The sequence below is a fragment of the Rhinolophus sinicus genome, linkage group LG11 (assembly GCF_036562045.2).
Source record: "Rhinolophus sinicus isolate RSC01 linkage group LG11, ASM3656204v1, whole genome shotgun sequence".
NCBI classification, from domain to species: domain Eukaryota; kingdom Metazoa; phylum Chordata; class Mammalia; order Chiroptera; family Rhinolophidae; genus Rhinolophus; species Rhinolophus sinicus.
In genome coordinates, this window is record NC_133760.1 from 25,667,447 (window position 1) to 25,955,804 (window position 288,358).

At 43.6% G+C, this 288,358-nt stretch overlaps 3 protein-coding genes, 2 long non-coding RNA genes, 1 other non-coding gene and 1 pseudogene across 8 annotated transcripts in view; 2 read left to right on the forward strand and 5 right to left on the reverse strand.

Annotated features, from left to right (window-relative positions):
• CLEC3A (C-type lectin domain family 3 member A) overlaps positions 1–6,180 on the reverse strand; it is an 8,970-nt gene extending 2,790 nt beyond the window's left edge. Inside the window, exons 1-2 of the mRNA XM_019753832.2 lie at positions 5,978–6,180; positions 621–704 (exon numbers count right to left, since the gene is read on the reverse strand). Of these exons, the coding sequence (XP_019609391.2) occupies positions 621–704; positions 5,978–6,092 (199 nt within the window). The 5' untranslated portion in view covers positions 6,093–6,180. The remainder of the gene's footprint in view (positions 1–620; positions 705–5,977) is intronic.
• Positions 6,181–32,965: 26,785 nt separating this feature from the next.
• VAT1L (vesicle amine transport 1 like) lies at positions 32,966–174,838 on the reverse strand. Its single transcript, XM_019710977.2, has 9 exons — positions 174,145–174,838; positions 151,125–151,254; positions 146,565–146,780; positions 113,152–113,294; positions 105,298–105,401; positions 103,057–103,112; positions 99,180–99,374; positions 37,244–37,327; positions 32,966–35,508 (listed from the first exon to the last, which is right to left on the reverse strand). The coding sequence occupies exons 1-9, from the start codon at positions 174,369–174,371 to the stop codon at positions 35,410–35,412; spliced, it is 1,254 nt and encodes a 417-aa protein (XP_019566536.1). The 5' UTR covers positions 174,372–174,838; the 3' UTR covers positions 32,966–35,409.
• On the reverse strand, positions 134,574–139,748 carry LOC141567483 (high mobility group protein B1 pseudogene; annotated as a pseudogene).
• Positions 147,405–147,551, forward strand: LOC141567775 (small nucleolar RNA SNORA15). The gene has a single exon (XR_012490604.1). It is a non-coding gene; the product is annotated as a small nucleolar RNA SNORA15 (small nucleolar RNA).
• Positions 174,839–187,624: 12,786 nt separating the features above from the next.
• LOC141567679 (uncharacterized) lies at positions 187,625–190,184 on the reverse strand. Its single transcript, XR_012490503.1, has 3 exons — positions 190,074–190,184; positions 187,948–188,154; positions 187,625–187,841 (listed from the first exon to the last, which is right to left on the reverse strand). It is a non-coding gene; the product is annotated as an uncharacterized LOC141567679 (long non-coding RNA).
• Positions 190,185–211,265: 21,081 nt separating this feature from the next.
• Positions 211,266–217,232, reverse strand: NUDT7 (nudix hydrolase 7). 3 transcript variants are annotated; one of them, XM_074314546.1, is made up of 5 exons: positions 217,105–217,219; positions 215,785–215,956; positions 214,074–214,227; positions 213,121–213,279; positions 211,266–211,939 (listed from the first exon to the last, which is right to left on the reverse strand). In XM_074314546.1, exons 2-5 carry the CDS (start codon positions 215,835–215,837, stop codon positions 211,571–211,573), a joined length of 735 nt encoding a protein of 244 aa, XP_074170647.1. In that variant the 5' UTR covers positions 215,838–215,956; positions 217,105–217,219; the 3' UTR covers positions 211,266–211,570. The 3 variants fall into 3 exon arrangements, with proteins under 3 accessions (XP_074170647.1, XP_019566514.1, XP_019566522.2); XM_019710955.2 differs by lacking the exon at positions 215,785–215,956 and having other exon boundaries at positions 217,105–217,229; XM_019710963.2 differs by lacking the exons at positions 214,074–214,227; positions 215,785–215,956 and having other exon boundaries at positions 217,105–217,232.
• LOC141567484 (uncharacterized) lies at positions 216,754–286,964 on the forward strand. The gene is made up of 3 exons (XR_012490124.1): positions 216,754–216,863; positions 220,761–220,860; positions 286,876–286,964. It is a non-coding gene; the product is annotated as an uncharacterized LOC141567484 (long non-coding RNA).
• Positions 286,965–288,358: the final 1,394 nt, after the last annotated feature.

Consider the following 288,358-nt stretch of genomic DNA (forward strand, 5'->3'; position numbering starts at 1 on the left):
GGAGTTGCCTACAGAATACTGATTCCTGGGCTCTTTCTGAGCCCATCCAGTGTGGCTCTCATTTCCTCATCCTTGAGAGCCAAGGAGAGTAGCTCCTGGACAATAGTGTGCACAGCTTCATAGGCTGCTGGGAGCTCTACTCAAGAAAAGAGGAATGCCTGATGCTTCCCTCTGTTGGCAAACTGTAGTTCTAACCAATGTCCTTCTATGTGTAATCGATGTGTGTGGCAGGAGTGAATCCTGTGACCCTATGTTTAGTAAACATCTAATGAATGCTAATTATCTAAGCTTGTTAATGCTTGCTTCAATTCTGTGCCATTGTCTGTAAGAGAAGACTTATGAGCAGACTTTTAAAAGGTATTATCGAAATGGCTATTTTTATTTCCATACCACCCATATATAGGAGAAGGGAGTAAAAATCAATCTGATTTCCTTAAACAATCGTCTCCTCAGCATTTGGATCCTTTCTCCTACACATATCTCTGGCTTATCAATGTCTCTCTTAATAAGACATCACCTAGAACTTGACATGTACTCTAGCTATGGTTTGCATTGCTGGCAAATCACCATTTCTTTTTGAATCTCTTTTGAGACAAGGCCTCGATGAGAGGGGGCCTTACCTGTCTGCAGGGCCTGCATTTCCTTTAGGGCATTGACTTCTCTCCAGAGCTTTTCAACTTGAGTCTTCAGGTCTCCATTCTTTTCTGGGAATATTTTAAGGTGAGGTGGGGTAGGAGGAATGAAAAGTAGATGATTAAAATAAGATGAAAATAAAACAACCTAAAATAAATTTTGGAATCTACAATCTAAGGTGAGGGCGGTTTTGCTGAAATTGAGCCCAGTGTACATGAAATGTAATGCATGAAAATAAGTTGGTCAGGAAGATTCATCAGGGTTTGAGGGGGTAAGAAGACTAGCATGTCCGTCTTTGAGGTGGAGCCCCCATCTGTGTCTCCAGCTCAGTCCTGCGGGCGTCTCCTCATCAGGCTTCAGACTCCTTGACTGTCAGATGCATCCTACAGCAAGCTGTCTCATCTCAGGACCCTTTCCTTTGGGTTCCTTCTGCCTGGAACGTTCCTGTCCATCAGCTTATTGAGTTTAAACATCTCCTCTTCGGAGAAAACTTGTCTGATTAGCCTCTCTACATCAGCATCCCTCTGGCTAATCTCTTTCTTTGAACCTTTATTTTTCTTCACAGTACTGTCTCCAGTCTGTGATCATCTTACTTACTGTTATCTGTCTACCTGTCTATCTATGGTATTCCTGATGCTTTAACACAATGTTTGGCACATAATAGGTGCTCATACTGTTGGTTGAATGAATAAACAACATTCCAGAACTGTCTTAGATATTGACAGCTTGTGAGCTCTTCAAAGGCAGGGATAGTATAATAATAGTAATGCATAATAAATAATAAAAATAAAAAGTATCAAAAGCCACCATACACTGTGTGCCAGGAGCCTAATTATTTCTATATTCCTATGAGATAGACACTATTATCATCCTCATTTCACAGAAGAAGAAGTAGAGGCCCAGAAGCAGCATTAACCTGCAGAAGGTACCCAGAGAGTAAGGTGAAGAGTCGGGATTTGAACCTCATTGTCTCCAATTCTGTTCTGTTCCCATCCCGCCCATCTGCTTCTGCACAGTAATTGCCCTTACTGTTCATTCCCTAACACGTGGCCTCAGACAGAGAAGATGCTTAAAGCTTATTATGAAATGTCCCCACCTGCCTCTTTGTGGGAATGCCATATAGAGAATCTATGCTTTGTCCTGCATTGTTCAGGACAGTCCCAAATCCAAACATGCTAATTCACCATCCCCTTACACATGTGCTTTGCAAGCCAGGTATTTCCACATTTGGGTTAGGAAAATACCTTCAGGGGTGCGCAGGGGTGGCTTCCACCTTTGTTTCCCTTGACACTGCATGTCAATTCTCAAAGCATCCAATAGCTCAGCTCAGAAATACAGTAATCCAAGGATTTCCTCAATGGGACCGTTCCATCCAGAATAAATATAAGGGTACATTCAGAATGCAAAACCACTGGTTGTTAGGGGCCAGATTTGCAAAGACCTGAAGACTTGCTTTCAAGTTACAAATTGTCAACTCTATAAATATCATCCCCCATCCCTCTCAGCTTCCTGCTCCATTCTATTTGTTTATTTTAAAGAGATTTTTATTAAAATATAGCTAACATACAATATTATATTAGTTTCAGTTATATGCTATAGTTATTCAACAACTATATACCTAAAGAAGTGATCACCATGATAAGTCCCGCAACCATCTGACACCGTACCATGCTATCATAATATTATTGACTATATTTCCTATGCTGTACATTATATCCCCATGACGTATTTGTTTTATACCTGGAAGTTTGAACCTCATATTCCCCTTCACCTTTTCCACCCCTTTTTAGTTTTTCAATTACAGTTGACATTCAATATTATTTTGTGTTAATTTCAGGTGTACAGCATAGTGGTTAGACATTTATATAATCTAAGAAGTGATCCCCCTGACTAGTCTAGTACCCACCTGGCACTATACACAGTTATTACCATATTCTTGACTTATAGTCCCCGTGTTTTACTTTACATCCCCATGACTATTTTGTAACTATCAATTTGTATTTCTTAATCTTCACCTTTTTCACCCTGCCCCCAACCTCCCTCCCATCTGTCACCCCCATAAATCTAGTACCCCTGCTCCATTTTATTTAAATAAGTGGCCTCCCCAAGGAAGCTGTAAACACTGTAATTAATATAAAGACACATGAATTAATATTAGGGTCCTGGGAGATCATTACGGAAGTCATTGGCTTCTGCTTTTATCTTTTATGACAAATGTGGATGTGTTTTGTCTATAGTTAATACAGGGAACAACTATTTCACTGTAAAAATTATTATTATTTATTTATTGTTGGTTTCAGGTATACAAAACAATAGACATTTATACCCCTCACAAAGTGATAACCTCCCTCCCCCCGAAATTATTTTTATTCATTATTGCAGCACATAATGTTTTGAAACCTATGGAGTAAGTACCAGGGGAATTTTGTGTTTGGCGCTAAATCATTCAAGTGTCATTTTGAGTTTTTTAAAAAGGCTCCCTTTTATTTTATTGTGTTCTCCAAAAATAGATACAAAATAGAAATATGAAAATAACTCCCAGAAGAAATGGCCAGTTAAACAAATCAAAAATACCTCTGCCTCATCAACAATCATAGAAATCCAAATTTTAAAAAAAAAATGTTTTTTGTTCTTTTGTTGGCAAGGCTTACACTGCTGGTTTGATTTTAGGTTATCAAAGTGTGTGGGAACGGGCACTCTCCTACACTGAAGATGAGAGCATGGATTGGTGCTATCATTTTGAGAGACAATTAGAAAGTGTGATTAACCTACAGTTTTGTGTCTAGAAATGTATCATAACACCCTAGCATAGGGATCAATAGATACTCTTTCAGTAGACATGGTACTTCGAATTTTGCATTTTGGTCTTTTCCTGGGTGAGTAGTATATGGTACGTACTCTCTTCTGATGCTGGGCAGCGGCAATGAGCTGCAGGTCCCAGTCAGGCACTGGATCACGAGGGTAAACAAATGATACTCTACAGGGTAGCCAGTGTTTTTTAAATATTGTGTTACGAGCACATTTAAGGTAGGTTAGACTAAGCTATGATGTTCGGTAGGTGAGGCGTATAAAATGCACACTTACAACTTGCAATATTTTCACTTTATGATGGGTTTATCAGGATGTAACCCCACTGTAAGTCAAGGGGCATCTGTATACACAGCAGTTCACAGAGGCATGAGATAAAAAAGACATGGATTAGAAACGAGGCAGAAGTTCACCAAGAGAGAACAGATTAAATAAGTCATGATCCAGCCACACAGTGGAATATTATGCAGCTGATAAAAGGACTGAGGTATACCTGGTGTTGATATCTTTCCAAGATTTAATAGATGAAATAAATTAATTTACCTGCCAGCTATTTGGTATAGCCAATTCTTATTTTGTTGAAAGCATCAATTTTAAAATGTGCATTTAAAAAAATGGGACTATTATCTCCCAACAGTTAATAGTGGGTGATTCTGCAGAGAGGATTGGGAATGAGAAAATGGCTTTCACGTTAGATTTCATAAAGTATTATTTGCAGGTACTTAAAACATTTTAGGTGTGTGAGAGGGTGGAGGAAAGAAATGTTCTGCAAATCTAGCCTTACTACTTCACTTGGGAGGGTGATATTTAAGATGTGTATCCAGTCATTAAAAAAAAAAAAGTGTGTGTGTGTGTGTGTGTGTGTGTGTGTGTGTGTGTGAAGGGGCAGGGGGAAGCGCTCTATGACCTGTACTGCAATTATTTCAGCAACAAGCACACATACACACTCACATATTCATACCCCTCCCCACATCCCTGTTGGGTGGTCACCACTTTGCCACTCCCTGAGCGTGGTGAGGAGATGCTGGCAACAAAAATACGCCACGTCACCCAGTACCTTCTCTCTCCTCCTTCCCCTGCCCTCATCTTCAGCAATATACTTTATTATATGAGACATATTTTAATCTTTCATTAAAAGAGGTAACAGGGCACTATAAGATTGTATAAGGGAAAAAGTTTCCACTTAAGAAACCTTGCATCAGATCTAAATTGTATAAACAAAATCCCTTAGAAAAACACACTTTATAATCATCAAAACACAACACAAGACAAGACCCCTTTTTCATCCCTCAGCCATTCGTGTTGTGTGAAATCAAGACTAACTTTGTTGGTATCTTTTGTGTGTGTGTGTTTTGTTACTAATCAGGGAAGGAAAATTGGTAAGGAAATAGTATCATAATATTTACCTGAAATGTCCTGACATGAAAGTGACTCAGAGAATGAGATAAAATATTAGCCTGTGTCTTTCTCTTTCTTCCTTTCTCGCTCTCGCTCTCGCTCTCGCTGTCCCTCTCTCCCTCTCTCTTTCTTTTCCTTCCTTTCCTTCCTTCCTTCCTTCGTGTGTTTTTCTAGGACCCATCAACTCCAAGTCAAGTAGTTGTTTCAATCTAGTTGTGGAGGGCGCAACTCACAGTGGCTCATGCGGGGATCGAACCGGCAACCTTGTTGTTAAGAGCACCGCGCATTCACCAACTGAGCTAACCGGCTGCCCAGCCTGTGTCTTTCTTGATGCTTTTTCCTTTTGCATTGGCTTGAGCATGTTGCAAATAAATTGCTTACATCTTTGTTCTTTGCAACATTTCTTTGCAACATTTTACCTCTTAGCCTAATTGAAGCCACCCAACCTTTGAGATTGCTTGGAGATTCAATTTTGCATTAAAATATCTTCAAACTCTGTTTGGCTTCACATATTGAAATATTTTAAAGTTAAAGAGAGGTTTACTTTTTCTATGGCATGAAAAGCTTTAATATATAGTATAGACTGTCCTTATAATGCAAGGGTTATGAAAATATACCTCCTTGATAACCAGTGACAAAACACACAGAAGTCACATTTACCAATAGCTCTATCCTCTACAACGCACTGAATGAGATTATAGTTATCTTAAAATTATCTTTGAATAGAGTTACACAATCTCTACGAATGAAACAGTGTACTCTACTTGTTAGTAGGTCCTGCTGGACCCCTCATTTGTAATACCAGATGTCCATATAGCCAGGTGACTACCTCTAAAGAACAATCTACGTATCTATCCCCACCTGGCAAAGGCTATTTAATATAGAAGGTGTTCAATTTTTTTTTTAACATTACAAGAGCTTTTTTTCCCTGTAAAAAAGAAAAAACCCTATCACACAATTCTTTTAAATATCAAACACTCCAGAGAATTAAAAGGTCACTCAGTCCCCTGAAATGCCATACCCACATGATAGTGTGGTAGTGTCACCAGGGACCGTCTCCTGGAGAAGGCTGGAAACCGGCATCCCCTCCCCACACTGAGCAAGCCTAGCATTTTGCTGGACTAAGAAGCCCCATTACCTTTCACTCGGCGTTTGCTGTGCTTCCTGGCTTTGAATTTGGACGTGTGGCTGGTGGTCTGGTCCAGGAGTAAGGTGATAACCAGGACGTAAATTACAAGTCCACTTTTTGCCATGGCTCTTGGGAAAGTCTGATGGCCGCAGTGCCAGCTCCTATGAAGTAGCTAAGGGACAAGTAGACTACACAGCCACATCGTGCCCTGGCATCCCAGGGCCAGCTTTATAGAAGTGAGCTGGGAGGTTGGCCGCAGTCCTGCTGACGAAATGTTTGAATGACTCTGCTGGCCACAGCATAAGGTGGCCCTTTGTTCTCATGCCCTCATGTCAGACTTTTCTTTTTTAATATTTCTGCTACATTTCCTAAGTTGACTTACTTGCCTTTTCAAGGTGTATCAGCGTTAACTAAGGGACGAAGGGTTTTGCCTGCTTTTATTTCTTTAGAACAATTTTTTTTAAGAAGTTCAGGATGCTTGGGGTCTCTATGAAGACACTCTTATTTAATTAAGTCTTTCATTCGGAGCTTTGGAGTTCACGTAATATTCTGGGAAACGTACTTAATTCAGGTTTCAGGGAAAAAAAGGATCAAGAAAACCTGACCCAGAAATAGGAAAGTTACTTTGTGTGTGTGTGTGTGTGTGTGTGTGTGAGAGAGAGAGAGAGAGAGAGAGAGAGAGAGAGAGAGAGATGCCACAGCACCACCTGTGTGTCTATACCACTCGTGTGTCTACACAGCCCAAGTGGAGCTTGGGAATGGTTTGCTCATAGACAGTAATGAGATGGCCGAAGTGGATATTCCACGATAAAGTATAAGGATTTGTTAAGGTTTTGTGGATCCATCAAGACTGACATTGTTAAAGTGAACAGAAAATTAAGACAGTTAATTATTTCCATAAGAATTAATGTAAAATATCAACTATAGTTATCTCATGGAGGATCCCCACTACCCAATACATTTTTTTCTTTGAAACTACCCCAAACACTTAAATAACACTTTCAAGTGAAATATAGAAATAGCAGAGAACTAGAATGGAAGACTTAGTGTAACTGTTCTTACCTTAACCATGAGCTTGAAGGACAAGTACTAGGGGCCAGATAGGCTTTTGTATCAAAAGCGAGGGACTTCCATACAGCTGGGACCAAGATGGAGTGAGTTGGACCTCAGGGAAAGAGCTCTATGGACTGACTCCATCCACATTGTTACCCGGATGACCAGGTGCCGATGGAGGTCAGGACTAGCAGATTTTTTAATTTTTTTATTTTTATTTTATTTTATTTTTTGAGACAATACAGGAAGAATCAAGGGGTGATTGATTCCTTCTGAATCTTAGTCAGAAAAACCACAGTCTACTCCACCTTCATTTCTTCCCTGCTAAAGCCAGTTTGTAACCTACCCACATATTTACACCACCGTAAGTCCACTAATGTAGGGAAGCCTGACATAATTTAGCAATGTAGGTGTGAAATTAAAAAAGAAAACTATTTTACTCATTATTCAAATGCCTTATACTGATATGGTGAACCTATGAGTAGGCATTTGAGAGTGTTGGGGAAACAAGCTGAGCTGGGTTCACATTCTACCTCCCCCCACATATCAGTTGTGTGACCTTGGGCAAGTCTCTTCTTATCTTAATAATGGGGCTAGGAACGCTTACCTTATAGGGCTGTTAGGAAGATTAAATAGGATAATGGTTATTAGCACTTAGCACAATGTCCAGTGCTTAGTAATAATGATGATGATGATGACAACAACAGTAGTATCTGTAATAACCTTACCATTATGAGTATGTACAATTTATGGAACACCAGCTCTTTTTAGTGTTCATAGCAAGCCTATGGATAAGTAGTCTCTCAATTTTATAAATGATTGAAACTGAGCCTCAGAAAAGTTAAGTGGATTTGTTCAACATTACTCAGATCCCAAGGGTAGGAGTAGAAATTAAAATCTAGTTTCGATTGACCTCAGAAGACCTCTTTTTTGACCTGGGCTGTGAAAAATGTGCTTTGATTTGAATAGGGCGAAGGATCAATGCTTTATGATTGATCTTACAATTGATCACAAATGCTTTCTGCCAGCTTCTCAGATCCTTTACCCTTGAGACGAGAGTCCAAGCTACAGAATACTGGTAGAAAGCCAATGATTTCTCTTGGATCTTCGATCTGTGCTATGTTTAAACTGGACTTACAAGAACTAGGTGTCTCTTTTTCTTCAAAATAAATCTATATTGTTTTCAAACTCTTTTTTTCTTTCCAGGAAAGCTTCTGACAGGTTTTGGATCTGTTTTCTTTCTTGTAGCCAGATCTCAAAGCCCATGCTTTTTTTTTTTTTTTTTCTTCTTCAAATTAATAAACTACTTTTTAGAGCAGTTTTAGATTTATAGAAAAATCGAGCAGAAAGTACAGAGGGCTCTCATACCCCTGATCCCTGTCCCACACCTCCCTCCAGTTTCTCCTATGCATATTATTAACATCTTGCATTTGTGTGGTATGTTTGTTATAATGATGAATGATTATTGATACATTAACTAAAGTCTATAGTTTACATTAGGGTTCACTCTTTGTGTTGCACAGTTCTGTGAGTTTTGTATGAATGAATGAATGAATGAATGAATGAATACATAAATAAATGTCATGTACCCAGCTTATAGTAGCTTACAGAATAGTTTCACTGAAGCCCACAATTTTTGTTCTAATAAAATATCTGAAAATTCATCTCTTCCTCACCTCTGTTGCCTGGCAGTCTTCAGATTCTCTCCTGGCTGCTCTAATCTCTACACTCTCTCACTAGGTGATTGGATTCCTTCTCATGGCTTCAAATTCTGTCTGGGACTTTCCCACACTTACCTCTCAATTTGGATCTCCTTTTTCAGACGCATTATTTCCCATTGCCCATGTGATAATTCCAGCTGGATGTCTCAGAGACATATCAAAATCATGATGGTTAAAATTAATTCTGGATTCCTCCCCCATTAATGTCCCATGAATTTGGAAAAGCCCCTTTCCTCCTGAGTCTTCCCTCTCCCAGTTAATGTCTCCACATCCACTCAGTGGGCCAAATCCAAAACCTGACAGTCATCTTTGAGCACCAATGCCTTTAATCGAATTGTCCCTCCTCATGACCTTGTCAACAGCTAGAACTGTGGTTCCTACCTCCACATGCATTGTTCCTCTCGGATGCCAGCCTCCCTTCCTAAGTCACCAAGAGCGCTTGTCCTCATCCAGCTCATCCCAGCTCCTGCCACACTCAAATGAATGTTTGAGTGACTAATGTGATTGTCACCGTCCTACTTAAAACTCACCAAATCTTTCCATTGTACTTAAAATGAAGCCCATACTTCTTATCATGGTCTCTGAGGCCCTCTTATCTGGTAAGACCTTACCGGGTTCTTCCTGGTGATTTTCTCCAGTTGCAGAGAACTTTTGCCAACTTTGAGTCACATTGAATTCTCTCCTTCCACCCCCACTGTGCCTTTCCACATGCTTTCTCTCTATCACTTTACCCTACCCCTTCCCAAACTTGAACTCTCGGTGTATGTCCAAATTCATGCCATTCTGTATGTGACTGATTCCCTCTCATCCTCCAGTCTGAACTCAATTATCACCTTCTCAGACATGCCTTTTCTATCTGAATAATCCAGAGAGGTCCTACTCTGTTTTCTTTATCAAAGTATCAAAGTACCCTGCTTCCTTTGTAGCACTTACCACAATTTGGTATTCGTTTAAAAATGTATTCACTCAATTGATTTCCTTGCTGGATGTCAGACTCTGGCTAGGCTGTAAGCTCCCGGAGGGCAGGGGCTATGTCAGGTTACCTCAACTCTACATGTAGCACAGCACTTGGCACACAGCATTAATTTGTATTAATGTGTGGCAGGACAGTTTTGCTTTTGTTTCCTTCCCTTCCTACCACCACTCTGAGGCTCCAGACAAAAACACTGATCAAAGAAACAACACCTGAACTCATGGGAGAATAAAGAGACCAAGACTCATTACGGGTGATAACACTTGGAGTCATGCTAAGAAACCATCATTCTCATCCCTAGGGAAGCTCTGATTGTCTTGTAGGTGCTTGGACCTGAGGCCAGACAGGGAGGGGAACTTTCCTTTAATTTCTCTTCCTCCTACAGAGATTCCAAGTCCAGTTCATCCTCCTTCAGAGGAAAATCAGTGGAAACTAAATGGCTGCAGCACTGGCTAGAGGAAAAGGAGGAGGGATGGGAGTCAGGGGTTAGAGAGGGATCTGAGCACACTCCCAAGATAAGGATTTTTGTCCCTGTCCCAAATGCCAATTGACATCAGACACGGCCTCCCCATCAGACACGGCCTCCCCATCAGACATGGCCTCCCCGCTTTGGGTGAAACCCCACTCCCAAAACCTCAACAGGAAAAGAATTGGAGTGATGGGGGGGGGGGATCACATCAAGAGTTAAGATACATCAAAGATAATGGGGATGGGGGGCCTTGTCCCCACTTTGTCCCCGGGGAAGGCAGACCTCACCTGGTTTTCTTGGAGGCTGAACAATCCCTCTTTTGTGCAGCAGGATGATGTCACCCGCTCATCTCCTGGGCTGGACCTGGGCTTCTGAAAAGGCTATTTAAGAAGAAGCACACATTTATAGCCAGGGAATAGAAACTATAAAAATATTGCCTTTAGTCAAAAAGCGTTTTGGTGAAGATTTAAAAACTGTCACCAGCGTTTTACTTTCTTTAATAAATTGCTGTTTACAACATATCCCCTGACCATCCTGTGTAACGGGTGTGTTTATTCTACTGCTTGCCATTTTAAAGTTGCTCTAAGCTGTTTTCCAATGTCGAATTCTAACAAACAAGTCCATCTGGCTTCATTGCTGTTTGTCTGTTCATACTCAAGGCTGAATCTGTTTGGAGGCTGTGGTCAGAGGTTCAAGGGCAGCATTTAGGGGGAGTGATTGCACTGAACTTGACTATAGTACAAGCGCGGTTGAAATGCTTGGAGGAAAGATTGGTTATGTTGTATGCGCAAGTTGTCTCATTTCTTTTTAGAGCTATTACTTCTACCTGTGACTCGTAAAAGCGTCAGGGCATTTGAAAAGAAGGCTGGGGATAGATTATAGGGAAGGGGGTTCAGAGACTCTGCTAAAATGTGGCAGCATTGAATATAGGTAAAGTACAAAGACTCTGATAGTTGGGGTTTAAAATTTCAGATCCGTTACTTACTAGTTGTGTGACCATGGTCAGACTTTGTCATATCTCTGAAACTTGGTGTCCTTATCTATCTTGCAGAATGGTTGAAAAAAATTAATCTGTATGTAAAATGTTCAAATCACATCTTGTCACAGTAGGTGATCAATCAGGGGGAGCTTGGGCTTCTCTCACTGCCATCATCTAGGTGTATGAAGCGTCATATCCATACAAGGTCTTCAGACTCACCCTTGCCCTGACCCCAACCCCACAGATTGGTCTCATTTGAATTCACACTGAACATACGTCTATCACAAAACTTATAAGCATCTTATACTTATTTTATACTTGGCTCCCCACACTTTTTACCTTGGACACGGATCTCGCCCTGTTCTCTTCTGATTTGCTCGATGACACCATCTGACAGTGGCCAGTGGCCGCCATATTGGGTAGGACAGTTTGAGTGCCTCACAGAGTGATGAATGCTTAGTGGACATTGAATAATTGTGTTACATGAAATGGTTCGACCCTGAGGATTTGGAGTACAGAGAGTGGAGTGGTGATTTAGATTCAGTTAACCTCATCCTAACTATTGTGTTAGAATTTTTCATCTAAATCCAGTAAAGGAAGGCATTGTTTTCCCTGTTTTATAGAACATGAGCCCTAGCCTTAGAGAGTGAAGTGACTTAGAATCCTCAGCTTCTAAGTGTTAGTCAAGCTTGGGTTTCCCACATCAGAACTCAACTGAGGTGTGAGGCCCCCCTGGTGGGCAAGGAGATTTGGGGCTTCCTGGGCTCACCTAGGAGGTCAGTGTGAATATTTCTGGTAAAATCAGGGTGGTAGGATTAGAGCAATGGAATTCCAAGTGTAGGAGAGACAAATCTCTGCTTTGAACACTTTCATGATGGAGAATTCACTACCCAGCAAGGCAGCCAGTTCTATTGCCAGAAAGTTCTGCTTTACCCAGAAGACATCCCTCTTTCTCTACTTTGTTTTCTCCCCTCTGATTGTGACCCGCTTTCTTTCTCGGCAACCAGGAAGGGAAAATCACAGCCCCCAGTTTAATTCATGAATGCCGCCTCACGTGACTGCCTGGCTTGCCTTGTTGACACCATTTCCATCCTCGCTTTAATTTCTTTGTGTTCTTCCTGATGTCAGTGACGCACCCTCTGCCTGATCCCTCTGCTTCTGCTCTAGGCTTGTGGTAGTTACTTCTCTGAGCTGGTTTCTAGTGTGTGATCTCATCTTGAACCGGCTCCCTTCCCTCTTCTAGGAGCAAGTGTTCTTCTGCCCCCACCCCCTGCCTTTTTGTAGGGCCTCTCAGACAGTGGCCAGAGCCACTGCATCCTTGGCTGCAAGCAGTCAGACACTTCACTTCAGTCTTATTTCCTGCAGCAACATGCAGTCGTGGAAACTGCACAAATGACATCATACAGACCTGGGGTGGGATCGTGGCTCTCTCCTTTGCCAGTTATGTGATTTGAGTAGATTTGTTAGCCTCTCTGAGCCTCACATTCCTGTAAATAGGGGATCAGAATGACTATTTGCCAACATTATTGGGAAGATTTAAAAGCTGCCCTAATAACAAGCAATAGAGTGGCTAATGCATTAGAGATATTTCATCTGTGGACTAATCATCATTATCACCATCATCATTGTAATAACGCCCCAGCTCTTAATGACTTCGCCGTGAGATTGTTCCTCCTCAGCCACCCAACCTGTCCCATCTGGATACCCCCTCTGCCCCCTCCTCCAAGCACTCACTACGGTGAACAGTGCATTTCTTAAGGAAGGCAAACGTTCCGTTGGTCTGTTTTTCCTAGGTGTACCCATGTTTCAAATTTATTGTGAGTTTTGCCTGGCTCTGCTGCCAAGATAGTCCAAGAATACAAGTAAGTCAGTATTCCCCTCCCTTCCACCGAGAGCAACGGCAGCCCACAGTGGAAAACCTTCCTAATTCCTCCCTGTGGGCCTCCCGAGGGTGGACTGGGTGGAAGGAGTTTTCGACCTTCAGGGGACAACAGTGAGGTCCTTGTTCGTCCTCAGAGTTCAGAGGCTTGCGGACTCTGCCTGTGCGTGGAGCGAGATCACTGCAGGCTGCAGAGTGAACCCCTGAGAAGGTCTGCCTTCCTGGGTTTTAACTGATTTTCCAGTTTTCAATCTATGACCATGTTACTGGTGAAAATTTAGTGACCGAACCAAAGTCATCCTGTGTTCCCCTTGCGCTGCCTCGAGTAGACAGCCAAGCTGTTGCTTTTGGTGTAGATGGCGTAAGAAGGCATTGCCTTTTGGTCACCGTTCCAGCAAGTGCTTCCTGCAGCTAACACCCTGAATGGGGAAACTGAGGAAATTGTCCTTAATGGGTAAACCAAGGAAATGATGTGCATGATATCTGTTTCTCATAAAGAATAGGAAACGAAACCAAATAGCTAGATAAATTGTAGGTACAAGGCATTACATACTTATATTTCTTTTGAATCTGAGACTAATAAAGAGAAAGAGGAAGAAAAGCAGCAGGTGGAGAGGATGGAGGGGATGAAATAGGTTTGATATCAGTATTGATCTTAAGGTGTTCACGAGACACCCAGCTGGGTTGGAAGAGACACTTATTCGAGGGTTGGAAGTGATAGTTGGGCACTTCAATGAGGTAGAAAAAGAAAAGAGTTGAGTGAGTGAATCAGTAATTTGTTAACAGAGAATCAATGGTATGTTAAGAGTGGGAAACTGATGACGGGCATGAAGCCAGGATACTCATATGGGCAGAAGAGGAGGATCGGGCACAAATCCAGACATTTAAGGGGTGGGTGGGGACAGGAAAGGGATTCAGAGGTCAGGAAAGCTAGAGAAAAACTGCATTTCCTTTTCACTGATTCAACAAACACTTTTTTCAACGTAAGATGAAGGTTCTTAAGGAGGAGGGAGAAAACAGAACTGGCAAATATGTCCAAGAAGTAAAATAGGAAAGGGACTAAAACATGGGTCTGGGGAGTTAGAAAACCACTTCAAGCAATTTCTGTGATGCATGAGACATGGAAGCCAGAATGCAGGGAGGGACACAGTAAGCAGAGATTCGAAAGTTAAATTTGAATAGCCGTTTTAAGAGTGGTTTTAGGTTCACAGCCAAAGGGAGTGGAAGTTACAGAGACTTCCCATATACCCGCTGCCCCTACACAAACATTGTGCTTGTGTGTTAGGGCAGATAGGTAGGGTGTGTGCATGCAAGGGTCTGGGGAAATCTGTCCCTTTTCAACCTCCTGCCTGAGTCTCTGCTTTTACCCCATTCCTGACAAAGACCCAGGTCCAGACCCACAATCTTGCATTCCTGCACAACCTCTCAGTGCAGGAATGTGCCGACCACGGGGCCACACACATCCGCGCCCACAGGCTGGTGGGCAGAGCTCTGTGCTGAAAGGGCTGTGTGGGGTGGTGGTGACAGCTGAAGACTCTGGAACCAAACTATGTACTTTGGTTTGAGTTCGGGCTTTATGACTTCTCAGCTGTGTGCCGTTGCTACGGCATCTCCTGTTTCAGAGGAAGAGAAGGTGTAACAATAGTTATTAGGTTGGTGCAAAAGTAATTGCGTTTTTTGGCAATTTAACATTTTAAACCAGTTATTTTTGCACCAACCCAGTACCTACCTCCTAAGTGGAGATTACATTAGTGAGTGCACAGTCATGCCTGTCCAATAGTAAATGCTAACAATGCTTATTAAATACGTGGAAATGTTGAGGTCCTAACCCTGGGCTGAAGTTTTTTGTGGTATTTTTTTTCTGTCGGGGGGGGGGGGACTAATTGTGCATTTAGTGAGCTGTCCTAGACCCTCTCCTAGAAGACTAGCAGGCTGATTCTTCCCTAATATTATAGGACAGTAGGGGGCTGAGGGCTCAGAGGAACCCTGCTCTTTGTATCAGGTAGAAGCCTTGGGTAGGTCTACAGTAGCCATAGGTTTATACCTGTTAGCCTGCCAACAATCCAAGTGACTACACATCATTTTAATGGGCACATAATATTTCATGTATTTCATTTTACAAGAGTTTCTCCAATGTTTTAACTGATTTCCAATTTTCCTTTATAAATAATGATGAGCTAGACCTCTTTGTGTGTTCATCTTTTTGTCCCCTGTACTTTAGATTATTTTCTTATGACATGCTGTTCTGTACGTGAATTTGCTGCAAGGTAGCATAGTCTAGTGCTTAACAATGCAGACTAGAGTCTGGATTGCTTGGAATCAAATGTTGTCTCTGCTACCAACTCTTGAATCATGGACAGTTTTCTCAAGCTCCTCACACCTTTCTTCATCTATAAAATAGGAGGCAATAGTAGTCCTTACAATATAAGATTACTGTGGGGCTTAAATAAATTAATACTTGTAAAGCACTTAAAACAATGTTTGGCCTATAGTAAGCATTAACAAATAATAATTAATATTATTGGGTCAAAGGGGATGACTATTTTAAGATTCTTGGTACATATTGTTACTTATACTTGTTGGGAAAGAGGAAGAGGTCTTAGCTTATCTCCTTCCCAGGAGGAGGGACCGGTAATTAGATTGGGTCAGTTTCAGGACACAGATTGGGCCACATGGACCAGCAGGCATGGTCACTGATTCTTACAAGGGTTCCACATGGACATGGCTGGCTCTTTCTCTTTGCTTCTTCACATGAGCATTGCTCCTCGTCTCTTTGCTCCTCTGTAACACTATGTGATATACCCTGAATGGATGGTGCTAAGGTCCTGAGATGTGGGTCTGGGCTAAGAAAGACACAGACGCTCCTAAATTGGGGGCAATTGTATGTGTTCCAGCCCAGTATAGTGAGAAGTGCTTTGCAGTAGAGTTTGAGACACCAGCTCTGCTAGTGTCCACTCATCATTGTTCCTCATGCATGGAAGAGGGGGTTTGGGGGGCCAAGGCTGGATCCAGGTATTTCTGTACTCCTGGACCACAATACCATCTAATCATGCCCCAAATGTTACCACCGCACATAACTCTATTTAAAAGGGATGTGCTTGTTTTCCCACCAGGAAAAATGTATGTAAGAAGCAAATTTCAATTTTATGTCTTTTCTTAGTGGTATGGAGAGGTCCCACAGGCTAGGGAGCAAGATGGCGGGCTTAATGCAGAATTGTGCTGGCGCCTAGAAAACACTGTTCTTTTTCTCAGAGGCAAAGGCTTTAGGGCTTTAGAATATGAAATTTACGAATATTTCTTTCCTTTCAAGAAACAATTAGTACGTCCATTTTGAATGTCTGATAAACAGTGAAGGAGTCAGTATTTTATGAATGTCTAGGTTTCACCTCAGGAGTCTTTTTCAGCTTCTGCTTTCTTCCGATGAGCAGAGAACCATCCAACTTGCACTGGATACTGTTTTTTTGATGAAAGCTTCCTTCCAATAGAAACCAGACAGGAAATGTTCCCAGAGCCTGGCCACTTGGGTGTGGAGACAGCAAGTCCAGGAGACAGCCTGATGTCTCTGAAAGACCCACATTCACCACGTCTGCTTCTTTCCATAATTTATTTCTGCACAGGGAGGCTAGGCCATCCTCCAAAATATATACCAGGTATCTGGGAGTGTTGAAAACCCAGTACTTACCTTAAGTATCTCTTATTGGAAATGAAGGAGCAAACGGTCCTGGCTTAGGTCTGTTGACAATAGTTTAGATGGTGTAAGCAAAATAATTATTTCTAACAACCAAAAATTCAAAGAGGATTACTCAAAGGGGATCAATCTATTATTCATTAATTAATTTTCTATGCCATCATTAAAATTCTATTACAAAATAATATTGGTTGACATGGAAAATACCCACAGTGAATTTCTAAAGGGGAAAAAACAGTTACAAAACCGAGTTGCAGATAGGGAGGTGCGCATATGTGAGTTTCCGTATAGATTAGGGATAGGTCAGAATAGCAATAATGGTTGTATTGGGTGAGGAAATTAGGTTTTTTTTTTCTCTTTGGTTTCCCAAGTCTTCTGCATAAAATACATATCACTGAATATAAAATATGTATACATATATACATTTATGTATAAAATATATATACATAAAATATATATACATTTCACTGAAGTATAACCCACAGAAACATGCCTTTCTCATTGTTCATAAAATGTCAATATGGCTCTGCTACTAGTACCTAGATAAAACAAGCAAGATATTCCCAGCACCAAGAAGCTTCTTTGTGCCCTGTCCTAGTCACTATTCCTTAAAAGGTAAGCCACTCCAGTGGCTTTGGAAAATGTCAGGTCAGCCTGGCTCAACTATGTTTCCCAGAATTCCCTTCCCTGTGTGTTTTAGATTATGGTGAGGCACCACCTTTCCTTGCAAAACACCCACATCCTCAAAGTAGAGGGCACGAGAGACTGCTAAGTGTTCTGGCTCATGCTCCTGGGTTCTAGTTTGTCCTCCTTCTCTTCCACTTTATTTCCATCTTCCCTTCCCCACAGCCAGCCCTTTAGACTTCAAGTTCCAGCCTCAGACATGGAGACTACAGCCTTGTGGAGATTCTTTCACCAGTTTCAATGATTGCATCAGGTCAAATCCCTGTAGTAAACTCTTTCATATGTGTACGTGTGTATCTCCTAATGGTTTTGCTTCTCTGACTGAACCCTGTCTCATAATAGATTTAGACGGGGGACGATAATAGCCAGTCTTCAAGATGGCTCCCAATGGCTGGTCCCCGCTTGTTGGTGTTCACACCCTTGTTGGTCCCCTCCTATGAGCAGGACTGACCTATATCACTGTTAGGATATGGTGGAAATGGTAGTATGTGACTTTCAGGATTAGATCATAAAATATGTTGCCCCTTTCACTTCTTTCTCTCGCGGTTTTCTTGTTCTGGAAGAAGCTAGCTGCATGCTATATCATGAAGCTATTCATTCAGTTCTAGGAAGAGGTCCACCCTGAGCCAGAACCACCCAGCTAAACTACTCTCAAATTCCTGACCCACAAAAACTATGTAAAATAAAAATGTATATTTATTTTGAGTTGCTAAATTTGGTGGTAATTTGTTACACAGTATTAGACCCAGAGAATTGTGAGTCGATGCAGTGGTTGTTATTTAAGGCCACTAAGTTTTGAGGTGGTTTGTTACCTAGCACTAGATGCAGAAATCCTTTCTAACATCCTGGCAGTCATGGTACAAATTTGAATCAGTTAGGTGTGTGTTCTGCTGTAAGTAGCGTCATCTTGAACAAGTTTGGTTGGGGAGGGAGTATATTTTTCTGACATAATAAAAAATCTAGAGGGAGATATTGCAGTGTGGGCTCAGCAGCTCCACATTCGGGTGTCAGTTCAGTCATCTTTGCAATTCTCTAGGCTTTCTCCTCAGTTACAAGATGGCTGCAGTAGCTCCAAGCATTGCATTTTCACAGCATCACTTTGAAAGCAGTGAGCAGAGGGCTTTGTGGGGCAGAAAGCTGGTCCTCACGTGTGTCCCTTTTATCAGGGTGAGAACCTTGCTTTCAGATGTTCCCTAGCAGATTTCCCCTAAATGTTTAGGTCACAAAGCCCCTTGACAGGGACCACGTCCACTTCCCCTGAGGTGGCAGGTCCATTACCAGATACTTGAACAAAGCAGGCATTCTGTTAGCAAGGAAAAGGGCGGGAGGATGGCTTTCAGGTAGATACCAATAGGGTCTGCCGCAAACTCTTTACCTGCCCAAATCCTATTTACCTTTCCGATTCCCACCCCTTCGGGAAGGACTTCTCTGACTGCGTCAGAACTTTTAAACTCATGGGGGCGTGAAATAGTGGGTACTTTCTTTTTGGAACGACGATCACTGTAATTTGGGTAGTTTGTTGTTTCACACCACCTGTATCTCTTGCTCGACTGCACGTCTCATGATTCATACCTAAGGATGCAAGATCTGGTACACTGACCCCAAGAACTTTATTCTCCTCTCCCACTCTCCCTCTCTTGTTCTTGTTTGCTATTTCTGATCAATGGGAATCATTGTGAGAAATAACATTTCCAGTTTTCCACTGACTTTTATTTGTATATCTGTCCCAGGGATGTTCAATTGATTTGTTGGGCATAGCTGTTTAATAGAGCACGATGTTGGATATTTAGCAAATGCAGCATTCCATTCTGAATGAGAAGCCCCATGACAGGGGGATTGGACAAGGTTTGATGAAATATTAAACAGACTCTCCCCGGAAACAGGGCCTGAGTTTAATGATACAATTCTGGCTCTTATTCATTACTTAGGATTCACCCTCCTGACTGCTTTCTCTGGAATAATAATGCCATTTTCCCTAAGGCTTGTCAAGTCAAGGAGAATAGATAGGGGCAAGAAGACGACATGTGTCAGGCCTGGTTTGCTGGACTATGAATGGAGAAAATCATTGATTGGTTTTGACTGGAATACGGCCTCTGTCTACATACATCCTTCTTTCTGATCTGTCCGTTTACTAAATATCCGTTGGGCCCCATTATGTGTCAGGAAGTGTTCTAGGTACAAGGATACAGTAGCAAACCGCACAGACAAAATCTCTGCCTGCAAAGAGCTTACATTCTAATGTTTTCTGATACCTACTATTTCAAGAACTATTACATGCAGTCTTAATTGATGCTCACAATTACCCATGAGATAATTTATTATCCCCTATGATGGAAATACACAGCAGTATTTTTTTCTGCCCAACATTTTTCTTTTTTTCTTCCTAGTTACAAAACATCTGCTGTAAGAAACACACTCTTTGCGGTTTGGGTGGAGATGAGCCATTCCCATGCCAGAGTTCCTGAAGTGGAGAAGTAAACTAGATATAACCAACCAGAAAATCTTTTATCCAGGTCAGGCCAGAGTCCCTGGGGCTTAACCACCAGAACTGTCACCAAGGCTTGATTTTCCCCTTGCTGAGATTACTAGATAGTCACTGGCAGCCAAAGAGTCACATGCTATCTACTGCCCCTCCCCACACACACGAGCATGAAATGGTCTTACTGACATCTTTTTAGGTTCTGCATTCCATTGTGCTAAAGTCAAATATCTTCCTGAGCTGACCTGCTTACTTACGGTTTCTGTCTCCCATTTTCCTGCCGTTCTACTTCCCTCTCTCATCTCCCCACTTTTCAGCAAAATTTTATTGAACATTATTTCAGTTTCCTATTGCTGTGTAACAAGTTACTGCAAACTTAGGGATGTGTTTATTATAAACATAAATTAATATTATCTCAGTGTCTGTGGGTCAGGAGTCCAGGTTGAGCAGGTCAGGGTCTCACAAGGCTGCAATCGAGGCATCAGCTGGGCTGTGTTCTCAACTGGAAGCCTGCCTGGGGAAGAATCTTCCTTGTACACTCATTCCTTCCACACTCATTCCTTGTAGCTGTATGGCTGAGAGGCCCATTTTAGTGCTGGTTGTCAGCCAGGGGCCACTGTTAGCTCTGAGAGGCTGCCCACAGTTCCTAGCCATGTGACCCACCCACAGGCTCTTTCTCAACCTGGTAACTTACTTCTTCTTCAAAGCCAGCAAGGGAGAATCTCTTGCTTCAGTTTGCTAAGATAGACTATTATACAAGATAGCCTAATCTAGGGGATGCCATTATCATGCTTGCCATATTCCTCTGGTTGGAGACAAGTCACAGGTTCTGCCCCACTCAAGGGGAAGGGATTACACAGGGTCACCAATGAGTGTGTCTGCTATAAGTACCTACTTTATGTACCAGGTATTATGTACCACACTGGGAAATGCCAAAGTGAAAAAGAGAAAAGAGATATAACTCCTGACTTCTTAGAGCTTTCATTCTTATAAGCTTGGCACTTGTAAATTATATAAGCCACTGACATGCTCCCTATTCCCCAGTCCCCCCGTCCCCAAGCTAGTTTGAATTCTTGACAACAGAAAGAATCCTGACTGACACAACTCTGTTGTGTGGAAGGCACAAGTGTGTAGGTTGTAGAAATGCAGGATCCCAACGTAGCGCTCTTTCCCTGGGCCCCTGCTCATTCAGTGATGACCCAGCCACCTCTAGTGCATCTCTCTCTCTCTCTCTCTCTCTCTCTCTCTCTCTCACACACACACACACACACACACACTCACACACACATAGATACATACATATACTCACAAGTTGCATTTTTGTTTGTTTTTTTCTGATTACATGCACAATAACGCCAGGGGCCCTCAAATCTGTACACCAACTATACAGATCGATTGTGCAGTGAGACAATAAAGTCTCACATATATATGTATATATGTGTGTGTATGTATGTCCACCTACATGTGGCCATTTCATGAATATTTCATCATGTGTTCCTTAGGATAAAGGTAAGTGTAGAAATTACTGGGCTAAAGATTTTCCTTCTTTTCATGACAGAGTCTTTCCCCGCTAGTAGCTGCACGTGACCTTCTGGGAGGGGTTCTAATACTCAGTTCCCACAGAAGCGTCTATCAGAGAATTTTGGGGGTGTTCTCTAGGGAACCCTGATCTAGGATCATCTAGTCCAATTGTTTATTTTCCATTACCATTTTCAATGTATTAGTATATTTTAAAATTGAGGTATAATTCACATGTCATAAAATTTACCATTTTAAAGATATAATTCACATATCATAAAATTCGCCATTTTTAAGTATATAATTCAGCAGTTTTTAGTATACCCACAAGGCCATGCAGCCATCATTACTGTCAAATTCCAGAATGTTTTCATTACCCCAAAAGAAAACCCCACATCCATTCAGCAGTCACTCCTCATTCCTTCCTCCCTCCAATACCCTGGTATACTTTTTGTGTTTATAGATTTGTCTGTTATACACCTTTTATATGAATGGAATTGTATATTATGTGGCCTTTTGTGTGTGCCTTCTTTCAATTAGCATAATGTGTTCAAGGTTCATTAGTCTCGTTGGTCTTATACTTTAGGATGCATTGGAATCCATTGGAGCTCTTATTAAAATGCAGTTTTCCTGACTCTTACCCTAAAATCTCTGGTTCAGTTGGTTTGTGATGGGAGCCAAGAATCTACCCATTTGAAAAGTTCTCTGGGTGATTCTGGTGCAGGCAGCCTGGGGATGGTACTTTGAGGACTCCCCACCTAGACCAGTGCTTTCACGCTGCCTATGAGAGGGTTGAGGATCAGGAAAGGAGAGCAGTGTCACACAGGCCACACAGTGTCACCCAGGTCATAAAGCGAGGTCCAGGGCCTATCTGGGATTTGAGACTCGAGGCTCAGGCTTCTCGGTGTCACTCACCAAACCCAGTACTGCAGGGTCACTGATGCATAAGCACACCTTAGTTCTTTACAATAACTATGTGTGGGGCTCTCTGACATTTTTCTAGAACTCATATATCACCACCCAAAAGTTCTGAAATGACCAGAAGAACATTGGACCTGTCGATGTTTGTGAAAGATTCCAGAAGATCTAGGTCCCGTTGGTGTAGCTGAGCCCATATCCTAATGGTTAAGCCACGTGTCTTCTGAGCCAGGAGCTGTGGGTTTGGGTGCTACCAAGTACAGGGTTTCCAGATTAGCAAGTTAAAATACAGGATGGATGCCCAGTTACATGTGAGTATCATAGAAACAAGAAATAATGTTTTTGTATAAGTATGTCTAGTGCAATATTTGGGGCATACTTATACTAAAAAGGTATTCATGGTTTGTCTGAAATTCAAGTTTAACTGGGCGTCCTGTATTTTCCCTGGCAACCCACCAGTGAGGTGCCTTGTTTGTTTTCCGTGGGGCTTGACAGCTTAGTGGGTGGTGGTGGTTGAGTGCACGGACTCTGGAAGCAGAAGCAGACGGCTTGGGTCTGAATCCTGGCACCACATAGCTGGCTGTGGAATCACAGCAAGTTACTTAACTTCTCCTAACCGTGGTTTCTTCATCTGTAAAATGGGAGCATATAGTGACAGGATTAAATGAAATAATCCATGCAGGGTGCTTAACGGGCCCCTGCCTTGTGGTAAGTAATAAATAAATATTACTGGGGTTGACTCTGGGACTCCCTAAGACTCCTGCCACCGCCACAGTTAAATGTTCAATGGACATGGTTATGGTTTCCTTTCCAGCGCTCTCTGGTACCACTAACATGTAGCCCTTTCAAACTACTGGGACCAATTTAGGGGGCCACTTGGGGGATTCAATCCCAATTTAGGGACTACAGGTGCTTGGCAGCTAGAAATGGGCTGCAGAAGTGGCTGACAGATGATTTGTCTTTCCATCTGAGGTTCCTGGTGTGGAGGAAACAAAACTTTCGATGATTCATGGTTGAAGTTGGCTTTAGCCAGCATTTAAATAGAAATGGCTGGCTGTAGAAAATATTGTCCCCACCCAGAAGCAAGATCGGTTTCCAAACCGTTGTGAGCAAATCTCTTACAGAGGAAACCTGGGTGTTAAATTATATGTGTTGGCATGTCTTCTCAGCCAAGCACTAACAAGAAACTCAGATGCCCTGGCCTCCCCCTGACACCATCTCCCGCCTCCAGCTTCCAGCTGGTCAACACATCAAAGCTTCTACAAGCCTTGCTTTCTGGAGAGCAGTTTTCCCAAAGTTTGATATTTATACCACAGGGGCCCATATGTTAAAGAACCTGGATCACACAGCGTGAAGGCTATTTCCTTTCCAATTCTCTTTAAATCCTCGTCATGGTGTCAAGGAGACAGTTTTCATTTGATGCTGCTATGTCTTTTAAAACCTTTCTAACACTTGCTAATCTCTTTTTTATTAAGAAGAAACTGGCCTCGAGGTTCTCTGAAATTTGCAAAATTACTGCTCTTGCATTGTGGGTATGTTGGCTCTATTTTTTTCATACTTCAAATATTTGATCGCTGTGTCCCAATTAAACACTTGGAATGTTTTTGTATTCTGGCGTGCACACGCACACGCTGTCTCTTACGCTGCCTCTTTTCCCTGATGTGCAGTAATAAACCTTTGCCAGGCTACATGTCCTGATCTTCCTTTGGGAAGTAAAGGTGCTGTGTATGTGGATACAACCAGTACCAACCCGACCAGCTTATTCAAGGCCCAGTTCAAAGGCCCTCTTCGGGTTAGGTGGGGTCCTTTAGTTGTGTGCCATAGAAATCAGGTCTGGCTAACTTAAGTTGTATGTATGGATTGCTCACAGAATCCAAGACCAGCCTGCAGACCTAGGCTAGGGAAAAAATTAGAAACATGGGCAGCTTTGGGGCTCTGGGTAGCAGGGAGTCATGGGGAGTCTTTTTAGGGCACCACCGTCAGCATGGATGGGCTCCATTCATTCCCTGTGCTTGCATCTCCCTCCTTAAGCTTCACATTAGTAGGAGAGCATCCATTTCTCCTTCCCTGAGTCATGAGTCCCGTTTGGCTAGAGGAGCGCAGAGCACTTTTATTCACAGGATCCCCAACACAACATACAATGGGTGGGTCACTCCCCAGAGGAAACCCGGATGCAGTGGACAGAACACCTCACAGGTAGAAGTGCTGGTTGTGTTAGGCATTTGGTGAAACATTTGACACCTGTTGATTCGTTTAATATAGAGCACAACCTGACAACATGGTAATGTTATCCCGCTTTACAGAGGAGGCAACAAAGGCGCAGAGATTCAATAACTTGCTCAAGGTCGTGCAGCTGGTAAGTATAGGAGTCAGAATTCAAACTCAGGTCATCTGTCTTCAGAGTCCTGCTTTTGACCACAAGTAGGTGCAATCAATTCACGACAGGCAAAACTCTGAGTGTCCACCCCACTTCCATTCAGTAGAGACTATGTCATCCTTTGTCCAAACAAGACCTCTCCCCATTTTGCCCTCGAGCCCCATGTACCTCTTCCTTTTAGGTAGGTAGCCTTTTTTCTTGTCATTGGTGTCACAGTATCACAGCTTTCTAGACAGTGGGCTCTTGGCCAGCAGTGACCAGGCAGCATTTTTCTCTGAATCTTTTACAACACGTAAAACTGGGCCATGCACATAGCCAAAGCTTAGCAAATATTGTAGAATTAAATTTAATCTCCTTAATAATATTTGCCTTAGCAGAGATAGATTGGTAGATATTCATAGATAGATGGACAGACAAATCACTTGATCCTGAGTGAGAATGGCAACTGTGATATACCTTTAATTCATCAAGTTAATAAACACTGGAAGTGCCAATTTGATGGTGCACTGACTTCCCGCCTTGCTGGTTGATTAGTCTCAAAGGATCATTGGGAATCCAGACTTCTGCCCCTACACAGAGACAGTAGTCAGACCAGCTCTTACAAGCAGCAGTCAACCTGAGCATTAGCCTTGACTCTGTAAATAGGTATTTAGGCTTGTTTTTGCAAAGGATGAAGAGATCAAAGGGATTGTGATTGTGTGTGTTGGTCTGATTCCCTATTTCACAGCACAGCCCTTTGACTCATCACGTCTGCTGGACCCTCTCCTGCTGGCCTGGGGTAGAATTCTCCAGAGTCAGGAAAACTAATAATCCCGTCTCACTCCCTGGGCAGGCTTTTGAAAAACTGAGAAGTGCTGGCCCCAGAAGTCCTTTTAATTGACAGGAGCTTAGCTTTTGAATAACTTTTTCCAACTTCTTAAGTGGTATTGTGTGTTTTCAGTGACGTGGGCATTAGAGAGAGCTTAGCTTGATTTCTCAGCCCAGTCCTGAAACCTCAGTTGCTATGTGTAGTTTTATTTAACTTTTATTTAACTTTTCTGAGTTCATTTTGTCATCAGTGAAATGGGGATACTTTAAGGGTTGTGATGAGTATTTGGCAAGTTAATACATGGAAAATGGTATTTTTTCATTTGGGTACCCCCAAAATATCCCCCAAGATAAGATAAGACTTGGGTTCAGGTAGTTTCTTTGGAAGGTGGTGTCAAGAAGCAGGAGTGGGGGGTGTGGGGCGTGGGGAGAATGAGCTAAGGAAGGAAGAAGGGCCAATAAGGACGTGCTAATGAGTAAGTTACCACTGTGAGTAACTTAGGCCTGACCCCAGCAGGAGACTCTTGACACACTGTGTGGAACGTGCCTCAGAATCATGACACCAAGAGAAAGGGAATCTGGACATTTATCCGCTGGCTCCCCATCCTCCATGGTTGAGGCTGCCTCTGGGGGTGTTATACCCCACTCCCCACCACAGTAATTCTGGGTTACCTTTGTGCACTTGTGCCTATGGTACTGGAATAAGCCTACAGGCATAGAAGAAGAAAGACAAAGGCAGGTGCTTGAGGCGGGAAGCTGTCAGCATGCCGGTAACTGTCTACAGCTGTGGGTGAATTCTGGCGTACCCAGACACTCAGTGGTGGGGCATCAATGGTGACTGCTCCAAGGCCGTAAAGCAGTGTCTGGTGCGTTATGAGTACTCCATATACTGCAGCTTAAGTGAACAGTTTTTTCTTTCTTTTTTTTTTAAAGATTTTATTGGGGAAGGGGAACAGGACTTTATTGGGGAACAGTGTGTACTTCCAGGACTTTTTTCCAAGTCAAGTTGTTGTCCTTTCAATCTTAGTTGTGGAGGGTGCCGTTCAGCTTCAAGTTGTTGTCCTTTCAGTCTTAGTTGTGGAGGGCGCAGCTCAGCTCCAGGTCCAGTTGCTGTTGCTAGTTGCAGGGGGCGCAGCCCACCATCCTTTGTGGGAGTCGAACTGGCAACTTTGTGGTTGAGAGGACGCTGTCCAACCAACTGACCCATCCAGGAGCTCAGTGGCAGCTCAGCTCAAGGTGCCGTGTTCAATCTTAGTTGCAGGGGGCGCTGCCCACCATCCCTTGCGGGACTCGAGGGATTGAACTGACAACCTTGTGGTTGAGAGCCCACTGGCCCATGTGGGAATCGAACCGAGCAGCCTTCGGAGTTAGGAGCACGGAGCTCTAACCGCCTGAGCCACCGGGCCGGCCCTGAACACAGTTTAAACTGTCCATGATCCCTTCCTGTGGAGGTCTATCCCTGTGTCACTTGGTGTGGTTTTCTAGGGTTGTCAATCAGGTTGCCAGCTCCTACCATAACCTGTCACAGGGGTAGTCACATGACTCAGGCTAACCAATCAGAATAGCCATCCTTCTTCATTGATTGGCTTAGGATGGCCCTGTGACCCAAACTGGGCTAATCAGAGCCTTCCTGAGAGCACCTTGATTCACACCAGAGCTGTTGGAAAGGAAGTTCTTTTTCTTGGGGGATGGAAGGGAAGGGGGGAGAGAGTGTGGGAAGGTAGGGGTAGTGACTAGCCTGCCAGGAGGATGTTAATTTGGAACTGTGGGCCCCCATCTTTCCCAGCTGCTGAGGAAAAAAATCTTTCTGCCAAAAGATTTGTGGAGTCCTGGGTTCTACACAGGGTTCTCTACTTTCTAGCTGAATAAACATGCGCAGGCTACCTAATCTCGCTGAAATGTAGTGTCCTTGTCTGTAAGTGGGGATGATGTCTACTTTTCGAGGTATTGTTTTTGTTCAGTGAGGTTATGTGTACAATTCCTGGCAAATAGCAAATCCTCAGTAAATGTTAGTTTTGTTGTGGTTTGCCTTGATTTCATTTCACTTTATGGAAATCTCTGAACTCTTAAGCTGGGACAGTTTCTTGACAATGATTCCAATCTTTACGAATGTGAGTGTTTGTGGACACATCACAGGGGCCATTGGCCTACTGTAACCACAGAACCAGTCCAAACTGGCCCCCTCCTGTTTCTAACAAGACCCAGAACCAAAGTTTAAACCTTGGATACACCACACACGAGTCCCACTTGTGAACCCTTAACTGCTTCCCCCCATGGAACCCAAGGAGCAGGACATGACCCGAATCTGAGCTCCAAACCTGGCACAGGTGAAGGGTCTGAGATCCAGGAAGGTCCAGTGCAGAAACCCCTTAAGTCTTGCCCGAACCCTGGATGGGGGAAACAGATGTGAGCCTTGCCTTCTGTCTCCTTACCAGTTGATCTCACAGTAAAAGCCTTTTTATTTTCTCAAAATCCAGTGCCATACTATTGGCTCCAGGCACATCAGGCAATGAGCCCTTGCGTGGTAACATTATGTTAGTTTGGACTCTCAGCTCTGATGGGTGGTGATTTATTTCCTTGGGGCCTCAATGGACAAGCATACCCACTCATCAGGAAAAGCGTTCATCACCACACCCTATATTCCCACTCCTGAGAGGGAGACATGTTCCTTTCCTCCACTCACGCTAGTTTCATGGCCGCCTTAACTCATGACCCAATAGACTACGATGGACATGGGGGAATAGCCAAAAAACTATTCTACTACGGCCCACCTATCTGTTCCAGCTCCCAAAAGTTGACCAACTAAAATGGTGAAGTTCATTTTGGGAAGATTTCTCATGGTCTTCTCTGACATTCTCCCTTGATTAATCCCTTTGCTTTAGTGCAAAATCCAGACTGCTTGAAGGGACAGTCAATGATTTCTACAATCCAGTCTTTTTAATCTTTTGTTTCTTTGCTCAATACATGCAGTAGCTAGTGGACCATTCCATGAACCTCCTTGCACTTCCCCACTGTGCCTCAACATAGTTACTTCTCCCAGACAATTCTCCTCAGCTACTCCCAAAGGCCAGTTTTCATCAATTATACCACCCTGTATCATTCCACCCACATAAGCTCATGGTTCCAAGGCAGGCTGTACCAACAAATTGCCATTTGCACAAGAAATAAAGCTTATTGTTATCACATCATTAAACTCTAGGCTCCTGGATGGCAGAGGCTATGTATCTTATTTTTCCTGCTAAGACACTAAAAATGCTGTGTCGGGAACATGCTAGGTATTTGATCACTGTTTGTTGAATGAATGTAAAAAAAAAACAAAAAACTTGTTTTGAAAGCATCTACCATCTGGTTTCCAGACTGGAAATTGTGGGTCATGGTTTCAATCTGGTTACACATACACTGTTACGTTTGAACTTCATAACAATTCTAGGAAATAGACAACATGATCATCCCCATTTTAGTAAGGGAAAGTTCAAATGCCGAGCAATTTGCCGGCATTTGATCCCTGATTTGCAAGATTCCGAGGCTTATGCTCTGAATCACTGCACGTGGGTGGGTGCATATACATGCGGCGTGTTGAGGTTTCAGCTGCTCCTGTCTGAGTCACTCCTTTGTTTGGGTGCTTGGAGGCCAATCTGAATAACTCATGGGATATACTTCCCAGCGTTTTTGCTTGGCTGGTACAGGAGCACTGATCATTCTGTTCATGGCAGAGAGGACGCAAAAGCACGTATGTTTTAGTCCAGGCTGCTCTAATGAAGTATCATAGACTGGGTGGCTTATCGACAACAGAAATTTATTTCTCATAGTCTGGAGGTTGGAAGTCCAAGATCAGAGTGCCAGCAAGGTCAGATTCTTGTGCAGGCCTTCTTCTGGGTTGCAGACTGGTGACTTATTGTATACTTACGGAAGGGAGAAAGAGACGAAGCCAGTTATGTCATGACTGTTACAGGGGCACTAGTCCCCTTAGACCTCATTCAATCCTGATGACCTCTCAAAGGCCCACTTCCTGATACAATTAAGATGCTGGTAGGCCATAGGATGGGTGGTAGGGTCCAACATATGAGTGGATGGGGGCACACACACACATTCAGTCTATAACAACTTATTTTTCCTCCTGCAAACAAATTTGCGTGCAAAACATTGAGACCTATGTATTCTCTTTTGTTAAAAAAAAAAAAAAAAAGGAGGAAAGCTACTACTGAGGATTCCCCAAGTATCTCATTCTTCCCAGCACTGGTAAATGGGACTAGGGAAAGGAAGCTAATGTTTATTGAGCACTTACTATGTACCAGGCACTGTGCTGTGCGCTTTAAGTACCTTACTCTCAGGAACAACACTGACTCATCTTGAAAGATGTCACTTAGCATCCCTTTCTTCCTGGGTGCTGTCTTTGCCATCCCTTTCCATCACAGAGTTGACCCCTTTCTACTTTGTGTCCCCCTCCGCTGTCTAATATCGCCTCATCTGAGTCACGTTCCATATCTTGGTGTCCATTTCTGCCTTTCCCCTCGACCTACCTGTCCAGAATGGAAGCCACTAGTGCCAAGTGCCACTGAGCGTTTGAAACGTGTCTAGTCTAAATGGAGATGTGCTGTAAGCATAAAATACACACCAGGTTTTGAAGTCTTAGTATGAAAAATAGAATGTAAAATATTAATAACTTTTACGTCAACTATGTGTTGAAATAATAACATTCTGTATATATTGGGTTAAATAAAATATTGTTAAATTTCCTCATTTCTCTTTACTTTTTAAATGTGATTACCAGAAAATTTAACTTTTTTACATGGCTCCCAGATATTTTTATCGAATAGCATAGTTCTGGACTATAAATTTCTTGAGGAAAAGTCTGTATCTTTTCTTTCTGTTTCTAGAACCCAGAACAGGATCCTGCACCCAGTAAGTGTTCATTAAAATTTTGTTGAATAAACATGTGGTTTCATGTAACATAGAGCCCCCAGATTTTCTGGCCCCAAATGAAGAAGAGACCTGAAATTTGGCAGGAAGATCCCAATGAAACAAGTCATCATGACGAGATGGAGAGGCATTTGGCTATGTCTTCTGAGCAGACCCTGTGCTCTCGGAGTCAAGAGACCAATGGACAAAACAAAAGCAAAAAAAGAAGGGGCGGTGTGAGTTGATAGGCTAGCTGGAGTCAGGGGAGTGGTTAGGAAGATGGGAGTACAGTTCGTGGAAAGCCTCCAAAGCTTCCCCCTTTCACTTCAGAATAAAGAGTAAATTCCCTGAAGTTTGTTCCATATCGCCTTGCTGCTCCCATATGCACCATAACCAAGATGTGGAAGCAACCTAAATGTCCTTCAATAGGCAACTGGATAAAGAAGAGGTGGTATATATACAATGGAATGTTACTCAGCATAAAAAAGAATGCAATCTTACCATTTGCGACAACATGGATGGACCTAGAGGGTATTGTGCCAAGTGAAATAAGTCAGGCAGAGAAAGACAAATACCTTATGATCTCACCTGTATGTGGAATCCAACGGCTGGTTGTCTGAGGGCATTATCTGGCTACAGCAATGTGCTTGGTTCACACAAGGGCAAGGTCTAGAGTGTCAGGGAACCAACACGTTTCCTCGGGGTACCCCTCAACCAGTGATGTATGGGAATTGATGGATAAACACAACTTCCTCACCTTGCAAGTGTGACAAGTATGGGACATGTTTGTGTTCTCCCACAGTGGTACCCTGCTCATCAACACACCCTGAATGGCCTTCCTCCCTTTCCTGTTTTACGTTCCCCTTTCCCCATCCATGTTTCTTGGGATCACCTCCCAACACTGCCGACATTCAAATCCCTGTTCCAATGTCTGATTCTGAAGGACCCAAATTAGGGCAGAGGGATCAGGGTACTTGATGTCTAACTATGGAGCACCTTTAGGCAACTCTCGTATCCTTCTTTCTACGACACCCTGCGTTTACTGTTAGGAATTGCCTCCACACCCCAACTTTTCATGGTACAGCATTACACATCCTTCTTCCTTTCCATGGAAATCTTAAATGATCAGATTGGCATTCAAAGCCCACCAAACCTGATACCACCGACTTCCCATCATGCATGTCTCCCACTCCACTCCCTCCCTGCACGTCTGTGTTTCATCTATACCGTTCTACTCTCCATTCTTTCAATATGGCCTTCAAAGGTTCATACCTCTTTGCTTTTACACAAATGTTTCGCTGTGCCCTAAATGGCTTTTGAAGGGTCTCCATGACTGCCCTAATGTCCACCACACTGCTGCAAAGAATTCTGTTTCCAACTGCTAGACCTCTTCTTCCCCATTTTCAGTTACAAGTCAAGTTGTGGAATTTAGTTGGGATTCCAGTTTTTGTTGCTGGCCCGTGTTTAAATGTGACAGTCCCCCAACACTGGCTATGTGAGGCCATGAGATTTCCATAGGCTACATGAGCATTAAACGGGAACACACCAGAAAATCCTTTGTGCAGTGACTTTGTAAGAATTTCATTGGCGGTGTGACTAACTTTTCTACTTTGCAAATTCAGGTTTACATATGTGGCGTTTTACTGACATGAAACCAGCTTTCTTTTTTTTTTTTTTTCTTCTTCTTCTTCCTGCTGATAAATAGGATAAATACAGTAAACCCTCCCTAATCACACATTCTTCTTTCATGAAATCTTAGCCCTTGGAGATTTACTTTTGTGTATCTCTTTGATAACCTTCAGGATATTTCAGATCAGAAAAATGACAGTGGTTGAGATGTGTGAGTTTTAAAATCAGTACTTCACTAAACACTTGGATGGAGGGCCAGAAAAAAAAAGTGCTTTTTGATATGCATATTATTTGCTACAAAGCAAAACAAACTTACAAACATATCCTTGAAATCAGAGGAAACAGAATCCCCGAAGAGTTTCTGGTAACCAAGGGATGGTAATTTAAAATGCATCATATTTTAATCTTATTTAAGCCAAGACAGCAAGATAGGGCTGTTAAGGGCATGAATTCTAGCTTGGTTCAAAAATCCTGGCTCCATCACTTACTAACTGTGTGATCTCAGGCAAGTGTAAAACCTTCCGATGCTTCCGTTTTGTCACCTATAAAAGGGGTGTAATGATAAAGTCCACCTCTCAGGGCTGTTGGGATGGTAAGAGAATTAATACATACATAGCTCTTTTAACAGCATATAGGAGGTGCCTTACAAATGCCATTATAATTATACTTCTTGTTATCATTACTATTATATGATGTCTTTAGTAGTTCTTTTATTTAGTGGTTTTATTTTCTTCCTTGAGGGAACTTGAATGTCTTTTTAAAGGCTTGGCTCATCTCAACCCCCGTTTTTCTATGTAGTCTTTAGTTTCTCATCTGGAGATTCTTCTATCACATGCTTTTTATTTTCCTTACATTTCAATGGGGTGGGGGGAGCGCTGCTTTTCCAACAACTATTTATATGGAGTAACTGATGCCAGGCGAGGCTATGCTATGCTGAATACTTTATTTATATTTTTATGTAAACATAATTTGCTTTGTAGGCACAATATAACAAAAGCTCTAAAGCCACAAATACATTAGACAATGTTTCAGTTCACTCCAATCAAGCTTAAATTACAGAGAAGCCTTCACAGTTCCTTTAAGGCAAACTGAGACATTCTTTACCCTTCCTTCAGAAAAACAATCACGTGATGGGAAAGAAGGTGCTTAAGATGACAGTGCACTAATCGGTTAATTTTGATATATACATATGTAGTTTTTATTCTTCATGACATAAATCAATCAAACTCTCTCGGTCAAGCTCTAGTTTTTTCTTCTCATTCTGTATTCTGAGGATACGATAAAGGGTTTTCTATAACCGACTGGCATTTTTTGTGATTATTATATTAACCTTGCTAGTTGTAAAAACAGATTTGGGGAGGAGTGACTTTTTATGTTTCTCCTCTGGATATAACAAAGGTCGTCTGGATTCTGAATCTAGAGTTCCCACTCACCTGGCAGCAGACAGCGCTGATATGGCCAGTGGCTCTTTGGTCCCCCAGCCCTGGAAAATGCCATTCCTGTCCAGCTCACCAGGGGTATCACTTGGGTAGCGGCTCTTCTTAAGACCCCCATTGTCAGCTTGCTTATGGGAGAAACACGACTAATAATACAACATTTGGCAAAGGTGTTTGGGGGAGAAAACATCAACATTATCTGTCCAAATGGCCCAGAACTGGAATATTAGTGAGTCCTGGGGGAGGAAGAGAAGAGGACCCTGTCCTCTCCGAGACACTCGCATCTCTCTGCACGTCAGGTGGCAGCACCCTTTCTCGTCTTCATTTTTTACGCGTACATTCACAATGAGGAGAAACTCCCTTCAGATAAATATTTGGCATAAATAAGTCATCATCACAAGCTTAGGGTAGGAACAACAGAACATGATTAATGAGGTGACATTTGTTATAAAAGGACTTTGGACATAAAACAGGTAATGGCTGAAATGCATTCATTCCCATCACTTTGGGGGAAGAGTTGGATCTACCCCAAGGCTCATTGCTGGCGAGATCGGGCAGTGTGGGAACACTCCAATGTCTTCCAGAAGGTAAAGGGAGTTGGGGGTGCTAATCACCCCCAGGAGGAGGGAACGAGGCACCCCTTGGTGGAGACATGGAGCCTCTTTCTCTTCCTGCAGGCGAACTGTTCACCTCAAGCCATGTAAAGTCAGGTGGGGTTGAGGGTGGGGTTTCTTAGAAGTTTAGGAGCTGGAAAATTGGACAAGCATGTACAGTCAAGTAGTTTGGTCCCCATTCCCCAAACGAGGGGTGCTGCAAAGAGTAGGCACCATAATTTTATATTTCAGAGGAGAGGAACTGCACGTTGGCATCTGATACTGAGCATCAACCTTTGTTTCACTAGAATTTGTTACATGGTGGAACATGCCTTGGCAAGTAACGAGATACTGGTTGATATTTTTCCAAATATGGTCTACAGAGCGGTCTTCCTTGGGCATCCACAGAACAGGTGGCTGCTCACTACTAGGAAAGGAATATAGTAAAATTAGTAAAGCCAATGGCAAGTGTGCAAACAGGTGAGTCTCAGTAATGACTTCTGAAATAGTCCCACACGTGGTGAATTTTCTTAGAATTAAAATAAGTATATATGGCGGAAATGGGGGTGGGGGGAGAAGATTTTGCTCATGAGATGCAGTTTCAGAGGCAAAATCTCCATGGCTGGTCCTCAGCCTCATGCTGTTGACCCATCCTTTATCCTGAAAATTTCATATCTATTCACTGTGTTTATGGCTAAGAACCAGTGAAGGGATCAAGCATCAGAGGGTAAGAGGCGAGCAGGTCAAACTTTGGACCATGAAACAACTGAATTGATGTAAGGAAGTTGTTGCCTCTTAAAGGGGGAGAGGGAAAGTATTATTTGGAGAGATCTTAAGTTTATGGGCTCATGGAAACATCTCCTGGCCTACTCTCTTTCTGCCAGCCAAATTGGCAACAGCTCTCATCAGAAGCATGGGTGGCTGGCAGTGAAAAGTGTCATTGGCCTGAAAAATTCTAGGATGTGGGTAGCGCTCTGTGACAATACCTTTCAATCCAAACTTGTCTTTGCCCACATCTGGTCTCAGGCATAGGGCCTGGGGGCTGGTATTAATTTGCAAGGCTGTTCTAGAACCATCCAGAAGGACCCAAAGATGAATGGTTTTGAAACAGGGGAGAAGGGAGAGTGTCGCACACAGATGGGGGAGGGACATAATACTATACGGAAGGGGTTGGCACTTAATTTCAAAACACAACAGTGATCAACAGCTTTATAGCTCAGCTGACTGCAGACAAACACAATACACTGGACGACAGCTTTGTTCACTGGGGCACAGAAGAGCTTTCTCAGCTGGCTTCTCTTCGTCCAAACCATCCTTCATGCTTCTGCCTGGGTCCTGGTTACTGGATGAAGGGCATCCGCTCCTTGTTCTCACCGTCCCCCTCGTGGTCTTCCTCCTCCTCTCCCGCCTCGCTGGTCTCTGTGCTGTCATTCGCCATCTGTAATTCAACAGAGGACTTGTGAGAGGGCTCTGCAACCTAACCGCCACCTTCTCTAAGCATCTGATGGAGCCACGTGGGAGGGCGTCTTTAAAGGCCAAGAGCTAGCGCTGCTTGCTTCCCCAGGAAGGCAGGGTGGTGTTAGCTGCTTTATGTGGGGCTCCCTCAAGAAGCAGGCTCTGAAATAAGCATTTGAGTGCCAGGATTTGGAATTTGGGAGACGATTCCTTTGAGCCCCGTCTTCTGTCCAGGTGGGCAGTGGGCTCCACCCACCATAGAGACGCTCCAAATACCACAGATCTCATAGACCCACTCTCCATCATCTTGTTGTTTCTTTAGTTCCCAGGGTAAAAGTCCCCCCGAGATTCAGGAACAAGGACAATGACATATGCCAAGGCAAGTTTGGAGTTGTCACCATGAAAGGTGGGCTTTTCAGCTCCTACTCTGATGAAAATCCTCCCCAACCCCCCCCCCCCCCAGCGTGGTCCAGCAGGCCTTCCTATGGGCCAGCGGGCCCAGCAGGCCCTCATGTATAATGGAAGCAGGTGGGAAGCCACTATCAGCTATTTGGCTTGAAAGCAATAAGCAATCCAGGAACTGTCTGCCTTGTATTGATGGGCCTGAAACAGACTTGGTCACGTGTTTAAAGAACATAATGTAGTTACATAGAAGACCCGGGATCCCAGATGCCTTCTCCTCTTTAACCTGATCCCCTCATCTGCCTTCACACATTTGCTGGACACAGTCCTGGAACTTAGTAAGCATTTCATAAACTATATCCATATTGCTATCCGTCACTTACACGTTGTAAAATGCCCTCTCATTAAACCGTCCGTTGAGAGAAATGGCCATGATACATAAACTACGTTATGGTTATAAAATCCAAATAAACACTTTAAAAAATACACACTTTGGACGATAATATGCAAGAAATTTTAATTCTCTTTCGTAATGACTGATGCAGCGCTAAGACTAAACATGTGAGAAAGCAAAACGAAACAAAAAACCTTCCTAAGTATTTTCTCTATAAAACCTTTCCTAGGACTTAGTGTGTATGAGAAAATGTTTTATGCATATCCTTCTAATTGACTTGTGAGAATTGATCAATCTCCAAAATACAGACGGGGTCACTGAAGCTGGAGTGGCAAAGTAATTGCCCAGGGGCCACACAGGGGCTCAGGTCTTAGCTTTGAATCATGCAGTCTGGTGGCAGTCTGTGTGTTGACCACCACACTACACAGCCCCCTCAAGTGGTCCTTGCAAGACCAGCTGGGATGTGAGTTTGATCGGCTTCCGACCTGGTCAGGTCCCTGAATAGAAAGGTTTCATCCTGGTAAAAGCTAACGAAAATCAATGGAATCATCAGGAGGCATCTCGGAAGCAGTTGGCATCAACCTGTCGAGCATGTGAATGTGAATTTATTGGATTTTACCAGGAATTCCTTCTACTTGTGGCAGCCAAGAGACGGCACTTAGAATAGACACAGGTCGATTGTTTATATCCTTTCCCGACTGCCCTCAGATTGCTCTTGAAATGCTCTCACTGAAGCATTTTCCTTTTTTTCTCAGTATCTATCTCAATTTGTAAGTAACCCCTCATTTGCAAGATCATTTGTTCACCCCTGGTCTCCTGCGCTGGCCCAGGAGCTGCCTGGATTTCCCTCTGCTCTACCTGTGCCTGCACCTGATAAGACCTCGTGTGTTGAACTGAACGGATCCCTCTGCTGTTGACTCACCAGTGGAGTTGGGGTCTTCTCTACATCCAGAATTAACTTGCCAATGTTCCCTCGGTCGTGGATCCGCTGCATGGCCTCCTTCACCTGAGAGATGGGGATTAAAACCGAAACGCTGATGAGGTGAGATGTCGCCCAAGTCTAAAGAAGGCCTGGAAAGCCAAGCCACCGGATGCCCACCAGGGCGCGCTGTGGTTTAAGTTTAGTTGCTAAACCTGAGATGGTTTTGGACATAGGGTGCAAATAAATTCCGGTTGTGTCACTCACACACTCTGATCTGTACAAGCAACTTGGTGTCCTGGGTCTAAAACGTGACAGTGATGGCTCCTGAAAAAAGTACACTAAAATTTCCTTTTAAAAAGGGCGGAGGCAGGAGGGTTCTGCCAAGTTCCAAGAGTTACATGCTGCAGGGTGGCAGGGCACATCAGCGAGTCAGTTTTGTCCACTAAAATTACTTTTTGAGGGTCATCTGTGCCCTGCTTACCACAGTGTTATATCACCGTGACTCATAATTTGGCTAAAATGACTCATTACTCAGGCTGAACTACATTCAAGAAAATTCCCATGATTTCTGGTATTGGGTGAAAATTTTGTCTTCACTAAACTACTTCAATGGAGTATATTTCCCCAGTATTAGTATCTCCCCAGAAAAAAAGGACCTTCTTTTTTTCTCCAATTATGGGGGCCAACAGATGTCTAATGGGGCATCTTTATCAGAGCAAGAGTGTGACATAGCCTGATTTCTGCTTTGAGCATCTCTTTCTGCAGCCCTATGGAAAATGAACTGCAGGGGGCGCTGTGAGGATTAAATGAGATAAGGGAAGGCAGTGCTTGGCATCTTGTCCTCTGCATTTCTTAGTGATTTCTAAATGGAAATGCAACATCTCTTGATTAAAAAAAAACAAAACAAAAAAAAACAAAAAAAACAAAACAATTTCAATAGATCTAGTCTAAATATTTTCCCTAAAGTCTCAGATTTTTAAAATATTTTTTCATATCCATTCATTCCACAGCACTCATTAAATGTTGCTTATAGGCTAGATGCCATGGCTTAAAAAAATTAGAAGCTCAGCTACGGTATCTGCCTTTGAAGAACACACTGTGGGGCTGATAGAGCAGTGTTTGCTTATATAAAAAACCAAAGCCATTTTCTCATTTGGATAAAAACTTGACAGAGCCATTAAAATATGTGTATTCTAATTGCTTTTCTAAGGCTTTATCCTAAAGACATAATTCAAATTATAGGGAGAAAACCTTGCCACACAAAAGAAACTCAATCACAGCATTGCTTTTAATGGCAAAGCACTGAAGCAACTTAACGCATCACAGAATACAGGAACGCTTAAGTAAACCATGGCGCTTACATTTATCAACTGAATGGAACTCTTATATAGCTGTTAAAGTGCTAATTATAAAGAATGTACAGCAGGATTTAATGCCTTTATAATGTTGTTAAATGAGAACATCAAGATGTATATTTTTATCTGCATTCCCATAAAAGCATGGACATCCTAAAATAACTAGACTGGGATTCAGATAGATGATAAAACATTATGTAGGGGAAATGAGTGCCTTTTCACTCTGGTGTCCAAACAGTGTTATTTGGTAACATGTTATGAAATCTGTATTTCATATAAATTAAACGTATCTTTAAAAGTAGACTTTGGATAACCTAGCATGGGTTAGAATCAACCTCTTTTATATACGGATAGTGTCATATGATTGTTAAATTTCCTGACCCTAAAACATAATCCAGTAGATTTCTTCTATTTCTGTGGTGAATGTTGCTTTTCCAACTTGGTCATAATAATAGCTGCTGTTTACTGAGAATCTTTAAATATCATGGCGGAAAGCTTCTAAAATGGCCCCTGACTGACCCCACTTCCTGACACTCACACGCATGTGTCATCCCCTCTCCATGAATGTGGGCTAGACCTAGTGACTTGCTTCTAACCAGTAGAACACAGCAAAAGAGATGGGAGGTCACTTCCAAAACTAGGTTATAAAAGATGGTGACCTCTCTTGCAGTCTCTCTTTATCTGACTCTTCTTACCTTCTTGCTCTGATGACATAAGCCACCACGTTGTAAGCTGCCCTATGGAAAGGCCCACATGGCAAGGAACTGAGGGAAAACTCTTGCCAACAGCGAGAGAGGAACTGATAGCCTCAGTCCAAAAGCCCCTGACAGACTGGATCCTGCCAGCAGCCAATGAGAGAGCTTGGAAGCAGATCCTTCCCCAGTTGAGCCTTGAAATGAGACCACAACCCTCGCTGACACCTGAATTGCAGCTTTGGGATAGATCCTGAACCAAAGGACCCAGCTAAACCATGCCCAGATTCCTCACCTACAAAAACTGTGAGACCATAAATGTTGTTTTGAGCCAGTAAGTTTTGGGGGTAATTTATTATGCAGTAATAGATAACTAATACATTCTTACCTTGCATACGCAATTCTTACCTTGAAAGATATATATTATACCCATTTTACAGATAAGTACCTTGATGCTCAAGGATATAAGCAATTGGTCCAAAGATTCTGTGGCTATTGACAACAGAACTGTGATTCAAACTCAGGTTGTGAGACTTCAAAACTGATGCTTTTTCCCAATTCCACCCAGACTGTGTTGCTTCCTTTGATTCTCAAAGGCAAGGGAAGGTGGTAGGTAACATCTCACATAATGGTTTCCCAGAATTCAGTTGTTTATTACCCTGGTAAGTCATTAAACACTTGGAAACTCCTTGGAGGTTGAGAACAATTTTTAAAGCTGCTTCTCCAATAAGACAGAGCCCCAAAAAAGGGAAACACTGTTTTCCTACCAGTTAAAGCTTATTATGATGGCAGAAAAAAGTCCCCTGCAGGGCTGGCTCTAATCTGCATGTTTTTTAGACATTTCTTTCTGAAATGAACTGACTCTTTGAAGTCTCTCACATGGAGAAATGGAGAAAGTGTTAGGAGTCCTTCCAAGAGATGAGGAAAGCAGCCTGACCCCCCAGCAATGCTGTTTGAGTTTGCATCTCTTGGAGATGTAAAGTCTTTTATGATGATAACTTAGAAGGAAAGAAACTATGATTTCTTGATCAATTCTTTATCAGGTATGGTGTAAGGCATTTTCCATATGTTACTTCATTTTATCTGCACATGAAGCCTTTGAGGCGAGTACTGGCATTATAGCATTACAGTTTCACAGCTGAGAATCCCAAAGGTGAAAAATGTAAGGCGTCTGTCCCAGGTTGCCATCTGAAAGGTGGTTAGAAACCACATGGAAATTCAGAGAGGAGCTTCCGCTTTTCAGGACTCTGGACAAAATCCAGGACAGGGCTCTGCCGTCTGCGCCCTAAAACTGCCCTCAAATAATAGCATCGCAGGGTAAAGTGTGCAAAAAGAAATTTTACTCCCAAGTTACCAGTTTACAAACTGAGGTGCTCCAGCAGATGACAGTATCCAGAAGATGAAGGTGACAGCCTCCATGAAGCTGCTTGTCTCTCTGGAGGCTACCGGAGAGATTTTTCTAAGGCACCCTTCTGCTTAAGACCTTTACCCACGGCACGCAAGAGAAAAGTCTCGGAGACCTGCATTGCCTGATACCGTAGCCACTTGTGGCACTGAGCACTTGCAATGCGGTTAGCACAAACTGCAATGTTCTGGAATGTAAAACGCACACCAGATTTCAAAGACTTAATCACAATAAGAGAGAACACCAACTACCTCATTGAGAATTGTTGACACTGATTACATGTTAAAATGATAATATTTTAAATACTCTGGGTTAAGTAAAACATATCAGTAAGGTTCATTTCGTCTGCTTTTCACTTTTCTGAATGTGGCTGCTACGAAATGTGAAACTTTGCACGAGGCTCACATTATAATTGTGCTGGACGGCACTGGACGCAGTTGTTAGGAGCTGATGTCTCTTGTCCTTTCTGGCTTTATTGCTTCCCCTTCCTCTCTCCCACTTCTCTCACATCCACCACTGGAGACGTATCTGAAGTCCATGGGGCCTCTCAACGTTGTGCCTCTGGGTTCCTTCCTGGAGTGCCCCGGTCCTGCAGCTAACTCGGATTTGTCTTGCGGCTGTCAATTTCACTGTGAACTCTTCTAGGGAGCTGCTCTGCTCCCCTCACCCCCGCCCCTCACATCTGGGCCAGGTCTCCTTTGGGCTCCCTCAGCACCTTGGAGCAGCTATAACATCACCCTGACCCTCGGCTTGGGATTTATTTGTCAGCCGCTCTCGTCTACGTCGCAAGTCTACACTATCCACGCTGGGCCACAGATGTAACCAAGATTTCTCTAATTAGTCATATTAAAAAATGTGAAGAGAAACCGGTGAAATTAATTTAGCAATATATTTCTTAACCAAAGCTATCTAAAATATTATCATTTGAATATATGCTCAATATAATAAAGTATTAATGAGATATTATGTATTCTTTTCTTTTTTACCAAGTGTTTGGAATGCAGGATGTATTTTACACTATGGCATGTCTCAATTCAGACTAGCCTCTCCTGAAGAGCTAGTGGCTGCCTGTGGGTCGTGTCGGCCACATGGGAGAGTGCAGTTCTGAGATGGGCAGGACAGTGGCACCAACCTCAGGACAGCAGTGCAAAGGAGTGTGTGGCTTGTGATAGGCTACAGAACGGATGAGTGAATGAGTCAGCAGCTGGATGTGTGGAGAGAGTGAGCTGCCACGTTTCTGTCTGGTTGTTCTCACATCCCAGAGTCCCTGGCCCAGGCAGCTGTCTGTTGGTGGCCTGCTCGGTGCTGCCTGGGGTGCCCAGTGGGTTCTGTACATAATCAGGCCATGGTCCCCCACACCCCATCTGAGATACCACTGCCAGCTGCATGGCTGGCTACATATGGTCTTAGCAGCTGGGTTTTCCAGAGCTAAGGATTCTGGGCATACTCAGGCCATCTCCACTGGAGCTGGTTTCCCGTCCAGATAGTGGGAGTCATGTCAGTGAAACACCTCGAGATGCCAAGATCCTGAGTACAGAGGCCATCTGAGTCTTTTCTGACACCTTAGTCCTGGGAAGCCGCCTCAATACCATCCCAAGCCCATGGTGGCAGGAAGCAGTGAGAATATCACTGAGTTCTCACTGATATTCCGCTTTGACTCAGCAATGTCACTCTGGCAAGTCACTTCATCTCTTTGCCCCTCACTTTCTCAATATGGTAAGTGATAATAGCTATCCTTCTCTTCTCTTCTCTTCTCTTCTCTTCTCTTCTCTTCTCTTCTCTTCTCTTCTCTTCTCTTCTCTTCTCTTCTCTTCTCTTCTCTTCTCTTCTGTTCAGTCACTCATTCAACAGTGTCAACACCCTGTTCTAGCAGCTGTGTATAGAGCAGTGGGTGAAACAGATATGCTTTGTCTGTCCTAAGGGAATCACAGCTTCACTTATTAAATAGGCTAACAAGAAGAAGAAATTCACAGTTTGATAAATGTGTTCCCAATGTGTTTATTTAAACCGCTAGTGTTGGTCCTGTACCATTGGTTCTTGCTTCCACAAAGTCCACTGGCATTTAAGGTGGCATTCAAGATGACCCATGGGAAAATGTCATTGGCTCAGGCCATGTTTGCAGAGGAGCAGTGTATGATCATTCTGATCTCTGTCTGCAATGGAACTAGAAGAGGTGGGGTTTCTGGAAGCCTGTAAAACGATGGTGAGCAAACATCTACAAGATCCCCTGCCCTCATGAAGTTTATGGTCTTACAGGAGACACAGACTTAATCAAAGAAGGACTCAAATAAATGCAAGCTTGCCACTTGATCATTCTAAGGTGGACCTATGCGAATGTGGAGAGGGGATTTGAACTGGTTGGGAAGATTAGGGAGGGCTCTCTAAAGAACTGATAATCGAGCTGGGATTGAAAGAATGTGTAGGAAGCAGTTAAGATAAGAAAGTAGAGAGGACCATTCCCAGCACAGGGAACAGAATGTGAGAGGAGACTGAAGAGAGGCCAGTGGCATGAGGACAAAGAGCAAAAGTGAACATGGGGAAAGATGCTGGGAAAGTTGTTTGGGGCCTTTGGAACTATATTCCAAAGAATCCCCAAGGATGAATTTGCCCACACTGAGCATACGGATCTAGAATATCCTCCAGTCACTTTCTAACGGAATGGTCAGTTCTTTCACAATCGGGTAATGAGGGTTAACAATGCTCAGTCTGTGTTTGGAGCTTCACTTAATGTTTCATAATATTCAATTTCCTTTTGAATGGCGTGTAAGGCAAAAAGTCATTAGGGTAAAAATAACACCACTTAATAATCAGAGCATTTGGCTTGTGCTATGAATAGTAATAAGTCTAGCCACCTAAAAATAGAAATAAAATAAAGATGGGTTATTCCATGGATCACTGTGCCTATTAGATGATAAATTAAAAGATTTGAAAATAAAAAATGAGTAATATTATAATTAAGAAGCACATCTACCCAAGTCATCTGTGGAAAATTATTGATATTAATAATCTTTGGGATTGTGTAAAATCCAAATTGGGTGTTGAAAAGTAACACATTCATTGCAAGGAGACCTGGAATCTGGAATTTCTGTGTTCTGTCAAGTAGGCGTGGGAGTCTAAAGTAAGTGAGCCCTCAAGATTTTGACGAAGATGGAAGAGCAATCAGAAAAGGAACATGTCAGGGACCATGGATTGACCCATGGGGAAGGCAGAGAAAAGATTCGAACACTCAAGTTCTTTTTGGACAACTTGTACATAGGGTCTTTGCAATATGCAGGGCATGGAGTAGGCTGGGACAAGAGAGGTGACAGGTGCAAAGTTTAAGGTGGTGCTCACTCTCAGGGTCGAGCAAGTGCTGGGTCAGGACCTGAAAATGAGGGTCTCCTTGAACATTGCACTTTTGTCACCTTTATTGCCCAATGCTAGTCCTGGCTGTGCAAGGATGGTTATTACTTTTAAAGGAAGGGAAACATTAAATAGCTATCATAAGTATCTGCTTGGCCACAGGACAACCAGTGGAGATGCTCCAAGAGGATTTTTAAAGGGGCCATTAGTAAGAACGCTGGCTTAGAAGAGGCAAAAAACATTCTAAGAGTGAGAACGAAAGGAAGGCAAAAATGCAAGACAGTAGAATCTGGTTGGAGTGACTGGTCCTTTTTCCCTGGGTACTTGGATGCCACAGACTCTTTTGATCAAATATACCTATCACGGTCATGAGGGGTTCAAATGAATTAAACATTGAACCAAAAGCCAGGACATTCTGCAGAAATCTGCAATCCATAACCAAGCCAAACCGTGTAGTTTTATCTTATTGTGAACTAAAACAAAAGATGGAAAAAAAAGCAAGTTAATCGTCTCCAATGTTTTATTTAGCAAGGTTTCCCAGTGTTGGATTTGGGTGGTTGAATAGAACTAAACTAGACACTCAATGGATGTTTATTCTAACATGTGAACTGAGGCCTCAGGAAGAGGACAAAAAGGTACATGAGATGATTTCTAGTGCCTGCAGAAAAACATCTGTTGTACAACCTGTAAGACATTTGAATTGTGATGGGGCACAAAAGAGGAAGTAATTGGGGATGGGAGAGGGATGAAAACCAGGGGAAACTATTGAGAGGAAGTAACTTTTAATCTAAGACTTGAAGGTCAAGTAGAAGTTCGTCATTTAGCCAAATAAATAATCTAGGGAAATATTGCTCTCCTCAGAGAATGAGTCACTGAGGACCCTAAGAGCACGGAGGGTGGTGATGGTGAGGTACACTTTCAGAATCCTCATGAATTGCTTAAGGTCTTCCAGTGCGCTAGACAGGCGTTAAAAACTAACCTGAGCTCCCGCTGCTCCTAAAATTCCTCATGACAATGGAAGCACGTACAAAATATAATTTCATCTGGTTCCTGCTTTGAATCTTTTACCAAAATCCTCCAACCAAGGAGCGATACTCTGTGTTTCCACTTGGAGGACTCTAGTTCCTTTTTAAAAGACGTAACTACCTTGCTTCCAGATCATACTGGAATTCAAGCCCCTAAAGGCTTCCCAGGAATTGCCAAACATGAGAGTTTACGGGAAAGGGTTAAAAGCATAAGGAGCCCAAAGATCCTTCAAAGCCTTGAAAGTTCTCAAATGGGTAGCCATTTTTTCAAAAGGATGACAGCCAGACCTGCTGACATTTAGGAAAGTACAGTTTAAAATGTAGAAGTGATCTTTCTTCTGGCTTGGAGAGAAAGGGATTTTTGCAGGTGTTTGCAGGCATTTTTAGTACCTAAGGGAATGGAGATATATTGACTATGTCCTCTAGACATCGTTGTAATTTAGACACGTGCTAGGGTGCCCAGGATGTGGAATTAGAGATGGTCAACAGAGCCAGATAAGTCTGGGACCTGTGAAATGGCCTGAAGTCAGGAGTGGAAATAAAAGCGTGATTGTGTTTGTGTAAGAGGTGTTTGCCAACACCGTGCTTGTGTACAATGCTGGTTCTATCAAAAGCTGGTTCTTGACCACTTTGACCGAAGTGGGGTTTCTCATGGATCCTCCCACTTAGAGGAAAGAATGCAGGAGGGCTATAGGCTCTGGACCGAAGACTGTGGTGATATGAGAGTCACCACTGCCTGTAAGTTGTATTAGGAGAAGTTGAGAGTCTCAAGGAAAGAGCAGAATCTGAAAATTAGGTAAATCTAAGGGATGAGGCAGGCGTGATAACGAACGATGTTGTTCATTATATGACAGCAGCTGACATATGACAAATGCTTAGCAGGTGCTGTCACTGAGCAAAACACCTTACATGCATGATCTCATTGCATTACATCAACCCCGTGAGGAAAGTGGGAATTTGTCAGACTGTCAATCAGAAGTACATAAACATATTCTACCTTTTCTTCTTGAGTCCTTGTTCATCGTAGAGGAGAGCTGAGATATTGCGAGGTTAAATGGCTTGTTCAAGGTTAAATAATGAATCATGGGGAAGCCAGATTTCAAACCAAGCTCTGTGTAACTGGAGGGCTTAAAGCATCATTGGCAGGTATGTGAGAGTGGGATGGACAAGGGAGAGTGAAGAAGTAGAAGAAAGGAACGCCATGGGTCTCTGGGTACCACTGGATTGTAGACCCAGTAATGCCTTATTTCCTCTGCTTTCATATGCACCTTGCTTCTTCCTTGCTTATCACACTTATTCCATTCTGTCTTGAAGAGTTTCTCAACCTAGGAACTATTGACACTTTGGGTCCCCTAATTTTTTATTGTGGGGGGTGTCGTGTGCATTCCAGGATGTTTAGCAGCATTTCTGGCCTCTACTCACTAGATGCCAGTAGCACTCCCCAGTGTGACAAACAAAAATGTTTCCAGACATTGCTGAATTTCCCCTGGGGGTTAATCACCTCCAGTTGAGACCTATGGTGCGCTGGGAGCAAATTCCCCACCTCCATCAAAGGTGGACAGCTGCCTCATCTCAGTACCCACGTGACACCTGGAACAGGGACTTGCCCACAGGAGATTGGGTGCTGCTCTATCCCCAGAACTAGGAAGAGAGTGCTGTACACAGCAGGTGTCCATAACAGAAGAACACAATATGGTCTCTGACCTCCCACTGCTCATTGGTTAGATGAAGTTTTCTCCAAGTGTGGACTAAAGGCTGCCTGCATCAAAATCACAAAGTGCGGCTTTTAAATAGTGATGTGTTGGCCTCACCCTACCTACCCCTATTTGTTGAGACTGTGATTCAGGGGCTCTGAAGGTACAGACCCTTGAACTTAACTGGTGGTTCATTTAACACTGCCCACCGCAAGTCAGGCCGTCCCTGTGCTTGGCTGACTCAGGGCGAGGAACAAGTCCCCTGCTTGGCTGACTAAGATGGCCCGAGAGGCTGGGCTGGTGCTCCACATTTTACTATCGGAATAGGGTGCACTTTAACACTTGGCTTAAATATCGTTGTAGGTTGGATAGTGGCCGAGAGCCACAGCTACAGCCCGTCCCAGGCTGGGGCACCTGAGAAGGCATCAGATCTCAGCTTTGGTTCCGCAGGCCTGGGCAGAAATCACACACCTTGATTTCTCCTCAGTGCATTAAGAAACCTGCAGGATATTGCGTGACGTTAGTTAACCCCACTCAGTGTCTCTAGGTGACCCCTCACAGGCCCCAGCAGCTGAGTTGCATCTGCTTATGGTTCCAGGGGATGATCTCTGTGTTGGGGTCACAGGATGTGTGCGCATAAGTTAGTGGGTCACAGTGGGTTACTCGGGCAACCCACGAATCATGGTGTAATGAGCCAGATCTTACTGTGATGTAAGCAGAAAAATCAGAACCAGAGTTGCATGCTGCCAATGCAGTGGGAAGGCTTCTTGCATGTTGAAGAAGGAAACAATAGGATCTAGTGTGACCCAGTGACTAGGAGAGATGCATACCCTTAATAAGAAATGCAAATTAGTGTTCTGTCCAGTGAAAACTAAAGTCCAGAAATAAAACAGGATTTGACTCCAACTACAGCCAAGTGAATAATTGTTTGTATATAGACAAGAACCTCGAAATAATACCTTGAAAAATCATACCTAGTGTACACCTAAACTAATGATTCTTTTCATTTAAAAAAATTATGCCCACATGGTAATGTTTGGCTAGTGTGTTGGTTTCCTAGGGCTGCTGAAACAAGGTGCTTCAAACTGACTGGCTGAAAACACCAGAAATTTCTTGTACGTTTCTGGAGGTTAAAAGTCCAAAATCAAGGTGTCGGCAGGACTGGCTCCTACTGAAAGCTCTGAGGACAGTCTTTACCCTGTTTCTCTCCCAGCTTCTGCTGCTTGCTGGCAATCCTCGCTTGTTGTCTCATCTCCTCCTGTGTGTTGTTTCCATTCTTAGTAAATACCTAGCTCAAAGCCCCAGCGGCTCCCTCCAGGATGTTTTCTAGTCTCCTATCTGGTTTCTTTTTTTTTTTTTTTTTTTTTCTATCTGGTTTCTAAGGCTCCAGTTTTTCCCAGTCTGCCCTCCTTTCGCTGTCAGAGCCATGATAACTGATTGATACAGTTATATGTCTTTCACGTCACAAGTGCTTGAGACTGTGCTGTACATTTAGGAAAGATAATAATAATAGTGCTTTTGAGGGCTAACACTGACCATTTAGCACAGGAGCTGGGCGTGTGCTAAGTGTCAAGTGTCTTTCCAAGAAGAATCCATTGCTCCTCATTACAACCCTGTGACGGATGTATCACAATCATTCTCATGTTACATATACAGAAAATGAGGATCAGGGAGGTGAATTAACCTGCCTACGGTCACAGGCAGAGTAGGTGGAAGAGCTGGGATTTCAACCTAGAATGTTTATGAAATATTGAAAGATGAAATGATGTTATGTGGGGATTTGCCTTAAAATACTCCAGAAAAATCATAGGGGAAGGGAAGGCAACAACAACAACAAAAAATGGGTCAAATGTTAATCACTGTAGAAGCTGAGTTGCTGGGTACATGGCTGAGGGCAGGGGTCGTCAGTATTCTATTATTGCTACTTTTGAATATGTTTGGAATCTTCCAGAACATTTATGAAATGTGAATTCTGAGCTTTGTTCCCCAAACAACAACCATAGCAACAATTGCAGCACCCAAAGGCTCAACTGTTACACCATTGTTTTAGGACCCCAGTGCATGTTTGATGATGAGGTTATAAATGAGGGGTTTGGGGTCCTTAGAAACTCAATGCTAGAGCAGTTCAAGGTGTTTTTCTCATCCCCCGATAGAAAAATGTATCCTTTTAACCAAATAACCCAGCTTTGCGAGGGTAACAATTTCCAGGATTGGACACCTACCATGTACCAGGCAGCGTTCAGGTAGATGAACACACACAGCCTCTGCCCTAGACAGGCCCACAGGCTGCCAAGGAGGGAGGGGCCACTGAAACAGTCAATTCCAACAGAGCGTGGGAAGAGCTATATTCTAGATATGAAAGAAGAGGCGTGTAAATCCAGGGGAAGAAATGACTCAATTTAGAGAAAAATGGCATTTGCCTTGGGTTTTTAAGAGTGGGGAGGCGTTTTCCAGGAAGAGAAAATGCATTTACTCAAGGCAAGAACAGAGTCCTCCAAGAGAATGGATTGCTCATCCAGGGAACTAAAAGTGAGGGGGGCACCGTGTGCCCTGGGGGATACTGTGTGCCCAACTTAGTGGGCTGGGCTCTCTTCTGGGGGAAATAGGGAGCTAGGAGAGGTCTTCACTTGGCCTTAATCAGACGTTTCTCTTGAGAAGATGGCCCAGATATTATAGAATAGTTGGCAGGTGGGGCCCTGGTGGAGGAGAGACTAGGAGACCAATGAGAACTAGGAATTAAGGATACTGGTCAAGTGAAACTGACAAGATTTGAAGGTGGGATCTAGAGATATGCTGTAAGATCCCACCTCTCCTTTAAAATCATTTCAGGCTATTTAGAAGCCATATAATTCTTCAAAAGGTGGAAAGATTCTCTAAAACGATCTCTGTTTTGAAAGATTCTCCATCAAGCAGAAATGAGAGCTGAGGTAATTTAATTTACCTTCATCCAGTTTAATTAGCATTGGAAATAGATGACCTGGCTAGCCCTGGAAGCTTCCTTATGCCAGGGTCTGTGACGCTCAAGTCTAATTTTTAATTATCTCTGCCCATTTGCTGAGGCGCAGAGGGGAATCACGGAGCTAACCTTTTCTTTCCTGCATCTTTCTCGCTTGTCTGTCCGCTGATATTTTTTCCTCTACGTACTAAGGCTAATAGCTATTGTCTTGAGATTGTGTTGTCATGGCAACCAGACGAAAAACAGGGAAAAATAGAAGTGGACTTGGAAGGTGTAGTCTTCCAGCCACTTTGTATTCCTACTTAGGGGGCTCCCTGCCTCAGCTGACTAGGCAATATGTAGGACACGGAGTCGGGGTACTCTTGTTCCAAACTAGGGTTCCCTGGGTGGTCAGACTGGACTGATCTTTGAAGGGCAGCTTTGGACAGTGGTCAGACCCTCTGGAGTCATGAAGAAGGATGGATCTGGGAAGGCCCCCATAACAGACAAAGAATTTGGTAGAAGGTGGGGAGGTGGGTGGCCATTTACTAATAAGACACCGAAGTCGTATCCACAACAAGTCGTGCAGGAAATGTTCACAGCGACTTTAAAGTTCTGATAAACAGAACTTTTGCACAATCCTTAAAATTCTCTGACCTCGTAATTTCACTTTTGGAAATGTATCCTTAGGAAATAATCTTATATCTGGAATAATAAGAACACAAGCTTTATATCCAACATGTTTGTTACAGCTGTAACAATAAAAATGATGGGCCCTGGAGGGGCATACTGTTCCCCAATAGTCCCCAATTAACTTAAAAAACAAAACAAAAAACAAAGATAAAGAACCTAGATGTCCAAGAACAGGGGAACAGTGGAGTAACCTCTGATCTACCCATTTGTTGGAATATTATGTGGCCATGAAAGCTTAAAAGCTTAGATGAGTCTTAGAGGGAAAAAAAAAATGTCTGCAAAACTTTTTACACAATTATAGAAATTTTTTCTATAATTTCGAAAAAATCTCAAACCTCCAAAACAAAAGCAAAGCAAAACAAACAGTCAAAACAAAGAGATAATAGAAGGGAAAAATATATACACAGGGTTATTATTGGGTGATAGGAATATAGATTTTTTTCCTCCTTTTTTTTTGTCTTTGAAGGGGAATATTTTTAAATGGGTCTATTGAGTATGTGTCATTTTACCTATTGGAAGATTTCCTGATTTAAAAAATGAATGCTACAATTAGGCACCAGCCATGTTTCCAGGTGAACGAGTCAATGCTCTTACCAAGCACAGATACCACAAGCCACTGATTCCCCTTTTTGAGGAAGTGGGGGCTCTGCTATGTGTCGGAACAACTGCAGGCATTGTGGGAGCTGCAAAACCAACTGATATGGCATCTTTGCCCTCACAGGTTTGACAGACTAGGTCTGCTAGCTTCTGGATAGGTCTGTAATTGAGCACTCTGGATGGACCTTGGCTCAACCCAGATAATGTGTATGAACACACACAGCAGACAGACCTGTGTGTCACACGGAGTCTATAATTAGCCTCATCATTCTTCATTACTTGGGATTCCAGGCTGGTTTTAAAGAAATTATCCCGGGGAAGAAGAAAGCCTGAGGGACAGCGGTCAGCTGCTCTGCATATGCTCAGGTGGAACGAGGAGCAACCTGCCCCCATGCAGGTCCCATCTGCTGGAGTGTCTTCCTTTCCTGCTGCTTATCAGTCTGCAGCCTTGGCACAGCGACGAGGTAAGCCTATGCGCTTCCCAGCCACCCACAGCTATTTAAGACACTGAAATAGATCTAGGATAATAATGTGGACAAAAATAGCTACTTGAACGCTGATTACTGTAGGCAATATAATAGTAAAAGTAATGATGATGATGGTCATATTTATTGACTATTAACAACATGCCGGCAATGACCAGGTAACTGGTTTATAAGCATCATCACTGCTTTGTACGTGGCAGGTACATTATTTCTACTTCACGAGCGAGGACATTGAGAATCCTTGAACTTCTTATGCTCAAGGTCACATAGTTAAAAAGGTGGAAGAAGTAGGATTTAAAGAGGGGAAGTGGGGTACTTAAAGTCTGTTCTATCCCGACCATTTAGTCCTTTAGTGCTTCTCACAAACCTGAGAAGTGTGGGGCCTCATTGCACTTTTTAAGGAAGAGGAAACCGAAGCTAAGACAGCTTGAGTAACTTTTCCTGATGTTACACAAGCAGCTAAAAGGCAGCATAGCTGGGATTCAAACTCATTAGTGTCCTTGTGTCTCTGGAGCCTGCTTCGTTTCCCCTCCCACAGCACGGTGGCCTGTCACCTAAGTGTGGCAAAAAATGTCAGGTAAATATTTCATTTCTGACACCTAACACTGGGCCCATTACAGAACAGGTGCTTCAAAAGATGTGTGTAAAGGATGAGTAAGCAACATATGGATGCTGAGAATCTCAAAGCAAGGCTGTGAGAGGGTTCAAGGTGCATCCTTCCTCGAACAAAATAATCAATCAACGAAACAAAAACAACCGAAAGAGTGCTGTGCTGTATGTGCACCACGCATCAGAGTGTCCATCCATAGCTTGTGACTGAAGCGGGGAAAATCTCTCATGTTCTGTGATTAGTTTTGCTCTCCCAGAAACTAGGTGCTGCTTTATGGGGCTGCCTCGCTGAGAGGTGTCTTTGAACCGTACCTGGGAGCCAGTCACCAGAAGAGAGTGCAGTGGGAGCGATTGTGGGGAGATGAAGCAAGTGCTATTGCAATCCCAACAAGAGGGTCCCCAACTGCCTGGGGAGTGTGAGACTCCTTACAACTCCCAGAGGCAATGCCATTCCTTCTCAGGATGGCACTCTTAAGGATTTCTCTAGTAGTCCCATAAAATAAACACATCTTCCAGAGTGACCCAGCTCACTCAATTTTTAGAGAGGGGTTTTTCACACTTTGCACTAGTGGCACAGGGGGCCAGAGAATTTCTTGTGGTGGGGGGCGGTCCTGTGTGTTATGGACTGCTCAGCACATCCCTGGTCTCTACCCTCTAGATAGCAGTAGTGTTCCCCTGGTTGTGAGAACCGAAAATGACCCCAGCCATTGCCAACTGTCCTGCCCCTAGGACAAATTCACTCTCAGTTGAGAACCGCTGCCTTTGAGATGGGCATTAGAAATGGGAGGCTGGAGGGGAGCCAGCCTATGACCAGGCATCAGGTGAGCAAGCACAGGCGGAGACAGAACTCAGAAGGTCTAGCATCTGTAAACAATTTTCCTTTGTGCAGGTTCTGCAGTTGCGGGACGCAAATAGGGATGGTGATCTTAATAGCATCCTAAGCGCTGTCATTTGCTATGTGAGAGCTCGGTGCTCTGTACGCCTTTATTGTTTTTGACTTAAAAACAATTTTTTTATCAACTTACAAGTGGTATAATTGGTGCAGCCACTATGGAAAACAGTATGGAGGTTCCTCAAGAAACTGAAAATAGAACTACCATATGACCTAGCAATTCCACTTCTGGTGGTTACTTATCCGAAGGAAATGAAAACACCAACTGGAAAAGATGTCTTTATCCCTCTGTTCATTGCAGTATTATTTACAATAGCCAAGATATGGAAGCCACCTAGGTGTTCATGGATGGATGAATGGATAGAAACAGCATTGCTACTTGAGGTGAAATGACATGCCTGAGGACACACAGTAAGTGTCGGGTCTCCGAATCCAAACCACTGCACACCACTGCCTACACATATAAGTGACCCTGGAGCTTTCCTTAACTTGAGCCTCCTAAGTTGACAAGGTCACTAATTGGAGAAACGGGGAGAGAGAACTGTGGCTGCAAGACTCCTGTTTCCCCAAAGAAGTAGATCTGTCCTTCAAAAATTTCACTCTATCACCGCTGCCATTACCACTCTGACCTGTGGAGGGCGCTGCTGTCCTTCACTGTCTGGCCCAAGGGTAACTCATTTTGCACTGAATTACTGAATGAGTTGTGAATCGGTTATAACGTGTAAATAAGACTAACAAAAGGCTTGGACATCCCCTTCTCCAATCATTTACTCATCTTTTGTACAGACCATGGCATCTTCTCCTAGTCTCATGATAACCCTGCACTGACAGAGAACAAAAAATACCAAAGAGGAAATGATTAGTGAGAGGTAAAGTGACTTGCCCAAGGCCACACAGCTAATAAGTGACAAAGTTTGAATGAAAATGCAAATCTGTTGGACTTGAAAAGCCTGGTTCTCTTCTAGGAAGACGGAAGCCAGCGTGGAGGCTTACAACACAGGCCATCTGATTGAAGGACTTACAAGCAAGCCACGTGATTCGGGAGCAGCAGCGTGAGGAAAGGGAAGGCAACTGGTCTAGTTCTGCCATGGAGTTACGGCTTCGCCGCCTCGGGGGAAGTCTGACCTGTTGCCAGTCATTTCTCTTTGCTGCCTTCAGGTTTTCATCTGAAATAGGATGAGACGGGGTGTCTATGGGACTCATAGGGGCAAGTGTTTAAGAAGCCCTTGGCCTGTGTATCTCGTGAATCATTTAAGGAGCTAATGAGAGCTTGTGTACTGCTTTCTCTATAGGGTGCTAGCACCCTCACCCTCTCTGCCTCCAGAACCGGCAGAGCCACGGCGACCTTTCTAGTAATGATTGTGTTTGGGGCGGCTCGGATGAGCCACCAGGGGTGCAGCCACCTGCCACAGGGTTAGACACCAGTTGCAGAGACTCCTGCCTCAGACCACACGCTCCCCCTCTGTGCAGCCTCAAGACTCCTCACTTCTGAGAGCTTGTGTCTGAGACAGAGCACCTGGGCGAAAAAGAGACACCAACCCAACCAGTATTGATCGGCCCATCCAATCCATCCTCTACAAAGGGACAACACCCCCTCCCTGGCCTTAGGGGCTGACTGTTGGGTGGCAGGGAGGGTCAAACAGATAAACACACTTACATGCAGAGCAGTGGGGCTACTGCCGGGGCATAAAGCAAGCATTGTTGGCATTTCAAGAAGATGGTCCCTAACTCTGCGTGGGGACTGTGAGGTTTAGTCTCAACCCACAGGGGCTATACCACTCCTTCTCAGGATGGAAATCTGTGGAGTCCCTCTAATACTCCAGTATAATCTACACGTTCCAGGGTGATCCAGCTCAACAAACCCTGGGAATAGCTTTGCCAGTGGGAGTCCTGCAGCCATTGCCCTGGGAGGCCCAGGCTTATGAGGTCCACTGACCTCCTCTACAGCCCTTCTGCCCTGTACCTTGTCACAGAAGATTATGGCCTGAATTTCCTGTGTTGGAGTTTGTGCCGGGCTCTGGGGCAGAGCTAGTCCACTAGACTCCAAGTCCAGCCTCATCACTTCCAAGCTGGGTGACCTGCAATAAGTCACTCAACCTCTCAGAGCCTCAGTTTTCTCATCTTAAAGAGGCACAACAATGCCTACCTCATGGAGTGATTGTCAGGATAAAATGAGGTAATGGGGTAAAGCCACAAGCACAGAGCCAGGCATAGAGCAGGAACTCAATAAATAAGTCCTTTCTTCCTCTTTGTCCTACTGAAGTAGGATGTTCAATGTCATGGCCAGGGTGAACGTCAACTTTAATGGCAGGCAGATGACTGGGCCTTTCTGGGGGCTGAACCAGGGCCTAATGAAAGACCTGGTGGGGGAAAAAAAAATAAAAAAAAATATATATATATATGTGTGTGTGTGTGTGTGTGTGTGTGTGTGTGTGTGTGTATTAAATGGATGGACTTTGGGCAGCAGATGTGTATCAAGAATGATAAGGCAAGATGGACAGAGTTTCAAGTGCCACAAAGAGTGTTTCAGGGCTCACGTGGTAGAAGAAAGTGAGCTGGGGACGATGCATCTGAAGGGATGCCTGAGAATGATGTACTGAGTGCAGTGGTGCCCGCTCCAGTGATGGATTAGAGTGCCCGTGGGTTCAAACCCAGCTCAGTCACTTACTGTCTGAATGAGCTTAAGCATGTCACGTAACCTCTCTGCCCCAAAGTTACTCATCTGCGAAATGGTAATAATCATTATCAGCAGCTACAGCTTTGGGTGCTTGCATGAGAAGGCACGTGAAAGTGCCTGGCATAATCCCAAACCCACTATGAGTGGTGGTTCAATCCAGTGGTGTGCTGGAGATAGCTCCTGTTGGTTCATGAAAGCTGATTGTGTGCATTTCTGCCCAATTCTGAGTTCAGCAATGTCATATTGGTTGCTTGAAATCAGCCATAGTAGGGATATTTACACCATGGGAATTGGCAAGCACTACATGTCAGCGTTTAACAGCATACCACTGCTTGAATCTAAATCTGTGTGATTTAGACCAATGGGAGCAGGAGATCCCAAAGATGGAGTCAACAGCTAACTAACCAGGCTGCCTCAGGGCCTTTCTGTCCCCAGAGGGCCCTACAAGCACACCCCATGAGAAGCTGGGTCTCATCTTCTGAAGATTCCTAACTGCAAGTGACTTTTGCTTCATCCAGATACCTCCTAGGTCCAAGTAGCATAGTTAGTAACATGTGTAAAAGAAAACTCTGTGCTACTTCCATAAATGGAGAAAAGTCAGTATTATTTGCCATAAAAAACTAAACATAGGAAGTAAAATAAAAAGAAACAACTGTATTACATTATACCACTGTCTGCCTGAAGACTTGACTCTGAGGCTGGCTCCCTCTTTGTTAAAAAGGGAGAAAAGTGTTCTCGAGGTGTGAAAGCACATTAGCACCCCTGAGACTTTACTCTTGACATAATGAGGGGGATTGAGTGAGAAACACAAAAGAAATGCCTTTCCCACTAAGTGATTCAATGTGAGGCTATTCCATGTTCATGCTCTACCCGGCTCACCACACATGAGAGTAGAGCTTACTTTGGGAAACGCTATATTACATGATGCTAAAAGATTGGAAGGCAGAAAGAAAACTAATGTTATTTTCAGATTAACCCTGGACGTATCATTGAATACAAAATTCCTACTAACTGTAAAGCCAAAGTCAGGGGTGTGTTGGACTTGGCTTGTACTGGCTCATGAGAATCACGCGTTACATTTTCAGGAATTTAGCAAGTCACTTGACAGCACATTTGCTAGCTTGAAATTGGCCGAGGTAGGACTCTTTACACCATGTAAATTGGCAGATGCTACAAATCCGAGCTTCCCACACCCCAAGATACGATTGTTAAAACATTCACTAGTATACCACTAGCTAAAGCTTTCCATACCAACTTGAACTTGTGTAAACCTCTTTAGGCTAAAGCCTTAGACTTCTGGGGACGTCCATTCTCTTTCTCTCACCTTGGAGAATTTGTGTGGAAAAAAACTGAGATGCACCAAGTAATGTCCTTAAGTCTGATGATCTTATTTTCATTACTGTATCTTAAAGAAAAATAATAGAAAACACTGCTGAGAAATTTGCTATAATTGATTATTGTATATAAAGTACAGTTACAATTCTTCTTTCCAACCCATACTCTTTAGTGAGCTATTTTAGTGCTGGCTCTGCTAAATGTTTGGAATTTATAATGCCCTGGAAAGTCATCAATTTCTGAATGTGTAGTGACTACCAGGAAAAAACAACAACAATAATAAACAAGACATAAGACAATAAATTAAGGACAGGAATTTTGCACCCTTTGTGTTCCCTCATAACATTACTGTTTTAGTCCAAGACTTTCTGTGTATTTTTTTGGTCCAGAATCTCAAACCCTTTGGTCTTTTCTCAGCTAGAAAGCATGGGAGGGACTACTCCCAGGTTACCTGATGCAGGGAAAAGGGTGGGACTTTGGAATTAAATTTCTGTGTGGCTATATCTGGCACCTAAATATTACCATTGGTGTGATAGTAAATTTGTAATAACATATTTGTTTTGAATCTTGGGGTGTGTGAGGTAGGGGAGCCCTGAGTTGTAGCACTTGCTGATTTGCAAAGGCAATTTTAAGCTCCAGTGTAATTTCATTAGTACTTACCAATGGGTTGTCAGGAGTGGGCTCCAACAGACCACTGAGTTGCTCCAATAAATCTCCAGTCCTTCCAACATTTCAGAGAACTGGGAAGTGCCTACCCCTACAGAGAGGTGTAGATGGGTACTTTCCCAGAGTTAGCTTGGAAAGATGGTGACAAATACTGGCCAGCAATGACAGGGTTACCCCAGTGTCCTCAGTGAGTGGAGCCCATAGCAGCCATAAGGGGCAGCAAAGCACTTGCAGGGGAGGAAGCAACTAGCAGTAGGAAGCAGAGCTCTGAGCAGCCCAGGAGGGTGCAGGTGGCAGAGGCCGAAGCCTCATTCTAGGAGTGGGGAAAGGATTCACTGGAGAGAGCCAACTCACCCGTCTCCAATCCCCGCACTCATGTTCCCACTTTACCCTCCTCTTTGTGTTTTCTTGGCATCTATTGCCTCCTAACATAAAGTGAAAAACAATTTACTTATTCATTATGTTTATTGCTTATTATTTCCCTCCCCCACTCACCCACCCCCATACAGTAGAATGTAAGCCCTAGAGATATTTTTCTTTTTTGTTAGTTTTGTTTACAGATGTAGCTCAAGTATGTAAAACAGCCTGACGAACAGTTGGAATTCGATAAATATCTGTTGAATCAGGATCCAGTAGGCAAAGGAGAGAGACGCAAGTGAGGAGCTGAGAGCAGAGGTTTCCAACTTGCAGTGGGAATTAGGGTCGCCAGGGGAGCATAATAAAATGGAAGATTCCAGACCCATTCCCAATAACTTCTAAATCATGGGACCAGAGGTAGGGCTCAGGAATTGGCCCCAGGTGGTCCACCCTTAACGAAACCCAGGCTTTGTAGTCAGAGGGAGTAAGCAACAGTGGCCACAGCTCGTAGGAGGAAGGGTTGGGCTATTCATGCTCTTAGAGTCACCCTTCCTCGATGGTGGCAGGAGGCTGAGTGGACTTGCTGGGGGGTGCTGGGCTGGGGAGATGTGAGCCAAGCTGTGGTCTTTTCTCTGAGTGGGTTCAGACCCATTTCAATGATCAGTGGCTTTTCCAGTGCCTGACACCAGCATCAAATAGACTCGGTGGTGAAGTCAATAACCATCTTACCTGTTCAGAGCAATGCTGCTTATTTTTGGAACCGTACATTTTCCCAATTCCTAAACCTTCAGTGACTTAGCATGGTCTTTCAGAAGACTATGGTTCTGTCTCAAGTCTTTGGGCAGGTTCCTTTAGGTAACTGCCACCTCTCTTTATACCTCTGGCTTACGAGCCTCTTGTGTTAGTTTAAGGTTCAGCGTATTTCCCCCCTTCATGTACCTCTAGACATGCAGCTTGCCTTATCACAACGGTCCTTCTCCTGGTCTCAGAACCTGGCTCCTTCTCATCACCGTTGCCTGTACATGAAGGTGGGAGGCAGGTGCCAGGTGGCAGAAAGAGCTGCCTGCGTGGTAAGTTGAGAAGATTCAGGATCTTCTTACTGAACTTAGAAATCCTGGGCAAGTCAGGAAGCCACTGTGAGCCTCAGTTTCTCCAGCTCTAAAATGGGATACATATCACTCCAGAGGGTTTTTGCAAGGAGGAAATATGGCCCCAGAAGCACAAGTGTGTTTTAACCTTAAGTCTCAGTCTATTAAGATAATCAGGAAGGTCCATGGGTTTTAGAAACTCCCACTGTACCCATAGGTCTTTCCCCAATCAGTCCATGAAATTTATAAGAGTTTTCAGTGCTTTGATCTCCCTACAACCTTATCATACCTCCCACTTTCTTCCTACCTGCGTTCACCTCACCCAGTCATATGTCACTGACTCTTGGAAGAGAAAAATCAAGGGGTGTCAAGATGAGAGAGCAGCAGGACGTGCTGAGGAATGAAATTAATATTAGGCTTCTCCTATGTGTTAGCGAGTGTCGGCCACTTTGGACACAATCGGATCATCGCATCAGAATTCTCAACAGCCCTGTAGATGGGTATTATTACTCCAGTTTGATAGTTGGAAAAACTGAAGCTCAGAGGGGTTAGACATCTTGTCCATGGCCACACGGGGTAGTTTATGCCAGACATGGGCTTCTGATTCTGCGCAGCTTGATTTCACTGAGCAATTCTGGCTCCAGCAATGGTGGCTGTAGACACTGTGCAGTAAGTCGGAACCTCTTTCCCACATTTCTCACTTCCCCTTTCTGATTCATTCTCTCTCTCTCTCTCTCTCTCCCCCCCCCCCCCCCCGTCTCTGTCTTGCTCTGAGATTTGGAGTAAGGGTAGGATTTTCTCATCAACATCAATGAATGGACAGCAGAGGGATTGTGGAGTACCAGGTTCTTGCTGGTTGGAAGATGTTAACATAAATCCTGGTGCCCCAAAGAGGCCGCTCACCTCTGATTTCCCAAAGAGTTATAACTCTCTAGAATACCAATTATCTTTCCTACACGTCAATTTATTTCATTATCTATAATAAGCAGTAATGCCATTTCCTAATTGCACTCCATAAAAATCTCAATTACCACTTTAGAATGATATCCGCTTAGATGAAGAGACACCTCATACAACCAACAAGAACATTCATTCTTCAAATGAATCTCCTATTCGTTTGTCAGAGATGCCATACACTCTGGATCGTTTTCCTGGTGTCAGTTGAACATCAGAACCAAGTGGAATAAACTGTATATGGTGGAGCAAAAGCAAGCGAGAGAGAAAGAGCTGCCTGAGAAGGAACTCAGCACCACGAGGCACTTTCTTCTCCATTCAAACATGGAAACTAGACCAGAGCCCCTTTTAGAGGGAACATGGGAGGCTGCCATGACATTTCCCCAGGCCTGCAGTACTTGTCCACGAGGCCTGGCCCTGCCTCTGCCTCATCCTTACACCTCCTTCGTATGATGCAGGACCTGCCATAGATTGACACCTGCTGCTTGGCTTGGAAACTCGAGGATAACCCACGATTAAGTACACTGCCATTTAGGGTTGAACAATAAACCCATCTTTGCTCCCTGTGTCCTCTCTACTGTGATTTTCAGTTTTCCATGGTGGTTATGTTTAGTGTTTTACAGCTGTCAGAGCACTGTTCCACGTACCACTGTATGAGTTTCCTCTTGCTGCTGTAACCAATTACCACAAACTGAGTGGCTTAAGCCAGTGCAGATTTATTGTCTTGCCGTTGTGGAGGTAAGCGTCCAATGGGTTTCACGGGGCTAAAATCAGGGTGCCGGCAGCGCTGTGTTCCTTCCGGATGCGCTAAGGGGGAACCTGTTTCTTTGGATTGCACCTGCGTTCCTTGGCTTGTGCTCCTCTGCCCATCCTCAGAGCTGGCAGTGGGGCATCTTCAAATCCCTCTGACTCTGACCCTCCTGCTCCCTCTTCAAAGGACCCTTAGGATGACATTGGGTCCACCTGGATCATCCAGGAAAATCTCCCTCTCTCAAGGTCCTTAAGTTAATCACATCTTAAAGTCCCTTTTGTCATGTAAAGCAACATATTCATAGGTTCCCGGATGAGAACATAGACACGTTTGAGGGGCTGTTATTCTATCTACCACAACCCATGCATCTGGCTTTTCGGGTTAAAAATAGGAGTTTTTCTTAACTTTCTTCTCCTCAATCTTTACAACGAATCCACCAGTAAGTCTGGTTGGCTCAACATTCGAAATATATCCTGAATTTGACCATGTTTCTCATCTTCCTCTTTACCGCTGTAATCCAAGCTACCATCATATTTTGTCTGAATGACTTCAGAAGCCTCGTAATTACTCTCCCTACTTCTACCCTTTTCTCAGGATAATCTATTCTCCACAAAGGAACCAGAAGCACCTTTAAGAACAAGAAAATCAGACCATGTCAGTCCATTGCTCAAAAGCTCTCCAACGGCTTCCTTCCTATTCTAGTTAGAAAAGTCCCAGGTGCTTTTTTTTTTTTTTTCAACTGTGCCCCCCCCTAACTCTACACTATGCACCATCTGCTTGCTTCTCTGACCTCACCTACTGTTTCTTCCTTGTCTTAGTCCTTTTGAGGTGCTGTAACAAAACACGGTAAACTGAGCAGCATATAAACAACAGAAATTTATTTCTCACAGTTCTGGAGGCTGGTGAGATCATGGTGCTGACAGATTTGGTGTCTAGTGAGAGCTTGTTTCTTGGTTCAGACTCTTTCCAATGTGTCCTCACATGATGGAAGGAGCAAGGGAGTTTTTCAGGCCCTGTTTTATAACTGCACCCATCTCACTTATAAGTGACCTAATCACCTCCCAAAGCCCCCCATCTCCATGCCCCTGTCATCACTTGGCAGTTAGGTTTCCACATGAATTTTGGGAGGCACAAACCTTCAGATCATAGCACTCCCTCACTTACTCCCTTGCTGCAGCCATATTTGTTTTACTGCTATTTTTTTCAAATGTTCCTAGCCCATGCCACCTCAGGCCCTTTGCACTTGCTATTCCCTCTTCCCCCTGCTCTGCTTAAGACTATTCAGTTCCTCATGTTTCTGCCCACAAGTCACGTCTTCAGGCTTTCCCTGACTCGCCTATCTGAAATAGCTGCCCTCCTCACCCCCCTCTGATTTCGTCCACTTATCTCATTTAAGTTTTCTTTCTAGAATGTGTCTTTAACTGAACTCACTTAGTTATTTTCTTGTTTATTATTTTTACCACAGTATGAACTTAAGCTCTATAAGGGCAGCATCTGTTGAATCCCCCACATCCGGAAAAGTGAATAAGTGAATGTTGCACGTAGGTTTTTGATATTTGAAGGAATAAATTTAAATTTAATCGGTCCTCACAACAGCCATGTACGGTAAATACAGCTTTTACAGTCAAACAGATGTGGGTTTAATTCTGGCTTTTTCACTAATTAGCTGAAGGACCTTGGGCAAGTTACTCAACCATTCTGAGCAATGGTTTCCCTAGTAGAAAATAAAAATTAAGATATATTGCAGGCTTACCAGAAGTTCAAATGAGATAGAGAAATGAAATGGCAAACTGTGATACTTGAAGTATTCTATCACATTAATTTCTTTTTCTTCTCTTGGCCACTGAAATTATCAAGAACTTAGAGGCTTGAGGTTGAGACATTTGTGCTACCGAAATCTGGACACTTAGGAAGACTACATTTCCCAGCCTCCTTGCATTTAGGTGTGATCATGTGACCAGTTTTAGCCAATGAGACTTGTGTGGGAGAATATTCCCCAAGTCCTTGAAATCCCACTGCATTGTCCCTCTGTGTGGAGTTCTGGCATACTTGAGTCCTAACATTCATTCTTTTGCATGCTATCTCTGCACTCCTGGTTAAGAAAGACCCCCTTTGTTTTTTCCCTTTGGATTTCTGTGAATTCATGGAGGCAAACAAGAATGCAGTTCTGTGGGCATAGAAGAAAGAAACAAAGGCCAGGGGGTGCTATGGCTGGCATAAATAATGAGTGGTGATATCTCAGGGATTGCTTCATTGGTAGGAGGGGGCATTCTTTTCCCCAGACACACTGTTTCTGTGAGTTCTAAATGGTGAAGCACTTCTCCCAAATTAGAACTATTGCATCACTAGGATTTGACAATCTGATAGCAGAAATATAGTTATATGTTTGTAAAGAAGTTAGATTTTCAAACTGTGTTCCGTGGAACACTCACGTCTCAGGATATTTTACTAAGTGAGCTGCAAAGAAAAATGTTTTCACAGTCAAATAAGTAGGACAGTGCAATATACTCTATCGACAAGACGTCTTGCAAGAAAGGAACCTGTTGAACTTTGTCTAATCTAGTGTTTCTCAAACGTAGTTTATTGCAAGTTTATATAATGCATTTCCTCTTACCACCTTGCAACAAAAGAGTAAGAACCCAAAAATTACCTTGCTCTAAATGCCCAGGTATAGATGAATGAATGAAAACCCAAGGCAAAATAATATACGATGACTCCCTTTGTGGACAAAACAGGCAACCTAAAAACATCAGTCATTAGATCAGAAGTTTTATTCTCAAAAATAGCAAGGTAAAGTCTACAGAGCTGTGTAAGCTCTGTAGAATTTGGATTTCCTCCCTAATATTTTGCACTTAAATCTATTATTACTAAGCCTACCATGTGCCAGCATTCACTAAGACCAATATATTTCTTTTAACTATGTGATTTTCATATCCCCTCAGGGGTTTATGAGGCATTGCTACGTATCGAGATTTATGATTTCCAACTAGGATTCCACTATATAACGTCCTGCATTTACATGTGTAAGTTTTTTCCCTCAATGAAATCGCTTTCCAAAAAGCATGATGAAAAGTACTATTTTGCACAAAATTTATGAAATGGAGGTATATCTCATATAACGTGAATTTTGCGCACCAGCAAATGCAGTATTTGACCCCAGGACCCTTCTCACCCTCTTCCCTGATCTACCTTTTAACATCTCACAGGCCTTATTCGTCCATGGAACACACATTGGAAAATCTGATGTAAAAGTTAATGCTATGTCGGCTGTTACTGTTTGTTTCCCAGAGGAAACACATATGATCTTGGCCAAGTTCTTTCCTCTCTCTCTAGCCCTCCGGTTTCTTACCTATTAAAAAAGGGAGCTATTAAAACAGTTAAAGCCTAGAAACATTCACTTCCAACATTCTGTCATTCTGTGTGTGCCGATGTCATTTTGTATGAGGCTAAGCTGCTTCAGGCCCACTCACCCCCTTCAGTAGAAGAATGTTCTGTTGAGGCAATAATTCTGCTCTGGGAGGCAATCAAGTAAGAAGATTAAGCCATTGGCCTCTGGAGTAAAATGATCCTGGTTTGAATTTCAGTTCCACCACTGATTGGCTGTGGGTTCCTGAGCAAGTGACCATGTTTTTAACCTCATCTGTAAAAGGAATACATTATCTACCTCTAGAGTTGCAAGGTTTAAAGGAGACCAAATTGAAATACTTAGTACAGTGCTTGACACATCATAAGCCCTCAATAAATTATGTCACATGTTATATCTTTGTTGGGTCGAGACCAATTCAGAGAGGATGAAGTGTCAAGAGACCAGCCTATCCATCTTTCTTCATCTGTCCTTTCTAGAAGGATGAATATACATGATAGGAGACAGAAGGGTGCTTACCTGCATGCTCCCTTGGAGAGTTCTGCAATATCTGGGTGGGCCAAGAGGAAACATACATCTCCTGGGAGCACAAGTGGTTTTCTTAACAGTCAAAGCTTTCAGTGCTCTGGGATTAACATCATCCAAGCACCAAAAGGTGACCCATGTCTTGCACGGGGTTTTACTGGGTGTCAGGGAATTCACCCTGAGATGTGAGACAGGAGCCCCAGGAACCATCTAGAACACTGGATCAGGATTAGGAGTGTATTGTTGAGCATGATTCGGCAAGGTATCATCTATAGGACACCCCCGTGAGAACCTGTCTCGCCTGCCACGGCAGAGAGTCAACGGACTGGGTCAGGCCAAACTCCTGCTGGCTCTCCTCACTCACTGTGGTGAGAAACAGGACCAGTGGATGGGGGGGGGGGGGGGGCATTGTGTGGAAAACAGTTGAGAACTGCCACCCAAAGGACAGTGATAACAATGGGGAAATGGCTGCCACCGAGGCTGGGCATGGCCAGGAAACAAAGAGAAGATGGGGTCGGGGATGGGTGTGGATGATTCATTCCAGGAAGCGTGAGGTGTATGAGCTTGGCGTTGGTGTTGGTGATTCATTTCAAGAAAGAGAAGGAATTTGGGCTTGTGGGGGGATGTTGGTGATTCATTCCAAGAAGGACAAGGAGCATGGCTATGGGTGTGGGTTGGAGGATCAGTTGGAAATATGGTGTCTTTTCTGGAAAGGTGTGCAGGAAGTAGACTCTATTGTGCTGCATAGGAGAGTGGCTTGGAAGGCAGGTTTGAGAATCCTTCTGCTGACTTCAAATCCCAGTTCTGTCACTTACCAACTGGGTCTCCTCAGACAATCTGCTTAACTTCTACGTGTTTCCTCTACTGTAAAATGGGGGGTAATTACAGCTCCTACGTCATGTCATCTGGAGAGTATGAAAGCACTTAGTGAGCGTGAAGGTGGACTTCGAGGCATTGTGGGAGGGGTTCTCTGCCCCACCAGAGTGCTCGTCTGTTTCCGAATCTGCCACCCTCTCCATTCTGAAAATGTCAGTGGTTTGAGATATGTTGACGACTTGGGAAAATGAGGCTCTTTTCTTCCATTTGGAATTGACTTGTATATCTTAAATGTTGTCTGGAACACATCCATGATTCGCTAGTGCTGAGAATTGCTACTAAGGCTTTATTTATGAGGTATTAAACACTGAAAGGAATTCAGCATGTTTTGAAACTCCTTAGGGAATAATGTAAATACACGCTCTTAACAACACAAAGAGAGCTCCTGTAACTGCTGTTCCTGCAGATGTAGAAAAATGTTGCTGGTCTTTTCCTCACTACTGATCCCTGCCTGGAAGAGAGTTGCCTCATTGACACTGAGCCAAGAGACTAAGGTATTGAAGGAGAGGGAGGGGGATTTCCTGAGACAAAGGAGGTTGTGTGCCATCCATCTAGAGAATTCAGAGCTCGAGTAAAGAGCATTCAAAGTCCATCAGTACCAGAGCTTCCTGGTGTAACCACCTGGAAGGTTTTAGGTACTCATTTACAAAAAAAAAAAAAAAAAAATCGTATTTTTCTCACTCCTCTATCAATATAAGACATTTTGTGCAGTTGTTTTTAAAATTGACTTTGGTACTCTGAAACAAGCCATTTAAGAGGGGCTTCCTTTCAAATGTCATTCCCTTGATCATAACTAATTCTTTAAATGTCATCATGGTGGGGAGAGTGAGGCACACATGTTTTAAGGGAAAACTGTTGGATGTAATACCCAAATAGAGGCTTCTGAGATGGCAGTTGTGGAACATTTGGATATGACTGTTGTCTCACATATAATACAGTGTTACAAAAAGTCTCACACTTGATGGTGAACTTTAAAAAGCTGAGAGACACCCTCCCTCCATCCCTGAGTCCCCCCATCCATGACTCAATAATAGTAAGAGAGAAATAATAGCAGTGACAGTTGTGAGGCTAGGAACCAGTTATAAGTGCTGACACTGTGCTAAGTGATTATACGATTTTTCTCATTTATAGTTATCCACACCCTCATTTGTCAGAAGGGTGAGAGGAGAGATGATGGCTTCTCTAGTGTCTCCTGGGTCTCCCTGTCCTCAAGTCTTCACAAAAGGAGGCCAGCTCTGGGGTTTTGATTGAACTCAACTACATTAAAACAGCCTTGTCAATAAGTCCTGCTGTGAAAATGTTCCACTTGAGCTAAGTAGACACTAAAGATACTAAATTGCTTTATTGTTCTGATATTGTGACGAGGACTCAACTCACAGTAAAGGGAAATGATTGAAATGGAGGTCAAAGGATGTTTGATTTCCTTGAAAAAAAGGGAGCCAGAACCATAGATCAGGAATGCTAATTACTAGAACTTGAAAATAGTTTTGAAAACTTGATGGCTAGGGCAATTTTATTTTCCGAACTGCAAATCAGAACTGATGTGAATTAATGGGTGTACCTAGGGTGATCTATGAAAAGAACAGAGTCGTGGCTAAAAGTACAGGCTGTGGAGATGGACTAACGGGTTTTGATCATGGTCGTACATCTTACTAGCTGTTCAACCATCACCAAGTTATTTAACTTTGCTGAGCCTCAGTTTCTCCACCTGTAAATGGGGACAATAGCAGTACTGACGATATGCAAAGCTCTCCTCACTGTGTGATGGGTACTAATGTCTCAATAAATAGCTAATGATTGTTATGTTGTATCGCATATTCCTAACCAGTCAGGTAGAATATGTAAATGTTAACAGGCCTCAAAAATCTGCAGGACGTGATTGGTTGATTTATAACTTCAGGGGCAGCCATGATGAGGTGACCTGAGGAGCTAGAGTCTCTTTCAAGTCACATGTGGAGAGAGAAGTGCCCCAAAAAGGAAGACAGAACGCGTTATGAGACATGGCTGTATTTCCGGGCTGAAAACAAATGCGCAGGCAGAGCTCTAGGTTGGTAATTTGCACAGTCAGAAAAGCCAGTGGGCGTGGGGGTAGGACTGCACAGGGCTGTGTAGCCAACTTAACACCAGGAAAGATACTAGAGAAGCCATTATCTCTCCTTTTTTATTCCGAGATACTTTAAAAGAAATCTGACCACATTTCCATGAACTTTATCAACTGCTACATCTTTGAATGTTCCATTTTTTTCCATTATTTTTTAATGATGGGTCATTAGCAGGAAAGGATCAAATGAACGTATACCATTGATCATCAAAGGACCAAATAAGCGTCTAGTCAATTTCATGGTAAAGGACTTTCAAAGCAAAAAGAGGGGAGGGATTAAAGAGAGATGATGTTTCCGGCTTTTTATGTTGTTTTAAAGATTTCTCAAAAGGCATCACTGCTTTGTGATCCAGCAACGAGTCCCCAAGTCCACAATCTATTTTACTCTCAATTTCCTTTCGTCTCCCCTCTAGACTTTTATGTCATTTACAGTGCTGGGGGAAAGCAAAATTGATTTTTAAAAGGGAAACTGTAAAAAGTGGTTCTGGGTTAGTCTCATCTCTTACTGAGTTCATTTTATTACACGAAACAAAACACCGGAACCTGGGAAACTGATACCATTCCTTTTTTTTTTTCTTATATTAGCTCTGGGCAGAAGAAAGCAGCATTTATTCAATGAAGTGTTCTACATTTGTGGACACCTTTAATTTCCCTCAAAAGCTGTTTACATTTCAGGGGTAGAAGCCCAATGTTATAAATAAATAGGTGAAGCTTAAGCAACTTGATTAAGTTCAGATAGTGAGGATTTGGTAAAGCTGGGATAAATTCACATCTGTCAGATTCAAATCATCACCAGGGGCAGACAGTGCTGTAACAAGAGCCAAGAGCAAGGTAAAGCAGCATGCAAGGCGGCACTCACTCTCAGGGTTGTACATGAATCTGAGAGCAAGGACCTCCTTAAATTTTGCACCCTGAATACCTCATCCTCGTTCTTGCACCCTGCTGTCATCATTGGTGGGGTGGGGTATGGGTCACTTACTTTAAGGACCTCCTGTGAACTGGACACTGTGCCAGGAGCTCTATATAAAGGACCGCCCATCCTCTCAAACACCTTGAGAGAAGATATATTTACCTTCAGTGTACGCATGATTAGATAGAGATAATTTCATGCACCAGAATTACTCTTATGGAGAGGGCCATATGTTTGGAAAGAAATCCTTTGATCAAACAAAAGGGACAGAGAATGAGCTGGCCTTCTCCCTGCCTTGGGGCTTAAGTGTTTGCTGATACCAAGTCTTAAGAGAAATTACTTTGCCAGAGAGAGTGAAAAGAATGTGAAAGTCTTGGGAGGTAGGGTTGAGGGGAGTTGGCGAGAAGGGGGAATGGGTGCAGGCTTAAAGAAGGCTGAGGGTTCATGCATCTTGATGGAATCCCTACCCCCACCCTCATACGCCCCTGAGTCTCAAGCAACTTTTGCTAAAGCTCAATATGCTCGATGTGTGTGTGTGGTGTTGGGGTCAGTGGGGGTGGACTGTGGAACTCAGCGAAGGTCCTGGGTTGATGCCGGGGTGCATCCAGGTGAAACAGAGGCATTGCCCATGGAAGAAGGAAGAACACCAAATGATAAGCCCCCCCCCCCCAGGAAAAAACAGATATAGAAAGAAGAGGTTCAGAGATTTATAGACTACAGTATCGGCTGGAGGTCTAAGTCAATATGGCTCTTTAAGGGGAAAGGGGCCCCCAGCAGGCATCTAATTATATATATATATACAAATGGAGAAAAGGAGGTTCAGAGAGGTTGAGTCAACTGCAGAATGTCACACAGCCAGTAAGACTCAGTGGGGATCCAACTTCCGGTGTGTCTAGTTTCAGAGCTGCATAAACAGACATCCTTGTCTGTGCTGGGGAAAAAGGAAGGTGGGAAGGTGAGCCCCAAATCAGAATGGAGACATCAGGGCTTGTGGAAAGAAGGCTTGTGACAAAGGACTCTTGTACATGCCAGCACCTGGCCACTAAGCTTAAAATACCTGTCCTGGGACAGTCTTCTCAGGAGTCTTTTTTTTCTTTTTTCTTTTTTTTTCAGCAAAGGCAGTTTGTTTTCAGAAGCTGTGTCTACCAACTTGGGTAGAAACTTGAAACAAGAAGGGGCCTTGGGGACATCCTTTTCCATCCCCCTCATTTTACGGACTGAAAAACCCAGGCCCAGAGGAAAAAACCCAGTGACCAGGCAGGAGGCCGGCTTCTGAAAAACGCCAAAGGGATTCTACAGAAGCCCAACAGAGAGCAGAAAAAGCCTGACAAGTGAGGACGTCAGCTTGATTTTGTTAAATCCTTCCTCCCAGGCACAAGGGTCTGAAGACCTGATTCTCAGCCCCCAGGTTGTCCCTTTTAATGGATGCTGTGGCAGTAAACTCAGAGCTGCCTCTTCTCCCCAGAACTGCCCTCAGGAAGCTGTGTTCTGAGGGGGTCTTCAGACTCCATGGCCGGCTGTTGGGGGAAGGCGTTGTGAGGTGCGGGGACTTTTCAAAGCCCACTACCTACTGTGGCAAGATAATGTGGGCTTTCAGAGGCCAGCCGGTCTAGTGTCATGGCTCAAGATTGAGTACAGATAGGAATCAACCAAGATTCTGAATTAATGGGTCTGGATGGGGGCCCCAGAATCTGCATTGCAAAGCTCCTGGAATTGCAACTCACGGGGTTCACAGACCACAGTCTGAAGGGCATCAGAAAGGTCAAATCCCATGGGCTGGGAAGCTGGACTAACCTAGGCTGAAATCCTGGCTTTGCGGCCATGGGGAACGCGCCTCATCCCTTTGTGTTTAATTAATCTCCTCCTCCTCCTTACCCAACTGAAATCCCCAATTTCTTCAACGAATTTATACAACAAAAAGATAAAGTGGTGCCGATTGTCCTCAAGCTTCTTCATCCACCAAATGGGAAGTGGTTGAGGGTGAGAATGTTTAATGAGAATTTCTAAAAAGTGCCTCACCCAGTGCCTGGCACACAGTAGGAGCTTTATAAATGTTAATACGTTTTTCCCTCTGCCCCCCTTTGAGAGGCTGCTTTCTTTCCTGCGTCTCCCCAGTGTAAGCCCTGTTCTTGCCAGCACCGACCAAATCACTTCTCTTCGTCACATTCCCAGCTGTGACAAGCTGCCAGCAGCTGCCTATTTTTTCATCCTAAGGAATTAACCTCCTTTGATTCTGAGACCAAGGCAAAAAAAGAATGTTCCCTTGAAGCCATTATTAACAAGCAGCACATTTCTCACAAGAGCTTAGGCTGCTTTCGTCTGTTCCATTGAAACGTGGATGGCTCAGCTGCCTTGATGGAACTGGCCTTGCATTTACTGTAATTCTGTCGCTCTGCGTAGCTCAGCTTGAACACTGTGCCTTTTCACTCCAACCCCTGCTAAGAGCCACCTGTATTTTATACACACGTGTGCACACACAGACACACACAGATATACAGTTATTCTTCATTTATCAAGCACAGTGTTACACATGCTTGAATTTTCCAGACAGTAACAATTTGTCTCAGAGGTGCCAATGTGAAAAAAAGTTTTTCTCAAGTGCACGTGATTCCTTAGTTGTATTTATTCAAGTAGGATTTGAGGTGGCTTCAAAAAATGTAAATGCTCAAAAAAATAGATATATAAATGCTCAAAAGTCTCAAAGAAAGTGATCAAATTAGGACAAAATGAAAAATATTAATGAAGACATAAAATTAAGTTGGGGTAAGATGAGCAGGTAAAATACATACATAAAATACATAAAACTAAAATACATAAAAAGGTCCTGTGCAGGTTTACAGGAGAGCCATCACAGAGAGAAACCCAATTCATTACAGGATTTGTGGTCCCCAGAATGCCAGAACAACCCATTTCTTAAGAGAAACACAGTTCTGTCTCCCACTGGATGTCTTTCTCCCAGGGGTCCTCATAAATAGAAATCTCTGAAGTGCATAAAGTTCTTCAAGCACTCCTATGAGATACACAACAGAATTTCTTCTTGCAGTATCTCTTGGTGAAAGATAGGAAAGTGTCAACACAGTTCAGTGAAAGCAATTCTCCGAGGAGGTGGAGCAAAAGGATCTTGATTTACAGTATTCTGGGCTCTGACTTGTTCCAACTACTGTGTTTCCCCGAAAATAAGACCTAGCCGGGCAATCAGCTCTAATGCATCTTTTGGAGCAAAAATTAATATAAGACCCGTTACTATACTATATTATATTATATTATATTATATTATATTATATTATATTATATTATATTATACCTGGTCTTATATTATAGTAAAATAAGACTGGGTCTTATATTAATTTTTGCTCCAAAAGATGCATTAGAGCTGATTGTCCGGCTCGGTCTCATCTTCGGGGAAACACAGTAGGAAAGAGTAGAAAGCCTGTCATGACTCACTTCCCTCCCAAGTCCCATGACATGCATATCATCTATCAGTAATAGTCTTTCTTTCTTCTAAGATAAGATAAGATTTGGCAATACAGATTTCCAGTGGGGAGCCACTGGCAACCCACTGAAAATGGTATATGACATAAAACTTGGTTGCCACTGCTGGTCTAACAGAATGGATATTTGTGTAAACTTCTGATGGATTCACTGTGTGTGTGTGTGTGTGTGTGTGTGTGTGTGTGTGTATACACATTATATATATACACATACACACTATGTCCATTTATAAAATATGCATTCATATCCATATTATATACACATATACATGCACAGACATGTATACACACATGTATTTCGATAGTCTGCTGAGTATCTAAGACATACATTTAGGAGATACAATGCAAGCCATCATTATGATTGTCAGGTAACATCTTGTTCTGTAACTCAGTGGGGCTTTTCAAGCACTAATGAGATACACGGAGTGGTTTCTGTTCCTGCTATAAATGGTGGCTGTGTTTTGGTGAGAACTTTGGACGGCTTTTTGGAGGTCTACTTGGCTTCTCCTCCCCACTTGCTGGGCTACTGGCTGTCACCCTGGCAGTTGTCACTGGACCTGCCTCTGTCAGTTTCCTCCACCTTTTGAAATTTCATGCCCCACACCAGACCAGATGAGAAGCAACCAAGGTTTGCTTGCAGTGGTTAGAATTCTGTGAAAGGTGAAAGATCCCAGGAGTTGAAGTAGCTCTTGCCTGACTAGGCATATGCTTTTGGCAGCTCCGTGTGGTCCCGACAGCGATTCCTTTGCCCCTCCTTCTAGAATTATGGCTGTGTCTGGACACAATTTGGTTTTTAGACAAATGAGATATATTGAGTCTGTCTTAATAGTTCCAGGTATTTCTTGCTTTCTGAACTCCTGCTCTGCAAATCCAGGAGCCAAGGAGATTTAGATAGTAAGGGATGCTTTTTTTTTTACAAGTTTTTTCTCTGTCACAGTGATCTTCTCTCAGTTTCACATACAGACTCACTTTAATGCATGCTACATGCTACAAGAGAGCCCCCTCTTGAAGAAATGGGTTCTGAGAAGACAGCTCAAGCTCACTCAAGAACCCTCACATATTCCCATGTCCTATTCCCTGTATCCCAGCCCTGTGAGTAGGGGAATAGTGGGTGTTCTTCCGTTCCACATATCTCCACCTATAATTAATTTTAAATAGACTGCCTGGCTACGCTGTTGCTGAACACTTCCTATTTCAGCTCCAGACTCTAGTTCTGTTAATTGGAGAATGTTTTATTTCAACTAATGAGCCCAGCATCCTTTCCAATCAAAACAGCATTCTGGTCTAGGTACAACACCCATCAACAAAGGGCCTGATTGGATTTACAAATCGGGAGCTTTCTGTTTTCCTCTGGACGCCAAGGTTGCAGGCAAACACACACACGCACATGCACACGCACACGCACACACACACGCACGCACACACGCACGCACCTAGAAGCTCTGGAGGGACTTTTAGCCTTTCATTAGTGGCTGGTTGGCTTCAATGCCCTTCCCTTTTCCCACTGCAGAGCCTCTACTGTGACAGCTGATGGAGATGACCACGTTGCTTATCTAGCCAGGGCTCTCCTGAATAAACAAGAAGCTAGATAGGAAGGAATGAGGGTTAATACCTACTTTCTGAGCAATTTAATTTTAACTAATAGCCATGCTGAACTCATGAGAGCTTATTCCACTGAACAAATGTTTCCTGGGAGCCTATCCTGGGCCAGGTATAGTGCTATACTGTCTGAACTCTGAGATGAATAAGGGAAGATTCCCAAGGAGCTCCCCAAGGAGCTCAAAGTTGGATGGAGGAGACAGACAGGCAATGTAAGAATTATGTAGAATGTGGTAAGAGGTGAGGCAAAGGAAACCTGGGGGTCCTAGGTGCATGGCAGTAGGATGGTTGGCTCTTTCTGGGGAGAAAGCCTAGAAGGCTCTCTGGAGGTGGTGATAACTTGGTTTTAGTCTGAAAGAATTCCTGGTAGAACAGGATTTTCTTTCTCTTCTTGTACCCTTCTTCCCCACTCCTCCTCATCATGGTGTGCGTGTGTGTGTGTGTGTGTGTGTGTGTGTGTGTGTTGGAGTGGGGTTGCCTCTAAGTAAGAGACTAAAAAGAAACAAATACCTTATCAGCATAGTAACATATCAAAGCTGTATTCTGGGAGGGATGTCAATATCCCCAAGAGAAAGGTCTGTTTGGCTTATAGAGGTCCCTTTTGGAGAGTGTGAAAGGCAATATGCTTCTTTGAGTACATACAGTAGCTGCTGTGTCACTCCAGGATGAAGCCATGACCCTGTAGGGTGTCAGGGGAAGGGGAGGACCCAGGAGACTATGGGGAGGACAGAAGGCAAGAACCCTGGAAGCTCATCCCAAGTAGACTATTTATGGACGGAACGTTTAAGAAACCCCGATCATTGCCCCATGGGAGGCATGTTCATGATGAGCTTGGGAAGGCTGAGGCATCCCCTTCCCCTTTTAAGCCGATTCAGGGATGGAGCTGGGTGTTGAAAAACAATTGTGAGAGGGGATTTCTCCATCCTCCTTACAGCTCAGGTCAACCAAGTGCACCATGGGTAGTACCTGTCCTCTCAGCAGGCATTTGGACCTGACACCCCAGTGTTGGCCACAAGGACGTCAAGGGGACAGGAGGCAGGGAGACAAGTGGCCAGTGACACAGTCTAACTGAAGGAAGACGGTGGGTGGAACCACAGCAGGGCTGTGCGAGTGACGAGAAAGGACTAGGTTCAAGAGACATTTAGAGGGAAGAATGGACAAAATATATTCATGTGTCTGTGGAGGAGTGATTTCCACCGTGGCCACCTGCGTGGATGGTTAATTGGGATGTGATGAGACTACGTTGCAATGTCTGAATCAGTACCCAGCCTATAGGGCTCCCTGCATCATCTTTTCCCGGCCTCTGAGACAACACAGAATAAATAGCTTGCCGGTCCAACTGGTGTGAGGTCAGTGAGAAAACCTAATTTCTTGAGCCAATTAGCAAATTCCTTAATGCCTTTGCTCTGCGTTCCCATACCTCCCCATTCACACACTGCTGGACCATGACATTGTCCAAAGTGTGTCTTTTTGATAAAAAAGCAACGTGTGTCTCTGCTCTTTGTCTCCCTGCGTAGTTAGGTATCAAATAATTGATTGTTTCCTAGGATGACAGGAAATGACAGCTTAGATCTAGAGTGTCATATCCAGAACTTCAGTGTCTGGCTTCAATTAATTTCCATTCCTGGTGTCCCCCCACGTATGAAGATGGGGAAATTGGGAATCCTTCCAACCCTTGTGTCTACCACTCGAGGAAGACAGTCATATATGCTCATTATTGCTCACTGTACTTCAGTAATAATCTCTCTTACATTCTGAAAAATTCATCAGAACCAAAATAGCAAGGCAGCATAGTGGAGGGACCCTAAAATTAGACAGAAAGGATCCAAATCTGTCTCCACCCTACACCGCTCTTTCTGAGCCTCAGTTTTCCTATCTGTAGCCTATTAATGGAAGCTGAAAACAAAGCACAGCAAAGAAAATGCCATTGGAGCTCTAAATTGGATTGAAAAGTGCCTTCTTAATTGTCATGATTTGAAGTTGAACAGGGATCTTTGGGACTGCACTGGGATGAATTTAATTATCTCTATGAAATGTGCAGTGAGACCTGAGTCCCTTTAGCAATTTTTATTATCCAATATTAAAGGTGATATGGTTAAAGGAAATACTTTAATACAAGGTAATATCATTGAAATTATAAACCACAGATATGACCCTCCACACAATACAGTGGTTTTGCTTTTCGGGGTTTCAGTTACCCACACTCAACCGTGGTCTGAAAATATGAAATGGAAAATTCCAGAAATAAACAATGCATACGTTTCAAATTGCGTGGCATTCTGAGTAGTGCGATGAAACCTCTTGAAGTCCCGCTCCTCCCTGCCCAGGATGTAAATCATCTCTTTGTCCAGCACATCCATGCTGCTATGTTCCCCACTGTTAGTCACTTAACAGACATCTCGATGGTTGTATAACTGTCATGATAGCACAGTGTTTCTGTTCAAGTCACCCTTATTTTACTTAATAAAGGACCAAAGTGCAAGAGTCGTGATGCTGGCAATTCAGACAGGCCAAAGAGAAGCCATAACGTGCTTCCTGTAAGTGAAAGGTGAGTACAGTACAATAAGCTACTTTGAGAGAGAGAGAGAGACCGCATTCACGTAACTTCTATTACAGTATATTTTTATAATTGTTTTGTTTTTATTATTAGGTATTGTTCATCTCTTACTATGCCTAATTTATAAATTAAACTTTATCATAGGTATGTATAGGGAAAAGCATAACATATATAGAAAGGAACATATACTGGGGGTGCCAAAAAAATGTATACACATGACTTGTATTCATCTTTTGTTACCGGTATATATTGAGTATTACAATTTTAATACAGTTTTTTCCTTTCTTAAAATGTGTATACATTTTTTGGCACCCTCTGTATATCATATATATATAAAGAGAGAGAGACAGAGAGACAGAGAGAGACAGAGAGAGAGAGAGAGAGAGAGAGAGAGAGAGAGAGAGAGAGAGAGATTGGTGCTCTCCATGGTTTCAGGCCTCCACAGGCCTCCTGTAAGGTGTCCCCCCATGGATAAGGGAGGACCACTGTAGCTATACCTTAGAGCTCACAATAGCTTAACCTTCCTTTTCTCATCTCTTCCTGTTTTTCTTCCCTCCTGAGAAATTCCACCTCCCATCTCCCATCTTAATACTTACTATGAAGATGGGCCTAGATTTTTTTAAAAACCCTTCCTTTATATTTTTTCTCATCACCCTTCCAAATTGGCCCTCAATTAGTGAAAGTGAGGCTTGCAAGGCGACACTGAGAATCTAGGTTATATTTCAGAGGCTCCATTAGGCCAAGGAGACAGATTACTCAAGAATATCTCTTATCTAAATCTTTCAAGTGCTGGTGGATGAATAATAAACTTTGATTCACTGAAGTAATATGCAGAGATGGTTTTTTATCAGAGCAGCATCGGTTGGAACTCCTGCCTGTGGGCACGGTTGCTACTGTGAAGATGACTAATGTCGCTGTAAGTGCAATTACCACTAATCAGAGGGCGCTCTTTGCACAGAATGCCAACAACAAAGTGGAGAAATGACAGAGGTCGCTTTGAAGATGTGCCTGCCTTTAAAACAGAACAAAACTTGATGTGTCATTAGAAGGATCCCTTTAGGGTTAAAAATAAAAACTGCTATAGATTCTTTTGAAAACCTCATTCTTTCTTTCTTTGAAATGTCTACATTTCAAAACAAAATACCAATGTACAAAACACCCTCATGTATATTGGGGGTGCCAAAAAAATGTATACAAGGGACACTTTGGTCAATGTTGCTCAAACAGTAGTTTGCCGTAATCAGAGTGTCTAGACGCTGAGAGTAACCACTTTGAATACCTCTTGTAATTGCAGAAGTCAAACGTGATTTGTATTCATCTTTTGTTATCGGTATAGAGTGTTACAATTTTAATACAGTTCCTTTCTTAAAATGTGTATCAATTTTTTTGGCACCCTCTATACAAGTATATTTTAATCCTCAGAACAACCGTATAGGGACATAGTAATAGTCCCATTTCACAGATGAAGAGGAAACAAGAACATTCGGAGTTTCATAGTCATACAGCTACAAAGTGGCCCAGGTAGGACTTGAACTCAGATCTTCTGAACCCAAGCCTGGTGCACTGTGTTCTGTACCGTGTCATAGGGATCCCATCTAGGGGACAGTCCTTGGGAGGCAGCATTTCCCAGGATACTTCTTTGCTTAAGAACATACAGTGAATCCCTATTGTTGAGTTCACTAAACCCAAACTGACTTAGGGATGCAGCAGAGGTTATCACGCCTGCACCTTGATCCCTCATCCTACTGATCTCCCGGTGCCACTCATCCATTTCTTTGTCTGAAGGTTTTCTCTTGCTGATGCTGCCGGAACAGAGCGCCAGAAGTGCCAGAGGATGAATGCTCCCCCTCCTCGGGACAGCTTTCAGCCAATGACTGTCGGGAGTTGATGCTGAAAAATTCAGGCCCTGCGGTGGGAGTTTTATGGTCCTGTGCATAGTTCCCCTGTGGGCTTAACTTCCAGATCCCCACAGGTGTAGCCGGCTTGCAGATGCACCTTGGAGACTGCCTTCCCTTTCCGGTCTCGCTGTCCCACCTCTTCCACCAGGGTGTTCTAGATCCCAAAGAAATAGCTTGCATTTGACTGCTTCTGTCTTGTGAGACCCTCTATCTGGCCCTATCTCATCTTTTCCACCCCGACATGCCATTAGTTCTCCATCCATCTTCTAATCTCATAGGCTCGGTCTTGTAATTTACATAGTGAGGGGACAGCAACAACACACTCTCCTGCCTCTAAGCCTTTGCTGTGCTGTGTTCATCCATGCAATGCACTGCCATGTTGTATGTGTACTTCAAGGCTTTGTTCAAGTTCAGCTCCTCTGTGAGGCTTTCCCTGAAGACACTCACGTGGGTCCCTCCCATTTGCTTACCAGGCCTTTTGCAACATTTCCCCACATTAAACAGTATACTTCTTTGTTATGTATTTTCTTGTCCCCCAATGCTTCTTTCATCCATGCCATTTGTTTCCTCCCCCTCCAAATAGACTTTAAGTTCTTAGGTATTAGGTTCATGACCCCAGCCAGGGGTGTGCTGATAAATGTTGAATAATTGACTCTCTGAAAAAAAAAGTATGCATATATGTACATACATGTGTTTATTATAAATTTTACTGATATAGAGAATGTGTCAGGGATAAGAAAATACACAATACTCTTTATTTTAAAGTCTATATAGTGAGTTCATTACCATAGACTTCTTTCATTGATTTTTGCTGAACTCTTCTATCTGTAGCCAACCTATGTCATGATCCGACAAACTGAGTTGCACCCTGACCCAATGACTCTTTTACCCAATAGATTTGGTGCTATTGACTCTGAAGTGTGATTGATATCTGATCTACTGTTAAACCATTTCGCACTCTCATACAAATTTTACTTGATACATTATCACCTCTTTCAGCTTCAGCAGTAGACATGACACATTTTTAAGTTTTAGCTGCATTATTCACATTTTCCCATTATTTTCTTAAATGTAGACACTCAGCAAAATGGCAAATCTAGCCCTGATTTTCTTGGTGTGAATATTCCCAGCCTGGCTAACTTTCAGCTACCCAAGTCACGTCACTGAATGTAGAGCTGGGAAGTGGCACACGACAGCCCACCGTTAGATAGTACTTTCCCCATTCAGATAAACGGGAATAATCTCAAGAACATAGATAGTAAAATAATTAAGAAGCAATAATCTTTTAGTTTTTAGAAACTTTGGTTGTCATTTTTTAATTGTATGTTTATATACTTTATATTTTTGAAGTTTAAATACTTCAATATTTAATAAAATAGTTTTGTTGAATGACCAGCTCACACGATTCATCGACATTTAACACTAGGTTCTTGTGAGTTGGTCTGAGCCAGCTCCTGCACAGCACTGCGTCTATTTTGTAATTCCGAGTGGCTAGCATGGTTCTAGGCTGCAGTAAAAGCTCTCTGAATATTTGCTGTGTGAGTGAGTGGCTCTAGCTTTCAAAAACGCAGATAACAAAGGAGCTTGAGAAAAAAAGGCAGCGCTCACCCACTGTCTCAGTAAATGTTGCCAAACTGCCAGAGGTAGAAGGGCTGGTCTCTGGGCTGATGCTGGGGGAAATGACAAGTAATGGAAGCTGTCAGTCACCTCTTTGTTACCTCCTTGTTCTAATCACAGACCTTGTCTGTAGCATTTGGATTCCTCTGTTTTCTCCTCAACTGGGACACCAGGGTGAATTTCAAAGATATCGTATATCTGAGGTTGAGGGTATGTTTCTCACTGCCAATTAATATACTGACATTCTAGTTTGGACATTGGTCTTACTAGGTGGTGTCGGCTGGTTTAGACACTGGCTGGTTACTGCAAAGCAGTTTGCCAATTATTAGCCATGTGACCCCAGGGAAATTATTTCATCTCTCTAAGTCTTTGCTTCATCATCTATAAAATGGGGATAGTAATTGTACCTTATAGACGGGTAAAGGATTTAATGTGAAATTAGGTGTAAAGCTCTTAACCACAATGCCTGGCGTGTTATACTTGTACAGTATGTGCTCCAATAATGTAAGATGACGATAATAACAATATAAAATATACCAACAACTTTGGGAAATGGTAGTTTAACTAGTATTTATGGGGTTTCTTTAATGCAGGACTTCTCAAAGTCTTTAAGATCTCACAATGCCTAGTGTCTTCCTAAGAAGTGATATTGCGTGCTGAATTTCTAAAACCACTGGTATTCAGGTTTGTGAAACACACTGGGAGAAGCCCATTTTTAGCTTTATCTGGAAATCTTTGAACTGTCCCTTCAGGAGACAAGAGCAGCTACTGTCTCCCAACTTTTCATGTTCCTTTCCCTTGAAGCAGCAGTGTTATTCATGCCCACACAGCAGCTCCAGGCCATGGAGTGGAGTTTCAGGGATCCTCGTTTTCCTTATGGGAAGAACTCATATGTTTGGAAAGCATATGCCAGCTCCAATAGAATTTCCCCTGATTGGTCATTCTTGTTTTCCAAAAGTGATCAGAAGAGGAATTTCCTAAGACACCCCTCTCTAGCAATTTGGTTGCTCACATGTTCATGATACAGGGTTTCCAACTGTATTTTTCCAAGAGCCTGAGATTCTCATAGGAGTTGCTCTCAGGCGGAGTGAGGGGAAGGTAAGCTGACAGTACTGGGGGGACAGAGACAGTATGCAGGCGTGGAGAGATTCAGTGTGCCAGCAATGTGGGTTCAAATCCCGCCTCCTCCACTGAGTAAATGTCTAGTCTTGGAAAAGTTACTGAATCCCTCTCAGCTCCCATCTCCTGACCTGCGAAAGTGGTTTTGGTTGTGAGTGGATTGCATGAGAAAATACACGTCGCGTGCCCAGCACTTCGTAGCTCAAGAAATCTTTACAATCCTTATTGTGGAGAAGTGAGGGAAAGAAGTACAGAAGGAGGTAAGGGCTGGAGGAAATACACAATTTATTGAGAAAGAGCTGTTATCAAATTTCTACAAGTTAATTAAAAATGAAACTAATTAAAAAAAAAACTTTTCAAAAATAAATGATTGCCTTATCTTTCAGGTCTTACTGTGTGACCTTGGGCAAGTAACTTTACTCCTCTGTGCCTCATTTTCCTTCTTGTGGAATAGGGATAAATAATACCATCTACTTCCTGTGGTTAATGTGAGCATTAAATGCGATACAGTGCATATGAGGTGCTTAGGGTAGTGCCCAGTTCCCAGTAAGTGTTCAGTGTGTGTTCATGATGATAATGATGACTTATTGTTGTCATTACCATCATTCTCTGCTCATCCTTTCCTGCTTCCCCTTTCTTCTCTCTCAACTCTACTCTCCTTTGCTTGTTTTAAGCCATTGCTGTCAGAAAATGACCACCTAGCCTTCCACCAGTGTTCTCCACCTTTTCTGAACACTAACAGCATCTAGTATCTATTATCCACTTGGCAATTAATCATGGAGAGCCTTATAATGGCTCTTCTATGGTCTGAGCTGTTACTTCAACCTTACATTGCCACTCTCTGCTTTATTACCTACCATTCTCTCTAAACAGGCACTGAGTAATGAGTACATGCCCTTTCTCTAATCACTGATGGTGAGAAACATAGCTACAGCCTTTTTATTTTCACAGAACAGAACTGACCAGCTTAGGGGCAAACCGCACTTGGCACTATTCAGTCTTCCTCCGTGAGCAAGAGACGAGAACTAATATTTACAAGGTTTCAGACACTGTGCTAATAAATGAAATGCTGGGGAGGTAAAACCAAATACAACATCTGCACCAGCCTTTGGGACGCTTAAGGTTTGGTGGGGAATATGACCAATGAAAAGACACTATATATTGTTGGCAGTACAGGGTGCTGGGGCCACAGAGGAGGGGTTTGAGTTGGGGGGTGGGTATCCAAGAAATGGGAGCTAGACAGAAGGGTAAAGAATTATGCCAGACTGGTCCTGAGGCCTGGGACTGCTGAGGGAGGTTCTGCCTGGATACTGAGGTGTTGTTGTTTTTTTAATACAGTCTCACAGTAAATATTCTGGAATGTTCTGAGGTTGTTTCTCCCAGTTATATTGCACCAGGTGGTTAAGCAGGTGCATAGCCAGGGTTCCTCCACACGGGAGACTAGCAAAAGTGAGCTCTATGCCTGGTGGAATCCACCCGCCATATGATCCTATCTTCAGCCCACCCCATAGAACTTGGGGCCAAGGACTGTGTCCCAGGGGGCCTGGCTCTGACAACTCATTGTGTGTGTCCCTTCCCCACTGGGCATTCAGTGATGTCCTGTTCTTGACATTGGTGATGGAAATTGGCAAGTGTGACATATCAGGGCTTTTGTTTCCAAGGCGGGTTGTTAAAACATGTACCAGCGTACCACTTCGTGTACCCCCATCTGGGAGTCTTCTGTGCTGCTGCTAGCAAGGGGTAACCACTTTATAGGTCTCTATATCGTATTCCACAAAAGAAACTTGGTTTCCACTCTATGGGACACCTCTTGTGCGCCACTTCAAATCTCCTGAGACCCCTTCAGTCTCCAGCGACTGCTGCTGGAACCACACAGGCATGTACCAGCTTCATGCAGATGCAACCTGGGACTGTGCTGCGGGTCCTGCCTCTACCTGTGCTTCACCCTCAGGGGTCCCTCATGTGACAGTGGGGAGTCCACTCACATGTGTGCACCACCCAGGCGTGCTGAGGAGTTGGTACCTGTGGGGCCACCTTCACTAATGGGGCGTGACAGTCACTGACCACACTTCCACCTTTTGTTTCCAGGAAGACATTTCTGAGATGCGTTTCCGCAATCTCCCTAATACTTGAGAACTCTACCTATATTTTCTCATGCAATCCACCCACAGCCAATCGGACATAAGCAGGGAAGGAAACAAAAGCCCAGAGAAGTTCACTCGTTCAAGATCATGCATCTGCTTGGTGGGAGAGATGGGAATTGAACCCACACCACTGGGACTCTGAATCTGTCCACACCTGCAGACTGCCTCTGCCCATCCACTCAGTCCTGCCAGAGTACCCGCCCCTCTCTCCTTCTGAGAGTGGCTCCTACTGGAACACCGCAGGCTCTTGGAAGACTCCAGTTGGAAACCTTTGACAGCACATACTTGCTTCATTTCCTGAATGCTCTCTCTCTCCCTCACTTGTCCTCCCTGGGATCACTTCTCACATAAATTCTTGCATCCCAGGCTCTGCACTGAGAGGATCCCAGCCTAAGATATCCTCTAACTGAGTCTGTTGACATCTGCCCATCAGTCACATGACAGTCCCACAGTGATAAGTAGGAAGTGGCCCAGTGATGGCTAACGAGGTCAAGTGATACCACCTCTTCTTTGAAGCCTTCCCTGGTTCCCCCAGACCTGGTCATGCTTTGCTCCCAAGGGAACCACGTTGTACTGGAATTGATGGATTTACATGTCAGAACTTCCCCCCTCCAGGCAGACTCTGGACACTAAAACAATGGGACTTGTTTCCTCACCTGACAGCATCCTCTAGCACAGAGTAGGTATCAGTAATCTTTGGGAAGCATGAGAAGGAAGCACTTTAAAGAACTCTTCAGCACATCTGGGATGACCCATTCATTCAACACGCATTGTTCGGGGAAGACGGGGAAGTGATTTCCTGATGTGCACCAAGGCCTTCCAAAAATCACAGAGCAACGGTGAGAGGAAACTCCAACAACAACAGGCAAGAAAAAGTACACAATTAAACCTGTAGTAAATATAAGCCTGAATCTCCCAGATCCAACAAAATGCTTGGAATGTCAATGAGAGAAGCCATAGACGTTGCTCGTGATGATTTTTGATGACAATTTTTTAAAAAGCTTGTTTCTCAACACTGCGGATCTGTGATAAGCTTGTGATCACTTTAGGGGAAGCACACACATAGGTGAGGAAAGCTATAGCGGGTGAGTCATATTTGCAAAACGTTGAGGGAAGAGCCCGTAACACAACAAGCCTAAATTGCGTCTAATGATATAAACAGAAAATAATGATGCAGGGAAGCCTGCCAACCTAAAACAGAACGAAGAAAGTCAACCTTTGAATCACAGGACAACAGAAGATGCTGAAAAATGTCAGCCAAGTGGAAACCAGGACAACAATATAAACATCGATCTGCACAGAAAAATGATCCTAGCAGGGGTCGCAGGGAATAGTCTATATTGGCTCTCGGAAGCTTCCTCCAGGGAAAACCTGAAGAAAGCTCCTTGTCAAATTTTTAAATGCAACAAATAAGGTTAGAATCTTGGCAAAGAGAAAAGGACAGTGAGAATCACTGTAGGCGTCTCCTCTTAGCTGTTGCTTTTTCTTTCTTGATTCTGCTTCAGATTCTTTTCCTCTGTAAAGAGAACGAAGCCACGCCCACACATTTCATGTTACCTTTCTTTTTTTAGCCATAGGAAAATTATTTCAAGCTCTAGAGCACCTAAACATTCAGTTATCTTTATCAGTTGCCAATAGGAGGTGTACAAATGAAAGCTCGGTCCCTGGACAGGGCGGGGATGGTTTATAAGGGTCTTTCATAGCCACATAACCATTCGAGCACGGTGGAATTCCTACTTGCCATCAGTATTTCTTAGGCACCTCTCCCATCACAGAGCTTGCAGCATTATGCTTTAATCATCTCTTCTCAGGTCTACTTTACCACCCGGTGGTACTCTCCTTGAGGGTGCTTTGCTTTTCTCTCTCTCCAGGGCCTAGCTCTGGGCTTGGCAAATAGTAGGTGCTCAAGAAATGCAAGTTGGTTTACAAATGAATGGAAAACTATTTTGTGCCACCTCATGGAAATTGAAAAAAAATTTTTTTCTTAAATTAAAAAATGGGTCAAGGAAGGAATCCATATGCAGCCCAAACAATACTGAAAGTGTACTTCTTTACCTGACATTCTTATGTTAGTTAGAAAGAAAAGGATTGATATATAAGTCTCTCTAGGGAATTCTGGAAGTATCATGGACTAAATGTTTGTTCCTCCCCCCAAATCTATATGTCGAAGCCCTAAGCCCCAAAGGTCCAAAGCAAACACCTCTTCCATTTTGCTGTTACCCATGTCCCTCCTTAAACAAGCATCATAACATACTTGTAATGTGCTCACACAGACTCCCAAGCAGAACTGGGGCATTCACAATTACAACTGTGGGGGACATATAGATAGAAATAAAGACAAGAATGAGGTACATTAGCACAGTAAGAGGTTTTGGTCAGGGTGGCACAATTATGGATGATCTTTTTTCCTATTTTCTAAATGTTGTCTATTGTGGTTATGTGATATTTATATAATTTAATTGCAAGAAAAAAACATTATGCTGGGAAAAGGCAAAACAAACACATAAATAAAGGACACACACAGATATACACAAACACACACATACTCACAAACATACACGAGCTCCAGGAGAAGAAGCCTGGCGTGGATTCCTGGTTGTACCACCTGGTTCAAATGACCTCAGTTCCTCTTTGTAAAGGTCTGTACAATGGGCACAGCGCCACCTGTCCCGTCTATCTCTGTGGGTTTACTGTGAGGCTTGATTGCCACGAGGCAAGTAAACTGCTGTGCAAATAGAAGGTATATGGTCTCTGGGAATTGTCAACTCTGCAGTTTCCAGCACAGACTTGCATTCAGTGGCTTGGATGGTAGAAGTGGTCATTTGGAGTGTGTCCAGTTGCCAAGCAATAAAAATGCAATGAAATTAGAACCCAACTAATTCATAGTGGTAGGCACTGAAGCAAGACAGAGAGGGAGGTAGGGAAATGCAAGTACTGGCCTTGGAGTCAAGGGAATTTGTGATACCACTTAGAGGCCTGTGTCTTGGAGGAGCTATCAGTTCTCCTCGCCTCGGTCTTCTCATCCAAATCATGGCCATAACTACACCAACCCCAGAGGGTTGAGGTTTTCATCATATGACTGTCAGCTTAGTCACCATGTCCCCATCCTCACCCCATTGGTGTTTGTTGAGCAAACTTGCTGAATGATAATGCATGTGAATGTGCTAGGGAAGCTATGAAAATGACACGTGTTTGGGAAGAGAAATGGAAAGGAAGAAACAAACTAAAGTATTAAGCAACCACTCTGAGGTGTTTCTGTACAGCATGCAGTGTATAGCTTACACATGGCTCACAACAGGCTTTAAAACTGGCAGGACGAGCAAAGGTTACCTGCCCCATTTTACAGATGCAGAAAACTAAGGCTTGAGATGTAAAGTCACCTGTCTGCAATCATGAAAGTCAGAAACTGATGAACCAGGGTCTTGAAAACTAGTCCTCTTCCCTGAACCAGGATGCCTGCAATCGGGGCGGGGACAAGCAAAGTGAAGGGCCTGGGACTGTCATCCCCACTCCTGGAGATGGTTGAGGCTTTGGTTATGAGGATGGTTTCAGGAGAGAGCCAGCCTGAGAGTCCAGTTTGGCTCCACCACTTCTTGACTGTGTGACCTTGTATAGGGCCTTTAACCCCCATTCTGAGCCTCAGTCTTCTGATCTGTAAAATGGGGAAATAGCTCCTTGCAGGATTGCGGTAAGTCTAGATGAGCAAGTGCATGCAATGTGCTCAGGACAGTGCCTGGCTCCGTGTAAACACCAAACTTTAGCCACTATTGTTACTTTGTCACTTGTCCAGGGCTCCACAGGCAGCTGCTCATTTAAAGTTTATCAAATGACTAACTAGAACGTGGCATGTTCCTGGCAGCACCTTCCAAAATAAGCTAACAGTTTAGTAATCAGATGGTTTAGTGGTTAGTAAGCAACTAAATGGCTGGAGGATGGTAGGATCCAAACACCAGCATGTGTTTATCATTTGTGCTGCTTGGAGCTTCTGTTCCCTAACGCAGCTCCCACGGATGCCTTTGGAAATGAGTGAAAGCACAAGGCGGGAGGAGCACCAGGGAGCCTGTCTGCCTCTTGGCGGTGGGAAATCCGGGAGGAAAACAGCCCTGGGTAGTTTAACTGCAAGGGGAGGGAAAGACCGAGCCCCACTCATCCTGCCCTTTCAAGATGACCACAGAAGCTGAACTTGACTGTGTGCCAGAGCATAAAGCTGTCCCCTCGCGGCCTCGTGACATTTTCACCATAATCCCACAGAGTGGACGCTGCGATTATCCCCATTAAAGATAAAGGGGAGCCCAGAGAAGTGACTGTTCTGAGGACTCCCAGCTATTACCGGAGGAAGAAGGACTTGAAATATTCTGGAACCTGCCCTTTTCGTCCTTAGTCTCAATGTTGTCTCTTCAGCCCTTTACAAATATGTTCCCATTTTGACTCACTGTTATAGATTGAATTGTGTCATCCTGGTTCCTATCCCCGGCCCCCAGTAAATTCATATGTTGAAGTCCTCACCCCCAGAACCTTAGAATGTGACGTTATTTGGAAGTAAGGTTGCTGCAGATGTAATTAGTTAAAGTGAGGCCACACTAGAGTAGAGAGGGCCCTGATCTAATATCACTGGTGTCCTTACAAGAAGAGGAAATCTGGACACAGACACTCACACAGAGAGAACCCCAGGCAAACATCAAGGCAGAGACTGGGTGATGCTTCTACAAGCCGAGGAACACCAGTGACTGCCAGCAAACCACCAGAAGCTGGAGGATGGGCCTGGAACGGATCCTTCTCTCCCACCTCTCAGAAGGAACCAGCCCTGCCAACACTTTGATCGCAGCCTTCTGGCCTCCAGAACCGTGAGACAATAAAATTCTGTTGCTGGGAACCATTCAGGTTGGGGTACTTCGTTATGGCAGCCTTAGGAAACCCCTACACAACTGCTCTGGGAAATAGGGTGCCTTGTTCCTACTTCATAGGCAAGCAAAAGGAGGCTCAGAGGAATTGGAGTGTCAGAGGCCAAACAGCCAAGAAGTGGGAGGGTTAAGAATCCACTGTTTTGGTCTCCTGTTCACAGGCTTGTGCCATCTGATGGGAGCCGCTCCTGCCATGCACGATACATTTCCTGTTGGCACAGTGGTGTGCAGTTTATAAGAGTTCAACACATACGGACTTGATTGTCCAATAACCATAAGATCCTTTACAATAATGGGGAATGGCCCCGTTTTCAATGGAGGAAAGTGATGCTGAGGGATGAAGGTGGGTTTCAGAAGGTGGAAGTGGAGCCAACATCCACACAGTATGTTTACCTGCCAGGATATGCCCTTTACTCACGCGTTCTCTGATTTCAACGTGTGTTTTGGTCTCCACATGATGTTGGTCTGTAGCAGTTATCCTTCTTATCTGGTCTAGCAGATAGGTCAGAATCTGTGATTAACGCATGAGTGCAGACACCTTGAAAAATACTGGAAAACAGTCCTTTTGGTGCCACCTTGCAAGTAAGACGTATAAAAGGATTCCTCCAATGACTTGGAAGGCAAACAGAAACAAATAGACATTTCCAGCCTTTGAAAGCAGCAGCACCTCGCCCGGGTCCTCTAAAAACACATCTAAGAGCAGCCTGCCCCAACTCTGTCTCTGGTTCACAGGGAGATCCAGTTTTGTGATGGATTTTCAGCCAAATGCCAGGCGTGAAGGCGAGAGCGACCGTTTTCTTCATAACAGAAATATATTCAGAGCTGAGCTTCCAGAATTCTAACAAGGAGCGCTGAGCTGTGAATAAACCTAATCCCGCAACATACTGTGGTTTCTGGTAGAGAAGAAATTGTCTGCTGAGGGCCTGGGTGGCAGCTGTTGCGCCAGGCTGATGGAAACGCCTGCCCTGAGGCCCCAGGAACTTTTTTGTGTCCCACCCCCACTCCCTGCTTGCTGTCTTGCCTGAGGCCCTGACCCCAAAGATCTCAACTCTGGGGGGATAGGAGGCGGGGAGGATAAATTTGCAATGCACTGTAAAAATAATAGCCAGTGGGGCACTTACTATCTGTACAGCATTAGTGAAGTATCTTTTGTACATTAGGTCGTTTAATGTCTCCACTTAGGAACTGATGGAAGGTAGTGTTATTTTTCTGTTTTCACAGGTAACTGTCCACAAACATGTCAATGAGGGAGGCAAGCCCATGGGACCTGAAATCAGGACTTTATAACCCAGGGTTGTGGGTCATGACAGGATTGGGGGGTGTTGGGGATATTCCTGCAGAAGAGCCAACACAATCCCTGAGTCTTGAAAGGTGAGCAGGAGTTTTTCAGGACAAGGATGATGGAAGGCATAGCAGGTAGAGATAACAGTGCAAACAAAGACAAGGAGGAAAAAGACTCAGGTTTCTGAGGAACCACAATGGTCCAGGGAGGCTGGAGTGATGGGTATAATGGAGCAATTGGAGGGAGTTCTGACCTTACCCTGTTTCCTCTCCCTGCCTCATGCAGACCTGCCTTCCTGGCCTCTCCATCACTCTGTGCTCAGCCGCATGCACCTGTTTTCTGGGCTTCGATGTGCCGACCTCCCCCTCTCTCCCCAGCTTCCAGGCCTTTGCCCAGACGATGGAGCATGTCTAGGGCACACCCTCTCCTGCTCTCGTCCTTCAGGCTGCACTTCCTGCTTTAGAAATTGTCTGGCTGTTCCTGTCTTCCATGCTGGCAGCCCCTTGAGCTCAGACCCAGGCCTTCTCACTTTCAAGTGTGGTGCCTTCAAAGCTCAGCCTCTGCCAGTATTTGTTGAATGGATGATATATTAATTTTTCAATCACTGGTATACCAAACAACCACAAACTTAGCAGCTTAACACAACACCAATTTCTTCCCTTACGGTTCTGCAGGTCAGAAGCTTGAAATGGGTTCAAATCACGGTGTCAACAGGGCTCGTTCCTTCTGGGGCCTCTGGGGCAGAAGCTGTTTCCTTGCCCTTTCCAGCCTCTAGAGGCCACCTGCAGTCCTTGGCTCGCGGCCTCACATCCCCCTTTCTCCCTCCGCCTCCTTTGTCCCCTTCCCTTCTCTTACTCTGGCTCTTCTGCCTCCCTCTTAGAAGGACCCTCATGTTACATCAGGCCCAGCCAAACCATCCAGGGTAAGCTCCTCATCTCATAGTCCTAATGTAGTCACATTTGCAAGGTCCCTTTGGCCATGTAAGGTAACATAGTCAAAGATTTCAAGGATTAGGACGGGGACATCTTGCGGGGCCATTGTTCAGCCTACCACAGACGCATAAGCAGAACCAGAGCTGTGCCTCAGTTTCTTTGATCTGTTGGCTAGATCAGAGCAGGGTGAAGGGCAGCTGTATGACAGGGCTCAGAGACATGATAGTGCTGACGTTTGACCTGCAGAAAAGACATGTGACCTGGGTGTGCTGGGCGAATGTGTGTGGGAATTGGGAATGTGTACATGGGCTGTAGTGGAGGGGTGATTCTGTTGAACTGAAAAAATCTAGGCTTCCATTTGAGAGAAAGAGGGATATGCAGCAAATCAAAAAGGAAAGTCAGGGACATAAAGCAAACATTAGCAGTTGCTTCTGGAGCCTCAGTTTACTCACCTGAAAACTGGGAGAATGGGCCAGGTTGTATGGATGGTTTTACAAGGCCATGCAGCTAGGAGATTACTAAGGACTGAGGTAGAGATCTGGACTTCCCAAGCTGTACCTCCTCCCTGTCTCCCGAGTTCCTTATCCCAGCTATAAACAGCACCTCTCTCCCCTCCTCTCTTCCTGTATACCACAGGTTTATTGAGATATAACTGCACTCCATACAATTCACTCATTTAAAGTGCACAATGCAGTGATTTTTACTGTATTCACAGAGCTGGGCAGACTGCCACGACTAATTTTAGAACATTTTACCAAAAAGAAACGCCTGCCCATTAGCAGTCCCTTCCATTTTCCCCCCAGACCCCTCAGCCCTAGGCCACCACAAATGTACTTGCTAAATAGTCCTGCCCCAGACCTTACTCCCCGGCCTGTCTTTCAGGCCTTTGTTTTGCTCAGCACCAAATGGGAGGCTTATGCTGGCTGCCAGCCTCTCCTACCCACGCAGTCCCCGCCCTGACCTTCTGCATGCGACTCATGGCCTCATCATTCTACTGAAGGGACGTTCTGAAAGGTCAACAGTGACCCCCCGGCCGAAGCGAAAGGCTGTTCCTCTACGTGATTCCTGACTTGTCAGCAGCAGCAGACAGAGACCCGTCAGATGGTGGTGCCTGTCTGTTGTGTGGAAAAGGGTGGATAATGCTAGGATTCTGGCTTTAAACCCGTCCCCCCTGCAATAAAGAAGTTAACACCCGTGACATGGACTGGAGAGCTAGGCTGTCTTGGTCTGAATGCCAGCTTTGCCATGTGCCAGCTGGGTAACCTGGGGTAACTTTCTCTGTCTAAGTCCACGTCCTTATTTGTATCACAGCGGTAGTAACAGTACCCACCACTCAGGGTTATTGTGGAGATTAAATGAGTTAATTAATGAAAAGTGCTTGGAAAAGTACTCGGCACATGCTAGGCTAAGCATTTGCTAATATAATTATTTTGCTTATTCTTTTGTTCAGTGAGTTTATTCATGGTCATTTTTTTCAACTTCTATGCATTAACTTTCCCTGGGGTTCAAATTCCCATTCAATTCAATTAGAAGCAGAGATCTGGGCAAGGGAGTTCCTGCATATAATTGAATTTGAGTCCTCTGGACTCAGCGACCCAAAGCCTCAATATTGTGACCTGTAAGATGAGGATAATAGTAGCTGAGTCTTATGGTTGTTGGAGTGTGTAAATGAGTTAATACACAGAAAACACAGAGCAATGACTAGCACATAGCAAATCCTCCAGAAATGTCAGCAGCAGTAGTAACTCTCCAGCCCTCTTCTGTCACCTCCATGTGACTGTGGGTTTGAATTACCTGTGAACATCTCCACCTGCACGTTCTATTATAACCTTATATCAAACTCACATCTCAGCTCACCAATTTTTCACGGCAGCTTCTATCACTGCTAAGCAGCATAGCTGGCACCCCCATCCAGATCTCCCAGACCATTGGTCATCTCTGACTCTTGCTTCTCCTTTGTCCTTTATTTCTCATTTCCATCCTGTCCAATGACTGGGATTCGCTCATTCACTCCCATTCTATCACCTCCACTTTAGTCGGGGGCTCACCTACTCAAGTAAAAAAACTGCAATGGACTCCTGCCCAGACTAGCTACCCGCCCCCGTCCATTCCCCAAACTAATGTGCACATGATACCACACACATCGCCAGCTTTTGGGTGTTGTCTTTAAAACACTCCCCACCTCCAACTGTGCCTCAGAAGGAGCCTCTAAATCTTTAAAGAAGGTTCATGCCAGCCAGTGCCACCTGCCATAATTACGTGGGATTTTCCATGCTTTCTCCTTGAGTCTTTGCCTCTGAGTTTGGGTTTGGGCATCTGTTTTAGATGCTTGGTTTCATCCTCTCTTAACGTCCCAGAATAGTGTTGGAGTTGAAGCCTGTAGCTTCTTTAAAACTGACAATCACGCCCACATCCAGCCATGTATAGCGGGTCATTCCACCCTCCTTGTTGCTGGTTCAACATTAATCTTCCTTTTATCAAGTCACCCTCTTGCTCCAGGACAAGTTAGGGTCCCTTTCACGCCCACGTTATTTTTCCTTCATTTATTCTTTGAGACAGACCTATCTCTGTAGAGGTTTTGTGATGGCATAGAATGAAAGACACATATAATTAAACCACAGTTACTAACTTGAAGGCAAAAATGCAGTGAACCCATAATGGGGGATGAGAGACACTTAAATAAGTGACTGCATTTGGGCAGTGAACTTCCTGGCAGCCAAGGCAAAGAGAGATATACAAGAAAGGGCATAATTAACAAAATTTACTAAAAGGTAATCATGCCAGATTACTGGGGGGCAAATTTTTTCCTACCTTCAAGCAGAAGGATGACATCTTCTCATAGACCAGATCCAATGGAATATCTACAATGATGGGAACGTTCTCCCATCTCTACACAGTCCAATATAGTAGCCACCAACCACCACACGTGGCTATTGACTGCTTGAAATGTGGCCAGGAACACTAAGGAACTGAATTTTTAGTTTGATTTCATCTTAATTTAAATTGAAATAGCCATGTGTGGCTGGCACGCGGTACCATATTAGAAAGTGTTGTCAGAGACATTTATGTAAATAGTGTTGTACAATACTACAAACAATGCCTTTAACAGAAAATTTTAAAATTGCCAAGATCTCCGTGCAGCCCCGTATCAGTTTGTTAGGGCTGCTGTAACAAAATACCACAGACTGGGTGGCTTAAACAACAGAAATGTATTTTCTCACAGTTCTGGTGGCTAGACATTCAAGATCAAGGTGTCGGCAGGGTTGGTTTCATTCTGTGGCCTCGCTCCTGGGCTTGCAAATGGCTGCTGCCTCCTCACATGGTCTTTCCTCTTGCATACATCCCTGCTTTCTCTGTGTGTGTCCTAATCTCTTCCTTTTATAAGGACACCAGTCAAATTGGATTAGGACCTACCCCAAGGCCACATTTTAACTTAATTACCTCTTTAAAGGCCCTATCTCCAAATATATTCATAGTTGGAGATGCTAGAGGTTAGGGCTTTAACATGTGAATTTGAGGGGGACATGATTCAGCTTATAATAGAGCCCTCTATGTGCTATTAAATGGAAACTGGGAAAGTAAAGTTTTAAGCAGGGGTCACTGCTATATATAATCCAGGTGTGTATCTTTCTAGTGTCATACTTGGGACCAGGATGGGCTTTCGGGAACTGGAAGGCTACACTCTCTCTAAAAAGGCATCCCCTCCCTCAGCATGTTGACTCCAGCTCCTCTGCCTGGCAGCAGAGGCCTCCAAGATTTGACTCTACTGACCAAACCAATCTTATATTCTCTCCTCCTCAGTCAGCAAGCCCTGCTTGGTTTAGCTTACACTTCTCAACTCCACCTACCCCAAACTCACTCCTACTTCTGTGATTTTGTTCACACCGTCCGTCTTGCTTCTAATACCTTGTTTTTTAACCTCAGCGTCCCCTAAAGAATTACCTCCTTCCGTTCTCAACCAAGCCCCACCTCATTCTTGAAAACATCTCTGCACATTCATTCTTCCTTCACAGCATTCTTCCCTGTTTTCAAATCCAGTTGCCCTGGAAACCAACACCCCACAATTGAGCCATAAATTATTCTCTCATTGTTTCCTAGGTCTTAGAGTTGACTCAGAAACTACATCATAAACTCAAGCATCGGGGAACATGTGGTCTATCCCTTCTGTAGGCTTGCCATCCTAAAATAGGACTAGCACATAGTAGGTGCTCAATAATATCACTGCTGCTTGGTTGACAAATGTAGATATTTTTCATCCCTTTCTGTTTGGAGAGATTAACTTTTTTCCAACTTCATGTACAGCTGCACGTTTAATATCCGGAGGCAAGCCTGAGGCTGCAGCGTATCCACTCTGCTTTGTGTATTAAATTTACAATAAAGTCAAAGACAGATGGCTAAAAAGGAGCCCTAGTCATCTCTGATATGATTAAATCTAGTTGGGGGCTCAGAGAGCCCAAGAAACATTTATCTTAATCCCTATGGACCTTGTATTCCACAGATGAAGTTCTAGAGCTGGCCTGAAAAGCAATTTTGTGAGATCATTTACCAAGGGGGAGGGGGAAAAAAGCATTATAGTCTTCCTTCTGAGGTTTGCAAATAATAAGCACGCTCTACTCTCTTCAAGCCCAGAAGAGCTGTGTGGGTTTGACAAATAGCTGCATTTGGCCCAACTGGAGCTCTAAACAGATGTCTGTAAATATTGCAGAAAAGAACCTTCAGAAAGTTGGTGGGTGTTGCTGATGAGTGGCTGTGGATGCTTTTGTTGGCACACAGGCGGCAGCTGTCTGTCTCCCATCCGTGGATGACTAGGCTGCTATGGAAACCTATAATTCCTTTGTTGTCCTGGTGTCTATCTTAACTAACATGGCTTCTTTTAAGGCAGTGGTCCTCAACTCGGGGGGATTTTGCCCCTCTTTGTCCCACCCAGGGGACGTTTGACAATATCTGGAGATGTTTTTTATTGCCACAGCTGGCGGTGGGGGTGCTACTGGCATCTAATGGGTAGAGGCCAGAGGTGCTGCTACACGTGCTACCATACACAGGGCAGCCTCCCTACAAAGAAGCTTTCAGCCAAAATGTCAGTTGTGCCCAAGTCATCTTACAGTGATAATATTATCGTATAGCTTGTTCATTCATTTATTTATTCATTCAGAAATGTTTATTGCTAAACATAGAAAAGATCCAAGTAGCTCTGTTTCTGTGTCTTGGTGGATTCATTAACTCACTGACGTGATGCAAATTTATTGGTTATCTACCGCATTCCAGGCACTGGGGTCTTCAACAGCATAGTCAGGGCTTTCCTCATCTAGGGTTTACATTCTCGTGGAAGGGATACAAGAGTCTAAACAAGTCGACAAATGAATGAACAAGGTGATCCCAACCAGTGATAAATACAACGGGGGATCTCAAACAAGGTCAAGGGAGACACGATGACCCGGGCAGGGTGGCTATGCAGGATGCTACTTTCGGGAGTAGTAGGGTTTGGGAAGTCCTCTCTACATAGGTCACATTGAAGCTGAGACATCATGATGAGAAGGAAGCAGCTCTGAAAATCTGGAGGAGGAATGTTTCAAATAGAGGAAGCAACAGGTTCCAAAGTCCAAGACAGGAAAGGCTCGGTGGGTTCAAGGACCGCAGACGTACATGCCCGTACATCTTGGATGCAGGAGGCAAGGTAGGCAATATGAGGTTGATGAGAGGGGCAGCAGTTACGACTGCACAGGGCTGTTCAGGCTTGGGAAAGGAATTCGGACTGGATTGCCGGTGCCATGGCAAGTCGTGGAGGATTTTAAGGAGGGTGGACATGATCTGGGTTAGGTAGTGATAAGTCAACCCAGGCAGCTGGGTAGAGAATGCCCTGTAGAAGGGTAAGATGGAAGTGAGGGGCTGGTCAAGGGCTCCTTACAGGAAGGAGTCCAGCTTAGGCTCCTGTGACATGAATGAAGATGAAAGGAAGTGAGTGAATCTGGGACGCATTTGGAATAAAGTCCCCAGACTTGCTTGCATATGATCCGTTACTCAGTCAGCCATGGCTGCCAGGCTTAGCGTTCTCTCTCTAATCCGTGTGGGTCCTGAGAACCTTTGCTCTGCCGTTCCTCGGTCTACTCAGTTCTTGAGCCCATCCTGACAGCTCGAGCATGCGTGGAGCTCCTCTTTCTGCAGCTGCCTTACATGTGTCAGAGGGCCTCGTCAGACCCTCTCTGATGAGAGCTGAGCTTAGTTTGGTATCCCCTTCCCATTTCTTAGGCGGACAAAGATCTTGGATATCAGACTTCTGCAGCTGGAGCCAGGGACCCTGCCTACCAATTTCTGCTTCTTCCCTTGTGGACAGTATCCTTGGGGACACAAAGTGGCACCTGCTGATCCTGACCTTTTAGCACCTTCCCATGGGACTTAAAGTAAAAGTCACATTTCCATCTGGCCCCTGCTGATGTAGTCAGCATGCATTCTCAATGGGAGTGGTCCTAACTCCAGAGGGGTAAAATTGGTTCTTGGAGGATGAAAAAAATCTTAACTCTTTTAATGTATAAAGCAGCTATATATACAGGACATAAACAGATAGATAAATAGATGACAGGTAGGTAGATAGACAAATATGGATAGATAGATGGTATACCTAGGGTGTTAAAATTTCATAGGAAGGGGGGTTCATTAGGGGAAAAAAAGGTCTAAAAAGGCTCCTTAGAGGGGGTAATAATGAAAAAGAGGTTGAAAAACACTACTCTATGGACACTGTCTCCCCGCTCCCATTTACTTACCAATATACACCCTAATTTAACTCCTTCCAAGAACTTATTATAGTTTGTGAATACCTTGCTTATTTATGCTCCCTTCAGTATTTTCTGTCCCTCCCCCCTCTCTGGATCTCAGCTCCATGAAACCCATGGATCTTGGCCATCTGGTCACCACTGTATCCCCAGCCTCGACGTGCACAGTGCTGGGCGTGTGGTAGTTATTGAATGCATGTTTAGTGATCAGTTACCATTGTGACCAGAGACTGATCTCAAGTACGAACAAGGAACCACTGGGGCAACCGGATTGCTCTTGGGTTTCTGCCTTTGTTTAAAAGCTGTCAGATTTGTTGGGTCTCTTTTGGGCACTGAGTTTAAGCCCTTTCTTCACCCCACGGTCAAGTTCATCTCTTGTCCCTGGTCTTGACTATTCCCAGTTTTCTCTCCTTCCTGGCCACTGAGAACCCAATAACCGTGTTGTTTAGCTCTACTCTATGGCACTGAGTTACCATAGTGCAGGGGTATCCAAACTTTTTTCAACGTTTTTTTACCAAGGGCCATATGCAATAAAATACACAAACAGCCGGGCCACTCACTCGAGGTGAAGTACGTATTGCCTCACCTGGTTTATTTAAGTAAACTAAATATATTTTTGGAATTTGCTGCGGGTCAATTAACAATGGATTGCGGGTCGCAATTTGGACACCCCTGCCGTAGTGAATATCATACAGATGTCTGACTCTTTAAATTAAAACCACTTTAAAAAAAAAATGTAGTGATAGGCTAACCATCTTGGAAATTACACAGCAGAAGACATGAATGATTATATGATTTGATTTAGCGAAAAAATTGAATCACAGTGAGCATATGCAATAGATAAAAGACTGGAAGGAAGCAAACCAAAATGTTAACACTGTTATCCATCTCTGGAATATGGACTTACAGTTCATTTTCTCCTGCTTTTGGTGAATTTAGGAGTTTCCAACAATAAGCATTTGTTTCTTTTATCATAAGAAACAAGGGTTTTGGTGGTTGGGTTTTTCAAGACCACTCATGATACTGTTGTATCAGAGAGACATGTACAGGTACACCCCTGGTCCGTGGATCCAGGACCAGTCCATGTGATTACACAGTGACCCCCAGAAAGCTTTTTAAAGGAGGATTTCTGTACTTAGGGAAGCCATAGGATTTAGGCCAACCTAGTCCATTAGGCAAATACTGTGTTTCCCGGAAAATAAGACCTAACCGGAAAATAAGCTCTAGCATGTTTTTTCAGGATGACATCCCCTGAACAAAAGCCCTAATATGTCTTTTGGAGTCAAAAGCAATATAAGACCTGGTCTTATTTTCAGGGAAACACGGTAGCACCGGCTTTCTTGCCAGGAGAGCACCCACGGTCTGTACCACAGAACTTCATATTTGTTAGATTTTTCACAGGCGTCGTGACTTCCAAAAGTACTTGTATTATAAGTACTCGCTCATGCAAACTATAAAACCAAACAGAAAAAAATGACACATTCCCACATATTTTAAAATATTCCTCACGGGTTTCACGGCTCTCTGAAGCCAAGATTATAAAATCCTCGCTTAGGGAGGTTTCTTAGTGAAATGCCTCCTGAAACTTAGGCCATATCTCATTATTTTCTCCTCACAGGCAGCTACCATGACTGGTTTCCAGAACTTCCTTTGTCTGAAGGATATTCTAAACCCTGTCTCCTCCTAGCACATCCCACCTGAATGAAAATAACCAGTTCATGATTCAGTATCCTTCAGAGTTACATTAGGAGTTGTTAATTTTTTCATAATCAAGGAATGGTTTCATATACTAGAACTTCTGACACTAATAACATTAATGAAAACAGTCCCACAGTAGATGCAACAATTCATCAATAAATACAATGCTCTCCGTGGCAGCTAACAACATCTTGCAGGGACCCCAAATATCGGGGCTCAGCACACAAATTATTTCAGCTCTGAGCCCTTGTCTTCCCTGATCTTGACCTCTGACCACAATGTGACAATATAAATGACGCTGGAACAATAGCCGTGCTGTGTTGTAACCAAGGTGAATCATATACATCCATTAAAATTTGTCGACCTACTTGGGAAGGGTTCATGGTACAAAAGGTACGGTGAGGCAGGTGGTTTAAGAACCACCAGGGAACTCAAAGTAGTTCTTGCACCCAAAGCACTATACTATGGGACAATGACTTTTAGGACCCTCCTTTAAAACAAACCTGGAGAAAAATCATTTAGTAAAAGATTGTATCTGGCTGCCCAAACCTGACTGGACTAAAAAGAAGAGATTATTCGCTGGGGGAAAATCACCATTCTTACCTCCTCCAGGGCCCACAGGGAATCCACAACGGGCTTGATCTTCTTCTGGTTGTAGAGCCCTATGAGTTTGTCCACCACTCCTCGAATGAGGCCAGCGCGGCCCTGTTTGAAGAGCAGATTTAAAAGGGAAAACCCCGCGATGACTTTGTTCTCTTCATACAGCTTGATGGGGTTCACTTTCTCAACCTGCCACCACTGGAAGGAGAGAGGGGGCCAGGTTACAAGGACGCAATGCCAGGCCACATTCTCAGCCTTGCGGGGAGAGAATAGGGCTGCAGTTGGCCAGATTCTAGCAGGCCAAGAGGTAGCTCTCGTTGGTGTACTTTTTAGAGCGTCTGTTTGGCGAGGCACTGCTGCAAGTGCACAGGATGTGACAGACAGTGATGCCTCTGAGGAGAGCTCAGGATCTAGCTGGGAGAAAGAGCCCTTTGCAAAACAACCCCGAGACCACATGGAGCTGGAACCCTGAGGCATATGGTTAGCATCATCGGATCTGGAGTAGAAGCCTGGCTCTACAACTTGCTCCCTGGTTCTCTCTGTGCTTCACTATTCTCAGCTACATACAGTGGCAGGATACTGTCTCCGACGTACCCTGGGAGAACTTAGTGTAAAGCACTTGCCTTAGTGAATGGTGGTGGTGGTGATGGGGTGGGTGAAGGCAGCAGGGTGGCAGAGAATTACACACCGTGGTGGGGCTACAGTGTGGTGACAACTCTAACTGTAGGAGCAGCTTTCCTAGTGAGGAACAATGACAAGGCTGGAGGGGGGGTAGGAATGCATCAGCTAAAGAGGAGTAAAGAAATGTAATACAGGAAAAGGGAAGAGCACGATGGAGTAATGAAGCCATAGGGATGGCACTAAGTCAGTGGTTCTCAACTGGGGGCAGTGTTACCCCCCGGGGGACATTTGGTAATGTTTGGGTGTATTTTTATTGTGAGGGGGATCTACTGGTCTCCAGTGTGTAGAAGCCAGGGGTGCTGCTAAACATTCTACAGTGCAAAGACAGCCCCTCCCAACAAAGAACTATCCAGCCCAAAAGGTCCATAGCACGAGTTGAGAAACCCTGGACTAGAGCCCTCCAGGGAATACACACAACGGACAACTATGGCTGCCCCTTTTTCAGTCTCCCTTCTCCCCACATCAGACATGAAAATAAGTAAATAATCCATTAACAAACTACAGAAATGGTTATCCAACTACTTCGTGCTGATTTAATTGTATTTCTTTTGGTGCTGGGTAGAATGTAGAGAGTCCAAGTTCCAGTTTCTGGAGGGTTCTGAGAGGTGAAATGGTTAATACCGGTTTAATATAGGAGGCAAAAAGGAATGGGGCCGGGCACTTATGAACATTGATAATATGTGTGTTATTTCTCTGTTTATTTACATCCTGCCTCCTTCCAGGATTGAAGAGGTTCAAAAGAGGAAAGATCTTGAATTTTTTTTTAAATGAGAAAATCATATTGTTAGGAAAATAAGCGTGAGAAAGACAGGTCCAAAACAAGCGTCCAGCTTGTGCCCAAAATTCTTTCCCAGGGTCCATTCCCCAAGGGCCTGAGGGTTGGTTCCAGGAATGCCATGTAATTTGGCCATGGGCTCCTTGCCACAACAGCAAAGGTAGAGAAATGATTAATACCTTGATTGAAAATGTATCTGCCATCCCTCAACAAATGTTCGTGAAATTTAAGGCTGGCCGAATGTACAACAGCTACACAGCTGTGGTTCAGTGAGTGCTAGAGCCACATGCCTGGTTTTGAATCCCAGCTCTGCCACTTCCTAGCTGTGCAACTTTAGGCAAGTCACTTAACCTTTCTGTATGCAGTTTCCCAACTGTGCCTCATGGGGCCATTGTAAGGAGTAAATGTGTTAATACACACAAAGTGCTTAGCTCCGTGTCTGACATGTACTGGGCGGGCTACACATATAAACTATGTTTATTATCATATTAAGTTAGAAGGGATGGTTTTGATTTAGTGAAATTGTGAATTTGGAGTCAAACTGCTTTGTATGGCCTGTTACTGTCCTCATCGTGTGGGTCTGAAAGCAAACAGCATGTTTGACAAAGAGTGTGCAGAAGCTCTGCAGGAGTTTTAAGGTGGAACAGAATTAAGATGGCTGCGCGAGAAGTTCCTGTATGATTCCAAACATGCCTTTTATTCCTAAGCCTTTCTTGCATATATGGAATAAAATTCCTTTCTGGAAACTTCCAGAACAAAGCCATCATTCCATTCCTTGGCATGCCCTTTCTTCAATTTGCTTCTAACTCACCAACCAGAATTGGACAGGCCTCTGAAAGGGAACTGTCTTCCTTCTTGACCTCCAACTAGAAAGCATTCTCATGATCAGCACCCCTGTTTTGGGGCAGGAAAATCGCAACCTCCATCCTGACTGTGTTTTTGTGAGTGCCTTCATCCAACCTGGACACCCTGAAATTATTTCATTAACACTGTGTGTTGTGATTGTGCATTTAAGAAAGAAAGGAAGAACACTTTTTGCAAGTGTATGTAATTTGGGACCAATTTGGTGACCCATGGCAGGCTGTCAGCATCATGGTAATTACAGCCACGGCAACAAAGCAGCTGTGAGTGACACAAAGCCTATCTTCAGGGGACATGCTCCAGACAGCGTCCTTCATTAGACTCCATTCTTGCTCCCTGTTTATTCTGTAGTTGAGATGATCCTTGACCAGAACTTCAAAGTTCAAGTGCAAACAGAGGTCCTTTGATTCTCACCTCATGGGGCAGGAAGTACTAATCATTCCAGAATCAGGGAATGTTTGGGGGAATGACGCCTTTGGCAGCCAATGTTGGCACTTAGGAGGCATGCGAATACCCCCTAGCCACACTTAGAATGAATTCTAAACCTCTTACCACGGCTTTCCCTGACCACCCTATTCAAAATGCATCTACTCTACCCTGCCCTTTTTTATTTAACCACCTGTTTTTATTTCCTTCAGAGCCTTTAGGACCATTTACAATCATGTTATTAATATGTGTTACTTATTTCAGTTGTCTCCCTCATTAGGATGTAAGAATCAAAAGGGCTTATGATGCACCTGTCTCATTCACTGTGATATCTGGTGCCTGGCACAAAGCCACAAACACTAGGTGATCCTAAGATGCTTGCAAAGGAAGTGAGTGAATCATCCATGTTGCAGTGGCTGTTTAGGAGGCTGGGAGGAGAGAAGACAAGCTCTTCTGAGAAGCAGCAACCCTCTGTGGTCAGAGGGAAGAGGGTAAAATTGAAGTTCAAGCCCAGATTAGTTTAATTCTAGCAAGTGTAGCTCTAGGTGGGAATGGAGATCCCATTAGGTCCATAATGGGGTGAATGCCCAGGCATGTGGCTTTTCCATGGCAGGCAAAGTAACCACTGTATTTAGAACATGATTACCTAAGACAGTGGTCCACAAACTTGCCCATGTCTAAAAGTCACCCCAGGAGCTCGCTCAAATTGTAGGATCCCATTTGTATCTCTAACTCAGTAGGAGGGGGAGATAGACAAATCTCAGGTACCTGCAGAAACCTGGCCAGAAAGTGGCCAAACTCAAAGGTCGGTCTCTCCACGGAGCAAATAAAATACACTAATGCTAAGTTCCTTTTTGGCCATGATTAAAAACACGTAAGCAATCTTAATTGAAATCAAAATACTGTAAAGCTTTCTGGAGTTTCACTGACGTTCCCATATGTCTGCCTCATTTAGACAAAAGTAGCCCCAGTCATGGTCCTGCCCGTGTGTAGTGAGCATAATGGGAATGCAGGCTTCACGGACGAGGAAGGACAAACAAGGTTTCGGTTAGTAGGTCAATGTCCTTAAGATGGAAGAGCTCACAACATGCAAATCACTACATCGCCGTAGTATGTGAGATGTGCATGGATACTTACTGATTTTGCAAAGCTAAAGAAGCTCTTGGTCTCTCCAGTCACCATGTTGGATGAACCTGAAAACAGAAGATTCCCAAATCAAACTGCTGCTAATGAAAATCAACATCTCTTGTTACGCATGGAGGAATGGCAGTTGTTTGGTCCAAGACTATCAAGAGTTTGAGTCAGCCTGGAAAAAAAATGATGATAATGGAGGAGGTGGGTGGTGTCAAGTTGACTTAATTTTAACTAAATATCACTGAATCAATGAGGAAGTAACATTTCTCAAGGTGACTATTTCATTACTTCGGAAACTTAGGCATGTGGTAAAATGTGATCTAAGCCAACATTCTAATAAAATGATGAGTTGCTGAAATGTCTTGTTGGTTCTGTTCTTCGAGACTGAGAAATGAACTCTTATGTAAGCTTTCTTTATGGTTTGAATTTGATCCCTTTGCAAGTGAGAGGTTTGGGGTTCTGACCTAGGTTGGGCATGTAAGTGGTGGGGAGAGGTTGGGCTGAGCTAGAATTTAGATAGATGGAAAAAACGGGGTACAGAGGAGCAGAAGAGGATGAAACACGTTCAGAAGCCACAGAAATCATGTGAACAATGTGTTAGCTCCAAAGAAGTCTGAGCAGAAAGGTAAAAATTACTTGAAGCAAATGGTGTGAGAAATTGAGCTTTGTTAATTGGAACATGCACTATTCAGAAGGAAGGTGGGAAATGAAGTTGGGAAAGATTCCCTAAGATGCTCTTATAAAGAGAAAAGACCCCTCTGGGGAGTTCCTGGAGGGGCTGAGTGAGAGGGCTCTTCACAGTTCAGTTACCATATTGGGGTTTTTTCAAGGACTTTCCTTCCTTGTCCCCAAAGAATTCGGTGTAAGTCCTTCTCAGAGAACTGCTATTTAATGAAAAAACAGTATATATTTTAAACTTGATAGTTTGGCCCGAGTAAACTAGTAGGCAGTCAGTTAATCACTGCTTCTAATTTTATGCAGTGACTACCACCAAGCATCGTAGTACTAGGCTTAGACTACTTAGTAATCAAGTAATCAATATAATGAATTAGATACTTGAATATGATCACGTTGTATTCCACCAAAATGAAATGAAACTTGGGCAAAATTATAATCAGTAAATAAGTAAGGATGAATAAATTGTCCATCTGCATTTGACTTGTGTGTTAGTCATAGCCAGTATCCTTACATTATGCACTGATGATGCTCAGAGCTTCTTTTTTCTTCGGAATATAATAAAATTAAATAAATGAAATAATAAAATAAAAAAATTATGCCTCTACTGTTAAGGACTTTCAAATACGTGACCACTATTGAAAATACCGAAATGCTCCAGCAGTGGTAAGCTTATTTCCCCTCTTTCTTTCATAAGATTTAATGACAACAAAAAGATGCTTGAATATTTACACCTCTCAAGTGTCTCTTTTATAATCTTCTCAACTAATAGCAGGAAAATTAGGTGTTGTCTTTTTTTCTGAGTTACACAGAGCCCCAAGGCTCAATTTTCTATCATACCTACAGAGCAAAGAGGTGCCAAAAATCTCAAATGTTGGAGAATCCCACTGTCATTCTGCTTTGGACTGTGACATCTGGCTTCAGATATGCTTTTTTGACTTCATGACAACTAGCGTTTAAATTAGTTTGCATGTCTCAAAAGAAGAGGAGGGAGGGGAGGCTCTGGGGTCTCGTTCTGCTAGAGAAAACCGACTCCCAGATGTCTTTCCTAAATCCCCCCAAACCCCAGACTCAGAAGCAGATCTGTGCTCAGTCCATCCAGGGCTTTGGTCTTGATTGGGACACACAGGAGTAGTTTAGAGGTAGGAGAGTCTGTACTTTGTAATTTCACCTCCAATACTGAAAAACCTCCCTTAAACGCCCCATGTCTTAGCCACGCCTCTCCATCCTACTGTGGGTCCTTCATTCCTTCATTTTTGACGTTCCTTTGAAGCCATTAGTATGTCCCACCTGTGCCACTTTCCATGGGTCCAGTCCCATCCCAGTAACTACACTTTGGCTTTATCCCTTTTGGAATGAGAAGTACTCATGGGAATAACACGGCAGTAGGTGCATATGTTACTTTTATCATTGAAAACAAGTAATGGCAGTAGCAATATTATGGGAAACATCCAAAAATTAAACACCCTAATCTCATTCCCCTAACATAGCAACATGCTTCATTTTTCAGAGCCTTTGTCTGTAAACACATGTGCAGTGACCACGTCTCCGCTACAATTTAGCACTCACCATATAAAATGTAGGTTCCCAGGGGTTTGAGAAGGCTGAGGCCTTTCCCCGTGTTGTCCCCACAGAGGCAATCCAAAACAATGTCCACTCCTTCAGCAGAGATTCTGCATGGTGAGAAGACAAAAAACAATACTATAAGCTGTCAAAGACCAAACGGTCGGCCCCTTTCCCTTGCTGTGCCATATTGTTTACTCCCAGAATCAGGAAGTAGCTCTCGGAGTAGCAGTGAATTGGGCAGAGGCCTGGGAGGTGGATTTATCCTGCTGGGTCCAACTATAAGAATTTCACAAAGCTGGAGGCAGCTAAGAATCTGGCTGGTGACTGATATCGGGAACCGGCCTGAGCTAGGAGAACAAGCATGGATGTCACAGTCAGACAGTCTCAGTTTGTATCTAGCTGCCTCACTCAGCTTCTCTAAGCCTTAGCTTTGTCTTTTGTAAAGTGGAACTAACATGTTTCTTTGTGCTAAAAATGAAGTGAGGGGACAAATGAAATGCTTGGCCCGTTGCCAGCATCAGTTGCGACTAATAACATAAGACCCAGTCTTATTTTACTATAAGACTGGGACTTATATAATATAATAAATATAAGACTGGGTCTTATATTAATTTTTGCTCCAAAAGACGCATTAGAGCTGATTGTCCGGCTAGGTCTTATTTTCGGGGAAACAGGGTAACAGTCACCCCACAATTCAGTCAGTCGACAATAAACATTTGTGGAGCTTGAATTATGCACCAAGCAAGCTCTGTCCAAGGTGCTGGAGATACAGTGGTGAAAAAAGCAAACATGTTCCGCGTCTTCATGGGGCTTCCGGCCTCATAGGGATTGGCTTTCTTCCCTCCCCACGTCCCTCCTCAGTGAAGATATCAAAGGCACGTTAATTTAACTTGCAAACTTCTACTTGTCTAATCTCCAGGTTCAATCTAAAACATAGTCTTAGAGGAAAAGGGTTAAAAAGAGAGGATCTTCCTATCGGGATGGAAGCTTCCAGACTCAAGAGAATCCACATACTCTATTAGGAAGAAGATCCTTTCTTCATGCATTTATTTATACATTCATTGATTCACTCCCTCACTCACTCAATCACTTACTCGTGCATTTAACAACCATCTACTAGGGTTCTATTGTTAGAAGATATTACGCAGGAGGGAACTACAGAACAGGAAGGTTCTAAAGGTTGTAGAGAAGATATTCATGCCCACAGAGCTCCCAATTGTGGCTGGGCGCTGCTCTGCTCAGAAAAGGATGGCGTATCCTCAGATTTGTGAGTTGGCAGGACTATCTTGTCTTCGCACAGCTTTGTTTCTCTACCCCTACCCTCACCCCCCAGCAAAGTGCAGGTTCTACAGTGCTGATTAATGGCTGTGGCCACAGTGTCACTCACTAGGAAATGTCACGTGCATCTCCTGAGTTCCGCCACTAAGTCGACTGCCCCATGTCCCATGACAGCTGAGTCTTGATGTGAGTATGCCCTTCCAAACGCTCAAGTCCAACATCTAGCCCATTACAAAGCTGCATCCAAAATGATCAGCTTAGTTTCCTCCTAAGAGAGCTTTTATCTGAGCAGGTATGTCCTTTCAAGTACCACCTGTAAGTTCAGAACTAAGGCATTCGGCCAGGGGATCTCAAACCTAAGTGTGCCTCAGAATCTCCTGGAGAGTTCATTGGTTCGTTAAAACACAGATTGCAACTTGCCCGTCCTCCCCTTCTCCTTCTAGCTTCTCATTCAGTTGGTCAGGGGTGGGGCCCAAGGATTTACATTTCTAACAAGTTCTCAGGAGATGCTAATTCCACCTCCACACTTGGAGAACCACTGGTCTAAGCCAGTTACTCAGGAGCCAACCCGGCTTTTTTTTAGTAGTAAATAATTTGTTCATTAAATATTAGCACTGGCACTGCACTAGGCACTGGGGGATATAGTGATGAGCCCAAACAGATTTGGTTTCTCCTCTTTTGGAGCTTACCTTAGGCCGACATTAACCAATAATTATACAAATAAAAATTCAATCAACACTGAATGCCACAGAGGTATTATGAGACCATTTAAATCCAGAGTTTGCTTAATCGGGGCTTCCAGAGAAGGTGTCCCTGGAGAAGTGATGAGCAGAGGGTGAAGCAGTTAGCTAGGTAAAGAGTGGTGGGAACAGCGTTCCAGGCAGAGGGAACAGCATGTGCAAAAGCCCCATGGTGGGAGGAGCCTGGGAAGCAGGAAAACCGGGAAGCAGCCAGTTGCGAGGGCTGGAGTAGAGAAAGTGACCGGGAGCTTGCTGCAAGACGAGGCTAGAGAGGCAGGCGGGAGTTGAAACACACACACTGTAGCAGAAGGTGGGCGCGAATCTGGTGCCTCGCCCCTGGTGACCAGTCTCCACCTTACATCCTGGGCTGAGTAACTAAGCCCTGTCTTCCTCACTTCTACCAGCTCCATTTTCTGCCGAGTTCGCTCACTCCCCTGGAAGTGGGACCCTTCTGGGCCACCAAGGCCTCCCCGTAAACTTCATTTCCCTGAACCCTCTCTCCTGGCCTGTAGAATGCCCACCTGTGCTCCGGAGCAGCGTTCCAAATGTTAGGCTGTGCGCACCATCCAGGGCACTCCTAATGGACCTGCCCAGTCCCAAATTCTCACTTGTTGCCTCATGCCCCTCACATCTATATACTACTTGAGGGTCCACATTTTCTCCCAGAACCCGCCAAACACACCTTCTTGTATTTGTTGCCACCCCCACTCCACCCCCCGCCCCCAGACCTGTTGCTCTGTCCTCTGGACTCTGGTTCTGCAGGAAAGCAGGGCAGGCCCACAGCAAAGGGTGACCTATAAGCTCCTGCCCACTTCCCCACCCTCACTCCCCACTAATTGTTCAAGGCCTACTGACCTTCTGGCTCTTCCTAAAACCCCTACCTCAGGGCTTTTGCACCTGCTATAATCTCTGCCTGAACAGCCTTTCCTCAGCTCCCCTTAGAGCTGGCTCCTTCTCAGCCTTCAGGCCTCACTCACATGTGACCGCCCCAGAGAAACTGTAACTAACTACCCCATCTGAAGTGACAGCTCCCACCCCCAAATTATATCTATTTTAGCTCCCTTTGTGCGTTAGTGTCTAGAGATACTTTTTAGTATCTATCATGGGCCATCAGTATTCTATTCATTCACTGACTGTGTCTTCCACCAAAATAGAAGCCCCATGACACAGGAACCACATGTGTGCTGCTCATTTGTATCCTCAGCCTTTCTCAACCTGCTGGACGTAGCACTGGTTCTCAAGAAATAATGATCAATTGTATGAAGTAATGATTCAATGGATACGTAAATGAATAAATGAAAGAAATGAAGAAAACGTATTAGACTAGTATTCCACATCTCTCTCTACCTGCGCTTCCTTCAAAGGACACATTTTCTGAATTCTACTATATATCAGGAATTTCATAATTAATCCTCATGACCAGCCTAGGAGACAGGTATTTTTAACTCCACCTTTTTGGTGAAGAAATGAAGGCTCACAAATGCAATGCCTTGCCCAAGCTTACATAACTAGCACAGCGGGAATTTAAAGGCCGGTCTAGTTTAACAGCAATGCCGTTGGCTTTTTCACCGCTCTGAATTTAAGACATAATAAATGTTCAGACCAGTATAATTATGGAAGCACTGCTTTAGCAAGCAGCTCTGGGGAGCCATCAACTTAATTTAGTCTTTGAAGAATTTGGGCTTAAACTTTGCCTTTTAAAATAAATACACATATATGCAGAGTTAGACCATGTTTTTCCATACAGGCAGGCCTAGAGGTTTCAATTTTCAATCTGCTTTTTTTTTCATCCTAGATGATAGGAGATGTCCAAGGTCAGGGTCCTACGCACTTGCCCTAAATTTCCAGCCACTGGACAAACATTCAGGAAGTGTTCCCTTTCTGTGAGGCTCTGTGTGTGCTGAACTGGGAATACACAGATGGAGGCTCAGGCTTATTCCTGCCGTCTAGTAGCTCACAAGCTCCTGCTAGCAGCTCCTTTCAATGGAATGATTGTAAAAAGCACAAGCAGAGCAAGGTAACTTCTCAGAGACACAGTGTCATCCTCATTTCTAAGGTCCCCAGTTTCTGGGGGTGTCCACCTTGCCTGTACATGTCTAATCATAATTACATAAACACGGAGAGGGTGTCCATAAACATGGAGAGGGTGGTATTTGAGCACTGAGGGCCAAATACCACACTTGCTATGTCTGCCTTCTCTTGTCATAACTCTCTGTAGATTTTAAACAAACACCAATAGCCCCAGTGCAGGAATTCTCTGGGCCAGATTCAGCAGCAGCAAGGTATTTTGGAATTGCTGATCTGAGACTTACATGTCTGTCCTCCCTTGGTCCCCATCCCCTTTATTCTGAATGCCACCTCTTTGCTTCCCACCCACCTGGACCAGTGAAGAATTTCTCTTGAATGGTGGCAGGTCTCATAGAGCCGTTACTGGGAGAGAAACCCTTCCACTTTGCCAAATTAATTCCGCTGAATTGTAACTTTCGTTTCCGATTGGATCCTTGGCGCTCCCCTCAGTTCTCTTTCGGAATTCCCTTTCCTCTGAGAACTCCCCTGTGCCATAGCTTTAACCATCACCTCCAAGCTCACGATGGAGGGATAGGCTATTCCAGGCATTGCGTGGACAGTGCCTGGCACACAGTATGCTTCTTAGCAAATGTTTACTATTAGTGGCTTCCACATGTACGTAACGATACCATCTCTAGGAATGTTTCATCACTTTCTCTTTCTTTTCCCCAGCGGATGGCACTCTCATTAATTTCCACTAAGTCTCAGTTTCTGTAAATGAGCAAGGTTCACTTGCAGGGTTGTCTGAGGTCCACATAAAATGGTCTAGTCAAAGTGCTCAGCAGGGTGACAGGAGACTAGCAAAGCCGGGTGGTACTATCCCCCTTGCCCTGGGCTCATTCTCCTTGCCTGCGTCTCCTCCCTACTTCCTCCTCTGCCTACCGAATGATTTCAAGCACCCCTTTTCAAGCACCCCCATCTTTCAAGCAGCCCCCTCAGGGGCTGTCCACCCTGGCACTCTCTCTGGTTTTTCTCTCCTCTTTATTTTTGTGGCTCTTATCGTCAGCTGCCCACAATTCAAGGCTTCTAACTCTTCCACTTGGTTTTAAGCATAGCCATCTCTCTCCTCCCAAAGAAGGAGAAAGTGATGTAGAGGTCAGGTCTGTATCATAAATAATTGTTCCCTCGTCCCTGTACAATGCCTGGCTCAAGGCTGAGAATGTGTTCAAAAGCAGCTTACCGAATGAATGGTTTATAAAAGAGTTTTCATCTCAAGGAATTCTGTTATTATTTGTTCTAGTTTACCACACACATAATAGCATAACAAATAATATCCATGATCAAAAAAATAAAGCGAAATGGCTCTACATTCCACTCCGATTGCATGTTAATGGTTGGATTTTTTTCTCCCGTTCCTTCCTTTTTCTGTCCTTTTGAGCCAACAATTTATACAAAGCCGGATCACAGTGTGGATGGAATTTGGCATTCTGCTTTTTTCACTCACTATGCTACCACGGATTTTTTTTTTTCTTTTTTTCCCGTTTTGTGACAGTCTTCATAGTTATCTTTTTTTAGAGGCTGCATAATACTCAAGCGTGTGGGTGCAGCATAATCTACTGAACCGTTTCCTTTCTGTTGATAATGGAGGCTGCTTCTGCATTTTCACGATTGCAGACAATGCTACAATTCACCCCGTGGGCATATGCTGAGCACCTACAGGGAATCAGAAGCAGCACTTGGCTCTGCAGTAGGCGACTGTGTGGACCTGTTGCTTTTCTCTTCTTTTTGATTATTTCCTGAGCTTAGAATTCCTGAGACAGGGGGCATCAACATATTTGCAGATGCCCAGTCATGTTTAGCCTGATTCTAGGGTCTCTACTTAGAAACACAAAGAATCGTTGGAAATCCTGTTTGAAAGAAGGTGGTAGTGAGGTTGGTCTGAGATGCTGTTGCCTTCTGCTCTTCTGACAATCAGTAGAAACCATTGATTCAGGGGCTAAGGGTAGCAGGTCCAGGACAGGGGACACGGGGAGGGAGCAGGTATATGAGAAGTGGGGAGAACAGGAGCCCCCTGGTCACGGACTGTCACTCCTTAGAAGAGCTGCCCCTCCTCTTCCCTCAATACTTCCCACATTCTACTGCCCCTGGCTGCATCGGTCTCCTTTCCGATTCTTGAATTGACCAACCCTTTCTCACCTGGGCGCTAGCACATACCGCTCTCAGTGGTCAGAAATGCTCTTCGTTTGGCCAAATTCTCACCCTTCAATTCTCAGCCCAAATCTCCCTCTTTGACGGGTGATGTGTCTGATTTCCCATCTGCAGTAGGTTCCCTAGTACCTTGCATTTTTCCACCAGATCACATAGCAAAAGAGTAAATCAATGATTTTTAAAACTATGTCTTTTGTTCCCTCTTCCTCACCTGGACTCAAACTCCCTGGAGAGAGTGACTCTCAAGGTGGTTTTGCTGGATGCCCAGCCCTGGCACCATTCTGGCCCATCACAGACGTTCAGTATTTAGTAAGCGGTCGGTGCATGAATAAAGGGAAGGATGCTTACAATAATATCATTATGAGGATGGAAGAAAAGATTGTCGATGGGATAATGGTGCATATTGCCATTGTCCAGACCACAGCTGGAGTGATGCTAGCTAAAAGAAGGAAAAGCTACCTGCGGGTTATGAAAATAGGCAAAGGTATATCTAGGAAGTCTTTAAAATATGCCTGCAATCTCTAGACATCTGAGAACCAGGCAGCGAACTTCTAATATCTAGCTTGAAAGCTCTCGGTTCACGTCCCAGTGGAAATATTGGGACAACTTTAAATTATGTGTAAATCTCTACATTAAAAATGTAAACACAATCCTGAAAACTCAGATTATCTGAAGACTCTCATTTCTAAGAAACGTCCCGAGGTTCACTTATTCTGGTCTAAAGCTATCACCTCAAACATCCAGATCTGCTATCCATCTGTCGTTCAATTTTCTATCTTACTGTGTCACTTGGAGAAAATTCTGCTGCTATTATTATGATGCTACCTGGACAACTTAATTCCTTTGCACCTTATAATTTAGGGCTGAGAAATGAAAGTACAGAAACACTGGCTCTGGGACATCCCTGAATTCCGTCAGGAGCTGTGAGTGGAGCTGAACCTAAGCATCAGCCTCCAGCTCTGAGCAGCAGAAGGGGCGCCAAGCACCAATCATCTGAGAGTGTGGTGGCAGCTGGGTGTACCATCTGATTCCCTGTGCTGACATGCACATGGCCATGATCAATACCTTCCGGATTATAAGCGGGTCATGTTATAGGCCAGCATCCTCCTGGGTGACCGCAACAGCTGGCAGACAGATCTCCCTACCTCTGGCCTCCACCCCGCCCCCATTCATTCTCTACACACCACTGGTGACTGTTCAAAACCCAAATCTGATCGTGTCACCACTGTTGTCCTTCGCTGGTGCTGTCATACCCAGGTTGGAGTCGACATTTCCTTAGGCTTTTGTGTGAATGAATGAGACATATGCTTCTCTGTGTTAAGGCAGTGTTATCAGCTAGCATTAACAGCTTTGCAAGTTATAAATAAGCTTTGCAAGTTACTTAACTGCTCTGTTCCTGGGTTTTATCCTCCGCATAAGGGGGATAGTAATGGGGTTGTTGAGAGGATTAAATCAGCTCAAAATGTGGAATATTTAGTACAGCGCTAGTCCGACTAAGCCCCCGATAGATGTTTAATACTATCACTATTATTAGTAGTATTAGCCCTCCTAGATGAACACAACTGTTCTGTCAGAGAGAAAAGAACAAGGGGCGACCTGGAGCTCTTTCGGGCGGACACCTTACCTTTTCACTTCCTGCACATAGTCTGCATTTCTGTCGAAGAGGTGGGTCACAGAGTCTTTAATGGCTTCGTGCTTGAAAGTAGAAGCTGTTCCAAAGACAGTCACATTGGGGACAGTGGAACACAGCTGAGCCACAGCTTGGCCCTGGAAGTGGAATACAATAGACAAGTCACACAGGAGAGCTACCACCCAACAACCAGTCTTGCTGGGTGTAGAGCAGGATGTCTCAACCTTGCCACTATTGACCATGTGTAGGCTGGATTCGTCTTTATTGTAGGGAGCTGACCCGTGCATGGAATGTTTAGCAGCCTCCCTGCCTCCACCTACTGGGAGGCAGGAGCACCCCCATGTCCCCCATTTTGACAAACCAAAATGTTCCCAGGCAGTTCAAAATGTCCCCTGGGGGACAAAAACCTCCCTTGGTTGAGAACCACTGGTGTAGAGAAAAGTCAACGCGAGCCAGCAAAACCCCAGCACCAAGACTTAACACCTATTATTCAATCACACTGAGCCTGGGATTCTGCGTATAAAGTAGCAATGATGGTACCCTTCTCCATAGGGATCTTGGGAGATGTGTTAGTTTGGATTCCCCAGAAGCAGACCCTGAGGTGAAAATCCAAGTGGCAAGTACTGTATCTGGAATGAGATTGCAGGAAATACCAGGGTATCAAGACAGAACTAGAAGACTGCCAATAAAGGGTGTGTGATCGAGCCCGCATCCACCTCGGGCAACTGGGAGTCAATCCCTCTGAAGAACTCAGTGAGCACGTGGAGAATACACTTCAGAGTTACCCCAACCGAGTGGTGAGGAAGCTGGAATACTTATCCACAGAATTTCCAACTGATATCAATTGAGGGTTGCTTCTGCAACAGTAACTCTTATGCATGTCTGGCTTGTCCTTTTGGGCCAAGTACGCTGCCACAGCCAGACAGAAGCCCTAAGCAAACAACCTTCAACCTGATGAATTGAGTGTAGAGAAGATGTAGTGAGGCTGACAGCATTGGTTACAGGGGTGTCAAATGAGGCACTATGTAATACAGGCCAAGCACCTGGCACGAAACATGACACTTAATAGGTACTCAGTAAATTTTAATCATCTGTACCCCTTAGTGGCTTATTATATGCCAGGGCTGAGATGCCCAGGCATGTCAAGAACAGGCCAAGGCATGAGGTTTAAATATTAAATGATCAGGAGAAATCATAAATGCAGTTAGAAATGGATGATTTTTCCATATCCTTTTCCAATATGGTCAGAAATTTACGTCATTAAATACTGTGACCATGTCCATTCAGAAACCTTCCAATAAAACCCAATATGCTGGTAAATAAGATGCATTCTAAAACCAAGTACTGTCTCTTTCCCGTGTCTCATCTGTTATCTCCAGGAGGCATACATTATTAAGGAAGGAAATTTTTCTACCAAAGTCATCTGTGATACTCATTTCTACCTCTCACTTTATTTACGTACTTTCAGATTGGTGGACTCAATTAGATTGGCAGGTCAATTTGCGGAAATTGAATTGTTCCAACATTCACAATTAAAAACAACATTGAGAGAATCAGAATGTCAGAGTTGGAAGGTCATCCAATTACCTCCTCCCATTTTTATTTTGTGGATGAGGGAAGGGAACTCAGGAAGGTTAAGATGACCCAGTTCTTCAGAGACAGATCTGAGATTTAAAGCAAGGTCTCCTGATTTCCAGTTATTGCCATTTTCTATTATGCCATGTTGTCCATTTATTTTGACATTGAAGCTAAGCAGACTTTTAAATTGCTACTTAAAATGGACACAGCACGGACACACTCACTTGGAGGTCAACATTTCAGAACATGGGTGTGAAGCTAAGACTCCAGACAGGCTATAATTGTCCATTCCAAGAATAGTTTTGCTATTTGGTTAAGTTTTTTGTTTTGTTTTGTTTTTAGCCCCTGATTTTAGAGAACAGAGAGGGAACTACCCTAATTACTGAATGTAAATATCAGCAACCAACCTAGCAATCCTCTAAAATTCAACGGGGCTTGAGTTAACCTTTTTCGTGCTGGGATGGAGATGAGAACTAGTTCCAATATCTGTGTAGTCCCTTCTGCCCTCTGTCCTTAAGCAAACACGATATTTATCCACTCAACTGTTTTCCAAATCCCTATTATGTACTAGTCACACTGTGCTATAGATGCTAGAATGTCAGAAATGATCGACACACCTTAATCTCTAATTCTACTCCCAAGCCCCTCACTGCGTCCCAGACTTTTGTATTGAACTACCATTTTGGCACCTAGCGCCACCTAGTTTTGAAAAACAATGCATCCAACTCAACTTATCCAAAACATAACTCAGAGCCATCGCCAACTGAGTTACTCCTTATATTAGTTTAAGACTGTTAGAACGAAGTACTACAAACTGGGTAGAATAAACAACAGAAATTATTGTTTCACAGATCTGGCGGCTAGATGTCCAAAATCAAGGTGCTGGCAGATTGGTTCCTTCTAATGGCTGTGAGGGAAAGAGAGCTGATACAGGCCTCTCTCCCTGGCTTATTGATGGCTGTCTTCTCCCTCTGTCTTCACATGGTCTTTCTTCTATGTGTTCCTGTGTCCATATTGTCCCTTCTTATAAAATAGATGCTAGTCATATTGGATTAGGGCCCACCCTGATCACCTCATTTTAACCTGATTACCTCTGGGAAGACCCTACCTCTAATTGAGGGCACATTCTAAGGTGTTGGGGATTAGGACTTCACCATATGAATGTGTGTGTGGGGGGGGCATGATTCAACCCATAACACTCCTCTTACTGCATGTCCTGCCTCAGTGGATGGAATCGCACCATTCACCCATCCCTAAAGCCAAGTATCATGGGCTATCCTGGCTTCTTCTTCTGCCCTCACCCTCACATTCAATGAGTCAGCAAGTGTGTTATTTACACTCAACATCCCCTGTGACTCTCAGACTTTTTCTCCCAGATTATGGCAACACTCTCCTAGCTGGCCTGGCTATTGCCAAGTGTATTTTACACTGTGGGCAGAGTGATTTTTCTCCTACACAACACTGAGCATTTCACTATTTGTTTCAAAACTTCCGTGTGCCTATCATGGCTTTGAGAATGAAATGCATACCTTTCACTTTATTGCCCAAGGCCAGCCTTCCTGGACCTGACCCAGTCTATCTCATTAACGTGATTTCCCTCCACTCTTCCAACATCCGCTCCCTAGCAACATACAGAGCCCTCACCGTCACTGACCGACATTCCCCAGCAGCATGGCCCTCTGCAGCCCTCATCCCACGGCTGTCTCAGAATGAGCCTTGAACCTTATGTTACTGAGGGAGAAGCGGAGGTTTACAGAGGTTAGATACCTGGTCCACGGCCACGAGGGTGAGCTGTGGCAGACCGTGGTCTGTTGTACTTACCAGCTGTACAACTGTGACTCACATATCGGTCCCTCTAGTCCCTTGTCTTAATGTGTGGATAGTCATACTATGTATACTCTAAGATTGTTGTGGGATTATATAACATAACGCATCTAAGGGCTTAGAACAGCGAATGGCAATCAACCTTTGCTATTGCTACTACTATGACTCCTCTTACTGGTTTTCTTGGTGTTTTTATTATCTCAGCAGTAGGAGCACCATCGCCATCGCACCGCCGGCTCCTGAATGTGTCATGCTGTCTTAGCTTCATGCTGATTTTCTCACATGGGTTTCCCCTGCCTGCCGTGCCAGTCGTTCCACATCTTCAAGGTCATAGCCACGTCCCCTTCCCAGGGAGGCATCTCCCTTCCCAGCGTCCCAGGCAGTCTCTTGCCTCTTTTTGTGCCACCATAGACTTGTGGTTCTTTCCTCCAAGACAGCAGCCACCACAGCCATCTGCGGCTACTAACTGACCCATCTGTGAGCGCTGCGTGGTTCAGGGACTGTGTTTCATTTGGCCCTGTTCCCCAGGGCCTGTCACATAGCAGGGCTTCGCTAAAGCTTTTGAATGGATGCTGGAGACATTAGAGGAGTTTGATGTAGTGGGGAAGCCCCCCATCATTTTGCAGATTTCTGTGTCCTTCAGATTGCAGAGCGGGAGCAAAGCATAGATTTAATTAATGTCCAATCTCTGACCCAGAACTTCACCATTTTCCATTTTTAAGAGAAAGATACGTGTGGTAGAAAAATGAGATGATATGAGTAACTGGGTTACTTATATATTTATATTATTATTTAATAGATAATATTATGAATATTTTATATGTCATATACAATACAATAATTTCATATACAATTATATATATCAATAATATGTCATGAGAATAATGTATTCGTATTATATGTATGTATGTATAATTAGTATGCATATATATACATATATAATTAATAATAACTAGTGCTTAACATTCCATTTATCATATATAATTAGCATAATAATACAGTTGCCCTCCCTTATCTGCGGTTTTGTTTTCCACAGTTTCAGTTACCTGCGGTCAACCACAATTCAAAGATATTAAATGGAAATTCCAGAAATAAACAATTCATAAGTTTTAAACTGTGCACCTTTCTGAGGCGTGTGATGAAATCCCTCCCCATGCCGCTCCGTCCCGCCCAGGCCATGAATCATCCCTTTGGGCAGCATCTCCACACTGTACACGATCCCTTTCCATTAGTCACTTAGGTGTCATCTTGGTTATCAGATCAACTGTCACAGTGTTGCAATGCTTGTGTTCAAGTAACTTTTATTTTGTTATAATTGTTCTATTTTATTATTAGTTATGGTTGTTGATCTCTTACTGTGCCTAATGTATAAATTAAAATTTATCATAGGTACACATGTATAAGAAAAAACATAGTATATATAGGATTCGGTACTATCTGCAATTTCAGGCATCCGCTGGGGGGTCTTGGACTGCACCCCCCGTGGATAAGAGGGCACTACTGTAATTCATAATTAATATGATTGTTATATGTATATGTAATATATAATTATTATAATATATAAGTATATGTAAATAATGGGCAGAAAATACAAATCCAGTGCACATCTATTTGCAGCATACCTCCCCCCCTCACCTTTTAGCTCTGCATTAATTCAATCAGGCAATGACTGGCCCTTGCAAGACCCTCAATGAATGTCTAAAGTAAATAATGCTCATCTTTCTGTATTTAAGCAGAACAGTGCTTTCTCTCACATGTATAGAAAATCTGTACTCTCCCTTCTCCAACTCCCAAGGTGAGTGCAGGATTGTCACCTAATTTATCCTTGTTTCTCCCACATGCCTAGCAAATGGCATGGACTCAATAACATTTGTGGAAGACAAAAATGAATTTTCAATAGAAAGGATTTTGCAATTTACCTGCAGACCCAGAACATAAAATGAACAAGACAATCCATTCTCCAAGCAATAGCAGTAAATGGAGATATGCATGTACTTGTTTTTAATTGATTTTCCTTTCCTTCCTCAGAATGTAAGAATTCTACAGCAAGCCTCTGCTTCTTGTCCCTGTGGCTGACAATACAGCGGGAACAGCAGCTGCGGTTCCTTTTGTCTCACCACGAGCCAGGTACTGTGCTAAAGGGCTTCGTTAAATCCTTAAACCTCTTTTAGAATATTTTTGTTTCCCTATTATACCTGAATATGGGGATTCCGAGAGGGAAAGGAACTTGTCAAAAGTTAGATGGCTTGTAAATGATACAGCTGGGAGTCAAACTCAGGGGCAAGGCCACTCTATTTAGTTTTCTTATCCATCCAGAGAAGCACTCCAGTTGGTGACATGGAACTGAAGTCTTAGAGAAAAACCATGGGTCCTGGGCATCAATCTGGAAGGCTTCATTGATCCACTCTTGGGATAGCGTGTCTCAGGTGCATACAGGTGAACGTATTTCAACCAGCTCAGTCCAAATTTCAGGGCTATTGAGGTTCCCTCAAGCAGAGCATAGATAGTGAGAAATCCAGGAATGGAAGTTACAAGAGAGCTGTCTTGCATGCCTGAAATCTGACTCTTATCAACAGACTGGCAGTTCAAAGCAAGATCCTAGTTCAGAAAAGCTAGACATAGTAGACAAATGATTATAAGACCAAATACATCTACACAGAAGGCTTAGTACATTGCCTAGTACATACTAGGTGCTCAATAAATACCAGTTAGCTATAACTGTCTTGGACTTAGGCCTGAGCCTGGTTGAAATTCTGGTCACCTCCTAAATGGAAATTTAGGATAGATGATACATCAGTACACTGAGATTCAGGATTCAGCATCAGAGAGTCAACTAAGGAAGAGATAAAGAATGGTTTACTTAGAAGGATGTCTATTATGCAGAAACTATTTATCTCCCCAGCTAGGTTTCTGATTGTATACCAGGACTATATGGAAAAATGCTCAATCTTTCCTAAGGGGCACTCCCTCTCTCACCACGGGACCTTTGCACATGCAATTGCCGCTGCCTAGAATCCTTCCTCCTGTCTTTTCTCCTGGCTGATGCTAGTCATTGTTTGAATCTCAACCTCTCTGTTACTTCGTTGAGTCATTCATTCTATCCTGATAGGGCTATTTAATGAATGTCTCTAATTAGACACTAGGAGAGACGCTTGAAGGTAAACAAAGTTATTTATTTTTACGTACATATGCATATATATATATATATGTAGTCCTGTTATCTTGGAGTTTGCATTCTAATAGAGGGAACACATATTGATAAAATAAATATGCTATTAAAAGTACAATTATACACCTATACCAATAGGGTGAGAACACCAGTTTCAACCACTGAACCACTGGAATCAGTCCACATTGGTGCACTACATTCTTGCAAATGTGCAGAAAATGAGGGCATGCACTAAATCATATGGACATGTGGGGGGAGAGACCAGATCAAGTGGGAACTTGAACTTGATGATCTCTATGGTCTCTCCAATTCTAGAACTTGTAGGTCACACTGACTGGTCCTTTAGCTGGGCTCAGGAAAGTCTGTGTGAAGAAGCCCCCAAAGAGAAGTAAAGTTTACTCATTTCCCTAAGCTTGGTGAAAAATGGAACCCTCTCTTGCTAACTTGACCATTTCTGAGTTCACTTGAAAAACAGAATTATGTGTATCTCTTCCAAAAGTTGTTTTCACTTTTAAATACCTCATGGAAACCACACGCCATTCATGTGGTCAAAGCATGGAAAAGAATGAGCAGAATGAGCTTGTGAATGTACTGAGAAGACACCTAAAGGAAATAGTGAGGTGGGGTTTTTTCTTCCAAAGGATTGTCAGTTTGCTTTTTCATCTTCGTTAATGCATAGAGGCACTCACTTGGACGAGAAAAGAGAACTGAATGTTATCGTGAAACCTAGTATACTGGCTCCCTTATGCTTTTCTTATGGCAATACAAGTTTCCTTGTTGTGATTTAGACACAAGGTTAGAAAGATTTCTTTTTTTTTTTTTTTTTTTCAGATTAGTGCTGTCATTTTCCTGTCAACAATTCAGTTGACTCAATGGTTTTAAGGAGAGGAAATTCACATCCCACTGTGTGGGCTGAGCCATGTGACCTGCCATCAAAGTAGCAAAAATCATTCTATGTTCTCACCTAGTACAGACTACTGTGTTTCCCCGAAAACAAGACCGAGCCGGACATTCAGCTCTAATGCATCTTTTGGAGCAAAAATTAATATAAGACCGGGTCTTATATTAATTTTTGCTCCAAAAGGCGCATTAGAGCTGATTGTCTGGCTAGGTCTTATTTTCGGGGAAACACGGTAAGAATCAATTAGCTTTCCTTTGTTTTTACCTTTTGTCACTGCACACTGTTGAACTACACATGACACTCCCTGCAATGTACATGTGCGGAGAATTTCCACAGCAAGAAGCTTTCAGGGGCACATGGCTGAGGAAGGAGAGAGAAAAGGAGGGAAAAAGTGAACAGCAGGACAGGCATTTTTCAACTGCTTAAGATTTGAGTATGGAAAAGTTTTTTTACTTGTTTTATTTTGTTTCTTTTTTAAATCCAAAAAGCAGTACCCACATTCTTTGGGAAGACTTAGTAGATAATACCTTTTTTTCCCCTCTGTTATTCATTATGTAGATCAGTGCTTCTCTGTAGGTGATGCCAGGACAGCAGCATCAATATCACCTGGAGACTTGTTAGAAATGCAGATTCCTGGGCCCCACCCAGGAACTCTGGGGGGGGGGTGCAGCCTGGCAATCTGAGTTTTAACAAGCCTGCCAGGTGATTCTGACACAGCTCAAGGGCTACAGCAGAGAGAGCCTCTGATGTGGGTCATCCTCAGTGGCCACTCCACATGACTTAGATGCTAAGGCCTTCCTGGTGCTCGGAATATCTTAATATCAGATATTTTGTTTAAGACCCGATTGTTAGTATATCTTTTATAAGTTCCCTGGATAGCTAGGATGTGCAGCCAGTGATGAGATCCAGCTCTCCATAAAGTTTCCCTTCTTCCAATTTGGTCAGTTAGGGACGTGGGACAATCCTCTGGCCCTAGCTGAGGTCGACATCACAGCACATGGGTTTAGTATGTGGGAACCTGTAGATCAGGGCATGACTAACACAGCCTCCTGTGAGTCAGAGATGCAAAAAAAAGGAAACACCGCCCCCCCACCCCTCCCCATTTACAAGGTCTGAAGCTCTGGGTGCTTGGAGAAGTCCAGCTTCCTTGCTCCCTGGGCCCCAGCTGTGCTGCTGAACCCCCAGGTTTTCCCAGCCACTCACAGCTCGGCCCATTAGTTGACTGCAAGGGTGACTATTTCAACCTTTTCCTCCGCTCAGCCTGGGTTGAGCTCATTGCACAGAAACTCAGTTGAAAAAGCAGTCAGGCCAAGCGGTGAAGAGTGTAGGATTATTTATTCAACCTCCTCTGCCCGGAGCTTCCTGTGTGCCAGGTAGAGCTCTTCATGCTCTGTCAACACCCACTCACTCGATCCGCATCACGGGCCCCGTGAGGCAGGTACTACTGCGTCCTCCTCTCCCAGATGCAAGAACTGAGGCAAAAAGCAGCTGTGTAACTGCCCGAAGTCACACAGCAAGTAAACAGCAGACACGCGCAGTGACCCAGGTTGTCTGGCGTCAGCGTCCACAATCTTAACCCCTGGCCTGTGCTGCAGGGAGGCCAGGCGGGGCTCTGACTGGCCAGCTACTCTTCCTCCAGCGCTGTGCTCGGCCCTTTACCCACATCTCGTCCTACCTCCTCACATCATATTTCCGTCATGGTGTGTGTGAGGGGACAAACGACATGGAGTATTTGTGTTTGAGCAGTGAGGAGAGGCAGCCCCGAGACAGGACCTGGGAGGAACACAGAGGAGGGGCTGCCGGGAAACAGAAGGTAGGAGTTCCCCTCTTTTAGAAGAAGACCCAGAGTGGGCCGACGCGGAAGGGAGCCTTGGACACACAAGGGCAGAAAGCTGTGTCCTGATCCTCCTTCTGACATTTCAGCCCTTTGTACCTCGAGTTGCTCCCACGAACAGGAGTGGCTGGGCCATGGCATTTCTGGGGGCCTACATGCAGCAGCTCAGCACCCGGGGAAAGGACACTACGAACTTTTCTAAAATTGAGGTGTGACTGATGTAGAGGAAAAAGCTGTATGTATTTAACATATACATCTTGATGGGTTTGAAGATAAGTATACACCCAAGAAACCGGCACTGTGAAGGTCACCGTCACTGCTAAAATGTCCTGCTTCCCTCTTTTTTTTTTTTTGGTGATAACATATAACATGAGATCTACCTTCTTACAAACTCGTAAGGACGCTACACAGTATTATTCACTATACACGCGATGCCGTTCAGTGGATCTCTAGGACTTACTCATTCTGTGAAAGTCAGACTCCGTGCCCTTCCTCCAACAGCTCACCAGTTCCCCTCCCTCCAGCCCCTAGTAACCACCATTCTGTTCTCAGCTTCTCTGAGTTTGACTCTTTCAGATTCCTGATGTAAGTGGGATCATGCAGGATTCGTTTTTCTGTGTCGGACTTATTTCCCTTAGCATACTGTCCTCCAGGCTCAGCCACGTTTCGCAGATGGCAGAATTTCCTTCTCTTTAAAGGCTGAGAGATATTCCATTGTGTCTAGACCACATTTTTTCATCCACTCATCTGTTCATGGACAATTGGGTTGTTTCTATATCTTGGCTATCATATATAAAGCTGCAGTGAACATGGGGGTGCAGATATCCCCTCAAGATCCCAATTTCAACTCTTTGGGATAAATACCCAGAAGTTTACATTTTCGAGGGAACCTCCATACTGTTTTCCATAGTGGCTGCACCAACTTACATTCCCACCAACAGTGCACGAGGGTTTCCTTTTCTCCATATCCTCACCAACGCTTGTTATCTTTGTTCTGTTTTGATAACACCGCCCTCACAGGTGTGAGGAGGTGACATCTCATTGTGCTTTTGACTTGCTTTTCCCTGATAATGAGTGAAATTGAGCACATTCTGAGTCAGGCAAACCTGGATTCGAAACCTCGGTATACCACTGATGCGCTGTGTGACTTTGGAAAGATACTTTCCCTCTCTGAGCCTCAGTGGTCTCGTCTATGAAATGGAATATGTGCAAAGTGTTGGTTAGTACAGACTAGAGTACTTAATGCCATGCTGGGTACAGAGTAGATGCTCAGTAAATTTTTAGGGCTCTTTTGTTGTTCTTCTTACACTACAGAAAATGCATGCTGTGTTATGATCTTCAGCCTACGAGTTCCAGGTTAAGCCACTTTTTCTCAGGGCTTTGGGGGTTTAGGATAGCCCACTGCAGGGCAGGTAGCTGGGTTGGAAGGGTTCATTTGTGGTCACCACGCTCCAGTCCCTGACCTCCTGGCAGGCGCAGTTGTGAGCTCTGGCAACTGGATGTGGGTATCTATTAATATATTGTATTAAATTTTTAAAATTGTCTATCTATTAATGATGTTTCAACATCTTCAAAACCTTTGTGGCTGGGGAGAGACTGCCCCTTCCTGGGTTCGCCAATGTTTAGAAATAATAACGGGCCCAACTGGGAGCATGCCATCGATAGGCAAACTAACCAGCCCAGAGCCAGGCCTTCTCTATCGGGTCCATACCCCCCAGGAGGCAATAACCCTCTGCCTTGACCATCCCAGGGCCACATACCAGGCAAGTAGAGACTGTCCGTACAGCCCAGACCCCACTGAAATTATTCAAGCAAGCCAACCTCTGCCTTGCCTTGCCTTTTCCACAGAAACCTCAATGAAAGCCATGGCCTGAGCACTTCCTCTTCTGCCTCCTGACCACCCTGGCATTTTCTGAGTGGCCCTGCATGGCGTTTTGTGCCTCCTATCCCTAGGAACTGTGAGTATAATAAATACTGTTTTCCTGACCCTCTCCTCTGTCTCCTCTTGTGGTCTCATCTGACTAACCACTTCATAAAAGAATACCAAACAGCATCCCTCGCTTGCCCCAGGAATTGAGTGTTTTTGTGCAGTGTACAATTTGCCCAACTGTACATGGTAACTCCACTAACCAGCCCCTGTGGGGGTCATACCAGTCTCATGTCTCTCATCAGTACTACTTTCCAACTAATGGAGACCATGGGTGGCCACAAGACAACCCATAGCCCGCAGAATCTCACGTTGCCCAAGAGTTGGACTCCAGCAACCAGGTGGCTGGAATCCTGGCCAGGGAGCTAGTCCAGCCCACCAGATGGCAAAGTCCCCTTACTAGGCCTCTAAATCAGGGTAGGTCAGAGCCACTGCCAGGCTGGCTGCCTTCCATGCAGTGCATCTGGATAGATTTCCTGGATGATTACATTTGCAAAGCGGGATGCCGGATTCACATTTCCAGCCAAATTACAATTTGTACCCAGAGTTTAGAGCCGTGGTTTTGATAAATGTACCTATTTCAACCAAAAACTTGTGAAGTAGGGTGATCACACACTTTATCGTCTAAATTAGGATACTCTTTGAGAGTGACGGGGGATGCTAGTTTTACTGTTTCCCGTTCAACAGGCATAAACTGGAAGTTCCCTAGGCAAATTGGGTGACCCTACCAATCAGGGTGTGGCCACCCTAATATTAAGTCAAGGAAAGGAACTAAGAGGGTGTCCAGGAAAGGAGAGCATCTGTGAGACTTGGATTCCTGGATCTACCTTCATCACTTGAAGGACTGTGGCCCAATTATTCCAACCGCCTATCACTAAAGTTGGGATAATATTACTTACCTCATAGAGTTGTTATGAGTATTAAATAGACATAGCAGAGAAAGCTCTGCACAGACTAAAGCACAGTGAGGGCTTAGAAGTAGAAGCTCTCTTTCCTACCCCTGTCCTTGCCCGTCTACTATCTCCTCTGTGCCCTGAATACAGGGATTTGTGAAAACAACCTGCCACAGCACCCGGCAGGAAGTAAGTGCCTTTTCTTGGGATGATGGTTTTCACCACTCAGTGGTCTGCTTTCCTGCCTTTTTCTGAGTGTCCCTGTTCGTGGAAGCCTCCTCATTAACTAGGCCTCTCAACAGGAGCCTGCCCTTGGTTTCAGCACCCTTCTGACGTGATCAACAACTTCACTGAAAGCACCGCTCTGGGCATGAAATACTCCAGCTCTTAAATCGCAGCTCGCCCCCGCCAGCCATCAGAGATCAGACTTCGGGACTCTCTGCAACTTCAAATCCCTCGGCTGAGGTTCTGCACTGCGTGATGAAGAGCCCCTCGCGGCAGGAAAGTGATAGCATCAAATGCTTCTGGATGAGAGTAGGTTTAATATTCAGACCTGTAGGGAACAGAAGTGCCGCGGCCCTCTCTCAGAAGGGAATTCCCACGAAGATGTTTAGCCCGATCCACTGGCCTTTCTACCTCCTCAGCCTCAGACCTACTCTCTTTAAAGAGCAGCGCATTTCCCAAAGCTGTGTCCTGCCATTTCATATGGATAGCAAACATTCAATGTTAACTGACTTTCTTTGTAAATGTACCACGTGTAAAATTACTTCACACTTAATATTGTTTACCAAGGGACAGTCTCCCTTACTTAAAGAGTGACACCACTGGGTCCAACTCTATGTCTTTAATCACCTCTTTATCATGGCCCCAGGCACAAAGGAGGTGTTCATAAAATGTGGGGATGAATGAGTGAATGAATAATAATCTCGTGGCATTTTTCCCTTCTTTGATATATCTCGGTAAGCCCGCACCCTATTTCATGGTCTCCTTTTCACTGCTCCACAGATTTTCCGTGTTCTATATTGGTTTTTTCAGTGAAAATTTACGTGCCATGCACATAAATCCATGCCACACACGTATATCACGGTGCTCTGTGCCCACATACTTTGTGCCACGCACTGTACTAGGTGGTAGGAATAGAAGTGGCCGGTTACGGACACGGGTGCCTGTGCAGTTCACCTGACTACACTTAGCAGCCATCTGGAATTGGGCAAGTCACGCCAGCATTCCGAACGTTAGTCTTCGCACATGTGTGGTTGGCCATGGTGTTCTCCTCAAGGTGAGTGTGAGGAGTGAAGAGTGAGACCCTGTCAAGCACTGGGCGTCCTGTGGGATGCCAGCTGGTATTATGGTTAAGGATGTCGGCTCCTCTTCTGTCTCTCCTACAAGGTCTCAGCCAGGCAATCACACATGGTGGGAAAAGAAGGGAGAAACCCAAGGAGCACTGAGGGCCTAGACTGGAGACCCTTAGGACCTCCACGTGTTCTTGGGTTATCTATTCCATCTCCTACCTGATGTAGGAAGCCTGACCCAGGCCCCTCCTGTGTATTTCCAGGAGAAAACTACGGAGATGGAGAGGGAGAACGAATTGTCTCCCGAGGTAGCCCATTCTATTTGGGGGCTACTGGGCGACTCAGATGGTTTTGAAGGCCTTACCTAGTGCTATGGAGAGCCTCCCTGCAGATGGCACACGAAACAAGAGACTCGTGTGTCCCATACCCCTTACTATTACTCTGTTGATTTTTCCAACATCACTCTTGCATCTTGAATCTTCTTTTTTGTCCAGCCCGACCATGTTCAATCCCTTCAACTCTTCTCTTTGGCAAATGAAAGTATGTCCAGAGGACAATGGCCTGCAGGGTAAAAATCCTCTTAAATGTGGCACAAAGAGACTATCTCCCTCCACTTAAGCATTAGAAGTTCTAGATATTTCTGTGTTCACAGCCCACTTAGGTAGTATAACATAATTTGGGTTAGTACACATGAGTGAACCCTAAAAGATCAAAATGAGACTAAACAAATAGGGAGCACTCTTGGGGGTTGCTGTTCACAACCCCAGCGTAGCGATAGCTCACAGTCTATAAAGGCAACGGCAGTCATCCTTCTGGTCCCTTGGCTTTGCCCCTTGATTTTAGGACCCTTCCGTGGCCTGACCAGGCTCTCTTTACTTGTACGCATAAGACACATTTCTTGCATGGCCCAGTAAACAGGCAACCTTCCTTTGGCCACAGCTTCCATTTAAGCTTCTCCTTTTACCCGCAGCAAGTGGTATCACATGCTACGTGGCATTTTAGAGCTCTCCCACGTCCACTCTCTGATGGAGAGCAGGACATGTGTCCTCCTTTGTAGCAAAAAGTCTGATGTATACATGAGTCGATTATTGCCGAGGTTCTGAAGTACAGCATGGCTGGTACAGTGTTAGAGCAACACACTTTGAGGACTATGGGTTTATATATCAGAGGCATGGGGGGCAGAGGGAGGGGGGTGGTTTGCCTTTTGCCTCCCTTCCTCAGCCCCCTGCCCACTGATTTTAGCCACTAAATATTTATAGGTCACAATCCAGAAAAGGGCTAAAGGTAAACCACTCACAGTCCCAGAGTTTCCTGTCTGCCTCCTCATTCCCGAAAAGCTCTTGGCAAGACTGAAGCCATTAATTATTTCCCCAAGCACAGCACAGACTGAACATTTTAGTAAGCTCTCCTGATCTAGGAGAGAACGAAATGCCATATTTTGCAGTGGAAGGGTCTATTCTGATCTCTACTAAGCTCTTTTACAAAAGTATTATTACGAAATCAACACATGTTCATGCCCATTGAGAAGAATGAAATTAGGAAAATTCAGAAAACTCTAAAAATGTCAACTGTAATGCCGTATCTCAGACATATGAGTAAATACTCTACAAAATTTGGCTTATCTTGTTCCAGTAGTTTTCCAACATGTCTATATCAGTATTTAGTTGGCCACAGAATTGGAATCACACTCAATATACCACTGTGTACCCTGATTATTTTTTCTTTCTAAGCTTGTATTGTGAGCATTTTTGTGGGTCATAAAACATTCTTTAACCTCATTTTGAATGGCTGGTGAATATTCTGTTGTGTGGATAGATTATATTTCCTTTCTTGTAGGAAATTAGAATGCGACGTTAGTGTAAGCCATATTTCAGTGAACATCTTTGTATAGAGATCTTTGTAAGTTTCAGAAAGCAGAGTCTAAATCTGTTTTCTCTGCTCCTGTATATTTTGAATCTCGCCCATTGTGGGACAAACTGTAGGTGCTCAGAATCTAAATACAGACTGGCTGCCTATTTGACTCTGTGATGATTTCTTTAAAAGATATTGCCAGTAGAGAGCATCTTGTATTTTATATGGCAACCCTACCAGTATGAAATTACAAGGTCAAATGCCTTGGTACAGTTCTAAAGAGAAGGTTTAGCAGGCAAAGCAGGATTTCTGGGCTCTGGGGTTCACACAATGATGAGACTGCTGATGGCCATTTCTGCTGGGAAATCATACACGGTCATTGGCTTAATGGCTTACAAGCTATTTTAAGTAATGAAACTGTCTATATGTCATTCACATTTTGGTGGTAACATACTCCTTTATTAATTCCACATGCTTAATCAATGTATCCACCTCTATGTAATTAAGAACCTCATTATCATTACACAGATGCTGTCTGCCTGGAATGGGGGAAGTTCATCAATTTAATATGACCAAACAGTTGCCAAGCACCCACTTCATCCTGGATGCTGTGCTCTGGGCCGGAAGCACAGAGCTGTCTAAGACCTACAGTGACCTCAAGAAAATCCGTCTAGACAGGAAGACCCATGGACAACTGCAGTATGCTAGTGCCTGCCTGGCATATGGAGGTAGCTAATACATATCTATTGGATGGGCGGGTGGGTGGGTGGATGGATGGATGGATGGATGGACGAATGGACAGATGGATGGATGGATGGATTGATGGATGGATGGGTGGATGGAGTCTGGTGAAGGCAATATCGGTAAAACAATGTTAAGGCAGTAGAGATGAAAGAGCAGGGAAGGCTTCCAAGGGGAGATGATATTTAAACGATAAATAGGAATTTGCCAATCAGAGAAATAAGGAGAGTCAGCAAAGGCTGTCAGGTTGAAAAGTGTGTGGTTTGTTGCAAGGGGAAGATGGACAGACAGGCATTGCTGGAGATAAAAATGTGTGTGGGGAGGAGGTGATGGGGAGGGATGCTTGAGTTAGTCTTTGGCCGATCATGAATGACTTGTTCAGAGGGTTTGAATTTCCCCAAAAGCAGATCCTAAGATGAAGATTTGTGTGCACACAGTTTATTTGAGAGAAGTGACCCCAGGAAGTGAGATGAAGAAATGAGGTGGTGAGGCACGGAGGCGGAAATCCTATAAAATGGCTTCCCCCACTGACCATGTAGAACGCCCCTCATAACTCTCCCGCTCAGTGAGGAATTTCAGGTATTTTATCCCCCCGCTCCCATTGCTCACTTGTTGAGGGTGCTGCTGGGGGCATGAACTGCCAGACACTTCCAGCCTGCCCCAATCAACGGCCAAGCTGCAGACAACGACCTCAGGCCAGGAGCTGCAGGAATCTGCTGGCTTAAATTGGGACTGTCTGCACTAACCGCAGGGATGGGGCGATGGGTGGGCACCCAGGGTGTCTGCACAAAGTCTAGTGGGTCACAGGCTAGACCTCAGCAAGCCAACTCTGTGATTAGACAAGAATAATGCTATAACTCAAAGTATTATTTTTGAGACAATCTCTCTGCTTGTGCTTCTTCCCCCATTTTAATCTGTCTTGCAGTGTGGGAATGTGATTGAGTGGCAGTGTCTGAGCAGTATAGGTATTGCATTTCGGAATTAGCCGGTACCAGCTTTGGTAATGTTAGCAGTTCTGGGGCTTACTTTCTGTGGACCACGTCCTGGGCAAATGTGTTGCCCTCTGCTCTCCTTGATACATGAACTTGCAGGAATGGGCTACCCAAGAGCTCTTCACTTTCATGCTGCAGACAGCTGCTTGCCATCCTCTTTGTGACAAGAATTATTTGTCACTTTGCATTGTAAATCGCCGGCAAATGCTTTACAGTCAGTAGCCATGTGTTAAATTGTGCCCCTCCCAAAATGCGTGATGTTTGGCCTGATTGCCAGGCAAAAGGAGTGAGATGAATCAAAACCACTGGACTTTTTAAAAAAAAATGTGTTTAGTTCCCTTCTAACCCAGTGTATTAGGTCAACCAGGAGGCATCTAGGGTTAAATAAATTAATTAATACATTAATTAAAATTTTTTGGGGGGGTGGCCAGTTAGCTCAGTTGGTTAGAGTGTGGTGCTAATAACACCAGGGTTGCCAGTTTGATCCCCACACGGGTCAGTGAGCTGCGTCCTCCTTAAAAAAAAAGAAAACAAATTATTTCCATATCCCATTGTTTTTCAAAGCCCTGAAATATGACAAGTCCTGCATATGCTTTCATGCTTAACTCATCTGGATAAAGAAATTTATTATTCAAGTGGCTTTTTTGACTCCAGTTTAAGCAAAAACATTTCTGATTCACCCAAAATTCCTTGAGGAGCAAAACCTGCCGATGCCTCCTGATCAGACATAGCCCCAACGCCTTCAAAACTATAACAGGAGCTGCACCGTAGAAACCCCAAAGAGAATACACTCATTTATTTGGTATCCAAGCCACAGGTTCTTCTATCCAGTGAATGCCGGCTACTAAATACAAGCCCTAATTAAGGAAGGAACTTTTTTTCCAGGAAAGGAGGAGGAGGAGGGGAGTTTCAAAGGCATCAATTTTTGACCAAAGAAATCTTGTCCTTGTACGGATGCAGCTCTCTTTCTCTCCCACCTCTGGCAAGATAAGAGGGATCATTCATTATATTATAGAAGAAAAGCAAGAAAAGCTCATAAATGCAACTTTGCATCTCGCTGGGGAGCATGGGTGACTAAACGCGCAGTGCAGTCCTCTTTGCCATCCCGACTGTGTCAGCTGGGGGCCTGAGGGTCCCTCTGAAAGCAGAGATTTTAAGCTGAAAGTATCACTGAAGTCCAGCCTCTGATGAGGAATGGCCCTCAAGCTGCCTGGGACCCCACTACTGGACAGTCTGGGACAGGCAGCTGTCCAGTTTTGGTGCTCGGCTCTTGAATAGGAATTGTTAAATGGAAAGATGCCCTAAAGATTAGGTCAAAACCTAGTCTCTCTTTTTTTTAAATCCCCCCCTCACAATAAGGAGCTTTTGTTACTACTGGAAACTGTTTTCGTGTTCTCCCAGTATTGGGTGTTTATTTTAAGTAATGGTAATATTTTTCCAATGGTTCATTTGCATGAAAACTATTCCCTATTTTTAATATTTAAATAACATCCAGCTTGTGGTTTAGCCTGTAGGTTGTGTAGTGGATTATGGACTGTCCTCCTCTTTCCATACACTCCGATGAAGAAACTTTCTTGCCTTTCCTTAAGGAATGGAACAAGAGTTTTCCAATATGATCTTCCATGGGAAGAAGTCAGGGAGAAGGCAAGCTAAATATGTCTCTAAATTATTTTCAAGTTGGTCCTGCATCATCGTATGGGTTGGCCCCAAAGTCTGTGGGGAGAGGGGAGGTAACTGGTTATCAATATGTATTTGTTTTCAGAATGAGTTAGGGGTATCTTTCCTTTGCCATGTGCTTTGTGTTTGATGCCATCACGCTTGGCTTAGAACCAGACAACTCAACACAAAACTTCGTGTGTAGGTTGTTGGCAAAACACCTTTGTCAAGCAAAATATTGGCCTAGTGGGAGCTGAAACAGTCAGTCAACTTTTTGGTGCACTTAAGTGGACTTTGGTGAGCTTGTAGTTCTACTTGATGTCCTTAAAGATAGTTTTTTTAAAACTCCCAAAGAAAATCCACTCTCCCAATCTAAAAATTCATCTGTGGGATAAAGAGTTAAGGGTCCAAAGGTTGCAGCAGTTCAGGAGGTCAGAGAGCTAGCCTGTGGCCCCTGGACTCTGCCCCCTCCACAGCTGACACATTCCAACAGAAGAGTATTTAAATTCTCCAGCAGACAATACTGGGCAGGGCAAGGGAAGGGGTAGGGTTGGGTCCTTAGGACACAGGCTTCTGTATTTTAACCACCAGTTGTGGGGGAGGGGTGCCTGGAGAAAACAAAGTCACTGTTCCCTTTTTTGAAACAAAACTAAAACTTGAAAACAAATGTATATTTTTGTTCAATAAAAATGGGATATATAATTTCAATGTCCCTAGCTACAATGGACCTTTTCCACTGAGACGTGAACAGTGGGGACTCAAAATTTTGAAAGCTTCTGGAGAAAAGGAACACTGGCTTTCTGTTAATTGGCAAATGTTCCAGAGGGGCTCTGTTTTGGTTGGGATGTGTTATGTTGTACGTACACATATGGACCCGAGTCTCTGTTGAGTTTATAAAGTTCAGAAAAGGTGACTGATAAAATCTTGATTTCTATTAATTTATCTCAATAAAAGCCCATTGAACCCCACCCCCCACCCCCGACCCCGGAGGAAAAAACACATTTATTGAGTACTTATTATGGTCAAGCATTGTTTAAACGTTTTACAAATATCGATTCATTCAAGCCTCCAAACACTGAGCTAAGTATCATAACCATATTATACATGAGAAAACGAAAGCCCAGCTCAATGTAAGTCATAGAAATCAGGATTCAAGTCCAGGACGTCTGCTGCAAAGACTAAATGCTTAACAACTGCTATTAACTGTTTCTCTGACTCTCTAAGAATTTGAAAAAGGAGATCATGGTGGGGGCAGAGGGTCAGGGGAGGGGGTACAGATAAGGACAGTGACAGGTATGGGTTTTCATCTAGGAGGTAAAGACTGACAGCTTTATAAGGAATACTGCTGAGTTTATCATGGAGTGAGCTGTAGGACCGACACAATCAGAGTGACCAGTGGCCAGACTGGGGGCTGGGGTACCCAGGGCCATGGCTGACAGCCTGACTGCTATTATAGTAATAATAGCAGTGCCCGTGAGAACAGACATGGCTGCTTCTTGCTATGTATCTTATCTTTCCCAGCTGACCTGATTTTTCATCTTAATAAGGATAATAATATTCTGAAAAGCAACTGTGGCCTTTTGGGTGTCTCGATGGAGAAGTGGATGGGTCCCTGGTGTCATATAAACTCCACAAAGATTAGTTCTTGTGTTTAGAGTTCTTGGTGCATGTCCAAGGTTTGGAACAATACAGCTAAATTTTCCTTCAAGTCTAATTATGCCACATGTGTTTGAGGAGAGTGATGTTTCAAAAGAGGCTTGTGTGAAATCCCACTAGTACATGAAACACTGAGCAGCCCACTGTCGGGCAAGACACACAGGGGGAACTGACATTGACTTTCTCTGCTCCTTGCTCCATGTTGCCACAACCAGTGCCAGTTGGCTGTCCTATTGGCTGCTCTTTTTCTTTTTCTTCTAAGATTTTTAATTAAAAATATAGCTAACATACAATATTGTATTCGATTCAGGAGTACACAATAATTATTCAACATTTATAGACCTAAAGAAGTGATCAAAATGGTAAGTCCAGCAACCATCTGACACCACACCACGCTATCACAATATTGTTGACTATATTCCCCATGCTGTACATTACATCCCTGTGACTTATTTGTTTGTTTTTTAAAGATTTTTATTAAAAATATAGCTAACATACAATATTATGTTAGTTTCAGGGGTACACCATAGTTATTCAACATTTATAGACCTGAAGAAGTCTAGCAACCATCTGACACTGTACCACGCTATCACGATATTATTGACTATATTCCCTATGCTGTATATTAAATCCCCATGACTTATTTTACACCTGGAAACTTGGACCTCTTAATCCCCTTTCCCCTCTTTAAAATTTTTTCAATTGCAGTTGATATTCAATATTATTTTATGTTAATTTCAGGTGTACAGCATAGTGGTTAGACATTTATATAATTTAAGAAGTGATCCCTCTGACTAGTACCCATGAGGCAGTATACAGAAGTAGTTATTACCATATCATTGACTATATTCTGTATGCTTTACTTTACATCCCCGTGACTATTTTGTACTTCTTAATCCCCTCACCTTTTCCAACCTGCCTCCGAAACCCCTCCCATCTAGCACCCCAACAAATCTACTACCCATCTGACACCATACATAGTTATTACAATATTATTGACAATATTCCTTATGTTATACCTTATTCTACCCGTAACTACTTTTAACAACCAATTTGTACTTCTTAATCCCTTCCCCTTTTTTCACCCCCTCCCATCTGGCAAACATCAAAATGTTCTCTGTATCTATGAGTTTATTTCTGTTTTGTTTGTTAATTTTGGTCTTAGAGTTCACATATAAGTGCAATCACATTGCATCTGTCTTTCTCTGTCTGACACTCCACTCAGTACTACTCCCTCCAGGTCCAGCCGTGCCGTGGCAGATGGTGAGAACCCACTCCCTTCCATAGCTGAGCAATATTCCATTGTATATACCACCTCCTCTTTATCCATTCATCCATCGGAGGACACCCAGGCTGCTTCCACATCTTGGCCATTGTAAACAGTGCTGCAATGAACATGTGGATTCACACTTCCTTTTTATGGTTCTTTTTTTATGGTTTTTATGTCCTTTTCTATGCTTGCTATCTTTTTGTTGAAGTTCTCACGAAGTTCCCTGAGCATCCTTGTAACCAGTGTTTTGAACTCAATCTCTGGTAGGTTGCTTACCTCTATTTCGTTTAGCTCTTTTTCTGGATTTTTTCTCCTGTTCTTTCATTTAGGACATGTTTCTTTGTTTCCTCATTTTGGCTGCTTCTCTATGTTTGTTTCTATGTATTAGGTAGATCTGCTGTGTCTCCCAGTCTTGGCCAGGTGGCCTTGTGTAATAGGTGTCCTGTGAGGTCCTGGAACAGTCTCCCTGGTCACCTGCTCCAGGTGCTCCAGGGTGTCTATTTTGTAGGTGTGTGTGTCCTCTGTTGTAGTTGTTATTGGGATATCAATGGGTGGGATTGACCCTTAGGCTGACTGGCTGTGGGGTTAGGCCACGTCCACAGCTGACAGGCTGCTGTGAGGGGGGCTTACCCTACTGAGTGGAATTTGCCCCAGCAGGCTCTGGTGCCTTTTGAGACTACCCTTTGTGTGTGCTGCTTGTAGGGCTAATTGGGTGATGCTCTGTTGTGGTCTGAAGCCAACCTCCAAGTATGTTGGTTCTGGGGCCTCTAGGGAAGATTTCCAGTGCAGCCCCAGGTCACCCACTGCCTGTGACCGACTAGGTAAGAGCTACAAAGTGATCTGCAGTTGTTCGCTGCCTGTGCAAAATGTGGAGACACTTGGGAGGAGCCACAGTATGAATGGAAGATGTTTGCCACCAATACTGGGCCTGGGGTAGCTCCACAAAAATCAGGACACCCAGATTCCTGCTACTACCTGCTGGCTTCCTTAAGGTTCAGCCGCTGATAGAGCCTCATGCAGTACACAAATGGGGTGAGGCAGGGTCTCAGGGAGTCACTAGAGTGGGAATAGTTGTGGTCACCAGGTTAATGTAAATTCTGCTGCCAGTGCTGAGCCTGGAGCTACTCAGCAAAAGCCTCAGAGCACACTGAGGCCAATCACCCCCTGCCAGGGGCCAGCCAGACTCTGATAGTTTTCCAGGAAACAGTGCGATGCAGGCAGGGTTGGCTGCTTGGGAGAAAGTGCCTCCAGAGTTGGGGGAGTTGGGTGGGGCAGAGTCCCACTGAGTCAGCAGAATGGAGCAGCAGAGCTCACCAGCCAATCGGATTCAGATCTGGCCGGAAGTGTAGGGGGCGGGCTCAACACGGTAAAGATGGCAGCTGCTTGCCAGCTGCACCAGAAGAGGCCCTCACACAGGGAAACTCTGACTGTCATCCAGTCCTCCCCCCAAAGCCACACACCTCAGTCTGGCCCTCCATATGTCTCCAATGCCACCATCCTTCAGCCGGAGCCCAAGGTGAGTACCTGTGAGCGAGTGAGTCTGTGCGCCTGCCGTTTAGAAAGATGTTTGGGTTTTCCATCGCCTTCCATCCCCCCTGGATGGTCAGAATTCCCACTGTTTTTTCACAGCCAGATGTTGTGAGGGTTCCTCTTCCTGGCACCAGTACTCCGGGCTGGGGAGTCTGGTGTGGGGGGCTGGGCTCCCTCTTTCTTCTGAGGGAAACCTCCATGGCTGAGATATCCTGCCTGACTCTCAACTGCCACAGCGAGATTTGGGTCCATTCCGTGTCTCTATCCCTACTACCAGTCTCGATGTGGCTTCTTCTTTATAGTTTTAGGGCTTATTTTTGGCTAGACTTCAGATGGTTCTCCAGGTTGCCAGTTGCATAATTTAGTCGTAATTTTAATGTGTTCATGAAAGGATACAGGCACAGTATTTATCTACTCCGCCATCTTGGATCTCTCCAACTTATTTGTGTTATACCTGAAAATTTGGAACTCTTATTCCCCTTAACCTTCCCTTCTTTTAAATTTTTCAATTATAGTTGACATTCAATATCATTTTATATTAATGTCAGGTGTTCAGCAGAGTGGTTAGCCATTTATATAATTTGAGAAGTGATCCCCCTGACTAGTTTAGTACCCACCTAGCACTATGCATAGTTATTACCATACTATTGACTATATTCCTTATGTAATAATTCGCATCCCCATAACTATTTTGTAACTACCAATTTGTACTTCTTAATGCCTTTCCCTTTTTGCACCCACACCCCTAACCCCCTCCTATCTAGCAACCATCAAAATGTTTTCTGTATCTATGAATTTGTTTGTTTTTTGCTGTTGTTTACTTTGTTCTTTAGATTTCATATATCAGCAAGCAATAGGCAAGTAATATTCTATTGTATATATGTACTACCTCCTCTTTTTTTAATAAAAAAATGTATTTACTTAAAAGCATTCAGAATGTCAACAAAACAACTGCAATTTTTTTTGTAGTTACAGAATGGTATTCAGTTAACAGAACAACAATTATTTTGTATAAGCTACATCAGAGACAACTGAAGATGAAAAAACTACCATCCCCATGTATAACTAATTTGTGCTGTGAACCAACAAGGACTGGCTTTAAATTTCCATGCCAATTTACAACCCCCATACTGTACCAGGCAAGGTTAGTGGCTTTTGAAAATACCACCAGGACAGGGCTATCTAAAGACACATTCGGTTGTGTGTTAACTATACAAAAAAAGATACTGTACAGTTTAAAAACAAATCTTACACAGCCTTACATTGCAATTTTTTTTTCTTTAAGAGAAGTGAGTTGTGTACAGGGGGTTAAATGCTTTATAGACAAGAACAAAAAAACTGCGCTAGAACCAACTTATTCATCATCATCTTCTTCCTCTTCCTCTTCCTCCTCGTCCTCATCTTCCTCCTCTTCCTTCTTTTTCTTGCTCTTTTCAGCTTTGACGACTCCTTTTTTTTTTTTCTTTCTTTTTTTTTTTTGCCACACCAGGCTTTCCTTTGGCTTGGTATGCAGCAATATCCTTTTCGTAGTTTTCCTTCAGCTCAGCAGCCTTCTTCTCATAAAGCTGCATGTCATCTGCAGCAGTGTTATTCCACATCTCTCCCAGCTTCTTTGCAACATCACCAATGGATAGGCTGGGAGGCTCTCCTTTGATTTTTGGGCGATACTGAGAACAAAACAGGAAAAAGGCCAAAGGAGACCTGTTGGGTGTGCATTGGGATCCTTGAACTTCTTTTTTGTTCCCCCTTTAGGAGGGATATAAGTTTTCATTTCTTTCATAACGGGCCTTGTCCTCCTTTACCATGTCTCCAGATTTTCCTTTTTCTTTAGCAGACATGGTCTTCCACCTCTCTGAGCACTTCTTCGAAAACTCTGAGAAGTTGACTGAAGCATATGGGTGCTTCTTCCTGTGCTCCTCCCGGCAAGTTGGCACAAAAGATGCATATGATTGACAGTTTGCCTTTTGACTTCTTAGGATCTCCTTTGCCCATGTTTATTTTTCCTCAGTGAGCACAGAGTTGCCCAGTGCCCATCCAACTGGCACTCGGTTCTATTTCTATGGAGCTCAATGTACTGCAATCGTACTACTTCCTCTTTATCCATTCTTCCATCAATGCCAGGCTGCCTCCATGTCTTGGCCATTGTAAACAATGCTGCAATGAACATATGGATACATAGGTCCCCGCCATGTCCTGTTTATTTTTATTTTTTTATTTTTATTTTTGGCTAAATACCCTGAAGTGGGATTACTAGGTCCTTCTTTGTCTCTTGTTATAGCCTTTGTTTTAAAGTTTATTTTTCCTCGTATAAGTATTGCCACCCCAACTTCTTTTTTCTTTCCATTTTCATGAAATAACTTTTTCCATCCCTTTACTTTCAGTTTGTGTGTGTGTTTCAATTTAAAGTGAGTCTCTTATAGGTAGCATATGTAAGGATTTTGTTTTCTTATCCATTCAGCCCTCCTATGTCTTTTGATTGGAGCATTTAATCCATTTACATTGAAAGTAATTGTTGATAGGTATGTAGCTATTGCAATCTTATTATTCATAATTTTTATCTTTTTCTTCTCTCCTGACTTAAAGAATTCTCTCTAACATTCCTTGTAATACTGGCTTGGTGGTGATGAATTCCATTAGTCTTTTCTTGTCTGGGAAGCTCTTTATTTGTCCTTTGATGTTGAATGATAGCTTTGCTGGGTAGAGTACCATTGGTTTTAGGTCCTTGCTTTTCATCACATTGACTATTTTGTGCCAATCCCTTCTAACCTGCAAAGCTTCTGTTGAGAAATAAGATGACAATCTTATGAGGGTTCCCTTATAAGTTACTAGTTGCCTTTCTTTTGCTGCTTTTAGGATTCTCTCTTTGTCTTTAACCTTTGCCATTTTAATTACAATGTGTCTTGGTGTGGGACTGTTTGGGTTCATCTTGTTTGAGACTCTGCACTGCCCAGACCTGTATGTCTATTTCCTTCACCAGGTTAGGAAAGTTTTCAGTCATTATTTCTTCAAATAGGTTCAAATAGATATATTTATTCAACTAATATTGAATGAATGAATCCTGTCTCAGAGGCCAAATTGAATCTTTATAATATTTATGATAAAGATTGTCTCTTTGACCCAGTCATAATTTACTCTAAAGGAGCTAAAAGCAACTAGAGTAAAGATCAAGTGAGGCTTTTGCAGGCACAGACACAGTTCGGAAGACATGTTTTTAGATATAGTTTTTCTTAACCTAAGGCATTTTGCTGACTTGTGAGGCGTCAAGGCACTGGCTGCCAGCATCAGAGGTTTCCAGAAGCAGGAAGGTAGGGCCATGACATGTCTCTGAAGCATCTCTGACATTTAGGAAGATAAGGACCTGCTTTTTGGGGTCTCATCCATTCCAGTCAGTCCCCAGGCCACAGCCCTTCCTGCTAATGCTGAGATACAGTTAATCCTCATCCCTTTGATTATTCATGAAGGATAAGATAGAGCCACTTTGTTCTCTTTAAATTTTCAGAGCTTCCGTTTCCTACAGTCGCAGGCCTCCGGGGACCACGAGGTGAGGTCTTGCTATGAGAAGTCCCTCTCATCTGGGGGCTCAAGGTGGGGCAAGCAGAAGAAATGAGAGAGGTGCAGTTGTTTCTGAGGCTGTTGCTGTGGTGTGGTGCCAAGGATGCTGGATTGGGAGTTCCGGGCACTGGATATTTGGGTTCAGATATGATCCCCCCCCCCCATTAATTAACATGGCAGCCTGGGAAACAACACTGCACCTCTTAACCTGGAAATTCTAACAGCTAAATTTCCCTGGATATTTATCATGTGCCAAGCATGCTCCAAGTTCACAAGTACCATGTAAGGCTGGCACTAATATCACCCCACTTTACAGATGTGGAAATTAAGTCTTAGAGTGGTTGGGAAGGTAGAACTGGGATTAAACCTATGGAGTCTCACTCTAGAATTCAGAATCTGATCTCTTCACTGTCACATACTATCCAATGGGGTACGATTGTTATAAGACTAAATAAATAATGTTTTTAAAGAGTCTAGTACACAGCTCGTGTTTGACACAAGTTCGCATCTGTCTTTGTTTTCTTCCTGCTCTGAGGCGTCATGCGTGTGCCTGCTGGTTGTGGTGCTAAAGGATACAGACTGAGCATAGATGGACCATGGGATGATGGGGGGGGGGTGCTGGGTGGGACAGCCCCACGAGCCATGAAGAGGCGGCCTCATTTAATTGATAATGCACACTGGATACTGACAAAATTTGGGCAGAATATTCAGAATGTGGGATGGTGTGAGCAAGGGCACCAGAGACTGCTTAATAGATTGAAATTTATAAGATCACCAGGAAGGATTTTTTTTTTCCCCCTGGGATTAACGCAATGACAGGACCCTCCTTAGCTCCGCAGATAGCTTTTCTAGAATGTAGAAAAATGGCTTGCAACAGCTGTTTGATTCACAGATGTTTACTGTGTTTATTATGTAGCAGGAAACAGGAACAAAAAGAACAAGACCCAGTTGCTCTGACCAAGGGGCTTAGAGGCTGGGGGAGAGGATAAGATGAGTAAATCAGTAATTCATAGCAATGATGATAACTGCTAACACTTACTTTATGCCTGCCCTTATTTAAGTGCTTCCTACGCATCAGCTTATTTAACGTGCATAGAAATCCTCCGAGGAATAAATGTATTGTCATTGTTCCCACTACGTGAACGAGGAAACTGAGAAGTTGAGTAGGTTGCCCAAGGGGGTGGGCTTTGGACATAGACTGTCTGACTCCAGGGCCCTTGCCTTAGCCATCACCCTTAGGAGAGCAGAGGGAGAAGGAAGGTGCAGACTGGAAAGGTGGAAACGTCAGATGCCCTGTGCGTGGAGTAAAGGGAATGCTAGTTGCTTTAACCGATAACCCCGGAATGTCAGTAGTTAACAGAAGTTTCTTTCTTCTCCTTTCTCATATAAAGTCCCAATGGCAGTGGGGCAGGGACAGGACCAGGGATGAAAGTGCAGTTATTAATGTTCTTGGGAGGGTGCAGGCTCTGCCATCTTTCCATGTGCTCCCAAGGTCAACCTTGACATCTGCCAGAAAACTGGGAAGAGAGAGAGCACGGAGGATCTCATCAGAAGGGGCAGGCCTGGAAGTGATACAAATCATATGACCTCTGCCCTCGCCTGATTGGCTCCAGCTCAGGTGGCTACAGCTAGATTCAGGGGCAGGAAGTGGGGAAGGTGGCTTAAAACTGCAGTCCCTGGCTGGGCAGTCACCTACCAGCAGCAACTCTACCTACAGAAGGAGAGCACAGAGCTTGGCAGGCAGCCGTTTCGGCCACACCCCTATGGAAGCTGCCAGCCCTTCTGCATTAGTGAAATAAAAAGAATATGGAGAAGTGGCCAGAGAAAGACAGAGAGAAAGAGAAAGTTCAGATGACGAGGGCCATTCGTGCCGGGAAGCTAAAGAGAACTTTACCCTGACAACAATGGGAGTCTGTCGGTTACACGTGAGGAGCGACAAGAGCAGATTGGTGTGTTGGGAAAACCACTCTGGCTGTGAGTAAAAAGCTGACTTAAGAGAGGAAACTGTGGGCAGGAAGCCAGTTAAATGGCTGCTGCAGTAACCTGAGTGAGAGAAACTGGGGCCAGATGTCAAACAGCAGTCGATAGGACAGGGAGAGGCAGGAAGATGTAAGAAATGTCCTATTGTCTGAAATTATTTATATGAAAGCCTACCTGGCCCCCACCTCCACTTCTGATAAATGCCCACTCCCCACCTCCAGTGCTCACCTTTGCCCTATGTTCCACCTCCACTCTTATTCATTTACCTGTTTATCAGCCTCAGAATGGAGTGCAAATGCCCCTTCCTCAGGAAAGCCTTCCCTGATTTCACCCCCCCACACACTTCTATCCCAGGTCAGGTCTCTACTATAAACACTCATATTACTTTGTATCTCCCTTTCATAGAACTTGGCCTTTATTCGTGTGATTGTTTGATTTACATGCCCACCCTTGATTTATAGAACGTCTCCTTGGAAGGAGAAACTCTGTCATGTTCTCTATTGAATACCTAGTGCCTAATTCAACGTCTAGAACCAAGTAGGCCCTCACTACGCATGCCTTAGAAGAGTGAATAAATAAAAGAATGAATCATGGGATCTGGGAACTTGTAGCATGTTGGAGAAGCGCTCACCACAGTCGCTGGCTTGGGTCGCTGGGTAGATGTTGGTGGCTTTCATGATCAGTGATGGTTATTGTTTTCCACAAAGGATTCTACGGTAATTGTGCAGAGGGTCTTGTCTTTTCTGCTGAAAATTGAATGACTGTCCAATATGTCCATCCTCCAACACACTGAGGATTCCTACTCACCCCAAGCTGTCAGAGTGTAACGTTAAAGCGCGGTATGATCAATCGGTCATTCGGGAACGACCATTAGCACACAGGCCCATATATGAGGTCAGGGAGCCTCCTGAGGCCCCTCTGTAGTTTCTGCTCCTCCCTTCTGTGGTTTCTCCATTGAAGTGATTTGAATGACACTGGGAAATGCCCCATCCATAATGAATAGAATTTAATAACTGAGTGGTAGCCGTCTAAGCTGTCTGAAAGTTAAGGTCTGCTTTCCTTTCCAAGATCTGTGGGACAAGTCAGGCGGCTACGCTCTCTCTTCAGATGAGCTGATGAAAAAGGTAAAAGGACCCTAAAAGCTGGAAAGCATCAACCATCAGGCATAGGTGCAAATAACTACATAGTAACAGTAACGTTACTCTCCAAAAATTGAGCACATCCCCAGGCGAGATACTCAAAGTCATACTAGGAGCTTGTTAAATGGGATTGGCAGCAAAACCCTTATCTTGAAGTTCCTGACATGAGCCCCACTGGGTTGCTTATTTTGTTACTTTTCCTTTAAAATATTGTAAGCGCATTTTTAACCAAGTTTGAAAGATTGGATTAGGGGATTACCCTCTCAAATCGTCTGGTTGTGCTATTGTCAGAGAAAAACCGTGTCATCAAAGATGTAGAGATACTTGGGCAATTCCATTGAGAAAGAAACTTGCTCTGGATCAAACTATTTTCTCGTCCTATATCGACATTTCCTTCAAAAGTACAGTTTAGGCTGGCATTTCTTATTTTCTCTGCAAATTCCCCATCCCAGCCTTTGATAAAAATCAGACAGAAGTCTTGGTACCATTAGAACTGCATACAGAATATTAACTCAATTTAGGAAACTATGCTAAATAGGTTTACCCTTCTTTGTCACCTCATCAGTATCAAGTAAGGAAACGTGTGCCCAGGCCACAGTCTCTTGGCTCTTTAAAATGTCTATGGTTAGCACTAGGTAGAAGTTGACCAGATATTTGTTAAACGGATGGATAAGTGAAGGGATGAATGACTTGGGTTCTCCCAACATTCTAGGTTGCAGAATGGAAAGAGAGTAGGTTTGGCCATCAGCCAGATTAGGATGTGAGTCCTAGCTTGGCTACTTGGTACTTGTTTTTCTTCAGGCCTCTGTGGGCTCTCCACAGTGAAAAGGGGGGCAGCCTGGCAAAATGGCTGTATTAGTTTCTTATTGCTTCTATAGCAAATTACCACATACTGAGCGGCTCAAAACAAACAAACAAAACCCCACAGATTTATTATATTACAGTTTCGGAGATCAGAAGTCAAAAAAAAAAAAAGCAATAAAAAACTCATTGGGCTAAAATCAAGGTGTGAGCATGGCTGTGTTCCTTCTGGAAGCTCCAGGGAGAGAATCCATTTCCTTGCCTCTTCCAACATCTAACACCCACCCGCATCCCTTGGTTCATGGTGATTCCTCCATCATCAAAGCCAGTAGTGCAGCATCTTTAAATCACTTTCTAACTCTTCTTCCTCCCTCTTCTATCTTGACGGACCCGTGTGATTGCATTAGGCTCACAGGGGTAATCCAAGGTAATCATTCCATCTCAAAGTCCTTAAGTTAATCACATCTGCAAAATTCTTTTTGCCATGTGAGGTATCATGCTCACAGGTACCAGGTATTTGGTCATTCGATCACTGGGCTTTCCACTGTGAGGCAGAGGAATGGTCTGGGTTCTCCTTAGGATTCCTTAGATTTTGTAAGACAGTGTCGAGTCCACCCCAGCTTGGTTGAGTGTGTACATCCATGGATGGTACTTGGCAAGTCTTTCCTTTAATGGTCACTTGCACTCAATGCTGCGTACTACCTATCAAATCTTGGTTGGGAGAAATGCTATTCAGGGAGACCCACTCACCTGAGAGATGGGCAGTTCAACCACACTTTTAAACTGGCCGTAGGTTAAGCCAAACCACATCCTTTTGACCCCAGGATATTTGCTTTCACTAAATGTCGCTTTACTTGGGCACCACTAGACTACACTCGGGGTAGACCATAAGGAACAGCATCATGGCAATAGTTGCATTTACTGTAACAGTTTTGTTGAGGATGTTCTTTGCATGTCAGCACACATTTCTCATGAGAAACCACAGGGAAATAGTCCCCCAGTCTCCGTAACGCAGCACTAGTATGGTTTTCCTTAATAGTGACTGGTTGACTTCTATTAAATGAGCACTAGCTCACGTGGCTGGTCATTTTTCCTTATTTGTGCGCACTGTTAGGAAGCTAAGAGCCAAGACCGTCGTCCATGTTCAGCAAAGCTTTAGGATATCAGAGCCTGCATTATATATGCCAATGATTTTCCTACCCTCATTATCTTTTCCCCAGTTCCTTCATCTGTGTCACATTTCAGTTCTTACTGTTGTAATGTCCGTAAGCCCAGAATAAGACACGGTAAAAACTTTTATTTCCCGAGATTTTTTTCTCTTTTGTGAGAGACATGCTCCTGATGCATTCCTCTTTGTTCCAGGAACAAACTCAAATGGAAAAAAAAAATGAAATAAAAACATGAAAGGCAACATCATCAGTGCCAATGTTTAAACACTGACTCTCAGCAGAACTGAGTTTAGCACCGTTATAAAGACTGGCGCTGATGCTGCTAATATAATATGAAAACAAACCTCTAACGCTTTGTATGCTGAGCACACTAGATCATAAATGCCAGAATTCTAAATGGCTTGCTTGCTGTTAGCAGATTAACTGGCACTGACATTCATTTCTTTTCTAAGGGATGTTTAGCTTTATTATATCTTTACTCATGGTCAAAAGACATCAGCACGTTTTGCTAAAGTGATTGAAGATATTCCTCTGAAGGCATTCCTAAAGTTTTGTCTCTTTGCCTTCCTGTTTTTTGTATGTGAGCTTGCCTCCTCAGAAAGGAAAAACAGAAACAGAAATGTGCTTTATATCATGTAGGGTTTTGATAATTGTAGAAAGCCAAGATTAAAAAAAAAAAATTCAATGTTAGTGTAACCTCCAGTGAAAATATCTTCAAGATAGACTGAATCATAAGTGTTCATCTCTGAGTTCATCAAACTGCTGAATTCCGAACAATGAGAACTTCTCAAACCCTACTAGATGGTATATCAGGACCTCCTCTTATTTATCTCTAAGCCATAATGCCCAGAACATCATATGTATTCAATAGATACTTGTTGGATTAATGAGCAACCTCTCACTCTCAGAAAGACTGGAGTTCTACTCCAACCCCAGCAAACCGTGATGGGTGCATAGTGCTTGCTGTGTGGCAGGCATGCCGTATGCACGAATGACGGGCTCTGAGACACATCCAAATCATGGAAGGAATTACTGCCATCCCTGAACTCCAGAGCAGCAATTTTTATTTCTATTATTTCCCCCTTCGTCAAAGACACACCTGATAGATAGATGGCATTCACATATGCAACCACCCTCAGGGGTGTACTTAGGTTTATGTGTAATTCCCATTGTGCTAGTACAATCGTCTCAGTCTACCTCTCTCCCACTCAAGAAAATATATCAGAACACAGATGAATAAGGATGTCATTAACATGGGAACAATCTAGAATCCATGGCAATTTATTGAAAAAGTAAATCATCCACCACTTTGTCATTTCAAATGATAGTGGTGCAGGACCGTGAGGCATCTCACAATGATTGACACCAAGACTGAGATTTCTTCTCGACAGAAACCATCTCTGAGGCTCACTGAGTCCTAACATGCCACCTTGGAGACCTGCCCAAACTCCAGAGAAGCCATCTCTGAGGCTTACCCTGTCCCCAACACAACCATCTCTATAAGCTTCTCCATCCATGTGCGCTTCACCAGAACTATAGAGGTCATCCCTACGAACGGGCACAGCTCACACAGGCATCTCATTGTCACTTGGGTGTCACCCACTTTCACCACCATGACCTCGAGAAAGAGGACTCACAAGCAGTCCACTTACCACGCCACCACCAGCCGAGTGCACGAGCACAGACATCCCTTCCCGGAGGTTGGCAACTTCAAAGAGCATCATGTAGGCTGTGACGAAGTTCGTGGGGAACGCAGCAGCCTCAGAGAAGCTCATGTCTTCAGGGATCTTGTAGACAAACTCCGCGGGCGTGCAGACCACCTCTGCCCAGGCATTATAATTGACAAAGGCCATGACACGGTCCCCGATCTGGACACAGGGAAGCACAGGGTGAGTGGGGGTTTCGTCACCTTTTCTGAGGAGTTTCTCAAATACTCAATAATCTGATGAAAACTGTAGATTCTTTCCCAGAAAACAGAAAACCTCAAATGCACACCCCGACCTGCCTCTCAATTTCATGGCAGGCTCTGTGCTCCTCTTGAGCGTAAATGCACAATGTACATCACATCACACACCGGGGAATGTCAGTGTCGTAAGATCCTTTTACTGTTGAACCTCTCCTTTCATCTCGGTTTTTGGAACTGAGGAAAACTGAGCCACAAGGCAGGTTAAAGGGGCAAGGCGAGGAGTAAAATCTACTCTGGTTTGTTCTCTGCCCCCCCACATGGATTTCCTGCCAGGCTGGTTCACTGTGGTATTTGCATCAAACGTTAACTGGTTACTAATCACGGTGGACTTGAATGAGGAACATCAGAAGAGCCACAGAAATCTAAGTGCAGGAGACCGCACAAGAGCAACCAGGCTTAGCGTGGAATAGCAGCCACCAGGTGTGACGAACAACTAACATTTATCGCACAAGTACTGTATGGCAGGCCTGGTCCTAAGGGTGTCACATGTTTCAACTCATGTGATCTTTACAAAACCCCTATTAAGGCATGGCTGAATACTGTGTTCTTTTTCCCGATAATTTAGATAGCCAGACACCATGCCAGAAAAATAGAGCTGTCCTCCACTTAAAATGGTTATGATGGTATGCTAAGTTTCTTTCATAGCATATCATTACTAACGGGAAATACAGATAAATGAACTAGTATTTGGTAATAGCGTGTAGGAGCTGCCAAGTGCTAGTTAAAGCGAACCATTCTGGGATTTGGTATGTGAGTGGCTTGTACCATGACATCCAAATCTAACAGTCAATGTGCTGTGGTCGTAGGGAATTCTTAATAAAGTATGGCTTTTGTACATAGCAGTTCTCTTCTACCCTTATTCAACAAACAACAAAAGCCTCCTATGAGAGGGGTGTGTAAGAGTCCCATATCACAGATGAATGACCATGGAATTTACAGATATTTAAATTGATGCAAAGAGATGACAGCACATGCCCAATGCTATGTAGCTAGAGAGGAGATAGGCCAGGATCTGAATCTGGTTAGGCTGACCCAGAGACAAATAATTATTCATCACTCCTGAGAGAAGTGCTGCAAAGCAGACATGGAGTTATACAAGAGTGTACAACAGGGGAATCTACCAAGTCTGGGAATGTTGGTTTAATTCTTTCAGTCTCAGTTTCCTCACCTCTGAAAAGAGTATAATATTAGGAAAGGGTCCTTAGGAAGATTAAATAACATATATGCATGCAACGCACTTAGCACAGTGCATGTAAAATGAGGAAAGAGCAATCAATATTAACTCTTAAAAATAACAGGTTGGTTCCCGATCTCATGGAATTCACAGTTTGATCAACAGCTAAATATAGACCCATTATATTTCATGAAGCAGAAGGAATAACTGTCTCATGAAGAAACTGACGCAAGGGAGAGGCTGTCCCCCCGGCAGTGAGTGTCTTAATCCCTGGGAAGGTTGAAGACCAAATGATGAATGTTGGGAATATCATCTTAAATGCAACGGCTTGGACCAGGGGATCACTGAGGTCTAACACTGGCATCCTCTTTTGCACAGAATCATGAAAACCCAAAGATACAGACTCAGTGCCCCAGAGTAGCCGATGGCCTCCAGCGTCAACACCGAGTGTAATGAAGAGTATTTCATCCACCTTACAGTGATGGTCACAGTCATCCCGGTAGGGCTGACTGCTCCATGTCTCTCAGTCACCGTTGCTCCATGTCATTTCCATTGCATTGTCAACATGGAAAAAGTGGCTAGGCCATCAGATCAGCCCCAACCTCAGAGTCCAGAGGTAGGCTACTTAAAAAAAAACAAAAACCAACTCCCTTCATGATTTGATTCTATTAAGGGGAGAAAAAAAAAAATGAGCCCTAGGCGACGCAGCCCAAATCATTCCTGTACTGCTGTGCCTCTGGCAACAACTTCTCGAGCCTCCCTGGCCATCGATCAACGAGAAGAGCTATTCAGCATGCTGCTGCATGGAATTCCATTTCCAATGTGATTAAAACTCTTAAGTCAAAATGATAGACTATTAGTATTGGTTTTCTCCCAAATCACACCCTGACGGGAAACCTGTAGGTGGTTTCTTTCCTTTGTGCAGCTGAAAGGCACCAGAGGGAAGTGGGGTGAAGGGGAGGTTTGACAAGAAGCAAGTCAGAGCTAAGTAGCCGAAGAAAGATCATATAGAAGGGAAAATGTACAGAGGGTGCCAAACAAATGTATACACATTTTAAGGCAGGAAAAAAAACTGTATTAATTGTAAGACTCAATATATACTGATAACAAAAGATGAATACACATCACGTTTGACGTCTGCAATTACAAGAGGTGCTCACCGTGGTTACCGTCCAGGTCCAGACACTTCTGATTACGGCGAACTACTGCTTGAGCATAGATAACATCTCTTAAAGTGTGTATACATTTTTTTGGCACCCCCAGTATATAATTAAACATAGGAAGTCCTCCCTCTAAACCAAAGCCAACAACATCCCTATCTACTGTTATATTCTAAGATAGTGGGTTGTTTATTTATTGCGCAGGATTAATGGAGTTAGTAGTATGATCTTGTCCTTTGGGGCCATGAGGCGGAGTAAAAAGAAGATAATACCGTATTTCCCTAAAAATAAGACCGGGTCTTATATTAATTTTTGCTCCCAAAGACACATTAGGGCGTATTTTCAGGGGATGTCTTATTTTTTCATGTACAACAATCCACATTTATTCAAATACAGTCATGTCATCTTCTGGAACATTGTCATAACATACTAAATGCATCCGTCTGTCTGAAGATCTTAACGGGCTATTTTCAGGGTAGGTCTTATTTTCTGGGAAACATGGTATTTCTTATACGCAGCACTTTCCGGGAGAGATGGTGCTGCCTCTGGTTATATTGTTTACCTGGGGACAGAAAATGTGAAGTCATATGAGAGAAAAGAAAAAGCGTGTTTACTTCTTCCCTCTCAACATTTTTCTGCTGTATTAGCTGGAAACCACTGACAAAAAGACTGATGGGTGGGATGAGATTTCCAGACATTCATCATAATGAATTTGGAGCATATTGATGTTTTTTCAGAGTACACTGAGCCTCAGATGCACTGAGACGGAGCAGCAGGCTCAAGTTCAATTCCAAGGGCGCGTTGGCCTTGCATTTTATAGGATTTTGCTTCCTGCATTTAGTTTTGCAACATTTGCAGGTTGGGAGCAAGGGCAAAGATCAGGATATTTTAAGAAGAGTGAAAAGGTTCTGGTGACTTGAATCCAGGTTCACCTTTCAGACCTCACAGAAAATGACTGAACCCTTATGAACCTCATCTCTAAGGAGATAGGAACAATCTTTACCTCGCAGGGTTGTGGTGAGGCTAAAAAAAGATAACTTGCCCAAGTTTCCGGTTACAGCAGATTCTCAGGTGTTAGCTTCATTCACAGCTCCCTGGGGAAGCACTTAGTTCTAAGCGAGAGCTCTTGTACCTGATTTCTATTGGTTTTCCTGACTCCAAACTACAGTGGTTTTGTGCAATTGATTTGCCCACAGTTTTTCAGTTGTTATAGACCGGATTCTATTTTATTTGCATTAAAATGGTATGAAGGATCATATATCCTCTCACCGACTGAAAATTTTTTTTACTATGGAGAATTTTGAACATGTACAAAATTAGTCAGAATAATATAATAATCCTTTCTGTCCATTCCCCTACTCCCAAATCCATCAACTCATAACCAATTTGTCCCATTATCAGGTACCTTTACCCTTTGGCTTTAAAATTTTTATCCAAAAATGCCACTTTGCCAATGTCTGAAATAATGATTTATAAATGATCGTTTAAATGCACAGTAAGTAGATATTTAAAGGAATCAAATTATGAAAACAGAGGCTATTTCTCCTCAGCTTTTGTGTTTTATAATTGATTTTTGAGCCTGAAGTGATGGGAAAATTGGAGCCATGGGTGGGAAGAGGGAGTATACACACGTAGTTAATCCAAAACCAAACACTCTTATTTAATAGCTACATAACATGAACAAAGAGGACGATAAGATGTCCTCTGGCCACCAGACTGTTGCCAGAAGCATCAAGATGGTACATGAGACACTTGGAGAGTCCTATCATTTATAAACATTGTTAACAAAACCGAACAATAAAACATCAATAACAATGCGCGTCACAGATTTATTTCAAGCGCTTTCGCTTAAGTTTTGTCTCAGTGGGTTCCAGATAATTATTACTCTTTCCGTCAAAAGTCAGAACGTTACCTCGTATCCTTTCACGCTGTCTCCCAGAGCTTCAACAATCCCAGAACATTCAAACCCTGGCACCAGGGGAGTCTTGGGAGGGTTGTCGATATTCCCTTGTCGCACCATTAAGTCAATGAAGTTTAAACCACTGTGAACAGCAAATGGGAAAAGAGAGAAATTCAAAACGAGATCCCAAAGAAAGTAGTCGCCTGGCTTTTCTCCTCTTCTTTACCCCCCTCTCTCTCTCCCTCCCCTCATTCCTCTCTCCTTTCTTTTTCCTTTCTCGAAAAGTGTAACGTTACCTAGGCCAATGTCACCAATAAAGCAAAACTCAATTATCTCTATAGACAAGTAATGCTTTCCTGGCAGTTAAAACAGCAGCTGCAGATCTACACCGATTCCAAAGCTCGCCCTTTTGTCCTCCCTCAGAGCCTGCTTACTCTTACTTTAGAAAACACACATTGACTAGGCCGATCATTAGCGATTCTAGCACTTAATCATGAGTAAAAAATACACTAGGAAGAATTTATAAGAAGACACGTGGAAAGCAGCCAGACACAATGGCTACCAGCCAATCTATGAAAAAGAAAGAGAAAAAAAAGACCCAGTTGGAAAGGTCTCAAAGCAACTGTCACACCTCTCATCACACAGATTTACACCAGCACCGGGCCATAAACAGCAACCATAATGATGACTATGAGCCATCAAGAGAGGACATTATGTCCAGCTGGATGAGAGTGACTCGAAGAAGAGAGATCAAAGGAACAGACCAAAGGATATGGGAATGCTGGAGGATTTGTTTCAAAACTTTTAGTTATCGCTGGGTAAGCAGTTATTAGGTATTGTCTACTAACTTATTGCTTTTGAAATAAGAAAATTATTAAATGTATCAAAGTCATTCCCTTAGAAATCAATATACTTAACTCTAATGATGCTACCAATATTCCAAACTGTGTGTGTTTTTAAAGAGCTACAACTGGGAATTGCATTTAACACCCATTTACTAATCAAATGAGAGAACATGTCCCCCTGAACATGTATTTTTTTCCCGCCAGATGTGGTTCTAATATTCGTCCCGTTTTCATAAGCTACCATCTATGAAAGACTCAGGTTATAGAAACCAAGCTCCTCGGTCTGGCCCAAGGCCCACCGACCACAGCTTCTTTTCCAAGCAAGACAAGTTGAAGTATTTCTTAAGCACAGCTTACCCATTGCTTCCATGGCCTCTCTGAAGTCAAGGAAGCATCTAACGCTGGAGACCTGGTCTCCACACCTCAGTCTCATCCGCAGATAATTGACATTGGTGAGGAGGAGGATTTCCTTGAAAAGTGGGTCCAAGAATCACCTCCTTCTCAACGTTTTCCTGGCCACAAATAGGGCAAGTTTCACAGGTGGTGCCATTGGAGTACCTCTAATGTGTGCCTTCTTGGAAGGCAGCTGTGTTCCTCCTATTTCTTTGCCTCCAGAGTGCAAGGCACCGTAACATAGTAGATACTCAAGTGACCTCTGCTGAATGAAGGAATATTCATGAATATTCAAAAGTATGGGCTGCCATTTTGTATACTAACACCTTCTGCAAAGCACTGAAGGGACGCTCAGAGTCACGGACACATTTCTGAAATGTATGTGTAGACTTTCAAAGATCCAGCTTTGAAAGTTAATAGTAAGGTCATGTATTAGCCAAAATGTCCTCCAATCACATGGCCAGTTTCTAAAGAGTTTGGGGAGACCCAGGCACAAATCCCAATGCCACCACCTCTACCTGTACCCGTGTAACCTGGATTAGTTACTTCATCTCTCTAAGTCTCAATTTCTTCCTCTGTGAAATAGATGTTATGATAGGACCTACCTCACAGGCTTGTGGGGAAAATTAACAGAGTTAAGCAGTTAAATGTGGTGCTACATACATAGTAAGTACTCCATAAACATTAGCCTTTAAATTTTCAACTTCTGTTAAGAAGGCAGAAGTATGTGATACATTTTAGGAAGACTCCCATTAAACAAGAGTGAAAAATAGTTTCAGAGCTGAAATGAGGAAACTTCAGCTTTACTTCTGTGAAACAGCCCATTTTCTAACACAACCAAATAAATAAAGCATCACCGTATAACAATGAAAGGAATTTCTGCGTCCCAAATCAAACACTCCATCTCATTTCACGCATATTTTAGCTCACTGTATTTTTCTTTGTATGAAAACCTATGATTTCCCAAGACCCTGACGGAGAACTGCCAGAAGAAATTACTTGACAGTTCTGTAAACGTGCCAGAACCCTGGAGAAGGCTTCATCCTAGATGCTCGTTACGCTACTCAGTGACGCTGCCTTCATTCAGTCTCCATCCAGCATGAAATGGGCACCTTGATGGTAAACTGAGAGCCAGCTACCCAAGGCCAGTGAGCAGAGCTAAGACTGACTTTATAAAAGTCTGTAGCATCCCATTTCCTCAGTGAGGCATGCAGTGATTCCATGGGGGTCATGGAGAGTACCACCCACCTTCAGGAAAGAAATGTGAAACAGATCTATCCTGGGGGACCGGGATAGGTCAGTGCTGTTTATGTCAACGCAGAGAGGAGGTGAACAATTGTTCATGCAGTACCTTTATGTGTTATGCCAGACCTGTTTTATGGGGCCTGCCCACACACCTCCTCCTGATGTGGATATAGCCGGCATTTACTGAGCTTCGATCTGTGGCAGAAATGGTGCTAAGTGCTTCACTTTTGTTATTTAAAACTCAACTATACTCCTATGACGTATAACTATCATATCTAGTTCTCAGATGAGGAAACTGAGACTTGGCAAGGTTAAGTAACTTGCTGAAGGTCACATCTTTAGAAACTGTCAAGTCAGGATTCAAATTCAAGCAAATTCTAGACTCCAAGCCATCACACACCACCTGTGCTACTACTTTATGAGAACTTGACCCACCATCCTTGCTGAAGAGGCACACCCAAGGTTCCATGTTTATAACTTCTTATCTCTTTGACAGCCGATTATACCAGTGTGGACCCAACTGGGGAGGAGTGGCCATTCATAATCTAAGCACGAACCCATTTCTTAGCAGGAAATAAATGAGCGGCTCCAAGAGCTCGATGTTTTCTCAAAACTGTGAATTGGGAAACATGCCACCAGTGAACAACTTAGTCCTATCAGAAAGGATGTCGCGAAAGAGAATTGAGCTAGAGGGACTCTGGGTGACCTGTGCTTTGGGAGCGCGTACGTGAGAAAGCCAGTGGGTGAGGGAGTTACAAGGAAAAGCACGAACAGCAGTAGAGCCAACCCAACAGCCTACACCACAATGAGACTGGACAAACTTCACTGCTGAGTTATAGAGAGTGGGATGGTCCAGTCTCTACACTCACTGTGCCTCCTGGTCTGTGATTTCCAAGAGTTTTTGTGTTACTTCACACATCTGTATCACAGGACTTCTTAGTTTGGGTTCTATGTGTGGTCTCGGTCTCATAAAATGAAAAGATACATACTAAAACAAATGCATCATAACTAAATCACCCACTCCACTGACATATCTGACCTCATTGTTTTTTTGTGTTGTTTTTTTTTTCCCCCAGAAAAAAACAACAACACAAAAACAGTAACATTGTTTAAAGATAATCAGTTATTTGCCCAAGACCACACAGACAGTGACTAGTGAAACCACGGACTTAAACTTGGGTCTACCACCTTTCTTTCCTCCCACAACAAGAACATAACAGGGGCATATCAAGCCACGCATCCTCACGATAGTTTCTGGTATTCACTAAGATGATTTGATTTTTACCTCGAAGTTTTTGGGGGGTGGTAAATGACTGTGTGTGATGACTCAGACTGACAGAGCAGGTGATATTAAGATTTCTCTCTTAGCTAATTTCTAAATATTTGAGATCATTGAAAAAAAGTAGTGTGAGAAACTGCCTGACATAACGTTCTGCTAGGTATCTCTATATATCTCAAAGACTGGTATAATTTTACTAAATAAGACTTTTATTTTCTCTTCCTCCCACACTAAATTATTAGGCAAAAGCTGGGCTTCAAGGGTGATAGCCTCCTGAAGGAATGGAGGCAGGGGTTTGAGAAAGGGACCCTGAAAAACTCAAATCACAGGATGAGGGATGTGATAGACGACACAGGGAAATTTGGGGACTGTTTCTTTAAATAATAGTACTCTTACATTTGCATGGCGTAGTGCAGTTTACAGTGTGCTTTCATACACGTCTCATGAAACCTTGTAACAACCCCAGAAAGACAAGAAGTGCAGATATTCTTATTCTCATTAAACAAATGTGAACACTGAGACTCAGAGGAGAAAACTGACTTGTCGAAAACAACACGATGAGTACCTGGCAGAACTGAGACTTGAATTAAGGTCTTCAGACTCCTTTTTATCGTGGATGCCATGACACCATGAAATCTCAAACGCAAGCAAATCCAATGTTACTGAAACCAATCCTTTCAAGATGCAGGGACAAGAAGACTAAGAGGAAATGGTGAAAGGAAACAGACAGGGTGCATGGGTCACAGTTCCGACGCTGCCTTCAGTGAGCTGCCGGGCATTGACCGAGTCCCTGCAGCCCTCCCAGCTCCCATACTCTGGTCACCTGATGCTCCTTTATCCTGCAGGCTCTGCTTAAAATAACATCAAAATCAAAGCTTAGGTGGAAAGGGAGAGATGCTTGGGGGTCTTGGTAAAAGACAGCGACTGGGGATACTCACCTTCTCTTTAGAAGCTGACGTAAGGCAAGCTAGCCTGGGCCTCTATCCTTTGTTTTCTGTTATCTATTAAGTGATGAACGTCAACCCTATAAAGTCTCAGGAGAGAGGCTTAGCTGCCTTCATTTTGTGTCCTACTAGTGTTCTCGTAGAGTCTGCTAGCATCTACATGAGTCAGCATCTTCCATTATGATGATGCTACATATTAGGTATAACGTGTGGACCATTTTAATCTCCGTTGTGAGCAAGAGGAAGATGATGCCTAGAGAAGGTCGGTACCAGACTGGGATATGAGCCTTTCTCATATGACTTCCAAGCTTGAATTTTTGACTGCTAGGCTGTCATTCTGTTATCTGTAAACCATGGTAGTCTGCTGTGTATTCTCCTCAAAGTTGTGGTTTGGGATCTGTTCATTTCTTTCAGATATGCTCATAGTATTAGAGAAGACACAAATGATTTCTTAAAGGATACCACTAAGTGGATGACAGAAGCAGCCTAGCTATCGTTTATTAATTTCCCAATTTGAGATAAAATTGACCCAAAGAAGGAGTTAAGCAAAGAAGAGGCAAGTAGATATGGAAAGGGTCCCTTGTCTTTTTTGCTCCGGATGGAAGGAGGGCACAGGGGCTGTTTACATAAAAGGATTTTTGATCTCTTGCCATCTTGTTCCTTCCTCAAGTTGTCAGTATCTTCAACACTGACCACGGGAATCTAAACATTGTCAGAGAACAATATAAGGAAAATCTCCCTCTTCCAGCAGCCTGCTTCTTTATAGACACAGAGCTGCATTATATATTTGATCTCCTACTCAGTGGAAATCCCAAGTCTTGCCCCATCACTGGTCCAATTAAGAGACAGATGAAAAAGAAATAACCTTCAGAAACCCATTGCTTTACTCATTGAAGGGATATTGCTGAGCATATCATTTGTTACAATATATATTTGCTTCTTCATGAAGACAGAGGAATTTTATTTGAATCTCAGCACAAAGTTTGCTGTATGGATCTCACAGGCCCCGTACAGTATAGAACTGATTCTGTCTTTCTTGGCAATGGCTATTAGGAAGCTCTGAGCCAAACTGGTAGCACCCAGCTCCCAAAACTGCAGGGCTTTAGTCATTCATTTTCTATGTTATTCTAGCACAACTTCCTCTTAATTTTCTGAATGCTTTGGACTTTCCATTTTTAAGAATCTTGAACTCTATTACAGTGGTTCTCAAATTTTATTGTGTATCAGAATTCCGAGGAGGGCGGTTAATACACAGATTGCTGAGGCCTGAGATCCCTGAGTTCCTGACTCAGTAGGTCTAGGGTGAAGTCTAAAAATTTATGTTTCTACCAAGTTTCCAGGAGGTGCTGCTATTGGTGGTCGGGGCACCACTTAGAGAATCACTGCCGAATCATCTCTTTTTAAGCTTTGCAAGTTCTTGAAACAAGGCAAGGTAAAAAAAAATAAAAAATTAATAGATGATTCTTAAACAGATAAGAAAATGAAAAGCTCTCTTATCCTCTAGGGTATTTGAATTTGTTGATCCTAGTCCAAAGGACGGTATTTGCCCTTGTTAAATGTGGTCATAGCTGTGGTCTTATTAGATTAGGTTCATCATTTGATTTGCCCGGCTCTTCCTCGGATCCTAATTCTTTCATCCAAAAACTTGGCTCTTCCTCCTGGATTTGAATTCTCTGAGAATGTAATTATCAGGCCATTGACTTCTGTGTCCCACTTGCTGATAAAAATCTTGCTAGGCTGTCACGTTCCCAGTCACTGAGGGTGTTTATGAAGACCATGCACGATGCCGTGGAGGGAATTTAGAACACAGGACTCACTATGTGTTTTCAGTTGTTTCGAATCATGAGCTCTTAGGAGTCTATGAAATACCTCTGAGACACTTTGAATTCATGTGTAACAAATACTCTGTAAAGACCATGAAGCCTCACTGTTTGTGGGCAATGGCAGTTCATTCCCCTCCCCCATAGAAGTAATTGCTGACCACAGGGGTGTGCAGCCTAACTGAGCCTCTAGTACGTTTTCCTGGAGGCATGTCAGGATCATCATGGTGTTTGTTTCATTCTTCTTGTTACTGTAAATGTGCACACCCAGGCCCCAGCTCTGAGAGTCTCTTTAGCCCAGGCACACTCTCACGTGCCATTAGGATAGAGAAAAACTTCTCTAGTGGCGCATTGTCAGCTCTGCCCATGAAGGAGAATGCCCAAGAAGAGGTGGACCCCTTCAGAGAAGTGTCCTCACATAGGACTTTGTGCTGGTGTGAGGGGCCCACAGGAAGCTAGCAGATATTTAGAAACCCCCTTCCAATTCCTCTGATGATGGGATATGGGGAGAAAACATTGTGGCTACTAATTGTAATAGATAACATGTAAGGAGTGCTTACTATGTGTCAGGCATCATGCTAGGTGCTTTATAGGCATGATATCATTTAATTTTTGTAACAATACTAAGAGATAAATGGTATTTCCCACAAGTACAGAGAACAAAACCAAGGCCCACTGAGGTTCACAAAACCAAGGTGTGAAAGAAAGTGATGTGACTCCAGAGGCTTTGCCCTTGACTCCTGTACTTTGCTCTCTTTTTGAGAGACCATCACTCCATTTTCCCAGTTACAAGGAGGGGACTTCTCAACTCATCAGTCACACTGAACACTTGCTACTGTGTTTCCCCGAAAATAAGATCTAGCCAAGCAATCAGCTCTAATGCGTCTTTTGGAGCAAAAATTAATATAAGACCCGGTCTTATTTTACTACATTATAAGACCGGGTATAATATAATATAATATAATATAATATAATATAATATAATATAATATAATATAATATAATACAATACAATACCAGGTCTCATATTAATTTTTGCTCCAAAAGACGCATTAGAGCTGATTGTCCAGCTAGGTCTTATTTTTAAGGAAACAGGGTATATACTAAACATACATTAGCTACTGGATAATCCAAAGTTAGCAGGGGCTCAAAATTCCTGTGGGGAAACAGAATCATCAAAGCTGGTTACACAGCTGCGGTGAGTGGTTTCATAGATGAGTGGTTTTATAGACGTGTGGGCTGAGTGCTCACAGCCACCAGGAGATATGCTACACACAAGGAAACCGTGACGTCTAAAACAAATGTTTCCCCAAAGAATTGCTCCGGTGGTCCTCCCTCTGCAGTCCCCACGGTTGAATTTAATTCTTCACTTGAGCTTCCTGCCTGGCTCCTCCTCAAGTGGGTGGCTTGACCTCCTTGAACTTCAAGTCTCTCATCGTAAAAATGGGACAGTGACACACTTACCCGATGGGGTGTTGGTGTGGATTGCATGTGACACTACATGCAAAACAGAGTGCCTCACACACAGTGAGTGCTCAATAAGCGAGAGCTGTTGTCATTGCCATCACCACCGCCAGTCTGTCACCATCATTATCACGCAAAGAAGGTGCCAGAGCCAGGGAGCAGACTCTGAGATTTGCGTGCAGAAAGTCCGTTAGGGAGGGCTCCAGGGAACAGCACCCGTCTGGGTGTGAGGGAAGCGGGACTGAGTAGAAGGGAGAAGTCGACAACTGATGGAGTGGTAAAATGGACTCAATTTATCCACAGAAAGTTCCAGATGGTCCCTCAAGTCATCATGAATCAAGGCAAGGGGACAGGGCCTTGATGCAAGGGCATCAGCTAGTCATCAGATGAGAGCTGCCTCTGGTGGGTGTGTGGGGTGCAACCTTGGGCAACGAGGCGTCCTTCAGCTGAGGGCGGTTTCTCAGGAGGGAATCAGCCATGAGCCCTCAACAGCCATCACTCCCAGTGCCTGGGGCAATGAGTGCTTGGGTCTGGAAAGGGTGTCTGGGTGACACCAAGCATCCACTACAAGAGGGGTGGTATGAGCTCCCTTTCAGGGTTTCATTCCATTGAGGTCACAGAGCAGTTGTCACTGATGCTGAATATTTATGGAGCTTCTTTGCACAATGGTCCCTGAGGAGGAAAGCTCTAGGCAATCTTATAACTAATACTGGGAAGGCAAAAAGGAAACAGAGATCTTTAAATTGGGACCTGAAAGAATGAGAGGAAAGGGAAATAGAGGAATTGAAGAGATCAAAGAATCAAGGAGTGGATGGAGACGGAGAAACAAGAGAAGGGTAAAGGCAGGTGAACTGTCAAAATGCGTGCAGGAGTAGATCTAAAATGTTACCACAAAAAAGAAATGGTAATTATGTGATAAGATAGAGTCGGAGCTGACACTATGGTGGTAATCAATTTGCAATGTATAAATGTATCAAATTAACACGCTGTACACTTTAAACTTGCAAGATGTTCTCTGTCAATTGTATCTCAATAAAGATGGAGGTGAGAGTGGGGAAGAAGAGCCTTTTACAGGGTTTTATAAACAGTTTTCAGTTATTAAAAGCATACATGCAGGATTGGTAAATCGCTGGGACAAATCCATGGACAATAGTAGCTCAGGGCTTTGTAGGTGTTTGCAGGAAGCTGGCGATCACGGAATGCTGGAGGAGACCTGCACCGAATCAGGAGAACACTGTCAAATGGAACATCCACGACCAGCATCCACGCAGCCCCTGCCAGCTCTAATAAGAGCAAGAGGGCCTAATGCGAAGCTTCGCTCTGAGCAAAAGCAGCCCTGGAACGTGTGCCCTTCTTTATTCCTCTCAAGTCTTGCTGCTGCTATATACATCAAAACATTTAACTCCCAATCAAAGCAGGGCAGAGGAGCAGATGTGTGATTCATTCCCTTATTGCCCCAGGACTGAAGTCTTCGGTTTTTTGTTTGTTCATCTCAGCTGGTAACTTGAAAATGCCTAGGACAATATAGGCATTGCTGTCAGAAAACCTTGCTCCCAATTCTCTTTTTTTTTTTTTTTTGGGGGGGGGGAGGAAGGGTTGTTTAAACACCCTTTTGTTATCTCAAGACTGTGAGAATAGACAGATAACAAATCTGCTGTGAAAGGACAAACACTCATTGTCTAAACCAACGACAAATCTCCAATGGCATTGTTTGAGAACAGCCGGAATTGTCCTGGATAGATCTCAGGATAGAGCTCACCTGTGCTCCCCCCAGAGGTAGAAAAGAGTGGGTTATAGGTGCTTAGACTCTCTTCTCCCCATTGCTGGTCTACGGCTCCTGACTCTGCTCCCCTTGGTATATGGCTCTACGTGACACTGCGTCACACCCTCTGCAACCACAGTTTTAGACAAACAGACCACTGTGGCCATGTGAGACGTATGAAGTTCTCTGACACGTCCGATGTGTTTTGTAACCAACCACTTTACCTTTTAAGTAAGTAGTGCTTGTTGTAGCCCCACCTGGATCCCTTTATCCCTAAAACCTGGACTGATGACGATGGCAAGACAGCTTGGGCGGTCATTGTACAAGTCTGTTCTATTCCCTCTAAGAGAGGAGATATATTCCGATCATATGTCCAAATTCGTATTCAAAACACACTTCTGTAGTATTTCAACATGGGAACAAAATCGCCAGGGAGATACATTGAGAATCTAAATATCAAGAGCTGCTTCTCAAGAGAAACAGAAAATCACGGTGCAAATGGGTCCGACACAGATTCTCCCTGATGCTAAGACTAACCCCTTGATTTTGGGACCTGAAGTTAGTTAGTTAGTTATTCTTAGCTTCTCCTGGGTACACAGCAGGTATTTATTCCTAAGAAGGTTCCAGAAAAGGTGAAACTCTGTATGTTCCATGTTAGATGTTGACCAAGTCATTGACTTCAAACAGATGCCTGGCAGTGATTGCTTATGTAAAATATTCAATCTAATTCAGTTTAAATCCAGCAGACCCTCCATGGTTTGGCACTTGGCTCAGTACTAATGTTACAACAGTGACAACGACATCTCTGCTTCCCAGCAGTTCAGAGATGAACAAATAAACGACTGCACAGTATGACAGTTCCCCCACAGGAAGCAGTACAAAGGTCAAGGGTAGCACAGAGAGGGCCGTTATCACTCGCTTTGCTGGAATCATGGAGGCCTCCACAGGAAAGTATCACCTAGGAATGGGTAGGCCCTCTGCTCCCGTTCTCTCAACCTCCAGCCTCCTCCCACCTCTCCACAGAGCGGGAAAGGCAGCAAGCATCTCAGCGCAAAGTGGTTCCTGTTTGACTTCTCACTGGAGACCCAGAGGGGCAGGGTCCCCATAGAAAAACCGTCCATTTTTGCTATAACGTGACAGTGATCTCCCGTGACATTGCCGCTGATAAAAGACAGTGTTTGGTAAAAGAGCTGTTTCAGTAGGAAAAAATGGAGTGAAGACTGAGAAGCATTGCCCACTAGAACATTCCGCAGGGAAGGAACAATTCTGTACCCGCCCTCCAACGTGGTGGCCACCTGCCATATGTGGCTACAGAACACGTGAAATGTGGCTACTGTGATGGAGGGACTGGACTTTTTTTTTTCAGTTCATTAATATTTCAATTTAATTAGCCTACGAAGGAGGCCATGGCAGCATCACTCCCTACTGTCTTCCCCGTGCACTGTGAGCAGCTCCAAGGCAGAGGCTTGGTCTGAAAAGCCTTCTTTCAGTGTTCACGGCTCACAGACAATAATTCCTCCACTGAAGGTGTAAGTAGGAAAATACCTAGGAGTGGCTCCTAAGTATTTCCTTCTTTCTCAGGAGTTTCCTTCTTTCTTCTTGCTCAAGGGAAGGATGTCTTAGCCGGCAGGCAGTCTTGTGTGTACCTAGGGCAGTGGGAAGGGGGAGAACTAAGATCAAAGCCCTGCTTGATGGATGTGCTGTGCAAAGAGCCAAGATTCACTCCCGGAAGATAAAAGAACAGATGTGAAAGGTGAGCAAAGATAGGTGCAAAAGACAAGAGATAACAAGGGCAGGGGTTGAGAGTCCAGGAGACTTCGAAGAGCACAGGAGGAAAGTTCGGAGGGAACGGAAGGCACTGGGAGATGTGGATGGGAAGGGAATATTCTTGCAATGTTTTTCTCTGTAGCGTGAATGTCGGAACTTGGGCTTCTATGCAAGAGCTTCAGGCCCCACTTCATCAATGACACAAAAGGAAGAAAGAAAAAAAAAGAATAGGAAAAGAAAGTGTTCAGAGTGCAAAAGAAAGAAGCCGAGTCTCCCACAAACACTGCTGGCTGAGGACGAAACGCTACAGCTCCCAAGGGTTGAGAGGGTGAAAATTGCCTTTTTTCTTTATTTCCCACAAGGCACTGACCATCTCCTTAGTGGTCGGAAGGCAGATAAACCTGAAAGCACTGTTTCGGGTTTCATCGCTAGCTGTGTTCCACATCCCTGGTTCTGGTCTGGCTGCAGAATGTTGAGCCAGAGTTATTGTAAGGGTCCCAATCAGAACAATTTTAGCAAGTTTAGCCCGCAGGATAAAGAATATCCAATCACAGTATCACTCAGATCAATCAGAAGAACAGCAGGTTTAATAGCACCTCATTAGTTGATTGAACTAGACATAGTGTAGATAAATGAGAAGCAATTCTTTCAGATCTCAGACAAGGGACCTTTTCTTTTTTTTTTTTTTTAAGAAAGTCTGTGACTTGATGGATACGCTACAGAAGCAAGTGTGTCTGCGTAGAATGCAGTTTGAAAGGCTCAGAGTTCACCGTGGAATGCAGACTATCTCAGGCAGTGGGGCCGCTCCACTATGTATCTATTTGCATAAGGAGCAGATAAGCCTTCTGGGTTAAGGGATGACAACAAGCATCCTAAGCAAAATGTGAGTTGGGAACTATAAGCTTGGGTGAAGAAGCCTGCAGCATTACAAGAGGAAAGCTTGATTCTGGATATGGTGTGTGACACAACTCAGACTACCCTTCTGCTCCAGGAGCTTGCGTCGTGGAGGGAAGAAGCTGTGGGCCCTGGAGAGAGACAAACCCTGGCCCCCATCACAGCTCTCTTTCCTTTAGTAGTTGTGTGATCTTTAGCAAGTTCCCTCACCTCTTTGATCCTGTTTTTTCATGGGTAAAATGTTTGCTGTCATAGAAATTCCCCTAAAACACTTAATCCAGTAATACCTGTGGCACACAGAAAGTACTCGATAAAGGTCATTATGATAATAATGATGATTAACAATTAATGCCAAGAATGTCATTATTATTAACTGCCAACAGCAGGCACATTAAATACAGGTGGCATAGGCTGCTTTGGAACCTGTATTGGGTATAAAGAGGGCCACAGCTCAGAGGGGAGGCTCCCTGTGGAGTGAAGAGGAAATGGGAACTGCATTCCTGCTTAGTGTTATGGTAGGAGGAGCAGAAGAGGGCAATAGGAGCCGAGCAGAGTCAACGCAGGAACCAGGAGCACTGTTTCTCAGTGCCCGTGCCACAGCCCCTAGGAAAGCCTGGCAGCTACTGAGACTTATTGAAGGGTGGGATTTGGGGTCCCTGATACCTGCAAAGAAATGTAGGGACAGAGTCCTGGATATACTGTTTGTTTTAATATAGTATTGTTTTCTTTTTCCCAGTAATTTGAAATATTTATTTTCTCTTTTATTGAGATACAATCAACGTTCTATTAGTTTAAAGTGTACAACATAATGATTTGATGTATGCATATATTGCAAAATGATCACGACAATAAGCTTAGTTTAGTTCAATACTGTTTTAACATCCAGGCTGGTGGGGCCTGGGTCCCCAGGTATACAAGCACTGCAGGAATGCTGGAGGAAGTGTTTGTGGAAAAACAGTCATCAGAAGCAGCACAGTGGCTTCTCTCCAAGAGCCCTGGCCTCCAGCGCTAGGTAGAGCTGATGTCAATCAGGAGAAGATTACAGAGCATCCTGAGAAGTCAGAGACCCACATTTTCCAGCCTAGGGCAAGTAGTTATTAGAGACGAACTTCTAGTTTCAAGAGGACAGACTGTGTGAAGGACAGGTGAACCTCCCTGAAAACATGACTCCTTCGGTATTCTTTCAAGTTCTCCTGAAAAGACCTGCCTGTCGGAGAGATTTAGGCCTCTTATCAGAGAAAGCTGAGATGACAGAGGGGAACTTGAAGTCACACTGGCTTGGAATGACCACTGTTTGTGTTAAGAAAGCCATATTTACAAGTGAAATGGCAACTTCTGCAGAAGCAGCCACCTAACATGTGGGGAAAAGTCAGTAATATAGTCACTCATCCTCCAACATTTTATTGAGTGCCTACTGTTTACCAAGACCAGACTTGGCGTTCATTAGTTAAATGATAACAGAGAAAGTTTCTGAAATTTCCAGGATTATCAAAGAGATTTAAAAGGTGATGGCTCAGGCGGTTAGAGCTCCGTGCTCCTAACTCTGAAGGCTGCCAGTTCGATTCCCACACGGACCAGTGGGCTCTCAACCACAAGGTTGCCAGTTCAAGTCCCGCAAGGGATGGTGGGCTCTGCCCTCTGCAACTAAGATTGAACACGGCACCTTGAGCTGAGCTGCCACTGAGCTCCTGGATGGCTCAGTTGGTTGGAGTGCATCCTCTCAACCACAAGGTTGCCGGTTCGATTCCTCGACTCCCACAAGGGATGGTGGGCTGTGCCCCCTGCAACTAGAAACGGCAACTGGACCTGGAGCTGAGCTGCACCCTCCACAACTAAGACTGAAAAGACAACAACTTGAAGCTGAACGGCACCCCCCATAACTAAGATTGAAAGGACAACAACTTGACTTGGAAAAAACGCCTGGAAGTACACACTGTTCCCCAATAAAGTCCTGTTCCCCTTCCCCAAAAAATCTTAAAAAAAAAAAAAAATCTGATCAGTTAGATATGAAAGAAACAAATAGAAATCCTAGGGGAAAATAATGATCTTTAAAAAAAAAAAAAGGTGATGGGTCTCGAAGTTGAAAATATTATATATTTAATATGATTGAATAACTTTGTGCTGAGAAATGTAAAGTCCCAGGGTAGGGAATGGAGCTGCCTTCTCTAGTCCCTTCTCTGATTCTTCACTTTTCTGGGTAAAGAAGAGAATCTTTTACCCTACCATTTTGATCAGTCCAGTATATTTCTTAATGCTGTCTTCTGGTCACTGCCCTCCATTCCTTTTGGAGTATCTACCCTACAGCAACTCTCTCTCTCTCTCTCTCTCTCTCTCTCTCTCTCTCTCCATGCATTTCTGGTGGGGCTATCAATCATGATGCCCCATTCTCCTAGGTCAGGATAGGAGGGCATGAGATAGAGAAATGGCCAATCACAGCAGTTCATTCCCTTGGATCGAGAGAGAGAGAGAGAGAGAGAGAGAGAGAGAGAGAGAGAGAGAGAGAGAGATATCTGGGGGCTGGAATGTGATTCACAAAGGGCCAGACTCCTTCCTTGATAAATGAAAATTGGGAGAAAAAAGTTATCTTTGCACCGGGGCCTGCTAAACTTGTACCAGGCAGTTGTAGCAAAAGGACACCGTCTTCCTTAGTCTCAAGAAGGAAGCTAATTTCAGTAGGGGCGCCTGAAGCTAACTCGTGAGAAGCGAAAAGATAAAAAATGGAAGGGAAGAGAAAGGGAGGGCCTAGAAATCCAGGGACAAATTTGTCATGATGGTTAGCATGGCCAAAATAAAGAAAAGAGAAATCAGGGCAGAAGTCATCGGTCTTCCTTTTGAAGATTTCTAAGCTTGGCCCAGTTTCCAGCACACAGTAGGAACACAATGCTTTTTGGTTTTGTTTCCTCTCTTGTTTTTTCAGGAATTCATCTGGATCTTGTTTATGTCATGGCATGGTGGCACACCCCATCTGGTCTATTTTTGATGTCAAGGTCTTATATCCTTTGGGGGAGACACATAGAGTCTGAATAGGGACTCCATTTAGGAAACTTCATGAAGTATGGAGGGTCTTTCTAATGTCCTATTTCTTCACATCTTCTCCCCACAATCAATATATGTTAAACATAAGCTGTGTGGCAAGGACTTCATTCATTCAACAAATATTAAATGTGCCAACCTCACTGCTAGACACTTCCGATGCATTATCTTTTATTCTCACACACACACAAAACCTGCCCCATAGATGATATTATTATACCCACATTGCAGAGGAACGAACTGCAGTTTCGAAAGACTAAATCCTTTTCCTAAGGGGATAGAGGCTCCTAAAATGATCAGATCCAGGATTTGAACCTAGGTCTATTTCACCACCAACATTAACTATTTGATAACCAAAAAGCAGACTGCCTCCCGTCCCGTGTGGGTGTACAGTCAGTGCCAGTCAGAGAAGGAATCACCATCATTCCTCTCACAGAAGAGAATCAGCCTGCACCGCCGCGCTCTGGGGACTACATCCGCTGAGAGAAGTCAGGAGTAAGAGGACCCAGGGCTTTACTTGCCAAGGGGGTTCTGGTTGGGAAAGCCCTGGACGGCATATTTGTGGCTCTAGAACAATGCAAGGGAGGAGGCTTGGCTGAGGGGTCAGAGGTCACCAACAGAAGGACATTGAGAACAGCAGCTCACCGCATTCTTTCATGGAGATAACATCACATTCAAAGATGAAACAGCCCCTGTCAGTGGAATATCTAGTTGATCTCCTGGGCCTTCAGACATTACATTGACTCATTTTAATACCACGGCTCCGACCGATTTTCTGTGTGAGATCACACACAGAGGAATCAAACTAATTTGAGATTACACGCCCGCTGCCCTTTCCTATGAAGAGTCTCTTCTTGCGTCTAATTGAACTTTTCCTTTTATGCCAAATGCCAAGATGCCAAAAAAAGATCCCTATTAAGCATGAGAAGTGCCAGGAACTTGGGGTCCTGGGGTGCTATTTCCCCGTGCCTGGATGAGCTATGTTGTCAGTGTTGAATGTCGGTGATGTGCCAAAAGGTCATGGATTTGGGTTCCTTTGAATGAGCATGAACCAAACTCCAGAGTCTGTCTTTTATAGGCTGAGAGACTTAGGGAGGAAAATAACCTTTCCTGAGCACCCACTGTAGGCAAGGAGCAGTCGGGACTTTGAAGCCTCTGAGCTCGTCTTCATAACAATACCAGAGGTGGGTATTATCACCAGGTGGGGATGTGTGCGAGTAGAAAGGGTTGTTTGCTTAAGATCACACAGCCATGGTGAAGGACGTTAGGGGCTGCACTCAGGTCTGTGGTAGCTTCTCCCTAGTTCCACTTCATCTCTGAGTCCCACTGTCCTCTCTTAGCAAGCAAGAGTGATAAATAACCTTATGGAGTTGTGAGAGTCAGGTGCAGACGGGATGAGGATATTAGGCTTTGTGGCTGCAAGGGTGCTGCGAGTGGAGGGTAGGGTGAACCCGATGGCCAGCCACCATTACCGCTGCCCACCATGAGCATGCCCGTGGTTTCTGGCTAGTGCCTCAATAATTAAAATCAGGCTGCTGTTTATGAAAACCTGCTACGTGCCGGATCTTCTGTAAGGTGTCCTATACCTCCTTTTCCTATGAAACACCGGAATCACTGATTCTGGGCTCCCTTTCTTCCGCAAACTGCAGGGAGACAAGAAGTCCATTCCATCGCTGGTTTAAGAGCAGGCATTGTCACCATCCCCAGCCCTCACCAGGGAGGACACAGTTAATGGAAAAATGTAAATATCGATGAATAAGAAAGACCCCGGAGATAGCATCTCCACCTTCTCATCACCAAATGGGGCTCAGTGTGACTCAGCACAGTGTCACCCTTTTCTGTCAACTCCTGATATCTCCCCATCCAAAACAGAGTGATTCAGAACACTTTATTCCAGTCTCTGTGCCAGAGTGGCTCCTGGCTTGGGCATTAAACACCCTCCAAGCAATTTCTCAATTTTAAAAACATCTGTGTCACTTAACCTCATGCACTCTATTTGTTTATTTGATAAAAACAGGGGAGATGATATTGATCATATTTCTTTGGATTGACCTTAACGGTGGCAGTTTAATGCAGTGTTATTTTGGGACATCCTGTACGCAAGTTGCCAGTGTAGCAATAGCCCAATTGAGGCAAAGCGGGCAGAGGAAGGACGCAGATGTTTTGACTGGATCCAAGGAGTGGTGATTGTCTTTAATTACACGTAGCAGGGGTGTTCTGGGTCAACAGTCATGGCAACTTGATCCTCAATGGATCCCAAAAGCATCCCCTACCTCAGAAATGGAGGGAAAGTGGAAGTGGTGCAGAAACACAATGGCAATTTGGGGTGGGGGGCAAGATGGCACTGTGCAATTCTGAGTCTTATTAGTTACACTTCTAATCAGCCAAAGGCATTCATGGTTCTCTCTCTGTATTCCTGATTCCTGTCTTTGTGTCTGTCTGCCTGTCTGTGTCTTGGTCTCCCACTGTCTCTCTCTCTCTCTCTCTCTCTCTCTCTCTCTCCCCCCCCCCCCCAAATGTAAGCACTCAGAAACAAGGCAGAACTTGGATTTTTACACTGCTCTTCCATGCCTCTGATCTTAGCATGCCTCTGAAGGTCAGTTTCCCCATCTTTAAAATGGAGATGGTAATGCTGATCTTGTTGACTTTGCTATTAGGATAAAGTAAAGCAAAGTATATGTCAGGCAATTCAGTTCCTGGCCCATAACAAGTGTTCAATAGATGTTAGTTCCCTCCCCACTCTCCAATACACTTTACTCTCATGATTTATAGGATCCCATCAATCTGTTGGCTTTCCTCTACTATGGCCTGCCCTTGGCCCATTTTCAGATCAGCCAATGGAGCCATGACTGGCTGGAACCATTTTTCATCTGATTGGTCTCATTCCAGCAGTTTCATGCAGCCTCTCACTGTAAATCCGTCTGGGAGAATAAATGTCCCCAATCCATTAGTGCCTCTCTACCACAAGCCAATCTGAGCCACAAACCAGACGAGGCTTGTTAATGGCCACCTAGATACATTCCTGCAGCGCGACCTGGAGCCCCTCAGCCTCATCTCCTTCCAGTTCCTGCCCAAGAGAAGCTCCCCTGTGACAAAATGGCTGACAGCAAAGGCATAGATCTGATCCTTATCAGTTTGGGGGGGGGGGGGCATGCACCTGGTTTAGCTACAACAGTTCCAGTTTGCTCCTGCTGTCCCAGAGTAATTATTTTAGGGTCTCTTTCAAAAGAGTTCCAGCTTGAATGATAAACTATAGAGAGTATCTATGGAAACCAAAAATACTAGTTTAAATAATAATAGCTATCATTTATTGACAGCTTGCTATGTGCCAGGCATCATCAAAAAGGTCTCTATGTACTATATCTCACTTAAACTCCATTACACTAGAAAGGGAGGTGCTATTATTAGTTCCAATTTATAGACCAGTAAATTGAAGTTTAGAGGAGTCAGCAACATGTTCAAGGTCAGCCTGTGTAGAGAGCAGCTGTTTGTGCCTCACCCCATTCCTTTGACTCCCATCCCCCAAGTGCTGGGAGTACTGACCGATGCTGGCTCAGAACAGTCCTCTTCCCCTCTTCCCTACTTCAGTCAAACAGAAGCGACCTCTGCTTGAAAGACTCCACGCCTCGACGCAGGAAGTAGCCCACAGCCCATAACTAACTGATGAAGGGGAATGGGGGGAAGCGCTTCCCCCATTACTTCAAGGCCAGATTGACTCTGTAGTGTGATTCACGCTCCAGAACTCCTGGGGGGATCCAGCTGAAACCAAATCCTTACTTGGCTCCTTCCCCTGCCCTCTCCCACTTCCCTTGCTCTCATTCTTCCAAAAGTACCCTCAATCAATCATTTAAAAAAGCATCCATGTCTCAGGCTCTATCTACTTCCAGGGACCAGACCTAAGACATCCAGTTAGCAAGTGGCAGAGTTGGGACTCATCTCTAGGAAGGTCTTAATCGTTCAGCAGATGTGACATGATATGATTGCCTCATTATTAGGTTGGTGCAAAAGTGATTGCGGTTCTTGCAATTATTTTTAACCTTTTAAACCGCATTTTTGCACCAACCTAATATATACATGATAAAAATGATGGCCTCCCAGTTATCAATCCGCCAAGAAGTATGTCATATAGCCATAGATATGACAACAAAGATAACAGTCACAACAATAGCTACTACTTAGTTAGTGATGACAGTGGGCCAGTCTCTTTCTTGCATCTGATCCTCTCAGCACCATGAGTTTCATCGTATTATCCCCATTTTGCAGTTGAGGCACGGAAAGCCTGAAGAAGGTAAGAGATATGTCCACTGATGTTACACAGATAGAAAGTGGTGGGAGGGGTGACCGGTTGGCTCACTTGGTTAGAGCGTGGTGCTGGTAGCACCAAAGTTGCCAGTTCGATCCCCATATGGACCACTGTGAGCTGCGCCCTCCTTAAAAAAAAAAAGAAAGAAAGAAAGTGGTGGGGCTTGGGCTTCCATCCATGTCCATCTTTCTCCAAAGGCCACATGCTGCTTCTGGTTGGCCACTTAAATCGCTTGCTGTGTAAATTGTTTGTTCAATGAATGGTTGATGAAATGGGTTCCGCATCAAAGCTGATGTTCTTGTAATAACTTAGACGGAAGACTCTGCTATCCTTCCCACCTTGTACTCCCTGAGGTGGTTCTTTTTAAGCTGCATTTGACCATGATGTCTCCACTTTAGGGGGAAAGCCATATTACTCTGGGAACAGCCAGAGTGTTCCCTTAAGCCAGACATAAAATGATCAAAGGAGCCATATCCATTCAAGAAAGGAAGGAAAGCAAGCTTACATGCCGAAGGTCTAGAGAGGTAAATCACATGTGTCTTCTACCTTTTCCATGGAGGCAGACAAAATAGAATAAAAGGAAAACAACAGAGCCTGAAGGACAAACAGACCAGGATTCAGCTCCTCACTACTATCTGTGTGATATTTTTGAAAAATACCTCAACATCTCCAAGCCTCAATTTGCTCCACAATAATACCTCTCATTGGACCATAAATAAGAGGGTGTGAATGAGATAAAATATGTATTTCCCTGCCTCTTCTCTTCCATTTCCATAAAATTCATAAAGTAACCAACTGGGACCTTCATCCCAGGCTTGAATAATACTAGTTCAGATGGACTATGCTTTATTCCCAAGCAAAAATCGTATCCCATTTGATGATAAAAGGTTTCCATTAAAAATCGAGAGCACGTAAAAGGGAGACCTTCATCCACGAGGCCATCAACTGATTCATAAAAATCCAGAATGAATCATCCTGTCTCTCAAAGCTACACTTAACAATCAATGGGCATCTTTGGCGAGCCAATCCCTGCCTAGGGGAGGAGGAAGGGCCCAGCGGGCGATCTTCACAAACCTATTCCAGCTCCCCCTTGCAAAACCGATTAACTCTGCTTCCAGCTTGGCGAAATGAAAATAAATCTGGGCCCTTTGCAACATTGCATTCCAAATGCCCCCCCACCCCACCGCAGGTCTGGTTGGCTTTCTGACCAAGGTGGGGGTATCTGCAGTGATTCTATAGTGTGTGTGTGTGTGTGTGTGTGTGTGTGTGTCTACATGCGCATACAGCTCCAATTAAGAACAGGCTTATGTGTCTGGCTTTGAAAAATCAATCTTCTGGCCTTCGTCTTGACATTTATTATTTCAAAATGCTTCGGTTCCAATCAGTATTTATGCACTTAGCATAAGGCTAGAGAACTCAGACCTGCAGATGATGCTCTTTGCTTAAAAAAAAAAAAATAGCTTCAACTCTCTGAATTTTCACTCTCTGAACATATACTCTGATAGAGTCCTAGATCCCAGTCCTGAATTTCGATGGCAGGTCATAAACTACGTGTGTGTGTGTGTGTGTGTATACATGTGTATACACACAAAAAAAAATATTTTTAATTGGTGGTTAAGGAAGGCGAATTATCAATACATGGTTTTGATTTTACTAGGCAGCATTCTTCCAACAGTAAATGAAAAAAAGTAATGATGCAACAACCCCCTCCAAGCATCTTTCCTCGGTTCATGCATTCGGTGATAACTTATTTAGGATGTACTGTGCTGGGCACTGGGGATTTACCCGTGCAAAGTGTAGACCTGTAAGCTCTGCCTTCTGGGATCCATCAGCTTGGTTCAGGAAGAGTTAACAAAGTAGAACTGTATAGGAGCCCCCGTTGGCAAAAGCCTCTTTCCTTACCCTGAATTCCCCCAAGAAAGGCTCAAGAGTCATGTTTAGAGTCAAGCATGACGAGCTACACCTACACGTACGGAGAGTGAGCCAGAGACCCAGGCAAACCAGAAACTGGCTTCTGCTTCTTTCACCAGCTGCCTTCCAGTCCGGCAAATGAAACCTGCGCATGAGGAGAGGCAATCTCCTTGGCATTTTTCTTTCCTCTATGGTCCTAGATTCTGGATTTGAGACTCTAAGGTGGGAACGTGTAAGGTGGCTGCTGCTTGAGGGAGCAGTGTCTGTTGATGGCGGTGCTAACTTAGCAAGCTCCTCTAAGGAGCCTCTCACGCGGCTGCATAGAGAACTCAAGAGTGTTGGGTCCAGTGAACCCTTGGGGGTGAGCCTGCCCTTCCCAGAACTTCAGGGATAGGATCCTTATAGTGACAGCACTCAGGGAGACAGAAACACAGCAGGGGGAAATCACAGTTCCCTTTGCATCTGAAGAAGTTCCCCCAGGAGGAGAGGGTAACAGGACACTCAGATTGATGAGCTCCTTCTCAGATGGGAGCAGTTCCGGAGATTGATCAGTTTGATTTTTTTCCCCTCACTCCCCCCCTCCACCCCGAAGAAATACAGAAGATACTAGTGGGGAAGAGAGAGGGTTCGGCTGCAGCCTTGGTACCTAACCTCCTGCTTCCCAGTGCCTTTGCCCAAACCAGGCCACAGGGAGGGTAGTGTGGGGAGCAAGGGGAAGGACGCATTTCCCCAGCCCTGCACCCTTTCCCCAGGCCCATCCCAACCTCGCACAGAGGTTAAACAGATCGGTTATCAAATGCTGGCCATGCCACTTAGTGGCAGCAGAGTGATCTTGGGCAAATCACTCAGCTAGATTTGAGCCCTGGTTTCCTCACCTGGTTCGGGGGACACTGATGGTACCTAACTCACTGCGTCCCAGAAAGTATGAAATCAGATCGCACACATAAAACTCTAACAAACAATGGCTGGTACTCAGTCAGCGGAGGGTTATTTTTTAACCATGTTATCATCAACTCCCTTATCCTGGCAGCTGAGCTGTCCTACCCGGCAGACTGCTCCCGCAGCGCAATCTCTCAGCCCCCGAGAGCCAGGCGCCACTATGCACCCCTCCCCTCTCCTCCCGAGAGGGCAGTCTCCTCAGGTCACCCCTAGATCCGGCTTGGGGGGTGTGAGGGCGAGAGGAAGGCCAGCTCTCAGCATCCTCCCCTCCATCGGCAGTGGTGCGCAGCGGGGAGGCTCTAAAACCTGGGTCAGGGCGAGGAGGGGGACACCCCCGGCGGCTGCACCCCTGGCAGCGTCCCCTCAGAGGCTCTGCCACCCCCTCCCCCGGAGCGCAAAGAGGGAGAAAGCAAGAAAGGCATGGATACTGGACCAGGCTTTGACGCGAATCTTGAGCTCGCCGTCCTGTGGCTCGGGCATGGCCTTCCTGGTGACCCGCAGCTTGTTGAGCCCCCCGAAGCCCGCCAGCACCACGGCGCGCATCTCCTGTGCGTCCCCGAGTCGGTGCGAGCCGCCGCCGCCCTCCGCCGGGTCCTTGCCCGCCTCCTTCTCGATCATTTGCTCCGTCTCTTCCGCCTTCTCTACACCTTCTTTGGCCATGGTGCGCGGGGGCGCGGGGCGCACGGGCTGCGGCGGTGCGGTGCTGGGAGCTCGGGTCTCCTCTCCCGCGGGTTCCTCCTGTTGAATGTGGGATGCTCTGCTGTGCAATGGCTGCAGCCTCTGCGAGCGGCTCCGCGGTCCACAGCCTCTGCCGTAATCCTCACAAGAGCCGCGCCCCTGCTCGCTCCCCTCTTCTCTTCCTTGCCCAGCGAAACCTCAGCTCCAGTTCCTGAACCAGTCTCAAGTCAGGCTCTTGATCGCAGCCCCAGAGCCCAGATTTGCCCAAGATTTGCGAATAAAACAGCGCAGAGAGGCCGCTGTGTCCTCTGTGGTGGGCGTCGTACTTGGTTATATATGGCGCAGGCTCGACGCCTTGAAATGGACAGAGATGAATGTCTGGGCCTTGAGGATACCTCCCCCAGACAAGGTTGCCACCTCTTCCACCTTCTGCGTCTGCGGGAGCAGACGGGATAGTCGGGAAATTATTAATACACTGTTTCCAAAACTGCTGGTCCTGGCCGGAAAGGCGGAGAGGTTCGGGAAGCGGGAAGCTAGAGATCCCACCTACCGCCCTAAAGAGTCCAAACCCAGAGGCTTTGCTCTGGACTTCCAGGGTTAGCGCGGATGCTCTTTTCCCGGCATCACCAGGAGCGTTTTATGATGGCTAATTCTCACCGTGCGCACCATTTCGGGCCATTATAAAGGCTCCAGAAAAGGATGCTGTTCCAAAAAGAGTCCTATGCGCTTCCTCTCCAACTCTCTCTCTCTCTCTCTCTCTCTCTCTCTCTCTCTCTCTCTCTCTCTCTCTCTCTCTCTCAACACACACACACACACACACACACACACACACACACACACACACACCAGTAACTGGCTTTTTGCTTTATTCTTTGTTATTGAGCCCTTTGAAAAGGAGCTCATAGAAAAACTTGGATTTTCTAGAAAAAAGGATTGGGGGGGCGGGGGTGAGTTGTGCCAGTTTAAAAGAGACATAGTTGAGGAGTGATAGGTATATATTCTGCCAGCCTAGGGGTCTTGGGCAACTCATTCAACCTTTCTGAGCCTCAACTCCCTGATCCATAACGTGGGTACATTCATTTTATTTGTTTGCATTGTGCTAAGTGCTGTGGGAGGTATGCCTTCCAGTGACACGTAGTCCTTAGGTTTGAGGGGCTCATTTTACCAGCATGAGGCAGGGATGACACAGCCAACAAACTGACAAGACATAATGAATTGCGTAAGTGCCTCTTCTCCCTCCATCCTCCCTGTGCCTCTCTGCATGAAACACCTTGATCTTCTATTCCTCAAAGAATATTGTGCTCCCACCTACTTCCTGTTGTCCCTCGGTTTGGAACATATGTCCTTCATCTGGTGATGACTTCACTTCACTCTCAACGCAAGCACCCATTCCTTGTGGAAGGCTGGGTCAGCATCCTGGGTGGTAAACTCTCATGGCGGATTTGTATGAAACTTTTATATGATTACCCAATAATGTCTGTTTCCTTTTCCTGTGTGATCTTCATGGGCTCAGAGCTATTTCTGTTTTTATCCAGGATGGTTTCCCCAGGACTTAGCACATGATTGATACAGAGCAGGATATGCTCAGGAAACACTTGTTGGATGAATGAATGAGTCCGTGGGTGCAGATGCTACAGTGAACACCCAGAGGAGGGAATGGTTTACTTGCCCGGAGAGTTGTAGATAAGCCTTCATGGAGAGGGGACATTGGAGCCAGACCTTGAAGAACGAGCCAGGTTTTTCAGACAGGGAAGGTCACATGTACAGTCAAACACATCAAAATGTGGCAGGTAAAAGGGCTTTGAGATGACACTGCCCGGTTCTGTGTGGGATGAGCATCGGCTGTGTTTAGCAATCACTGGACATGAGGCTGAAAGGTTGGTTGGAAACAACTTTTGAAGGGTTTTACATACCATGTTATAAAATTTATCACATAATCATGGAGGTACTGAGCACCACTGAAGTCTTAAAAAAAACAAAAGCAAGGGAATGACATTGCCAGAACTGCATTTTAGGACAGTAACTTTGGCAGTAAGTGAATGATGGAATAGGTGAGAGAGGTACTAGAAGCATGGAGATCATTAGAGACTATAGCTCAGACAAAAATTAATAAAGATGTGAGAAGAGCTTTCACTGAGGCAATAGCTGTGGGGTAGAAGAGGGGTTGAAAGGAAGCTGAGTAGACAAGACTTGGTTAGTGAACTGAACATTTTATTTTAAACCCAACCGTCCAAATTATGAAACCTATTTACATTGTGAGTATAGTGTTCAGGACAGACTTTATCCTGAAACAAGACTTTGAATGCCAGGGGTTATTTTGGAGGTAATCTCAGGAAGCTCCTGTCAGGAAGTAGGAAAGTGAGACAGGGAAGAGATAGAAGCCAATGCAGGGAGCACAAATGAGCAGGTTCCTACGGGAACAAGTGGGGCTCAGACCCACAGGAGACCCTTGAGAGAAAGTGTGGAACAAGCCTTGGAGTTGTCCTGCTCAAGGAGTGAGGAAGTGGGTATTTATCACTAAATTTTCTGCATGGTTGACCAAGGTCTGTTCCTGGAAGTGTTGACTTCCCGGCACTTCCTTCCTGCGCTATGTCCCTGGGCTCAGAATTCCCAGGCAGAGAACTTGCGATCCTCTCAGTAGGAAGCCATTATCTATGGGAACGGTGAGTTCCAAGGGGATATGGGTCAGCAGTGATAACATCTGATATATGGTATTGTTTTGGGGTGTCTACTGTTCTGGACACTTTAGGTATGGTTTGTGATTTGAGTCTCTGAATAACCTTATTAGATAAGCATTATTATTCCCACTTCTCAGAAGAGGAAAGTGAGTCTTAACATGTGCATTATAATGTTCCAAGGAACGCAGTGATTGTGGGGAGACACGAAACCATCTCCAAAGTGATGCTCTAAACATCTCACCATGCATGTTTATTTGGATGGGTCAAACCAATTCTGCCCTGATTGATAATTCTCCATGGCATTTAAAAATTTTTATTTTGCATGAGTTTCAGGTGTACAAAACAACGTAATAGTTAGATGTTTACACCCCTCACAAATTGATAACCCCCCTCCCCCAATCTACTACCCCTCTGACATCGTACATAGCTGTTACAATTCCATTGATTCTATTGATTCTATTCCCTATGCTGTACTCCACATCCTGTGACCATATATATATTTCATTATAGTTGCCATTCCATATATTCAGCTCCATGGCATTTTTAGCATTCTCTACTCTTTTATTGGCCACCTCATATCTTTGTCCCAGCAAGATTCCTTGCCTTGTCTTGGTTCTGAAGGTTTTCCTTTAGCATCAGTAAAGTAAATCTACTTTGCAGGCAGCACACAGCACGTTGAAGAGAAAGTGTTTGCCCTGTAGTATGTTAAAGGGAATATAATTACTCCCTCCAAGGGAATCTTCTGGCTCTTTACAAACCCCAGGTTATAATTGGTATGCAGCAGATTGTCACAACTGAAAGGAAACACACCACAGCGTGTGCTGCTTGGGGAGGAATACTTCCGCTGAGTCCTATGTACCACTATTTGGATTGTTAAGTATTCCCAAACCTGCTCCTCCCTAGTGGAATGTCACAAGAGCCACACTGTAAGGCATCTCTCCAAATAAACACAATAAATCTATTTTCAATTTATAAAATTGACTCCGTGGGCATTCACTCAGAGCTTCACTTGTGAAACATCTTACACGGGCGGGCAATGTCAAACAGCGGCCGCTCCTGGTGAAACACAGTATTACAGCTCAGCTCAATTAACTTGAATACGGCTTGGGAACAGGTGTATGTGTCAGTGAGAGGACTGCAGAGAATCAAATTCAGGAACCCTTCAAGGTGTTGGCCATCTGAGGGGAATGTCACCCGACAGAAGTTATATATTTGAGTAAGAATATATGGGAAACAATCTGAGTACAATTTTAGGGATGGTTTTATATAACTTGGAATGGTTCGCTAATTTTCCAGAGAAGTATACGCATATTGCCTGGGGCAGACAGTCAATGTCTTCAACTATATCCTTTAATATTTTATCTATTGTATCTTACTCAATATAATTAGAATCATTTATTATACATATATTATTTCATCTTCAAAATAATCCTCTGCCATAGGTAATACCATCCCTATTTTACACAGGAGGAAATTTGATAGAAATAGGGTAACTTCCCCAACGTCACCTATTTAATCAGTGGCAGAGTTAGGATTTGAAGTGGGAGACATTTGACTCTAAAACGTAAATCTTTTAACCACTATGTTATACTATCTATGGTTTTATGTGATGCTATATCTTTCAGAAAAGCCACTGGTCAAGAGGAAGGAGACAAATTTAGAAGGTCAATAATGGAGAGAGGTAACAGATTCCGGCAATGGGATATCTTAGTAAAATGCATGGGCTCATATTAAAGGATGTGTGCATAATTTCTTATAGTTTGTGTCGATGCCATTTAAGAGATAATGGGCCATGGTGCCATGAGCACACCTTGTCTTCAGAGACATACTGGATAGGTGTGCAGCCTATCAACCTTAATGAAGCTAGTAGTCTAACTGAGGAGACAAATAGTGGTTTAGGTTGGCTTCCCAGAAAGGAACCTTCCTTCGTACAAAGATCTGAGTGCACGTGGTTTATATGAGTGGTGATTCCAGGAAGTAGGGGGTCTGGGGAAATGAAACAGGAAAGGGAAAGAAGTCAACGCAAGGTGTCTTATCCAGCAGGTTATCACTGCTGTTAACACAGGTTAAAGCCTTTGGATGGCTCTAGAAGACTCTAGTGTAGGATACACCTCAAAGGGATCCCAGTCAAGAGGCAAGGTAAACGGAGTGTCCACCAACTCCTGTCAGTTCTGGGTTGAGGGCTGTGGATGGCATTGGCACCTGACTCTTCTGATCTGCCCTGTACATGAGCTGTTTGGCAATTGGCACCTAGACAAGCTATCCTGAAAGAGTTGCAGATATTTCAGTTGAAAGCCATTGGATTGTTGTGTGTGGTTATGGTGAGTCCCCAAAGGGTGTAGGTAGAGCACCAACAGTCTGTGCTACTTATATTACACCAAAAAAAAAATCACATAGTAATTAATCATTTACTGGTACGATAGTGCTGTAAAGAAGAAATATAAGGTGTTGTCTAGAGGGTCAGGGAAGGCTTCACTATGCAAGTGATGGTATAATATTAGATTTAGTTGCAAATGAAAACCCCCAATAAAAAATGGTTTAATGAAGATAGACTACATACGCATGTTATTAAGACTCCAGGAATTCATCAAGAATTAATATTCCTTCCATCTCTGTACTTCAACTAGATGGAAGGTCGCCCCTCGTTCTCATGGTTCAGGATATAGCCCTCACATGCATGTTTCAGGTAGCAGGCTGGACAAGGGTGGGAGGGGGAGAAAGGCCCCATCCTTCTTTTCAAGGGGACTTCAGGAATCCCCGCCACAATACATCTACTTACCTCTTACTGTCCAGCCCCTCATCTCATGGCCACATCCTGTTGCAAAAAAAAACTTAGAAATGTAGTGACAATGTCCCGGGGAAAATCGGGGTTCTATAATCAGTGGGGAAGAAGAGAGATAATATTGGGAGGTATAGCAGTGCTATATATATCAGATGCCATAGAAGGGTTTTTAGCAAATTGATGTTAGACTGCATGGAGAATGGCGGCTACTTCCTGTGCCTCCTGAAAGGACACTGTCCAAGCATATGGACCTCTGGGAGTCAACGCCACCTCAACAATTCCTCTAAGCGCTTTTTACTCTATTGCATCTTCTTTCCATAGGCATTCAACTGTAATTTTATAATGGAAGCTAACAGGAAAATCCAATTCTCTTTCCATAACCAAAAGATGCCAGTTATATGACACTGAGAACCATTTCAGCTCGTTATACATCTGATCGTATATTAATATAATTAGAAACATTGCACCTGCTCTTATTTTTTTATGCATAAGTGACTGTTATCCATAGAGAGATCATCTTATTGATTGTTTACTATTGGTTGGTAAACATGGTCGCCGAGCAAGGAGGAAAATGCGTATGCCACGTAGGACTGAGTAAGGGATTTAAATCAAGTAGTTTATGTGTTTGAAGGCTTGTTTATGCTAAGAGGTAATTTCTGAGTGATTTCATTTACCCCCTCCCCTGAATATTATCTAGGGTTTCCCCCTTAGAGTGAGGCTGTATGATTTCTTGTATGAATCACCGCTACAATGGTGCTGTCTGCTTCTTTCAAATGCTGCAGAGAGCTGTGTTTTCCCCGAAGTACTTTGCTATACATCACTGTAAATAACGGTAATGGGATGGGGATGTAAAATTCAGGTTCAGAAGTAAAGCATTTTTTCCTCAAATGGAGTCCAGGAGAAACCAGAGAAGGGGAGAATTTTCTCCCCTACCCCGTCACCACCATTTTGTTTTCTTACAAGCTGACAGGATAAAATAATCCTCCAGCTAAGTCAGGCTCTCGTTTCCCTGAGGTCTCTGGTTTGGATGAAGAGCTGATTTCCCTGAGAGTTGTGTTTCCTTTATTGTGTTATTGGCCCATATCTAGTTGGTTGGGACTTGCTCAAAGTAATGACTGTGTGAAACTATAAGATCTCAGTGTAAACTGAAAATGCTCAGTATGAAAAGGGCACGTTTTGTCTGACCTCTTCTGAGATTAGAAAAAAGCTCCTTTGGAGGAGGCATTCTCCCCCATTCCTTTTAGTATGGCTTTCCTCTTCACAAAGTTTAGTGGGATGCTTTACAGTGGGCAAGAAATAATGTCCATCCGTCTAGCCACCCATCTACCCCTCCAGTTCCTGTCTTCTTACTCTGCAAGAAGCAAGGTGGATGGAACATATACCTTCTTTCCAGAACTTGTCCAGATCTCAGTTTTCCATTTACTAGTTTTCCATTGTAGGCTCCCAGAAGTTAAGAGAGTTGCCCAAATTAAATGAGGATCAAAAGACCTAATTTTCAGGCATCATGTGAAAAACTGCCTGAATTACCATGACAAACTCTTCCCCGAATTTCCCACGCATAGCAGTTGGTGAATGGACAGTGATTCCCCTTCTGCTTCCTTCATGAGTGAGGCCTGGTACATGTGCTGAGGTGGGGACAGACATGTCAACCACATGGCACAGTGTCCTAGGGAAGCAGGACAGTGTAAGTAGGTAAGTGCACAGGCCCTGGGGTCGGACAGGCTGTGTCCCAATCCTGGCTGGATTCTTCCTACCTGTATAACTATGGGCAAGTTCCTTAACCTTTCTGTTGCTTTATTTTCTAACCTGTAAGATGTGGATATTGATCACACCTACTTCTCAAATTTGTGGGGGAAATTTAAAAGAGGTAATCCAAATAAATGTCTATGCTTGGAAAAATTACTCTTTATGTAATTTTGTAATTATTGCCTTTGTCGTAACACTGAATGTTTCAACAACTGCCTTTAACGTGGAAAGGTTAGAGTTCTAGTCCAACCTTTCCCAAACAAATTCAATAGGACAGTACTTCCTTGGGATATTGACTGATGCTAAAAGGGGTTCCGTGGTCAGATTACCTTGGGATACTTTAGGTCAAGTGCAGTTAAACAGCTTTCTTTAACGCAGAGCCTTTTAAGGTAAGATGCCCACTCCTGAATGTGCAATGTGACTTTCGTATCTCTAAATGGGGATACAGAAAACAGCTTCACCCCAACTTGCTTGATTTTTACTTGAAGTCCACAAGAGTAGCACCCTGCAGGATATCTAGTTGCTCTAGGCAAGTGAATGAGTGACCATTTCTGAGTATCTACTTGGGGGTAGGCCCTGTACAGGAATAAAAGGAGAGTGACGTGGCCTGCTCTCAATGAGCTGTGAGGCATACGTAAGAGAGAATAAAACTACAAATATTAATAGTTTTGAGGTCTTAAACACTAAACAGGGGCCCAGGAAGATTATGAAACAAATACCACGTTTCCCTGAAAATCAGACCAGGTCTTATATTAAGTTTTGTTCCAAAAGACGCATCAGGGCTTATGTTCAGGGGATGCCATCCTGAAAAATCATGCTAGTGCTTATTTTCCAATTAGGTTTTATTTTCGGGGAAACGTGGTAGAATGGGTCTGGTGTGGGGCACAATAGAGAGTGGTGGGGCCTGCGGCACACAGGAGTGCAGAGGACCATCCCAACGGGAGTAACGTTAGCTGCAGTTCATCGCTGCCATGTGAGAGTGTGTGCTCACGGTTGCCATGTCTTCCAAATGTTCAAGAGAAACCAAAAGTCTGGATTTTTATGCGAAGTCTCCCCAATTTTTTAAATCCTGACAACATTGCATAAGATAAACAAAACATATCTGTGACCCAAATTTCACCCAGGTAGCACCAATTTGCAATTGTTCCTCTCAGCCAGGGTGATTTGGCCCCCCTGGGGACTTTTGGCAATATCTAGAGACATTTTGGGCTGTCACAGCAGGTGCTACAGACATCTCATAGGTAGAGGGTCAGGATGCTGCTGAACATTCTACAATGCACAGAACAGCCCCCACCACAAAGAACGCTCCAGTCCCAAATGTCCCTAGTGCCAAAGTTGAGACATCCTGCTCAGCCAGGGATCCGTAGGTCCTGGAGCGAGGAGATCTTTGGTGTTGGCTTGCTGCCTGCATGACTTTGGACATGCCCTTGTTCTCGCTGGTGAAAGAGGAGACTTAGATCAACTGATGCTCAAGGGACTTCCCAGCCGAGGGGCTGAGGTCACGTCTGTCATCAGTGTTGTCAGTGGCCTGGCGCAAGGGCTCTCTCTGCAGAAATGACATTGATCAGAAATGATAGCTGCTGGAAGGAACACCACGCACAGGGGGATGTTTCCAACCGGCAATGTTTGTCCTTTTGATGCATCCAGAAGCCTGTTTCATGCAGGTCTTTCTCCAGACACTTATATAAATTTGACGCTGATTTTAGAAGGCTACTAAATCCTTCTGGGCAATTTTGTTTTAGAGACCGTTCGTATTTTGTTGAAGGGAAAAATCAAAGGACATGTTTTAATGTAATATACCACAGCCTTTCCAAATACAGACAGTCTCTTGGATATTGATTTTGAGCTTTGGCTTTGCATCAACCTGTTGATCCAATTCATTATCACGAACAACATTTTTTTTTCTTTTAAATCTTAAGGCTGTAATTCCATCAGGCCCACAGTGTAACAGGCAGGCTGCAGGACGAGGTCTATGGGGGTCGGGGTAGTACCTTGACCAGGATAAGCAGTGATGGAATAGAGAGTAAAGGAGGGTAATGGAGACTGGAGCCTCCAATACATACACCCAGCATGTCACTGCTGATGTCACCGCTAACCCCATCTCCAGGCAGTGTGAGTCACCCACTGCTCAGGCTGTCTTTGTACGACGTCGTTCCTCCTTTCCTCATGCTGCAGGGTTTCTCAAACTGGGATAAATTCATAGCAAGAAAGGGCTTTCTGCAATCCTTTCTGCAGAAAGGCAGGGGTGTTGTGTAGGGACTCCTGGGCACTGACCCTCTCTAGCCCCCACCCCCACACCTCCCCAAGGGGTTGTCACCTTGGTGATGCGTAGTTTCATTCAGGAACCAGGAGATCCCGGTGTTTGTAACGTTTCCTTTCGAGCATGTAGATATTAATAGTTGCAGTAAGTTCTTCTGGAGTGGTGATATAAGCTTGAAGATACAAGAGCAGTGGCAAAGCCTAACCTCATGCTATGTGACAATGTCATCAGCAGCTGTGCCCCTGTTAGAGGTTCTGGGGCCCAGAGAAACTGCACCAAAACATGCTATATCTGCCCCCTCCCTGGGCAGCGGGCTCACTCTTCCAAAGCTCCCTGTGCCCTTAGCTTACTGAATTGAGAAAGAAATCTAATTGTATGGTAGGTGTCTGCGCGGATGCAGGCACTCCCCGCCAGTCCCACACACTGGGGACGCAGGTGAGGGGACCGTGCTGACGATGGGCAGGTGTCTTAGGCAAGGCTTCCCCTAATGCAGACCCTGAGACTAGGATCTGAGTCCACCAGTTTATTTGGGAGAGGATCCCAGGGAGAACTAGGAGTGGCGTGGAAATGCTCGATGGGGAATGAAAGGAAAGAGGCGAAGGGTGCACCCGTAAGCAGCTGGTCAGCTGGGGCTCATCCCCAGTGGGAAACTCTGGAAGACAGTCTGGAACATGTTTTTGAGTTATCCCGTGTGGGCACTGATAAAGCTGCAGTATTTATGCACCAATAATTTTCCTTCTATCATTTGTTGAGGGCTCCTTTCAGGAGCATTAACTTTTCAGAACTTCCTGCTCACCTTGCTTTCTGGACAAGCAGGTTCTCAGAGCAGAAGCCCTAGGCAGGGAGTACCAGGTGTTCTCAGCTTGCAGCGTTAGGGGCACAGAGGGGCGTGTGACGGGCACAAGGCCTGGGCAGTCTGTAGCACATTGATTTAAATGATTGCTATCATCATCCTACTTATATGAACGAAGCCAACTGTAATATCCTCATGCTTACAGCTCTTATAAACAACTCCAAAAAAGTGTAACACACTTATACATTACATTTTTAAACAGTAAAAATAAAATAAAGTCAAAATTACAATAACTTGATGTGATGGGTAGTATTGTTCAGTCAAACAAAATCAAACTTTGCAACACACCTATGGTACTGACTACCAAGGGGCAGGTCATTTTGAATCCAGATTTCCAGGGATATCCTGTTAAAACTAGATTTCCCCCCACCTTTCTACATTCCAGCTTCTGCAAAAGTTACTCCTATCACGATAAGGTCATTTGGTCTTCACATGACATAAATGTGTCATTTTGTATGGTCTTTTTATCTATCAGTCAAGGTTGTTCATGAAACTGTCTGATTTAACATGGAAAGGACAGGAATTCATTGGAGGGATGTTGGGTAGCTCACTGGGTCACTGGGAAGATTACAGAGGCAGTCTCTGCAGTCCTGCTGGAACAATGAGATTGGAAAGCAGCTAAGACACCAGCAAAATCATGCCCTGCAACCTGTGTGGTGGGGCACTGCTCGCGTCATTTCTGGTAAACATGAGACACTTTTGCTTGTGCCACCAGCAGCACCGCAGGCACCGGGTACCATGGTTACTCCATCGTCCTAGCATTACTAAAACATTGGCCTGCTGCCCCTGCTCCAGCCACCCATCATCAGAACCAATGCTCTGCTACCTGGCTGCAAAGCCCAGGTTGGGTGTGAACCCGATTGGTGGAGCTTGGACCATGAGCCTGCATCCTAGCTGGCAAAGCAAACATCTGTGTCATCAGATTCTAGAGTGGGATTTGGGTTCAAGGTGGGGCATTCCCCAGACACAGGAAGGAAGGTGAGATGCTGGGCAGTCAAAAAAGGTGATGAAGACCCACTACGGTCTTTCCCTTTTCTTTTTTCATTAGCGTGTCATAAGAAGCAAAGGAAAAGTTTGGGGGACTGGTTACAGTCCACAGAAAGTATCCCCGAGGGTTATTGAGGTGGTCAAATAAAAAAAAAAAAATTTTAAGTTTTGAAGTTCCCAAAATAGGGTAATGAAAGTGCTGAGTACCCGAGGGCAATTGAATCTTGGTTCTGCATGCTGTTAGCACTTCTCATCCTGGAAGGCAAAGGTTACATCTTATGCATTGTTTATGGGTAGAAATAGGCATGAAGTGCAAGCGTAACAGAAGGGGAAAAGATGGCAAGGGAGGAAAGGAAACATTTTACATTAGGTCTTCAGCTCCTGGACAGGAATAGATGGGACACTGAGTTAGTGGAAGCTAGGAGAGAAGTGCCATTTTGAGAACAGAGCAGAAAAGAATTCAACCCTAGCGAAACTCAGCTACGGCTTGAAGAAAGAACACGTGGGTATTAGACCAAGAAAGACCAAGGTGTTTATAAGAATACCAAATGTTCTACAGGAAAAAAAAAAAAGTGCCAGGGGAACAGCCAAGGGTAACTTGGCTTTCCACACTTCTTGCCCTAGAAATAAAACTCAAAGGAGATCTATTAATCAAGACTCTTTGAGCAGTTAACTGACTTCAGTTAACATGCTAGAGTTTAATGAAGGTTTTATTATTTTCATAAAAAAGAAATTCTAGGGTTCCAGGTAAATTTACTTTGCCAACTTTTCTCTAATTATGTAAAAATAAAATTATTCCCATAAGAAGAGTTTTGGAAACTGGTGGGCTGCATAATCTTTTTAAGACTTCTCCATCTGTAATTTTTGGACATCTGGATATTAACTTGGGATTTCATGGAAAGGCATATGCTCAGAAGTGAAAGTCATTTTCAGATAGACACAGCTCTAGAGAGGAGACCATTCCTGTTCATGAAAAAGGCCCAAGACAGACAACTCGGACAGGGCAGCGATTTATTTAAGAATGTTCCAGTTGGTGAGCAAGAGGCGTCTGAAAAAACAAGCTAAAATAGCTACCAATTTAAATGCTGACCTTTTTTCTTTTGCAAGGAAATTTGAAAAGTGAGTGTGTGTGTGTGTGTGTGTGTGTGTGTGTGTGTGTGTGTGTGTGTGTGTGTTTGAATGCTGCAATCCAGTGTGGTTGTATGTATAGGGCAAAGGCTCTGCATAGTGTTTTTGGAGGTATAAAACGGTACAAACATGTGAGAGGGGAATTTCTGCATGTAAAACAAAAGCCTTTAGAAGATGTAAACGCTGGACTCAACAATTCTCTTTTTAGAAAGGTATATTAAGGAAATAATGAAAGACGTGTATAATAAAGATTTCAGTTCCAAGCACTTTCACTGCAGCATTAATTATAATACACAAACTTGGAAATCTAAACTTCTGACAACAGGAGTCAGGAGAAGAGATTTCCTTTTCATTCCCATGCAATTGAAAACCATGGGACCTTTGAAAATATTACCAAGGCAATGATTTTTTAAGCCGATTGAAAAAGCACCCAGATAAGTGATACCTACACATGTGCAGAGGTACTTGATGTTAAGAAGATCTGAAAATATCCAGGAAGGTCTTAATGGTGATTCTCTCTGGTTGATGACTTTGTGAATATCCTTAAAATGTTGCTCTTTATGCATGTCTGGACTTTCTCATTTTTCTACAATTAATATATACTGCTTTTATACTTAAACATTTTGAAATGACCTTGTTTTAAGGAAAAAGAAAAACATCCCAGCATGCATCTTCCCTTCCAGTTTGATTGCTGAGAGAAACAATACGTAGTTTTTAATCAGTAAGTGAAGAGCTATGTGGTGTTTGATGTTTTTATTACATCATTTCATTAATTAACACAATATCCTATAAGATAGAAAGTCCAGTTTTATCTTCATTTTATTGCCATTTACAAGAAACTGAGGTGCACACCGCTAGAAAGTAGGAAAGCTGAGTTCAACCTGGGTCAGCTGGTTCCAAAACCCAGACACATTCACCACACCAGCTGTTCCCCAGTCCCAAGGGATCTTCCAGAGGGCTTTTTTACCCATGTTTTTCATTTCCTAGAGTTCTGTCCTCAAATTGGTTTTGAGTGGCTCTTTTTCAAGAAGAGAAGAAAAGGAAAGAAGACAAGAGTTTAGTCTATCTGATTTTAAACACCCAACAAATATTTACCCTTGGGGTGGGATTATTTCTCCCCTTACCCGTCTTCCTAGGACAGAGAGTGTACCAAGTCTAGGGAAATAGACAGTATTTGGTATCAGGATACAGAGAAAGAGGTAGACTCTTCTGGATAGCACAGAGGAATGGCTGCACGAGGCCGTGTAGTGCTCAGCTGCCGCCTTGATGCTTCACGGGTGGGGTCCAAGATGAGCCAGTACCTTCATTCCCAAGGGGTCCACCAGTAGAAACTGAATGAATGAATGAATGAATGAATGAATGAATGAATGAAAATTGGCACCCCCTTTCATCCCAGGGTGGAAAGAGTGAAAGGATTAGACACCAAGGGCAGGGGAGGGACGGAATAGAGAGAATTTCTAAAAGAGGTTAAGTATTTCTTAACCTGCAAAATAGGTCGTGGTTAAGACATGACTTCACACCCATCTCTCTCTGATGCTGGGAGAGCTGGTACCAATTGAATAAACAGGGGAGCCATTGGCCCTAGGGTTGGTATAGGTCATATGGTATAACTCAAAGCTCCAAATTGGGGCTGTTTGGCAGGTGTCGAACCTTATCTCACATTGACCTTGAGCGTGGAATTGATTGCCTGACATTAGGTGGCTTAGCATTGGATTGTACCACTCCTCCCTTCTTGCCCTTTGTTGGTTTAACTTTATTTTTTTTGAATATGTAGAGCATTAACATGCTTTCAAATGTCAAAACTAGACAGTGTAGAAAAGGTATACTCAGAGAAGTGTTTCTCCCTTCTGCATCCCTTCCCCCCCCTTCCTCAGCCTACCCCAAGTTCATTGTTTTCTGGCTTACCCTTTGTGTTTGTTTTTGAAAAGATTAATGCACATATATGTACATTTTCTTTTTGTTTTCCTCCTCTAACACAAAAAGTAGCATTTTATATACGCATTTTTCATACTTTGCATTTTTCACTTAACAATTTCTCCTGGAAATCATTCTCTAATCAGTTCAGAGATCTCACTTCTTTTTACAGCTGCTTAGTAATCCATTGTATGTTTGTACTAAAGTTTATTCTTACCCAGTTTTTAAAATCCTGACACCAAATTCAATTTTTAAAATGGAATAAAACACATCTGTGGGCTCTGAGTTTATGATTTCTGACCTGTGCATTTTGCGTGGGCTTGAAATGTACCCAAGGGAAACAGAGAGTTCTGGGGTTGGGAGACGGGACGGCAGAAGCAGCCAGCTCATAGATGGGGGTTGAGGAACTTTCCGGAGACTGAAAGAGGGCTGCAGGGGACAAGAGTGGTTGGGACCCACACCCCACTCCCCCACAGTGCACCGGAGAGGTGACAGACATGAGAGGAAGTGGCTCTGATAGGGCGGGAGCTCATTGGGGAGCTCAGCTCCAGGTACCGGGACCTTCAGCCTCGGCTGCTCCTTACACTGGCACCAGCAGGGAAGCAATAGGGAAACCCTCCTTCAGGAGCCCATCAGGAAGGCTCAGGAACCTCCTGAATGAATGCTCTGCCCTTCGGAAGACCTCTAGGGCCTTCGCAAGGTGGGAAGAGTCTGATTATTGTATTTCTGCCATCCTAGGGAGGGGATCAGCATAGATTTTTCCTCTCTGTATTTACTTACTTGTTTATAGCTGAGTTGCCAAAGGCTGTTAATAAGTTAAATTTTATTCAGAGAAACAAATGTGACATTTCTTACACCCTGTCTGTTGGAGCTAAATTCATTCCTTCATATATACCATCTCATTTGAGTCTTCCAGAACTCCTGCCAGGGAGAGATTATTCCCACTTTACAAATTTCACATTTATAATATCCACACAGACTAAGTTTCTGGCCCAAGATCACACAGCAAATACGGGCAGCACTGAGATTTTCACCCTATGCCTGACGCCCAGAGCCCCAGACCATCTTCTCCAAAGAGTAAAACTTCTCAGTAATTGAACCTACAGTAAGTTCACAATCATGGAAATCACAATCTTTCGAGAGAGTGAAAAACCACGCTTTGGTGTGTTCTGTCACTGTTCAAAGCTTAGGAAGTACAGAGCAGTCCAAAGTGCTAGGTGCTTTCAAGTCTCTGTGAGTAAACCTGTAAATATCCAAGAGTGATTCTGAATAGGCAGATGAAGCAGCCATGGATCTGTAGCTGGCGTATTTTGCAAATTACATGATTCCGCTTTACCTCTTGGTGGGGAGATGGGCAACTTGACACCAGGTCGGAGGAGAAGCAATGAACACTCCAAGAAGACCGATAGATGCATTCATGAGCTTGACTATGCAAGCGGGTTTAGCTTTTTCGTTACTACTGTCTTTGGTTAAAAGTTAATGAAAACCTTTGACCGTGAGTTTAAAGCCAAAGCGAGGTTGTGTTGGGAAAGATGCCAAAGGCAGATGGGAGAGCCAAACAAGGCCGTCTGGAACCCAGACTGTGCTTTCGGGGCCGCTAGGGCCATGCGGTGTTGGGTGTCTCTTAGCTTCTCTCTGAAAAAGTGCTTCTGGTCTTCCCCGTGTCTTTGCTCCTCCGTGCGTATGGTGGAAAATGATTGTTTAGCCCCTCAGCTCCTTCCATTGATCAAGAAGGAAGTCAGTCAACCGGTAGAAGACTTACTGTGAATGAGAGTGAGTGAGTTGAGTAGGAAATGAAGAGCCTAAAAATAAAGGGAAGTTCTCCTTCCAAGTCCTGCACGTCACCTTTCAGTGGGTGCAAAGTGAGCTCTGCAGTGGTGGGCGAGTCCAGGAAGCCATGGGGCCGGTGGAGGTCTGGCGGCTCTGGAAAGGGACATTTGCCAGTTGCCTTAGGTCACATACTTGGAGAGGCAGATACAGGATTTGAATCTTGATCTCTCCCATAAAAACCACCGCTCTATGACTATAAAACAGGAATCGCTTTCCTTTTCCTAACTCCCTCTTGGATTGGCTGGGAAATTCAAGTAAGATGCTAATAATGTCTGGGGAATTACAGAGTATTCTCTAGATGTGAAAAGTCCTAGCACTACCATGCCCACCAAGTGCAGACACTACCTATAGATCCAGAATTAGGATAAGGCAAGTGAGACTAAGTCTGGCAAACACAGGGGTGGAGCCTGTTCTTATGAAAATATTGATGTTTCAGTTATCATGGATTTTTGCATTCCTTTTGATTTCTAGCAATCATGTATTAGAATGTTATTTACTGGATTACTTTTTGGCATCCTCTTGCATATTGCATCCAAGGCGAGTGCCTCATTTACCTGACCCTAGTCCTGCCCCTACAGTGGTTTACCTTACAGCGGTTTTTCATAAAGTGTGGGACACACACAAGATAATTTTAGTCCTCGGGTACTTGCCATGATATTCAATAACACTAGTCACTTCAGGAGAGAGTTGTTCTTCCTTCTTCCCATTCTTTTCCACTGCAGTGTTATATTTACATATAAACAAGCACGCATACCCAGAGAGGTCAAGTGACTCACCCTGGGCTCACACAGCAAGTGTGAGAAGAACCCGGGCTGGAGTGCAGGAACCTGGCCTCGTGCCCTGTGTTTTTCATGGCCCATGGGTGCGATTGTGGTGTGCAGAATAGATGCTGCGTCAGCTCTGGCCCTGCTCTTTGCTCTGCAGTCTGTCTGGCCAGAATGGCCCGTCCTCAGGACTCCTGTTTTTGGAAGGCCTTTGAGGCTGGCCAAGCTGATGTTTCAGAGGGTAATAGTGAAGATGGAACTTTTCCTTGGGCTTAGTCCGCTCGGAGAAGGAAATAAGAGGTCTCATTTACTAGTGAGTGAGTGAATGAATGAATGAATGAATGAATGAATGAAATCAGGGAGATGGGAGGTTTTTCATCTATTTAGTACCCCACTCTTATACCTCCTGAACACTGCTTACCAGCCATAAGCTGACTTCCTGTGGCATCTTCTCCTTCCTGGAACCCACTTGAGGAGATTTGGTCTGGCCTGGGCCCCTCAGCCCTCTGGAATCGTGGTTAACCTGCTCCTGAAATGGTGTCCATCTCTTCACAAATACTAACCAAGAGCCTACTATGTGCAAAGCACATCGCTCAACACAGAGAGAGCCCCTAAGAATGAGCAAGAAGGAACGCGGGTTTCCCTTTTCCCCAGCCAAGGACAGGGGTAACAGATATCGAGCCACTCATCCTGCCATGCCCAGTGCCAGGGCCCTCGCACACAGCCTCCCCTGCAATCCTCACAGTAGTCCTGAGCTGGGGAAACTGAGTCTCGGATCGTGCTGAGCTTATCATACAGGTCCTGTTAATGTTCCGATCCTCACAACTGCAGCAGGAAAATGGTACCACCGTTCCCTCAGTTTGCAGATGTGGATGCTGACACTTGGAGAGATCAGTGACGTGCCCAAATGGACGACATTCTATGTGCTGCTGGGGGCTAGAACCAGGATTAGAACCCAGCACTGCGGCCCCACATCCCATATTTTATCATCAGGGCCTCAATGGCCTGGCAGTTAAGAAACTCACATCCCAAGTGGCCTTGGAAGGGACAAACCTCTGCTAGAAGGGTACATGTTAGCCATCGGACCAGACAGCTGTGTTACTTTTGCTGGAAAGAAACAGTATTTTTTTTTTTTTTTTTTTGACAAAATACCCTGTTGTATCAGGTCCCTTTTTCTGAAGCAGGGGACCCCATAACTTTCATATTTGCCTCCTTTGATGAAAGGACAAAGCTGAGGGCTTTGGGTTTTTCCAACCTCTTTGCAAAGTGGGCCTTTGAAAGGTGGTAAACAAGTAAAGAACTGACATTTGCGCTGTTTACAAAGGACTTTAGCACTTCTGATCCTTCATATAACTAATCGGAGGGGCAGGTGTGGTGAGCTGCAGCCAGGCGTGTCATCGGTCTCCGTGAACAGCTGAGCAATCTGAGACTGCAGTGCTGACACTGGAGTGGGTTAGTGCGAGTCACGGGTGAGAGCTGAGCAAATGCAAAACTTCCAGGGCTCCTTCCGTGTGTGTCCCGTTGCATTATGTTGTCTCTCTGGTGCTGTTTCTCCATCACTTACATTAGGCAGCGCGCTACACTTCCACTGAGAGCAATGGTTACCATGTTGTCTGGGCTTCAAAGGTGTCAGCTGTTATTATTTTTTTATGTCACTGCTATGATTATCATCACTTCTCCGCTGCACTGAGGCATTTGTCCCAATAGCAGGGGCTTTGAAATTTGGGATGAGGGATGACGTGCCGGGAAAAGCATGGAGTTTTCAGAGGACTGGGATTTGTGTTGCCTTGAGCACGTTGCTTAACCCATTTCACCTTTGATTGTGTTGCTAGGATAACAGGGACACCATATTCACCTGTTAACTCTTGAACGGCAGGTCACTAAATCGATTTAGTGCCTGATGACCGGCATTTAAAAAAACAAAAAATGAATAGGGCAGAATGGAATAGAAAATGCCATAGTACGTTGCACACAGTGTGATGTTCGATGGAATGTTTACAAGCATATAAGTGTATAACGCGTTGCAATATAAAGTGAATTTCTTCATGTGGGCGATATTCAGCAGTGCTGGGAACTACTATAAAGATTGCGGGCAATTTGGGTGAAGCAAGTGCGAGGCCCGTAGTAAGTGATCAAATGGCCATCGTTCTCGTCCTCATCTTCCTCATTATCGCTACTGCCAACAACCCAGTAAAAGCCCTGGCTGCCTCTCTGTGTTGAACCGGAGAGGCCACTGATCTCAGACAGCTGAAGGACAGCTCCGGTGGCTGGGCCAGTTCTCCTTAATCCTGCTGACCATCAGAGCTTCCGGAGACGCCCCTTCAGAAGGCAGATAGTTAAGACCAGCACCAGCCAGCCTTCTGAATCTAAGCACCAAGCTGAGCTTGTCTTGAAGAAATCAAGGTGCCTTCTAGATACACTGTGCCAAGAGCACTCTCACCATTTAATACCTGGCCTCCCCTCTCTGCTTAAAAAGGGTTGAAACAGAAACTGGCAGGTTGATTACTACTGAGCAGCTGTGTCCCCAGCTCAGATCAGAGTGGCATCTGCTTGGAACAGAACATCTTGTTATTCTGGGTCCCTTTTCCTACGCAGTTCAAGCATGATGGTACATATGAGAGACATTGAGCAGATAATTACTCAGACACCTACCAGGAACTGAGAAGTTAATCTGGTTGCTCCAAGCTCCTGCAAAATAGCCTCCATCCTGTCGCCAGAATGACCTTTCTTTCACTGTCTTCTGCTTTTGTCAATCTCCTGATTGTAACCCTTTGGTGATTGCCTGTCATGTCCAGGGGAGACACTGATTTCCTTAATGAGGCGTCCCAAACCCTTCCTAACGTGATCCCTCCTGACTCCCTTTGCTTCATCTTCTGACCACCTGGCTTCATATTTACACTCTCTTTCCCCTCATACTTACAGCTTCTTGAATAGGCTTTGTTTTCATGTCTCCATGCTGTTCTAATACTGCCTCCTCTGCTTGGAATGTCTCTCCCTATCTTGGTCACCTGCTGAATTTCAATTCATTTTTCAGGGCTCAGGTCACCTCTTTTATGAAGGCTTCAAGGTTAATTACTTTTCCCATTGAAACCATTTGAACCTCAGGGATATGTTCATAAATACTCAATTATGTTAAATTATAGTCAATTTATTTAGTTGCCTCTCTCCATGGTGGGCATATACTGATGATACCATCCTCCAAATAAATAAAAATGTCAGCCAACTTTTATTAAAGACGTACTAAATATCAGATTAGCGACCCAAGAATGGTAGGCTAAATAAGGATCCCCCAAAATATTCACGCCCTAACCCCTGGAACCTGTGAATGTTACCTCATATGGCAAAAGGAACTTTGCATATGTGATTAACAATCCAGAGAATATCCTGGATTATCGGGGTTTTCATTGTAATCACAAATGACCTTACAAGAGGCAGCAGAGGGAGAGACAGGGCAATGTGAACACTAAAACAAGATGCTATACTGCCGGTTTTGAAGATAGGGAAGGGAGCCATGGCCATGGAATGCTGTTCTAAACACTGGAAAAAGCAACAGAACAGCTTCTCCCTGAGAGCTTCTGGAGGGAGTATGGCCCTGCCAACACTTTGGTTTCAGCCCAGGACACTCTGTTTGGATTTCTGGCCTCCAGGAGTTCAAGAGAACAAATCTGTGTCATAAGCCACTAAATTTGTGATAATTTGTTATGGCAACAATAGGACTATAATACACCAGAAATCATGTATGAGAGGACAAGAATTACAGACAATAGTTACAGGGGAAGAGTAAAGCAGAGCAGTGCTTGCTTCTCAAACATCAGTATGCGTAAGCATCACCAGAAATGTGTTGCAGAGCAGATTCAGACTCACAAAGTCTGGGAAGGGTCTGAGATTCTGTGCTTCTCACAAGTGAGGACCATGTTGTTTGTCCAGGGACCAGGCTTTGAGTAGCTACGGACTAGAGAGCAGTGGGGAGAATATTAGTAGACTGATCAAAATGAAGAGTTTGAGAGAGGCAGCTGTGGGCACAGAGGGTTAGAGAACAAAACCCTGATGAGCAGGAGGAGAGTGTGCAGTGATGGCCCTGGAATGGCTGCATGATGGTACCAGTGATGACTGCCTGTCTTGGTTGGGAGCTCGGAGGCTGCTGGCATTTACTGTCGCTCTCATTTCCAACAGCCCTGCAGAGTAGGCACCTTAATGCTTCTTTGGCAGATGAGGACATGGAGACACATAGGGTTAAAGAACTTTGGCCACACCCAAATGGGGTCAGACCTGACGGGACCAGAATTGCCTAACTTCAAAAATAAGTGGGTTTTTCCCTCCTTTCCTCCACCATCTTTTCTGGATCGTCAGTAATGTACATGTGCTGCAGGCCTTTTTGCAGGGAGAGCAGTGATTTTCTGTTTTCCTATAATGTCTGGAATCGACCTCAAAGGAGATCTTCAAATCCTCCAATGAAATAGGCTCATATTGTCAGGGATTGACATTGGACTTGCCAAGACCCAGGCTGAGAAGGAATGAGAGCTTTGGCCAGGGCCTCATCCTCGTAGGTAAAGTGAGACTCCAAGTGCTGAGTGGCCAGAGAGAGTCCTCCGTCGAGTGTGGGCTGAGAGGTGCAGAAGTAAAAGGCATCCGCTTTCTGTTGGTGGATAGAAGAGAAAGTAGAAGACTGAGCATGGGCTGACCCTTAAGGGGCTCCCAAGGAGTCCGATCAGAGAGGCCAAGGGCATTCAGCAAGTCCAAGGAGCAGGAACAGGGATACAATGGAAAAAGAACATGTGGATGCGGAACTGGAATGGGACAGGAATGGTGTCTCAGGGGCCACACAGCTGCCCCTGAGGGAGACCCTGTCCTTTACCCTCCCTTGGTCTATGGCTTTGGTGGGTCTCCTCATCATGGTAGTGGATGTAGTGGTGCTGTAGGTGGTGGGGAAGATTAGGACTAATCTCCATAAAGCTGTTATTCTCAAGCTGTCAGGAAAATGACTGATGCCTTCAAACAGCCTAGCTGTCTGTTGTTGGTCTTTATGCATTATTGGTTTTATGATCCTAGATGGAACAGAATGACCTAAGATGCACATTTGACACAGTGCCTGCAAGAGTTGAATGCCCAAGTCCCATGGTAGCAAGCTTTTTTCTCTCTCTCTTTTTTCTTCTGGTGGTGTTTTGTGTTGTGTTGTTCTATGGCATAAAATGTGTTGTAAAAAAATCCTTGAATTTTTCTTAGATTTTTCAAATCATCAGAGGTTAGGAGGAGAAAAGAAAGAGTACGTTTGGGCAGAGAAGTTTCAGTTTTTGTGATGACATCTTTGACTGCTGGCTGATATGTATACGAGTATAATGCATGATACAGGAGGGCCTTCCCTCTAACTCCTCCAGCACTTACCCTTTCAATCTATCTTTTAGAGGCTTGTATCCTAGTCCCCAAGGCTAATTTTCTTGCCCCAGCAGCAGATTTTATAGGTTTTAGAGAGCACTGGTGATAAGGAAGGACAATACTAATGTAGACATTAGGGACAAGAAAGTGGGTCTATGGGAAGTAACCTCACAGGGTGGTCTGATCCTAAATTCCTAACTGGGCAGGTCATGGCAGGTAGTCACGCCCAGGCATATAAATTCTTTAGTAAAAGGTTTGTCTTTGCCTTAAGCAAGCCCTGTCCATTGTTTCTGTGCATCTAGGTTAACACATTTTTGAAATAAGTAATAACCACCCTCAAGGGAGCACATAGTCTTGTTGACTATCCTGAAATCCAATCCCCGCCTTGCTCTCTCCCACCCTCGTGTCATCTTCCTTACATCCCCTCCTTAATTTCAAATGTATAAAAGAAACTGCAAAACTGTTATTCTCTGGGGCACTTGAGAGCTTGCTTTCCTGCAATTGTCATCAGTTTTGGCTACAGGTGTGTACATTCTAATGTCAACAGTGGATTCATTAAATTTTACCATTAGAAGTGGATGAGCCTCAGCTTTACTTGGTGAAGTTACTTAATCCTCTCTGGGTCTCAGTTTCTTCATGGGCCAAGTGGGAATGGAAATAGCATCAGCGTACCTCACAGTCTTCGTGAGGGTCAGATAGGAAAATGCTGGAAAAGCAGTTAGGCAGGGGTTCAGCAAACTTCTTCTACAAAGTTTCAGAGAGTAACTGTTTTTGGCTTTGCAGGTCACGGGTCTTTGAGCAATAGAAGTAGAGCAAAAACAGCCACAGGCAATATGTAAATAAACATGCTAGGCTGTGTTTGTTCTAATGAAACTATTTACAAAAGACAAGCCTTGGGCCATAGTTTGCAGAGCTCTGCTTCAGAAAGATACAAGTAAGCCTTTAAACACGGTGGTAGTAATTCTGATGCTATGGTATGGTTGTTAGAAGCATCTTCACCTTGGCCTCATCCTTAGTCTTTCAGGTTCTCAAAAATCAGGGCGGGTAGCAATCATTTTTATCCTCTTTGGAGTGATTAGTTTTTGTGGAAGTGCTGGTGAAGAGGGGGTGGATTCTTTCTTTTGGGCTTTAAACCTGACAACAGAATTAATATGTTGGCCCCTTAATGATTTAATTTTTATTGATCAAACCTTAGCGTAACTGGATAATACAAGAAAATAAAAAATAGATAGCATGGTTCATTTCTCATTAACATAGCCAAGATTCAACTGCAGAGCTGAAGAAGGGTAATTTTATAGTACAGAAAAATTAACTGCAAAATGGGAATAGATCGAGGTAGTCTAATTTGTTGATTTTTAGCTATCCCTGAGGCCTGAGTTCTCATAGCCAAGAGAATTTATTTGATGAGTTTGGTCCAAGAAACACAACTTTATTTTCCCCCAACTAGCAGAGCATAAGCGTTAATTTAACAGGGTTGCATGCCCTACAAACACTGATGGCCTTATGATCCAAGTGGAAAATTTCATCAGTGAACTTATCTCCTGATGCGTTATTAGCTGGAAGCCAAAATTAATGAATTTTATCAGATTGCCCTGAGTAGAGATAGGAAAGGATGGAATTCTTTGCCAGTCCATTTCTATTCTCATCTGCTTAGAGAATTTTCTCAATGTTACTCCTAAGGATCTTCTGAACTTAATATTGCCTAGTATTGTGTTTCCCCTCCCTCCATAATGTCCTTTACGTTTTCTGAAAGTCTGCTGCCCAGGCAGGAAAAATGGCCCTGGGATCTCTGACAAGAAACCTCAAAAGGCGTGATTAGGGAAAGTCAATGAAGTTGGTCATTAACGCATTTGAGAGTTCCTTTGGTTGCAAGGAACAGAAACCCAATTCAGACTAGTTTAAGCAAAAAATAATTTAATGGACACATATAACCAGGAAGTTCATTAATGACAGATGGCCAAGGGAGACGGGAAAATACGCTGCGCAGATCAAAAACAGAGCTGCTGCAGAGTCCTACGGCAATGTACCTGATTCTCTTCTGTCTTTCACGGTAAATTTGATGGAGGTGGGACTGGAGAACAGGCAGTCTCTGCAGTAGTGATCGTCACTTAAGCAGCCTTGTGCTCTTAGGCAAGCATTGAACTTCACCAAATCACTGTCTTGCACATACGATTATACGGACAACTAAACAAGAAGCCGTGTGAAAGGTCTCTGTAAATACACACTTGTTCATTCTGTTCATTATGTGGGTCCTTTTACACCCACCTGTTTCCGGTAGGAGTTGGTGGAAGAGGAGGCCCTGGGGAAAGAGTTGTCTGACTAAAGTGAAAAGAGAAATGAAGGTTTTCAAAATCTACAAATCCCACAAAGGGACTTGATCTTAGTTTCCTATTAAAAATCTACAGAATGAGAAGCAAGTCTCTTCTGTATGTGAAGTCTCAGATTCTTTTTTTAGTTACAATATTTTTTTCCTCAAATAATTACCCATAGATGGCCATAATTGAAACCCATATCTTCAGTTCAGGATGCTTGTGACTGTTGAATGGCCTTGAAATTTTGCAGGATTATAAAGCATTTCCCCCACCATCTTGGTGAACTAGTCTTAAGGTATGGTCTTGGCATAGATATACATCAACATTGTTTAAGACAGGTGAGTGGCATGAACCTCAGAACCTGCAGAAGTTTCAGACATTCAGCTCTTGAAGGCACGTGCTTTCCCTTCTGAGGTTGCACACGTTGTGCACTGCTAAAGTGCCAGGGGCAATACCAGGCAGTGCTGTCCATCTTGCACCATGATTTCCTTTTTCAAAAATGCAAAAGAACTCTCCAGTTCTTTTGTCCAGTCTCAGTCTGTTATTCTAGACGCTCTTCTTTTCAGGTTGTCTTTTCTCCTAGGGACCCTGTGGTTCTCCTGGCAACTTGTTTGCAGTGGGCTCCCCACCAAAGTCTGACGTACTGACACATTGCTGGACCCCATGGTTGCAAGTTTTAATTTACTTTCCCAGATCAGGGCTCAGCCCCCATGTGAATTAGTTGATGAAAATAGGTGCCAAAAAAAGGGAGTGGGCACAGCCTCATATACCTTCCTTGCATTTAGAAACCTTCTCAAACTTCTCTGAGTGTTGTATACATGACAAGTCTGTAGTGCAGGTACGTGACTACAATAGACTGGGGTGTGGAAGGATGACATTGTTAGGGCATGCAAGGAGTGGAGTAGGAGAGAGAACAAAAGGAAAGATGGTCTCAAAGCCATCAGTATTCGCTCACGGTCTTGCAGCACGCTCAGCCATCAGCTAAACCAATGCAATACCTGCCAAAGATGAACCTGGGATTACCTTCCCTCATCACCCCAGCTGAATTCTGCAGCTGAGAATCTTGGTTTCAGAATATAGAGTTTTATTTCCTGTCTTTTTTTTTTTTTTTTTTTATGTAGGGATTAGGATTTTTTTAAAAATCTCTCTCTTCCTACTCAAACATTCTTTATATTTTATAACCATTCAAGGTTTTTGTTTTAAAGATTAGTCATAATCCTAACTTCCTTCCCAAGAAGAGGATTTTAAATACTTTTGTGAATATTCTTCTAAGTAGAGAGGTATGGATAAAATTATACTGACAAAAATACATACTTTTCTATAATTTACCATAATTTTTTAAAAATACCCACAAGTTGTTGATTGTCTAGGTTGTCCCCATTTTCCCCTAATGTACACACATGTACAGCTGGGCTAACTAGACACAATGGAAAGGTACTAGGAAATTTTAAGCCAAGAGGTGACGTGATGTTACTCAGATTTTCAGAAGATGTTGAGTGAAGGATGGAGCACACGGGGCAAGAGTAGGCATGAGTAGGAGGCCAGTGAGGAGGCTGCTGTAGGTCCAGGTGGGAAGGGACGCTGGCTGAGACCAAGTGTCACAGGGGAAATGGGAAAAACTGAATGAATTTGGAGTATGAACTAGACGCAAACTGAACAAGGCTTGTTGATGGAATGCAAGCGAAGGATGCTGGAAAAAAATGAACAAAATCAAGGATAATACCAATGGAACTACTGAGAAGAATAGTTACTGTATCTGATGATCATTTTGGGGAAAATAGCCTGTTTGGGCTATTATGATACAAAGCATAGTGTGGGGCTTTTTTTCCCCTCATACTTATAATAGTACCTTCTGTTTAGTAAATGTCCACCTTGTGCTGGTCACTCTTTTCCTTACTGTGTGTGCAGGGGGAATACAAAACTGTATATCAAATTAAATTCTATTCCTTTCACCTCACTTACTGAATTATAAAATGACCCATGTTTTCCATATGGCCTTTGCCCCTCTGAGGATTGCATTGCCAAGGAAACAGATTGTTAAGCAGAGGCACTGTAGCTAAATCCTATTAAACATGCAATAATTCAAGCAAAACTCACAAAGCCAACCAACACTTGGGTTTGGAATATTGGCTCCAAATGTCTCCTTCTTAATGCCGAATTATATACCTCATAAGGTTCAAGATTTAGATGCCTGTCTAATTCTACCCCCAGAGTTTTGGACTTGTACATTCCTGCCCCAAATCCCTGCTCTAAATGTCAGAATTTTTAATTAATCTCCCCAAATGGTATTTTTTCACCTAACGAACTCTCTGCATGCTGCTTAGCTTCAAACAGTAGACAAAAAGGCGATTCTTTTCTTTTCCTCAGTCAGATTTTTCCTTTGTAAAACATTGAGCAAAACTGCTCAAATATCTGTACATGTTCAACTATGGCTGGAAAAGAAATCCAAAATTAGAAATTTTGGAAGTAGGAATTGTTTGGAGACCAACTAGTTCAAACCCACTTTACACGTAAGGAATGTGAGGTTCGGAAAGATTGATCTATGTCTCCGAGGTCACATAGCATATTAATGGGCAGTGCCAAAGCCAATGCCCACTTCCTCTGGCTGGTGACCTAGTGTTGTTTCTGCTTCAGGGTTGCTCCTCTCACCATCCCTCTCCTACAAGTTGTCCTGACTGCTCCTTCAGCATAAAGTCTTCACTTCCTGCCCTGTTATATCTACATGCTTTGCCCTCCAGTCTGCCCATCCCTGTATCCTCCCTGCCCACCCTTCAAATGCACCCCAAGTCTGACTTCCGATCTTATCATCCACTCCCACCCCCATTTCTCAGGTTCATCTAGCTCCTTACAAGATCAGTGCATTTACACATCAAATGCGTTTTGCACAAAAGTGTGTTTTTTTTCAATCCAGAATCCATGGGTATTGCTATAAGGCTGTCCTCACTTGACCCTGTCATTTCATTTAAAAAAGAAAAAAAAAAGATACAGTGGAGTGAGAAAAAGCATTGGAATCAATGTACCATGTATAGATAAATTCTTATTTAGAAAAATTCACTGCTAGGCTTATTGGATGTGGAAGGTGAGTCCTAGGGAGCATGAGATACAAAGCGTCAGATAGAGATAACTCTTCTGCAGAAGACATGAATGCCGCTTGGGTAGTGAGAGCAAACAGAAAAGCAAGGGCAAGAGTACTGAGGGAGACTGCATCGGCCTGGAACCAGATTCAGCAGAAACGGGCAAGACCTATCAAGAACAAGAAAACACAGTATTCAGATTTAAGTTCTGCTCCCTTGTGCTGCAATACGAGTTTACCTGGATGACCCCTCCTATGTCTCCACCTAAGGTCACTTGGAGATTTACATAAAAGGCAATCTTGGGAAAAGCAGCTTCTGTCCTGGATTTGGGTTGACACTCAGGAAAGGGAAGATCTCCAGATACAGAATGCAGAACTAAGATTCACGGAAGCTAGAAATGGAACCAGAGATGATTAGAGGAAATGTAAGCCCTTACGGATTTGAATCAATGTTGGAAGAAAAATGAGCTTTGCGCTGGAATTACAATGGGGATTCAACTGTCTAGATGTGCAGGGACATGGGCCCCAAACATATGACAAGCACTGGGGATAGAAGGATGGAGAGGATCTAATTCTTGCCCTCTAATAGCTCATCAAGACATATCTAAGTTACAAGGCAAAAATTGGTTAAAGATGGGAGCTGCTCGTTCACGGCCACTCTTTGTAGGGCACTTTATACACTTCATGCAGGAAATGAGAGAAGACTAACAACAGTGTTTGTCACTTTCAGTTGACATTTGTTGGGAAGAGACTGAATTTTTCCTCAGCCTACTGAATTGGCTATTTGATTAGAAAAAGCTGCCTTTTTATTGAGTTAGTTTTATTCTTTCACTTAGTAACTATATATCAAGCATCAACTTTTTGCCAAGTGCAGCAGTGAGTGTTTGGGGTGCAACGATGGACCAAAACTGAGACATGATCTCTCCATTATGGAGCTCAGAGTCTAGAGGAGGAGAGAGGTCTCAATCAAAGAATCAGACAAAAGGATATAATATTGAAACTGTGATAGGAGTTATGAAGGAGAGGTACACGGTAACAAGATAATTTATAAGAAGGGGAACTAAGGATGCTTCCCTGAGAAGCTGAGATCTGATCAATGAGCAAGAGTTAACAATAGGCAAAGGCAAATGGGAAATTGTTCCAGATTGAGGGATCAGCTTGTGCAAGAGTCCTGTGGTATCCACGAACTGAACCAAGGCCAATGTTTGAGGAGTGGGATGAACAGGGAGGAGGCACGTGGTACAACGCACAGCTGGCGAGGTAGACAGGAGCCAGAACACAGGACTTATAAGCTCAATTAGTCTTTGTCATAAAAAATAATGGGAAGCCATCAAGGTGTCTCAAGGAAAACACCATCGTATTTAAATGTTGAAAAAATAACTATGGCTGTCGAGGAAAATGATGCAGAACAGTGGTTACCCAATAGATATTTTGCAGAAGTCTGTGATGGTTTAAACTAAGTTAATGTCAGTAAAGATAGGAAGAACTAGATTAGACATCTATTCAGAAGATAAATTCAGTAGAATTTGGTGACAGTTTAGATATAAGTGTATCTTAGTTTGAGTTTACCTAGAAACAAGCTCTGAGACAAAGACTCTAGTACTTTATTAGAATATACAGGGCACATTTGTATAGGAGTAGGGAAATGAGATAAGGAAGGGAAGGTAGCCACTAAACAGTGAGGTATTTAATCAATTACCATAGTGGGTAAACGGAGCTTAGTTCATTCTGGGGGCCAGTGAGAATTATGCACCAGAACTATCCCACCCAAAGGGCAAAGAAGCTGTGCTATTGATATACCAAATTCCATCATTCATTGGTTAAGGACCGATATGGGGCATTTCCAACCTTCCTGCTATGGATTTAGGAAAATTCTTCAGGAACTGAGGTGTTAAGAATTGGCTGTTGGAAGTGGTCTGGAGCTCGATGCAATGGTAGGGCCTGAGGGATATGGGAGGGCATTGACTATGTCTGTTATAGAGGGTGAGGGTGAGTGTCAAGGACAACTCAGGTTTCTGAGTTGAGCTACTGAGATAAGAAACATTGGAAAGTACTGTATGCCAGACAATACCAGGCCCTAGGAAGGTACAGTCCCTGCCCTCATGCAACTTACAGTCTAGCAATGAAGCTGGTTAGTGAGAACTCTCTCTTCTCCAGGGAGTAGGCAGACAGACCCTGGGGCTGCTTGGTCCTAATCCCAAGGGAATTACTGAGGGATTCAATCTGATTAACTGAGTTTGGGCTGCGTGCCAATCCCTGAACAGTCAACAATAGACTGTTTCCATCTTAATCCTGAGACAGAGGGAAGAGCGATTTCTAGGGCTGGTAGAACGAATCACCATGACCTTAGCGGCTATTTATAAAAACTATAATTTTAATGGTATTTTATAAATAGTATTTCAATATTTATACCTTTTATGTAAAAACTTAGTGGTAGGTATACAAACTACACAAATTTATTCTTTCCTAGTTCTGGAGGCCAGGACTCCCAAATCAAGGTATTGGTAGGACCATGCTCCTCCTGAAGGCTCTACAGGGGGATACTTTCTGCCTCTCCCCGCTTCTGGTGGCTCCAGGTGGTCCTTGGCTGGTGGCCACCTCACTCCAACCTCTGCCTTCTTCCCTGTGTCTCTGTGTCTGTCTCAAATCTCCATCTGCTTTTGTTTCTGACACCAGTGATTGGATTTAGGGTGATCTAGGATGATCTCATCTCAAGGTCCTTAACTTAATTACATCTGCAAAGACCCTATTTCCAAATAAAATCACATTCACAGGTACTACACACTAGGACTTGGACATATCTTTTGGGGGCTAGTACAGGGGAATAAGATGGATTGATATATGTTTACAACAGGTTAGGAGTTCTAGCAAAACTATCTTCAGTTTATCATTTGGTCTGATGTTAGGCCATACAGATTTATAGTCAGGAAAAAAAAAATGAAGGTAACTTCTCAGAATGCTTTATAGGCTCCATGGCATGTAGTAGAGTTAGAAAAAAAAACAAACTCCAGGCTGGTGGAAGGAGATTAAATGAGCCCAGAGCAGAATCTATTTACAAATTAATAAAGAAACATAAATGAATTAAAAAGGTAGAAAAAAATGACCAGAAGGAAAACTTCAAGACTCACATGGGAAATCAGAGGAAAAACAAACAAAAAACAGGAAACAGAAGTGCTATTGGCAATCATGATGAAGTAAGGAATAAAGGCTTGAAGATATAAAATGAAAAATAAGGAAAGTTATAGTCAAGGAAATATCAAACCAAGGCTACACCTATAAAATAAAATTTTGTGGACTTGAGTATGAGAACTTTAAAAGGATCTTTAAGTTGCTTCAGGAAATATTTCTTTTTCTTCCGGTTCTATCTAGTGGAATCTCTGACATGACAACCACTGCCCAGATTAAAGACATACTTCCACCAATTACTGGCCAACTAACCTTTAAACTCTGACTTTCTGGGCTTATTCATCAGCATGTAGATGGCCAAAATAGTTCCCAAGCCTCAAGGTCTAACAATTAAGTTTGTGAACTCATTCTAGAAAAAGTGCTACATACCTCATTGCTGAATATCACTACATTCACCTTAGAAGTACTCCCCTTGGGAATCTATGCACCGACGCCAGTGCCTAGTCCAACTTTCAAAGCAATTTGGGAACTCTTTTTCTGGAATGGCCATCAGAGCTGTCGTCGTATTATACTTAATGTCCTGAATGTCATCAAAATGTCTTCCTTTCAATATTTCCTTTATCTTCAGGTAAAGAAAGAAGTCATTGGGGGCCAGATCAGGTGAGTAGGGAGGGTGTTCCAATACAGTTATTTGTTTACTGGCTAAAAACTCCCTCACAGACAGCGCTGTGTGAGCTGGTGCATTGTCGTGATGTAAGAGCCATGAATTGTTGGTGAAAAATTCAGGTTGTCTAACTTTTTCACTCAACTTTTTCAGCACTTCCAAGTAGTAAACTTGGTTAACTGTTTGTCCAGTTGGTACAAATTCATAATGAATAATCCTTCTGATATCAAAAAAGGTTAGCAATATTGTTCTGACTTTTGATTTGGACTGAAGGAAATTTTGTGGTCGTGGAGAATTGGCTGACTTCCATTGTGCACTTTGACCCTTTGTTTCAGGGTTGTATTGATACACCCATGTTTCATCACCAGTGATAACATGGCCCAAAACATCGTCTTGCTTCTCCAAAAGGTCTTGGCAAACTTTGACTCTCCTTTGCTTTTGTTCATCAGTGAGCTCCTTCGGGATCATTTCTGCACACACCTTTCTCATGCCAAGATCCTCAGTGAAGGTTTTCCTAACTGTTTCTCTGTCGAATTTTACTTAGTCTGCTATGCTTCTCATAGTCAGCTGATGGTTTTGACGTACAATTTAATGAATTTTTGCCATGTTTCCATCAATTCTGCTTGTTACTGGCCATCCTGACCTCTCTTTATCAGTGACATGTTCTCTCCCTTCAGAAAAATGTTTAATCCATTTATACACTGCCGTTTTCTTCATAGCATTATCCCGATACACTTGAACTAACATGTCCCTGATTTCACTTCTACTCTTGCCAAGTTTAACAGGAAATTTAATGTTTGTTCATTGCTCTCATTCAAGCTCAGACATTCTTGTGACGGCATCCCAAAACATGCAACAGCAATAATGAATGCCACTCAGCAAGACACCACCACGCGTCAACATGAGCACAGCTGTGAGACACTGATATACCAAGGTTGTGAAACCTTACCAAGCTGTTTGTGTAGTGCTGTCAATGTAAGCGCATTGTAGCAAGACCGCGAATGTAATTGTCAGACATCGTATGTTATCTTTTGGCATAGTTCAAATTAAATTCTTTGGAAAATCTACTGTGTATCCCTGAAAATAAGACCTAACCGGAAAATAAGCCCCAGCATGTTTTTCAGGATGACATCCCCTGATTATAAGCCCTCATGCGTTTTTTTGGAGCAAACCTTAATATAAGACCCGCTCTTACTTTCAGGGAAACACAGTAATAGACTTAGCCATCTAAGTAGACCACACAAGTCATAGATTACTGGCCATTAAGTTAGATGCTACCCTTAAGGAATATAGTCAATAATATTGTAGTAACTATGAATGGTGTCACATTGGTACTAGATTTGTTGGGGTGACAGATGGGAGGGGGTTGAGTGCAGGGTGAAAAAAGGTGACAGGATTAAGAAGTACACTTTGGTTGTTATACTGTAGTCATGGGGGGAAAGAATGGATGCTATCTTTGAGTAGGCCATTGATCTCTGGTCCGTTCACCAGAGGCCAGGAGAAGTCAGATGCAGGGGTCTCATGGTACGTGGCTCTGTCTCTTCCATGGTGGTGGCCAGAATAAGCACAAAGCTATACATATATTCAACAGATATGCAAAGGGGTGCAATAAAGCAGTGTCTGTGCCGTAAAGTAGGCGTGGTTGAAGAGTGGGCATAGAGGAATTGACTCGTGAAATCTCAGTAGTGTTCCGCAGGGGGAGGTGGCTGAGTGGTGACAGGAGGCAATGAAAAATTCTGAGTGGAGGACACACACAGACCCTGTTATTAGGGACCCCAGATCTAAAACAGCTGGGCCAGGGGATGATCACTCCAGTAGTTTTATCAAAACCGGGTGTTATTCTCAGGTAAGAAACCAACTGGAAACAAACAAAAAAAAATAGACTTGAATTATATGTAATCATTTTATTGAAGGGATAGAGGAATGTTTTCCCATCTCAGTTCTTTAACTGGAAAGCTGGCACCATGAACAGAGTGGTTAAATTAACAAGTATGCCAGCACTTTCATTTATTAATTGGTATGTTCTATTTTAATTAAAATCATCCTAGCTAATTACTCATTTCACTGTGTGCACCATCAGCTGAATGAGCTGGAGGACAGGACGAAAGTTAAAAAAAGCTCTGCTCTCTCTTTATTAAGTTTGTATTGCTTTCCCTTCACCCTGTGGTGATTCAAGGGAAACATAAATGTAACCTTCTATTCTTGCCTCTCCCTATGAAATGAGCCTCATCTTGGAGTAAGTGAGCGTATTAGAAAGAGGATGAGCTTTGAATTCATACATGTGGGCTTTGGGTGTTGGCTCTCCCATTTACGAACTGTGTGACCACGGGCAAATATTTAACTTCTCTGATCCTCAAATTCTCCTATCTAAAAATGGGAATAATAATAGTAGTCACTGCAGAGATTTGTTGTGAGGGTTAAATGAAATAGTGAAAGTGAAGAAGCAGGTATATGGCAGGTGTTTAATAAATGTTCGTCCCCCTCACCACCACTACCATCCTGCTTACCTGGGGTAGAATCTCCTTATCCATCAAGGCTCAGCTCAGCCACCACCTCCTCTGGGATGTCTTCTTCCCTGAGTCCCAAATCTGAGGAGATGACCCTCCTCCCTTTGACTATGTGTTTGTCCCTATCATATGTCTATATCTGAATCTCCCATTTACTTGTGTGTCCAACTGGGGTGCCCAACTCATGGGGTGCACATATACCGTTAGCAAGCAATTGCCATTATTTAAGATTGAAATAAAATAGTATATTTCTTTCAATATACATACAGTATATTTTCAAATGGCTACCAAGTTAGTAGGGCATAAACATTTATGAAATTGTGTTTATAAGAAATCAGGTCTTTCTTTTGGCCTAGATGTGCTGTGAAAAAATTGCTGAGATCACAAGGGCAACTGTTATGAACCACGGAAGTTCAGGAACCTCTGGTATAGGAATATGGTGATGTTCTGAACTAGAGACATGACAATGCTTATTATTATTGTTATAGTAAATGTCCCAGTTATAATGTCATAATTACTAGACAGTCGAGCCCTTACTATTTCCCAGGCACTGTTCTGAGCATTTGGGAGTGCTTAACATAAAGGGGTCACATGCATTAATTTTTTTAACCCCTCAACAGCCCTGAAACAGTTCATGTCTCCCACATTCCAGAAGAGGAAACTGACGTTTGTAGAGAATGAGTAACTTGCTTCAGGTCCTCAAATGGGCTGATGTTGGAGCTGGGATTCAAGTCTAGGGCATCTTGACCTCCAGCCTCAGAGCTCTTAACCACCTGCTTGCGATGGCTGTGGGGATGCAAAGGAGACAGAGTTGAACTGTCTGGATGGCAGAAACCACAGAATTTACTCATGTTAGGGACTAGAGAGAGTAGAGGTTTTGTAATGTCCACCTAGCCCACTTCAGAAATGCTCCCACCAGCAGGGTGACTCAGAGGACTTAGGGAGACGTGTGCATTCATGGTCCCAACTCTGACCCAGCCCTTGAACGTGTCTACAGGAAACCTGCCAGGTGAGCCACGCGAGGCTAATGGAGCTTTCTCCAAGGAACTGGGGACTGAATCCTTGAGTTCCTATTGCTCTTCTATGTCTGTCTACATCAACCCAAACAGATGGTTCCTGTCACAATGACAGGATGCAGAAGTGAAAGTGCACAACCTTTTGCTGTTGAAGTAGCTCCCCGTCGCTATGCTTCTTAAGCCTGATTTGTTCAGTCATTTTGTAGATTCCCTGAGATTGGTACCCTGCCAATCACTTCTTTAATTTGAGCCAGATTTCCCAGGCTTCTGTTTCTTTGACTCACAGGGTGTTCAACTAGGACCCTGAACATAGATGTCATAAAATATACCACTTAAAAAAGGGGCGGGGGGAGGACACAGTATCTCCATCGCTAAATATTCAGCCCCTTAAGCTGGGTGCCCGTGACTGTCCTTCAGGTTGTACACTTCAACAAGGCCAACTCCTCTTATGTGGAGTTCATAGAAACAGTTGAGAAAGACTGCTTTCTGCACTGCCACAGAGGTCAACCATCGACTGGACAATTACACCACTGTCAGATTGTAAACAGACATTTGCAAGTGACTAATTGTTCAGAAACAATTCAGGACTGTACACGCAAGCCCAAGTTACACAACGTTAATGGGGAACCTTACCCAACATCTGCTTTTGTGATTGGAGCCAGATTTCTGCCGTTTCAACACTTATGGGTATAAAGCAGCAGAACGGATATTTTCCTCTGCCAATTCTCAGAAAATAAAAAACTCAGCAGCAATGAACAGTTGTATGGCTGGTCGATGGATTTAGTGTGGGCATCACATTTTCAGCTATAACGAAGGCTTATTAGAAATGGGTTGGCTTTCTGAAAATCTAGTAAGTCAGTAAGATGGGAAATTGACGTCAGACAATTGAGGTGATACCGCTTTACTCACCTGCTTCCCTGACCTCGTCCAGGATGGTTAACACCCTAATTAAACAAAGAAACTCCTGTTAACTCTAAAACCTGATATACAGAGATGCTCATGTACCCACCATAGAATTCATGGCATGCATTCCAGAATGTTTGCCTTTTTGACTTTTGAGGAGGGGCTCGTGCTTGACATCGGGGTTTTCCTGCTGTCATCATCCTGAGGTAGGTAACATTATTTCTCCTGACTGGCAGGCACATGGGCCCCTCACATTCCTCCTTTTCAGCTGCTCTGGATGACTGCCAAACCCCACCAACACATAAGGGCATCCTGTCCATGTCACAGAACCCTATGTTAGATGTCAGCTCATCCCAAATTCTAACTGCTGGCAACAACTCAAGTTTGCGTGAATACCCCTCAAGCCATTTTCAAGTGTGATGGTATATTATTTAGGATTATAGCTCTGTTCAAGCAAAGTGACCCTAAATTACAGTGGCAGAAAGAATATCATTCTTCTCACATGTAACGGTCGTTAAGAGCAGCCGAGGGTGGAGGGTTGCTTTGTTCCAGTCATTCAGAGATCCAAGCTCTTACCATCTTTTGGTTCTGCCATTCCTCTAGGAATTGTCCTCATCTGTATGTTCAAGGCTGGGTTGCAGATAAATCCATGTTGCTGATCATGGAAAGGGCAAAGAGACCCAGGGAAGCTGGCTTATCTCTTAAATGGGAGATGACCTGCGAGGTCAGTTTTCGCTCACGTCTCATTCGCCTAAACTAAGTCTCAGAGCCACACTTAGCTGCAAGGAATCCTGGGTAATGCTGTTTCTACCTGGGAGCTTTGTTTTGGGCTTAGCTTCCAGTCTACTGCCATGGAAGAAAGGGAGGATAGATTCTGATGGCTGGCCAGAAGTTTCTGTCACATGTAACAACAGACAGAAAGAGATATTACCTTTCGCAAATAAGATAAAAGCCACATGGTCATATATTCAACAAATATTTATTAAGTACCTACTATGTGCCAGATAGTTTTTCTTACATGTGTAAGACAAATAGTGTTAATATATTGGGGGGTGAAATTATGCAATATTAAAAACACATTTTCCACTTTTGAAAGACTTGCTCTTTCAGATAATAGAGAGTAAGTGGAAATAAGGCAAGGTGTTTACCTTCAGATTGCAGGAAAAATATTCGTGCCTGTCAAAATCCACCAGCTGGCATTATTGTTGTTCTGTGGATAAGCACACAAAAAAGCTGCTTAGTTATTTGCTTGTTGGTCTCATAAATCATAACTTGCTTGTTGCATGTTTATGAAGCTTCAGGAAGATCTCTTCAGAGGATGACATTAGATCGTTGAGATTAAACTCAACCTCAAAGGTGGGTTTTCTTTCCAAAATAATTAAGGCAACGAACACAGCAAATTTTGCAGTTATTCCTCTGATATGGTAAGTCACACCATCTTCAGGGTTTGTGTACTCAAAGCAATGAATAATAAAATGACGACCAGATTGTGTCACGTGATTCTGGTGGTAGTCATGTGGATGCAAGAAATATTCCAGAGGCACCAGGAACACCTTCTTAACTTCATCAGGATTAGGCTGAGCCTGGAAGTGGGGGTCTATAAACCCTACAACTGGTGTTATCAATGTATCTGTCTAAAAGCAGAAAACAAAATACAGAAATTAAGAAGTGAAGAGATATTGTTTCAAATGCTGAAGGCATGCCACTCCTATGTAAGCCAAGAATACAGGCTGAAACAGTCAATGCCTACGGTGGGCAGGGAGGAGGAAGAACTGGCTGCAGACGTAAACTCTATGTTCCCCATGAAACGGGGGATGTCTCTGCCCTACCTGAGGCCGCATCTGTGAGATGACTCTGAAAATGATTCTTTTGTGACCATAAATTGGCACACTCTTTTGGAATGGCAGCTTGGCATTATGAAACTATTGTCCCTGTGACTTAGCAGTTGCATTTGTGTCTATCTGTATGATAAATTCCTACCAGTGAGAAAATATACAAGTACAGCAGGTGTTCGAATGACACTGCTTCCTTATAACACAGATGAGATGCTATGGGAACTTAATTTTTGTTTATATCAATTAGCCTACGGTAAAATTGGTTTCATTATATGTCATTTTGCTTAAAATTGCAGAACCTACCGACAATGTTAAGTGAGGATTTACTGCACAAGACTGAAGCATTATTTGCAACAGCCCCAAACTCTAGCTATCACTCCTCAATTGATGGACATTTAGGGTAGATCAATTATGAGAATATCCATATAATGGGATACTATGCAGCCCTTTAAAAAGAATGCAGCAGACACCTTTCCCTATCAATATGGACAAGGATATGCCATTTATCAATAGAAAAGTGACATAGTATTAATTGTGTTACATTCCCATTTATGGGAAATCATATATATAATTATGTATCACTATATTACATAACGTGTATGTTTACATGTGGGGAGATTTCTATTTACAATCAAAACTGCTTGCAAATGAATGTAGGGTGCTGTTAAGTGAAAGATTCTACTGGGAATTTTGAGGCCTGGGGTTTAGTATAGAAGCATCTACAGGGTTCAAACACAATACCACGTTTGCCAACGACTGATGGAGTTCCCCTTTCATTACTGGATGAGAATGTGTGGCTCAGATAAGAAAAGGGGCTGGCCCAAGGCCACTTAGCTCACGAGGGGCAAAGTCCACACAAGAACCAGTCTCTTGACTCTTATGTATAGACGCTCAAAGGTCATATTTGGCCATCCTTTAGATAGTGGATCCATTGGGAGCTCAGGAGAGTCTAAGAAACCCAGTTCCATTCCAACCCTTACATCAAACAGATAGGGCACCAGGCAGCAGACGACCTCCACCTGATGAGGACACAGCCCCACTTCCTCCTGGGCTTCCCGGAGAGCTGTGGCCACATCATCCACATCTGTAGGCTCGCACTTTCCTCCAGGGAAGCATACTTCACCAGGGGACCGTCTTAGCTGGGTATTGAAAGAGCAGAGCTGCAATGTGTGATTCCAATTTTGGGACCATATACTCATTCAACAAGTATTTACTGAACTTGTATTTTGTACCATAGACTATTCTTAACACTGTTGGTAATAATGGAGAGAATACGAACAAAACAAAAAAATAGAATGTTTTCACTTGAATCATTTTTTTTAAAAAGAAATTTGAGAACTTCTTTCACTTCTAATTTTTCTCTACTTGCCCCCAAAAGATACCATACACATGAAACAGATGTACATTGATAGGGAGAAAAAAAAAGCTGAAAGAAAGAATTAAAAACAAAAACCTGAAACTAATAATAAATAAAATAAAATAATTTTAAAAATTAAAAAAAAAAATAATGAAAAGAGCAATGTGATCAATAGATAACTTTTACTGAGCGCTTACCATGTTCTGGGCATGTTGCTTCACAAGGATGCTTTTCACTGAGTCCTCAGAACAGTTTTATAAACTGTTGTTTTTTTAAATTGAGGTGAAATTCATACAACATAAAATTAACCATCTTAAAGTGAACCATTCAGCGACATTTAATATATTTACAATTTTATATAACTACTACCACAATCTAGTCGCAGAACATTTTCATCACCCTGAAAGAAGACTCTGTCCATTAAGCTCTGTATCCCAATCCCCCTCTCTCTTCCTTTACACTCTGTCTCTGTGGATTTTCCTATCCTGGATATTTCCTATAAATGGAACCAGACACAATTCTGTGGGGTTTTCGAATGTTCTGAGATTTTAATGGCAGGATCTGTTGGTCACCTACCTTCTCTGACCGAAGGGTGAACAACAGATGAAGTTTTCCTTCTTTAGCCAACAACGGTAAAAGGATGGAATATTTATTAGACGACAAGTGAGAATATTTGGTCCCAACATCATACTTTTTTAAGCGGGCTTTAGCATCATCTATCAAACTGTTTCTAAAATGGAAACAAACCACACATTTTAGTCACCAGAGTTATGGTAAAAAGCTCCTTGTCCTGCCTGTTTCTGCTTTGTTGTGTACCTTCAGCTTTCCTATTTCGGAGTCTCAGTGTACTTTTCAATAACATGGCAAAAGTACTAATACCCAAATCGCATGATTGGGCGCAAGATAAAATGAGGCAAAACCCTACAGTAGTAGCCCCCTCCCTTATCTGTGGTTTCGCTTTCCGCAGTTTCGGTTACCTATGGTCAACCACAGTCGGAAAATATGAAAAATTCCAGAAAAACACAATTTACAAGTTTTCAATTGCTTGCTGTTCTGAATAGTGTGATAAAAATCTCACACTGTCCAACTCCATTCCACCTGGGACGGGAGTCATCCTTTTATGCAGATTATCTAGGCTGGCTGTGCGGCCTGCCCATTAGTCATGGAGTGGCCTTCTCGGTGATGAGATGACTGTTGTGGTGCTAGCAGTGCTTGTGTGCAAGTGACACGTATTGTACTGAAGAGTGGCCCCAAAGCACAAGAGTAGTGATGCCGGCAACTCAGGTATGCCACAGAGAAGCCTTCTTCCTTTGAGTGACAAGATAAATACAGTACAATAAGGTACAGTGCAGTCACAAACCTTTTCTTACAGCATGTTATAGCAATTCTATTTTATTATTAGTTCTTGTTGCTAATCTCTTCCTGTGCCTAATTTATAATTAAACTTTTTCATAGGTATGTGTGTATAGGAAAAAACACAGTGTATATAAGGCTCGGCACTATCTGTAGTTTCAGGCACTTACTGGGAGTCTGGGGACACATCCCCCAGATGAGGGGAGGACTACTGTACCAGGTACACAGTTTAGTACACAAGTTCACTTGAAACCTAAATTAAATTTAAATTATGGTAAACTATTCTTTTAACAATGCAATAGTTAAATGTTGAAATCCATAATTATATTCAGATAAGAGGTTTGCTGAGTAAGTCACTGTAAGTTCAGACCATTGTAAGGTTAAGGACTTTCTCTAAACCTGGCCCATATGTTCTGTTACTAAGCATTCCATTTGTTATCAAACATTCAATCGCCTTACAACAGTGGTTCCCAAACTGTAGTAGCCACAGAATCACCTGGAGGACTTATGACAAGAGATTGCTGGGCCCACCCCCAAACCGTTACTTGGTAAGTTTAGGGTGGGGCCTGAGGGTTAGGATTTATATCAAAGTCCCAAGCCACGGTGGGGCTGATGCTGTGGAACAGGGGACACACTGAGAACAATGACCTGATAACATGCAAGTATTTGGATGTATAACCACAAATGGTGCCCTGCGTCCATGACTGTGAATTTGTTTTGGTCCTTCTGAAAGGTGTATGTGGTTGCTGGTTTGTGTAGTGAGTTAAATAGTGTCCGTCCCAAAACCTCAGAATGTGACTTTATTTGGAAATAGCTTTTCTGTAGATGTAAGTAGTTTAGGACTTAAGAGGAAATCATCCTGGATTTAGAGTGAGCCCTGAATCCAACGACTGGTGTCCTGATGAGAAGAGAGGACACAGAGATAGATACACACAGGAAAGAAGGCCATGTGAAGACAGACGCAGAAACTGGATGTGATGCTGCCATAAGCCGAAGAACACCAGAAGCCACCAGAAGCTGGAAGAGGCAAGGAAGGCTCCTCCCCTAGAGACTTGATGGAGCATGGCCCTGCCCACACCTTGATTTTGGACTTCTAGCTTTTCGAACTGTGGGAGAAGAAATTTCTCTTGTTGTAAGTGACCCAGTTTGTGGCACTTGGTTATGACAGCCCAATAAAGTAACATTTTGATTTTCATTTTTCTATGGGAAAGGCAGTTTTACATAGTGGGCTAAATCTGATGTTTAAGTCAGCCAGAAGTGGTCTCAGAGTGTTTAGGAATGAGCTCCCTGAGGCCTCCTGTCCTCTGTGGCATGCTTGAAGACGTCTGTGAGGATTTAAGGACATGGTTCAGACACTGGCTGGTACTCAGCTAGTGGCCAATGAATGGTGACAACTGTCATACTCGTCCTCCTCATTACATGAGGAGTAGTTTGCAGGAGGTATTGGCTATTTTTTGCCTCTTTCTATATGGCAGGACGCTCACTGCGGTTAGGTGAACTACAATAACGGCCAGAGCGCTGCGAACGGCCAAATGGCTTGAAAAGAATGATGGAATGCTGGCACTGGAGGGGACCCCAGCCTACTTTCTATGCACACAGGCCCACATCCAGGAGAGGAAACTGGCCTACCCAGTGGGGATGGACTCGAGCCAGCGTGGCTTCTAAGAGGCCCCCAGAACTGACCAGAGGGGCCAGCAGAGCAAAAGTCTGCAGAAATGTGCCTGTCCGCATTAGGGGCCGGTCCTGGAAATGATCACCGTAAAAACACCAATAACAGTAGCAGTTACCCTGTTCTGAGCATGAGCTCACTCCACACTCTTTTCCTTGCTTTTCTCTTTATCACAACAGCCCAGCGAGGTGAGCGCATTATGCTGTCCGGGCTCAGAGAGGTTACATAACTGAGAGACCCAAGGCCACGACTGGAAGTAGCTACAGGGGAACTTGAACCCAGGGTTGCCGGGTGCAGAATCGTGGCTCCTGAGGTTGAACTCTGGGGACGCCTGAGCGGAACAGGTACGGCGGCTGTACAGGGGGAAACGCTTCGCCCTTGGAGAAGAGGCGTGAACCCATGATGATGGGTGTTAACTCAAGTTAGCCGAAGCCCGGCTCTGTTTTGGGCTGGAGAAGGTGCATAGGGGCCGGCAAGGAGGTGAGTGCACCGAGCGCGGGCTCGGCAAAATCAACAGCAAGCAGAAGGCCCCGGCGGCCCGCGATCTGTTGGGCCCCGCCGCGATCAAGGCCGGGGAGGCTTTACCTGGCTGGCTCCGGAGGAGAGGGTCGCGACATGGTTCGGGTCAAGTTTGTTTCCAGGGGTAGACTCCTCGGAGGCGCTCGGCTGGAAAGGCATGCGCAGACCGGCACTGGGCCTGGGGCGGGGAAAGGGGCCGGGCCTGGTGACGTAGGCGGAATATCTGGGCGGGGCCAGATGTGAGGGTGGGACTGCCGGAGCTTAAGGCCAGGCCTTCCGGGTGGCACCAAGCCGTTTCTGGCCAGTGACCTGCTCTGCCTCAAGAATGAGAGGCATATGAGGAGTTCCGATGCTGACAACTGTAAAAAAGGGGGCAGGACAAACCAAAGCAAAGTGTAAATGCAGTGCTGATGAGTTGAGAGGATTCTGACACTCGCGTTCACTTGCCAGGAGGTTAAGTTGGTTTAACTTTTCTGGAGTCGTCGCGTGTTTACTGAGCACCTACTATGTGCTGGGTGCAGATGCCGCAGAAAGCGGAAAGACACGTGGAGCTTACAGTCAAATGGGAGAGAGAGAGAGACATGCATCAAAGTATTACATCGATAAAGCGGGGGCCTTTAGTCCCTGGGGAGAAATGTGACCAAATCACATCCGAGAAGTCTAACGAGAGAGAATGGAAACAGAGTGGACCTCGAAAGCAGCTGTTCTCCAAGTGATTCAGGACAGGCAGCATCAGCAGCATCTGGATGCTGTTAAAATACAGACTCTTGGGTCCCACCCCAGAGCTGCTGGATCCAAAATCCGGATTAAAGCCCAGGGATCTGTGCTGTAAGCGAATTCTAATGCTCAGAGAGCCACTGCTCTGATATGTGTGGAAAGTTAAAACAAAGGGAAAGGGGCACAGGAGCGAGTTCTAGGAAGAAGGACAAGTTGGTATAACTACTCAGTGATGTGCAAAGACCCCAGAAGTGGCAGGACAAGAGCCAGTGACAGAGAGCCTGGTTGGAGGTGACACTTAAGAGGTCAGATTGCAGAGGCCTAAGGCCAGGCTGACTTCTCCATCCCTCACAGGAAGTGCAATGCCTGGGGCCCACAGTAATCCTAGGGGCCCACGAAAATGTTTTAATTTTAATTTCTTTTAAAATCAGAAGAAACAATATAATAATAAGCACTTTATAATAATAAATCCAGCCTGGATTATATTCATCTTTATACCAATGCAGTCATAAAATAGAATTCATTTTATTATTTTGTGGAGGAAGGGGTTCATAAAACCAAAATTACCTATGACTCACAAAATTCACAGTGTGGCGCTGGGTTGTGGGACAGCTGAGCCACAGGCCTTTAACACCACTGAGCTCAGATATTCACCTGGTGAGTCTGCCAAGGTTGGGAGAGGCAAAACCAAAAGCTTGATGACATCCCAATAATAACTGTGATGGCACTTCAGTCACATTAGTGTTCTTAATCCTCTGAACACCCCCATGAAGCAGGGTTATTTCCAGAGGCATTACCATCCTCACGCTCCAGATTAGGAAATAATAAATGTCTTGCTTAAGTTCACACAGCTAGGGTTCGAGGTTAGATCATTCTGACCTCTGAGTTCGTTTATTTCAATATCACCTCTCTGAAGCAACTGACCTGTGAATTATGTGGGTCTGATTATGAAGGAGGAGATAAATTAACCTCTCATCTAATATCCATTGCATACTTCAATGGGCTAGGCACGTCTCAAATGTAGCAACTTGACCTCTAAGGCCACTTAATCCATTGGGGTGGTAACGAACGTGACTCAGGTCTAGTAAGGCAAAGCGTATTCTCTATATGAGAAGGGAAAGGAGAGTGGTTCAGAGGATTGAGCTGGGAGCTAAAAATTATTGTCTGGGGATTTTAGTTTCTCTTCTTGAGCAAACTGAGGCTCAGAGTGGTCGAGTGCTTTGCCCATGGTCACACAGCAGGTAAATGGTGGAGCCAGCTGTTGATCCCATTCACTGAGCTGCAGCTGGCACTCTGGTAGGTTTTGAGAGGTAGGTGGGATTTCAAGAGGCCAGAATGGGGATGATGGCATTCTGAGTAAAGCGAACAGCAGAAGCCAAACTTGGGTGAAGAGTCTTGTTCAGAGGGGCAGGTACAAGACTAGAACAACAAAAGCATTTTGCAGAGTAGAGCCCTAGAAAGAGATAAAAAGGCTTTGGAAGCCACAGCCATATGGAGGTTGTCCTTCTTCCTAAAGGGAGAGGAATAACAGGTCTGTGTTTTCAGGAACATGTCTGTGGAATCAGGGTGGGAGATGGATTGGAAGTGGGGAGAGACAGGAGCCAGTCAGGGAGTTCTTCCAAAACTCTGGCTTCAAGGAATGTGTGTGTGTGTGTGTGTGTGTGTGTGTGTGTATACATACATATATATATATATATATATATATATATATATATATATGTATGTATATATACACACACACAAATGTATATACACACACAGATATATATGTATTGTATGTATGTATATATGGTATATACATATAGGTATATGTGTGTGTATATCTCCAAAACTGAAAAACAACACAGGCTTCAACGTTAATGGGAAATGTCTTTGGGGGAAATAATTTGTCTCTGTAGCTTTGCATCCAGATTTGTTGATAGTGACAAAATTCTGGAAAATATATTGAAGAGAAGCAAAGCTGTAAAAAGGTTCCGGCCGGCCTGCAAAGCCAACACGTCCATGTGCAGTTCGCTCCTAGAAGCCCATCCCAGGGGCCTGGGTTGACCTTATCTGCAGTCCACCCACCTGGAACCTTTATTTGAACAGTACCTCGTGGCCAGGCGTGGGTGTTGCTGAGATAAAGAAAGTACCCACCAGCCTTGAGGAACAAAGACCTACGACAAACAATTAGCTTTAGTGCCAGATCAGTGCTCTAATCCAGGAAAGGGGCTAAATGCCCTGGGAAGCAGGAGCAGCAGGCAAACAATTCTGCCTGGGAGCAGACAGTGGGGTCTAGGTAGGCTGTAGAGAGGTGATTAAATAGACAATAGGCAACACTTAGCACTTAGCATGTGTTTCCTTCATTCCTTCTTCAATTTGCGGGAAGGTCTCTAAGCTCTTGGAGGGCAGTTTCGGGAGGACCTTCAGATTAAGTCTCACATATCCATCAGACTATAATGCTCATAATTTCTGTGTTGGGCATCCATCCTCCATCCACTCGCCCTTCCTCCCCTGCCAAATCAGAGAGAGCTAAGGGGGCACAGCCTTCCCCCGCTTTTGAAGAGAGGAAGTTGAGGGACTTCTTTGAGCATTAGGCTTAAACAGGAATTTTTCTATGAATGGGTCAGGGTCCTCAGCATCAAAATCACCCGGGGGCTGCATAGACAACTCACTGCCCCAAATCCCACCCTGCAGGTATTTCTCTCAGGGTGGAAATTCACCCAGGAACCTGAGTAAGCTTCTAGGTGATTCTGTTGTAAAAATCAGACACTGGTTTAAGTGCTCCAAGGAGAGATATTTGATGTTGAGAAGATAAGGCCACCTCCCTGCCCCAGTGGCAGGAGGCGCCACTCCTGGTAGCATTGGAACAATCTTACTTTCTGGTCTTGGGAGTTGGCAACTCAGGTAGGTCCCTCTCAGGAGAGGCTCCAGGGGAGGTGAATGACTTGTTTTTGTAGAAAGTAGAAAGCGGGCTGGAGGGGACAGATCCCTACATAATATGGTCTTTTTTTTTTTCTTTTAAGACCCATTACAAAGGAAAGAGCTTGTGAATTTGGGTCAGTGCGTTCTCCCGTCGATGTTCATCCTTGGCTAGGCATGGAGCTGGATGCTGGAAATGTAGAGGTACGTGACATTTGATTCTTGCTCTTGAGAGAGCTGGTGTCAACTATGGTGGTGAGTGACTTTAGTTTGCATGAGACTCTCCTGGGGGCTGATTAGACGTGTAGGTTCTTGGGTGGCGGCCTCAGGGATACTGCCGCCTACAGGGCCCAGGCATCTGCCTTTGCAACCAGACCCTTGATTGAGAAATTCTGATTGGTGATTCTGATGTAGCCTACAATTTGAAGGAGGGTGGGGGTTGGGGGGAGAAGTGGAATTTGAATCTGAAGAAATAAAATCAAAGAATGGAAATCAGCCAGGCCCAGGGAGTCTAGATAGTCACTTTAGCTGAGAAGTCGGTGACCTGAGACAGCCCTTGATTTCTGGCAGTAAATGTGGACTGAGAACTAAAGGTTAGACACAGATTATGGGCAACATCCTTCTAGAACTGCCCTGGATTACAAAAATGTAAATTGCTGGGGATTTATTTTGGGGCACTGCAAGTGTGATTTTTCAAAGTTAATTCATGGTGCTTTTCATCCATGTTTAATTTTCACTGTGTAACAATAAAACAGATACATGTTGCGTATTAAAATGCCTTAAATCTCTGAGTTTCCATGAGCCAGGCCTGCCAAAGACTGACAAGAAACAATGGGCGCGCGTCATTCACATATTTTATACCATTGTTGGTTCTCATTTCCGTGCACCTTTAGAAATGAGCTACAGATTAGTTATGTTTGATTTCTTTGCTGTCATGTAATCTCTGTGTAATGGAACAATCAAGTAGGTTTAATTACCAATAACAACTGTGCTGGGAAATCTGTAATCTAAATGAAGGTTCGGCCTAGGATGTACGTAATGGCATGACTATGCCGTACAATGAGGCGCAGTCTGGTCTCAATTAGCTTGTGAATTAGTTGTGAAATTGGCTTAAGATTTTCCAGCGCATGGAGGAAGCGCAGTGTCTGTGGAAGAAGCACAGACTCTGCTCTACAGGGAATTGCCCTCTGAGTCCTCACCTTGGCCTTGGATCTGCCCACCAGGACCTCACAGCTCAACCCTGGTTAAACTCTTGCTTTCATAGATTGCTGAGGGGAGGTGGAAACACATCCCTCCCCAAATCCAGACTCCACCACTTACTTGGCTTGGGACCTTGTCCAACCCATTTCATTACACCTCTGCCATCTGTGCTCTGCTCATAGGAATTATACTCTGGCATGCAGCCTCTCCGGGTGTATCTGGGATAATAAATACCCCTGGGTGGTCAGAGAGACCGACAGGCCCTTTGAGAAGGTTGCTGTCTGTTTGCTATTGAACTCGGACTTCCTACTTGTCCTATAGCTGGCCATCTTAAGTTGGCTACAGTATTGTGGTTGGGGGGCGGGGTGGGCATTAGTCGTTGCTTGAGGTCTTCATGGGAAGCCAGAAAGAATGCAGGATGTCACCGAGTGACTGCAGCTCTGATGCTGGAGGACTGTCCTTCTAGCAGCACGGCCCAGTAGAGCTCTCTGTGGTGATGGAAATGCTCTACTATCTGTGCTTTCTGATACAGTGGTCACTAACTGAATGTGGCTGTTGAGCCCTGGAAATGTAGCTTGTCTGACTGAGTAACTAAATTAAAAATGGTATTTACTTTTAGGTAATTTAAATAGCCACATGTGTTGTAATTTCCAAGTCCCATCCTGCCACTTTTTTGGAACTATCAGCTCAAGTCCTCCACAAAGGGTGCCTTATCTTCCTGGTTAAACACACGTTTTGGGCAAAGTTCTTAGAGGTTTCTTCCCAGGGTATGTTGAAGGGATGGAAGATGAAAGCAAGTGTCATTAATTCTTTTCTCTTACAAAAAAACAAAAAACAAAAACAAAACAACAGTAAGTGGTTACCGCCCGTAGGCAAGCACTCTTATCCCACCTGTCATATAAGTGAGGGATTTGAAACAGGCCTTTATATTTACCCAAGACAGTAAGCTGTTAGCAACAAAAGGGAATATTTCTTTATGCCTGTTACGTGGCATGAGCTGTGTTATGTGTTGGACACAATGATCGGATGCCATATCTGTCTTTAGAGAGTTAATATGGTGGAATGGGAAATACAGTATTTCCCCAAATGTTCCAAGCGACCCTAGACCTGTGAAGTGCCCTGTAGCAGGGTGCTAATGTCAAATGCATTTGGGGGTGGCTGCATTTGATACCTCCTCTCGCAGGTATATAATCGGTTAACATGGTTAAGTTTCCAAATTTTGTTTAGTCCTACTTTCCTCTGAGGTACTCAGCCAGCCACAGAGTTCTTTTTGCCCAGCAATCCCCACTGACATAGATCTGCACTGGTGTTTTTGTGCAAGGTGCATCCGAGTCACGGGTCGGTGTATAGGGGAAGGATGGACAATTTCTCCTAGAGATAAAGTTTCCTTCATCTCACGCAGAAGCCTGGTGATGCCGCCCCAATTAGTACCTACAGTACTGCCATTCCTTGATTCTCTGCCTCCCCCCACTAAAATCTAAGCTCCAGGAGAGAGGGAGCAAAGCCTCTTTTTCTCACTGCTGTGGCCTCAACACCCAGGTAGTCAATATCTATTTCTTGACTAGATATAGATAAGAGAAAAAGTGTTTCAACTGGGCTTTGAAGTAGAGGAACAATTTTGAGGGGCTGGCGTGAAGGTGACGTTCATTTGAAAAGGGAGGGGAGACACAGAAGAATAAAGGCACTGGGAGCGTCATGTAGAAGCTGGCTTTGGTTAGAGAAAGGTGGGACCCAGTAGTGAGAGACAACAATGCAAAGACACATCCATGAGCAGGGAGAGAGAGGACAGCTGGCTCCCTTCACAGGAGCAACTTCTAAGGGGAGCGACATGTTTGAGGTCTTTTCATGGCTTGAGAAGGTGCTGGGTTCTCTCCTGAGGAAGAGGCAGTGGGGGTTGTGGCCACTGTCTATTTTCTGGCATTCTGGCTAGGTTACCAGCCCACAACACATCCATTGATATGCTTTTAGAAAATTTTAGAATTGCTTTTAGAAAACGTTACAAGATTGTGCATTCAAAGCGAGCATGCTTCAGTTTATCTACCTGGAAGCACAGTGCATGCATAGCATAAAACATGCACCCCAGGAGCTCTCAGAGGATGCCATCCTCATAAACATGTCTCCCCAGGACATTCATTGAGGAGGTGAGTCAGCTCTCTGGAAAAGGGCATGGGCTGCCAGCCTGTATTTCCTTTCTGCTTTGTCATTCGGAATACGGATGTGCTTTAGAGACAGGCATAAAAAGCAGAGCGTGTTTCTTTTGACATTGTTTTTCTTCATCATTAAACATACATTTTTGTTCCCCAAATAGATGCTGGGCAGCTAACTAGCTTAGTTGTACAGCCTCACGGGAAATGAGATGTTTATAGTTTCTACAATGTGAATCCTCTTCTGACCTTGTGTAGAGATTAAAATGTACGTCCTGTTTCATACAGGTAGAAGTGTACTCCTGATCGTTCCCTCTACCACGCAGCCCCAGGGGTGCTGGTTTCTCTTCCCTAACCCCCTGCGAAAGTCACGAGAGTTTTACACGCCTCACTCCAACCCACGGTCATCACCAATCACCACTTACGCCGAGGGCCTATGTGTGAGGCGTCGTAGCAAAGCGTGTCCATTGCTTTATGTGGTTGGGCTCACTTCATCCTCATAACCACTCTCCCAGGTAGAGATGCTTTTCTTTCCTTTTGCAGATGAGCCTGCAGAGGCAGAGAGCAGATAAACAACTGAGTATCACAGGGCAGGTATAGATGGAGCTAGGATTTGAATAAAAACCATTTCATTCCATTGTCAACATCCATTCTGTGACATTTTGATCCTTATTGAACATGCTTTTCATACTTTTTAAGTCTATTTTTGTGTCTATTTCATTGCCACTTAATATATACATACATACCTATACATACATGTGTGTATAAAAGCCCTCAGATGTCCTTTATTTGTAATGTATGCTCTGCCTATTTAAAAAAAGATGGTTTAGAGGGTTGCCTGATTTTAAAACTAAAAACAACAGGAGAACATGAATTGTATACATGGGAAATGGGAGGATATTATAACAAGCTGAGGGCAAGATGGCGAGATGCTCTCTGCACTTAAGTTTATCTTTCAACTTCCAGGTGGCCAAGGGAAGGAAACAAGAAGGCTCTTCTCTTTTTCATTCCATGTCTACATCTTGCTAAATGTTTCCAACTTACATTTTCCTTGCAGCGTGTCCACAGATAATGGGCTCTTCTACCTGGTGATGAAAACCAGGTCCCCCTCTCTCTCAGGAGGACAGAAGAGAAAATGAGAATGGATCAGTAGCTAAGACTTCATGCGTGGACCAGACCCCTCTCCCCCCACCCCACCCCCACACACCATGCTGCACATGTACTGCGAGCATGAAAGAAAAAAAAAACCTGAAAATTTCTATTTATTTGCTAGTTAGCCCATTCTATCCTGAGTAATGCAAATTTCCAGTATCCAGAGGTAGATTTGATATAGTGGAAACAAACATCTCAATTTCTATTGAAATTAAACTGAAGACTCATAAAATTATGATACTAAGCTTGCTTGCATTCACTGAGAAATTATAACCTTGCACCTAACAAATGCTGAGGTCATGTTAATAAGAGTGAGAGACTTTTTCGGTAATGCTACATATTAAGCAGTTTTCATTTCTATTATGTTGTTTCATTTAGATCTTGGAAATGTTTGTTAGAGTCAAGTGTGTATTTCGCCACAAATCTATCAAGTAGTACAAAGCCTACACATGCAAATATGTGTGAGTGTGTGTGTGTGTGTGTGTGTGTGTGTATAAAACCATATATACAGAGGGTGTGAAAAATGTATACACATTTTAAGAAAGGAAAACTATATTAAAATTGTAATACTCAATATATAACAAAAGATGAATACAAGTCCCATTTGACATCTGCAATTACAAGAGGTGCTCAAAGTGCCATCAGCGTCCAGACACTTATTACGGCGAACTACTGCTTGAGCAACATTGACCAAAGTGTCCACTTGTATACACACACACACACACACATACATATACACGTATTTGATAGTTACATACTCAAGCTAACAGTGAATCTGGATAAAGATGGATCTTGGTGGGGTCTGGCCTATGGCTTTAAGAATGCTACCACACAATTTACCATTTTGAGTTGCTGAGAGAGGATTTGTCAGGAAGGGATTCTGTGTTGCCCTCACCCTACCCCCCACCCCATTCATGTAGCAAGTACATCAGGACTTCTTCCCTCATCTGGAAGTAAGGCAAAATCTCCAGCAGAAGAAAAAATACAACCATAATTGAAGAAGAGTAAAGGAGAATATACTGCCTCCCGATGAGTGTGGTTCAGACTTCAGCGTGCGTCATCATCACTGGGCTCCACCCTCAAGTTTCTGATTCAATTAGGCTGGGGTGGGGCTGAGAATTTGCTTTTCTAACAGTGATGCTGCTGCTGCTGCTGTTCCAGGAAGCACACTTTGAGAACCACTGCTCTAGAGCCTTCTTTGTCCAAGTGCAGTCTATGGATTAACAGATTCTGCATCACCTGGGAGTCGGTGAGGCATGCAGGGTCTCAGGCCCCACCCCAGACCTACTGAATCACAACCTGAACGTCACCACGACTCCCCGGTGGGATGTGTTCACAGTGACGTCTGAGAAGTGTCACATCGGAGGAAAAAGAAGCCTTTTCTGGCACAATGAGAGCTTTTGAAAACTCCGCTGCTACCAGTAATGGGTCAGGCTCCCTCGTGTCTGCCAAGTTCAGGCATTGTCTGTTTCCATTGTGTGATCACACTGAATGGGTTTTCATGGTCCTCGAATCCCCAGGTGGAAGTGAATGTCCCAGATCTGAGTGCCCGTGATGCGTTATTATTTGTACCGCACGGTGGTGGAGGTCACGGCACTTCCACAGCGTGTTGTACACGGTGGGGCCGACCAGCTCTGAGTCCTGGCCTCGCTCCTCCATCTCTCTGACTTGGGACGAGATAATCTCCCTGGGCCGACTTTTAAAAGGAGCCTGCTGACAGGATTTACCTCTTAGAATTGCTGAGTCTTGTTACCGTGCGTGAAATTCTTAGAACAACGGTGGGCATATATGATAATAAGTATTCCCTAAACAATCGTCGTAATTCTCCTGTGAAGCTTTTCAAGTCTCAGTATCCATCGTGATTTATTGTACAGATGTCTGAACACAAACTGTGAGCTGTGCTGATTGCTGAACTTGCAAATAAGTGTCTCATCCGTCTCTGTATCTTGTTAGCACTTAGTACAATCCTCTCGTAGGCTAGTCGATCACTAAGTATTGGCTGAATGAATGAACATGAAGTGTGTGCATTGTCTGGCTGCTCGCTTTACCCAGCAGGCTGGGATGTGGGACGTCTGAATGAGAGAGATCCAGTATAACCAAGCAGGAGATGCTCTCCCCAGTCTTCCTGCTCTTGTAGCAAACTCTCCATCAGAAAGAACCAAGTCAAGGTGCTGTCCAAATGTCAGTGGTACATCGGGGGTAAAAGACACACCCAGGACGAGACAGCCTGGGAGGAAGGGCCAGACCCCAAGGGATATGGGATGCTGAATCAAAACGCAGCCCTGGGCTGGCTGCCTCCCTGTCCCTCCCGGGGGTAAATGGATTAGGTTTGTCAGGTCCTGAAACTCACCTACCCACACGGCTGCCATATCTCCTCTCATCACTTCCCCTTTCCACTACCAACACCTCCCCTTCTAACATCCTGGTCAAATACTGTGTAAGAAAATCCCAGGGTTCCATTATGGACAGCTGTGACACCACACGCTCTACGGCTGTCACTTCGTTTGACTCCAGACTCTTCCTTCCGTGAGGGTAGGAATTGGCCATTTTCTTTACTTCCTGACAAAGACTCTCCTAGAGCAAAGTTTTCAGTCAGGCTCCCCAGAGCCCCCTCTTCTACTAAGCCTCCGCCTCAGCCCTTGTCCTGTCTTTGGCCCGTCTAGCTCAGTTTTACCAAGAATCCTGCTAAGTCAGCTTGGTGAGGATTCCCCCACCCTTGATATCGATCAAGTTCCTCATCCCCCACCTTCGATGGGCAAATCCTGGACCTGCCTTTGGCAAGAATCCCTTATATGTTTCCTCTTAGTAATTTGTCATCCGCTGAGTCTCCACTCTGCACTAGTTGGCTGTGAACCCCCAGCTTTCTTTGCAGTTGAGCCCGATCTCTCTCCTGTATGAGGATAGTTTTGACACCTATTGCAATAGTCCTGAATAAACTCTTTCTTACCATTTTAACAAATGTCAGAATACTTTTTTCTTTAACACTCACCAGACCAAAGCACAGTGTGTGGCCCATGATAATGTGACACATACGAGAGAAGAGTGTTTGGATTCAGGGAGCTCTGCCCCTTTCCAGCTGTGTGACCCTAGGCCGATTATTTAACCTCTCTGAATTGCAGTTTCCTCATCTGGAAAATGGCAGTGGTAGTTATACCTACCTTCAAGAGTTGTTTTGAGGATGAAGTGAAACTATGCATGGGATGCATTTAGCACCGCCGCTGGCACCCTGTGGGCTCGGAAGAGCTGAGGGGAGAAGGGACAGATCTTACAGGGCTTTATCCACCATATCAAAGAATTGGGAATTGAAGCATCCATTTCAGACTATGCGGTATGAGCATTAGAAGCAGTTCCCTGAAGATTCTCTCCTTAAACAGCCTTTTCGCTGCCATATTTCTGAAAACTGTGCTTATATGGCAGCTGCTGCAAGGAAGCTTTGTGTTTTGTGATTACTTGTCTTCTCTACCAGCTGTCAGTTCCTCCTTGAACTCTGTTTACCTAATTTGGTTACGCAGACAAATGGGCTTTGATATGATAAATGGTCCATGAAAGGAAAAGGCTTCTGCACATAACACTCATTTCCATTCTATCTGGGGAATAAAGAAAAAGGTTACCAGCTGTGGAAACCCAGGAGATTAGAAGCAGATTTCTGATTGTCAGCCTGCTGGGAGATAATCTTGTCAGCAAGACCCACGGAAGTAGTAATAATTTGCAATTATGTACCAGCCTTTCTCTTAGGACACACAAATGCTTTTAAAATATGTTCCTAACACTCTGTGGCGCAGAGATGCTGGGATATTATCATTATGCAATTAAAAAGTCATTTAGCAAAAAAAAGAACAACAACAAAAAAAACCCCACCTTAATCATCTTTCCCATGCTGCCCATTTGGGAAGCTTCTCGTATCAGTGGTTTGGGGAGGGAAATGTTACCTGATCATACTACGTGAACACCTCAAAACTTGGTGCGTGCATGTGTGTTTCTCCACTGGCCTATTTGTTAAATATTGGAGCAGTGCATCTCCGGTTTCTTTTCTAACACATCTGCACCACAGATGTATTCGAACAAAAGTCCTGTATCCTTCAAAACCAGCCATGCCTTGGTGAGTCCGAGAGAAATAATGGTGACCCCATCTTTGCTCAAGTCACTTCCAGAGCTTCCTACATAGTGCTTGGCTGAAGAGTGTGATACTAATGGGGGCTGAACAAAGCGTATCCTTTTCCTGTTTCAAAAATCATTCTAGAACTGAGACCAGGAGGCTGGTGGACCAGTCATGATACTAACCTCTGTGCCAGGGGTATAGAGTAGGCCCCTGGTCGGAGCGCTGAGAACTGTAGGCTCCAATCCTGGTTTTGAAAGCCACTACTCCTGTGTGACTTTAGGAAGATGATTTAACCTCTGAAACTTTTTTCCCCCGTTTATCTAAAATGTCTGCCTTCCAAGAGTGCTGAGGATACCAGATGAGATAATGTTAAGTAAAAAGCAGTTTGTAAACCATGAAGGTTTACAAACCTTCTGGGGAAGGATTTTTGTCTGGGGAATGATTTTTATCATGTTGTTTGGGACGGAGACCTAAAATCAGGCATTCTGACCCCTTTACTATGCGGACCCAGGAGTAAACATTTGCCCCATCATCCAGGCCTGCTCTCCCTAGAACTGGAGGGGCAAGTGCATGGTATACACACTCTCTTTCTCTCTGATCACGCCCTCAGCACCACTGATATGCGTCATTCAGACCTGAGTCTGTCTTAGTGCAATACTCTTGACAGCCAGTTATAATTACAACAGTTCAGTTATAACGGTCCTCTGAAACGCAATGAAACCTGCATGGACCTCTGACTCCTCGATACCTAGTCTGAGGCCCCTGAAAGGTACAAAAGGAGGGGCCAGAATGACTATGTAGTTACCACCCAGCAAAGCCTTCTTTTGATCAAGAAAGGATGTTAGTCTCTGGGGAGGGGCCCTGTTAGGGAGGGTGCCAGCCATGGTGATGCTCACCAAACACTTTCCGTGTTTTCTAGCCCTGCCCTTAGGACCTATAGGACTAGTGCTGGCCAACAGCCCTGCACAGAAGTGGCCTGTGTCACTTGTGGGCCAGAGTACTTAGGAGCCTCCTGGCGGCTCGCCCTTGGTCCTACTACTGAAAAGACCATGCGTCCTGCATCGCTCAGCTATGTAAGATGGTAAAGTCTTCATTATCTCAGACCCCCGAGAGGTTGCATATTAGTTTGCTTGGGCTGCTTTAAACGAGGTGTCTCAAACAGAGCAGCTTAAGTAACAGAAATGTATTGCCTCACGGTTTTGGAGCCTAGAAGTCCAAGCTCAAGGTGTTGTCAGGGTTGGTTCCTTCTGAGGGCAGTAGGGAAGACTCTATTCTGTGCCTCTCCCCCAGCTTCTGGTGGTTTGCTGCCAGTCTTTGCTGTTCCTTGGCTTGTGGAAACATCACCCCGATCTCTGCTTTCATCCTCACATGGCTCATTCTCCATGTGCATGTCTGTCCCCAAACTTCCCATTTTTATGAGGATACCAGTCCTATTGGATTAGCGACTCACCTACTTCAGTAGACCGCATCTTAACTAATTACATCTATAACTATAAATTATTTGACCTTACTGCCAAATAAGGTCACATTCTGAGGTACAAGGAGCTAGGACCTCAGTATATAAATTTCTAGGGGACACAATCCAACCCATAAGAGACAGTGTTAACCCACATTGGATGTGTTGCATGAACGAAAAATAAGCTTTTGTCTTAAGCAACTGAGGTTCGGGGGTTTGTTACATCAGCATTGTCTTACTTGTCCTAATTAATGCCAGAAGTTTAAATGATCTGCACACATGAGGTCATCAGCTTGCCCGTAAGTGGGCTTGAAGCTGATGTCAGCATTTCTTCTGTGAGGTGAGCTCTCCCAGACAGATACGACTACCTGAGCGGTTGTGATGGTTGACTTTCACACAGCCTCTTAGAACCAGAGCTAACTGGTCGGCTACCGAAAGGACTGAACGAGTGCTCCATGCCTGACCTAAGTCTCTGCAAAGAATCACACAGCAAAGGAAGGAAGAAAAGGAATATGCTAGTTTCTTGGGACCAAAGGGTGGAGGCTCCATTTGTTAGCACTACTGAGTTTCAAAGAAAGGTCTCCAGAAATCTTCTGGTTCAAGTGATTTACTTTTAGAGGAGGAATTTGGGATCTTGACAGGTGAGGTGGTTACTTGTTCAAGGTCATGGATTTCCTATGAGTCAGAGCTGGGACTGGGACCTTGGTCTCCTCATCTTCCAATCTGGAGAGGGATGTTGAGGCAGATGGTAGTGGCCAAATGCATGACGTTGCTTTGAGCTCTGCTATAGTTTGAATGTTTGTGTCCTCCCAAAATTTATGTGTTGAAATCCTAAAGTCCAATGTGTTGTTATTACGAGGTAAGGCCTTTGGGAAGCCATTAGGTCATGAGGGTGGCCCCCTCATCAACGGGCTGAATGCTCTTATAAAAAAGACCCCACAATGCTCCCCAGTCCTCCCCCACGTGAGGACAAAATGAGACGTCTGGGGAAGAGGGTCCCCGGCACCCCGATATGGGGCATCCAGCCTCCAGAACTTTGAGAAATAAGTTTCTGTTGTTGATAATCCCCCCAGTTTGTGGTATTTTGGTATAGTAGCCCCGACAGACTCAGACAAGCAGCTTATTATGCTTAAGCGACGGATATCAGTGAAAGCACGACTTCCACAAAACTGAACACAAAAGGGAAGTCTCTTGCAGTAATAACAACTGAACGCTTGAAACGTGCCTCCTGTGAATTGAGGTCTGCTGTATTTTTGAAGACTTAGGAGAAAAAATAAGTAATGTCGTTGATAATGATTGCGTGTTGATGCGATAGATATATGAAGTGAAACGAAATACATTAAAGTTAATTTCTTTCGTTTCTTTTTACTTTTTTTAAAAAATGTGGCTACCAGAAAATATAAAGTTACAGATGTGGCTTGCAGTTGCAGGGCACCTTATATTTTTATTGGATCGTGCCAATCAAAGCGATTGTTCAAATGCAGATCCCACAACCCTGCTCTACGTAGACCAAGTGAACGGAGTCTGGTTTTGTTGGTTCAGGGACTTTCTCATTTTAAAAAGATGCCCAGGTAATTCTGCCGCAGACGGCATTTTGAGCTTAGCCCATGGCGTCCTTAGCTGGAGCTAGCTGGTGGCTGCCCCTCAAGTTCACCACAGTCTGCAGAATTCCCTGTTGTCCTCCAGACATTGAAGCTGAGCGTCCCTTGCCATTTGCCATTAGACAATCAACAACACACGTGACACAAAGATGAGAGTGAAATGTTTTTATATACCTACATCGCAAACTTTGGGGAAAACAGGAATCCTCTTCACCTCCACAAATACTCCTTTTCACTGTTCTTGAAAGACAGAATATACTCTCTAAGTATTAGGTAGTGTGCATGAGAATATATGTAATCATGAGGATATAATCCATCGTGCTTCACTGGGATGAAGGAGGGGGTGATTTGCCTGACCTCTCTGGCCGGGGAAGTTAGAGTCCCCCTAACCAAGGTCCAAAGTTCTCCTCCACCTCTGGCATATGCGATTCTATCTAGAGTGGTGAGAAATTATAACCTGTTTCCCCTTTTTGCTCACATCCATCTCTTCTCTTTCACATTGGATTTCTGGAAAAAAATAGAGGGTGCCTTAAAGTGTGTTTGCATTTTCCCCCCATTGTGTTTGAGTCTCTGAATCCAGGTAAGGGTCATTTATCTAAAGGAGAAAAGTCTATTTCACACTCTCCTGGAAGTACAAAAATAGTCTTTTGTCATATTAATTAAGTTATAGATTTGACTTAATAAATCAGGAAGAAATATTATTCTTGCTATTTCTAGATTCTTCTTCAGTATGTCAAATGGACTTCTGTAAATTTAGAAATAATCTGTAATAACATCAGTATAATTTCTATTTGATTTTCAATAACATGTGTGTAAATTTGTGTGTATGTCTGTGTGTGTGCATGTAGATTGAGATTAATTTTTTCCTGAGAAAGGAATACTATAAATTTGTCTAGAAAACTTGGAAAACAGAAGATAATTAAAGACAAAAATAGAAATAACCCTAAATACTATCACACAGAAATCACTACAGTGTTTACATTTTTCTATAGTTTCGGGTTTGTTTGTTTTTTACATATTTTAGCTCAAATAAGCCTTAAAGGCTTTTCCCTGTGTACAAATTGGAGTATGCTATACTATATACACAGTTTTGTATCCTGCTTTTATCACTAAACATTTATAATATTATCATGGACTTTTCTCCAGATTTTTTTCCCCCAAAAGTATAATTTTAATAGTTGGATAATAAAATCTGCATTTTTGATGGATTGAAGTTTGAATTAGTGCTTGTTTTATCAGTGGAGGCTGGGAATCTGATGTCATTACAGTCATCTCTCTACACAGGATGATGATGATGATGGTGATGGTTACAACCTCTAAAAGGAAGTACTTTTTTCTCCCTTCGTGCTAGAGAGTAAGCGTCCTTCTAGGCAATTTGGTAGGGTGAATAGCTGCTGGCTTTTCATGTATTTAATATGAAATACGAGGCTGCAGTTTACACTCACTGGTACTTTCTCTGTAGAGCAAGTGCCCCCCTCATTACCTGTTGGACAGGGAGGCAGCATGAAACAGGGCTATGGGCTACAGGAGTTTGAACCCCAGCACCACTATTTGTAGGCTGTGTGACTTTGGGCAAATTACTTACCCTCTCTCTTCCTTAGTTTTCTCATCTGTAAAACATGGATAAGACTAGTGATTTCCTCATAGGGCGGTTTACGGATTAGCTATGATGATAAATGTAAAACAATTTACATGAGTTCTAAACAAATGGTAAGACTTCAGTAAATGGTGGTGGATAGTCTGTCCTTCCCTCCACTTTCTCCTTTCTATCCTCATCAATCACCATCACCATTTTCATGTTTTATTTGTGTCCTTTCTTTTTCTCTCCAGAATGGAAACCTCTCAAGAAGCAAACATTCCGCTGTGATATATATCCTGTCTCACCTTCATCTAGCATGGTGGCCCATACTTAGTTGTAGTTGCTTAAAGAATGTTTATTGATTATTTCATAAGTCTTTTCCCTGATCTATGAATAGATGGCAAACATTTTCTCTCCAGACTGCGTCCCAGGCATTGCTTCAAGGAACAGCAGACTTTTTTATGCAGTGGTTGTACAGTAACACTTTATTAGTTTACTAATTTATTGCTCAAATATACCAACTAATCTATTTGATCACATCACCACGTGCGTCTATTATGTACTAGGTCTGAACCGAAAGCTGTGAAGTCAGCCCCTGCCGTCAAGAAGCTCAAAGTGTAACATCTTTTATATCTGTGATGTGCTTAGCATTTTGCTGGTCTCCTATTGTTAGCACAGAGAAACTTCAAAAGACTTTGGTTACCCGACAAATTTTATTGTTTTGAGGCTGGTTCACCTCCAGTTTAGGGAGCAGTGTTTTTCTGGTCTTACCGATTTCAGTAATATATGAATAAAAAGGACATTTTATTTTGTAGGGGAATTCTGAATTTAAATACTGTACGCAAATCATACAGTTCAGGCATGTTGGTGAAAGTAAATTTGTTCGCCTGGTTGGACTTCCTACTCAGTTCTTCCTTGATCTTGTTGAAGTCAAGGGAAACCAGTACCTGTGCGTCACTAAGAAAGTGTGCAGTGTTCCTGTTATCAATTATTAGGCTGGAAAAGTCAGGTGCAAACTGAGGCCGGGTGGTGCTCTTCCCATTTTTTTTCTCTCCCTCTCACCTCCACTTTTTATTCATGCTCTTCTATCTACTCCTTTCCTTGTGTCAAAAATAAAGGCATCCTCCATGGCCCAATTCAAGTGTCACCATGGAACTCTTTTTGACAGAAAAAGAGGTAGCTGCCTCAGGGCTCATGATAACTCCTGTTTGCAGTTATTACTAATTATCTTAACCACACAATTAATATCTCTATTTCTTAATTAGGTTAAATGATGAACTCATGGTCTCCAGGAGTTAGTCAGGATTTCTAGCCCATTGAGAGTGCCAATCCCCCGCTTTATTTTTTTTCATTGCCTAGTACCACCTGGAATTTCATGATATGTTTTTCCATGTATCTGTCCATGTATCTGTCCATTCTAGTGGGTTTTAGACACCATGGTCTATGGTGTCTAAAACCCACTAGAATTTAGACACCATGAGAGAAGGGCTTTATGTATTGAGTTTACTGCCATATCCCGGTACCCAAAACAGCACTTGGTGTGTAATCAGTACTCAATAAATACTTGTTGAATGAATGACTATTATACATAAATTATACATAATTTTCTAGTGGATAAGATAAAAATGCACCCTACCACTCGTCTCCCTCTTGTTTAAGAAAACAGAAGCAGCAGCAGCAAAACGCCAAGAAAGGTGCCATACTTTCCTTACCCACTCCTTCTCACATGCAGCCCGTCAGCAGCTCTGAGTGCTGTTTTCACAGGAGGTCTTGAACCTGCCCATCTCCATGTCCACAGCTATTGGCCACGTCCAAGCCACTGTCATTGCCTCCCATGGAGGATGGCAAAAGCCCAGTATCTCTGCACCCTTCCATTTCAATCCATTCTCCTGCACAGCTGCAGAAGGGATCTCCTTAAATTTGAATTGTATGCTGTCAGTCTTCTACGGAAAATCCTTCAAACCCAGAACTCTTAGCAAACAATCCAGACTGGCACCGAGGCCTTTGAAACCCAGCATGACAGGCCCCTTCTTAGCTCATCCATGTTATCTCATGCTTCCCATGTTTTGGCCTGCCGTGCTCCAACTGCCTTGGCTTTCCGGCAATGCTAGGAAGGTGCCCAGCTCTTTTCCACCTTGAGGACTTGGCATAAGCTGTCCCCTCAACCTGCAATTCCCTCCCCCACAGCTCCTTTCTTTCTTTAGGCTGAGACATCGCCTTCACTGAGACACCTCCCATTATTCTCATCTATATTCCCCCATCCCCATTCTGTTACACTCTCTGTCCACTCCTCTTTGGGTTTTCTTCATTGCCCATATTGCAGCCTATGGTTATTTGTGTTCCCCTCTTGTCTGCACCCCCCAGAGTACAAATTGCTAAAGGTAAAGGAATTACCATCTCTTTACTGTTGTGTTCCCAGTACTGAGCCCTGAGCGGTTAAGTAAGCACCAAGTAGGTGCTTGTATCAGTGTCCTGTGGCTGCTATAACAAATGGCCGCAAACTCTGTGGCTTAAAACCCCACACATGTCTCATCCTGCAGTTCTGGAGGTCAGAAGCACCAAAGGCGTCTCACTGGCCCAGAATCAAGGTGTCACAGGCTCTGGAGGGTCTAAGGGAGAAGCCTGTCTTTGTTCTTTTTCATCTTCCATCCACAGAGGCCGCCTTCCTTCCTTGGCTCAGGGCTCCCTTTCTCCGCGTCTTCAAAGCCACCAGTGTCGCATCTCTCTGTGCCTTTCTTTCTTAGATATGTATTCCTTTGATTCGTAAATAGTAACATATTCCTTCCACTTTTAAGGACTCTTGTGATTACATCGGGCACACCTGTATACTCTGGGCTAATCTCACTATTTTTGAAGTCAGCAGGGTAACATTTTTTGGTTGTATCTATGACCTTAATTCCTTTTGGGCATGTAAATTAGTATATTCATAGGTTCTGGGTAAGATTAGGAGGTGACCTCTTAGGGGCCATTATTCTGCCTTGAATAAATAAATGGTCAGCTAGCTTGGAAATTCTTGATGGGCAAACGGCTGCATTTAAATTTCTTTTGTTCCCTCTTGTGGCTACCCAAGCCAGGCCAATATTCAGGCTAAGTAATTCAGGTGGGTGCTTTCTGATTCCCAAAGGAATAGAACAGACTCAGGGAGAAAGTTCTTCCTTTAATTATCAGCCTCAGAAGAGGACCTGGAGACCCTTAAGGTACTAAGTGAAGAGGGTTTCAAGATCTAATTAAATAGCTAATATTCTTTGGAAGGCATGAGATTTATACTTAGTGCCACTGTAATTGGCGCTGTTTCTCTGGGAGTGACACACGTAGGCATGATGAGCGTTTGCACCTAAGGTGATCCCAAGCACGGTGATTAATTTCTGGGAGATTAATTTCTGGGACGCTGAAGGGCATGTTTTGCAATCAAGTAGGCTGCTCTTGCCTTGACCTGGATTGAATTCCAGCGTTGGAGTGGAAAAAATATGGTGATAGATATTTCATGAGTACTCTACAAATGGTGGCACCCTCACCTCTGAGGCGAATGAGTGGAATGAAGTAATGTGTTTGCTGAGAAAGCTGCAGGTGCCCACCCTCCCATAATTTCACACGCTTTTCTCAAGGACGACACAGCAAAGACATTTCCGTTGCAAGATGGGTTTTTCTTTTCCGAGGAGACCTCGTGTGTAGCTGTCATATCTCAGGCTATTTTTAGTGATGGCGCTTTAAAAACTTAAGGAGCCGATCTCCCCTCACCACGCTGAAGCACAGGGTTGCTATGCAACAGGCCCATCTCCGTGGTGGTTGTCACATTCTTTTCCTCCCGGATATTCAGGGAACTGGACCTTGGCTGAAACCAAACAACGGACTGAAGCCGTCTCAGGCGAAGAAAAAGCAACAGGTTTGGAATCCCACACACCAGAGTCCCAGCTTCCCCTGTTTCCAGTTGTGTGGCCCTGGGCAAAACTCCCTGGGCCTCAGTTTTACCATGTATAAAAATGGGGGTGTTATTAGTATCTAACTTATAAGGTTGTTGTGAGGATCAGATGCCGTTCTACATGTAAAGCACATAAAACACAATGGTTTCCCAAAACAGGGGTCTGTTTTAATTTTCACAAAAGGAGTTTCATAAAATCATGTGTGTAACATTGAGGAAATGCTACTGATGAATACTTTGGTGCCCCTCTCCCTTGTGTATCTATTTGAATCTGTCACAAGATAATGTTCTATGAAACTGAAAATAAAATAACAGCAATGCTCGCATCAGGAGCCCTGTGACGTAATAGCTTTGCTGCTGAGCATGGTGAAGAAGCCCCGGGTTACTCTGAAAAGAAGGTGTTGGTGCCTCTATGTGTATTTTAGGGCTCCTGAGACAGAGGTCTGGGAAATTCCTTAATGAGCCATGGCAGTCATCTTTAATTCTCACCCAGAACTGGTGGTCTGGCCTGCCTGCCTGCCTGTGAATAGTAGGAATTCACTTCCACATCTGTAGAGCTCTTCACAGTTTACAAAAATGCTTTCACACAGGTGATAACACTTATTGATTGCTTACTATGTGCCTTTTGCTTTTTTTTTTTTTTTTAAAGATTTTATTGGGGAAGGGGAACAGGACTTTATTGGGGAACAGTTTGTACTTCCAGGACTTTTCCAAGTCAAGTTGTTGTCCTTTCAGTCTTAGTTGTGGAGGGCGCAGCTCAGCTCCAGGTCCAGTTGCCATTGCTAGTTGCAGGGGGCGCAGCCCACCATCCCTCGCGGGAGTTGAACCGGCAACCTTGTGGTTGAGAGCCCACTGGTCCATGTGGGAATCGAACTGGCAGCCTTCGGAGTTAGGAGCATGGAGCTCTAACTGCCTGAGCCACCCGGCCGGCCCACCTTTTGCTTTTTAAATGTTACAACATTTAATCTTCACAATAACCTGATAAGAGAGGCATTGTGCCATTATAACAGAGGCCACCACGCAGCTTGCCTAAGGTTACTCAGCTAAGAAGAGCTGGACATAGAATTCGTAATTGGGGCTGTTTAAATCAGGTTCCACATTCTTAACCATGACCTTGTACTCCCTTCCATTTGACATTCACGGAAATGCTGCCCTGTGGACAGAAAAGGTAATATTTGCTCTGCTTTGTATCAGAGGAAACAGGCCCTTAGAGAAATAGTGATTTGAAGGTAAGTGGCAGGGTCCAATTAGAAACCAGGTTTTAGACATTTAGAATAGTGGTCCTTTTGCCCTTCCACCATGCTCCATTAAATGTCCTAGAGTGGGATCATTGTAAACTCCTTAGGAAGGAAAAGGGGCACTCCTATTATCTATGGAGCTAGTTCACACGACACATGTCAATTCTTTTCTGGTTTCTCTACTTAGGTTAAGACGTTTGTACTAACTGACCTTGGCTAGCAGATAGTTCAGCAGACGAGCACATGCCTTTAACGCAGAGTTTTCCAAACTGTAATGCCATCCAAATCTCCCCTGGCATCCTGATAAATGCAGATTCTCATTCTGTAAGCCTGAGGAAGGGCCTATAGATCTGCATTCTGGCTAGTTACTAGGTGAAGCTAATACTGTGGATTCTGGGACCACGCTCAGAGGAGCAAGGTTTAATTTTGTGCATGAGTCAGGAACTGAAAAACCTTTTGTGAGTTGGCTAGCAAGAAGTTATAGTCTAGTTTTCATGCCCTTTCTATTCTTTCTGTTTTGTTACTCCGATAAAGACTCATTAATTGACCAAAATTTGGGTTGTGAGGTTAAAAACAAGGTCTGATATCAGAAAAAGGTCTTTGAAATGCCACCTGTTCAAAAAGAGAAAAGAAAGGAGGGAAAGTGGGAGGGAGGAAAGAAAAGAAAAGAAAAAAAAATCCAGGATATACAATCATTCTGAGATGTGATCCTAGCCTAGGAGAAGAGCCAGAGCTAGGAAAGAACAAGTTGTGTGTGTGTGTGTGTGTGTGTGTGAGAGAGAGAGAGAGAGAGAGAGAGAGAGAGAGAGAGAGAGAGAGAGATGGGGGAGACGGGCGTTCCAGAATAATGCAAGAAGGTGTACTTATGGAAATGCCACTTGGAAGGATGCTAAAAAATCCCAGTTCTACTCCTGATTTTGCCAGTAACAGTGTGGTGTTCAGGGCAACTTCCTGTTCTAACTTGTTTGGCGTGACCCCGGGTAAACCACATTTCCCCTGGTCCCATCATGTCCTGAAGGCCTGTTTCTAAAGTGACTGTCTGTCATGGGTTTTGTGGAACAGTTCTCATTTCAATATCCTATCTTGGTGTCCAGCAATGTGCCAAACCTGTATCACAACGTTTGGTTTTGAAAACATGGTCATTGTAATTTTGCCCTAGCAAGAACACATAAACAGTTGATTTGCTTAATTGATGCCCTGTGTATCTCAGTGGTTCTTAACTTCCGGAGGTGGGGAGTCATGGGCCTTTGGGGCATTTGGTACAAGCTGTAGATCATCATCTCTAAAAAATGCTCACAAGCACAGACATGCAAACCTTTGCATCTTTTCCTCGGACATTTCAGAGACCCTCTCAAGCCATTGCAGGATGTTATTGGATCCATGAACTCCAGATGAAGCATTCCTGCTGGAGATGATGGGTGCTGATGTACATGTAGAGACATGAGCTCTTTCTAGATACAGCATTTCCATATGCCACCCACCCCCCCAGCAATTTCATTTCTGCCCCTGCTGAATGGCATAGGTGAGCTTTACCTGTGGGCCTTTGATATCTCATTAGCAGGTGTAAAGTCTAGTGGCTACATTCCAGGTAGGCAGCCTTGGTGAGTGAAGCCAGCCCATTTCAGCCTGCTTCATAGGACACATTTAGAAATAGTCTTCAGTTACACAAAAACCTGTTCCCTTTGCCACTTTTATTGAAGCAGGTGTCTTTCCTAGTCTATCTGCACCTGTACATACTAACTGGAAAATGAAATGGTTCTCTGCTGTGAGAGAACAGGGTAATGTGAGTATACATGAAAAATAACTTCTGTCTCAATATCAAGGACCAGTGTGGGGAGCGTGGAAAGGGTGACAAACTGGATTGCCGGGGCCCTGTCTAAAATGGATAGCAGCTACAGAGCTCTAACAGCTGTGTCCGTGAGGAATGCAGTCGTAGGAGGCCAAGTCTGATTTTTCAGGAGAACCTGCAATGTGGAATTTAAGTTAAAAATCTCTTGACTTTAAAAATCTTGTCTATGTTGATTTTTTTGGTATGTTTGCATGCGCTCGCACACACACACACAGTACCAAAAAAATGTATACACATTTTGAGAAAGGAAAACTGTATTAACATTGCAATGCTCAATATATACTGATAACAAAAGGTGAATACAAGTCACGTTTGACTTCTGCAATTACAACAGGTGCTCAGAGGGGTTACCGTATCAGCGTCCAGACACTTCTGATTATAGCAGGCTACTACTTGAGCAACGTTGACCAAAGTGTTCACTTGTATACATTTATTTTGGGGGCATCCCTGGTATATACTGTGCAGCCCAAAGAAAACATCTCTGCAAGCCAAATCCTGCCTGTGGGCTGCAAGTTTGTGACTTCTGATCGAATCCGGCTGCCGCATTTCACAGGTCAGGATACTAAGGAAAGAAGTGACATCAGTACGTACTTAGCGAATGGAAGTGTTAGGGGATTGAAGCCCGGTCTCCTGATTTTCAATTTATTTCTACTCCCATTCTACTATGCTGTTCCATTAATTTCATTCCATCTAGCCATTTTGACTTTGCATTAAGGGCAAGCAACATGCTTAAATGAAAGCTAAATGCATATGCATGGACCGACGAGGACTGGAGACATTTTTCAATCAAGTGCCAAAGGTTCAAGGATCTGTTAGGTGGTATTTTAAGTACATAGCAGTCACATCATTTCTGGCAACAAGAACAGGAACTAAGAATCCTTCACACAGCTTTCCTCTATAGTCAACCGCAGCATTCTGTTCCCTGCAGATAATCTGTTAGAACAGACTGTGTTTGGAAAGTCATTAAGCCATAAATCAGTGACTCTCTGGAGCATCTTCAACTGAATTTATTCAAATAAAATCGTTTTGGGGGTCTGAAACCAGAAGTTCTTGCAGGCTACAAAAATTTTTATAGCCGAAAACTTACAAATCAGTTCTTTAGCCTGATAAAATCCATAAAAGCGGGCAAGGATCTGTCAGTATTTCGATTTAGGGCTTTAATGTGGTCCGGTGAATCGATAGAGAGCGCGTCACCTCCTCCGAGGAACAACAACGCATTGATTTTTCATATCCTGCACAATGACTCCGGCCAGGCCTTCCATCCTACCGAAGATAAACAAAAAAGTGAGGAGTGTAAAGAATACTCCTTTCAAATGTCCGACTGGGCAAGAGGAATTCAAGCAAGAATTCAGGTAACGGGAGAAGGACCCAGAACCACTGTTCTCGGGAGATGATTTGGACAGGGCCATGGGACTCTGGCTACTGGAAACGAATAGAACCACTTCCCTGCTGGAATGGGTTACTTGTGAAGATGGTTAGTTCATGATCAGGAAAGGCCTTAACTGTTAGGCCAGCCTTTTTCTCCAGCGTTATCCTATCTCTCAGCATAGGACCTGGTGCTGACCGTGTCTCCCCGAAAATAAGGCCTAGCCAGACCATCAGCTCTAATGCATCTTTTGGAGAAAAAATTAATATAAGACCCAGTCTTATTTTACTATAATATAATATAATACTGGGTATAATATAATATAATACAATACCGGGTATAATATAATATAATACTGGCTATAATATAATATAATATAATACTGGCTATACTATATATAATATAATACAATACCGGGTATAGTATAATATAATACTGGGTATAATATAATATAATATAATATAATATAGTATAATACAATACCAGGTCTTATATAATATAATATAAGATTGGGTCTTATATTAATTTTTGCTCCAAAAGATGCATTAGAGCTGATGGTCCAGCTAGGTCTTAATTTTAGGGAAACATGGTAGGAAGTGCTCAATATATATCCAAGGTATTTTTATTTTACATTTATTGAGTGCTCACTGTGTGTCAGGCGCAGTGTTGAGATTGAGAAGAAATACACATCCACACATTCCCACGAATCCCAGGTTTTTCGCTCCACTGTGCTGCTGAAGCTTCTTCCGTGGACTCTGGAGCTCTCCCAGAGCTGCTTTTCTTTGTGGCTCGCTGTCTAATTGTTGTTCTTTGTTGGAGGACAGAGGCTGAGGCCTTCTACTCTGCCATCTTGGTCCTAACCATCCTGTTTTGAATGCGCCATTTGTTTTCTGTGGCGGAGACACCAACACATAACCACAATGGCCAAACTGGGAAATCTGCTCAGAGAAGGATATTGTCAGAGTTGGGTAAAATATCTATTTCATAGTTTTCAAACTTAAAAAAAAAAATCAGCATAGCAATTTGTAAGTGATGTCTTCTGAGGAATCATATAAGAGCTGCTCTGGTTGATGTAAAGTGCTGAGGCAGAGCTCAGGAGGTGACTGCAAGTGGCTCGACATTACTGGAGGGAAACTGGGCCCAGGAGGGCAGTGTTGGGGCAGACAGAAAGGAAAGGAAGGGCTCCAGAGCTCCTCAGGAGGCAGACTCTGTAGTCCTTGCATTGGACAGAACTGGGGAGGAGAAATAAGATGGAATTGCGAAGGGGTCTATCTCCCAGACTTCTGTCTCGTGCAGCTGATTGGATGGTGGTATTACTTGCCGAGACAGGGAGCCTGGAGGGAGAGATGTGGTGGGGGAAGTTCCACAAGTTCAGTGTTGGATACACTGAATTTGTGATTTCAAATGGAGATGTCCAGTTGTATATCCAAACGCAGGAAAGTTTTAAAAGTCAAAGAGGAGGTCAGGGCTAAGAATGTCAATTCTTGTGTATTCAGTGTACAGATGGAGCGTAAAGCTGTGGGCATGAATAAACTCCCCTAGCAAACCGTTACAGAAGTGCTGTAGAGCAGGGTTTCTCAACCTCAGCACTGTTGACGTCCTGTGCTGGCTAATTCTTTGTTGTGGGGCCGTGGAGGGGAGCAGAATACACCATCCCAACATGTACCACTTTGGCATGTGCACTGTTTTGAGCTGAAGCCAATTAAGATCCAGCAGGCTCAGGAAAAGGTTTTTCCCTCCCCTTAACTACCTAAAACATTTTCCAGGGGACTGTGCCAGGAAGAGAGCTATTAATAGGGATAACATTTTACGTCATGAAGACTTACCTTCATGGCACAGCAAACATCTCTTAACCAAACATTTGCTCTTCTCATCTTCCTGTGCATTGTCTTCCTGCCCTTTGAAGTCCCAGACCCCTACCCCCTTCTCCTTAGCTCAGGATGGCAAGCGAGCCTCCCTTGCCTGGCTACCTTTGAGTCTCACATTTTTATGGGGCTCCCATACTTACAAAATTTCTTTTTCTTCTGCTAGTGTCTCTTAATGCCAATTTAATTATTAGACCAGTTAAAGAACCTAGAAGGGAAGAAGGGAAAATATTTCCTCCCCACACCTGTCCTGTGCATTGTACAATGTTTAGCAAACTTCTATGCACTAGACGCTAAGAGTATTCCCCCAGTTGTAACAACTAGTATGTCTCCAGGTATTTCCAACTGTCCTCTGAGGGGCGAAATGGCCCCACTGAGAAGCACTGGTATGAGCCGAGATTGTGGTACTTGGTTGCCTGGCACTGGCCATGACTAGCTGTGAGCCCCAAGGTGGATACGTTCTTGATCTTCTCTGTGTCTCCCTTTCCTCCTCTGTGGCATAGAGGCAGTACAGGAGGTGGGTACATTATTAGCTCTGGCGATATGAAGGAGAAAGCTTGAGAAAACTGCACAGAAGAGTGGCTCATATTGTTTGTTGTCATAGTGCTGGCGTTATTCTTATTGAGCAGTGGATAGAATCTATCCTTGAAAAACTTCAACAGTAAGATTAAATAGAAAAGGAGGAGCCAGCAAGGGAGACAGAGAATAGAAATGAGTAGCTGTGGCATTGGAGGAAAGAGGAGGCAAGGGTGACGTCACAGGGCCTAAGTGAAGACAGGCTGTCAACAGGGCGAGGGTACAGTGGGCTTCTCACCCAGGTCTGGGAACTTTGTGCTCCCGAACGCTCATAACCAATATTCATCCACTCGTGGTCCTGGGAGCAATCAACTCAGTCTGTTTTATTGAGACAAAGCGCTCTAAAATGCCTTTGTTAAATTTATTAGCGTTTAGGATCTGTCTAGAAGTGCTAATTTGATCGTGCTCTTAAATGGCACTCAAAATGTATTCATGACATGTTGGTAAGGAATTCTTTCTTGCTCTCAGACTGATAACCATGAAAAACAGTATTACAGAGTTAGTGGAGAGATGTAAACCATTGGTGAGTGGTGTGAGCCCTGAGGAGCAAGCAAACTAGGTAGACAGATACAACCCACCCCAGTTGCTCCTTCCCAGTGTGCAAGACGGAAGAGTGGGAAGGAGACAGCCAATGGTTACCTGGATAGAAACAATTTCAAAACAACACTGCATTTATGGGCAAAATTATTTTATCTATCCAGTTCGACATTTTTGCCACCGATAAGCCAGAAAAACAACAGCTTTCTCCATACCTCTCTTTCCTCCTCCACACTGATTGATCAGACACATTTTCTGCTAATTCTCGAAGTCTGAAGTGTAATTCTGCTCTAAACCATGAATGGATGCAATGTGTGGAAGAACAGGATATTGAAATTATGGACATCTTCCTCCCTACCTGCCTTCAAGTACATTTTATGTCTTAGTGTGTCCTAGGCACCGAACTAGGTGCTAGGAATAGAGAAGAGAACAGGCAGAGGGGAATCCTTTGATCAAATGGTCTTTACTTTATAAAAATGTGAACAAATGCCTTACACACACACACACACACACACACACACTCCTCTTATGAGAACAATAAACAAAATAACCAGAATGTGTTGATAAGGACATGAAGAGGTATGTACTTATCTCTACATGGTGACTTGAAATGGACCCTCTGCAGAGGCAACACATAAGCCGAGATCTGAACAGCACGCCTGGAGAAGAGCTGGGTGAGAAAGCTGCAGGGAGAACAGGCCCCACGCAGGAGCAGCTTAGCCTGCTTGGGACTCCCAGTGGGTAGGGTCCTGTGAGGGGTTGTCAGGGACCACAGGGCTAGGTGACGCCCACAAGAGGCCTTTGAGGCCAGCCGGGTACACAGGGAGGGAGCCGAATTGAGGTGAGTGGACAGTTGTGAGTAACCACACCTGTTCAGGGAAGAGAATGGGGAGAGAAGGCTGTCGCAGGTTTGAGAAACAATTTGCTCTCCCCCATCTCCATATGGCTATACTTGCTGCAGTCACGCATAGTGTAATGACCTTTCGGTCAAAGAGTGGCTGCAAATACAGCAGCGGTATACCCCGTAGCCTAAGTGTGTGTTTGGCTAGACCATCTAGGTTGTGTGAGTGCGCTCTGTGGTGTTCCCACAACGACGAAATTGTCTAGCGATGCATTACTCAGAACATATCCCCCTTGTTAAGTGGCACGGGACTATTAGCATTTAAGAAATTGTAATGTCTCATGATGGTGTCTTATCCCTCTACCTGAATGAGACTTTGGAGAATGATGACACCTAAACTCTCAGCAGATTGCTTTGGGATACAAAATAAATCACCTTTTGATATTTACCTGTAAGAGCTGGAGGCTTGTTAAAACGTCATCCTCAGCTTTCATATTCTTAAGTGAGTATCACATCACTTCCCATAGCCTCCTTAGTGAATTAGTACCATGGTGGGGGTGGGGGAGGGAGTAAAATGAAAAACTGTTTTGGCTTTGAAGTTTAGTGGAAAAACTGTCCATTCATTTAGGAAGCGTTTATTAAGTGCCTCCGTGTACAAGGATGAATAAGGCAGTTTTTGACCTATCAGATCTCAGTCTAGTTGTAAAGTCAGAGACCTAAAGAAATAATGTCAGTTGACTACATGTTTGGACACAGTGTGTGCTTAAATATTATGGGTACAAAGTGGGGCCTTAATTCCAGCCAGTGAGACTGGAGAGACGTCCCTGGTGAGGTGAGATGTGAGCTGTGCTGATAAGCTTGAGTGGTGGTTCACCAGGTGGAAAGGGGAGCAAAAGGGACATCAGCCATAATGACATAGTATGTGCAAAGGCCCTGAGGCATAAATAAGCCTGTAGGTTCCCACAAAGCCAAGTCATCTTATAAGACACATAGTGATTAGCAGCATTAGATGGGACCAGAAAGCTTAGAGTGGGCCGGGCTATGATGGGCAGCTAAGACATTTCAAGTGGTTTGGACTCTGTCCTGTAGGTCAGTGTTTCTAAAACCCAATTTCAGCCATTCAAGTACAGTTCACCCTTGAACAACAGTGGTTTGAACTCTGTGGGTCCTCTTATACGAGGATTTCTTCAGTGAATGTCTATACTGTTTTCGATCAAAGGTTGGGAGTCTGCGGATGTGGAGGGCCGACTGTATGCATTCATGTATGTCATTTTATATAGGGGACTTGAATATCTGTGAATTTTGGTATCCTTGGGGGTCCTAGAACCAATCCCCCCAGATACCAAGGGACAAGTGTCGATGTAAGAATGTCCAAACCTATAGAGAATTTTTATAAAAATTTATTTGAGCCAGGCAGAGGATACGCTTGGAAGCAAGATCTCCACAGACTGAGAAAAATGCTTCTCAGAATGACAGTTTGCAGCTGCTTTAATGCATTTGGAATTAAGGAGGGAACACAGGGAAGATTGCCTGGGAGAGCAAGGTGGGGATTGTATTACACGATAGTTAACAAGATTATGTGCTCTCTTGAGGGTGATTTCTCTTCTGCAGGGTCTGAAAAATCGGCAATTCAAAGGTGTGTTGAACTAGATGCACAGAAACAATGGCTGGGGCTTGCTTAAGGCAAAGGTAAGCCTTTTACAAAAGAAGTTACACGCCTGGGCCTGACTACCTACCATGACCTGCCCAGTTAGGAATTTAGGATCAGATCACCCTGTGAGGTTACTTTCCGTAGAACCACTTTTTTATCCACACAAGTTAAATTTGGGGGGAATCAAGAGTTATATATGGATTTTTGACTGCATGGGAGGTTGGCACCCCATCCCTTGCATGGTCAAGAGTCAAGTGTACTATTTTCCATGATGTTTCCCTGTAGACATGTGAAGGGGAGCAGAATATACCACCCCAAAACATGCCTCTTTGGCATAAGGATTATTTTAGGCTGATTATTTTAAAGAAACAATAGACATGGGAAAATCTCTGAAAACTGAGTAGAAGACATTTACATTTATACTAGAAATCTCCATGAGCAAGGGCATGTCCCTGTGTGTACAGGAAGAGAAGAACGACTCTGAATCTCTAGGAACTCTTCTTAGTGGAGACGGCAAAGACTTAAATCTGCATAACAGCCTTACCCCTGTTTAACCTGCTTTTCCTGGTAGCCTTCTGCACCTGGCCTCCCCTCCCCATCTTCTTTTGTTTAGCTGGAGGTGTTACTTGAGCCATTTTGAGGAGTTACTCAGTTTTCCTGCATCTCTCCCATGTATACAGGAGGTATCCATGTTATTAAGTGTCTGTTTGTTTTCTTCCTATTAATCCATCTTTTTTTAAGGGTGCCCGGGGCAGGAAGGGGCGGTGGTGGTGGTGGTGGTGTCTCAGCCAAGAACCTAGAAGAGTAGAAGGAAAATTATTTTTCTTTTCCCACACAGTACTGTTTACTTGAAGTTTTTATTAGTATTATTATTATTTATTTAATTCATTTATGTTGTTTATTTAAATGTATTTGGGAAGGAAACCTTTAAACATAATTTTTAAGAAACTTTACATTTCAACTGAAATTATGAGCTTGATGTGCTAAGTAATGTTTTTATCTGTTACATATTAAATTATATATATGACTATTGAAACATAAAGGCTAATCTGTACAGAGCTGTTGGGGAGGAACAAACTTTCCTCTACCCTCAAGGTTTGTCTGGCCCGTCTAATAATCAAATAGACATGAGACATGAGCAAGAAAAAAATAACCAAATTGAATGCATATATATGCATGGGAGCCCCGCATACATGAGAGAGGCAGAGACCCGCACATACAGGAGAGGTTCAGAGACAGAAAGGGAACATGAGTACGTAAGACATTCTGAGCTGGGGATGAGGTAAGGTGTCTTGGGAGCTTCAAAGGCTCATTGCAGGATGATACCGTGGTTCCCCAAAAATAAGACCCAGCCAGACAATTAGCTCTAATGCATCTTTTGGAGCAAAAATTAATATAAGACCCAGTCTTATTTTACTATAATAAATAAGTAAAATAAGACTGGGTCTTATATAATATAACATAATATAACATAATATAACATAATATAACATAACATAACATAACATAACATAACATAACATAACATAACATAACACCGGGTCTTATATTAATTTTTGCTCCAAAAGACGCATTACAGTTGATTGTCTGGCTGGGTCTTATTTTCGGAGAAACACAGTAAGAAGATCAGATGTTTAGCAGAATAGAAGTTTGCCCTGCCCTATACATGGGACTAAAGAGGTGATCTCTGATAATGTCCCATAACTATGGTCAGGGCTCCTAATTCAAGTTCTTCCAAGAAGCTCAAGGGAAGGGCAGAAGTTTCTCTTGAGGTTAAGGCTAAAGTAGCCTTTAGCTCAAAACAAGTACATGCCACAGAGGCACATCTTGGGGTGATTTGTTCTGAACCCCCTACTGCCTAAAGCACCTTACCCATGGGTGTCTCACTGCAGATGATGAGAAGGGATGGAGGATCAGAAGCAAACACATGAAATTATCCATCTGTGTTTTCACAGCATCACTTCAGTGGTAGCGTGCAGAGTAGAGTGGAAAGGAAATTAGATTTTTGAAATGCTTTCCATTCATTATTTGCCAAGTTCAGATAATTAGACAAACAAGGCACCTCTACTCTCCCTGCAGAAATGTGATAGCCCTGGGGCGAAAACACGGTATTAAAAGCCTCTGATTTCGTGATGGAGACATCACCACCCGCTTCCTTCCAAATCCAAGTGTCTTTGATTCTGCTTCGTCTTCTGGGTGTTTGGGATGAATTCAGTATTTAGGGGACTTTATGATGGGAAGTGATATGTTCTCATTGGAAGACAATGTTTTTGTGAAAATGCGGATTAAAGGAGCCACTGTAGTTTCTGAAGCACCCAGGTGATGAATCACAAGGTCCTGTCCCCTGCCCTTCTTCAGGAAACACAGTGAGCCGAGGTGGCCTATTTTGGCTCCAGACCTGGCACATCCCTTTGCAGCAAGATAACGGAAGTCCAGTGGTCAAGGCATGATTGCTCACCATTGACTGTAGGAAAAAACCTTAGGCAGCCTCACACTCCAGGGGCAAATATACAGATGCTGTCAGGGACCCAGTAGGTACTTGAAATGAATGACAAGGAGCTGGAAAACTAGAGAAACTGACCCATTCAAAGGGATCACAATTACTGGTCAATATCTGCTAGTTATCAACTACGGCCAGTGGAATGGGTCCAGTGTCTTTAGATCTATTTTTCATGAAAATCTGGATTCTTTTGGTGTTATCTTACCCATTTTTCTTGTTATTGATTGTCTCCCTTCCCTGTCCCCTAAAGAAAGAAAACTCAGTGGGCCATACATTATAACCTCTGAACTCGTGTACCTCCCCATCCCATTTTGCAGCATTTCTGACAGAGTCCTGGCTTCTGTTTGATCACCTCCAGAGCCAGAGGGTTCACTATCTCACACATCAGCCTAACGTAGTGTTAGACAGGAAATATCTATGTGCAACAGAAAATCATTAAGAAAAAAAGTCCAAATGGCTTAGCCTAGCATCCAAGTCTCTTCCCTCCACCATCAAGCAGAGTACATGCCTTAGGAGACCTCCTCTGCTCCCCAGAAAGGCTTATCAGTATCTCCTGAATTTACCATCTACCTTCCCAACGTCAAGGTTTTGCTCCCACACTCCCACTGTTGAGAATCCCCTGGGCTCTGCTCTTTGATGTTCAATAGCCTGTTTTGAAAAGCGAGCAAAGTCATGTCTGCAAAAGGAACACACTTCATGAAAAAGACAAATTGTGGATTTTGAATATGGTTTGGAAAGCTCCTCAAGCTAAGCCTACCTATTTGGACAAGTGAAAAACATGGTAGGTTTAATGAAGGAATACAAGATGATAAAAATGAAATTTGCACGTAGTTTCTGTCCTAAATTTTATACATGTTTTTCTCAGTAAGATGGCCAAAATTTAGATTTATTCGAAGTACGAGATGAAAAGTTGGAAACCCCATAAGTCCAGGTAAAAGGGACGACTAGTGAAAGCCCAGAAAATCTCTTAAGAAATGCAGTTTTATTACTTTCGTGTACAGACAATAACTCTTTGGGAAGAGAAACCATCTCTTTTGTAAAGTTCCTTGAGGAGGCTGCTTCAAAGCACAGGGCAAGAAATGGTGACTCCGAGAACACTTTGCTGGCTGGTGGTGGGCTTTCTTCATCATCAGTTGCCACTCATTCTTGTTTGTCTCAATTCAAGTACCTCTCCCTTCCTGGTGACAATAGAGAATCCATTCAGGTTATCCCCAAGTTCCAGATTAGTGGGGTTTGACCATCCAGGCAATCTGATTACCAGGAAGTTAGTGATTTTAAACAGTCATTCAGTGATGGAGTCATCCAGCAAACATTTCTTGAGCACCTATTATGCGCCAGCCATAGCTCTGGACACACATATATCGATCAGATTTGTAATCTCATGTTCATAACCATTTAAGCTTCTGGAATCCTTTTTGAAAGGTTGGATCTTCCTTTTCAGAAAACCTTGTGCCATATAGGGACACCTACATAAATTTTATGTGTTTATGGCCTCCTTGGAGACCATCAATGGGTTTCCTGGGGGTGACGGGGGGAGGGGCCAGGATCCCAGGTTCAGAATCACTGTTATATTCCAATAAATGAGAAAAAAAAAACGTTGGAAACCCCATAATTTGGTTTGGTTATTGGAAAACATTTGCATGAATTAGGTATGGATTTTCTAGAGCGTTTTTTTCCTGGTATGGGTTAATGAGAAGTATGCAACCCTGTGCTGAGCTGGCAGAAATGTAGCACACCAATCCCTCTGAGTCTATTACAGACATGACTAAGGGAGCACTGCGCTGTCACCACCAGAATGTAAATTCCATGGGGGCAGGAACCATGTCTCTCATGAGCACTGCACCCGAGACTGTTAGTTACTGGCATACAATATTCACTAATCAAAATGTTTGTTGAGTGTCTAACCACTAAGATCAAACTGTCGACGTAAGATACGCCCAAACCTATAGAGCAGTTTAATGAGTTTATTTGAGGCAAACTGACAGCAATTGCCAGGAAGCAAAAATCTCAACAGATTAAGAAAAGGCTCCAGAGAATGGCAGTTTTGTAGCTTATACATTAGAATAAAAGGAGGAGACATAAGGAGGGTTACATGACATCCACTGGTGGTACATCAAGGGGGCGGGAGAAAGCAAAGCGGGGAAATCTCTGGGATTGGATAAAAAGTACAACGGAGAGACACACACTTCTTTCACATTGGTGGGTACAGGATGGTCAATATATAATTAACATTTACAGCACTTAGACATGGTCTGCGGGTTCTGTGGTCTTAGGCTTTGGTGCGGTGGGCTGTACCCTGAGGGGTCCCGAAAAAACAGAGATAACTCTGACATTCCAAGTGTTTGTTATCTTAGATGCAAGAAGACAATAGACAGGTTTACTTAAGGTAAAGATGGACCTTTGTCAAGGAAGCTACATGCCCAGGATATGACTACCCGCCATGACCCACTTTCAGTTAGGGATTTTTACGTTCCAGCCACCCTATGTGGTTCATCTCCGTCTCTGAGTTTGTAGGGCTGGTCGTGCTGGCTTCCCCTGAGTTTGTCAGGTTGAGTATTGTGCTCCTTTTTCACCCACAAAACTCACTCTCAGAGTCCTCTCCGAAATATTAGGTTGGTGCAAAAGTAATTACGGTTTAAAAGGTTAAAAATAATTGCAAAAACTGCAATCACTTTTGCAGCAACCTAGTATTTCTCTGGGCACCCCCATCAGTTAAGTAGGTATGCGATTGCGAATCCTGACTTTGAGGTTTCTTTTAGGGGAGGTGGGTTGTTCTTTTTTTTTGGTGGGGGGGGTGAGAACAAGGAGTGAGGATGGGAGTTCTAGTTTTAAAAACCTCGTGGGAGGGAAGGTGGAGGCGTGTGGAGAGGGACTTTGGAACCCCAGGGTACCCCCTGCAAGCTCCCCAGGAGGTGGTCCCAGTGTGGTAAGGGCTGCCGAGTGAGGAGCCTCTTACAGGGAGAATTACGTTCTTAAGATGCTGAAACGGTACTTCTAAGACGGCCCTGTGGTACCCAACTGTAATATACACTCCCACTCAGCAGGTACTTGGTTTATCCCATCTTTCAGCGTCCACAGTGAAAAACCCACTGGGACTGGACGACACAGTTAAATTTTGAATTTTACAGGAGGCTGTGGGAATTCAAACATCGTGGCCCACACGCCCTCTACACTCTCCTCTCTATGCACACCATCTCTAATTCACAAAGTATGGAGCTGATGTTTCTCTCAGCAACGAGGCAGTGTGTGCATTTTAGACTGCAACTTCGGAATGACTTTACCTGGCAGTCTACTGGCCAGAGTCGACTTTGAATGGGTCCCTGGACCTTCCTGGTGAATGGAACTTACCAACAGTAACTAACAATTACTGATGAGCATGAGAAGTTGTGCTAGAAACTTTAGGTTCACGGTCTTATTTTATTCCTCATCCCTAAGGTATAGTGTTCTCCCCATTTCACTGATGATGATACAGAGGCACAGAACAGATTATACAGAGGATCGCTTCCTTGCCTGTGGCTCACAGGTTAGTTACAGACCCAAAATTTGAATGCAAGACATTTTTGTTTTTAGATCTTGTGCTTTCACCCAGCAAACCTACTGGGTAAAAGGTTATCTGTCCTTCCGTTCCCTCCATGCCCCCCTCAACCTGTAGGTGCCATCTCTGTTATCCTAACCCTCCCCATCCAAGCACAGAAAGAATTATTCCTATGAATGCTGTTGGTTTTTTCAAAGATGACTTACATTTTTTACAGTCTCCCTTGACTCGACCTCACTGTTTCTTGCATCTGGTGGCCTTTGTGTCCTGCTTCAGGTAGAGGGACAAGCTTGTGAAAAGTCTGGTTCCCCACTTAGAGCCCATCACGAAAACCTTCCCTGAGCTTCTGGTGCTGTTACTGCTACTCCTCTCCCTCCTTCCTCTGCTCCTCCCTTCCCTCTCCCCTTCCTCCACCTCCAACTCCTCCTCTTCCTTCTCCCTCCTCCTTTCTCTCTTTTTCCCTCCTTCCCTCCTTTCTCCTACCCCTCTTCTTCTGCCTCCCATGTGGATCTCAAGATTTCAGGCTATGTAGTTGGTTGGTGATAGTCTTGGGATCTGGGGTTAGGGAAAGGGGAAAGGGTACCCGCAACCTGTGTTTCTGACCTCCTGCTTGGATAGTGGAATACAGTCTATCTGGAAAGGGGAACCTCATTTTCCAGGGTCAGGGGTTCCCAGCGCATCCATTTCACCAGTTCCTCAGAGGACAAAGGGATGCTTGGCAAAGGTGCAGGCACTGCTAACTGCCCTGTCCGCATTCTATCTCAATACCATCAAACCTCCAAGATCACCCAGTTCTTAATTCGTGTTATGCTTGAGAAGACCATCCCTGTGCAATTTAAGGGATGGATAGACAAGGCGAGAAGGCTGAAATAATGACGCCTCATGTGGATATTACTAGAACAATCTAAGTAAGAACTAACAAGGCTTTGAATTCAGAGGATTGGCAAGAAGGACTCGTAGTTGAGGGTGATGGTGGGGTGGGGCTGCAGCACTCGGCAGCATGAAATAGCAAAGAGCGCAAGCTTTGGAGACTTAGAGCCCTGGGTTCAAACCTTTCCATTAAATGGTGTACACACTTTAGATGGGCCATTTAGTTCCTCCAGGCATCAATTTTCTCTTGCAAGTTTGCAGGTCAATTATCAGAATATCTGCCACAAACATTTATTAGCCCTGGAGGCTAACAAGGAGGCAAAATGAAATTGTTTTGATCTTAAGGAACAGTGGTACAATTAACCGGAAGTGGAGACATCAGAAAGCAGGGATGGGGAAGATTTGGGGCAGCTAGAATTGAGAGGAGTGAGTTGTAGATGGACTCAGTGAGGTATCCGATACATCCAGGGAGACGGCTACTCTATGCTTCGTTTGATTTATTTTACAGACAAAATCTGAACTCTTTTAAGGATTAATGAGAATAGATGACCGCCATATTTGGTTTTGAGCAAAAGAGTTGGGTGCCTGAGAAATATGAAAGGATCTATACTTGTGTGTGTGTGTGTATTTCCTTTTTCTTTTCAACCTCATGACCCATATGATGGAGAATCCTATTTAACAGCCAGTAGCTGGAATACAAAGCACTGCTTTTTATATCTGCAGCTGGATTTACTGCTAAGCATAATCTCAGCCAAGTTTTTATTTTCCCTGTCACTTTGGGCTTCACTATTCCCTTCATTAGCACAAGCACCGAGGGCTGTGTGACCCTAAGTTTCCTTCAGCTCCTTTCTGAAAGGAAGTAGCACTGTGGATGAGACAGGCGTTTTCACATTTTCACAGCATTTTGGGAGTAATTCAACTCCCACCACTTTGCTTCTGGCAGGCTTTGTAACCTCCAGGCAAGTAGCAAGCCATCTTTTGTTTTCCTAAAGCCAGAAGGAACCTTTCACGGCTCTACAATGAAATTTTGCATTTTGCAGTTGGTCAATTTAGGGCTCTTGGACCTAGAATTGGAGCACACTCCTTCCTTCCTGAGGGCAGATTGACCACTGGAAGCTTCTAACGAGGCTGGGTGATTTGGGAGCGACAAGCCCTTTAACAAGAAGGAAAAGTGAAGCTTGGGGAATGGGGGAAAAGGTATCAGTTGGTGAGCCTACTGGCGCAGTAGCAGACTTAATTTACCCATTAGAAGCATTTCCTGTAATTAGCTGAAAATGGATTTAGACTCTATTAGATTAGAAGGAGATGAAAAAAACTTGACGGAAATCTCAAAGCAAGTGAAAGAAATGCACTTCAAGTACTCTAATTAAAGAGCAAATTATTTTCCCTTAGACAAGTTTCTGCTCTAGACAAGATGCAGAGGAAGGGAATATCCCCAACATTCACTAGTTTCACCACACATTTTTTTCAGAGGCTTATACATGCCCCAAACTACAGAACAGAAGACAGAGCCAGGAGCTGCCCAACCCCTCAGCCCAGTTCTCTCTCCTCAAATCATTTGCATAATCCTAGGCAAGATGCTGGCCATGCAGATCCCTTTCTTTCCCCTATCTCAGAACCCAGAGCTCTCCCATTTTGTGATTGTACAATCTCTTCGGAGAGGTGCCTATATGCCAAAGAGAATGATGAGTAATTATACTATATTTTATGAAAGATCCAAATAGTGTGTTAGGAGGAAGGGAGAAGAAACCAATGGCGGTGGTAGTGATCGTAACTTGATTCAAAGCATGGTAGAACCAGGACGGGGAGTAATGAATGGCACAGAATTTGCAGACAATCCTGGATTGAATCCCTGCTCTGCCACCCCCTGGACAAGTTACATAATCTCTCTGAACCTCAGTTTTCACATCTGTAAAATGGGACAACAGGGCTGCTTTGTAGAGGTAATTGAGATAATGGCTAGAGTTAGGACAGTTACTTGGCAGTGTTACGTACTATATCTGCCCTGACTTTTGAGCTGCTGAACATAGCTACACAGTCTTTGCTACTTCTTCTATTGAAAGGTGGAACCATTTCCCCCGTCCTTCAATCGGGGCTGGTTCTAGTGTCTTCTTGACAAATGGAGTGATGTTCTGGAACTGATGAATCCAGGTCCTAAGGAGTCTTGCAGCCTTTGCCCTGGTTATTTTTGAAAATTTGATCTGGAGTCCTGAGGCAACATGTAAGAAGTGTGACTGCGCTGAGCTTGTCATACTGGGAAGACCACAGGAACCAGCACGTGGAGAGTCTGCACAGAGCAAGATGCCGGGTGGTCCAATGGGCCAGCCCTCAGCCATTGTGTCAAACTGGTGGAAATGCCAGACGCTGTGGCATAGAGACGACCTGCCCCCTCTGTACCCCATGGAACCATAAGAGATAATAAGAAAGAGATGACTGTAAGCCCCCAAGTTTTGGGGATGGTGTTTTTTATACACCGTACGTAGCCGTACAAATGCCCCCATTCACGTTGTTGACATTTAGTGACGGTCAGTTGTTGCAAACTTCCTTTCTGCAGTTCCCAGCCTGCCTTTTCATCCCTAAATTTCCTTCAGTCATTCTGTCGGAATTTTGTCTGACTCTAAACCCCTGCCTCTGTTTTCCAGTTTCAGGGTCAATAACTACATTGAAATCACCAGGAGGACATAAAACAGAGAACGTGTATAAGGAAGTGCCTGTGAGACAAGTTGGTTAGTATGATTGTTAGGTAGACGGGGGGCCCTGGTGGAGTAAACAAAAAACAGCCGCATCCTGAAACTCCAGGTCCAGGAATACCTCCTTCACTCCAGGACAGGGACCTTGAGGTTAATAGATAATCTCAAATTCTTTCTGGCCGGACAAAGGAGCAGATCTGATAGATAGGAATGGGTGGGTTTGTTAATCCCTTCAGGATGAGCAAACAGGACAAACCTAATAGATGAATTCAATTAGAAGGTTCCCTTCCCCAAACAGGAAAGGGAAGGCATAAAAGTAAGAGCTTTTGCCTTAGTCGCTGGGCACCCCCATTCGGGACCCCCTCCCACTCGGGAGCTGCAGCCTCTTCTCCTGCCTCTAATAAACCATCTTCCTTTACAACTCTTTGCCTGTCCCTGGTCCGTGTGTCCATTCTTTGGCTTCAGGAGACACAGTCCCCGCCCACACCCAGAAACTGCCGGCAGATCCAACATGGTTTACATCATTTGGGGACTCACAGAGAAACACTCCTACTTCACCTGGTAAAAAAGGACTCAAGCAGAAATCTGAGTCCTACAGGAGTCTGTCAAATAGTTACTTCATCGAATGAAATCATTTTAGTAAAACTGAGGGGTTCACCGGGGGCACAACTTTTGTTGTAACTTAGAATGCTGGGCGTGGGTCAGATCAGCTGCTTCTTTACTTGGGGCTTCTAACCCAGCACTTGCTGCTTCAGAGGAGGAAGAATTCTAGAGCACCCAGGCACATCTCTATAGAAATTCAGACTTGGATGAAGAACAGATGCCAGATGAGGTCCTTGATGTAAAACAAACAAACAAACAAACAAACTCGCGCCTGCATTTTTGTGATCACACAGTAATAGGAAAGAGTTAACACGCTTTCAGGAGGACACGAGGTATTTACTTTTTACTAGAATCAGGGGTCCTTGATCTTGTTTTGTCTGATGATTTTCTGATAGAAGTGATGGGCCCTCTTTCCAGAAAGGTGCTCATATACACCCCGAAACAGTGTTCTGCTTACACTTGTGGACAGAGTGGATAAATCAGACCCCAGAATCGAGTCCCGCATTGAAAATCCCTGACCTAAAGAAAGATGTTATATTTTGTTAATACCATCTTCCTAGACAGAATAGTCCTCAAAAATATTTATTTTTGTTTGATTTGCCTGCTTAGGTTATATGATGTAGAAGAATCCATTCTCCTCCCCCAACTATGATAGTTGTTAGTATAGAGTTAAGGTTCTTGATTAGACTTTGATAAGCTTTTATACATATCAGAAGTAATGAGACCGAATCCTTGCCTTCTTATCTGTTTGCTTTTCTCTTGGCGGTTTCTTGATTTTGCCCTATTTTTTAAAACCACGCACAACAGACTTATGAAGACATCTGCTTACGAGTATGAGGGGAAACTCATCGTTAGCCTGAAATCAGCTAAGCAAACTCTCCTCCAACCACACTGATTGCCGAATGCAATGCATAATTAAGTGTTTACTGAAAAAGCCAGCAAACAGGGCCTGGGGGAATATGTCAGAGCAGCTCTGGTCTCCATAGCAACACCCAATGAGCCTTGCAGGAAAATGAACGCATTTGCAGGACCACTGATGCAAAATGATAAAGCTGCAACTAACAAGGAAACGAAATCAACTACATCATGATGTTCAGGGCATTAAATATTTAATAGCTCAGCTTCCCACATCAATATTCAATAATCTTAATTTATTTTTGGTTGTTTCAAAGTTGCTTAAGTGGAGGACAACTGACATCTGTTGAGTGCACTTTGTGACTGTGAGTCTTAGTACAGTATTGTAGAATTCATTTTATGGGCAATTAGGAAAATGCAGCGTAATAAATCACATCAGGGTTTTACTAGTCATGATGCCACACTACATATATTTTCATCGACAAACAAGTATTTATTCTTCTCTGAAACGAAAAAGCACTCCAAATCACTTTTGGCAACGTTCTTTCCTCTTTTGAGAAGTGTGTTTTGGGGTTTAGTGGTCTTGGGAGGAAGTGGCTTCAGTTGAGGGGCTACCAGTTTTCTGAGGGTGTGTGTTCAGTGCAAGCTCTCCTTCCTGGAGTCTGCGGGCCATGGTCTTGTCTCAGACACTTGAGGCTGTTGCCAGTGGTTTGACTGAACACTCCCCACCTCTTCAGCTGCTGCCACTGTCCGGCCATCTTTCTCTCCATTGCTTGATCTCCTGGGGTATCCAGGCACCAGCTGGTCAGGGGGCCTTCTGTTCTCAACAAGCTCATTTTCTTCACTGACTCAGTGACATCATCGTCCATTACAAGTAATCAGAATATACTTGTCAAAAATAAATCCATCCATCCATCCATCAATCAATCAATCAATCAATCAATCAGCCCAGTGGCAACCAGTCAGTGCAAATAGGAAGACCAATGTAAAAGAAACAATGCACATTAAAATGGAGAAGGGAGCCTGGAAAAGCACTTACCTTTATTTTCTTGTCTCTGTGTTTGGGAGGTTTATGTCACAGGATACATATTCATGAATATATTGTTGAATAATTGGTTTGGCACAGTGGTGTATTTGTATATGTATAAGAATATTCATAGGTACATTATAGAATAATAATACCTATTACTTCTGAGTGACTATAGTTTGCCATATACTTTGCTAGACAACTTTACATTTACTGTATGTAATTATAATGACTCAGCAAAGTATCTGATCGCCATTTCCATATGAGGAAACCAAGGCTCAGAGAAACTAAATGCTTTGAGCCAGACGAGCAAGTGGTAGGTGAGGATTCTAAGCAGAGTTTGCCCCCAATGACGGCAGTTCCACATAAATGTACGTGTGTTCATACACACACCTGTGCACACCTCATAGCTCTGTAGTTTCACAGCGCTGCATGAGGGACGACGCTGGCACATGCAACACCAGTGTTGTATTGCAGCCTAGCAACCCCTTCGTTTCCAAATTGGATAATCTGTGGTGAAAATATTTGCACAGCAAATAGTTTGTTCTCTCCATCTGAGGATTCCAAAGAGCTTTCTGGTGGCGTTTGTTGTATCTCCTGGGAGAGACTGAAGAGGTGGGGAGTGTTCAGTCAAACCACTGGCAACAAGCCATAGCTCTTGATAATGGGTGTTGTGCTAACACCAATCTTCCTCAGAGAAGAATCTTCCTGGATGCAAATTCTGAAATTCAAGGGATCTGCTAGATAGGAACAAAGTGGAGGTGTGTGTGTGTGTGTGTGTGTGTGTGTGTGCGCGCGCGCGTGCACGCAGGCGCGTGCGTGCCTCTGCACAATACACATAGTCATTGTCGTTCATTATCTTTGGATTTAGAATCTTGTATTTTACATAGTCTCTCAATAGGTGACTATAATTTTGAGGTTGGTTGATGGCCTGAGATTGTTGTATGGATACAAACCAAATCTCTCTGGGGGCGTGACATGCAGCATTAGTTTTTAGGATGGCCTGCAGCAGGGAATGTTGCATTTATAAGCAAGATACATCAACCTCCAGACTCATACGCATAGTGATTTTAGGAAATGCTCCGGAAATGTTTGAATGGTGACACAGTAAAATAATAACGAAGGGATTTATGTGGATTATCTCACTTAATCCTCAGAGCAATGCTTTTAGATAAAGAAACTGATGCTTAATGAAATTAAATAACTAGATTGAGGCCACACAACTGAGGAGAGATGGAACAGGCAGCCTTTTGGTGGAGCTCACAGCCTCCTTTAGAGTCTTGGGACTAAGTTGACGCTAGGTTCAGCTCCTGGTTATTATTGAAGAAAATCAGAAATTATGTAGACAGAGATTCAAGCCTCTCATTATCTGCATTTGTACCGCATTTCAGTTATATGAGATTAAGACCATGGTGATAAACTTAACAGGTAGGCTTGTTCTGTGCTCATTGATTCATTCGTTGATCCATAGAATATTATTGAGTACATACAGTGAGGCAAAGTTTATGCAGAATACTGGGCAGACAAGTATAAGCAAGATACATTTCATTGAGAGAGGCTGGAAAATTATATGGTAACAAAAGGCATGCACGGGGTATTATGGGAACCGTGAAAAAGGGCGCTGCCCCTGGCTTGGGGTTGGTGGTGGCGTACATGAGAATAATAGTGTGGAAGCCAGAAGGAGAAGCCAGAAAACTCTTGTAAATCACAAGGAAGTGTGCAAGGGTGGGGAGGGGGTGTGACAATGTAAATAGAGAATTACTGGATTCTTTACTAAGAGGCCTACTAATCCCCTTTCAATTTCTCCCCACCTATGGAGCAATAACCAAGTTTGAAGCAGCTTCAAACCAGAAAGCCTCCAATGGATGAAAGATAGTTGAAATTCCCCACATTGTGGCATTAATGCAACAACTCAAAAAAGTCATGCTACTCTGAATGTGTCTTACTAAAATTGACTCGTGTGGGAATGTGAAAGGGTATAGCCCCTTGGGAAACCAGTTTGGCAGTTTCTTGACAAGTTACACGAAAAAGGAAAGTGAAACAAAGTGAAAAGAGAAGTTAAACCTAGATTTACTCTATGACCCAGCAATTCCATTCCTAGTATCTCCCGAGAGAAATGTAAACATCAGTCCACACACAGACTTGTACGTGGATGTTCACCGCAGTGTTATTTATAATGGCCGGAAAGTGAAAACAACCCAAGGGTCCATCGCCTGGTCAATGAGTAGACGACACAAGCTACATCTATACAATGGAGCACTGTTCAGCAAGGAAAAGGGACAGAGTTCTGTCACATGCTATGACATCGATGCACCTCAAAAACATATGCTAAGTGAAAGAGGGCAAATGCAAACACATTTTGGATGATCCCATACATGTGCAACGTCCAGGAAAGGCAGACCTTTAGAGACCGGAAGGAGATTGAGGGATTTCCTGGGTCTGGGAGTGAGAATGAAGAGTAACTGCAAACTGACATGAAAGATCTCTTTGCAGTGAAGGAAATGCCCTAAAACTGAATTGGGGTCATGGTGACACAATTCTGAAAATTTACCAAAAAGTATTGAACTGTACACTTGAAACAAATGAATTTTATGGTATATAAATTACCCTCTTAAAGAACTTTAAAAAACAATGACCAATAGGCTATTAAGTTTCTGTTTAGGTTACTTAGGGTATCTGAAATGTCATTTTAAACCTTAACAGCTATGACAGCCATCTTGGCTGTATACTCTGAAACATAACTGTCAAAGCTGTTTCATTTTTTGGTGTAGGAAAGAAAAGAACACAAGACTTTAAAGGTGGGAGTTAGTAAGTCATTGAAGCTAAAACTTTCTGCTATGTTAGTTAAAATGTAAAGATCTGTGATTTACAGATGTTTTCCAATGGCTCTGAAGTTCTTGTCAGCGTTTCAGATTCTGTGGGACTTTTTGGGTCTATGATTGAGGAATTAGTGCCGATAGCCCTTTTCCATAATTGTGCTATATCCAAGGCAGGTCCTGGAAAAAAATGGCATTGCTCTACCAACAGCTATGAATTAGCCAAAACAAGACTGTGTTGTTGTTTTTTGACTATGTATCAAATTAACATTTCACATCTTTTCACATCTCTTTTGAAGAGCTCTGGACCAAAAGTTATGGGAAACGTGAAGAAATCCAGTTTCCTCGAATTTCAGTTCTGTGGGCTAAGCAAACTTTTCCTGGATAAAGACTGAAGGGTCAGTGGAGAAATTTAATTCTAGGAGAGGACTTGATAAGATTAGTACAACTCATTCCCAAGAATCAAGGCAGGCATCACTTGAAATCGTTGACTTGAATTTTCATCTCCTAGGAGAGCGGGGTGCCTAGTTCTGTGTTTCCATGAAGGTCCAAATAGGCACTGGTCTTGGACAGAGTTGTATTTGAGTTGTGGTTCTACTTACTACCTCTTACTATCAATGCGACTTTTGGTAAATAACTGAATCTTTGTCATTCTCAGTTTTCCCACCAGTAAAACGGAAATAATCATTGTATCTGCTCTCGAAGGTTGTGATAAAGAATTACACGAATAATTCATGTTGTGTATTAGTTCAATATGATTTCAAATTCAATTGTTTATGACTTAAGTGAAGCTGTTTTAATCCACTTATTTATGACAAAGAAAAACAATTGCTTTGATAAAAGTACAGAGTAAGTCATGCCAGGATATCATCACTCTACATCTGTTGTCATTGGTAACCAGTCAGCAGGCCAGATGCTGAGGGCCCCACTGGGAGCCTATCAATACTAAGAACACATAGAAAAGCAACTGTGGCAAGGGGGCGTTTAGACTATAAATGCAGTACCGAGAGTTTGTGAGAACTATTTGGCAGTTTCAGTTTGGACGAAGTGACTGTTTGCTAACCTAAAAATTCTCCGAAGACCTTTGGGGCATTTAGCTTCTGCCATGCCAGGGTGACTCTTTGGTCAGCAAAGGTGAAAAGCCCACAGTGACCCAATGGAGTCAGTCATCCTGCCTGCCAACACCAGCGTCTTTGTTCCCTAGCAACGAGCTCTAGCAACAGGCTTTTACTTTTGCTCCATCTCTCCCCAGTGCTTCATGTAAAAAGGTACACCTCTGTTAACTTTGGGACTATTCCTCTCATCTCCCCTTGCCTGGAACATTCGAGATTCATCTGTCATTTGTTTGGAGTATGTTATTTCTTTATTTGGCTTATTAAGAGATATTATCCTATCTCTTATTGGCTTGCGAAATTATTTTAATTCCCACAGTAAACCTGTGCAAAAATAAATTGCTGGTAAAGACAGAATTTGTCTCTACCTCCCACAAAACAATTCACAGATAGAGTTTGGCTCAAATTAGGTGCTCTAAAACATAGGCTATTAGAAGTAGCAGTTGTGGTGTCTTGTAGAACCTTCTATCAGAGATAGGACCACTCTTTTATAATTATAGATGAAAACTATCTAGACTGTGTTAGAATGTGAACTCTGTGAGGTGGGATATTGTTGTTCTCTATGTCCTCAGCCTGAAGCATAATACCAGGTGCTTTCTACTTGGTTCATAAACATTATTCTACTACGACTTGAGATAAGGGGTGCCTCATTTTATAGATGAGAGAAACAAGCTCAGAGACAGTCATGGTTTTTCCAGATTGTATAGACGGTCAGTGGCAGAGCTATGATGCAATCTGGGACTCCTGGCCATTGGTCTGACGCAACTGGCCCATTTAGCAACACAGAGTGAGGAATGTGCTGGGGAAAAGCTGCGGGCAGGGGGCAGATCCATGAAATTTTGACTAGCTGTAGCTGGAGGGGTCACTCCTGTTTTTAGCTGGACCTCATGGTTGATTTTCTGAATCACTGTCTCCTTAGCACTTTTTCTCACTTCCCCAAAGCCCACTTTTCACTGTGCCTACCCAGCAAAACCTGAACTCTAGGTCAGTGTTGAATTATTTTACCCCAGGCTTCTGAGTTTTGTGGTAGAAAACCGTGTGACTGGACAGGATGCCATTATCACAAATTTAAAGATTCTAGTGCATAGTGAAGTTCCCGGGACACTGTAGGCACGTGGTATACCTTTGAGATAGGATGTGAGTGAATGAATGAATGAACAATTTTGATCCAAGTAAAGACCCGTAGTTGTCTTTGATCAACTCCTCTCCCATCCCCCAAATCCTTGGAGGTAGTAACAGAGCAGCTGTGAGCTCCTTTTCTGGAGCTCAAATCCCAGCTCCATGATTTCCCAGCAGCACACTCCAGGACAGTTCATCTCTGTGGTTTTGGGAGGATTAAATGAATTAATTCATGTAAAGTGATGTGCACATTGCAGGGGACATCAGTGAATATTAGCCTATTGTTACTTCTATGACAGCAGCCAACACCGACCTCTGACTGACTTAGGGGGAAGATTTTGTGTTCTACTTGAAGGAGACTTGGAGCCCTCAGGATTGAATGAGCTCACGCTCTGACTCCCACCCCCAGACTATAAACTGGGGAGACACATGCTCCAATTTGCATGTGAGCAAGATTACAACTTCAAGAGAGTAAGTTCAGGGTGGGCAAGAGTATTAGTATTACAGAAGTTTTGTGGAGAAATTAAATCCGGGATAATGCCTTCACCGTATAGCTAGGGAAATTGAAACCCTGTAGTGTGAGCCCTGACTGTTGGCTGTTCTTTTTATAATGCAAGTGCCTGATTTATTAAGCTTTGAAGCATTCAAGAGTAGGTTACAATTCAGCCCCACCCCTCCTGTGTTTTAGAGATCTTGTGTGATTTCAATGACTGACCATTTGGACTGCTTATTTTTTCTCTTGCCACGCTTTAATTCCCATTTTTATGTTTTAAATTCACCAATAAAGAGTGAGCCAGAGAAGCACTAGGCTCCATGCTCAACCCTAATAAAAGCAGAACCCCAGGCCTGCCCTCTCTCCCTTTCTCTTTTTCTCAGTCTCCCCCTTCTCCCCCTCTTCTTGCCACCTTGAAGTGTGATCCTAGGTGTGCCATATAATTTCTGGGACTTGTAAGTAATATACCTTTATTCCCCCCCCCCCCCCCCCAAGTTTCCTGATGATTATTGCTGAAGGCATCTTGCAATTATAACAAGAACCACAAGGGCTGGTCAGCTGCGACATTGGTTATCTAGCAGTAGGCTGAGACTGACACAAAACAGACCCATCGGTAAAGTGACTCCCAGATAGACAGTGGGGCCCATGCCTATTGACTCCCAGCCCAGACTGTCCCTCATGCTGTCATCTCTGAGCACACAGGCAGTCATTTGTTCTGTGCTTTAATCTGCCCTGGTGCTGTAAATCGGGCCGTTTTCTCAGGTTTATTGCTAACAGGACAGGAGCTAGGGTGCATTGTGCAATCCTGCCCTCTGCTGGGTGACATATGTATCGACACGAATGGAAGAGCCTGAATCAGTCAGACAGAAGAGGCAATCCTTGGGTACCTTGGTGTGTATGCGTAGGGGCGGTTCCTGGAAATCTGGTACCAGGATGGGAAGCACAGTGCTTTTATTAAAGGAGCAGGGGCTGAGCAGTGGGAATGGTAGTGTTTCTTTCAAACACTAACAGGAAAATTGGAAATGCCACCACTGCAGCCACGTAATTACCACTCTCTTACTAGGTCTCAAGCTCTTAGACTATTGCTCAGACTTGTTTTGGCAGGAATCCTGGTCTTTTCTAGTTTGTAAGTATATGAACACTTAGAAATCAGTTCACAAATACCTGGAAGAACAGATGCAAAGATAAAGAAGGGATAACAAGGTTTTGCTAAACATAGTCAGAGGATAAGATTAAGCTGTGAGTAAATGTAGCTACGAGTATGCCCATTGTCATGTCAGCTTCACAATAAACCCTGTGATTCTTCATCGTAGCATCCCTCTTGCTTACTGGGTTCCTCAGTCTTTCTTGTAAGGCTGCAAGCTCCGTGAGGACAGAACCTGTGTTTATCTGCTAATGCTATATCCCCAGAATCTACTAACAGTGCCTTGTATACATGAGGTGCCCAATAATGAGTTATTGCCTGACCACCCCAAAGTTCTATTGACTACCTCTGAGTCATGTTGCTAGTTTATAGGTCAGAAGTTCCTTTATGTTTGGAATAAGTACCCACAATATGGGTCATTGTATTGCAATTGTTTAGTCTGCTAGACTATGTTTATCACTGCAGCCCAAGGAATCCATGGGACTGAAAATGTGAAAGGATCTTAACATTGTGAGTGCTGTACCTACCATTTCCTTAAAGTGTGAGTAACAAAAGTTAATGTGATTATTTGCTATCAACACAAAAAGTGTGTTTTTATTAACTAGGGCTTGATATCGAGTCTGGCTCTTGTTGGCTATGAGGATTTGGGCAAGTTATTTATAACTATAAGCTTCTGTTTTTGCATCTGTTGAATGGGGGATATAAATAGTAACTATTTCATAGGGTTTTTGGGAAAGAATAAATGAGTTAATGTGTTTAATTTACTTGGCACCATAGTGGACACATGGAAAATGCTTAGTAAATATTATTATTATCAGAAGAAGAAAAAGGGGCAGGAGGAGGAGAGTTAATGGTTGTTTCAGCTACAATTGATGGTTTCATAATCCTTGCTCTGTGGCCTAACTGTCAGGCATAAGGGTTATGCATTTCATTAATTAAATTAGTATTATCTTTATACAGATAAACCAAATTTTAGGTTTTGACTTCTCAGATTATCTAGTTGGAGAATGACTTAAAAATAGTATTTCTTTTTTTCTTATCTCAAAAGTAATGCATTCTCATCATGGAGAAGAGGGAAAGGAAAGCAATTACAATTAACCCCACCTCAAAGTTAGCTACTCTGCAAACTTTGAGGCCTTTATATTTCGTAAAACTCTGATCATTAAAATCACTCTGTTTTGTAACTTGCTCTTCTCACTTTTTATTGTGACTCTTCTCCCATAACATTAAAAATCAAGTTTTAGAAGAAGATTTAAAGGTTGCACAGTATCTACTTATATGGACCCACTATAATAGAGTTAAACAGAATTTCCTGTTGTGGGTCATTCGGTGGTTCCAAAATATACTACATAATAATGAATATTGTGTGGAACCTCCTGAAGACTAAATTGTTGCATGCATTCTTAATACTTTTATTAGGTTTTACAAGGTTCAGTCAGCATCTGTGAGAATGATTTTCTCAATACGTGGTTTAATTCTCAGAACCTAAGTCGCGAATATCCACCCAATTTTCAAAAATGGTGAAAGATAAAGAAATGTCTTGCATCCAGACTACACATTCTGGGCGTCCTTAGCTGCCTTGAATCTTTCTCTTGGTCCATTCATCCCAGACCCCTACTATCCATCTTTCCTTCTTCTTAGAGTGTTCTAAAGGCAGTTTTAGTTGCTCCCTTCTCTTCCCGTGGGACCCAGAGGTGTGCTGGTAAATGTGTAACAGCTGGTTTTCCAAAGGGTAAGGGAAACCCTGCTTTATAGCATTTGCCGATTTCTGTGGTGTAGACACTCCCACCATGGCCAATTTCAAGCCACCAACATGATATCACTGAATGTGAAGTTGGGGTGGGGGGAAGTCCACAATTGGCTCTCAAAAGCTGGACTGAGTTGGCTCCGGCACACCAGTGTGGGTGTTAATGGATAGTCAACACAGCCTCTATCCCCGCTTCACTCCCCAAGGGAGCTGTGACGTCCAAGAGTCTACACCTTCTATCCATCCCTCTTTACCTTTCATCTCCCATTAGGACCTTGAGAAGAACCAATTATTATTTCAGTTGTAAAAGAAAGCACTTCTTATCCATTCCCGCCTCCCCCCACCCTGCAAATTTTCCATCGTGTTGTAGAGACTTTATGTTTCAAAGACGTGCACATGCCTTCTTTTCATGATTACTGGTAAATAGTTTAACATGTAAATATCTAATTGTGGTAATGATGACTGAAATTGGCTTATATGGAAATGACTCCTATACAAGTAAATCCTGTTTAGTTTGTGGTAAACAGAAAATAGATGATGTCAGATGTCAGAAACATCCTTTTGCATCAATTACTTGATTATACAAATCAGAAAATGACAATGCAGGGAGGTCCCTTAGCATGTCCAATTACATTTCAATGATTTTTTACAAATATTTCCTGAGCATCCCTATATGTGTAAAGGTTCATATTAGGGGTAGATACAAGAAGACATGGAAAATAAGTGCCATATATCAAATATTTCCAGGTGCAAGAACTGCACTAAACAACTTCCATGTAGTTCAGTCTTCATAATAAGCCTGCATAAAAGGTTATTTTCAGCCTCATCTCCCAAAAAAGGAAACAGATGTTTAGAACCAAACCCATCTCACTGATTACCAGCTCCAGGTCTTTCTTCTGAGTCACTCTGTATTAGTCTGCTGGGGCTGCCATAATAAAGAACCACAGACTGGGTGGCTTACACAACAGAAATGTATCTTCTCACAGTTTTTGGAGGCTAGAGTCCCAGATCAAGGTCTGGCAGCGTTGGTTTCTGGTGAGGACTTGCTTCCTGGCTTGCAGAGGGCCACCTTCTTTCTTGTCACCTTACATGACAGTGAGAGAGGGAGGGAGGGAGGAAGAAAGGGAGAGAGAGAGAGAGAGAGAGAGAGAGAGAGAGAGAGAGAGAGAATGAATCTTGGGTCTCTCTTCCTCTTCTCCTAAGGACACAAATCCTATCAGATGAGGGCTCTAATGACCTCATTTAACCTTAATTACCACCTAAAGACCCTATCTTCAAATATAGTCCCATTGAGGGTTATGGCTTCAAAGCACGGACTTTGAGGGGGACACAATTCAGTCCCTAGCACACGCTAACATGCCTCTTCCCCTTCAACAGTTCCGAGTGTATAAAAATTTGGAGGCATGAAAGTGATCACCGGAAACCAGTCTCTGTGCCCACAGTTATCATCTCAGGGGGTGTATATGCTTAGGTGGGAAGGTAGGCTTTAATCCAATGTTCATGGGTAGCAAGAAAAGCAGAGTACTGATTTATACCCCAACACAGGGGAATTTCAAATGCACTATACTAAGTGAAAGGAATCACACTCAAAAGACTACATAATGCATTTCATTTGCATGACATTCTGGAAAAGGTTCAACTATAGGGATAGAAAGCAGATCAGTGGTTTGTTGATGTTTTGGGGTGGGAGTTAGGGATGGAGGAAGGAGTCAATTTCAAAGGGAATTTGGGGAGATGAGGGAACTGATTCATACCTTGAGTGTCATGATGGTTACACAACTACATGCAGTTGTCAAAACCAACAGGACTATACCATAAAGTTTTCCTTTTTAACTATCGCACATTTTTCTTGGGGAAGGTCTTGTATCTCTGCCATGCTTGTGATGCCTTGTGATGTCCGAGGTCCACAGCTGTCCCTCCAGGCTCCATCTATTTTCCTCCTTGTATGTAGCTTAGCGAGGCTCTTCATACATAATTTATTTCTCACTAAGCGTAAGTCTTATTTTTCCCTTTATCTGTGACTTTATTGATTTCTCTCTCTGGGAAGCAGGCTTAGTCTTGGGCAATTTCATTTGTCTTGTGTGGCATTGTACACACAAGAGTCCTGTGAGGTCAATATAGTTATCTCCCATTTCCTGATTAAGCAACTGAGTCTCATGTTTTCTTCAAAGAACTTGTCTGTTCTCACACAAGTAATAAAACGGGAGTGCAGCATTTCAATCCTGGTATGGCTGATATGATGGATGATTGGTTATGGCTTCACGGTTAATTTGTCTCGTGTTAAAGATTTCCGGGTTTTCATTGACTGACTCAGTGTCAGTTAGAATACATTGTAACAGAAACCCCAAGCTCAGGCGGCTTAAATCATAAGGAGAATTTACTGGGTTGTGAATTCCAAAGTCCAAAGGTATGGTAGGCTTTAGGTAAGGTTCACTCTACTGACTCAGCAACGTCACTGTGGACCAATTTCTTGTCATCTTGCCACTCTAGTTTATATGGAATATAGGCTGTTAATCTGGTGCCTATATTCTAAAACTGAATATTTGTTGCAATCCCAAGAGAATGGCTAACACCAATGGAGGCTTCTTTCTCTAAGGCCCCCACATCGTCCTTCACATCTTATTCAATCACATGCCCAACTCCGAAATAATTATGGTGGACAGGGTTGGATACATTGATTGACTTCCGCCAATCTCAAACCGAACCACAAGGCTGGGAAATACAATTCTGTTCAGAAGGAGAGAGTGGGGTAGGATGCTGGGGAAGCTTCCAAAATATCTGCTACAGTCTTCAAGTCTGACCAAAAAATCTAACTCACTGGCCAAAAATATGTTTCCTATTATCTATGTATGTGTTGTCAACATCTTTTATGTGTAAAGGCTCAGACGGGATGGAAAGGTGTCTTGTCTAACACGAGTATTGGCAGTTAGTTTCTGGAGGAGCATTTACTGCAGTGTCATCACTTTTTTAGTTGTGATGGAGGTGAAAGGGCTAGAAAGTGGCTCTGGAGTGTGACTGCATTTTGGTGTTCGAGGAGCCTTTTAAAAAAAAAAATTGAAACAACGTTATAAGTTGCCAGATCTTCCCTTCCTTTCTAAATCCACAAGCATCTGAAACCTTCTATGGATATAATTCTGGTGAGAGTGGAGAGAAGAGATTTGCGGTCACTTTTGTACAGTAATTAGAATAAACATTTATTTAGTGTTTTATGCAGAATTTATTTATGGGATTGATAAGCAAACAAAATGTGGAGATGGCCGAGTGCTGAGTTAAAGATGCAATCTTCTCAAACCACACTCCATTATCCAAAGATCTCCATTTGGTATGCACCCTAGATCCAGATGGCGTTTTGATTTTCCACTCTGAACCTGTGACAGAGACAGCTAATTGTCCCCTGATATCTGTTCCTCCATTTTTTTTACAGTAACAATAATAAACTAAATAATAATAGAATAAAAAGCCACGTTTCTCAGTCTCCTATAAGACTCCACATGACCATGAGACTAAGCCCTCTTCAGTGGGACATAAGCGGAAGTGGCATGCACAGCTATAGCAAGCGTTCCTAAAGGGAAGGTGTAATTTTCTCCTCTTTCCTCCTTCCTTCTGTCAGGGATGTGGACAAGTACTGGGGTCGCCACCTTGTATCAGAAGGTGAGAACCGTGTGCTGAGATTAGGGGGGCAATAGGTAGAAAGAATCGGGTTCTCGGTGAGATAAGGGCCATGATATCAGCCCTGGACTGCCTGTGTTTGTGTGAAAGAGAAAAAAAAAATCTATCACATTCAAGCCATTCTATTGTTATTTTTCTGTCACTTGCAGCTTACACGTAGTAATAGTAATAGCTGATGGTTAGAAGAGTACGTGGCACACGGTAAAATACCTGTCAGCTCTTTACATGAACTAGGCTAATCTTTACAATAACCTCATGAGGGTTATTCTTTTTTTTTTTTTTTACCCATTTTACAGACAAGGAAAGTAAATCCGAAGTCAAACTCATCCTAAGTAGTGAGACAGGGCTTGACCCTAGGCACTCTGGCTCCAGGGTCCCGCTTCTTAATCTCCCTGCTGCCTTTAGTTAATACAACTCCCACCCAGCAGACTGTTGGGGGAACCCCTGGAGAAGTCTAGCACAGCGCACTGAGGAAGTTATTAGTTTGTAGCGTCTTTCGAAAATTGCTTCTGATGAATCTAATGCAAATAATCTGAACCATATGGATTAAATTGCCATTAAAATATACACATGGGTTTAAAAGTTGAGAGCAAAGCTTGTGGCCAAATACATAGTGTGTTTCCGTGAGCTTGGAAGGTTGGATAATTGGCCTGAAATGCCGTGTGGCCCAAGAACATAGAGGTTCCTCTATTTCTAATTAATCTGGTTTTGCGGTGCTTTCGGAGGATCGTTGGCCAAATTACAGATGAGCAGGAGCCGTGGCCTGGACCTTCTCTCAAGCTCCGGAGGGCAAGTGTGTCTTCAGCGTTTCAAAATTTAATTTATTATTGTAACCTGAGTAATCTACTTTCTTGTCAACAGAATATTTTTCTTGTTTCTACTCCAGGATTTTATATTTAAAAATCTCTTTATGAGCCTTTCTAAGCTGGAGCAAGCAGTCTTGGATCAGATAAAACTGAATTCATATCTCTTAAGTTCAAGGCAACAGAGACCTAGAAAAAAATGTATCCTGGCTCTTGTTGGGCTTTGTAAGTTTGTTTATTCATTCATTCAATTATTCATACGCAAGCATTTAGTGAATGCTGTCTGTTAATAAAGTGACTTGGGACAAGTTACTTTACATACATTATCTCTGAAATTTACAACAAATCTCAGATAGATTAAAGGTGCTTAGCACACAGAAAGTGACTGAAAAGGACAGTTGTAATTATTATTATTATTTTCAAGGCCTTATGCTAGGCAAAGAAAAAATTAGCATAGAGTTAGAAAATATAGGACAATGTGCCATCCTCTCTCATAACCTTGACAGGCATGGATAAACATTCATTTATTCAAATCCCAAACAAATATTTATTCCACACTTATTATTAGCCAGATACTATGTTAAATACTGAGCATAAAATAGTTAAATAGATATATGGTTCTAGTTTCAAAGGCCTTCCTTACGTTCTAGAACAGCACAGTCCGATAGATATATAATGTGAGCCAGAATTTAGATTTTCTAGGAATCACATTAGAAAGTAAAAAAGAAACAGGTGACATTAACCTCATAAGCGTATCAATTTCATAAACCTATCGTTAATATATTTTGTTCCTATTATCTCTAAACTATTCTCATTTCAACATATACTCAATATAAAATTATTAATAAGATATTGTACATTATTTTTTCATACTGAGTCTTCAAAGTCTAGTGTGGTTTTAACACATACAGCACATCTCAATTCAGATGCGAAATTTCCGAAAATACTTGATCTGTACTTACAGTTCACAAAATATACAATTCAAAAGTAGATTCACGTACTTAAGTCATTCTAAGCTTTTGTAATTTCCATGAAGTCAATCAAGTGTCAGTTTTTGAATTGAAACTAATTCAAATGAAATACAATGTAAAATCCAATTCCTCCATAACACTTGCCACCATTTCAAGTGCTCAATAGCCACAAGGGACAAGTGGTTACAATACTGGACATTGCAGGTCTACAGAGGGCAGTGGCTATTAAAGAATAGTTCTGTTACAAATGTGATAAGTATTTCAAAGGCATGGTGTATAGCATGGTGAGAAGCCCAGCACCTGACCGGGAAGATCAGGACACATTCCTGGAGGAAGAAGCATTTCAACTGAAGGCTGAAGGACACTGAGGAGGTTTTCAGATGAAAGAGGTCAAGAGGAAAGATCCTGTGCAAATGTCCTGTGACATGAGGGATCACGGGATTTAAGAGCAAACCGAAGAACGCAGAGTTCAGAGAAAAAGAGTGGATGAGCTAAGGCTAACAGAGTACCTCGGTAGGATCCAGGCCACGCGAGGACTAAGAACCCCAAATCCTACTGCAGCCTAAGAGCATTGGGAAGTTATTGAAGCAAAGGAGTGTTAAGTTTTAAGCAAAGGAGCGCTGTGATTGGACTTGCATTTTTAAAAAATCACTTTCCCCCCTTCTGCATGCTCTCTATGAGTCCTCAGTACAGTGCTCCAGGAGCCAATGATACATGCAGAATCCGCAAGTGTAAGAAGAAAGCCATTTCCATCTCAGGATTAGGAGGTTTCGTTTATAACAGAATTCAGCTATCAGATGGTGGTTGCCAGCCCCTTAGGGACTAGCTGTAATTAGTCCAGCGACCTCCCTGACCACCTCATGGAAAATGAGATTCCTTCCTCAAAAATTCTTCAAATTCCCCAGGGGGCTTATGACCTAAAGGGCATTCACAGCTGTGTGACACAGAATCAATCGCACAACACAAACATAGCAGACAAGAGGTGACCAGACGGGGAGGGGCCCAACTATCTGTGGTAACTGGCTGCTTTGAGCTGTGAGACCTTAGGCAAATTGCTGAACTACTGAGGGACTCAGTTTCTCCAACAGCTAAATGAGGAAAATACTTCTCATCTTGTGACATCGCTGTGAGGAGTAAATGCGATAACAAACAGTGCGTGGTACCTGGTGGGGGCTGAACAAATGGAGTTCACTGCCCCCTTCAAGAAGAGCCCTGTGCTTGCTCCTATTATAATATGTAATCTAATAGGAGAGACAGATACAACCATCATTTCCTGTTAACGTTTCTGCATGCGTCTTAAGAGAAGGGTTTATGCCTTTTGCCTAGCTCTGTACCTGGCACATGGGAAAGTCTCAGTGATATTTACTGAATAACATTTAGCACGAACTATACACATGAAGAAGAGGTAATGACATCTAAGGTGGGAAAGACTTGTGGGTAAAGGAACTACGCAGTGAAATCAAAAGAGTGACGTTCATTATTGTTCACCACATTGCTGCCTTTCTTTGCATCACAAACTATACCAAAGACACCCCTCCTCCACCCCAATGTTTAATATGCTGAAAGCCACTTGAAGGCAGGGACCACGCATTCTACATCAATACATCTTACACTTTAATATAAATCACTCAAAGATCTCGTTAAAATGCAGATGCTGATCCAGCAGTTCCTCGGTGGGGCCTGGCACTCTGAATTTCTAAAAAGACCCCAGGCAGGACTGATGCTGTTGGTCCCAGACCACACATGGAGCAGAAACGGTCTGCATCTTTTGAATGAATCATCAACAGGTCCAGAACAGGATTCCCCCAATATTTGACTTATTTATTCACTTATATATGTGTATATTTTAATTTTTATCCTTAAAAATAGCTTACGTTTTAGAGCAGTTTTAAGTTCACAGCAAATTGGAGCAGAAAGTGCAGAGATTTCCCATTTCCCCCCACCCCCTATTTACAGTCTCCCCCATATCAGCACTGCCCACCAGACTGGTACCTGTGTTACAATAGATGACCCCGCATGGACCCATCGTTATCACCCAAAGTCCATAGTTTACTCTCGGGTTCACTCTTGGTCGTGTACATTCCATGGATTTGGACACATGTATAATGGTATGCATCCATCATTATAGCATCGTACAGAGTATTGTCACTGCATGAAAGATCCTCTATCCTCTGTGTATTCATCCCTTCCCCTTGCCCTTGGCAACCAATGATTTGCTACTGTCGCCACAGTTTTGTCTCCAGAATATCATATGGTTGGAATCACAAAGCAGGAAGCCTCTCAGATTGACTTCTTTCACTATGTAATATGCATTTAAGTTTCTTCCATGTCTTTTCGCGGCTTGATAGCTCATTTCTTTATAGCTGAATAATATTCCGTTGTCTGGAGGGACCACAGTGTATGTATTTATCTATTCACCCTCTGAAGGACATCTTGGTTGAGTTTCAAATGATGTCATATGAGTATTTTCTAACTATCTTAGTTGGGGGAAAAAAAAGAGATAAACAAGGCAAGGACTGTATGTGCTTGGCAACTTTCTGTTATTGTTGTTGTTGTTGTTGTTGTTGTTGTTTTTTAAGGCCATTTTTTGACTATGAAATTCAAAAGCTACAGGCCAGGATGGTCTTTGTGCTTCCAGCTCCGAATGATTTACAAGCCTCAGGGAAAGGCCCACTAGGGGGAGACGTTTAGTAGTGTTGGGCTCTCCTGGTCAGCCAGAGTGTCTTTTTCCCCTTAAAAAGTCAACTCCTCAGTAAACACACGATCGCTCACGAAATTAAACACCCCTATGCCAGATGGTTTGATATGCACGTCGCAAAGATTTTCCTGCGGCACGTGTGAAAGAACGCTCCGCAGGAGCATGGCGGGGCGTCCGGGGAGGGCTGGTGTATCCATCCCACGCTCAGCCTAGACCAGCAGAGCCGAGCGCATCTGGGAGCAGGAGCACGCCTTTCCAGACATCACAGCTGAGAGTGTTTACTCATAAGAAGTGAACCAAACTCCGGATTGTTTAGAATAAGGAGTTGTTTAGGAGATCGCGCTGGGCTCCCAGGAGCTTGCAAGGATGCAGCACGCACAGCGCGGGCGTTCTCAGCACTGGCTCTGAGCAGACACCCTGCAGATGCTGAGAAATTTCTTCCCAGGACAAGACAAGGGTGCAGTGCTTCTGGTCTGGTACCTTTCCAAGGATAGGCACGTTTACTCACTGTCAGCTTGTAGTTAGCTGCCTGGTATACTTTTTAACGATGCACTGAGTGCTATACTGTCTCGGAAGACATCTGTCCTAGTGCCAGAAATTCCACTGCTGATGAATGATGCTTTAGAACCCCTGGCCCAAGACAGCCATCTTTTGTAACCCTTTCTTCATAACAGGAATGGCTGTGTGCGACATTTCTTTAGTTTCCTTTTTAACACACTCAATTTTCTTTTATAAAATAAATGTATCTTAAGACGAGATGTGTAGCTATGATAAGTGGAAAATAAGTTCCCCTTGCCATCCACAGACAGCACGTGTGTAACAATAAATTCAATAAAGACCCTACAACGTTACTTCATTCTAGCTACTGTGGCCCTTGAGGGTTTTGAGCCTGAGACCGTTTTCCTGTTAAACAAGGGGATTGACAAGTGCTAGCAAGAGGAGTTAAAGATGTTTTAGGCCCCATATCAGATTTTTTTTTCCTTGACAAAATAATCAAGAGGCCTGAAGGGGAACAACTTTCTCCCGATGTGATTCAGTTATTTAATGTCTTGTCCGTATACAGCTAGTCACTCCGTAATCCGCCTAAAACCACCTGGTATACCACCAGTCGGAATCCTCTAAAACTTTGGGAAACAGCTTCAAATCGAAGTGATGAAAGCATCACCTGCTCGAAAGAACTCCCTCTGTTGCCTAGAGGTGAGATGCCGCTTAATTCCTTCAGAAAGCTACAGGTTTAACCCAGAAGCTGTCTGTGTTGTGAAAAATAACTTAACAGATAAATTAGAATTTAAGGGCACCCCCACCACCGGGCTGGCAGGCTGTATTTCTTTCTTTATTTTAATGTCTCAAAATAAAAATAATTGAACTAGTTTCCAGGACCTTTGGCTCCTCTCTTTCCCCTCATCCCACATTCACTTTGCCACTCAGGCTGACAGTTTTTGCCATCTCTTCTCTGGCGTGCACCCCAGGTAAGCCAAGTCTAAACCCTCATCCACTGTTGCCTGAACTTGATAATACTTTCCTTCCTCTGTCTCTCCACCCTTCCATCCATCATCTAGATAAAAATGATCTTCCAATAACAATGCACAGTTTTTACTGCTTAAAGATTCTAAGTAACTTGCCCAAGGCCACACAATTTGTAAGTGGCAGAGCTGGGATCCAAATTCACTTGTCCATTGGCAAAGGCCATAGTTTTATAACCATATCAGTCTTCTTTGCCAAAGACAGAGGTTAAACAACTGACCTTCTTCTGCAAAAAGGTATTTTGTGGACTTTACGAACCCAAATATATCCAACGTTCCCCAAATCTAAAAATGGCTGTTAACTCAACCAGTCAACATTTATTACACGTTAAATACATTTGGACTCTTTTGGTTCAAGTGGTAGAAATACACTTAAATTGGCTCAAATGCTATGTTATAATTATAAGCTGTATACTGTGTATGACTGAAAAGTTTGGGAGGTAGGGCTAGCTTCTGGCCCGGCTGAAACCAGGACCCAGGTCTTTACGCCTCAGTCGCTGTCTCTGTATCTCTCAGTCCTGCTTATATCTGTGCTGCTCTGTTCTTGAGCTGCTCTCCCCCTTGTGGTGACAAGATGGCTGGTGAAGCTCGCTAGCCCCAGCAACCTACAGAAAAAGACTACTCGCTTCGTTGGGTTATACTTGCAAAAGTTCTGGGACTGCATCTCATTGGCCCAGCTTGGGCCATGTACCAGCCGTTGTGTCAGGGAAAGGGTTGTGCGGATTGGCTCAACCTAGACCACGTGCCCACATCTGGAATCAGGGAGTGCAGCTAGCCCTATCTGAAATCAATGGACACAGACTGGAGGAAGGTAGTGTTCTAAAGGGAACCTGAGAAACAGTTACAAGGAAAGAATGGGGAGAGAATGCTGCAGGCAAAAGCCACAGGGGCTGCTGTACCAAATGTGTGTGTATGCCTGCTTGTATGTTGTGTGGGATGAAGAGTCATTTAAAGCACATTCTTGTTTTCAAAGAACTAGTCAGCAGGTGACAGAGAACGAGAAACAGGAACTAGTAAGAGAACAAGGGGAGGGAGCACTATCTCTATCTCAGCGTTGACACGAAACAGTTAAACTATGTGTAACAGAAATTCAGAAAGGGTCTGGGATCATTGTGGGGTTGGGGTGAAATCACTAGGCAGACGTCCTGGAGAAGGGGGGTCCCGAAGGATGGCCGAGGACGTGGCTGTTGCTGTAGGAAAGATTTTGGCCTCTCTGGCCTTCTCCCCTGGTGTCACACCAGGAATATGTTTATTGCATGACAAAAGGGACTTTGCAGGTCAAATGAAGACTAACAATCAGTTGATAATCAGTAGTTTGGCAATTCTCAGGCACCGAGTCCCCTGGAAACCTCTCACTATATCCCTTCCCTGAAAGTTCCCTGTAAAAGGGATGCAGGTGAGGAAGACATAGTGGCACATCTGGTACCTGTCATCAGACAAGGGGTGTTTGCCCCTTCAGGATTCAAGAGGAATATGTAGTTTAGATCCCAAAATATTAAGGTTTCTTAGACATTGAGAAACGATGAAAAACCATCAAAATTGTGGCTTAAGTGACCACCAACTTCACAGTTACCTGGTGTTTAATAAAAACCAAAGAATCCTTTTGAAACAAAAGCTTCCATGTTTCCCCGAAAATAAGACCTAGCTGGACAATCAGCTCTAATGTGTCATTTGGAGCAAAAATTAATCTCAGAGCCAGTCTTATTTTACTATAAGACCGGGTCTTATAATATAATATAATATAATATAATATAATATAATATAATACTGGGTCTTACATTAATTTTTGCTCCAAAAGACGCATTTAGAGCTGATTGTCCGGCCAGGTCTTGCTTTCAGGGAAACACGGTAGAAATCTGCATTTTAAGGTAACCTTCCCAGGTTGACTTCATTTTGATAACGACTGGCTTGTGAGGTCAATGGAACAGCATCTTAGGGATGTACGATTGGCCAGATTATTGGAAATTTAGAAATTTGAGATTCTGCTCAATGGCCTTTCTGCTCCCCTTTTCTCAAACTTCCCCTTCTAGTTGTCTGCTTCTTTGATATTGCATGTTTCAAAGTTTGCAAATGAACCAGTGGAAGAGTTAGAGGTGAGACTGGTGTGTGGCAGAGTTATTTAAAGTAGATCCATGATGGTGGTTGATGAAAAAAAAACACATTTGCATTCTTGGCTGTCCCCATTTCAAGCCCTGCTTTTCGGAATGAGAGTTCTGAGTTTGTGGTCCACGGATAGTTTTAGGGTGTTTACAGAGCTTTTGGAGACTAGGCTTCAAACTTTGTGTTAAAAACACATGCGCATATGTGAATTTTCTGTGGAATTGTTTATGGCTTTATCGTTACCTCAAGGTGGTTTCTGATCCTGAGAAATATCAAATACTACCATTCTGAAGACTCATTTTCTCAGGGACCAAGCTCTGTTCACAAAGATTCCTTAGGAAGAGCGAGATAGTCTGTTTCTGGTTTCATCTTGTAGTGAATTGGAACTCTGAACGCCCCAGCTGCCAGCCCAGCACCTTTCCTGGGTCTTGGGATTACAGAAATATGAGAGGAATTTGTTTTGCTGAGTAATTTTGAGTAACTTGAGCTGTACATTTGAGGGAAAGAGGAAAATCTGTCAAGCAGTCCTGTGTCCTAGGGCATAGACAACATTTCTCCAACCCAGATGCCCCCCAAATTGGAATCACCGTTACCCTAAAAACAACGGGTGGTCCAGGAAGTGGTATGCCTGATTTTAGAAAGCCAGACTCATCACTGAGGCTATCTTTAATAGAATTCTTTGAACAATGGTCCCCCCCCCCCCCCCGCAGAATGTGATCACAGCTGTTTTATTTTAGCTAATGTAGCAACTCAAGCAATTAAATCCATATTCCTCTGTGGCTATTTATTTTCATGAAGTAGTTCTCAGTGTATTGTCATGGAAGAATTCTCAAGACTTGCAAAGTTAAAACAGAATGTACACTTTTTTTTTTCCTTCTAAAATAACCACATCTGCTTCTTCAAATTGTCTCTTTCTGTTGATGTCTCGTAAGGATGTCAACTTTTCGTCCCTAGGAGGTGAGTTCCATTGGGAGAAATGAGATTTGTTATTTAGAGTCTATAGAATAAGTATTACGGCAAATCATATTCCAGGGTGAGGAGGACGTATTTCTTTTAGCAGCAAAATAACTTAAATTATAGAGCTAATGTTGAAATATTAAATTGTTATAAAAATTAAATAAAAAAGGATTATTTCCTGCTTGTAAACATGTATATGAACAAAAGATTTGATGTATTTTATTATGTGATACTCTCCCTTTCCTTGTGATTATATATTGTGTAATTATTTCATTCATTCATTCAACAAATGTTTATTGAGCAGCTACTATGTGTCAGGAATGGCAAACAAGATGGACATAATATTTGACCTTGTCCAGTTTTTATACTTTCTGACAGACAAGGGGCAAGCAAATAATGAATAGAAGAATTATAGATTGTGGTATGTTCTAGGAAGCCCCCTCTGTGAACTGAATATTTAAGCTGAGGCTTAAAGGAAAGATGATTATTAAAGGAAAGTTTCACAAATTCATATGAATAGGGGAAGAGCACAACGGCAGAGGAAACTGCCCCTGCAAAGGCTTGAGGTGGGACAGGGCTTGATGTATTTTGAAGCACTGCAGGGTGAGTGACATGGTTGGAACATAGTGAGTGAGATAAATGTAAATAGGAAATGAATACGATTGTTCTTGCCTTATTGAAATGTGATTACACTGTTGGGCCTGAAATTACATTGGCATAGTCACTACCATCTTGCTTGCCACCGCCGAGGGATAAGGTGTGTCCCTTTCAACAAAACCAGGATGAGATGTACAGAGATCATGGATGGGTGAGGTGTTATGGACTAAATGTCTGTGCTCCCGCCCCCAAATTCATTTGTTGAAGTCCAAATCTGCAATGTGATGGTATTTGGCGGTGGGACCTATGGGAACTAATTAAGTCGTGAGGGTAGAGTCCTCGTGAATGGGATTAGTGCCCTTATGAGACAGGAGAGAAACAATCTCTCTCTCTCTCTCTCTCTCTCTCTCTCTCTCTCTCTCTCTCTCTCTCTCTCTCTCTCTCTCCCCTTGTCATGTGAGGAGGATATAGTGAGATACCCAGAAGTCTTTAAACCAGGAAGAGGGCCGGGCCCTCACCAAGAACCCCACCGTGCTGACACTGTAATCTCAGACTTCCAACCTCCAGAACTGTGAGATATACACATAAATGGTTGTTGTTTAAGCTGCCCCGTCCATGGTATTCTGTTATAGAGCCTGAGCTGACTAATACATAGGAGTAAAAAGTACTGGAGTGCTTTAAGAAGTGAGCAAATTGAATGAGTTTAGTGTTAGCTTAGCAGTAATGAGAACAACCACCAACCTGCAGAGCTCATGGAGCCAGAAGCCAGCCAAGATGCTGGAGAAATTATTCCAGCCCTTTGGGCTAAACCGGAACCAGGGAAACTTGACAGCTTTACATGGTTTGTAATTGTCATATTGATTTCCTTTTTTTGCTGACTTTTAAATCCAAAGAGAAATGCATAACTTGTCAGCAAGTCTCAACTGTGCTAAAGCAAATAATGAGAGATTTCTATCCATTGCCCCCATTCGTCAGACGTGGGTGAAGGAAACAAGGGATGATCCTGGATGGCGATGGCAGCAGGAATCAGAGGGAAAGGGACGCGAGGAAGAGAATACAGTCTGCTTGGTCAGCTTCCCTCCTTCTCTTCCTTAAACAAGTCAGTTATTGCTTAATCCATGAGGTTTAGCAACATAATCGGAAAATATTGGATTGGACCCCATCCGATGCATTCAATCCATTTTCACCAAGTAGCTACTCTATGCAGGGCCCCAGGGTAGGTACCTTTGGGGATATTAATATGAATTCTATAATGATTCTCCCCTCAAGGAGCCTGAAAATGTTAGGAAGAGTTATCGTGTAAATAAATAAGTGCCATGATAATTCAAGGCAGGGGCAGATTATTTCTGGAGGGAGGACTCTGGAATGGTTTTATGAAGGAGGAGACGTTTAAGTCAGGCTTTGCATTATCAGTGAGATTTGGGTAATAGATACAAGAGTGGGAAGGAATCTGAGGCCCAAAGAACGTATTGCCATAGACAGAGCAGTGGGAGTCAGTTATTGGTGTTGCAAGCATTGCCCGGGGAGCCTATTAAAAAACAAAGATCGTCAAGATCCATTCAAGAGAAATTCTGATTGCCGAGGCCAAAGATGGGGTCAAAGAATCTAATGTTAAGGGCACATCAGACGGACCTGGTGCAGAAGACCCGAGGGCTCCCCTGGGAGGAATGCTGGTGCGCAGGAGAGAAGGGGAACCCTGGAGGTAGGGATGTTTGTTGAAGGGCGTTAGCGTGGGATGAACTTGAAAATGTTGGTAGGAGCCATGCACACAGAAAATCTTAAATGCTAAGTGCTTTGTTTTGCAACATAGCTACCAGTTTTTGAACAGTCGCTTTGAACTAGAGTCTCAAAAGAACATTGTGAGCAAGTTATTTTAGTCCCATCTAAGATGAAGGCAGCTAACCTAAGATTAAGTTAAGTAACATATTCATGTTTCCCCACATAGGATGTGTCAAAGCTGGGATTCGAACCCAGGTAGTTCAATAGGTAGTGGGTAACAGAAGTCAGTGTGATTAGAACTGAGAATTAGAACGATAGTTGGCTGCATAACGAAAGAGAAGAAACTGATGGTGGGGAATCTACTGAAACAGCACAGACAAGGGTTAGGTACAAGAGATCTGCCCAGTGGAAGGAAGGGGAAATGTTGCAAGAATCCCCAGAGCTTTTTGTGAGATTGAATCACACAGGGTTGAGTGGACCAACCGCACTTCTCAGTCTCTCATGATTTCAGCAAGATGGCAGAGGCCTTGCATAGCCTTTTGCAAACCTGTTCCCTTTTGGGACTGTGAGCACTTAGCTACTGTAACCATTGTTTGTGATGTATTGACTCCCAAGTCTCTCTGGCACAAAGAGGGGTAGTAAGTGGTTAAGAACAAAGGTGTCGAAGTCAGACGTCCTGAATTCAAATCCTGACATACAACCTGCTGCTTGAATGACTAGTTTATTGAATGTCTTTGTGCCTCAGTTTTCTCATCTGTAAAATGGAGAGATCATATCAGCATCTTCATACAATTGATATGAGAGTTAAATGAAATAACATATGTAAAAGGCTTAGGAACCACTTCTGGCCCAGAACAAGCCCTCACTAAATGTTAGCTTTGACTCATATTGCTACTATTTTTATTCCTTTATTTTGCCTTTTATTTATTTATTTACTTTCTTGGCCTTGTGAAACTTGGACATGTCTCTTGCTAACTTTATAAGCCACAGGCCTATTCATTTACCAGTGAGAGAAATTCCTGTATCAAGTGTCTGTTTTCTGAGGAACATGAAAATGGACCGTGATCAAGGAGAAATTCCTCTTCCGATTAAGTTTTTGTTCCTGCAGCATCTAAGGAGTATGAAGTAGGCTGGTAATTCAGTTCTAGAAGGAAATTGGAATATGAAAGAAGCAACCTATTGTTGCAATGACATCAAACTTGGCTCCTTCCTTCAAGAGCCTGCTAAAGAGAAGGGAATATTTCTCCTTCCCTGGACTTCTCCCTGCTTAGGGCTCTGTGGCTGTTATGGAGATACATTTTATATATGATTCACGTCATGACTATAAAATTTAATCGTTGTAGGATTGTTATCGTCTTCCTCCATATTGAGCAGTGCAGCAAATCTGTATTCATAGATTCTCTTTTCATTCGCCTTTTCCTTTAGAGTTGGTACCATTGACCACACAAATCATGGCATCCCCAAGAAGGCCGACATAAAGATGTAGGCTGAGTTATTTAAAGAGTGGATTTACAGGTGAGGGAGGGGATTCTGAGAAAGCTAAATGTAAGGTGGGGGCAAAACTCTGAGGCTGAGCCATGTATTTAGCACCTGGGGAAGAATAAGTGCCAAAGCTCTGAGCCCTTGTCCAGGACAGACACTTGAGGAGCTGTAAAGAGTTCCGCTTGCTTGTACGTTTTAAGCAAAGGGAAGGAGGATGTGAGGGCATGGAGAGATATCAGAAGCCACGGTATGTAGGGTTTTAACTTCCATGATTTCATTTTGAGTACAATTGAAGCTCTGGAATGTTTTTAAGCAGAGCAGTAAGATATTATGACATATTTTTTAAAAATCACTCTGGGATCTGGTAGAGAATAGGTCAGAGAAGACAAAAGTAGAGGCAGAGGGTCAGTTAGGAAGCTATTACTGTCATGCAGTAAGATAGAGTAGACGCTCAATGAATTTTCTAAAAATACTACATAATTTGTTTCCCTTTTGTTGAAGAAAATTATGATTACTCTGAATTTAGTAGTTGAAAATTAGTCATTGCAACCCCTGGAGAGGTACACACTCTTCTTAGCATCTCTGGAAATGGTTTCAGAACTCTGAAGACAAGACTATAGTGTCATTGTGTGTGAACGTGGAAGCCTCTCCACAGCTTGGTTTGGGCGACCTTGGAGCACAATAGATCAGCTGTAGAGCACGTTGAGGAAAGTGAGAAACCCGGCCTCTTAAAGAAACGAAACTTCTGTCAGTAGAGGCCATTTTTTTTAACTTTTATTTTAAATATGTTTTTCCAGGACCCATCAGCTCCAAGTTGAGTAGTTGTTTCAATCTAGTTGTGGAGGGTGCAGCTCACAGTGGCCCATGTGGAGAATCGAACCAGCAACCTTGTTGTTAAGAGCACAACACTCTAACCAACTGAGCTAACTGGCTGCCCCAGAGGCCATTTCTTAAATAACAATTAACTCAGAGGTAGAAGAGTATCGCTGAAGAGGGTGTGGGAACCTGGAGAAATGAAAACAAGTCCCTAAGTGTCATAGTTCCTAGGAGGAGTTGAACCAGGTGCTAGGGGAAATAAGGCTGCGGGACACACTTCTTCAGGGCAGCTGGATCCATCTTGCACTAGACTCAAGTAATGGCCATGACCCACCCCAAGGAGCCTACTCAGCACCAGACAAGGCCTAAGCTAATTGGAAACTTCTGACACTTAGAATAATTGCAAGTCAATTTGGCCAAGGGCAAATTACTGCCAGTGGTGAAGTCATTTTGCAGAATTTTCCTTGCTTACCCAAATCCTACAGCTAGAGGAAATAAGTGAAATTTAAGCAGTATATTGGACTCCCAGAGTGAAACTCCTAAGGTAGAAAACGAACACCAACTTACAGAACCTTAGCCCTCTTCAGAAACCCATGGAATTAATTAAATCCAGTTCTCTCTCCCCAGTTGACCCCAAGTTTTCCTTTTTTTATTCCAGGTCTGGGGCTGAGAATCAGGTTTTTAAAAGTGTCTGAGCCTGCTTTGGAGTCCCTTCATTCTCATCGCCCACAGGCAAAGAAACTATGATCAATGAATGGGAGTTATAGGGGAAAATATTTGAACTCAGAATTGGGAAGAGTGTTTTAGTCATATCTGCTCAGCCATGAAACAGACTGTCTTGTGAGACAATAATGATAATATAAGGTCAACATTTATTGAGTGTATACTATGTGCCAGACATGCATGGGCTAAGTGCTTTACATGCACTATTTTATTTGGTCCACAGCAGAGATCATATTACAGATGAAGAAACTAAGGCATAGAAGGGTTAAAGTCACGTGCCTAAGGTCACACAATTATTCTACAGCATTATCCCTGGGATGGGGCAGGGGTTGGTAAACAGAGTGTGCATGTTTTGAAAGAATGAATGTGATTAAGTTCCAGAAATATTTGTGAAAATCTTCTGTGTACCATAGTGTTAGGTATTTGGAGGTAAACAATGACCCATATGATCTAGATTATGGCTGGAAGATATTTCCAGACTAGTCGGAACAATTGAGCCGATGCTTTATAATTTATACAATCAAACATTTGCAAAGTTCCCAAAAAATGCAGTGGAAGCATTTGGTTGCATTTTCAGGTGGACATGGATTTGGGAAAGTCTTCTGGCTTAAAGTGGCATTTCAGCGGAACATGGAAGGATCATGTGGAGACAACTTGGGGACTAAGGAGTATTTCAAGGTATGGATTTACCTTTTATTCACCAGGGTATGAGGAATTTATTACTGCTTTTCTAGTAGGAGGTGATCTGAACGTATCCCAAATTATCTACCAGCTAGAAATAAAGAGATTTGGTTAAAAGAAAGAGTGAAAGTCAGAGGCCAGTTAGATGTCCAGGAGAGTGGGCGTGAGACCTTAGACTGTGGTGACGTGAGGGGAAGAAGAGGGGCAGGCAGCTGGAAAAAAGTTTTTAGAGGTGGAAGCAATTAGTCAGCAGTAGGGGGACTGACAAAGCAGACAGAGCCTATGCTTCTTCTTTAGTTTTGAAACTAGTTAACTTGGAGGGTGTTGACGCCACACATCAGGAGATAACCTGGGCCCTGGAGTACAGGGGAATGAAAAAGGAATGAGATTTGATCATGGATTTGCCATCTATACGAGCTCATGAAAAACACTTTCCTTTCTTTCCTGGCTTTCCATCCATGGTGGATGGGGGTTGCTAGATTGCTAGGTTCTAGCAATCTGTGTAGTCAGCTAGCTAGTGTTAATGACACGGGTTTGTCAAGTACTACTGACTAAATCTGTGACGCTGGAGCGCAGCCATGAACGAGATTTCAGTCCTTGCCCTCACGAAACTTATATTTCCCTGGAGAGGCAGACATTCCATGTATGACTCCACGGGTAATAAGTAAATAACAATCGTGGCAAGTGCTTTGAAGGAAGATTATTAACCTGAACTGGGCTTGGGCCAGGCTGCTGTAAGAAACGAAATTCAATTTGAAACCTGAATGGTAAGTAGGTTAGTCCTGGCCTACATATTTGAATTTGAATACTTTGTTTTCTTGTGATTGGATTGCAAAGGAAAAGATGCGAACACGTTAGGCTGCTTGGACCTGTGAACTGCAACTTTCAACGACATTCTTGATGCAGGTATAAAAGGTCTTATCGACCACAAACATTTTGCCAATATCGTCTCTTCTTTCTGCTGACTTCACCAACTGCCTTGTCAGTTGGCCTTAGGTTGCCTGGATTATTCTTAAATTGAATTCTGAAAATGTGCTTCATTTTCTCCAAAGCGATGACTCGGGGAAGGCCAGAAATGATGCTGTGGTAAGGGAATGACATTGGAATGCAGGGCTGAGGGCTGAGACTCTGGCTGGAGATCACTCAGCCTGCCCACAAATCTAAAAATGCACAGTTTGACTGTAATGCTGGAAAATATCTCCTAATGTTTTGGCTTCTGCCTACAGAAAAGAGAAAGTTAAAATCGTGGATGGCAGCAATATTATTAATTCAGGAATCTTAGCACTCCAGCGCCGCTCATTTTGCCTTAATGATTAAAAAAATAAAAATCATTTCACAGTGAATTTTTCCCACACAGTGTGCAGGTTGAGAAAAAGGGA

Coding starts and splice junctions, on each gene's coding strand:
- VAT1L (XM_019710977.2), bottom strand. CDS start 174,371: ATGGCCAAAGAAGGTGTAGAGAAGGCGGAAGAGACGGAGCAAATGATC. Junction 151,255..174,144: donor AAGATTCGCGTCAAAGCCTG/GTCCAGTATCCA, acceptor TGCTGTTCACAG/TGGTTTAAACTTCATTGACT. Junction 35,509..37,243: donor AGAAGACCCCAACTCCACTG/GTGAGTCAACAG, acceptor GTTGAATTACAG/ATGGCGAATGACAGCACAGA.
- NUDT7 (XM_074314546.1), bottom strand. CDS start 215,837: ATGGCAGCATCACATCCAGTTTCTGCGTCTGTCTTCACATGGCCTTCT. Junction 213,280..214,073: donor TCACCCTTCGGTCAGAGAAG/GTAGGTGACCAA, acceptor TTCAATACCCAG/CTAAGACGGTCCCCTGGTGA. Junction 211,940..213,120: donor TGGTGCCCTATCTGTTTGAT/GTAAGGGTTGGA, acceptor TTCTGCTTTTAG/ACAGATACATTGATAACACC.